This window comes from Dermacentor variabilis, chromosome 1 (genome assembly GCF_050947875.1).
Source record: "Dermacentor variabilis isolate Ectoservices chromosome 1, ASM5094787v1, whole genome shotgun sequence".
NCBI lineage: Eukaryota > Metazoa > Arthropoda > Arachnida > Ixodida > Ixodidae > Dermacentor > Dermacentor variabilis.
This window is the reverse complement of record NC_134568.1, coordinates 245,083,494-245,321,177: the sequence shown is the minus strand read 5'-3', so window position 1 is coordinate 245,321,177 and position 237,684 is coordinate 245,083,494. Positions and strand designations below refer to the sequence as shown.

The window sequence follows — 237,684 nt, the reverse complement described above, 5'->3', positions numbered from 1 at the left end:
AGCTAGTTCCGCAGATTTCGATGGCGTTGGGTGGTCAGTCCTAAAGCTGATGGTAATAGCTCTTGCTGCGACAACCACAGCACCGGACGAACACTGGATGTTTGTGGAACCATCAGTATAAATATTTACACTGCCCGCGTACCTCTCGTGCAGAAGAAGCAGAGACAGTTGTTTCAGCACAGGCGACGACAGCTCAGACTTTTTCCCGATTCCTGGTACACTGAGATGGACTGTGGGGCTGATAAGACACCAAGGGGGTATCGATGGTTTAGATGCAGTGGTGAAGCCCGAGGGAAGTTTGTCGTTGTACTTGACGATAGTTTTAGAGAATGATGCTTGGTGCCTGTCTGAAGGTAGTGTTGCAAGGTGGTGATAGGGAGAACGTGCAAAATGTCTGATGTGCGTTCTCAGGGCTTCCACCGCAATGTGAGTTTGCATTGGATGGTCGCAAGCAATCTCAATAATTGCCTCTGTTGACGTAAATCTGGGCAAACCAAGGCAAACTCTGAGTGCTTGAGCTTGTGCTCCCTGCGGAACACAAATATTTGTCTTGTAGGTGTTGTTCAGTACAGGTAGACTGTATATTAAAGAACCCAGAAAGAGAGCTCTATAGAGTTTCAGCATTTCGTCTAATGACATCCTCCACGTCTTTCCTGTCAAGTATTTCAACAACTGGGAAGTTGCTGTCAGGCGCCGTTTCATGTAGGCCACGTGCGGGTTCCAACAGAGGTCTCGGTCAATAATTACGACAAGAAATCTGTGGGTTCTGACATAGGAAATGGTTCGCCCATTGATTGAGATGACTTAAGGCGTCATTGGTTTGCGAGTAAGTGCCACTAGTGCGCATTTTTCTGGTGATATGCTGAGGCCTTGTTTACGCAAGTAGATCGCTGTCAAAGTTGCCGCTCTTTGAAGCCGCGCACGTATCTGAGGACGTGTGACTGCCGAAGTCCAGACGCAGATGTCGTCTGCATTTATTGAAATTTTGATGGTAGTTGGCAAGTATTCAGCAAGTCCAACAAGAGCGAGGTTTAATAGCGTCGGGCTGAGAGCACCGCCTTGAGGAACGCCCCTGCTGGTATAGCGTCGCGTAGTTGGGCCATCGTCAGTTAACACATACAATGATCTTGCAGATGGGTAACTTGCAATCCACAAAAACATTCGACCACCTTGGCCAACCGTCGCAAGAGCGTCGAGAATGGCCTCATGTAATACTCTATCGTATGCTCCTTTGACATCGAAGAATAAAGCTGCAGATAAACGCTTACGGGACCTTTCGTGCTGGACATATGAAACGAGATAAACTACATTGTCGATGGAAGAGCGGTCACGTCGGAAACCAGCCATGGAATTCGGATAAATGTTGTAGTGTTCAAAGTACCGTTCCAGGCGGCCAAGGATCATCCGTTCCATTATCTTTCCTACACAGCTGGCCAGCGCAATCCCCACTAGAGGTGAGCACTAGTGGGGATTTGCCCTGCTTCAAGAGTGGCACCAGGCGGCTCACTTTCCATTTGTCAGGAACATTTCCCTCCTGCGATGAGGATTTGTAAAGACTCAACAATTCTATCCTTGCGGATTCTCCGAGATAGCAGAAGGCTCGGTATGATATACCATCTGGACCCGGAGATGATGTGCGCCTGCAGAGAGCTAGTGCCGCCTCGAGCTCCTCCATTGTAAAAGGAAGGTCCATGCGGCAACCACTGGAATGGGGGACGTCAACTCGGGCTGGAGGATCTGGACGAGTCGCTTGGTCTGCGATCCGCGCACAAAAGTCTTCTGCGACATCGATGTCTTGCCGCCCTTGGAACAGCGCGAGCGCCTTGAATGGAAAACGGTGTTCCGGAACGCAACGCAGATATTGCACCGTTTTCCAAATGTGAGACAGTGGCTTGCGGGGGTCGAGTGTCTGGCAAAACGTTGCCCAACGTTCCGATGCTAATCTATCCATGCGACGCTGATTCTTCTTTTGCATCCTCCTGGCTTCCCTAAGGACATACTTGGATTGATTTTGTACGCCGATATCGACGTTCCGCCCGGCGACGAAGTGCTCGAAGTCGCTCTAATTCTATGTCGAAGTTGTTTCGCGTGTAAGAGATTGTCAGCATGCGAGTGGCGTTTGGCCTCGTATTTTTAATTGTTTGTTCTAACACAGAGGGTAGGCCATCGCGGCAGGCTTCCTCCATATCAGATTTGAAGTTGGCCCATTGAACCGTCCGAATGGTATTCCGTGGGCCAGATCTAGACGACAAGCCTTTGATGTTCAGATAGGTGGGAATGTGATCACTCCCATGTGTCTCAATATCTGGAAACAACTTCACACATCTGGAAAGAGAGTTGGAGACGAAAGCAAGGTCGAGGCAGCTGCCGTATGTCACGCCTCAAAGAAAGGTGGGGCTACCATCATTCAGGAGACTAAGGCCATAGTTGTAGGCAATGCTTGCTAATCTTCGTCCTTTTGCATTTGTCTTTGTACTTCCCCATGCTGGATGGTGTGCATTGAAATCTATGATGACCCATGAGGCGGGACAAACACTCAAGATATCCGCTAATATTTTAGTATCGAAATTGCTGGAAGGCGATATATAGACGCCTATGAGAGTAAACAAGAGTTTTTTCGTTTTAACTATGATGCATATATATTGATTGTCATCGTGGGGCGTAATTGGTTGCGAAATATAGGCGACTTCACGACGAACAAAAACGATGATTTCCAATAACGTAAGGGCAAGACTTGACTTCAGTCAACGAAGGGAACAGGCTGGCTTCAGGAAGCGATACTGTACAATGAATCACATCCATGTTATCAATCAGGTAATCGAGAATCTGCAGAGTACTATCAGCCTCTCTACATGGCTTTCATAGATAACGAAAAGGCATTTGATTCAGTAGAGATACCAGCAGTCATAGACGCATTACGTAATCAAGGAATACAGGAGGCTTACATAAATATCTAGGAAAATATCTACAAAGATTGCACAGCTACGCTGATTCTCCACAAGTAGGAAGACACCTATAAAGAAAGCGGTCAGACAAGGAGACACAATCTTTCCAATGCTATTCACTGCATGCTTGGAAAAAGTATTCAAGCTATTAAATTGGGACGACTTAGAAGTAAGAATCAACGGCGAATATCTGAGCAGCCTTCCCTTTGCAGATGACATTGTCCTGTTCAGCAACACTGTGGACGAGTTACGACAAATGATTGAAAACCTTAACAGAGACAGCGTAAGAGTGGAGTGGAAGATTAATATGCAGAAAACAAAGATAATGATCAGTAGCCTGGCAAGGAAACAAGAGTTCAGGATCGTCAGTCATCCTCTAGAGTCTGCGAAGGAATACTTTTACCTATGTCTATTACAGGAGAACCTGATCCTGAGAAAGAATTATACAGAATAATAAAAATGGGCTGGAGCGCATACGGCAGGCAATATCAGATCCTGACTGGACGATTACCATGATCACTAAAAAGAAAGGTATACAATCAGTGCGTTCTACCTGGAGATTGACAAGGAAGCTCGAAAACAAGTTAAGGACCGCAAAAAGAGCGATGGAACGAAGAATGATAGACATAACGTTAAGAGACAGGAAGACAGTGGTGTGGATCACAGAGCAAACGGTGATAGCTGATATTCTAATTGACATTAAGAGAAAGAAATGGAGCTGGGCAGGTCATGTAATGCGTAGGTTAGGTAACCGGTGGGCCAGTAGGGTTACAGAATGGGTGCAAGCGAAGGGAAACGCAGTCGAGGACCGCATAAGGCTAGGTAGGGTGATGAAATTAAGAAATTCGCAGGGGCAAGTTGTAATAGGTTGGCGCAGGACAGGAATTACTGGAGATCGCAGGGAAAGGCATTAGTCCTGCAGTGGGCTTAAAAGATTATGATAATGATGATGATGATGATGATGATGATGATGACGACGACGACGACGACGACGACGAGGATGACGACGATAAGCGCAAGTAGTAAGCAATTATAGAAAAAGTGTTTCATTGAATATAATTGAAGGAATTGAATGTACCAGCTCAGCCAGTGCAGGAGTCGGAATGGTCCAACTCTCCCCATACGAGAAGTTAAAATCAGAGAAATTACAAAGATCTCCACTATCCGGAATGGAGTGGGAATTGAATGGAGATCCCCACTCTGGCAACTCTGCACAAAAAAGTGCAGTTCACCACGTTTAATTCCTTGAACATGTCTTTCTTTCACATCCGTGTAAGCATTGGCTGCGACGGTATGATGGGAAAACGCGTGCTGTTACAGCACAGAGCCTCTAGCTATAGGGTCCCACATCCTAGCCCGACCACGCTGGGCCGCTTCAGCCTGTACGCGTCGTCCGCGCCTTTGGCAAACGCTGTCCGTGACGTCGAGCCAAAAGCTTACGGGGCGCCGGCGTGAGCATCATAACTTACTGCGGCGTCCTTCGTCCCGATTACGACCGCGCCGAGCCGTTCGAACGGCTGGAGGCCGACCTGCTTTTTGCCGTTGCGGCGCTCACCGCTCGTCTCCGGCAGGGTAATGGATCAATGTTTATCTACGCGGCTGCGATTCATGCGCCTGCGCTTGTTGGACGCCCTTGTATAATTAATGAGAGAGCAGGCTTCCTCGAGCCCCCGTTCGACGAGTTTATTATGAAGAACAGTAATCGCCTAAGTGTCGCCTCCGCGCTGTGTCAACACCGTTATCATGCCGAGCACCGCTGGCGAAGAGCGGGAAAGAGGGGCGTGAGAAGGAAAAATCTCGTCCTTCCCTCTAGCCCCGCCCTTTCCCTTTCAACTCCCACCTTTTATCTCCTGTCTCAGCATTGGTCCTGCTAGGCCGGCAATTACTCCGGCTGTGCAGCGCGAACGTTTCTCGCGTGGCATACGTGCCCTCCTTCACGTCAGCCATTGATACGCGCTTCCCACTTGAAATGTTCCTGGTAGCGAGCGAACGTCCTATGCGCACGAGGACCCCACAGTACAAGCGTCCACTTCCCCTCCGGAATAATAGATGCATCTACCGACATGGCATTACACGCGTTTGCATCCGGATAATGGGAACCGCCAGACCTGCCTCCGACGCCACAAATAGTGCATCATGCTTGCTTCGGAGATTTATGCGCGCCCTATGTATCTGCAGATCGTCCGAAGTTTGCGTATCATTTTGTATCCCTAACACGGCTCGAGCAAACGGCACTGGCAACGACGTCAAACATGCAATAGGGGACCGCAATATAACTTCTTTCTCACCCTGTGTCCCATATTCCCAGTCTCCACTCCTTCGACTTCAATACACCTACAGTATATTCCATCATTCATTTTCCTGAATGCTAAGTTATGGTGTTTCAACCCAAAGCGCGAACGGTTAACTGGTAAAGCGTATTCTTTTTTTATTTTCCTAATATGGCCTTCGAAATCATAGCCAACATTTGCTGCCTATGTTTTTCACCACTTTTTCTCTTCCGTTTCGGTCTGGATCATTTATCCGCGAGAGTGCCTCAATAAACTGAGAGGTAACCGCACTCTGTTTTATGCTGTTGCTCTATGTAGCTTTTATCATTCATTTCTTCTCCTTTCGCACTGCATAGCAGTGACGACTTATGACTGAACAAGTTTATGGGGCAGCCACCAGACCAATCAAACGTGCCAGCGACTAACATTAAGAGCTACAGCTTCAAGCAGTTCGGCATTTGTCTACTTTGTGCTGCAATGTACCCGCCTGGCTGCGCCCTCGCAGTGGAAGGCTTTCGCAATTTCCAATCCTTAAGATTGCCGCAGACTGGTGGAGACACCGTCGCTCTCTTGTTTTGATTAGAGGCATTTTTTCGTGGCCTTGAGTTTCTACCTCACAACTAGACATTTACAAACGAAATAAACTGTGCCCTCTAACGCTTTACGTGGCACCGCCCTTGTATTTAAACAGCTGGATCCATGCTGTAGTTTTCAGTATCCGTCAGGTGGGGGACTTTCGAGCTTCGTCGTTTGGGGGACCATTATTATCGGTGCGAAGAATGCGAAGTCCGGCCACATACATACATACATACATACACACACGCGCGTACGTACGTACGTACGTACGTACATACACACACATACATACATACATACATACATACATACATACATACATACATACATACATACATACATACATACATACATACATACATACATACATACATACAAAACGTTAGTATGCAATCCAAGCTCAATATGCAAACCAAATCGTTATTCTGTGCGTGTGCTCAAAAGTTAGAATAGTACAGTAACCATACCGTTTTCGCCGTATTCGTCTTAGTCTATGTTTACGGTGGAATGCCTAGATTGAAGTCACTGAAGTCCACTCTATATACTCCCTTAATTCTAACTTATGTGTTTATGGTGGTTACCAAAGCGTCGTGAAATTTAAAATGAAGTCATTTTCACAAATTTTCACAATGGAATGCGTTTATGTATTTGAGTGCGCAACTATCATAGGTACATTGTACGAATTGATGACATTACTGACTGCTCTAAACATAATTGAAGTCATCTCACGTATTCTCACTGATTGCGATTTGTTATCATTTTTGGTGTGGTATATGTTACCGCGAATACTGACGCCCATGTCAGCAGTGTAAATGCACGGACGTTGGATATTTTTCGCCCGCTATATGGATGATGCTGTCACTTCCAGATTCAGTATTATACTGCTTTTGGCCGAGGTACGAGCCAAGAAGAAGTGATTTTTCGGCATGAGGCTTGGCAGCGAGGCAATCTTCTTGCTCCGTTCCATTATTCACCCTTAATTAGTTGCCGTGTTCCGTTTCTTCACGTGCTATTTCACGATGTGGTTACGTCTCATACTTCAATACGAAGGTATGGCCATGGCCAGAATCAAATGCTTAATATTCGCCTCTAGATTCTTAATAAGTGTTTAAAAAATAGGAACTCATTTGTGGCTCACTTTGGGATTTTACGCACACACTAAGGAACTTCCTGGAGCTATTAATTTGTAATTAGCGCCTGTGATAAAGTGGCGACAAATAAAATTGTTCTGCACATTCGCCGCATCACACGGGCTTTTACTTTTCACTAAAATAATGCACGCGTGTTTCTTTTTTGGCCTGCGGCATCCGTCTTCTACATTATTTATTTATTTATTTATTTACACATACTGCAGCCCTGCTGCGCTATAGTAGGGGGGAGTGGGCAACAAGGGAACACGTACACACATTGAGTAGAAAATAAAAACCAAACATTGTGTCAAGGATAATTTTTAAAATATATGCAAAGCCAGAAAAACCCTTTCGGTGTGAGCGCCATAGGGATAACATGTCTAACTAAACGATTATGCGAGGGCCTTCAGGAATTCTGAGAATGAAAATGACTGAATAGTGCCACGTAATGAATTCCAATGATCAATAGTGCGTTTCAAAAGCTATTTGAATATGTCAGTGCTCGAGTAGAAAGGCTCGAGGTTTAAAGAATGGTGACTTCGAGTAAAAGATGGGTTGGCAATAGTTAGGATACTGTTACTGGAGAGGTAGGGTAATGAATTGAAGAAAGAAAACAATATAGTAACTTTAGTGACTCATTCTTCCGCCGCGCTGAAAGTGATTGAAGGTTAGACGCGTGAATAGCTGATGAAGGTGAGAAATCACGGTCATACTGACGGTAAATATAGCGTATGGCTTTCATTGCACGGCCTCGATCGCATCAATTCCACAATGTTTATGTGGATTTCAGACTGCAGAAGCATATTCTAAAATAGGACGTACTAGTGATGTGTATGTTAGCAGCTTGGATTATTTTGGACCGTTTGTTAACCTCCTGCGTAGTAACCCAATTTTTTAGTGCATTATGACAGATATATTCAGTATCTTCGAACCATGAGATGTTAAAAGTAAAAATGACACCCAAGTATTTGTAATGGCTCGCTCTCATCAGCGAAACATCATCTGAGCAGTAATAAAAAACCGAGGTGGGTTGTTCTGTAGAAAATTTTATTATCGTGGTTTTTTTCTTTAAGTTAGTGTTGACTTGCCAAATGATGCACCATTTGCGAAAACACGCACATGAATTGTTAAAGCGATCACGATAATCAGGAGAGGTGATTGGTAATTTGTCTTCAGCACACAGACGGACTCTAGACCCTAGGTTACGTGGTAAATAGTTAACAATTAGTAAAAATATTAGCGGACTAAGCATCGACCCTTATGGTACTCCTAACGTTACTTTATACCTGTATCTGAGTTAACAGAGTTAAAGCAGACGAAATGTGTACGTAAGGAAAGAAAACTTGAAATCCATGAAACCAAAAGCGGGTTGCTCACTGTGATATTCTGTTTATGGAGCAGTTTATCGTGAAGTACGCTGTCAAATGATTTGCAAAGCTCAATGAATATGACATCAGTTTTATATCCTAAATCTATATTAAGACAAATGTCGTGAGAAAACACGGTTGAGTTACTGTGCTGTAACGACGCCGAAAGTCATGTTGAAAACAGGTTAGAAGTGTATTGTTCTTCAAACAAAAAATTCCATAATGCGTTTATGACCGATCTGTTCTAGCATCTTGTACGAATGGCTGTTAATGATATGGGTCTGTAATTAAGAAACATTTCTTGTCACCTCACTTATATATAGAGGAAGAATTTTAGCTACCTTCCATGATGACGGGACTTTACCCCTGTTCAATGATGTCTGGAAGATGCTGAAGAGATACCGGGAATTCCAAAAAGAATAACGTACCAGAAATGAATTAGACATTCCGTTGAGGCCAGCACATTTCTTGGAGTCCAGATTCAAGATGAGATTCAGAACTCCCTCTAATGTCAACGTTACTCATTGTATGCGTTGTATCATGAGTGAAGGACGAAATGACTGAGTTATCTCTTGCGAAGACAGAATGAAAGTACGTATTAGAAAGCGTTCGAAATGATAAAGGAGTCAATAATTATGCTATTGTTGATTATAAATGAAGAAGAGAATGTTTCACTGGGTAAGATCGAACTCCACAATTTCCGAGGGTTAGTGTTAAGCAGAGCCGGAAGCTGAATGCCACAGAAGAATTTTTTTGCGGCAGCTGTATTGTGACGAAGTTCTTCTTTTGTTTGTGTGAATAGAGCATGCGATTTTGGGTTACCGGAGCCTTTTTAACGTCTTAACCTTGCAACACGGCGTGATAAGGGCAATCAGTCACGATTAGCCCAAGGTATGTTCTCATAATAATAATAATAATAATAATAATAATAATAATAATAATAATAATAATACTTTATTGCACAAGGTTACACAGAAAACAGCGTACAACAAACAGTTTCTACTTTGTTTTCAATGGCACAGAACCATCGACGCAGGACCTAATGTTGTTCTCAACGGAATCCACCAGTCTGTCAACGTCACATGACGTACTAAGCGCAAGAAAAGAACCAAAGCTGCTTGCCAACTCGTCAATAGTCGAAACATCATCAGCTTTCTGAAAGTCTGGAAACGTAGAAACAGTAAAACGCTGCTTGAAAACTTGACTGTTGGAAGAAACAAGGACAACGTTGTGATCAGATATTCCATGTATAATTTCACAATCATAACCCGGGCCAGCTACATCGGCACTAATAAATACTAAGTCTAGAATGGCGTTCAGTCGCGTTGCATTGTTCATGATTTGTTTCAAGTCAAGAGACGACAAGAGGTTCAAAAGATCTTTATCATTTGTAGTACTTCGATTTGATAAGCACATAGATGGCCAATGAATACCACTCACGTTGAGGTCACCGAGGAGGACAAAATTGGAAGCGGCGAAAACGTGTTGCTGTGTAAGCTGCTCAAAGCTCTCTAGTGATTGATACGAACTATTACAGGGGCAGTAACGTATACATACCGTTAAGTGCCACTTTGCAATGTGTGTAACCTACAACAGACCGATTCGGCTTCGACAGGAGTACGAAAAATAGTGAACTGGAAGTCAGACCGAAATAACAACGCAACGCCGCCTCCTCTTTGCCTTTGACGACCTTGTCTAATAATGGCATAACCTGTTCAAGTTATTTCAGAGTCATAAATTCCTTCGTGTAGCCAAGTTCCTGCGATAGCAATGATATGTGGGCTGCATGATGAAACAAGAGGCAGGAAATGAGTGAATTTATTATTCATTCTTCGGGCATTAATATTTAAAGCAACAAGTTTTTCAGGAAGCTACAAATGTGGTCAACGAGAGGGTGTGGAGTTCGATACAGTAGCGGTTGGTGTGTGATCACGATTGCCAGATGCCTTAACAAGAGATTGCGAAAGATCGTTCTAGTTGTAGCGAACATTATCGATGAAAACATTATCAAAAGGTAACTTTACAGTTGAGCCATTATTCCCATGTACTAAACAGGCTTCCCAGAGTTTATTTCGAATGGCTCGAACTCTAGTCGAAAGATATCGGCGAGCTTAAGGTTATGATCCTTAAACTTAAAAGCGTTTTTGTGCGATACAAATTTGTCTCAGAAATCCAACAATTTCATGGCAACAAGACGAGGTCACTCATCACACACTCTATCAAAGCGGTCGAATCGCTGAATGCGTGGATATCTAACACCAAGTTTCTCCTGTAACATTTCCAAAATTTTAGAAAGCCACGTATCACGGATCTCATGAAGATCCTCCACAAGGCCATGTAGGATGATGTTATTGCGTCGCGAAAGATTTTCCAAATAATCGTTCTTTGCAGTAAGTTTGAAAACTTCTTTTTGTTTGCATGCGACAACTCTGCATGCAGCTCCTTGCGCATATCTGTGGTGGACCCGATTCGACAGCAGCGACACGGGCCTCCAGTGCATCAGAACGGGAGTTCACAGAATCCTTATTTCAGAAATGTCACTGGATATCGGTTTCTCATTGGCTAACAGATCGGTTAGGAGTTGTACAAGCGCCGCATTATCAGTGGCTGCTGAAATAGTCTCGGCCCGAGTCTTATCAGCGGGACTACGATCGTGATGTAAGCTAGGAGGGTGACATAGAGGTGTACGAGTAGGTTTGTATATTTAGAAGCACGGGCGCCTTTAGGAGGGCCCGGGTTCAGCTCGACGCCACCGCTCAAGAAAGGCCGATTAAAATAAGTCAACGAATGTAAGGATTCAACAAAAGCATTGACACAGCGTGGGCAAAACAGCAACAGCCAAAAACGGTTGCCAGATCGAAAACAATCCGCATTCTTGCAGTAGAATACCTGGATGAGCAACAAGCCTTGATTAGATTTCATTCCTTGGCTTTTGCCGCAGTGCCCACTGCAAGGTCGGACTGTGCACAAGGATTTTAAACTGTCGCAGATTGACGTCACAGGATAGAGGCTGTAGTTGATGGGATAATCCGTGGTGACGGTGGCGATATGCAGCGGGACGAAGCACGTACAAGCAGACAAGCCATAGCTATCGCACACGTGAGCGACAGTTATCGTGCCTAAACTAACGTCACGTGTCATGTAGTATGTCAAACATGGTGCCAAACTTCAAATCCGGCGTTGGTTTTCTGGCTTCTAAAATATGTAAAGTTGCCCTGGCTTTGTTACAAAAAAAAAAAACGAAGTTGGAAGGCAATTCAACCTTTAGTTAATGTCGATGCAAGGCTATGTATTCCTGTGCGAAGTGGGGGTGATATTGAGGTATATGGGCCGTATAAATTAATTTGAAAGATGCGCTAGAGCGACAATGTTTGATCGACATCAACTAGACGCTGAACCGCCTTCCAACTTTTTGAGAGTATGTATAGCGACGTCTGCCACCCTCTGCACGTTTATTTTTCCGCTCTTCAAAGTGCACTTCGGTCAGCAATTTCATTGAACGCCATGGCAATACCAAGGCGCAAAGAGAAAGAGAGAGAGAGAGACATGAAGAGCAAAGGCAGGGAGATTAACCAGATATCAGTCTCCGGTTTGCTACCCTACACTAGGGATGGGAGATAGAGGTCACAAAGACGACAGAGAGGAAAACGCATTAAAAAACAAAGAAAAACACACGCACACATGGAGACACACACACACAAAAGGCGTTCCAGTTAAAGACGTTCGCGAAGGCCGGTAGATCGCAGAAAGCCCAATAGCGCTTGCACGGCCTTCTTCTGTGACGTTAGGTCCCTTCGGTGGTGTAGAATTCTTTTTTTCCGATAGCGGTTGGTCGTCCAGTTGGTCAAGTTCGTGGCGAAGGCATTCCCTCTGTGGACTGTACTGCGGGAAAGCGCACAAAATATGTTCAATTGATTCTTCATGGCCGCAGTGGTCACAGGTTGCGGTGTCGGTCATCCCTATGCGGAATGCATAGGCTTTGGTAAAAAAATATATATTCTGGGATTTTACGTGCCAAAAAGCACGATATCATCATGAGGCGCGCCGTACTGGGGGACTCCAGATTAATTTTGACTACTTGGGGTTCTTTAACGTGCACCCAATGCACCATATACAGGCGTTTTTGCATTTTCCCCTCATCGAAATGCATGCGGCCGCTGCGGCCGGGATTCGACTCCGCCTGCTCTGGCTTAGTAGCGCAACACCATAGCCGCTAAGCCGCCACGGCGGGTGTTGCGAGGGCAAGGAGTAAGCGAGGACGCGCCGGACTCATTCCATACCGCTCCACCGATGTACTGAAATTTCCCCGGCGCAAGCTCGGTGTAGCGCTCCTCCACGTGCTGAAGGCAGAGTCATTGCTCACGGCACTCCATCGCGTTACTCCTTGCGTGAGGGGTGTAGGAAGCGCGTCAGACTTTAGACTGCCCTACCTTCGAGATCTGTCTACATTTTATAGCGATAGCAATTATGTGGACACCCCAAGCGCATTTCTGCCGTCGCCGTCGACGTTGCCGTGATATTCCGTATAAAGTGCAAACACGATAACATCGTTGCCGCGCGCCGTACGCTGTATGTGCGAGTGAAGGCTTGCGAGGGTCAGCCGACGATCGCGGTCCAATCCCGCGCGTGCGAGGGAAGAAGGCGGTGCAAAAGCGCGCCGTCTTCTGTCGCGCTCGAGCCACGGGAAGGCGGGAGGCGAGGGAGCGGGGGCGGCGTTTTACTTCGGCGGCTGCTGTTTACAGCACGGCTTAGCGGGCGCCGTATCTTGCAAGTGATCTGCGACGTCGACAAACTGCGCGCCCGCGCAGATCTCATGTTCAAAGCGATCTGCGATGTGGACAAATTAGGTGGAACGCCGGTAGCTTCGTATGCGCTGTGCTTTCGACGTTTAGTTCGCGTTGCAGCGAGAGAGAGCACGAAGGTCAATTCGCTCGCTGCTAGTGCCGCGCTTACACACTCCAGCATTTTGCCCGCGACTTTCCGCGGACATCGAGCGAAGTGTGTTCATGTTTACCTGTGCGTGTGTGACACCTTGCTGGTTAATTTACTTAGTAACCGAATGTTTGCAAGTTTATACAGCCAATAACACTAATATGCTTACTTCGTATAGCTGTCTGCTAATTCGCTATCGCAATCGATGCTTCGCCTTTCGGGCGAAACTGCGACTTTCTTTATTCAATTCAATTCGAGTTTATTTGCATCTATACGTGTACAGATGACAGGAGTACAGACAAAAAGCCAAATGAATTCGACTTGACGGGGTCTGTCATCATCATCACCATCATCAGCCTGGTTACGCCCACTGTAGGGCAAAGGCATCTCATATATTTCTCCAACAACCCCGGTCATGTACTAATTGTGGCCATGTCGTCCCTGCATACTTCTTAATTTCATCCGCCCACCTAACTTTCTGCCGCCCCCTGCTACGCTTCCTTTCCCTTGGAATCCAGTCCGTAACCCTTAATGACCATCGGTTATCTTCCCTCCTCATTGCATGTCCTGCCCATGCCCCCCCCCATTTCTTTTTCTTAATTTCAAATAAGATGTCATTAACTCGCGTTTGTTCTCTCACCCAATCTGCTCTTTTCTTATCCCTTAACGTTACACCCATCATTCTTCTTTCCATAGCTCGTTGCGTCGTCCTCAATTTAAGAACCCTTTTCATAAGCCTCCAGGTTTCTGCCCCGTAGGTGAGTACTGGTAAGACACAGCTATTATACACTTTTCTCTTAAGGGATAATGGCAACCTGCTGTTCATGATCTGAGAATGCCTGCCAAACGCACCCCAGCCCATTCTTATTCTTCTGATTATTTCCGTCTCATGATCCGGATCCGCCGTCACTACCTGCCCTAAGTAGATGTATTCCCTTACGACTTCCAGTGCCTCGCTACCTATTGTAAATTGCTGTTCTCTTCCAAGAATGTTAAACATTACTTTAGGTTTCTGCAGGTTAATTTTTAGACCCACTCTTCTGCTTTGCCTCTCCAGGTCAGTGAGCATGAATTGCAATTGGTCCCCTGAGTTACTGAGCAAGGCAAAATCATCAGCGAATCGCAAGTTACTAAGGTATTCCCCGTTAACTTTTATCCCCAATTCTTCCCAATCCAGGTCTCTGAATACCACCTGTAAACACGCTGTGAACAGAATTGGGGAGATCGCATCTCCCTGCCTGACGCCTTTCTTTATGGTGATTTTGTTGCTTTCTTTATGGAGGACTATGGTGGCTGTGGAGCCGCTATAGATATCTTTCAGTATTTTTACATATGGCTCGTCTACACCCTGATTCCGTAATGCCTCCATGACTGCTGAGGTTTCGACTGAATCAAACGCTTTTTCGTAATCAATGAAAGCTATATATAAGGGTTGGTTATATTCCGCACATTTCTCTATCACCTTAATGATAGTGTGAATATGATATATTGTTGAGTAGCCTTTACGGAATCCTGCTTGGTCTTTTGGTTGACAGAAGTCTAAGATGTTCCTGATTCTTTTCGCGATTACTTTAGTAAATACTTTTTAGGCAACGAACAGTAAGCTGATCGGTCTATAATTTTTCAAGTCTTTTGCGTCTCCTTTCTTATGGATTAGGATTATGTTAGCGTTCTTCCAAGATTCCGGTACGCTCGAGGTCATGAGGCATTGCGTATACAGGGCGGCCAGTTTCTCTAGAACAATCTGTCCACCATCCTTCAACAAATCTGCTGTTACCTGATCCTCCCCAGCTGCCTTCCGCCTTTGCATATCTCCCAAAGCTTTCTTTACTTCTTCCGGCGTTACCTGTGGGATTTCGAATTCCTCTAGACTATTCTCTCTTCCATTATCGTCGTGGGCGCCACTGGTACTGTATAAATCTCTATAGAACTCCTCAGCCACTTGAACTATCTCATCCATATTAGTTATGATATTGCCAGCTTTGTCTCTTAACGCATACACCTGATTCTTGCCAATTCCTAGTTTCTTCTTCACTGCTTTTAGGCTTCATCCGTTCCTGAAAGCATCCGTTCCTAGTTTCTTCCTAGTTCCTATTCCTATACCTAGTTTCCATTCCTAGTTTCCATTCCTAGTTACTTCTTCACTGCTTTTAGGCTTCATTCGTTCCTGAGAGCATCCTTCATCCGTTCCTGTTCAATTCTATCCATATTATACTTCCTTATGTCAGCTGTCTTACGCTTGTTGATTAACTTCGAAAGTTCTGCCAGTTCTATTCTAGCTGTAAGGTTAGAGGCTTTCATACACTGGCGTTTCTTGATCAGGTCTTTCGTCTCCTGCGATAGCTTACTCGTATCCTGTCTAACGGAGTTACCACCGACTTCTATTGCACACTCCTTAATGATGCCCACAAGATTTTCGTTCATTGCTGCAACACTAAGGTCCTCTTCCTGAGTTAAAGCCGAATACCTGTTCTGTAGCTTGATCTGGAATTCCCCTTTTCCCCTCTTACCGCTAACTCATTGATCGGCTTCTTATGTACCAGTTTCTTCCGTTCCCTCCTCAGGTCTAGGCTAATTCGAGTTCTTACCATCCTGTGGTTACTGCAGCGCACCTTGCCGAGCACGTCCACATCTTGTATGATGCCAGGGCTAGCGCAGAGTATGAAGTCTATTTCATTTCTAGTCTCACCGTTCGGGCTCCTCCTCGTCCAATTTCGGCTATCCCGCTTGCGGAAGAAGGTATTTATTATCCGCATATTATTCTGTTTAGCAAACTCTACTAATAACTCTCCCCTGCTATTCCTAGTGTCTATGCCATATTCCCCCACTGCCTTGTCTCCAGCCTGCTTCTTGCCTACCTTGGCATTAAAGTCGCCCATTAGTAAAGTGTATTTTGCTTTCACTCTACCCATCGCCGATTCCACGTCTTCATAGAAGCTTTCGACTTCCTGGTCATCATGACTGGATGTAGGGGCGTACACCTGTACAACCTTCATTTTGTACCTCTTATTAAGTTTCACAACAAGACCTGCCACCCTCTCGTTAATGCTATAGAATTCCTGTATGTTACCAGCTATATTCTTATTAATCAGGAATCCGACTCCTAGTTCTCGTCTCTCCGCTAAGCCCCGGTATCACTGCACGTGCCCGCTTTTTAGCACTGTATATGCTTCTTTTGGCCTCCTAACTTCACTGAGCCCTATTATATCCCATTTACTGCCCTCTAATTCCTCCAATAGCACTGCTAGACTCGCCTCACTAGATAACGTTCTAGCATTAAACGTTGCCAGGTTCAGATTCCAATGGCGGCCTATCCGGTCTGTACCCCCTACAAAAATGGCACTGGGCACAATAAAGAGAACACAAACAAGATTGCACTATCCCTGGGATCGGGCTACGAAAGAGGTTTAGCAACTGACAAACCCCATACGGAAAGAAGGCGCTAAACTCGCCAAAGAATACATTGTAATCTATCTGCTGTTGGTCGGATAGGTCAAGACCAAAAAAACACTACTGCTCTATTATAGGATGAGATATAAGGGAATAGCTTCACATACGAGTTGCGCGAGTAAAACAAGCGAATCGCCACGTACCATAACATCGAGTTTTCTTTATTCGATGCATAGCTTCGGAGCTGGGGAAATAAATTACAAATATGTCCACACTCCTGCAAAAATTGCAGGAGTGTGCACATAGTGAATCAGCACGAGTGAATCAGAGTGTCTCTGATTCACTCGTGCTGGATAGATTATCAAAACAGCGAGCGTAAAATGTTGTCATTGTGCATTGCGCTTCTTTCTAAGTATATACAGTCATCAGTAAATAAAACGTGATAATACGAGCATTTTACATATATACTGTGGTGCCATGAAGCCGGAAATATACGGTTAGCGCACAGGCACCTGAAACTCGCACACTGACCTCGCTGTGATCCCAAAGTCTACCTGGTCGTGCGAGCAGTTCTATGTTCATGGGAAGCTGTTGCTTGACAATGTCAAAACGAGAGGGTTTTCTAGTGCGTGCGCAAAACGACTAGTGCTCCCGGAAGGGCCGCTGATGGTACGCAAGAAGAATTCGCTCCTACTGCTGACATTTTCGCCATAGGATGAACTGATCACATTGTTGCGTGCTTTTGCATACCCTTCAACAGGGTGATTGCGGGCCGTAATTCCAGTCTATATACCCGCATGAAGCAACACCGCGACCGAGTACGTGTAAGACACCGTTTCCGATGATTGCGTGCGATCACTGGGAAAGAAAAACCAAACGAATTTTTTTGCAAAACAATATAATTTTCGTTTATTTCTCGGCGTAGTAATAAATCACCGCTACGCCAGCACTGGCCTATGCGTGATCAACGCTCCTTGCAATGCAAATTTAAATGCGCAAGGAGCGCCTTCCACCCAGAAGTCGCGCTCAGCTCCCAAATAGCTGTACGCCGCTATTTAACGGCGTTGTCCCTTGCGTGCGGTCTTGCCGCGCTCAACGTGTTTGACGGTGCTTCATAGATGAGCACAGGAGTGAATGTCTCTCTCGCACTAAGAAGACACGCTGCAATAGGAATGCTGTCTAACCTTGTGTCTAGCACAAAAGGACGAAGACGTAAGCTGAGTTGTTCGAAAGGAACGGAGTGCAGACACAACGTTTATGGCATGCTTCTCAAACTACAGCACTATGTCAGGTGAAACGGAAAGGCAATGTCTAGACAGAACGCCTGCCTGCGCCGACAACGAACGAGCTGGGAAAGCTACCAGTAGAAGCTTGTAGTGCAGCGAACGGCGTGTCTGAATGAACGATGAAAGGCGTTCTACAGGGCATAGTGGATCGGCCACCGACTTGCTCTTTATTTTCCTTAATGTTTGAGGTTTTGCCTTGTGCAGAGTTAGCGACCTGTTTTACCACAACATAGGGAACACCTAACAACATGTAAATATGTGATACTGAAAGTGCGAATTGTCATGTTTCTGTATCAGATATAGAAGGCAAATTCATAATTCCGGTGATATGTGCGTGGCTAGGCCATCAGTGAGTCTGCACGAACTAGAAATTAATTATTCAACCACTAATATTGAGGGTGCTACACGTGTTTATTGCAGGGCATATATTGCACGTGTTTTTTAAAGTAAACCATTCTTGCTAGTCTGCGCTCGTCCGTGTTTTCTATCTTGTCCCTGTTCGTTTGCGCCATTCTTCTTTGAGTATGTATGTTTGAGTATGTATGATACAGTAATAAGCGGCCTTTGCACAACGCGGCGAATATTTCGGAGCATAAAATCGGGTGAGGAGGTTGTGAATCGCTGCAACACTAAAAACTAACATCTTTACGCGAGGGACAGTGGCTAACATTGTTGTTTAGTTTGCATAAAGGGCAAAGAGTCATAATTTTCTTCAAGAAACACCCTTCATTCTCCCAGTTAGTATTGCATCGAACAACTTCTTCAGCTTGTAGTTTATAGACAGCCGTTTTAAAACCCGCATCGCTATATCTCGCATCTCAAATAAAGATATAGCTACTTCACGAGGTCATGAATGTAATTCAGAAAACGCAACTTATGTGCCATAAGGAAACCGATAACCGTTTTTGTGCGAATTATTTCTCTTGAGATCAATGTTCTTTGTCCGAGCGGGCTATAAGGCACAGCTGGTACAATCCGCGGCGTAAAACGGTTGTTCCTTCCACAGTAACAAACGCAACGATTTTTCTTGTGTCTAGCAAATCCGAAAGCTGAATATAAATAAGGTTCTTGCCTACTCATCTTTCTAAACGAAGAGGCCATTATACTTGTGTGTGTTCCTTCATAGTAGAGTTTACTATGTTATTCAGCCAGAGCTGGTTTTGAAGGTGCTGTTAGATAATGGAGGCAGTTATGAAGCTGAAGGTTAATCTAGAACCTACTAAATAGTATGAACTTAGACTGGGCCTTGACCCGCCGTGGTTGCTCAGTGGCTATGGTGTTGGGCTGCTGAGCACGAGGTCGCGGGATCGAATCGCGGCCACGGCGGCCGTATTTCGATGGGGGCGAAATGCGAAAACACCCGTGTGCTTAGATTTAGGTGCACGTTAAAGAACCCTAGGTGGTCAAAATTTCCGGAGTCCTCCACTACGGCGTGCCTCATAATCAGAAAGTGGTTTTGGCACGTAAAACCCCAAATATTATTATTATTAGACTGGGCCTTCTCATGAAGTAGTGTTCGCAGGTGATTCACCTATTTTGCTCACCGAAGTACAATTTTTCAGGACGAACAAGACGACGCACACATAGTGAGGCGGTACAGGACACAAGCCCGTTGCTTCTAAGCCATGCAGTGCATGATGCCGCGCTGGCCCGCGCACTCACCCGACTCAGTGCCTTGAAAGAAATCCGCGCCTCTGCCTTAAGATGCACTGAACAATATACCTGTGGATTTTACGTTTCTTAGCTCTCCTGGTAGGCGGCGGTCAAGCGGAGATATCAGACAGTTTTAGTTCGGCGTCTGCAGCAGCGTCTGCAGCAGACAGAGCGCATGCGCAGTACATAGGAGCACGCACGGTCTCTTGCGTGCGCCAGCAGCTTTTCAAACGCTGAGTAGCGTACGCTGCGGGCTCTGTTGGCTTTGCGGGACGTTCTTTCGCGTATTCTTGCGTGTCCACGAGAACGCATTTTTCGATATGGCTCTTGCTGAGGATGTGACTCCGGCTTGTGATTTGACGTAGTTGCGGCTGATATTGGCTACACAGCTCCAGAAGCTGGCACATGGCGGCGCTGAGTAGCACACTACCGGCTTATGTGCGTGCAAGTCAGCAATCCCATTGTCAACTTTTGTGTCCGGTCAACTATTGCAGTTTCGTGCGTGCGCGCTTCGCTATGTACGCACGACCTCGCGCGCTGCGTACGTGGTTGGTTGCGGACGCCCAACTGTCTATTGCTGGCATGTCTGGTCCTGCAAGGCTAGATCCGCCTGTAGCCAACATCCTCCTCCAATGTCTTATCTTTTTCTTTACATGCAAAGCAAGGGAAAATAGGTGGAGATATTTATTCCCGAAGTTAGCAAATGTTGTCTGGAAGTGTAGCGAGAGAGTTTGACTGAATTTTGTCGCCGGAATAATGTGAAAATAATCGTAAAGCGCTTCTTGAAGCGTATCGCAGCTCTTTCTATGCCTCATCTAAACATCACGCTCTGAGCGGCAACACATAATTCGCAAAGGGCACATGCAAGTGGAAGCAAGCCGTTTACTCATTGTGTCAAATATGTCTTGCCTGCAGCCACTGTGGGCAGACCCAGAACGCCCACGGCTACTGTATTAGGCAACTGGAATGCCGCTGATGTACTGTTTATAGCGATGTTCGTTGTTGCGATGTTCGTTGCGGCATGCACTTTTTGGCTTCTCGAGAAATGCTGCTCTCTTGGCCATACCACAGAGCAGAGCATAGCGATCGTAAATCAGCGTGCCCCACTCGTACAACTCTGTCGTAATCACCTTTGTCTATTTCGGCTATTGTTCTGCTCTCTATCACGTAGTATGCGCAATATACGGTTATGAAATCACCCAAAGCAGTCGAGGGAGGAAAGAGATGGGGTGGGGGTCGAATTCGGGTGAATGGTGGAGCTGGTAAACCAGATACGGTAAAATCAGCCATCTTTAACTTCTATTAGAGCTTCATGTCTATACTTGGCTTCAAACTTGGTGTGATATACTCCTTATCAAGAGTGAACCAACTGAGCGTGAAAGCGTTTCTTTGAGCAGAGCGCCTAGCACACTGAGTACATATTTCTCTTTTTTGTCTTTGCGCTAGCAAAAATGTCACAAGCTCCCAACATGTATGGGGCAGTTTGCTGCCCTCTAAGTCGGATGATGTGTCATTGTATTCTACGAGACATTTGCTTCAAGTAGAGACGAGGGCAGTTCTTTTCGTACATCTACACGACGCAACCGTGTCCCCGAAATACTATACAGCAGAGGCTGTATTCCATCAGCAGGCGCATTCAAGCTCGCTCAAGGCAGTGTTCCACGCAGTCGGCCGGCAACACAAGGGGGCGAAAAAAAAATAGACGCTCCCCGAGTGCTCGCCTTGCGTCTTGCCTCGACAGGATGAAATCGCCAAGCCTCGGCGACGGCCGCCGCCTGCGACTCGCGCAACGCGAAGGCATCGCTTCAGCGAAACAAGTGTGATGCGCGTCGCGCGCAGCCGTCCAGCCCGCGTTTGAAGCAATTTGCGCTCGATCTCGCGAACGATGCGTCAACGCGGCCGTGTAATTGACTGGAGCTCTGAGTGCACGATCGACGTTTCCGCTGCTGGCCCAGCCGCCTGCGCGCCAAGCCCGCGGAGCCGCAATCCTTCCGCGCGCTGCGTCTGTCTTTTGGGAATCTATCCTGGACGCTGCCCCACTTTTTTTTTTTTTACCCCCGACGTTCGCTCTCGCTTTTCTGCTTTGCTTCAGTTGTAGTGGCCGGGTATATTGTCTTCTGCGCGCTTGCCAACGCAACGGGTGTGTAGCACGTCGCAGTATTCCCCCGAGCAAACGCTACCTTTCTCGATCGCGCTCTCATATCGAATGCGCAGCGTAATTCGATTTGACGAGGAAGCGAGTTGGAAAAGCGTCTTGATTTGCAAGACCTATCCTGCCTGTTCTAGGTGGGCGCCTGTCGTCTCTGACCCCCTTGCTCATCGGAATCGATAAGCGGTTCGCGAAGGGTGGAGAGAATATGCTCGGCGTTGAGAATTGCCGCGTGCTTCGAATGACGATCATTGTTATTTCAGGAGTAAGGGGATAAAGAAAAACAATAATTGAGCAAACAACCCTCGCGAAATGTTTTAAATCGACCTTATCTCTAGCCTCTCCATATGTTCCGAAGTCCAGCCGTTAGGTCTGACCACGTACATTTATTGCGCCGGATTATCTTGCCGTCAGGCATTAATATTACTCACATAAACACGGAAATAAAGACAAAGAGAATGGGGAACAGACAGGCAGACAACGAACTTTATTTAGAGAATGGGGAAGATTTTTTTTTAGAGTGCACAATGTTTAGTAAATACGAAAAAGCCTATTATATATATATATATATATATATATATATATATATATATATATATATATATATATATATAGTCGTATCATGAGAAGCCAACAAACACTGACACCAAGGACAGCATAGGGGAAATTACTTGTGCTTAATAAATAAAATGAAGAAAGGAACAAGTAATGGAAATTAAAGTGGATGAAAAAGCAACTTGCCGCAGGTGGGAACCGAACCCACAACCTTCGCATTCGTGCGATGCTCTACCAATTGAGCTACCGCGGCGTCGTTTTACCATCCACTTTCTTGGGTGCTTATGTGTACTAGTAGAACCCTAGGAGTGTTGGTAGCGCTGGCTAACACTCCCAGGGTTCTACTAGTACACAAAAAAGCGAGTGTAAGAATGACAATGAACCATTCTTGTTGTTCTTGACGTACAGTCAAAAACTTGCAGACTTCCGAGTGACGACATCCGCGAGAGATTTGACAAGGGAGCTCTCCACAGTATACTCTCTTCGGGTTCTTGATGGGGTCGTAAAACACGGAGATGCGAGTTGGGGGGAGGGGGGGGGGCGCTGTACTAGAGCCTTTGGTGCTCCTCAGCGCATCGTTCGGGCGCCTACGGCCTTTCCGCAGAATGGAATTACGCAAGCTTATGGCTCCAGTTTACTAGCTCACGTGAACACTCCCGCCATCTAGCTGCGGGGCCTCAGCCCGCAATTTCTTCCGTACAACGCGCTCGGTTGCATGAAGGCTTAAGCAGAGGAGACACCTGCCTCAGCCATCAAGGTGTGCGAAAGCTTTGCGTGTCAAATAGACCATGGCGTCTTCGTTCTTTGTTAACGTGTTGCACTTCGAACGATGTGTAGTACTTGCTCCAGTTGTGCAGAAATCTGCTGACTCACGGCCTCAAAATAGTTTTCCTTTGTTCTCTTCTTTTGGTGTGAGCAGCAACACTGGTCACACGACAGCTGTGTCGGAGCGGTGAGACGCGAGGATGGCGACTGTGTCGCAGGGTTTCTACTAATAGCGATGCTAGGCGCACGCTCGTTTCTTATGGCAACAGGGGTGGCATGCGCGTCGGACATTTGACAGCTAGCTGGGTATTGACCGCGAGATTCTATGTACCATGCTCCACGTCGTTCTTTAACATTCTGCGAACGCTTTCAGTCAAAAGCAGTCGTTTGAACACTCCGCTAGTTTCGCAAGCCTGACACATATTAGTCGAATGAAGCTAAATCCGCTATCGTACGTCAGTTCCTGTGACAGGCCGTTCATGTCGCGATAAATCGCAGAACCAACCTAAACAAATAAAGAGTAACCAGCGTTCACCGAAAGGACTGGGAGACTAAATTTCGGTACAGGTGGCAGTATTGACCCGCGGCCTAACACGATTTGTCCGCATGCCATTCGCACTGCTAACCGCTCGAGTGACAACGGAACATTTGTCAGGTCGCACGCCAGAAGTGTCTGCTTCTATCTGCAGTCGTTTGGGGCTTGAGGAACTTGTGTCGATGTTCGTCTCTTATCGATTGCATATTAGCTTCAGAGGTCTGCCGTTGCTTTCTTTCCTTTAGTTCCCGATGCGTTGCAGAAAACAAATCAGTGCCTTGTCATTGCTTCAGTTCGCTTCTGGCTGCAACAGTGGCTGCATGAGTCAGTATATATACACCACTATAAATCAGCGCTGCGTCTGAGACGTTTTTAATGATATCACCGCTTCACGGTCGTTGAGAGCTTTCAAGTTCCTCACTATTCACTTCCTTTGTGCGTCAGGCCTCATTTGTAACGCGCCCATTAGGTTTGTTTAGAGAGCACACATGAGTTCTGGCTGGTCGGAGCTTGTGTCCACGCTGAAGGCTCCGCATCATTGTGAACTTAACATAAGAGCGGCTACCGGCGCCAGGCATTCGTAGTAAGCCGGCGTTTTTACGATGTCTGCATCAATGCCTCGGGCTGCCAGCTTACGTAAGGAAATTTCCCGCCACAATCTGTCCCGAACTCCTCCTCGAGAATGGTGCCAAATTAGGCGATGTTTTGAAACTGCGATGGAAAATGGAACCGCTCTATGACGAGCGAAACTTAGCGCCCTCTAGTCGGCTCGTTACACTCCTTCGGGTTTGAGGTATTGTCATGCACACCAATTTTGCCCGGCAGGTAATAGAATCGCCCTTTGCATTATCTAGTTCATGAAATACCTACGTCCGAGCCCACTACATAATGGTCTCCCTTTGTTTTCGGCTGTTTCTCATTTCCCTTCAGCAGTCGCCCACTTCTTCCTCAGTTGATTCGCGTTGAGTCATCTTGAATCCCGTTTGCCACGCTTTCTGGCCTCAGTTGGCTCTCCTTTGTTTATGGACCAACTATCATTACGTTTTTGCCGATGTGTCTTTTTTTCTGTTCTCATCCCGTGAGCATGACGTATAATTATTCTTGAACCTACGCATTGTAACGTGTCATCTGTAACAGTGTACTTACATTTATTTTAATTCAAATTACAGGCCATTCTTGGCACTGCGCCAAAGTGAATGCAAAGAAAACAACGTTACTGTGGACGATCGACGGCTGAGCAATTGAAATTGTTGCTCGCTCGTCGCTGTCTGCCGCCGATGTGAGGCGCTGCACTAAACAAATATCACCAATTGTTGTCCTCTTACTGCTGTTGGACTAAATTTCAAAAGCTGCCCCATTTCATCACTATACGGCCATAATTTAAGAATTTTGCAGGTGAAATAGAAATTTTAACTCCTGGTATTGTGCGCAAATGAGAGTGAATATACGCCAAAGATGAGGATGAGCTTATCGCCGCGTAAGCTTCGTTCGTAGTTCGGCGCGCTTTGCGCATCCCGGGGTGAACTTTCGAAATTATTATTATTATTATTATTATTATTATTATTATTATTATTATTATTATTATTATTATTATTATTATTAACTATGAAATGCCGTATGAAAAGAGATCCACGCTGCTATATACTCGCCCACACTATATACCTCACCTTAGTTCGACTTATTGGGATGTTCGCTGCCATGTCCTTGGATATTTGTTGAGCCTAAAGTATCGAGCGGCAAGTGTTCACGTTCACGTTTGAATACCGTAGCCACATGTGTTCGCTCATTTCTGCATCTCAGCTTACCCTGTCCTACTGCAGCGAAAAGCTGTGCTTACTGCACAATAGTCCTTTAACTAGGCTATCCGCGTTCCTTCTGTTTATTCACATTGGCACTCGGGACGCGCAGAATGATGTCGAAAAAGAAAAGAAGAAAAAAAAAGGAAATGTCTGCGTATGTACCGTCATGGCACTGCGCAAAAAAAAAAAAAAAAAAAAAAGAAACCTGCAACTGCCCATATGACACGTGTATCGGAACAGCGCAGGGGCGCTGAGTGCGAAATGACCGAAAACGGTGACGTTCGCAAGGAAGCTTAATGTGCTTTCAAATCAAAGCATATTTGGTGCTCTTAATGGCGCCGCCAGCACATTGCCATAAAGGCAGGCTTAATGGTCTCTTTAGCACTGTCGTGATCCTGCGCTCACGTGCAGTGATTTTTACGCTTCTTAAGTGCGTCAGCACGCGCGCAATGGCACAAGCTAAAGAACGCATTTTCCGTTTCGTGCCCTCCACCTCCCCCCCCTCCCCTCTCCCTCTGTCTAATCAGCGCGTGTATCGGCCTGCATTACACAGGGGCTGGCTCACTTAGCCGCTTAATTGCCTCTCGAAGATCCCTGTAGGCAAACTTGGCCCGAATATTAGCCCGGCACGCCCTTGTCGTACGTGCAGCGTTGACAGCAAGAGAAAAAGAGGCAGAACACCGCTTTCTTTTTGTACCGGAACAAAGGCCATGACATTTCTTGGATGTCAGAGACTCGTTTTGACTAGCCGTGACATCTGTTTTATTTTGATTTGCTTTTCTTTTCCCGTATTTCTTGTGCTCCTCCTGTCACCTGCCACTTGTTCGCAATCCGGTGCGCCCGCATTTTTCACGTTCATGCGTCATTTACCGATGCTCAACGTGGTTGTGCGTTCTTCTTGAGGGTAAATAAAAAAATAGTATAATTGCGCGCCTAGCTTTTTTTCCGTTGCGCGAAACAGTATTGTCATAGGGAATCGAGTTTAAGCGGCATGCTCTCTGCACATATCAAGTTGTGTTCATTGACAGGCTGCGCGCTATACCGAAATAGGATTTGGCATAGAGAGAATCGATTAAGTTAATACGAGATGTGCGTAATTGGGAGGAGGAGGAGGAAAGAGAAAAGAAGAAGGCAGGGAGGTTAACCAGAATAACCTCCGGTTGGCTACCCTACACCGGGGGAATGGGAAAGGGGAAAGCAAAGATCACAGGGAGAGAGAGGAGGGAAGGAAAGAATGAAATTGTGGCAAGTGCGCTGACGCGTGCGGTTTTACAGAAATTGCCTTAATAGTCACAGGTGGTCGCACAAAGCCGTCGTCCTTAAGAAACACAAAAGTGCCTTCACCGCTTTATGGGCCGACGGGCGATGGGGGCGGTGTTCCAGCAGCACCTGCACAGAAAGCGGCCGATTGTCCAGTTTTTGGAAAGCTTTGGCAAGTTCTTGTCGCTCTAGGGCATATCTTGGACAGTGGCACAGCAGGTGGTCGATGTTTTCTTCGGTGCCACAGACCTCGCATGCTGCACTGTCAGTCACCCCAATTAATGTAGAGTATGCCTTTGTGAAGGCCACTCCTAACCAAAGGCGACAGAGAAGCGTAGCTTCACGTCGAGGATGTCCGGGTGGAGGTCGGAGCTGCAGGGATGGGTTTAGTCGATGTAGTCGTGTAAGTCGTAAGTTTTGCGAGTTCCACTCGGTCACTGTGAGGCTACGTGCCAGGTGTCGAAGCTGCCTTGCAGCGTCAGTCCTCGAAAGCGGAATCGGAATGCAGTGCTCTTCTTGATGAGCTGTGCGAGCAGCGTTATCGGCGGTCTCATTGCCACTGATTCCACAGTGGCCAGGTACCCACTGAAAAACGACTTCGTGGCCTTTTTGTTGGACATCGTGGTGAAGTTTCACGACTTCGTATGTCAATTGGTCATGACATCCGTGTCGGAGAACTGACTGCGTGCACTGTAATGCCAGTTTTGAATCACAGAACACAGCCCATTTTCTGGGTCTTTCCGAATCAATGAATTCCAGTGCTCGACGCAGGGCCGTTAGTTCTGCCGCCGTTGAGGTCGTGACATGCGATGTCCTGAACCGCAGTGTCATTCCTCGCGTTGGTATAACCACGGCACCACCAGAACTGCACGACGTAGTCGATCCGTCGGTATAGATGTGCACGTGGTTGCTGTACCTTTCATGCAGAAGAAGTAAGCTCAGCTGTTTTAGAGCAGGGGCCGGTAGATCTGTCTTCTTCTGTAGTCCTGGAATCGTTATCTCAACTTGTGGACGGCTCAAACACCACGGAGGAAACGCTGGCTTGGCCGCAGGTGCGTACCCTGAGGTAAACGACGCACGATGTGCACTGACAATACCGCTAAATGTCGAGCAGGGCCTTGCAGCAGTGAGGCTCGCCAAGTGGTGGGAAGGGGTCCTAGCATAATGCCTGAGATGCATACGCATTGCCTCAACGGCAATGTGCGTCGTGATCGGGTAATCCTGCGCTAGGGAAATGGTTTCAGCCGTTGATGCACTGCGTGGTAAGCCAAGACATATCTTAAGGGCTTGGGCTTGAATACTCTGAATCGTACGCAAGTTAGTCTTGCAGGTGTTGGATATTGCAGGCAGGCTGTATCGCAGGAATCCAACCAACAACGCCATGTACAACTGTAACATAGCGTGTATAGATGCTCCCCAGCTTTTTCCTGCAAGGAACCTGAACAGGTGACAGATAGCAGTCAGCCGCTTTTTCACGTAATTGACGTGCGGAGTCCAAGACAGGTCTCTGTCAATTACGACTCCCAAGAACCTGTGGCTTCTGCTGTATGGTATAAGTTGTCCGTTAATAGATACGCCGTAACCAGACATTGGCTTCCTCGTGAATGCCACCATTGCGCACTTTCCGCATGAAATTTCAAGTCCTTGTTGACGAAGGTAGCAAGATGTCATTGTGGCTGCCTTCTGAAGCCGAGCACGAAGCTGAAGTCGTGTCACACCTGATGCCCAAATGCAGATGTCGTCCGCATAGATGGAAAGTCGTACGGTGCTTGGCAGGTTGTAAACTAATCCACTGAGGGTGAGATTGAAAAGAGTCGGGCTAAGCACTCCTCCTTGAGGGACTCCTTGGCTACCGTAATGCTCGGACGTCGGGCCATTTTCTGTGTGCATGTAGAATGGTCTCCTCTGTAAGTAGTTGCACACCCACATATACATCTTACCACCAAGTCCGACGGCTTCTAACGTGCTAAGGATGGCTTCATGGGTGACACTATCATAAGCTCCTTTAACGTCTAGAAACAGAGCAGCAGATAGTCGCTTACAGGCCTTTTGGTGTTGCACAAATGTTATCAAGTCAACAACGCTGTCTGTTGACGAACGGCCCCGTCTGAATCCGGCCATAGCTTGTGGATAGATTTCATAGTACTCTAAGTACCATTCCAGACGTGTTAAAACCATTCTTTCCATAGTTTTTCCGACACAGCTGGCAAGTGCGATCGGACGGTATGAGGAAATGTCCAAAGGCGACTTGCCAGCTTTGAGAAGTGGAATGAGGCGAGTTGACTTCCACTCTTGCGGAACCGTACCCGTCTGCCAGGAGTCGTTGTATAGGAGCAAGAGTGCTTTCCGAGCTTGGTCTCCTAGGTTATACAGGGCACGGTATGTAATGCCGTCAGGTCCTGGCGCTGAAGAACGCCTGCACAAAGCCAGCGCAGCTTCCAGTTCTTCCATAGAAAAAGGGCATTCCATGCGGGGATCGCGTGAGAACAGTGGGTCGTCGAGCGTTCCCGTACCCGTTCCATCGGAATTTGCCTCGCCAGCAATCTTTCTGCAGAAAGATTCAGCGACGTCAATATCTCTACATTGTAGATAAAATGCCAAAGATTTAAACGGGTGGCGCTGACCAGAGGTTGTGCGAAGGCCACGAACAGTCCTCCATATAAGCGACAAAGGTTTTCGCGGATCCAGGGACTCGCAAAAGGATGCCCATTGTCGCGAAGCCAGCTTGTTCATGTGACGCTGTATTTTCTTTTGTGTTCGTCTAGCCAATCTCAAATCATGATTTGACTTCGTGCGTCTATATCTTCGCTCCGCACGACGGCGAATGGCGCGAAGTTTTGCTAGTTCAATGTCGAAATCGGTGCGGGAAGAACTCCTCGAAAGCAGATGCGTGGTTGTTTGTATGGCATCCTTTATCGCGCCCTGTAGGTTATAAGAGGTGCCGTCACGACAACAGTCTTCCATTATTATTTTGTATTTAGGCCAATCGGTGCACTTGACGGTTCTGGAAGACTTGGAACTAGTCAAACCTTCGATCTTCAAATAGGTTGGGATGTGGTCACTACCCCGTGTTTCTAAATCGGAAAACCAGTGCACTCTTCTCGAAAGCGACCGTGACACGAAGGTTAGGTCCAAGCAGCTGCTATACGCTGATCCACGCAGATAAGTGGGGCTACCATCATTCGACAAGCAAAATTCCCGTTCAGAAGCAAAGGACACCAACGTTCTGCCTCTAGAGTTAACTTTGGAGCTTCCCCATAGGTAATGGTGGGCGTTAAAGTCACCAGTGAGCACCCACGGCTCTGGAGTCGATGTCAAAATTCCCCGTAGGCGCTCACAATTGGCTCACAATTCTTGGAGCCTATATATCTCCAGCAAGCCGTAATTGGGAGGTTCCAGATGAATTATCGTAGTGGATCATTCTACGCCAACTGTCCACTCCACGCCAAGCAATATCCATTTCTCTAAAAGAATTACAAAACAAATTGAAGGTAAATATACATGCATTACTTGCACAGCATTTTCCAAAAATATTTTGAGCGGAAAAAAGAATTGTTTTGCACCAATGAGGGTTATTTGAATTTCACGAAATGGTGGAAAACCAGGTGCAACAATGAAATTTCTCAGAAATCGACCGTTTCGCGCAATCTTTCCAGCTTTTCGCTTTAGCGTTGGCTGAACATTGAGCTTTCATTATAAAGTAGTTTTATAATATACTTTTGTGTTTTTCGATCCGTAGCACCAAGGTAAGAGAGAGAGATAGCAAAGAGAGGAAAGGCAGGGAGGTCAACCAGACGAGCGTCCAGTTTGCTACCCTACACTGGGGAAGGGAAACGGGGAACAGAAAGAGGAAAGCGGGATAGAGTGAACAAAATGCTCAAATTGTAGCGTCTTGGGGAATTTTTTTCACAATTAACGGTCACAGAAGCAAACCTGCGACTATTTTTATAGAAGTGTCCCTAATATGTACTCTTCTAAAATTTCATTCTCGCCAATGGGCTGTACACATGCTCTAAAGCAGAAGCCGGACTATGGCAAAAACGCTGTTTTGGCGTATGTTTAGAAATTGTTAAGATACTAAGGTGGTATGCGCAAAAAGCGGATATAATTGACAAAAATGACAACTTTGCGCACGGAAATTTTAAGTGAATTTCGTTTTCACAGAGAAAAATTATTTAGAATTTGAGTCCCACCATTGCAATATTTTGGTTCGTACTTCAACTTCACCTCACAGCATGTTGGCGGAAAACACAAACCAACTGAATTTGATGCGTAAATAAAATGGGTGGTGCATCCGCAGCATATGGTTTTCGGTTCTTTTTCTTTCCTACTGTATTCTTTGTACAATGTACTATTTAGGGTGCCCCACGTAACTTGAGCCAAACCTTTAAAAATATGTAAATGCCACATAGCTGTACAGAACCAAAATAATATTGTTTGCCGTCGCTTGGAGATACTCAGATTATTTTTTTCCGTTCCGTCTGATTAGATAATAATTCTTAATTATTTATTAACTTCTCAAATATTATAATTAGATGAAAAGTGTCAAGGAGAACATTGTCGAGCAACATGAAAAACTTCCCACAAAGCCTTCTGTTTCTCAATATGTGCTACATAAAAGAGCTTTCCCAGGCATGGAGGAAGTCCGCGAATACACGCAAAGTGACTCAAACGACGAGTCGCGCAGCAATTTTGCTTGTATTCGGGGATAGGCTAAAAGATACATGGAAATGAGATTTGGCATAGAAAGCGAGAGAGAGAGAGACAGTTAAGATACTGGAGGGTAAGCTTGGAGACTTCAAGGCCGTAGAACAATTGAAATAGTCATAATCAATTTCTAAAAAAGAAGCACACAGAAAGAAAACGTTATATTGGAATCTAAACGATGCTAAGCTTGTTTGAGTTAGCAAAGTAGCAGCAGCAGCGAAAGCTGATGACAGGCACACGGCATCGAAGCCTGTATCTGTTACCTCTCGTGTCACGACAACTAAGGCGCTGCATGAGACTTGTCGAGGGAAGAATGTTGATGGGAGGTGTATGCAAACATAAGTATGGCCTATTTAAGGCTTCTAAACTACTAGTGTCCCTATGGAGCATAACCAAGGGCACGTATCCAATAACACATGCCCAGTGCAGCAGGCTTCGTTAGGGTGTCCCATTAATGCCTCGCATCGCGGACAGGTCGAAGCACCGATGTGACCCCGATGAGCCGAATTAACCAAACAGCTCTTGTACTTTTTTGCCATCGGTTTGATGCGCCGGTGCACGTACAACTCCTGCTATGGACTTGTCCTGCAACCAGCAGCATTATTCGACTCCAAGCCGGGGTCAGCGGTCGAGATGAAAAAAGGCCTGCAAAAATGACTTGATAGTTCATCCTCTCACACACCCATCTCCTACTTACAGGAAGTCAATCTGGACTCCCTGATATGAGACATGCTATGCCTTGCCTCATTCATTCGTAGGTCTCGAGGTCCTCCCTGTAAATAAAGACAATTTCCCTACCGCCAATGACACCAATGGCACATATCCAGTGGCCCAAGAATGTGGCGGACCGAACTTCAGGGGAAAAATTCTGGCAGAACCCATTAACGATGAACGTTGATGCCAATGCAATTACCATTGAAACAATGTAACGACACAACGTGGGTTCGATTTCGCCCGGCAAAGAAGAATTTTTAACGTTTTTTTTTTTGTCATTGAAGAGTTGCACATACCAAGTGGCACATGCCCCGTAACCCAAGTAGGCGTCAAAGAGGTTCCTTGAAGGGCATGCAGCGCATACCCAATGTCACAACCAGTAACCTAAGTTGGATCCAACGGTTGTTTGTGAACCTGGTTCCCTCAGCACTATAGCCCAATGTTCTAGCCATTAGATCATGAACTATCCAGTGGCCCAAGTTCGCAGGGAAACGGCTAGACGGACAGACGGGCGGACGGACGGACGGACACCGGAAAGGGTGGGAAGTATCCTAAGAATGCTAATCGTATTAACATGAGAAAATAAAAGAAGCGACTCAATACCACGTACTATTCCATTAAGTGGTCTGTGCGCTCTTAACCTATGAGCTGACATACGTAGAGGTTTCATGTCGTGATTTACTGTTTCATTACGCAGATCCTAAGTGCGCACTCACTGGCGCTACTTTGTGCTGAATCTTAGTTCAGAAGTCCCAACTGCCATGGCTTCCCGAAGCAACGTCGAGGGACTGCCCGAAGGGGCAACGGGAAGTCCGTTTTCTCCGAAAAATGGCAACGGAGAAATCTTCCCCTAGATAAATTGCTCAATCGGTTCGCCGATACAAGCAACGCTCGTGAAAGAAGCGCCACTCAGTGTAAGAGCTGGTGTCGGGAATGTAAAAAGTTGTAGCTGGCACATGCCGTCATCCGACTCATCCACGCTAAGACGTTGTTTAAGGGAGGAACCTGTTCTCATCGAGAACGAGGCGTACTGGATTTATTTACAACATCTACATGAGGAGTGGAGAACGTTACGGGTCATCAGTATAGCATGACTGAATTTAAGCACCCTGAGGAGCCGAAAAAAATGCTGAAACATCCTCTGTCCTCCCTAGATCCGTACGCCAGGGAAGTATGCCGCCCCACCTTCGTCCAATCGGAGCGTCCAAAGCCGTCAAAGGATCCGCGTTGAGGGCGAGGGTTCACACAATCACTCCCGCACCTTTGTTCACTGAACACACAGAAAGGAGGGGAGCTTCGTAGACAGCGACTGTAACGCTTGACTCAAGCTGGCGCGTCTTGATTGCCTCGATGACGCAGCAGTTGGCTGGAGCGCCTGTCAAACGACCGTGGCGGTTACCGGAGTCATCGAGGAAACGCCGTAGAACACCTTTTTCCGGGAGTTTCTTGCTCCCATTGGTCCATGACGGCGACAGTGAACCAACAAACAACACTCGATCGGCCAACTGTGCCTCGCCTCGGTGACGCAGCAGGTCTGTCCGAGGGGGACGCATTGTTAACTTCACGAAGCGATTCGTTGCGGTGGCGCATGAGAGACTGGAAGGTCACTACCCCCGCTGGCCGATCGTAAGAGTCGCTACTTCAGAACTGCATAGCGGGGCGCAGGAGCCACCTCCACCTGTGTCGGTATCGAGGACGGTAACCGCGCTTACTGCGAATTGAAAGTCGTTGGGAGCACAGAGCAGATATTCGTCGGCACTGGCTGGTACAAACACAGTAGCGTTCCTCTACGTTAAGAAGCGGATGCTAGGGCTAGTAAAACCGGCGTCAATATAGGCAAGCAATGAGCTCAAAATAATGACAACGAAAGCATTGAGAAGATGCTGATGTACCTGCTAAAATTAATGCAAGGGATTCTCTGCGGTCTCCAAACTTCAGGCCGCTAAAAGCGCCTTGCAGGACCTCGCCGTACGGGAGCCGCTTATCGCAGCTCTTGACAAACTCTAAAGACTTTTCTTGGCACCGGTGCTGCTCACGCAGTAGAAGCCCGCACACCAGCACTAGTTACCTGAGCCAAGCTCTGGAAGCCGGGTGACATTTCTGAATGACATTTTTCAGCTATCTCGATAATCATCAGCATCATAAACCAGCCCTCACCATTGTGCATCGCGATTTTATATCAACTTCTTCGTCTTCTTCTTCTTCATCATCATCATCCCTCATCACACCTTTACGTCTCCATCACCCTCCAGCTGCAATGCATGCTCACTGACCTGGAGAGGCAAAGCCGAAGGGTGGGTCTAAAAATTAATTTGCAGAAAACTAAAGTAATGTTTAACAGTCTCGGAAGAGAACAGCAGTTTACGATAGGTAGTGAGGCACTGGAAGTGGTAAGGGAATACATCTACTTAGGACAGGTAGTGACTGCGGATCCGGATCATGAGACTGAAATAATCAGAAGAATTAGAATGGGCTGGGGCGCGTTTGGCAGGCATTCTCAGATCATGAACAGCAGGTTGCCATTATTCCTTAAGAGAAAAGTTTATAACAGCTGTGTCTTACCAGTACTCACGTACGGGGCAGAAACCTGGAGGCTTACGAAAAGGGTTCTACTTAAATTGAGGACGACACAGCGAGCTATGGAAAGAAGAATGATAGGTGTAACGTTAAGGAATAAGAAAAGAGCTGATTGGGTGAGGGAACAAACGCGAGTTAATGATATCTTAGTTGAAACCAAGAAAAAGAAATGGGCATGGGCAGGACACGTAATGAGGAGGGAAGATAACCGATGGTCATTAGGAGTTACGGAATGGATTCCAAGGTAAGGGAAGCGTAGCAGAGGGCGGCAGAAAGTTAGGTGGGCGGATGAGATTAAGAAGTTTGCAGGGACAACATGGCCACAATTAGTACATGACCGGGGTAGTTGGAGAATTATGGGAGAGGCCTTTGCCCTGCAGTAGGCGTAACCAGGCTGATGATGATGATGATGATGATGATGATGATGATGATGATGATGATGATGATGATGATGACCCCCCCATGTGTAGAGTGTCAGAGTGCGCTAGGTCAGGCCGACCTTTATGCCTTACTTCAATGATTCTCTCTATATCGCTATTGACGGTCAGCTTTCTGGGCTATATAAGTTGTCTATTCGGCAAGAAACGTTACTTACACACATCTACCGTGCAACAAAACGTGGGGAGGGGGGGGGAGATAAACAAGGACAATTCCGCTTTCAACGACAGACTGCGAGACACATCTGGACAAACTAAACGCAGTTCGTTTGTGAAAGTGTCGTTGTCATCGTCATGGTCATTCATGGCTTTTCATTAGCATGATAAAAATGTGTTGGCGCAAGAAAAGGAGTCATCGCGTGGTTGTCTTTGTTCCGTCGTCGTCGTCGTGGTCGTCGTCTTGCCAGCGTCTTTGCCGTTATCGTCATTGTGGCACTGTCGTCGTCCCGTCTTGCCGTTAAGTTCTAGGCGCAGTAAATGCCTTAAGGATGAAAAAAGCTGTAGGTGTCTGTCGTTTCTTTCTTTTCTCTTTTTTCGTTTTTCGCATGGCTCCTTCAGTTACTCAAGGAGAAATTTTAGCCTTCTCCTGAACCCCATTAATTTGTCATGCCCCATTTGGCAACAGGAATATGCGTGCGAAGGGCGATTGGCCATCAGCGAGGCTTAGGCACCGACACGAATTTTTGCTAACGTTGCAACTCACGACGCTTGACTTTGCATAAGGGAGCAAGCGAACCACCGTAATATTTAGGCCTTTGGACGGCAAGAGGGCCTGGATAGAGGTCCATTATGAATTGAATTCTGGGGTTTTACGTGACAAAACCGTAATTTGACTATGAGGCACGCCACAGTGAGAACTCCTGATTAATTTTGGCCACCAGGGGATCTTTAACGTGCCCCCAGTGCACGGGACACGGGTGTTCCTGCATTTCGCCCTCATCGAAGTGCGGCAGCCTCGGCCTGGATTTGGTCCCGTGACCTCGTGCTTAGCCGCGCCACACCATAGCTGCTAAGCCACCACGGCGTGTACCAAGATGCACAGAGGAGCAAGCATATTTTCTGAGCCCATTCGGATTTTTGGCAGACGTAGATAACAAGGCCCGCTTTTTCGTGTAATTATATATTGAACTCATTAATTCATTGTCTTTCTACATTGGATATAACTGGGGAATATGGATACAGTAGAGCGTTCGAGCTGAGGCGGGATAACACACTTAAAAACAAGTATAACACAGAGTAGTATACATGTCCTTATCTTTCTACATTTACATTGCCACGTGACTTCGGCTCACTACAGGACCTATATACCACCTACGTTGCTTTTCTTGTATAGCTTGAGTGATGAGGTTTGCATAACTGTGGTATAATCGCCTGGAATGCTACAGAACCACGTACAAAAGCGACTCGATTTCAACAGCCCGCCTCAGTTCTCTATATAGTCTTCTCTGCAATTACGCGCGTTAATCCATTGTCGTGGAGCTTCCGAGTTTATTTACATATTTCGCTTTCTCGGCGACTCTCTTGCATTGGATGAGCTCAGACGCCTTACGCTCCTGGGCCCGTAGGAAGACAAATAGTCTGCAGATACCGCGGTTTTAACTAAATCTGTTGCCGAGAATAGCGCACCCCTCTATGTTCTTGGGCATGCATGTCATTACAGAGGTCACGCTTCTATCCTCGTTTCTGGCTCCGCCATGTCCACTGCGCTTAGCCCAGATAAGAGAGAATAAAAAAATAAGTGTTCGGCTGTGTATTTTACTGCAGCGACACACATTTGCGTGACGTACGTCCCGCGGAAACGTGCATTAGCGGTGCACGCTGCCTCGTTTCGCTGACCTCCGTCTTCCCACTCCATGTTTCTGTTTCGTCTAAGCCTCCTTTTCTTTCGTTACCGTTCTCTCAACTACCAAAATATCCTCATAGTGTGGTACCGTCAGTGTAATTAATACGATCTCTTGATAAGGCTGGAGTGGGCCCGGTTGATTGGCCGCACACGAAATTGCCTTCCAGATTTGCCGCTAAATGTATATCGTGGAAAAGTTAAAAGTAGAGAAAGAGACAAGCGGTCAAAAAATCAAATAAATATGCATTTTACTTCTGCGCCACCGTCGTTCACCCTTTTTCTCCCGCATGTTTGTGGTGAATAATAGGAGGTATGGGAGGTGGTACAATGCTGGGTGCCTAATATGTAAATGAAAATAGTGTCAGGAGTCTTAGCTCGTTCGTTCTTGCTCTTTTACTCCAAAATCATTAATATCTGCCACCTTTATGAATAGTGTGCGCATACCATGGTGCTTTTGCTGTCTGGTTTTGTACAAAGAGGTACCGCCGGTAGTAGGGCTTTAAGGAAATCATTAGCTTTTTTTTTTTCTCCTTGTTAGAAACGAAATCGATTGTGCGCGCTGCTGGCCGCTTTGAAACGAAAGAAACGCCGCTTCAAACCCAAACTGGGATTCAGATCAGCAGGGAGCTGAGGAGGTGCATGAAATAACGTAAGGTTTGTTTTCTTTTTCTTTGAGGAGAGAAAGAGAGAAAGCTGAAAGAAAGAATTCAGAAAGGCAGAGGGGTTAACCAGGACAGAAAATGCGGTTTGCTACACCGCGCTGCCGTACGGGGAGGAGGAGAGGGGAGGGATTGCGCGTGTGATTGCAATTATCTGAGGCTTATTTTCTTGCAGTATCTCCTCTTTCATTCTTGTGTGGTGGAAAAAAGAAAAAAGCGGCCAGCAGACGTGTTCAGTGCAAGCGTATGAATGCATCATAAATTGGGTTTCTTAACCGCTGGTTAAACGCTTAATTCTTTAAGAAACAATCGCATCGGCGACTAAGAGAGATAAAAGCATTTCGCCCCTAACTTCTTCGTTATCCGGATGTCTTGCATTTTGTTATTCGTACTTTAATAATAATAATATTTGGGGTTTTACGTGCCAAAACCACTTTCTGATTATGAGGCACGCCGTAGTGGAGGACTCCGGAAATTTTGACCACCTGGGGTTCTTTAACGTGCACCTAAATCTAAGCACACGGGTGTTTTCGCATTTCGCCCCCATCGAAATGCGGCCGCCGTGGCCGGGATTCGATCCCGCGACCTCGTGCTCAGCAGCCCAACACCATAGCCACTGAGCAACCACGGCGGGTTATTCGTATTTTAGGAAGGCCACTTCCTGGCACTGGATAGATAAAGTTTATAAACGTTTTCCATCATGTTAATATACACTCTCAGCCGTTCTGATCTTTACAGGGAACGTCATGGCTAGACTAAGGTTACTGTATTAGTGCTTCTTTTATATACAGTACGATCTCGTTGAACAACACCTCAAGGGACCGAAGAGATACGTTTCGATAAACAGGGGTTTCGTTTACCGAAAAGTATCTGCAGGGTTGCAGCACTATATGTCATACACCCTTCTAATACTGTTGCAAGAAATGATGAGTATTAACAAATGAGTGTATCAGCTAGTTAAAAAAAAAAGAATCAAGACTACGAGGTGCTTAGCCCTTCAGGCTTTATTCTGAAACGAGTACAGTTGCCGACTGATCATTCGGACTGAACAGGGACCGCCCACAAGTCCAAATAAAAGGAAGTCCAAAATAGCGGAGTCGCCAGAAATGACATAACTTCATAATTCTCCAAGTGGCAGTAAAAAGAACAGAATAAGGAACAAAGGTTGTCAAATGCGTTGCTACCCACACATGTGCTTGCGTGCGACCTGGTCAGTCGATCTGCACCTTGTCTGTACTTCGATCATCGTCGTGCTTAACTACAGATAGACGAAAGCAAGGCTATGCACGCACAAACGCGCATCTTCCGTCAACTTGAACGGAAGTCGGCCGCGCTCCGATGGCCGAATAATATCAGGTTGTTTCGCAGGTCATTTTCCAGCACTTCTCTCGCTTCATTGCCGCCTTCGTTGGCGCAAACATCGAGGGTGGAATCGGCACTGTTTGAAGTTGCTTCATTCTGAGCGGCATGAATTGGTAACAGCAGCCAAAGAAATCGCCTGCGGCGGCGTCGCTATTTAACACGTAACGGAAACCGCCTGGATGCTCGGCATATGCCGCGCATCAAGCGGCATGTTTTACGCTACTCAAATACAAAACAAAAGAGCTGAGAGCCTGTTGTTGCGTGTAACCGGCAGTTCCGTTTTAGCGATTTCCGTTTACCAAGATTCTGCTGTATAGTTAAATACAAAAATTCCTTGTTACCTTAAACCAATTTCTGTTGTCCTTTTTCTTTCTCTTACGGCAAGCGTTGATGTGTCATATCCTGCTGCTAGCAAAATGTAATCGACAGGGACTCGTAAAGCTGCGCAAGTGTAGTTTTTATGCGCAGTATTTCCATCTGTATTTCTTAGGTGCTGGTAAATAAACCGAATGGAATAGTCGTGCAATAGATTCTTCCTTCTTCGTCATGCTCGCCCTGGAAGTCATTCAGGCCACCATACCGAATAAAGGAAGCCGCATATCGGTTGAAGTGACTAAATGAAATGAGTTCTTTCTTTATTTATATTCTTTTTGGGATTTTCTTTCTTTCTGTTTTCTTTATTTTTTAGAGAGCTACATCAAAATTATATACGCTCATTTCTAGCGTGCCATACAAATTAACTATAGCCTATTCTTAAATGCTCCGATATACCGTTGGTAATAAACATGTTAGCAGTGGAACCTTCAGAAGACGATGCTTAATCATCTCCATCTTTTTTTTAAAGTGAAGCTTTCTTATCTATCCTTCTGGGTTTCTGCTGCTGCGGCGGCGGCTGCAGGCTGCGGGCGGCGGCTGCAGGCTGCGGTCGGCTACTGTCTCAGTCAGTATATTTCGACACATATATTTTTTGTATGTATGCGCAAAAGCTATATGTGTGCCAAATAATGTACCAGCAAACAGGCTTGCATAATTCTAAAAAAAATTATATTCTGGGGTTTTACGTGCCAAAACCACAATCTGATTATGAGGCACACCGTAGTGGAGGACTTTAACGCATGACTTTAATGCAGTGGGTTTTTTAACGTGCACTTAAATTTAAGTACACAGGTTTATGTAATTCCTGTATGCTGACCGACAAAGTAGTGTCAGTAAGTAAGCGCACACCTGTTCTGCGTAATAAAAAGATGAATTTTTACATAAAACCAGAACATGTTATATTGGCTCACAGGTGTCTGCAATGCCCACCGACACCTTAATGGAATAGTGCATTATCTTAAACAGCTTCTTTGATTTACTTGATTTTCTTTGATTTAACCGTTCAGTATGTGCCACTTTCCCATTCTTTGCTAAACCTCCAGAATGAGCATGTATCTAGTGACATCAGAGGTAAAAAATCCTTTAATGTGGTTACATATACGTGTCGTACTTCTCTGTGCATACACCTGTCGCCTCCATTCTTCCTTCGGCAAGCATCAGACATCGCCATCGTCCTCGTAATGCCCCTGACGTATCCCACTGTGCATCCTCCTGATTCGGTGCTTGCATTTCGGCATAGTTTGTGAATGGTTCAGCGCGTGAACATAAATGTTGCATGTGATTAAAGTTGTGGCTTTTGCGGGGGATAAACATAAACATTTCACGAGGTTTCACGCTGCCTATATGATTAAATTCAACACATCTTATTTTGTTGTAGCGCAAGCTGAACAAGGACAACAGAAAGGCACATCTGACCCACACAGCGCTCAGCCGCGCTGTGTGTGTCAGATATGCCTTTCTGTTGTCCTTGTTCCAGCTTGCACTACAACAAAATAAGATGTGCGGTACCAACAAGCTCCTATAGCGATCCTCATCAAAATTCAACACAATTGTGCGCATCGCTGTTAGTTGTATAGAAATCGTCTACCCAAGAGTGACCTTCGCCACCTAAACAAGGAACGCAGTGCTGCGGCAGACCACTGCGAGCTTTCTGACTACCAGGTTAGCTCAGACGCCGCCGTCATCTCAGAGAAAGAAAAAAAAAACGCCGATAGCTTTTTTTGGAATCCTGGCACATCCAAAAGATATTGGGTAACATCAATCGTTTCTCACTAACACTTCCAGCCGTTAACTCTCAAGGACTACGAAAAGTGTCCTCGTGCCTGTCAGAGCTTTAGAGAAACGCATATAAGCACTTCTCCGCCTCACGCCATCTCACCCCTGAAGAAGACGCCGGTAAGGCTCCGAGACGTCGGCTATATTAAATTAAATTAACTTTGGTTGGAGTTTCTTTTTTCTTTGATTCAGTTGTTCCCAACCAGGCAGATATCTGCCGAGTGTTTACCTGGGATTTAATACACACCGGTTGACTAAAGCTTCACTTTACAGAGATTCGAACATGTGCGTTGGTTCTGAAGAACTTTTTCTTTTATATGGAGACGTTGGCACCAAGTGTTCGCCGGTTACTCCTTTCTCACACGAGAAACATAGAAATACGTGTATCACGTTGGTACCCGACGTAAAGGAGCGGCTTGCGGTGTGATATTATATTTAGGCGTCGTGGCAGCTTGGCATTCTGCAGTTGAGCCCAAGGTAGCGGGTTGGACTTCCGGTAAAGGCGGCCGCGTTCCCGTGGAGCGGAGCGCAAAGGCGCCCGTGCAAGCATTGTACGCCGCAGATGCAATACAGAACCCCAGATGGTAAAAGCGATCCGCTGCTCTCCATTACGACGTGTCTCATTGCCAAGTTGTAGCCTTAAAATTTAAAGCCGTATCAGTTCTTATAAGTGCGTCGTTGTCATTGAACACCTACCAGCAAGCAAAATCTTGCAGTGACCCCACGTCTCGCTTAAGAATTTAGAGCCAAACGGCGAGAAACGCCAATGATATATTGTGAAAGTTTTCTAGACTTTCTCGCTTTTTGGCTGCTTGTCGCTCGCAGCAAGTCGATTGCATTCTCCTCTAAAAAGACCTAGTTTATGTTAAGCCAGTTCATTTTCTCGAGGTAGTTTTTCTGCACGAAACCAGTTCCCCCAAGGCATGGTCAAAATCTTCAGAATATAGTGAATCCCTGTCGCTTGACTTCTACTACATTTTCTTTTTTGACATCATAATGCTCGTGGGAGATTTCTGACACGTTGCCTACATCTTTCTCGTTTTAAGGCGTTAGCATTCTTAGGGCACTTCACGCATTTTCCGGGGCAAACTATCTCTCTGTCTATGTGCGCTTGTATCCAGCCGTTTTCCAGCCTACCTGGGTCACTGGGTACATAAGAGTGGCTTGTTGGGCTAGCTGGTACATGGTTATACTAGGAGAATGCCAGCAAACTTCTAAAAGGGAAAAATCGAGAAACTGACATGTAGACAAAGCGACATACATAGAGAAAGCGGCAGGAACGTGGATGGAAAGTTCATGGCAGTTCATGGTCGAATGGGTAGCGCATGGGACTGTTGTGCTGAGGGAACAGGGTTCGAAACCAATGGTCGGACCAACTTGGGTCAAAGAGTATGTGGCAATGTCTACATAAACGCCGCTCTTCAACGAACCTCTTTTCACGCCGGCATGGGCCAATGTAGATGCGAGACTGGTTAGGCACCGCTGTTCGAAAAAATCATGAGCCATTCCGCTCTGTGAAGGTGGCTGACCAGTGAAGCTGTTTAGCACACGACACGAAGGTGACACACAATTTTGAACAAAAGTACGAACTTATTTATTGTCTTAAGGGGTGGTCATCGTGTCGAAAGGTACGCACACTCATTTATTGTCTTGATCGGTGGTCATTATTTCACTCGCAGCTGCAATCATATTCTTCGATAATGTCAAATCGATGCACGTACGCCGCTGGGTGGTCGGTTGGGCCGAATCGGTGTGGCTACACAAGGGATATGTCTGCAACAGGGAACGCGTAAACCACTCCCTTTTTGGTACGGACACATCCACATTGATATCAGCGACGACGACAACAGGAGTAGTGTCATCGCAGCTAATTCACGCAAAGTGAATAACCATGAACCTCACGGAACTATGAGTCATTGCAGTCCTTGCTTGCTCACGGGGGTATGAGCCATTAATGATGACAGTTTTCGACGTGCTGTTCTGCATGTTCTATGCGTGATTAGAAAAAATTCAAGCACTGTTTGCTTCACTTTGCTCAGTGCTTGTAGCCTCTACCTTACGGGGCCATGAGCCATTGCATATTTTTTTTGCTTGCTTATGGCAGCATGAATGCTTACGAAGGTATCAGCCATTGACGCCAAATTGGATAACTAAGTATAAGCCACTGCGAATGTTCCGTTTTGTAATGACGAAAAATAACCTCTAAGTTTTTCTGATGCTGAGCGGAATCGAACCCGCGAGACAAGTGTTCCTGAAGGACAGCAACCCGACGCATGTGAAGGCTTCGTCACAATTGCACTGGGTATGTTCCGCTTTCAACGAACGCCTTTAATAATATTTGGGGTTTTACGTGCCAAAACCACTTTCTGATTATGAGGCACGCCGTAGTGGAGGACTCCGGAAATTTTCACCATCTGGGGTTCTTTAACGTGCACCTAAATCTAAGCACACGGGTGTTTTCGCATTTCGCCCCCATCGAAATGCGGCCGCCGTGGCCGGGATTCGATCCCGCGACCTCGTGCTCAGCAGCCCAACACCATAGCCACTGAGCAACCACGGCGGGTAACGAACGCCTTTCACTCCAACGCTTTAGCGAGCTGCGACATGAATGCACTGGGTACGTGCCGCTCTTCAATAGACCTCTCCGCAACTTGAGTCACCCAGTATATGTGCCACTGAGTGTGCGGCGAGCGCAGGAACAATCCTCGGCTTTCGCCGGCGCGCCACGCTTCCCGCCTTGGAGGCCACGCACGAACTTCTTGGCAGTGCCACTAGATGGCGCACCGTATCCAGAAAGAAGTGCGAGAGAGGAGCCCAGCTGCCGCATGACGCGTTTTTCAGCGTTCGCGCGTACCGGCGCGCCATGCATTTCAGAGGCCACGCGCAGGCTCCGTGGCGGTGGAGCTCGATTAAAAATAATTAAATTATGGAATTTTACGCGCCAAAACCACGATCTCATTATGAGGCACGTCGTAGTGGGGGACTCTGGAAATTTGGACCAGCTGGGGTTCTTTAACGGGCACCTAAATCTAAGTACGCGAGTGTTTTCGCATTTCGCTCCATCGAAATGCGGCCGCCGTGGCCGGGATTCCATCCCGCGACCTCGCGCTTAGCAGCCCAACGCGATAGCCACTAAGCAACCGTGGCGGCTGGGAGTTTGATGGTGCCGAGTGTTTTTAGGAAAGCACGAAAGAGAAGTCCCGCTGAAGCACATGCCTCCTACATAACTTGTTTCGACAGTGGCAATACGTTGTGCCGCAGTATTGATTCAAACGCATTACCGTCGACAGTCATCGTGAGATGGGTTCTGCCGCAATTCTTTTCTTAAATCATGACTGCCGTTTGAAGGCGCTTTTTTTTTCCCTTCCATTCGGCGTTTTCCTGCCCTAACAACAATGTATTTGTTCGAAATGTGCATCTTGGAACACGGAAAACGGTTTATTTTTTCTCTTTTCATTCTCAGGTTGCAGTATTTTGTTCACTTCTTCGCCGAAATTCCCAAACTATTGAGCAAAACTCCACGATGCACCAGTTTCCTTTTATTTATTCTTCCCACTAGGTGCACGCCATGCTCACGCGTCTCTCCCACGCTTTTTTCTAGACACGCTGCGCCGTTTAGTGGCGCTGCCTACGAGAAATGTGGTGCGCCGGTGCCTGCGAAGGCTGAGAAATCTTCCCTCACTTGCCACATACACAGTGGCATATATTCAGTGACCCAAGTCCGCGAGAGGTTCATAGAAAAGCGGCACATAACTAGTGCATTCACGGCGAAGCTCGCTAAAGCGTCGGGTTGCTGTCCTTGAGGAACCACCCTTGTGTGACAGAAGTTCAGTTTCGCTCAGCATTGGAGTGGCCAAAGTTGGTCCGATGGTTGCTTTTGAACCATGTTCTCTCGGTACAGCAGCTCGATGCGCTACCCATTCTACCACGGACTACCCAGCGACCCAGGTAGGCTGGAAAACGGATGGATACAAACATACATAGAGAGATAGATAGTTGGCCTCCGCTAAGTGCCTCAAGTACCCAAAGAATGCAGCGGATTAATAATGTTTGCAACATTAACGGTAGACGGGAATCAGAGATGAGCGCCCGTGAAAAGCCCGAGCAGTAAAACAGCGGTCTCTTAACCATGCCCGGGATTTTGCCGTACACACGTGCTAGAAGCGAGAGAGAGAGTATCACGGAGTATCAGTTAAGAAGAGGCAATGGGTACTACGCTGCTTTACTTATGCCGTGCTCTGTTTCTTTCTGCATCCTCTTTCCCGCAGGGATTCTGCCGAGTATCAATGAACCTGAATTCGCCACTGCGTGTAAATAAAAAACAAAAAAAAATGAGACAAATAACGCAAGCAAGAGCGGAGGGAAGAGAAGTGTATGAAAACTTTGGTCGTGATCCCGGTGGACGCCGCCGTGTTCTTCACCGGCGAGCGCCTCGCGCGCTGGCCCCACGCGGCCTGCTCGAGGAGCCGCCCCCGCAACCCCGCGACTGTGATGGACTCCGCGTGTGTGCACAAAACAACCGCGGACTGGCGAAAACGGACTGGTCGGCTTCCCCTTGCGGAAGCCGCGAGCGCTCTCGGGACCCCAGCAGCGGCCTCCGCCGAGACTGACGTGACAGACGGTGTCGGCACGCAGCTCGCAAGGCGCCCGTTGCCTTTGGCTTCCGGCGTCCGCCACGTGGCTCCGAGGCCTCAGCCCGCAGCAGATTCAGCAGACGTGCTTCATCACGCTGGAGCTGGCCTCTGGGGCGCACCGCTCGGGTGAGTGAGCACGTGGAATGTTAGTCTGTGTACACACCAACTCGAGGGGTAGACTGCACAAGCGCGCGCTCTTGCGAAACGAAGAGAAATCGAGCAAAGTGGCAAATGGGGAGTGATTCGCTTACTTTGTAACTTTCCACAGGCAGGTTGATGCCAGAAGGACGTTAACTCGCATCCAGGTGTACAGAATGCAGTTTTGACCTTTTCGATGGGACTGAGTGTCACCGAGCCACGCGAAGCTGCATTGCCTAGGATGGCCAGGGAATATCGCCAACGATAAACTTTTAAATAAATTTGTTCCCCTCAGAAATCATTGAGTATTCCCGGCTTTTTCTGCTAGGAGAAACCAGCGTAATTACTTAGAAGCTGTTACTATAATAATTCGAAAGAACTTTAGGAATTCGTGAAGTGAGAAATTAATTGCGCTTTTTAATAACCGTTGGGGCAGCGTAAGAAAGACACGGACAGAGACGAGAGGGATCAGCGCTCGTCCTTGTCGTCTCGTCTCCGTCCGGGTCTTCTTGCGCTGCCGCCTTTTCAAATATGTACCAACGCGCCCAATTCGCCACATTAGGCTGATAGCTCTGATAGGTGAAAAGGATAAACCTCCATTTCAATGATATTCGCAAGCCACAACCCTCTGGCAAAGGTATGTATACGCGTGCGTAAAAGAACATATGAGAGATTTAGTATATCGCACGCAAATCACTTGCGTAGGCTTTAAGATAGCGGGTCGGCAATGCACATGCTCAGGACGATATGAACAGCGCTGCGGATTAAGTACGCATTCTAACTTTTGAATTTAACGTTGCGGGCTTTACGTGGCTTGACTAGCTATAGCCAAACAAAATGGCGACGCCCAGGACGCCCGCTTGGATCTAAATTTCTCCTGGTTACTCGCTCTTCGTCGTCACAGCAAAACATAAATAATTATAAAATCAGCTTTCGCAGTCTCATCTCTCTTTCAGGACAAAATATTGTTGTTTTTTGTCATTATTGTAATCAACTGTCTGTTCCGACGATGTTAGGGCTACAGTTCATTATAACCAGGATTTACAACGACGTCACCGTTGCCACGAAAGTGCTTTCATTTCTATATATACCAAATGGCGCTACAACATTTGGCGTTGTTCATGCGGAACGCTTTACCGACAATCTCATGGTAAACTTGCGTCTAGTGGGGTCGCTACCGCTTTGCACGTGCATCCACGTAAACAGTCGTAACGATATAATAAAACTGTCTATTAACTCTTCTATTGCGGCTGACAAGATATTGGCAAACACAGCACTGCACAATTTCCTGTGACCTCGCGCGTAACGCCATAATTGTATTGACGTAGTAGTTCTGCGGAAACCCGCAAGGTGGAGAGAAGTAATGAATAAAGGGAAAATCAGACATCCACCCGTTCGTAGCAATTGCTACAAAGGAAACCCATACGGGTTCCTCGAAAGAAAAGCCTCATAGTTGAAGAAAAATTCGTCCTGGTCCGGGACCAGTCCCGGACCAGGACGAATTTTTCTTCAACTATGAGGCTTTTCTTTCGAGGAACCCGTATGGGTTTCCTTTGTAGCAATTGCTACGAACGGGTGGATGTCTGATTTTCCCTTTATTCGCCATAATTGTAGAGCGCCCGAAACGCCAGTGTCGCGCCACGGCCTCCGAGATCACACGGCGCGCGCTCCTACAATGTGCGCGCCGCCCGACTGACGCGTCATGTGAGCGATCTCACACCCTGCAGTGCTGAGTCATATAAGCAACCAGATTTCAGTTTTGCTTTTTGTATTATTATTACAACTTCTGAGTAAATTCAGAGTGAGGAGGGTTCCTCGTGGAGGACTTGAGTTTAGCCTAGCGCTCAAAACACGTCCTTTTGCACAGCCATGCACAAATGAGCGCCAAAGTGACGCGCACAGATTTACAATCGGTTGTGCCGCTATAGAAAAAAAAAAAAAACGCAGCGCTCCTCCTGTGTGAAAGAGGGTTTTGACCGTTCTCCATCCGCGTTTTTGAAAAGCTCAGCAAATTGAGCGCAGGCTTCCATTATCGCAGCCTTCGCTGCGGTCGGGCCTGTCTGGCAGTCGCGAGATTTTTAACAGCTGCCGATAAAACCTGGTCTCGAATTTTGTGTTGGTCTTACATCCCAGACCGGAAATTGTAACCGCTCCGGACAGGTTAATTAGAGGAACATTCATTTGGCCGTCGATTCCCACGTCTTTGTGTACGGTTGTTTGCGCACGAACCCAAACCGCCGTTACGGCTGCCCAAGCTGCACACCCAACGTCGCATTTTTTTTTTTACTTTTTTCACCCCGCGCTCCTCGTTTTGTTTTTTTTTACGCCTTCTTATTCTGCTAATGCGTGAAGCGTCTGGATGAGAAAACTTTAAAAATAATCACTCGATTTCTTGTTCGTTCGTTCTTTCTTTTTTCCTCCCCCCCCATTTAAGTTGGCGTGTACCCACAATGGAGTAAACGGCCTCGATCTAGGATGTTGAGTTATTGAATCCTGGTAATTCCATGAAAAAAGTAAATGCGCTATAACAATGAAGGTTTTCTAGATAACTATACGAGAATAAGGCGCTGCGGAGACTAAAAACAGTTTCCTTACAAATTGCGAACGAACTGCGCATTGAGGCATATGTTACTAATTTTTAAAAAAATCTCACATTCACGCATAAAAACTTTTTTTTTTGCGAGAGTTTATACCTCCTAGGGGCTACAAGAAGACCAGCTAAAGAATGAACAGTGCTATTATGTCTTTACTGGAGTGCTGGAGAGCCCAGAACAAAATTTAAAAAGCGAGTAAGGATCGCTTCGCTTTGTCTCGAAAAATAACGCCACACAGAAAAGTGCACGTAGCGGTGGAACACGTACGTAACTAAATGCACGTAATTAATTTCTTGTAATCAATTACAATTTTCGTAGTTTTGTAATTGATCGCTATCTCTTTTACTCGGTAAGGTTCACTGTTGTTCAATCGCTTTTTTTTTCAGTAGCCGATTATATGCAACCAGTTACTTCATTAGCTGTGATAAAGCTGTAACGGGCGACTTAGCTTTGTGCACTTGAATTCGACGGGAAGCGCAGTAGAACGCCCGCGGTCGTGCCACCCAGCAGCCGCCTCGCCTCGCACACGTGCGTGTTCAGACAGGCAAACTCGGGCGCACAGTGGGCTTTGTCGGTTATCAGTCCCTGACGGCGCTGGACTTTTTCGGACGGCAGTGCCACATAAGATTGTGCTCGGACAGCTTCGGAAGCTCCGCCTACCAGTCCGAGAGCCGCCAGAACTTCATTTATTTATTTATTTATTTATTTATACTGCGAACCAACGTACTGGCCCATGCAGGAGGGGCAATACAGTTGACAAGGTAATGACAATGCAAGAAGGATTATATATATATATATATATATATATATATATATATATATATATATATATATATATATATATATATATATATAAACAGTGGATGAAAAGTATGCAGCCCATAGCCACGTTACAAAAGTCAAAATACTTGGCTTAGCACAGTAACTGCAACAAAAAGAACCGCCCATTTGAATTTATATGTGGATGAAAAATGCTGTTCCAAACAACAATCGGGCACTAAACGTGACAAAATACAGGAACTTTCACATAAAAAAACTAGAAAAATAGTTAGAAATACTGCTTCTGGTTGCGTTAATTTATGTGACAAATAGCTTTCCAACTCATTTGTGAAGTTCCCTGATTGTAGTACATCAACAGGGAGGGAATTCCATTCGTTTATAGTACGCGGATAAAAACTATTCATGTGAGATTTTCTTTTAGCAAATAATGGCGTAAGGGAAAAGTTGTGTCTATGTCTTGTTTTTTGTGCATTAAGAGGCGTTACATAATGAGGCATTTGAAGCCCGATTTTTCCATTTATGATGCTATGTAAAAATTGGAGACGACTAACTTTGCGCCTGTGTTCTAGAGAACTGATTTTATTTCTAAGCATTATTAAGGACGGGGAATCCTCTCTGTTATATTTTCCAAACATAAATCTAACTGCCTTTCTTTGTACACGTTCCAAATTCATGATGTCCTCTTTGGTATCAGGATCCCCAACAACTGCCGCGTATTCAAGTTGTAATCGCACGAATGTGTTATATGCTAACACTTTGGCGCTTGCCGGTGCCTTTCTAAGATTCCTTTTCAAGAATCATAATTTGCGCAAAGCTGCTGCACATGTAAGGGAAATATGGTCTGACCAGGAGAATCTGTTAGTGAATGTGACGCCTAAGTATTTGTATTTTTCAACATGAGGTATTATTCTGTCGTTTAGAACATAAGAAAATATACTAGGTTCCTTTTTTCGCGTTACTCGCAGCAAGGCTGTTTTATGTACATTTAATTCTATGCCCCAAAGTTTACACCAATCGGAAATTGCAATAACTGGCTTTTGCAAGCATGCGTGATCGTTTCGTGAAGCTATTTTTTTGAAATATGACACAATCATCCGCAAATAAATTAGCATGCACATCATCGGGGATTTCGTCTATTACATCATTAATATAGATCAAAAATACAAGGGGTCCTAATACGCTGCCTTGCGGTACGCCCGAAGTTACCTGACGTACACTTGAGGAACATTTATTAATTTCTACGAACTGCTGCCTATGTCGGAGATAGGCTTGGATCCATGATATAATATTTGGAGGAAGACCAATGCATTAGAGCTTGTAGATTACTTTTCCGTGGGGTACCTTATCGAACGCTTTACTAAAACCTAAAAAGAGCATGTCAACTTGTCCGGACGAGTCAAGTACTTCAGAGATTTCATGAACTGACACAAGCTGAGTTGAAGTCGATAATCCCTTTCTGAACCCATGCTGCAGTGGAGATAGGACATTGTGATCTGTCAAGTACTGACGAATAAAGCCTGCGACAATGTGCTCTAATAATTTGCTGCATGTGCTTGTAATAGAAACAGGATGATAATTTGACACTGTAAGGTGATCGCCCTTTTTATGAATTGGGAAAACTCTTGCCTTACGCCCGTCTGATGGTATCTCTGCTAAATTTAAGAATAATTTGAAAAAAATCTGTTAAGAATACACATATCTGTTCCGCATGCTTTTGTAAAAACGCATTCGGAAGCTTATCAGGGCCTGCAGATTTCCTAACGTTGATATTAAGGAGCATTTCCAAAACACTTTCTCAGGAAATCGTACTATCGCGTAAGTAAGACCTATTTGTATTGCATCGTTCGAATTCATCTAGGTCATAGAGTACACTCCCGAAGTAATCATTAAAATGCTCAGCAATTATGTGGGCGTCTTCCGTAATTTTAGCATCAAGCTTTATTTTATGTGATATTATTATTATATTATGTGATATTATTAACCTTTATTTTAAGTGATTGCGCTCGTTTTTCGCGGACCGGAAGTCGGGCGACCGTCCGCGGATCTTTGCTCGGACCAGCGCGAGCAGCTAGCAGGTGACGGCTTTCTGAAAAAGATGCGTGCGGCGTTTGCAGCCATGTTATGAAAGATGCCGCGGGGTTCTGCGTACTTCGCGCGTTCCCGACGGCAAATATTGTGCGTTGAGCTATCGCGTCTGTTACATCGGGGCTTTGTATGTCATCATGCGAGCTTTCATGAGCCGTAAAATGATGCAGCTTTAGTCTTCATGTTTCTTCAAGAGACTAGCACAGCGACCAGGCGCACAAGCTTGCTTTTCTTTGCGAGTTTTGCTAAATCTGTCATGCTCATTGCTATGTAGGTGCATATAGTAAAGAGATGGATTTCGCTTTTCAGGTGAGTGAAGCTGGTGGGTGAGGATGCATATATCATACCACATGTGGCTATCTCACGCTGGTAGCTGGGTTGGTACACAATCGGAGCTTCGTTGATTATCCCGTCTGCTGCCAAGTTCGAGCGTTTGCGTTTTGACGCGCAGGATTTGTAGACGGTGCACACGCCCTCTGTCCTAGATACCCGTCGGGTGTTTCATAGACGGTCCCACGAGCTTTGAGGATATCGGCGGGCGCTTTCTGCGTGAAAAGCGACGTGGCAAGCTCATGATGTTGCTTACGTTCATGTGGGAATTCCGCTTAAATTCTGCAGGCATTGAGCTAGCTTAAGTACAACGGTTAAGCGGCACGAAGAGAGAGAGCCCCACGTAAACTACGTTTTGCGGACACATTCTATGCGCTTAGGAAGGAATTCCACTGTGCAAACTTTATGATTGTGTGGGTGACGCGGCCTTCAAGAATGCACCATCTTGGAGGCCACGCTAATGAATTCGCTGGGTAGTGGAGTTAGCTAAGACCAGACCGCGGTAGCCATGAGAGTGTCTTCCGGTCCCGGTGCATTCGAGCGAACTTCCAACAGTCCTCGACAGCTGGAGCACCTGACTGTGACGTGTCCTTCTGTCAGGGCTAGCCAGAACGGAAGCCGGCGACGGTTTGCGGACAGTCCGGGACAAGATAATCGAAGAGTATTCGTGTACTACGCTTAACATTTCACCAGACGTTGGACGATGAATTGAGCCGGCGCTGCTACGGCTCTAAAGCGGTAGCAACCTCGGACATTGATGCCAGGAAATCACCTATATATGCGGACGACTTCTTTAAAAATAGAGAGAGACAGAGGAAAGGGGAAAGGTGGGGAGGTTAACCAGAAGGGAAGATCCGGTTTGCTAAGCTTTTCATTAGCTCTACCGGAAGCGCCTTCTCCGAGACCCAGCAACAATGAAGTTCTGCGTTTCATAAAGAACCCAGACGCGAGTATCAGGCCCTAAACAACCACAATATTGAGTGCAAAGTGTTCGTAAGTCCCTACAGCGCCATTCTCTCCAGCGTGCACATCGAGCGAGTTTCAGGGTCCCTGCTGGTGTCTTCACAAGAAAACAAAAGATGATGACCGACGGCAATTTTGAAAAGCAATTGTAAGTGAAGATAAACAACATGTGAAGGGCTGCAAAAGAAGCGCTTAAATAGCCAGGTCAGCTCGTTCTATTACTGTATTTGTGCAATGTTAATTTTTGCTGAGAGGTAGGTAAGGGCTAAGCAATGGATTTATTTTTAGTGATTCCTCAATTACGTTCGTTGCTCGGTAATTGGTCACAGCAATCATTTACATTTTTAATGAAGTAATTGTAATTGTAGTCGATTGCTTTCTTTTTTTTGGTACGTTCCCAGGTATGATAGCGGTTATCGTATTGTGAGAGAAAGACATGTAACAAAAGCATCGGGACACCAAGTGTTCCATAGCACTAGAACCGGTCCCAGTGCTAAGAAAAAGTGCATGCGTGCGTGCGTGCGTGCGTGCGTGCGTGCGTGCGTGCGTGTGTGTGCGTGTGTGTGTGTGTGTGTGGGTGTGTGTGTGTGTGTGTGTGTGTGTGTGTGTGTGTGTGTGTGTGTGTGTGTGTGTGTGTGTGTGTGTGTGTGTGTGTGTGTGTGTGTGTGTGTGCGTGCGTGTGTGTGTGTGTGTGTGTGCGCGCGCGTGTGTGTGTGTGCGCGCGTGTGTGTGTGTGTGTGCGTGTGTGTGTGTGCGTGTGTGTGTGTTTGAGACAGAGAGACAGGAGCATCATCATGCTGGTTCAGCACCTTAGCGACAATTGACCAGCGCACGGGGGTAACCAAATCACGGAATATTTCTACGTGCGAACTAATTCATAAATTTGAACGGAGATTAAGGCCTACCAAGGACAAAAATGCCACTTAACTCGCTCCTTCATCTAGGTACAGCACAACATACTAATACGAACCATTAATTCCGTCTGTTTCCGGAATAACCATTGCTTTTAATAATGCTATCGGATGCAGAAGCTACGCTAGAGCTGTTGCAGGCACCCTTCTGAAAAATTTCGACAAATTTATATCTACAGCAGTTTTCTTTGCACCCAAATTTCACCGCGTGGGCGATTGCAAGTTTCTCTTCCGTGGAAGTGCAGTTGCTGCAGTTGGGAGTCCAACTAGTGACACCCACCTGAGCCGCTAGGGCACCGCGGCCGCTGAAGCGCAACCCGGGCGTTTTTTATTATTATTATTATATCACGCAATTTGGAATCCCTGTTACTCCGTGTCAACACACCCACGCACATCAACCGCTTCTTTCTGAGCAGTCTAACAGATTTGTACGTATTTCCTGACAAGTGACAAATAAAGAGCGGAGCCACAAAGAGCTGCGGTCAAGAAAAGTGTTCAAGTCAGTTAACGTCTCTCATTACAAGCATCTGGCAGCCTGCGATGACAAAAAGAAAGTCGCACAAGAGACAAGACATTCACGCACCTCCCACACATCCCTGTAGGATCCTACAATGGCACACAACACTTTCCAGTACACTCAAGGCATTTCGCCCATACCCCTTCTTTGTATCACTCTCTTGTCTGGGTAAGACCAGCGGTGAGACCTGGTAAGCTATGATATTCTGGAAACAAAAGCTCCTGACTAGGGGCTAAATACTTCTCTCAACGCTCCAAAGGACTGCTATTCGACCCTGAGAACACGCGAGAGAGAGAGAAGTGGTTCTTGTGGGAAAGGAGAAAAGGCTAGCGCTATTATCTGCAACCCATGCGGGAGCACGGCTCAGTGCCAGCAGGGTGGAGGGGATGGGGTTAAAATAGAGAGAGGGTAGGAGGGAGAAAGGTAGAGGGTCGTAGAGATGGAAGCGAAGTAGTGGCTGATCAGGAAGCCCGAGGTGGTGGGATGGCCGTTAGGCCATGCGTCTTTGTAGAAATGTCCTATAGTCTCGCCGAGAGCCCCGACGGGTCGAGGTACTCGACGACACTTAGGAAGGCTGGTAGCTGATTACTACAGGGGAAGAGGATATCTTCCTGTCGTGAACATGGGAGCCCCAGGCGGTGGAACTCTTGTAGAAGTCAACCGTGGTGCTGCAGGTGAGCAGGGCAGGCCAGCAGGAGGTGCTTCAGAGTTTCTGGTTCACCACAGGAGGCACAGGCTGGCGAGGTGGCTTTCCCAAGGCGGTGCCGGCGGGCTGCCGTCCAGTAGCAGCCAACTCGCAGTCGGAGCAGCAACGAGGCATCCCTTCGTAGGAGGCCGTGCTGTGGAAGAGGCCGTGGAGGCCGGCCCAGGGATACCCGTTTGTCCAGGTGGCAGGCGATGATGTGCCGGCGCAGCCTGTGTCTCGAGAAGTCTGCGGCCGCTACAGCAGGGCTGAAGGGGACGCTTGAGTGGTTGGCACTTTTTGCCAGAGTGTCCGCCTCTTCATTGCCCGGGATCCCCACTTGTGCCGGTAGCCAATGCAGAGATACTCAGCATCCTGCGTCCTGAAGGTCCGTCAGTCTTGAAGAGAGCAGCGCTACTCCAAGGCTAGCCCTGTCAGGGTTCTGCAGGCAGAACATCGCCGCCTTGGAGTCGCAGAAGATGGCTGCCGGGGTCACTGGTAGCTCCTATGCAAGTAGGTCCACAGCAAGGTGGAGTCCTGCTAACTCTGCTGCAGTAGAACTTGCGTGCCCCGGGAGACGGCACAGCTTGCTCTTTCGTAGGGCCGGTGTAATGCAGGCTGCTGTGGATGAGCCAGTCTCCGGTATCACGGATCCATCGACGAAGATGTGAAGGTGGTCCCCAAGTCTCTCTTGGAGGAGAGAGGCTGCCGTCTGCTGTAGGGCACATGTTGGGGAACGGTTCTTCGAGACATCTGGCAGCTCCGTCGAGATAGAGATTGGTGGTCGATGTGGTGGACGAGGCTGTACAGCGTTTGCAGGCGTGTCCCCTATGACCTCCTTATAGAGGCCACACAGCCGTCCCATGTGTGATGCTGGCCGGGAGCGTAGGCGGGTCAGGAGTGCTTGACCATCTGCGGCATGGTGTAGGCGATCAATGTGTCGTAGCCCCTGTTGTAGGAAGAGTAATGACAGGGGCAAGGCACCGGCCTCAGCCAAAGTGGCGGCCACTTGTGAGGTTCGGGGAACGCCAAGACAGAGCCGTATTGCTGACCGATGCTGCAGCTCCAGTTTCCACAGGCGGGGTGGGGGCAGCGCCACAAGAGGCAGGGCATACAGTAGCCGTGAAGTGACTGCAGCTTCAAATAGCTGCAGGGCCCACCTGGTGGTACAGCCCTGTCCACGGGCAAGGAGCTGTGAGATAGCCTTGCGGACCCGAAGCGCCTGGGCGCACAGGGCCTTGGTAGCCGGCAGCCAGTTCAGCCGATGGTCAATGCGCAGCCCCAGGTAGGTGACTGCCTTGTTCCATGCGATCTGGACGCCCTCCAACCGCAGCCGGCCAGCTGAGCGGTGGGCTGATGCTCTGGGGTGCAGTAGCAAGGCCTCGGTCTTCCTGGCCGAGATGGTAAGGCCGATGCTGCACAAGTAGGCAGCCGCAGTGTCCAGGGCTCTCTATAGGGCCGCACGTGCCTTGCGGACGTGTTGCGGTGGTCCCCACACGCATAGGGCGATGTCGTCCGCGTATATTGAGGACTGCACGGGGAAGTGATGGTCGATTGGCAGGGCAGCAGGCAGCCGTGCCATGGCCAGGTTGAAAAGGAAGGGGCTCACCACTGACCCCTGTGAAACGAGCCACTCCGTTTAAGTTGTTCTCCTCTCAACACGTGTTCGGCATACTTCGCATGTTAATGAGTGAGAAGAAGGCTCGGCTTATTGTTATTTACCACCACACGAAGCTAACCAGCCATGAAGCCAAAGAAATCATAGGGAAATTAAATGTTCCTTTTTAATAATAAAAAAAATGTACATGGAAGTGGACGGAAAGACAACTCGCCGTAGGCGGGAGCTGGGCCCACGTCTTCCTCATTACACGTGTTACAGGCTTGAACGCCACCACCGATTCACAATATAGAACCGGGTTCCTTTCGCTATCTCTTGGAAGTTTGGAGTAGAGGCTTAGCTCTCTTGCAGCAATCTGAGTTAATGTGAATGATACCCTCCTTTTTTTCTTTCTTGAAGTTAATTAATTCCATGAGAAAGGGGGGGGGGGGTGCATCGCAGTTTTGTCAGCAAGACACAACAACATACGGTGACTAGCCGACCCGCCTCTCTCATGGATGAACACCTACCGGCAGCCTAGGACCTGGTAGTAAGCACCGGTGGTCGATCCGACCATCGGTGCTTCCTGCATTAACAGACAAGAAGAGGGAATAAGGTGGAAGGGGAACGGGGTGAACTTAGAGAAGCGGTTTTCTGAGTGAACCTTCAAAATCTATTTATTTTCCCCGTTCGCCTTTTTTTAAAGCCAGTCGTTGCTACTACTTGCTTTAAAAAAAAATTCTCCGATTTCACGTGCTTGACAGTGCACCGTGTTCCGTGCACTCACGCGTGGCGCCACACATGGTTCTAGGCGAGACGAGAACTTTGTGATGAAACAAGCTGAAGGCATGGCTTGAAGGAGAGCGCACTCGAAAAAAGAAAAGAGCCAAATGAAAAACGGAAGGTCACATCACGTGTGGGTGGGAAGAATGCCTGGGCCGGATATATAGAGTGGGCCATAGATAAAATGAGAAGGCTTGAGGTCTTCGGAGAGAGGTCTCGGAGATCGCTGCGGCGCCGGAGTGCGCTTAAAAGAAGGCAGCTGAACAAAACTCACCTGAAGCTTGACAGAGATTGATTAAGCCTGCGTCCCCGCTAAAGCGGTGCAAGGCAGCCAACCTAACCTTCCTGTATATTTTTTTTTCTTTATGGCCCGGCGAGCAGCGACGCGGCAATTTTGCACGGATCCCAGAGCATGCGCGGATAATCGGCTGTTTGTCCGGAGGTGGTGGAAGCACCCGCGACAAAGGGTGAACGGCTGGGTGGCTGAGTGTGCGCAGGCGTATACGTGCATCCGGCGTTTGCGGCATTAAACTGCGCCAGGGTCAGATAACCGGCATGCCGCGGCCACCGGTGCAACCCCCTTCGCGCCGGGCTTGCAGCGGCGCTCTCTAGGCGCCAGAAGCCACGGCACCGTGTGTGTACGCACTGCTGGATTTCCACCGTTTTCGCGCGCCGACTCCTTTTTTTCCCGCGTGTAATGGGGATGCCTGGCTTCTGAGACTGGCCGAAAATTGCGGGTTTCCTCGGCGGCCACGGTCGTCCAGGAGAGGCCTCAGAAAATTTCCCGATAATTCAATGAAATCTGCGATGGCTGCCGCACTGCGACGTCGCTCGAGGCGGGGCGCGCTATAGCATTATGTGACGCGGAGTGAAACGAGACCAGATAGACAGAGAAGGGGAATAAGAAGACTCGTCTGAACGTAAGAGAAACTGAAATCGCGCTTGCCTTGCGCAAGTATATGCGCGCGAGAAGCACCGGCCACGTTCGCGTTTCTGAAGAATTAGAAATCATGAAAGATGAGGACCTTCGAGCGCATATTATTTTTATACCTCCGTAGCGGAAGAACAGGAAGCATAACGGCACCTTTAACTGTAATGTGTATATACCATGGTATACTGCAAACAGGTAGTACGCATACTCTCCTAAAAGCTACTGATATACTATAACTGTAGCCTTCCTGGTTGTGCGGAAGAGGCCGCCCGATCAGCCCACAATAATATAAACTATATACCAATACCACTGTCGAAAACAGTTGCATCCACAAGGCTTTGCTCGCTCGGGCGTGTGCTTACACTGGCACACTGGAGCTCAAACCAAGTTATCAATGCACATCTCCGCAGCTTAGATGCACATCTGCAACTCCATCTTGCACACCGGGGATAGCGCGAGCTGGATACAGTTCTGTGCCGCCTGTATTTCAGCATGGCGTTGATGAATGCCTTTTTATTCTGCATTGGAGTGGCTGACAGCCCTTCTTGCGACAACTGCAGCTGCGAGGTGACGATCACGCATCTTCTTTGGGGCTGCCCTCGTTACAGTGTGGCTACAAAGACACTCTCCGCTGCGTTTGGAAAACTGTATGATCACCCTTTGATGAAGAAGAAAATCCCAGGACACAATGGCACAGACCGAGTTACACAGAAGGCTTAAAATGTGTTGCTCCGCTACTTGAGGCTATGCGGACTGTGTGACAGACTGTAAGAGTTCTGGGGCATTGCACCACGTTTGTGTGCGCACCTTTCTTTTTTAAACATTTGTTTTTCTTATTCTATCACCTTTAGTTCTGTTTACTCCTTTCCCCAGCCCATGGTGGCCAGGTGGCATTTACCCTGGCTAACCTCCATGCATGTTCCTCTCTTTCTTCCTCGACTTCCTCCCTGGTCATGTTCCATGTAAAGTTACTGTAAAGAGATATGTCCTTCCATAAATCAAAAGAAGCACGGTGTATGAGACAACTGAAGCCTTGCATCTCACGCAAGATAAACGTGGCCCCGTAATTTCTGCCCTTGACGCGGCCTGCATTACGACAGAGGAGAATGGGATGCATGAAGCCAAGGAAAGCAAGCGCACGCAGTGCACACACACGTGCCGAGGAAAAAGACAGCATGCGCATCTTCCGCATCCTCGTAACCGAGGCGCCGCTCGCAATGAACAGAAGGCTCGAAAGCAGGCGCTAACAAAAGTCAGGTTCCAGGCGGCTGCAAACAGGAGCACCGCTGACTGGACTTAATAAAAGTAAAACTAAACAGAAGGCCAGCGAATGGCGAGAGCAAATCAGACTGGGTCACTAGGATTGCAACGAACTGCAGGAACCGCGGGAAAGAAAAGAAATACAAAGAGTTAGGAATGGACAGAGATAAAAGGCGCCTGCTTCCTGTGCATCGCGGGTCGGGGTAATTCGTTGCTTTCCCTTTCATCGGCGGCGGTGGGCACGCGCTTGGCCCCCGGACCGTTCGTCTTGGGCACCAACGAGCGCCGGGGCCTGCTGTCATCGGAGCGGCTGGCATGCGCGCGTATGCAACGCACTGGCGTTGAAGGGCGCCCGTGACGAGGCAACTGCGCCGACCGCGCGCCCGGAACCTCCTGAGGGAAATTTTGCTCACGACGACACGCGCTGCTTGTGGAGCTTCAATATCGCGCCGGCCGGGCATTCACACGGCTTGGCGCAATCTCTGGATCCACGCCATGCTCTCGCCAGGGCAAAGCCCACGTTGAAAGGAGGGGAATCTTGACATTCCAATTGGATGTTGGATATTGGAACGGGGGTCGCAGGCCTCTTTCTCTGGGCGCATTCTTTTCGTTCTCTGCGTCTACAACAGTTCGCCGGCTTCTTTCAGCATTCCGATATAGTTTTTCGTTATTCCGTTGCAGGCCTCGCCGATGTCATGCGGCTAAAACTTCCGTAAATGTGTGATGATATTATTGCTCAAACTGCGGACGCCTACTTAAAACTGAATAAAGCGTTTTATTCGACGAACGGTGAGACATGATAGCGCGATTATTTGCATCCATTCTCGTATGTTTTTGTCCCCGCAATTCTGCTACCGCTACTTTGCCTGAATGGAGGGTAGAATGCAGGCAGGCTGCGTGCCCTATCGTTCTCACCTTGCATCGCAGTTTGGAACAAGCTGCGTGGCGTGCGGGCTGCTGCGCACACCACTTCGCTGCCTCCTTTAGCGTCGACCACTCACTGTGGCATGCGCCGACGTCGCTGCCAGCCAACGCGGTTTGCACCGCGATTTCTCCTCACGCTCGTCTTTATCGCTACTGACGCCAGTTAAGCAAGGAAGACTCTCGCTTCTCGTCGCACCGAGCCGTTCACGCGCGCTTTCACAACCGGGTCACTTCCATGGCCCAAGAATGCCAGTCCTATTAACTTCACTTGGCCGTCGCCGCGTCCATCGTGCGCAGAGTCCCAAAGCTACCGAGAGGGGAAATGGAGAGAGAGAGATAGTAGTACTTCGTGTTTAATTTCCTTCACGCAGAAGGAAGTGTGAATGGAAGACGCGCTCGGGCCTTGAGGGACTTCGTCGAGAGGCGGACCATGACGGCTTCCTCAGCATGTCGAGGCTTTTGTTCTTTTTCCAGAATCCGCGATCGAGAACTCTGGCTCGCTCCTCCTCGTTCTCATCGGTCGTTCGCAGTTCTTGTTGCTCCCATCACGTCGCTCTGACCCCGAAGAGAAAGAGCGAGCATGGCCGCCACCTTTCTCCCTCAGCGCGTACGTTGGAAGGTGCCTGCGAGCTCGCCCTCCCGACGAAGAGCCCCGCGCAGGCTCTCCGGTGTATAAGCGCCGCGGGGGACGGCGTCCAATCCTTTGCCTAATGAACCTGACTGCCGCCATTGTCCTCTCCGGGCCACTGATTCTTCGTCTTCGTTGCATTTCGGTTGACTCCCAGTGTTGGTCTGTGTGGTTTCGCGAAGATTAGCTGCTACTCCCCGCCGTGGTGAGAACGCGCCTTTCGCTCGTAAGTGACGCGAGAAGCAGTTCGCTACTGCCGTCTAATATACTTATCGGATGTTCGGTGTGTTAACGGCCCTCTCTTTTTGGGAGCTTGTTTTCCACACGCCCAGAATTATGACAGCGAATGACTTTCGAGCACAATATGTCACCAAGGGCGCGTTTCTTCCTGCACTTTCATCAAATTGTGTCGTCATTTCAGTCTTCTATTTGTAATATTACTCCGATCCCCTGTGCACTCCTTGTCAACTGTCGGCCTTCGGCATAGTTGATAAGTTGAAAAAGAGGCCGCAGTTGTGATTACTTCTATCGAGTATAGTAGTCATTTTAAATGCACTGAAATTATTTAGGAAATACCAAGGCGTAAACGTCTTCCCGATAGCTGCGGCGTCATCAACTTAACAGTTTTATTTTCAGTTTTATGAAAATCGTATAGTATTGGAAAAAAAATCTGGGGTTTTAGGTGCCAAAACCACTTTCTGATAATGAGGCACGCCGTAGTGGAGGACTCCGGAAATTTCGACCACCTGGGGTTCTTTAACGTGCACCTAAATCTAAGTACCACGGGTATTTTCGCATTTCGCCCCCATCATAGTATTGAAGCGAAACTTAACTTTCTTTCTCCGGATATTGCTACACATCGAGCCATCAACACGCCAGAATATTGTATCGATTTCAAGGGCACTATTGACTTCAATATTTTACCCTCTTGCTCTGTAAGTCAGCAAATACATGGCTGCCTGCATGTAACACGTGCCTCAACGTCAAACCTGGTGGCTGACACGAGCAAATAGAACATGGCCAGCTTGTTGGAACATTGAATAGGAGATGCTGACAAGTCGTGGGCACTCGCCTAGAAATGTCAACTGTTTTACTCGGCACACATGCTCACAGTTTCTGTGGGCGAAGGTGATGTAATGCCTGAGCACACTATATTCGCGGGTTACATTTCGTAAGCGGCAGAACCACGCAAACCGAGCGCATTGCTATAAGTAAATATAACGCAGATGTATTTTTTCTGCTATAGAATTGTGAATATTTTGCTCATAAGCTTAATGTTGTAGGTCCGTCATTTGTCTTTCTACATTCTTACTCGTGTGCATGCTGTGATGTGGGAAGACATTTTTTTTCGTTGGGGAGGAGTGTACAGGTATATCCCCTCTCTATGGTTTTCTCTCTTTAAAGAGAAAGGAAAAAAAATACGGCTTATTAGTAAATAGGCGCGACCGGACACCTTCTATGCAACCTACAGCCTGGAGGTTCAGTACTTTGGCATCACCTTCATTAACCGAGTTAGAAAGCGCGCATTGACGATTACATTAACGTAACAAACGGTGGTTGTCACTAATTGTCACCGCTGGAGGCGGCTCCGTTAGAGTGTATGGTCTGTAGACTACTGTTGCGGCGTTACAATTTCGGTTATGTAAGCCTTGTGGCCATCCTGTAGCGACTAGAGGGTGTGTGGGAATGGGGATGTGCAGAAGAGTCAGGTATTTGATTATAAGAAAGATAGAGCTCTCAAGCGCTCCCTTTGCCGCATCCTCTATTTTGAACGTCTCTGTGTATATGCCATCATGTGATCACAGGATCTTGACTCCTCTTGGCAAGTGAATATGCATAACTCATGCTCGGAACGCATGATAAGTGTGACGAAAGAAACTCTCGACCGTCAGCAGAGTCCGAAATACTAGCCTTCAATGCAATATTTGTTACCACAGCTGGTGCAAAAAATAAATAAATAAATAAATAAATAAATAAATAAATAAACTCTGATCACATGATGATTGCCCTATGATGTAAAAATGTGTATCCCAGAGGAAGTGCATGGTGTGTTTTAGATGCAACATTCTTTCGAATCGCTCCGGTACTATTAGCGCGTTTGTTTCCGAAGCATTCCAAATGAGCCTAAGTCGCCAAAAAAGGCAAAATGATGTGAAAGAAAGAGGAAAAGAGAAGGAAGAAGATATTCTTTTTTTTTCTCCATGGCACTGTCATTTGTTTCAAAAGCTTCATAACAATGCCACGCAGCCTTATGTGTGCTGGGGGGTACAGCAGCGAAACATCAAACTAAGAGTACTTTATTCTCGCAGTGTCATATGTAAACATGCTAAAATGGGCCATCGCATCAAAGATTTGTTTCAACGAACAGAAAACAAACGAAGCTTTTTGTCGCACTAGCCTACGCACCTTCAAGTTTCACTTGCAAGCGAACTGGCTTTTAAAGGTCAACTCCGGCGACTTTTCCATGTCCACTTACCTTGATAAAATTTTAAATATAGGTTCAGTTTTTTACACTCTCATTGTCTATGCCAAACGACATAACTGCAAGTCACTCAGTTTTCCTGAACATGAATTTTAAATATTGGTTGCGTGTTCCCGACTCATGCCCACGAATGTATGTCATTTTACTGCCCACCCTGGGTTTATGACGTCAGGGACTACACCGCCAATTCACCCAGAAACGACGAATCTGGCTGATTTTTCTATACGAGACAACGGCCGACAATCATCGTTTTGATAGACGTGATAACCGGTGCTTCTCTTCGTCTTGCCACAGCACAATGCGTTCAGCTTGGGCATGTCAGCTGCCTCGCGCGGCGACAGCGGGTCGAAAGCAAACGGCGATCCTTCAGCGTTCATATAGTCGCTGAAATCGCAGCTGTCCAGCTCGAAAGGGCTGGAAAAGCTCCGTCGTCAGATGGCATCAGCCGCTTCGCATTTTTGGCGCTAGCGCCAAGTGTACTGCGTGTTTAGCACGCGTTCTGCGCGTTTACATTACAGTAGTGTAGGATCTGACATCATCGACTCACCGTGACATCACACGAAGCAGCTACCCATTCCGGTACCTTGTTTATCGGTTACTTAAAATTATTGATGAGTTTCTAAGCAAATTGAACCACGCTATCGGTGACAGGACTGTCAATGCCATTTGAAAATGACAATATACTAATATAGTTTTTAAAAAACGCCGGAGTTGTCCTTTAAGTTGAAAATAGTATTCAAGCTCTGTGTGACATTATAATGAGGGCTTTACGATTAATTACAAATTTCATTACATACAAATATTTTTAATGTAACCAAGTACAAGTAAGTCTGCCCTTTCGTGCATCACCTTCATCTCCTAATTTGCCCGCAGCGGTACGTCTTGAGTTTACCTACCATATGCCTGATTGTGCTACATGTGCTGTAAAGGTAGCACCAGTGCCCGTCGTGTAATCCTATTCGTCTCTCTTTCTTTTAAGAAAAGTGGCATTTGTAAACATAAATCTCGTTTAATTCTCGAAAAAACTTCAGGAAGGTCCTAAATAGCAGAAAAGAAAATGCGGGACACTAATGTGTCTTGCTTAGTAGTGTTACCATGAGCCAATGCGAACAGGCGACCTCAACGATGAAAGGTACGAAATATAGCACTACGCCTCAGATACGCGCGCGCAAAGAGTACAGTAATAGTAAACTGGCCCTTGTGTTAAAATAATACCTTCTAACGCTGTATACTATGCACAAAATGATCAAGCTCAAGCATTTATGAGATGGAACGGATATCTCGACAGGGCAGATACTCCAAGGCAGGAACAGTTGGACAATTTGAAATTTTGCATACAGTCTAACAAAAAAACTCTAAGGGGGGGGGGCTATAGAACGCATAAAATTCCGCATCTGTTTCTTTGAGCATCTTGCATAGATTTAATTGCTTTGAAGAATATTTATTTCTGGTCCTTCACATGCCACAACCACGGTCTGACTGAAAGGCGCGCCGTAGTGGGGGTCTCCGGATTAATTTCGACCACCTGGGGATCTTTAACGTTCACCCAATACTGGGCACAATGGCGCTTTTGCATTGCGCCTCCATCGAATTGCGGTCGCCGCGGTATGATCTCTCGGCTTCGTGCTTAGCAGCGCAACGCCGTAGCCGCTGAGCCACCGCGGTGTGTAAGGATTGCTTGTTTCAACAGCATGATACGACGGCCCGAAAAGAAATAATGCAGCCTCTTTGCACGACCACCGCTTCTGCGGAAGCCGCCTTTTCCCATCCTCCAGGTCCCACGTGCAGCGGCAGTGCCTTTTAGCCAAATGAAGTTATTGCTCGCCCCCAGACGCACGCGGACAGCCGCGCGGACGGGGCTGTCCATCAAAACCGCCGCGTAGCCGGGCCACTCTCTTCTCTCGTTTCGCGCGGCTCATCGGAGCAAGATCGCGCATACATATCGTCCCGAATCCCAAAGCGACAGGCCGAATGGCAGAACGCGCCCACCTGACATGTGTGGCGTGTGAGCGGCGCGCACATGCTCGCTCCGGCGCACGGGGATATCTGCATTCCTAAGCCCGGGCTTCTTTTTTTTTTTTTCGATCGATGACGCAAGATACCGGCAGCACATGCACCGTCGCTCGGGCACGACGGTCACGCGACTGTGCCCCCACCCCCCTGCGAAGAGCTTTCCTGGGATTAGAGCCGCCAGGTGATACCTGAGCGCGATTCTGCTGCTAGGCAAACGCACCGCTCTTCCAAGGAACCACCAAAGGGAACGCGTCGAGCCGAAAGAAAGCGCTGCAAGGTCGCGAGGGACAATGATATGGGGAGAAAGTGAAGAAAAGGCAAGCTGGTAAACCAGCTTTTTGCTACCCTATACAGGGGAACGGCGGTTAGGGGATGAAAAGAAAGACAGAAAGAAAAGAACACACGGACGGAGGGGGGGGGGGGGGGGCGTCGCTTTTTCAGTAGGTTCCCGTTTCATCTACAGTCGCTCACTGAGGGGAGTGAGGTCTATAGACGTCAGCAACTACAGTAACGCACGTATTTCTTCCTGGGGTAGCGCAGCATGTGGTCACGGTCCACGTACTTTTGTCACCGTGCGTGATCTTTAATGCAGATAATCTAACGTGGCGCGGAGTAGAAAGCGCTGGTGTCATCACAGGGGAACATGCAGGGATGTTCGATAGGCTCCTCACATCAGCAGTTGTCTCCGGAAGTTGTTTTACTAGCCCCAATTAGGAAGAAACAGCGCTTTGTGAATGTCATACCCAGTCACAAGCGACACAACAATGTTACGTCGAAGTGGGAGAGGCCTTCTCGTAGTTGGAGCTTCATGGTAGGACGGGTGAAAACTTCGTTGCGAAATTTCTAGAGACGGGGGAAGTTTGTAAGCTAGGGTGGTGTTACGAACCAGGGATCCGAGTTTTCTTGCCGCGTTCATTCTAAACAGAGCGACAATGAGGCTCCCTGGGGCTTACAATGTTTCCTCCCCCTGCATCGAGCTGTTGCGTCGTGAAATCAGCAATTTCAAACAGTTTTTTTTATTGATATCAGAAGAAGTAAGAATAGAAAATCTTTTCACATTTTGCAGTCTATCAAAAAAACAAGATTTGATGACATCTGCAATGCTTTGTAAATTAAAGGAATTGTACACTGCGTGGACCACTAGCGCCCAACAGCGCTTCTGTTTCGATAATTTCGAAAACGGCTTGCAGAACATTCTTTCGAATTATTCATTCATTGACAACATCATGAGTGTCGTCATGACCATCGTGATTGTACAACTGCTACTGCATTAGGTCATGTTTTGCACCCTCTTGATTTTCGTCTTAGTAACAACTTTCAGCTAAACGTGAAGGACCATGGTTTTCCAAAACGATGACGTCGATTTAGATCATGTGTCACCCACATCGTCCATTTCACCACAATCACTTTCAATTCTAGTCTCAGAGACGGTCCAGTTCTTTGTGTGTTTCTTCGTAAATTTTCAGAGGATGGTTATTATTTACACATTTTAGAGCGCAGCTCTTAGGCACCCGTTCCTGCGGCGAGCGCCGGCGTCCTCCGTATCCGAGCGAACGAGCACAGCGAAGGATCAAAGAGTGAAAACACGGGGAAAGATGGCGATAGCGAAGAGAGCGCCAGGTCGAAAGCGGAGGAGGAGGGTATGGCGAAAGCGGGAGAAGAAAAACGTAGTGCCGCGCAAGACGGGCTCTGCGGCGACGATGTCTACGAGATGGCGCCAGAGTTGCGCGGGTCGTTTGTATGGAAACAAAGCGCTGCATGAGCGGGGGTCTGTTTGCAGCGGCTGCTGTGAATCGCGCCCACGCGTCACCCACGCGCTGCCTTTCGCGATCTCCTGATCAGCGAGGCAGTCGCGCCACACTTCGCTCCGTTTGCAACGTCCTGCACGGCACAGATTGCCCGCGATAGCCGCCATATTGCGAAATGAAGACACGTATAGAGCTGCGCTCAAATTTCGCATTATGAAATATCCCAAGCGTCGGTGATTATTTTTACACATTTACGAAGCCTTTTAGTCTTTTGACTGAGATTCTCCGCCTAGTTTCTCGCACCCTTTTCACCGGATTGCGACTTTTTCTAAACATATGTAAGCACGCCTAGGGCTTAAGGTGTCTGCACATGCTCCAGTGCTTTCGTATTTGGGGAAAAAATCTTAAGAAAAAATTTGCAATGCTCACGATATCGCTGATTTTATCCCTGTAGCATGTTAGGATTTCTTCAGAGCGCTGAATGTGAGTGAACGGGCGATAAAACCATTTCGTGCTAAATAAAATTCAGATATGTGAAGTAGCAACACCTACACTCTTAATCTACTTCCACTAATTGCAACATATTTCTAACAATGTTCCAATCAGTAGAATTTATGTGGAATGTAGTTAAGAATGTAGAGGTCAATAATTTTGCAAAAACCGAATTTTGTGACAATTTCTGGTCGCTCGCGTATAACGAAAACGGTAACGCTGTTTAGCGTGTGCAACATGACAAGGCATTAGGCCACAAGACTGCATGCTATACACTTCGTCGGGGGGGGGGGGGGAGGGGGGGCTTTCCAGATCCTATAGTCACAAACATCTGTTAGGCTATAACTGTTTGTAAGAGCAAAATCCAACCAATGCTGACACTCGACATATCATTAACGAAAACGGCCAGCTAATGCCTAAGCGCACTTATGAAAGGAGATCTTTGTGAATTCGGCACCACGCCCTTTACATGTTCTTGCCTTTCAGTGTATTGAGGTTGTGACTTCGTACGCCTTTCTGTGTCATTATTTTGTTTTTAACGCAATAGCGTTAAGGACCCCGTGTCGCAGAAAATCTGGTGTCGGCGTCGGCGGAGTTGCCCATGAGCGAAAATTGCCATATAAATTTAGGAGTATGCTATATGGTATATATGCTATATGGTATATATGCTATATATATATATATATATATATATATAGATATATATATGGCATGTGGTACATGTGGGTTATATTGCTACACCATTATATCACTAAAGTTGCTGATAGCTTGTCTTACATTCTTGATTGACGAAGTTATTGTTCCAAATTTTGAGAATAACAGCCCATAAATGTCATCAAACAAAACACCGACAGTGCATGCCCTTTGTGTTAAATCGTCTCAGACTTAAATATGAATGGTGTAACATTTCTGGTGCGGCTGTGCACTACCTCCGGTATCTGCCGAAGCAAGTGGCCGCGTTTCTACTAGAAAGCTCGTCTTCGTGCATATCGTTCGCCACCAGCGTTCCCCGGTAAACATTGCGGTTACATAAGCTGTAGTTGGCGGGAAGTGTAAGAAGCAGTCAGGGATATTTGAATGCTATGTCGTTCTACCCGTAAAGGCGAAGCTTGAGCGTCCTCCAAGTTTGTTCGTTTGTTTGTTTTTTTTACAACATTACGTACCAAGTAACTGACGATAGAAATGTCCGGCTTTATCGTATCCTCTTTCACCCCAACATATGCAAAATGACAAGCACAAAAGCTTGCGATGGAAGTCATGCTCCGGTAGCAAGTCATTCGAGCTAAATCATAATAGAGTCGGTGAGAGCGCTTTCCTCGGCAAACGAATATATTGACAGGTGGGCTTGTCTTCGTCAAAGTTATTCGTCGTCATATTTTGCGTACCCGTCTGAAACATATTTTCAACAGATGTAGGAGGATATGTTTACTGAAAAAAAATGTTTCATCATAGAGCTGGCATTGTCATTTATTCGGTGTAATTGGTTGATAGAAAAATTCTTGGCGGATAGTGTGACCGAGAACGCTCAATGACTGAACTTTATTTTGGAAGATGGCAAAATTGGAAGTGAAAACATATGCGGTAGTCAGTCACAAGGGCATGTTGCAGTTCAGTGAAGACCTTGTACTATTTTTTTCTCTTTTCATCTTTATTTTCTTTTTAAAAAATGAAGATGTTCGTTTTCAGTGCCTGCCGCGCTTCTTTTCTTTTTTTTTTCGCTATTTGAAGGGTTGCATTGTTATCGTGCGTCACTGCCACTTGATGCCTTTACCTGACTCATGCTCCGCCTGTTCACTTTTCTCAGGTTCACATTGTTGTACGCCGCTAGAGTCGCTTTTATTCTGTACTGTGATATTAAACAGTCGTCATCGTTTCTCTGCGGACAAAATGAGACACACTCAATCCCCGTGTTTGGCAACTGTACAGAAATCGCGAACCTGAAATCTTTGGCTCCGTTGCACTTATAAAAATACAAGAAAAGTAGGTTGTGTGTTCAGTCGCAGGTCGGCCGAATGCCGCACGAAGCCGCATTTCTGATTTGCAGTGTTTGTTTATAGCGGGGCATGCGTCCGGGCCAAACATTCTGCGCGTAACTAAATGAGCCGGCTGCAGAAATGCGCCCTTTCTGGCATCTTTAGCTTTACACTAGGCTGCGTCCTCATCGCGCCACACCGCTCGCACGTGGGCGCGCCACGTAGTAAATGTGTCGCTGAAGCGAGTAGGGTGACGTGCCGTGTTTTCACCGGGACGAGACCAGAATACAATTTCATAAACTGGCGCTCTTGAGCTGTGCGCTCGTTTATCTTCATGGTTCCGCGTTTTGACGCGGCGGCCGTTTTGCTGCAGCATTCTGCCGCCGCCAGCCTTCGCGCCTCGCCCACCACTGAGCTGGCTCACGGGCACTCGTGTTTTCTTCGCTGTTTGGCTTCTGTCATATTATTTGCATTCCGGCTGCGCTAATACCATACTGCTTTATCATTCGTCCTCCTGCGCTGTTTTGTTCCTCCTTATCTGGCTGGGTTCGACTAGGTCGTTTAATCTTGGCACCATCCATTTCGCCTATGCAACCGCCCTTTATATTTTTTTCCTGTTTTCGTTCTTCGCTACCCCTTTTTACGGCGTGTGCTTGCCTGTGTCGTTACCGACTTCTATCTCCTTTTTAATCCCACACTACTTCGTTTTACCTTTTCAGTGACAAGTAAATAATGATCCGCCTTCACGTTCGCGGCCGTGTCGTTTTAGCTGCGCCACGGCCTCTTTTTCTCGTCTGTTTCATCCTTCAGTTTCGTCTCCTCGCGCTCTGTGCGTTCTCACTTCATATTATTCTTGGCTCGCTCTTCGTCTCCTCGGAGTGGTGGGCTCTGCTCGCCGACTCGCCATTTCCTGCCGCCTTTTGTTTTCTTTCTCGTCCGTTTGTGCTTAGGTGGGTTCTGTGCCGTGCCAGCGCGGGCCCCGCGATAAGGACGTTATAAAATTAGAAGAATACACAGGGAATGAGTCGTGAGCGCGATTCCCATGGAGCGCGAAAGGGGCGACCCCGGATGGAAGACCGGAACTAGATGAGGGCAAACGCCCTCTGTTTGGATTCATTTGCACAGTCGGCGAGAGGAATGCGAATACTGAGAACCTCAAGAAGCCGCCGAGTCGTCGCCGAGCACTCGTCCCAAGATGCGCTTCTTCCGTTTGTCCCATTCTTCGAACGGAGGCCGACTTCGAATCCCTCCCAGTCGATACGTATCGATCTGGCTTCTGTTTCTCCGCGTGTGTGCGTGCGTTCACTGTCGGGATCGCACTTGTCTCGCCCTTTTCAGCCTCTCTTTTCGTGTCTTTCTTGGAGCGGGCAGACTCTCCCACCCCGCCCATACATTTTTTTTTTTCTTCTTTTGCTCTGGTTCTAGTGCTCCTTAAATCGATATCGCGTCTCGGCTGCTCTTGCTCGTGCGTTCGTCCGTGCATGTACATGTTTTGCTTTTTTCAGCGCCCGAAAGAAGTCCTGCCAAATGCGAGGACACGAAAGACAAATATGGACGCGCTATCAAGCCCACGGAAGGATTCGCCCCGCAGCACCCTCACCCCGGCTCCCTGCTCCTTCTCAACCCCCCCCCCCCCCCCGACCTCGCTGTAGCCGCGGTACGGCGCTCTCTTCTCCCGTCCACGCACGCTCATCTCCTGGACGTCTCTCCAGCAAGGCCTGCTTGATGAAGCGGTTTCATGCGCAGTCACGTGAACTGTCATGTCCCAAACGAGAGCTGAACTTGAGCAGAAAGGCTAAATGATTAACCTGCTCTAGACGACTATACGCACATGCCTTCCTTAACGCTTGCTGCCTGTGCACACGCCATGACTCTGGTGCCGCGCGTCACTCCCGTCTTGGCGGCAGATATCTTCAGCCGCGCGAAGCTATCTTGATAGTTTCTCGGTTCTGCGCCTTTCACGCCCCCCGGTCACTCTTTCGCTGCAAAACGCCGCCGACTCATGATGGGCGTTTCTCGATGGACATTTTCGACCTTATTTCTGTCTGCTATTCTCAAAGAGCCGCGTGTTTTACAGAACTCAAACGAGCAGCGAGGTTAGTGAGCTAAACAAGCAGCTCCAAGAAATACGAATAATTGCTAGTTATTGATGAGGGCTGCAGTGCTACCCATTTTGCCAGCCTGCACACCTGTAAGAAGCGAGCGGTGTCAATACATTGTATATATATATATATATATATATATATATATATATATATATATATATATATATATATATATATATATATATATATTGAACAGTATCATGAAGAAAGTTCGGCATTGTTCTTCTGAATTGCTCCCCCTGTGTGAAGAGAAAACTGATTCTGGAAATGTATAAGTCTTCAGCGACATTAGTTAAAATATGCCACACCCAAATATCCCGCACCCAACTGTGTCCCAGATTTTTTAGTGCATGGCTTTTCGAACGGGGATGACCACCACCCGGTGCGCTGCTGCCGAGGAGCCCGGATCTTTCTCGCGAGCTACCTGGCTCAAGCAAGGGGAGCATGCGGTGCTGTAACTTCGTCGTTGTCAGACTGGCTCTGACAGCTCGCCATAGCGGCCCCATTCTAGCAAAAAAGCCGCATGGTGAACGAGCGATCCCTAGGAACACTGGACAGGCGGCCACTGCGTTGCAGCGAAACTGACGCGCTGGGAGGTCGCGGCACGGTTGACGCCTCAAATGTTGCTGCCAGCGCAGTTCTGCAGCAGTTGGTTAAGGGAGTTTGGCAGATGGTCGCTTTCTTTTCACGGAAGCTCGCACCACCTGAGGGCAGTTACTGCGCCTTCTTTCGCGTGCTGCTGGCGGATTACTTGTCGGTAAAACATTTCGACCGCTTCCTCGAGGTTTGGGAATTTCATATTCTTAACACCCACAAGCCTCTCACGTACTCTTCGACTGCTGCCAACTATACCCAGGCTCCCCCGTGAGATCCACCAGCTCACCTTCATTTCCGAATTTACAAATGACATCTGACACGTCAATGGCAAACTTGGACAGCCTCGTTGCTGAAGCCCGGTGTCGGATAGAAGTCAGTGCGACTGTTGACGAGCATCCACCTGTGGATTTCTCAGCCATGGCTACGGCACAGCAAGACAGCGAACTGCAGGCACTTTAACTTAAGGACAATTCCCTCGCATTCGAGGACGTGCTGCTTCCTGGCTGCGCAATTCTCCTGGTTTGTGACACCTTTACCGGTTTCCGCCGCTCTTATATACGTTCCAGCATTATATTCGCTGGAGCGACTTTAATGCAGTGCAGTCCTTGTCGCAGCCTGGTATCCGTGAAACTCAGGGCCTCGCCACTACACGATATACCTACGGCCAAGCATGAACATTGGTGTCCGCCGTTGGACATGTGCTTGTCTCAAGTGCCAGCAAGAGTCCAGCGAAACACAGTGACTCGCCTCGGTAGCTTCAGGCCTCCTGATTACCGCTTTAGTGACGTACACCTTGACCTAGTCGACCCATTGCTCCCATCCAGGAACAGACGGTATATGCTCACGTGCATTGACCGGTTCGCGTGGTGGCATGAAGCCCTACCACTCAGCGACATCATGGCGGAGCAGGTCACTCGCGGTCTCATTACTGTGGGGATCGGTCGCTACGGGGTTCTAACAACCATCACCACCTATCATGGTCGTCGTTTCAACTCTGTGCTCGATCTTCCGCACGTCATCTCGACTGCTTAGTATAAGCCACATCAAGACGACGGCGTGCCACCTGATGTCGAATGGCATGCTTGAGCGCTGCCACCGCCAGCTCAGAGCTACCCCAATAGCATCTCAGCCATTGATACCCTGCACAGAACGCCTACCACTCACTCTGATCATGAGTTAAACAATCCATGTGCACATCCCTGTGACATGTTTATGCGACAACGAAAGTAGCGCTATAAATGCAGTAAAGGTCACGTATTTATTGTTTTTCTTTTAGGACAAGGGGGTGATTATGGCTGCAAATCTAAAGTTCGGTCAATATACGGAAGACGACGAAAACATTTCTTTCTAACACGACATGATATGGATATCCACCATCTTGGCCCTCATCGTGTGCTGCTTATGCCGCTCGTAAATTCTCGAAAACGACCTCCTTGCACCCATGCAATTTATATATTCTTCTGTCACTTAATTTTGCTACCTTTATTTTAAAGGTGAACGGTGTGTATTCCACAGTAAACAGGTCCGAATGAACCGGGACGCTGCATCCCTTCATGATTATAACTTTAAAACACCTGCACTAAGTTTCAAACATCCCCAGGTTAGCTTTACTAGAATTGCATATTCTCTGTTCGCAATGAACTGAATAAATTTGCGCTCTCATGACGTCTTCGTGAAGATTATATGAAAGAAACAAAATAACAGCTTTTTTTCTCTTTGAACACTTTCCCCATTATTAAATTATGCTAAGTTTTGTACTAAAGCATATGGCCACGCAGAATTACCACTTCATATCTGACTTTATCTTCTTTTCCTTTCAATATTCTTCTGTAGGTTGGGGCAGGTGGAAGGGATAAGCTTTTTTTTTCTCCTGTAGATTTCGCAAAAAATAACAAACGAACAAACATACAAACAAAGCACGCTTTACAGTAAATTACTTATGCCGTAGAATTTAGCAGGGAGCACTGAGTCCTGCTCTGCGGTATGCAGCAACCTTCATTTTACCGGCGGAAGCGCGTTAACCGAATACCAACTGTTCGGCCGCCACATGTAAGGCTGACGGTGTAACACGACATAGCAACACGGCTGAGCGCCGATATCACGTTCAGCACCATGTGACATCGTCGCGCACTTACTGGAGGAAGTGAAACATTTAATGAAATAGTGGGGTTTTACGTGCCGAAACCACGATTTTACCATGAGGCACGACATAGTGGGGTAATCCGGGATAATTTGGACCACCAGGGATACTTTAAAGGGCACCTAACTCTAAGTACGCGGGTGTTCTCGCCCCCCTTGAAATGCGGCCGCCGTGGCCGGGATTTGATCCCCGACTTCGTGCTTAGCAGCCCAAAACCATAGCCACTAAGCAACCGCGGTGGGTCTAGTGGAGAAAGTTAATAGAGGGGAGGCGCCAGGGTGCATCGCAGCAGGGCAGAGCTGGCAATGACAGAATAACTTGATGGAGCTTGTCCTGGTGAACATTATTATGACTGCAAATAATGATTGTTGCAAATGCAATGCAGGTGCTTTGCCACCGAAAAAAAATATTACTTGATCCGCGTCTTCCCTCCTGGAGGTTGCTTTGTTCATATGCAGCTCTGCTATAAACAAAGCACGCTTTACAAATGATTAGTGCTGTGAAAATTGGCACGGATAAAGTCTGCCTATTTAGAGCAACACAGCCGTGGTATTTGTCCCAGCAGCCAGTCGCGGTTCTCTGCAGAGCAAATGACGCGAGAGAATCCTGCCTCAACATGTTTTCAGGCTGTTTTACGGGATTCTGAGTGAGTGCTTCGTGCGGGCATCACTAGTAGGCGTCGGCTGTGCCGAGTCTTTTGGAGGATAAAGCGAGCGCTCGTCCGGATGCTGCGAGCGGTGTGTTCGCACGCGTAGCAGCAGACGAGTATTACTGTGCCGTAGAAGGACAGGGAGGAGAGGGATCTCCGTTTGGCACGTCCGGAACAGAACTGGAGCCTCATTCACGAACATAGGGGAAGAATTCTAAGCATGGAGCGTAGGCACGCAGCTGGCGGCTATTATTTTCTGGCGGAGAAGCTGAATGCCTCTGTGCGGAAATCTCTAGGGTGTAGTAAAACTGGAACCGCCACAGCACGTTCTTGTTGCCTCGCCGCTGCTTGCATTCGCAGCCGCTTCCCGAGCTGCGTTTACGGGAAGTACAGAAAAGAGCAAAAAGAAAAGCCTTTGCGTCTCAGCAAGCTTCGCACCACCCGGAAAGAGAAAGAAATAAAAATCAATGATAGTTCTGCTGCGTGCCGCAGGAGAAGCAATTTTACGGTTCTTTTATCTTTGCCCGAAACATTTCTATTTTCATTTCCTCTCTGCAGCCACCATCCCCGGTGAACTTCTTTGAGAGAGCTACGTACCTGCCCCGTAGCGAAATGTGTGGTGCCCACAAAGGGCAAACCTGCTTGCCGTCAAAAATGCGACCTCCATGAGGAGTGCGCCGCATCCTATGGTTCCTAGAGAGGCCTTATCAGTCATAAAATTCCACGGCTGTCGCAGAATATAAGTTCCCTGAGCATTATCGTCAAAAAAGCGCTGGTTTTTTCCCATACTGGCGAAGCAAAAGCAGAGAGTCGTTTTCAAGTTCAGCTAGTCCTGGCACGGAGATGAAGTATCTTCCGTCAAACAGCAAATCGCCTCGAAAAGCGGAGCTGTGCGTTATAGAAATAGCGAAGCCTATTTTTAGATTTGGATTACGTTTCGAATTATTTATATTTATTTCATGAACGCATGATACGTCAATATTTCCTGTAAGATACCAATAAAAATAGTGGAAATCTCCGCGTATGCCCACCGCAGTGTACAGAAATGCATTTCCTTGACACATATTGATGTGTGCTAGGGCTAGCAATGAACACGTTTGCTTATAACCTAGCCTCCCTTCTCCATGGTATTTATGTCTCCGCGTCTCCATTGTACCGTCTTTATCGAGCATTTGCCTATAGCGTACGTCTCATGGTGCTTGTTCAGTGCGGCGCCACTGTCACGGGCAGCTTGTGCTTCGTTTTGGAGCGGTACTGCAACGTAGGCGCGCTCTGCCGTGTGCACCAGTAGTTGCCAGAGATACCCTCATTTTCAGCCGAACGACAGTCCCTGAGACATAGTGGGACGTTCTTAGTGTTTCCAGTGTTTACTCAGAGTTCGCCGAGCGGTTAACATAGATTTTGAGAAAACACTGAGAAATGATAGGATATATAGACATAGGCACTGTGTGCAGTCTGGCGCTTCCTTTGTGTCGTCTTTTTCGTTCTTTCTTCGCTATTATTGATCTGTAGGACCGAAAGCCTGCAAAACTTGGAGTCAAACTGAAAAAAACTGAGGGCCGCAGCTCACCTTGCCTGAATGCAATGCCCTTTCTGTTTTTACACTAAACGTCATTATTTCTCACCTCCAACTTGCCTCTCAGAATCAATCAGACATTCTACGATGCCAGACTATTCTTGTAGAATGCTGGAGACGCAGATATTACTGCGCTGTGTAGCGAGACGTCAGACGACGCCATTAGCGCGCAATATGTGCGTCAAGCTCATATGTTCTTGCGTTTTTTTTTTAAGGGGAGGAATAGGGGGAGTGATAGGGGGAGGAAAGAGCGCGCAGATTGAGACAGAGAGACAAAAAAAAAGAACAGGGAGGGCGTTTTCATTAGAGATGTTCACACAGGCCGGCGGACCGCAAGAAGTGCAGTAGCGCTTACACGGCCTTCTTATGCGAGGTGTTTGGGATCGCACCGCTGGTACGATCTGTTGGGAACTCGGCGCTGACGCCCGTGGTTGTACCTGGGTCGCAAGCCCCAAGGGTAGCGTTGGCCTGGCGGCCTGGGGTACAACTGGAAGCATCCGAAGGTCCCGGCAAAGCATGAGTCGACTGGTAACAACAAAACAACTGGTTTATTTTAACATCGCAAAGAGTTGGCGGTCAGGTTGACCGAAGTAGAGAGACGGGAGAGCACTTCACTCAACAGAAGAAATCGGAGCCCTCTCTTTGCGTCCGGGGGCAGCTGTTTTTATACTCTCGCAGTTGAGGGCAAGAAGGAACCCCTCAAAAGACGAGCACGTGAATGTACAATGGGCTAATGGTGACGCACACTGTCGTAGCGATGCCGTAGCACCATGACGAGCACGATCTCGTAGCACCCTGTCGAGCACGATCTCGTAGCACCCTGTTGTACGATCTCGTAGCACCCTGTTGTAGCGCTGCCGGTCGGGCACAATGACTGTAATGAGAGGATGGTCCCTGCTTTGGCATCGCCTGTTTCGGGCACAATGACTGGAATGAGAGGATGGTCCCTGCTTTGGCATCGCCTGTTTCGGGCACAATGACTGGAATGAGAGGATGGTCCCTGCTTTGGCATCGCCTGTTTCGGGCACAATGACTGGAATGACAGGATGATCTTTTGCGGTCGCATCGCCGCAGTCGCGCCTGGAAACACCTGCCGATGAGTGTTGCGGCGACGACGATCGGGCCAAAATGTCTGCCGCCCCGCCGCAGTCGCGCCGGCAAAACCACGTGTCGCAGGCGAAACGCAACAGACCGCCCCGCCGGGGGAAGGAGATCCCGATGGACAGGGGACTGCATCCGCTGTCCGGAGGGATGTCGCTCGATGATGCTCATAACCGAAGTCGGGCGTCCCTCGACGTTTCTTGAGCGCAGCGCACAGAGAAGGCCTCGTTCTCTTGTTCAGGTTCGCACGGGACACTGCAAAGTGACTTCGGGAGAGTTCACATTTTTGTTCTCGTTCCCGGTAAGCGTTAGAACTACGCTGAAACTCAACCGCTCAGTCAGCAAGCACGGCACAACCCTCACTAAGCCCTGCCAGGCTCTTTCCCCTTTTTATACCACTGCCTAGTTCCTTACAGTAGTCTAGCATCACTCAGAACGCGTCCACAAATTGAAAACTTGCACTAGAAAGCATATCATCACTTTGAAACACTAAACAAAAGCAATATGTTAAAAAAATCCTGCTTCAGGAAAAAAAACATCAGTAACAAACAATTTTGAGGCTGATTCCTACGTTAGGGGCTTCGACTTAAGCCATCGGCGTTACCGTTGAGACTCCCCTTTTTGTAACGCACCTCAAAGGAATATTGTTGTAAAGCGAGGCTCCAGCGCAGGAGGCGGCCATTTTTGGGAGAGATGGTCTGCAGCCATTGGAGAGGGCAGTGATCCGTCTCAATGATAAACCTCGAGCCGGCTAGATAGCATGACAATTTCTGAACGGCCCACACGAGACACGCACACTCTTTCTCGGTGGCGCTATACGCCTGCTCACGACTGGTCAGCTTACGACTAGCATACAGGACGGGGTGTTCTACTTCTCCATTTTCCCGTTGGCACAGTACAACGCCCATGCCTCGCTCACTAGCATCGCACTGAACAATGAACCCTTTTGTATAGTCTGGCGATCGTAGCACAGGCTGGCTTGTTAGGGCACTCTTTAGGGCGCTAAAAGCTCTTTCCTTTGTCTCGTCCCAGACGACTGTTTGAGGCTCTGTTTTTCTTAGAGCATCCGTCAGGGGAGCCGCGATATCAGAGTACCTAGGGATGTACCTCTGATAGTAGCCGGCGACACCCAAGAACGACCGAATATCGGTCTTGGTGCGCGGTTGCGGAAAGTCTCGCACAGCGGCCACTTTTATTTCAGAGGGGCGGCGACGACCCTGACCAATCACGTGACCGAGGTAGACAACCTCGGCCTGTGCTAACTGGCACTTAGGAGCCTTTACTGTCAAGCCTGCTTCGCGCAGGCGGGTTAGCACTGCCCGCAAGTGTGTCATATGCTCAGACCAGGATGCGGAGAATATCGCTACGTCGTCTAGATACGGTAAAGCGAATTCTTGCTGTCCCCGCAACACTTTATCCATGAGACTTGAAAAACAGTATGGCGCGTTCTTCAAACCAAAACTCAACACTTTAGGACGGAATGTTCCCATTGGTGAAATGAACGCCGCATACCTACTAGCCTCTTCTGTAAGTGGAACCTGCCAATAACCCCTGACAAGATCTAGGGTGGAAATAAACTGAGCGCTACTAACTTTCTCAAGGCGCTCCTCGATGTTAGGGATCGGATAAATTTGATCCTTAGTGATGGAATTAAGCCTGCGGTAGTCGACGCAAGGACGAGGTTCCTTGCCCGGTACCTCAACTAAAATCAAAGGGGAGGTATAATCACTCTCACCTGCCTCAATAACACCGAGCTGTAGCATTTTCTTTACCTCAGCCTCCATAATATCGCTCTGGCGGGGTGACACCCGATACGCCTTGGATCGTACTGGCTCTGGGGAGGTAAGTTCTATATCATGAGTAAGTACCGAAGTCCTACCAGGCCTCTCAGAGAACAGACCTTGAAACTCTTGTAATAGCTGGTGTAGTTCGGTTTTCTGCTCAGGCGACAGCGGTGCTTTACTGATAAGGTCACTAATGACTTGACCGGTGTCTTCCCTGTTCGTCACTGAGCCTAGTCCCGGAAGCTCGACCGGAAGCTCTTCAGGAACGTTTACCATCATGCACACCACTGCTTCCCTTTGTCTATAAGGTTTGAGCAGATTACAGTGGTAAACTTGCTGTGCTTTCCGCTTTCCTGGCAGACTTACCACGTAGTTAACGTCCGACAGTTTCTGAACAATTCGCGCTGGGCCCTCCCACTGCACGTCTAGTTTGTTGTTTAGCGATGTGCGCAATATCATGACCTCATCGCCAACCTCAAAACGACGGGCCCTGGCTGTCCGATCATAATAAACCTTGGCCCTCTGCTGGGCCTTTGTCATTGCTTCACCTGACAACTCCTGTGCCCTTCTTAAGCGTTCGAGGAGCTTAAGCACGTACTCCACCACGACTGGGTCGTCGCCCCTACCTTCCCACGATTCTCGAAGCATGCGAAGCGGAGATCGAAGCGAGCGACCGTACACCAGTTCAGCTGGCGAAAACCCCGTAGCCGTATGCGGCGCGGTCCTTAAAGCAAACATCACCCCAGGCAGACACAGCTCCCAGTCAGTTCGATGTTCAAAACACAACGCTCTCAACACGCGCTTCATGACGGAGTGGAGCTTCTCAACGGAATTCGACTGTGGGTGGTACACTGAGCTGTGTAACAGCTTTACCCCACACCTTTCGAGAAAAGTTGTCGTCAAAGCCCTAGTAAACACTGTGCCCTGATCTGATTGGATTTCCGCAGGAAAACCAACTCGCGCAAATATGGACAGTAGTGCATTAACTATCTCAACTGAGCTGAGTTCTTTAAGCGGCACTGCTTCAGGGAACTTTGTCGCTGGGCAGATCACAGTCAAAATGTGTCTGTACCCCGTGGCTGTTACCGGCAGAGGTCCCACAGTATCAATAACGAGCCGTCTAAAAGGCTCCGTAATGATAGGTACCAATTTCAACGGCGCCCTCGATTTGTCCCCTGGTTTGCCCACCCGCTGACAAGTGTCACATGTCCTCACGAAATGGTCTGCGTCCCGAAAACACCCTGGCCAATAGTACTCTTGCAAGAGACGGTCCTTAGTTTTCTTAACTCCTAGGTGTCCGGACCACGAACCCCCATGCGACAAGCGCAACAGATCCTGACGATAGCATTGAGGCACGATCAGCTGATCGAACTCCACTCCTCTTCGGTCTAGATACTTCCGGTACAGGACTCCACCTCTTTCCACAAAACGCGCAGTTTTCCTGGCGATACGTTCTTTGACATTGCAGCGCACGTTTTCCAGGCTGCCATCCTTTTTTTGCTCGGCTATCAAAGCCGACCGGCTGACTTTTAGCAACCTATCAAGTCCGTCTGACGTAGGCGCGATGAGCAAATCAGTAGATAGCTCTTCTAACTTTCCCGAATCGGGATTTTCCTCTCCAGTATCTGGCGCCTTCAACGCTACAGACTCAATTTTATTCAGTTCGGGCGTGCTCTGAATATCAGCTTGCTGCGCCTCTGACCCTTTTTCGTTGTTTGATAACGTCGGCCCCGCAACTACCGCCTTTGCAGCGAGCTCCCGAACCTTCGATCTGGTTAAGGCCTGAACACTAGCTTCACCAAACAAAAGCCCCTTCTCGCGCAGGAGGTGATCGGACCTGTTTGAAAATAGGTACGGGTACTGGGGGGGCAGCATAGATGACACTGCCGCCTCTGTCTCAAGCGCTCCGAAAGGTCCTTCAATAAGCACTTTTGCTACCGGCAGACACACGCTATGAGCTTCCACGGCTTGCTTGATCCATGCGCACTCGCCCGTGAACATATGGGGTTCTACGTAAGACGGGTGAACTACATCCATCGTAGCTGCGGAATCGCGAAGCACTCGGCACTCTTTCCCGTTCACGAGGAGGTCTCGCATGTAAGGCTCGAGAAGCTTCATGTTCTCGTCAGTGCTGCCTATTGAAAAGAACACAACTTTTGGTGTTGTTTCCGGACACTGCGCCGAAAAGTGACCCGGCTTCTGGCACGTATAACACAAGCGCGCTCGCCTCATCTCGAACCGCTTTCTGCGTTTGGCTGCCGCCGTCTCTTTACGTTTGGTCGGACTGCTTTCGCTCGCATCCGCACTACGCGTGTCCCCCTTTAATCTCATGGGCGTGAACTTCGGCCTCACAAACTTTGAGCCAAATTCACCCTTTTGACCGTCCTTAGCTCCGCGAGCCCGACGCGTCACAAACTCCTCGGCTAGCTCAGCGGCTTTAGCCACCGTACAAACGTCTGGCCTATCCAAGACCCAGTATCGCACGTTCTCCGGTAACCGACTATAAAACTGTTCTAGCCCGAAACACTGCAGAACTTTATCGTGGTCACCAAACGCTTTCTCTTCTTTGAGCCACTCCTGCATGTTCGACATAAGCCTATACGCAAACTCTGTATATGACTCACTTTTGCCTTTCTCATTTTCCCGAAACTTCCGACGGAACGCCTCCGCAGACAGCCGGTACTTTTTTAGCAGACTCGATTTTACTTTGTCGAAATCCTCTGCTTCCTCTCTATCCAAGCGAGCGACTACGTCGGCCGCCTCGCCGGGTAACAAAGTGAGCAAGCGCTGTGGCCACGTTTCCCGAGAGAACCCCTGCTTCTCGCACGTTCGCTCAAAGTTAACCAGGAACAAACCAATGTCCTCTCCAAGCTTAAACGGCCGCATCAGGTCAGTCATTTTGAACAATACTCGTTCTCCTGCACCGTGTGCCTGACTTCCATTACGAGCGCGTTCCATCTCTATCTCGAGACGCTTCATTTCCAAAGCGTGTTGACGGTCACGCTCTTCTTTTTTCTCTTGTTGCTCTCGCTCTTTCTGTTCTTTACGTTCGCGCTCTTCTTTTTCTTTTTGCTCTTTAAGTTCGCGCTCCTGTCTTTTTGCAGTCTCTCTCTCTTCAATGGTCTCAAGGCATTCCGACAGCTCGTCATCCTCAGCCTCTAACTCAAGAATAGCCTTTATCAGTTCTGGTTTTCTTAGTTTGTCTGAGACATCCAGACCCAACTCTCTTGCAAGCTCCAACAATTTCGGTTTGCGCAACGACTTCAAATCCATGGCTGCTCTGAATGCTGCTTTCTCTACTGCTTACTATTGTCTTGCCGCAAACTAACCCGGCAGCAACGACAACCACAATTACCAGCTCTGTTTCTGACACTAACAAAAGCCTGGCAAAGCTCAGAAGAAGAAAGTCCCGCACTCACCAAACCTCGCAGCCAAGAGTCCAGCGCAGTCGTTCCGCTGCAGGCAACCAGTCATCACACAGGGCTCGTTGCACTGCTCCCGGATCGTCGTTGAGCTGCTCAGCATACAGTCAACTGCATCTCTTCGCTGCTGGCCTCCGTTGTCGCGATCCCACCGCTGGCAGACAGTTGTTTGAAGTCGGAGGCGATCTCACCGCTGCCAACCAGATGTTTGGGATCGGACTGCTGGTACGATCTGTTGGGAACTCGGCGCTGACGCCCGTGGTTGTACCTGGGTCGCAAGCCCCAAGGGTAGCGTTGGCCTGGCGGCCTGGGGTACAACTGGAAGCATCCGAAGGTCCCGGCAAAGCATGAGTCGACTGGTAACAACAAAACAACTGGTTTATTTTAACATCGCAAAGAGTTGGCGGTCAGGTTGACCGAAGTAGAGAGACGGGAGAGCACTTCACTCAACAGAAGAAATCGGAGCCCTCTCTTTGCGTCCGGGGGCAGCTGTTTTTATACTCTCGCAGTTGAGGGCAAGAAGGAACCCCTCAAAAGACGAGCACGTGAATGTACAATGGGCTAATGGTGACGCACACTGTCGTAGCGATGCCGTAGCACCATGACGAGCACGATCTCGTAGCACCCTGTCGAGCACGATCTCGTAGCACCCTGTTGTACGATCTCGTAGCACCCTGTTGTAGCGCTGCCGGTCGGGCACAATGACTGGAATGAGAGGATGGTCCCTGCTTTGGCATCGCCTGTTTCGGGCACAATGACTGGAATGAGAGGATGGTCCCTGCTTTGGCATCGCCTGTTTCGGGCACAATGACTGGAATGACAGGATGATCTTTTGCGGTCGCATCGCCGCAGTCGCGCCTGGAAACACCTGCCGATGAGTGTTGCGGCGACGACGATCGGGCCAAAATGTCTGCCGCCCCGCCGCAGTCGCGCCGGCAAAACCACGTGTCGCAGGCGAAACGCAACAGAGGCCAAGCCCCGTCCATGCTGTATAACTCTTACGACCAAAACCGATCGTTCAGCTGGTTTAGCACGACAAAAGCGAAGGTCTCTGTGCATTGTAGTGCGGGTACCGGCACACAACGTGACGTATTATATCTTCGTCGCCGCAGTGGTCACAAGGTGCGATGTCAGCTCTGCCTATGTGGCATTTAATAATGCAACACCCAGCCTGTAGCCTACACAAAAGGGTCGCGTCTCTTTTGGGAAGTCCCGATTTTCAAAACTGTTTTTACATTAGGCACATGCAGGCAGATTGTCAGATCTAATGCAATAGTTCTGTTGATGGAATTGTAGTGTACAGATAAATAGTACGTGTGAAATTTCAATTATGAGCAAGTACGCAATGTGTCACAAGGAAAAGCGGTCGCAGGCAAATGTACTTAGCAATAGCAAAGCAGCATGTGAAGCTGTAAAACATACGATAGTACGGAATTCCACAATTGTTATCCCTAAATAAATTACCTGCAATTAGTAAGTTAAACGGTTTCTTGGTAAATTACGCACAGTAATTCATCGCTCTAATAACGTCTCACTATTCAAGTTGCTTCGCTAAAGTGGCCCAGTTGCCGTACCTGTCACGGCTGATATATATATATATATATATATATATATATATATATATATATATATATATATATATAGTGGGCGTAGAGACGTGGTCGCAGGCAGTCATGCATTTCTGCTTTTCTTCAGCTACGCCGCGCTGCGTAACATCTTCCTCCGGTGCAGACGAAGCTCGCCGAGTGAGTTAGGGAACCACGTGATTGGTAGTGCTTCAGGCGGGCGACATGAACCATGACCACTTGTGTCTTAATTCCGCGACCGGCGATTATTAGAGGTCAATTTTGTTATGGCGCAGTTGACGTTACTTAATCGGTTGAGTATCACGAATGGTCCGCTATACGTTGAAGTAAACTTGCGATACAAGCCTTTCTTCCGTAGAGGTGTCCACAGTAAAACGTGATTGCCTGGAAAGAAAGTGACAGGTATATGCCGGGCGCCATAGCGTGCCTTGGTTGAAACTTGCGAAGAGAGTGTTCTTAGGCGAGCAAGCCGACGCGCTTCTTCGGCACGAGACAATGTCTGTGCAATGGAAGTGTCTTCATTCAGTGGGAACAGCAAAATTGTGTCCAAGAACTTTTGGGAAGTGCGAGCGTACAACAGATAGAAAGGCGCATACCCGGTTACTTCGTTCTTGGCTGCATTGTATGCGTACGTGATGGAGGGCAGCACGTCATCCCAATTCTTATGATCACCTGAGACATACAATGACAACATGTTGGCAACCGTACGATTCGTGCGTTCGGTAAGGCCATTTGTTTGTAGGTGGTATGGCGTTGAATGGTGATAAGCAGAACCGCAAAGGCGCAGCAGTTCTTCAACGACATCGGCGGTGAATTGCCGTCCACGATCACTTACAACAGCACGTGGCGCACCGTGGCGCAGGATGGCAGAATGTAGCAGAAAGCGCGACACATCGGCGGCCGTAGCAGAGGTAAGGGCCGCAGTCTCAATATAGCGCATCAAGTAGTCTACACACACAGTAATCCAGCGATGGCTGGTAGAGCTCTTGGGAAAGGGGCCGAGCAAGCCTATACCAACTTTTCCAAATGGTAAAGAAGTTGGTTTCACTATGCAAAAAGCCTGCAGGAGGTGTCGCTGGCTTCTTATGATATTGGCAGCTTGGACAACTGGCAATGTACTGTCTTGTGCTCTTCCCAAGGACGGTAAAGAAAAACTCCTTAAAGAAAATCTAATAATTTAACATTTCTTTAATTCAATTAGTAAGTATCAGTAATTTCACCTATGTTGTCCTTCGTGTCGTTGTTTGCTGGCTTCTTATGATATTATTAATAAAAATCGGGCCCCTTGGTTAACCCCATTCTTCTCGCTTAAATATATATATATATATATATATATATATATATATATATATATATATATATATATATAAAAGATGCAATTTTCGTAAGTGTGCACCTTCGTTTCTAAACCTACGTATCCACCGGACCTACAGAACTTCTCATTGAATTATATATATATATATATATATATATATATATATATATAGGCCTCGGAAATGAGAAGCATCTGCTTTCTAGGCCTATATGCACAAATCAGTGCGTACGCTATAACGGTCCGTAAGAACATGTGCCGGTCAAATGCGGTACCAAACTCATCACTAGATGCGAGGACCGGCCAATGCCGACGAATAGTTCTCGCGAACGAAAACTTTCGGGTATTCCGGGCCTGATTGAATGCGACCATCGCTTTAGCGTGAGATTGACTTTAATAGAGAGCAAAGGCGGGAGCGCCTGCCACGCACTCTATATGGTGCGCAGCGTGCTAAAGACGCAGAACGGGAGCACTTAATTCTCCAGGCGTATACAATGAAGCCCGCGTCTTGATGCCCGGTGAGTGCAGCGTCGAGTGAGTCGATGCCTGAAGGAAATGAAATTCTCGCTTCGTTCCAGGCATAATTTAATCAGCTCTCAGCTCTCCAGACGATCGGGCTGCTCCGCGGCCGTGTCAATACGCGGCTCTTCTAGCACTCCACCAGGCGCGCCGCCCTCTTAGGCCGCGCACGGCCAGCGTCCGCCGGTGGTCAGTGCGATCGACGAGGGCCTCCTCGCGCGCCTCTGCGCTCCGGACAAGCAAAGTTTTCCGTTTTCCCCTTGCCGTCCGGCTCGTCCCGCGTTTCAGTCAAACTCCTTTTACAGCGTTGACAGTTCCCTTTCAAATTCGTTTACGACATCGAAGGCACCGACTTGGCAGGGTCTTCGAGTGGCTTGCGCGGAGAGTCGCGCGTCGCGGGTCCTGGGAAGCCTCTCAGGCCTGCTTTTGGCGCCATCCTGTTGCTCCGCCAGTACTCCGAGCTCTATTCGTCATGTTTTGCTCCCACTGATGATCTAGCATGCTGGTCGTCATCCTGAAAGCTTCCTTATAATTTGCTTCCACACTGAAGGTGTTGTTTGCAGCCACACAGGAGTAGAACCCATGGCCGCTGCCTAAATATATAATCAATAGGAAATAAAAGGCGAGCTCCGGGATGGCGGTGCTGTTTATCGGTTGTAGCTGTATCCTCTGTTTGCTTCCACCTCGTTTAAAGGTTAGTTGAACCGTACGGTGCTCCAATTTTCTTCATTCTTTCATTTTCCGTTTCTTTGCTGCCCCGCGTGGAGGAGACGAGCCACCGTCTTCGCGCCGGGAGTGCGATATTTCATGTGTCAGCAGGAGAGATAGGGCCAGGCAGATCGTTCGGGCTGGAGGAAGACCATTGCGCACGGCGCTCAACATATGTCACTCTTTGCTCAATACTCGACTACAAAGCGCAATGGCTTTCCCGAATCTGGTGTCTGCCCATTGATGTTCCTATCTTTCTTCGACTTGGAGTGACGCATTTATGAGGCTGCTTTTCTTCGGTCCTGCTTTATTTCTGTGCCGCGCTCTCTCTTCTGCGGACTGATTGCATTTATTTCTCTCCCATTATGAATACCTCGCGCTTCGTAGATTCGAGCTGTGCCTCTTCGAAGTATTGTGAGCCTTACTTTATTTCTTACATTACTGGAAAATCAAATTTTATAATTTGACTCTCACTTCAGGTTCTCGGAGCATGTTTATCTATATTATGATTGCCATTGTTAGCTTAGGTGGCTCATTCAAGTCGCATATATGCATATTTCTTTAATTTAAAATATAAGAACAGGGAACAATAACCCTGACGAAAGAAAGGAAATCCCATCGGAATCTGAATGAAGGACCAGCGCCTTTTAGCTGTGCCCTCTTCGTTTTGCTTTGGAGGAAATAATAAACGGACGTAGAACATTTGAAGGGTAGGTGTATTGGACGCTGTGAATCAAGAGAGCCATGTTTATCCAGATTTAGGGCTGCAGATGGCAGCATCTCCTTGCCTTTAAAGAAATCATACATAAACAGAGGTGCTTGAAATGGATGGAGTTCTAATCCCTTTTGCTATGATTAGCCTTGAAGTTTTTATTGCTTCATGCTCTCTTTTTGACCCATCCTCGCCACGTCCGTTCTTTCAGTATAGTTCTCCTCGATAAAACTTTCTGATGAATGGGGAGCTTTTGTTGTCAGAATAAGGACCGCAATATATATTAAGTACATCAACGTTTATCTGAATTCGTGTTTATCTTCTTTAGCAGAGGTCGCGCCCCTCTTCGTGCAACGAAACAGGGAAAAGCAGTTACTTGCGGTGCCCTTGCATGAAGATTAACCGCGCGAAAGTCAAATTATGGTTTCTCATTAATCTTAAGTGAATAGCTTGCTCAGTAGAAAAAACATCTCCAAAGACGCGTATTTCTGAGCGCCCGAAATTCTGAATATTTCTTATACTTTTGCCCTTGTGCCGAGAGTATTAATATTCGTTTTTGTTTTCTCACTTGCACAGTCTTAAGAAAGAAAACAAGATAAGTGCAGAAATAGGGCGAGTATGTTTTTTCGTTTGCTTAATTATTGGACAAAGAGGAACGCAAATACCTATGACAAAGAAAATGAAAAAAGAAAAAAGAAAGACGGCAGAGTACATTAAGGCATACACGTCAATTCAGGATAATTGAATTTACGCGAACGTCTTAAGGCGTGTCTGCGTTCTAAGGAACACGCCGTTCGCCTTTCCATTCTCGCGGTGACGTTTTGTGCACAGTGTTCTAAGCACGACTTTTTTTTTCTTTTTTAGCAGTTGTGCGTGCCAGCAGTTCCATGTAACAAATATGAATTTCGCCTACTGGCTCCAAACAATTTCATGGAATAGGTAGCCGAAGTTTTAGAGCCATTTGAGTATGCCGACCTCATATATAATTCAATTTTGCATTTTAAAAATATATGCACGTCAATAAGCAGTCTGTATATTTTCTGTGCATGGTGCTTCTGTTTGATCGACTTTTGATGCTCTCTTAATTTACCTATAAGTATGACGCTCATAAATTCCTACTTATACAAAATATTGAAGCTTAGATCGCGTTTTTCTTACTTGGAACACATTCCCTGCCTGTAACGTAAGGCGATGCTCGCGACCTAAATAGCAATCTCAATTCGTACTAAGACCATTCAACGCTTAGGAGTCGTGTTGTTGAGAGGCATTTTCCGTTTGATCGTTCTGTGCGCCCTTTATAATACCCAAATAGAATTTGTTTTCCTTATAGTTTATATTTTGTCCCAACTGAGTGGATTTGCGTTTACAAAGAAACAAGCATGCGTGTTATCGAGCTTGCTCGCACACCCTTGAATTTTTGCGCTTCATGTTACTGCGCATATTAACAGAACCCATGTATTGCAGCAGGCCAGCTGGGACCTATACACTGACATTCATATTGCCAGTCCCGAAACCTCTATAAAACTTCGATCGAAACCTCCTTTGATAAGGACAAATGAAAAGTGTCTCCCATTCTCTGTTGCCTCCATCACCGACGCCAAGATACTCACATATCTACACGAAATCGATCAGATGGGCACCAATCTCTTTCGAGCAGAGGCAAGATACGCTCAGGCGGAGCAATGGCCAGCCATACTACCAGGCTAACTCCGCTTGTTGAAAACACCTCAATCAACGAAAGTACCATCCATGCCTAAAATTGCCTATGATTCTCCAGCATTGCATGCACGCATCACGCACTGTTCTCGCCTTTGTTGGGCTTGAGGCGGACAAGCTAGCACTGCTTGCGAGATCGCCTCATTCAGCACAAATACACGACAGGGATTCAGCGCCCCTCTTTTTATGTAGAAGGTTGCGGGAAGCGCAGCATCTAGAAATCAGTTATAGAAAAGTCATCTAGTTAACACAAAGTCTGAATTTGAGTCCCGGATCTACTGCACAGAGAACCAGTCTTTTGGCGGCATCGTCGAACAATGTTCTCGAAGATAATTGCGTGGAAGGTTTCTTCAACATGAGCTTTGTGTCATGGCTGAACAGAGGAATGATGGAATGTTGGCCTTGTTCATGGGCGTGTGTTGTCATCTCGTATACCTGGTCATCTTAGGAAAATCTAATGTGGCTACTCACTGGGCTACATCATGTTCATGATACACTCTAAGAAAAGTTTACACCCTTTGGAGTGTATATTTGCCACACAACAATAATCATCATCTGTCTTTCCCGCATGCCCTTTCTTGAAAACGCTGCGCTCGTTACGCTCCTGTCGAGAATGCTATGTCATGCTGATAACGCGCATGCCTTTCGTTACTGGAAAGTACCGGGCTCGCCGCGTTAAATAAAGGAAATGCGGACAAGACAGGTGACGATTATTGTTGCGTGGCAAATGTACGCCCCAAAGGGTGCAACTGTTTTTAGAGTGTATGTAACGCAGTGTTTGTGTGCCTCAATTAAACAATAATGTCCATTCATGAGCTCTTGGTCTGAATTATCCACTGAACCTCCAGTCCTGACTTCGAGTGAGAGCATTTAGCCAGTTCTCAGCTCCGACAATGACGTTCCTTGCTTCGAGCTCTGCTGTAGTTGACGTACAGCGAGAAATCATCCTGAATAGACGCTGTTCACTTAAGGCTAAGAGAACAATCTCACGCTGAGCTATTCTGAACGCGCATTCTTTTATCAAGGAAAAGCCCTTTTTTTTGCGCACAATTCACAAGGAAGGACAGAAGGCGACAGGAAAGAGCGCCATAAAATGTCCTTTAAGATTAAATATTGGGGTCTTACATGCCAAAACCACGATCTTATTATGAGGCACGCCGTAGTGGGAAACTCCTGATGGATTTCGACCACCTGGTATTGGTTAAATTATGGGGTTTTACGTGCCAAAACCACTTTCTGATTATGAGGCACGCCGTAGTAGAGGACTCCGAAAATTTCGACCACCTGGGGTTTTTTAACGTGCACCTAAATCTAAGTGCACGGGTGTTTTCGCATTTCTCCTCCACCGAAATGCGGCCGCCGTGGCCGGGATTCGATCCCGCGACCTCTTGCTCAGCAACCATAGCCACTGAGCAACCACGGCGAGTACCTAGTATTGGTTAACGTGCACCCAATGCACGATACACGAGGGTTCTTGCATTCTGTTCCCATCAGACTGCAGCCGTCGTGGCCGGGATCAAACCCGCGACCTAGATCGCAGGAGCGCAGCGCTATACACTGCATGGGCTGCCGCGGTAGGTGCTAAAAGATAACCATCAAACAAACAAACAAAAAAGGCTTTTTTCGCCAATCAGCCCAATCAGCTACTCTCTTGAATACACAACCCACCTTGACGATCTGTTTCGTGGCAGCGTGCTTCTCCTTAAGTTAAAGCTAAATAAGATGTACAGCAATCAACAGAGAATTCCAGATTAACTCTTTGTACGTTTTATGTCTACATACACTTGTAACTGCCGATGAACTCGTGGTGGTCGCAGATCACCGGAAAATGTTTTAACGGGAACGCTTGGATCATTACGCGGGCACTTGAGATCGTGGATGATAACCAGTTGTTAATAAATCGTTGTCAGCAGTAGATAATAGTTATGTTCTGTGACGATGAAGGAAAAGTGGTGATATGCTGACCGAGTTCGCAGCACGATTACAGGTGTCCCTCGCGCCTCGACCACGACCCGCATACTTGATGTCGCCTTCGGTACGCCACGAAAACACTGCGGATTCCAGTCACTGCAAGGTGCAACTGTTCTCCTCTGAATGTCATAATCCTCGTAGCACTGTCAAGTACTATCCAAACTAAGGTCTGTGCCAGAACCACATGGTGGATGAGCAAGGTGTCCGCGGAGAAATTCAGTCGTGCACCGGCCAGATAGAATGGACTCTCGTTAAACCAAGCTTCAAAGCACCAAATAAATAGGTTCCGTTTATCAGTAGCTTCATTTGCCGAGAGATGGAGCTCAAGGGCACACAAGAGGCTCTTTTGAAATAGGCAGATACTTTGTTGGCAATCGCACATAATAGGTGTGGCGGAGCTGACAATAAAGCTTCTCTTTACAAAGGTTCTACTTGCACGCAGTCGCTTCCTAGAGCTAGCAGCACAAGACATAATTACAAAAAAAACGAAGAATGATTTATTTTTAAAAAGAAGGCCGTTTTAGGGAAGCAACCACTTTCGAAGTCATCGATAACTTGGTCTCCAGCGATAACGCATTGTGCGGGCGATTTCTGTGCCACCATAGGAAGCGCTAAGCAAACTCGCAGATCATTGACATTGCCAACACAAACAAACCGCAGCGAGCTACGACCGCGAAACAGCCACAATAACCATGGCATCAAAGAAAGCCAGGAAAAGCCGCCTTGGCAATAACGTAGCGAACTATAGCGAGAAAACCCGAAAAGGAAAGGCGGTAACAGCGATGCCTGTCGCGATGCCGCGAAGATTGGCGCCCTAGTTTTATTTCGGGTAATATTTTTAGTTCCGTTTGACCGGAGCTTGAAAAAAAAATGTGGTTCCGTTTAACGAGCTTTTATTTGCATTGACTTAATGCAAAACCAACCAATCATAAGGCAGTAGCTCCGCTTAAGCGGAGATACCATTTAGGTTATTGCCATTGATCGCAATTCTTATCGGTAAACGCATACCGCACTGTTACTTATGTTCTGCAGCATTCATGTTCTGCAGCTTTAACATTTGATGGAGTACTGCTGCATTCGTTCCCTGATTCCTTTTTTCTTCTTTTTTTTCTTTTTAGCCTTGCGCTCCTATTTCCGATGCCTCCACTCAGAAAATAAAGAAACCGAATTTTACACTCGACTTCAGGTTTATATCTGTCAATAAATTCTTTCAAATCCACAAGCATTCATAAATAAACAAATCTGTGCCATGTTTTGGCGGCGAGGGTTACTCTTTGACTTACGCTTTCATAAAAACAAAAGGAGACAAGAGCAGATAAAATCCTCAAAGCATAAAATAACATGCAACACATCCAAATTGAACAGAAGTGACTCCATCTTCTCTGGAAAAAAGAAAAGAAAGCGCGAATCGCCACCTGCTATAAAATTAACGATGAAATTTATTGAGAGGACTAACTTGAAAATTCGTGAATGAAATTCTCGTGTCCTCCTTTAGCTACACACTAGTACCACATCTCCCGAATATTTCATAGCTTCCCCACAAAAGCTGCTTCTTTTCACTGAGATCTCGACAGAGGAGCGCCGAAATAGTAGCATTAGTCAGAGTGTCGTTACCGCTGTCAAAGAGCTAAATATTCGTCTTCGAGGCGACATCAAAGAAGGTTTCATAGAGACGACAGAACGAGTTACGTTCCAGAAGCACTTCAACGAGAATGGGCCACGGAACGCAAGATGCACAGTTGTCGTTCGCAGTTTCTGCGAAAGTGAAAAGGAGCAAAAGGAAAGTGAAAAGGACAATTTTTTTTACTTTATCCCTCCTACGTCCTTACCTCGCCATGTTTTGCTTTTTTACGCCAACTTTTTTACACGCTGGAATATATTTTTACGCGGTGGAAAAGACCGTGGGACACTTTCCTTTCAGCTAGCCGCAGACGAAGACCATGATTTCGGTTGAAAGCGTGAAACATGGTAACGGATAGCACACGGCGCGACGAGAAATAGAGGCGGCGGGGAGAGCTGCTGACTACTGTATATACAATACGCTGGCGCCAACAGCGGCAGCACATGCGGCGGAACAAACGCGTAGCAACACGCACCGCGGCACGGCACTGGGCCATGCTAAGCTCGCTAAACTCCCTGCGCGTCCTTGCGTGTCAAAGTCTTTTGTTACTGCATTATACGGGGCGATAAAACGCAGCCACGTAAGCGTTAAGAAATGCGCGGCATTTTCAAAGCATGACGCACACAGCGTGGCGTAAGAGGCTGGTGTTAGTTATTCTCTAGTACCATGTAAAATGCGTGCGCCGGTTACGTTGAGTCGATCGTTCGTGGTCCATTATCGCCGAATGTGTCGAAATTAATGTTGGGTAGAGATCATTGAGCTGCTGCTGTTCAAAACGCTTTACGTTGCATGCTTGAGAAAACCCGGGAATTCAGGGGACGGATATTGACTATGGTGACCGCAGAGCCGCACGAAGAGGATACACGTTTTATGGAACAAAGCCATCGTTTTGTAAAGGGAAAGCAAATATCGAAGGCATTTTGGAGCCATGGAACATCCACCAAATTAGCGGAAACATTACCGCCCTTCGAGACGTGTACGTTCACAGTCTTAGCAGGATCGCCGCACGCTTGACGAGCCACAGTCAGCGCGTATGAAACGCTCTTACGCTCTTCTGTGTCGCTTGCTAACTTGCTGAGAGAGGGGATCAGTTCCAAAACTTCGGGTTGTCGTTCTTCTTGGGCTGACTCTTTTTATCTCAAAGCATACCGTGCATTACAGAGAGGTAAGCGATGCAGAACGCTCTCGGTGCTTCTTGCAAGTAGAAGATGCAACAAGAACTCGAGCAGCTGCCCGAACTCGGCGCAGAAATACTAGTTCAGTGTCTATACAGCTAATTCCCCAAGCAAGGTAAAACTTATCTGCCTGCGTCATAGCACGCGTTTTATACCGGATGATCACAGTGTAATGAGACAATACTGGAGATGGCGAGGAGTTAGTTTTGTAGCGCATTGGTCCTCTTGTTTTCTTTAATGCTACAATACTTGAGACCCTCTGGAACATTCTGTTTGTGCGAGTTTACTGTGGTTGCCTTTAGGTTTACATTTGAGTGTAGAGAACGTTACAAAAGGAGCGATACAATGGAAATATTGAAGTGATCAGCTTGTTATATCTCATACCCAATTTTCTCGATGATGGGGAATATTTACAAATCTAATGACTATGTTATTCCAAAGTTACGGTTAACTTGCCGCATGACTCCATCTCCCGTTTGCCGTGCGACGTCACTTAAGTGACTTGCGATGGGGAATAAAACGTCATAACGACCACAAAAAGGTCCCTTATCTTTTAACGTACTCCACCTTTCTCTTTCCATCGTAACAAGTTTTGAACCTTGTAGATCAAATACATCTACTTTCAGACATACCTTTATATAGTACACTTGCTTGCGAAAGGCGGACTTGCATGCGGTGGCCCCTTTGAGAAGCCCTTTGAAATCTGGCAGTTCACGTGTGGTCTCAGAGGTAATGGCGTGATCAGAAATACTGGCCTGGTTAGCAAACCGAACGTGTGTCTAGTTAATTTCCCTGCCTTCCCTCTCTTCTCTCTCTCTCTCTCTCTCTCTCTCTGGACTTGTTAACGCAAGTTTCGCTTTTGCCGAATATTAATGATGGCATTGCACCTATCTGTTCTTTACACAAGCACTACGACAACCGATGAAAGAATAATTTTTACATCCGCCCGTATTGTATCACGAAGCTACAAAGAAAACCCAGTCGTGTTTCTCAGAAAGAAAACTTCGCAGTTGGAGAAAAATTCGTTCTGCCCGGGAGACAACCAATGTGGGCATTCAGATATTTTTTCTGGGCACAAGTTCAGAGGGCGTACAAGCACAGAGGGCCCTCTTCTGGCTGACCAACTCTGGGCTGTCCAGCAGGCCCACGATGCGGCCGAGAGGCTCGGCCTTCCGTTTCCCACGTGGGAGCGGCCCGCTTCGTGAAGACTCACGATCTGCAGGGCTTCATTAAAGTTTTATTATACCATATACCATACAAGTTCGTAGTTTGCGAATAGTTGGTGCGATGTTAAATGTCTCAGCCAGTGTCGTTAAACGTCATTATTTTCTACCAGGGGTCTGACTGATTTCCCTCTAGGTAGAATTTTTGGGAGCTTGTACCCATCTATATTGCTATTGTGATTTGTTCCTCTCGCTAGCTCGGAGTTCGTAAGTTACGCGGTGATGTGCACGTTAGATTTTTACTCAACGGTGAGACAATAAAACCCCGGCGACGTTCCATCGTTCTTGAAGTGAGCGCATCGCTATTTTTAATCATATCTATGTAAACTTCAGCCACCTCCAAGCCCTTTTCTTTACTTCTACCCTCAAATCACATACACTGACACATGCACAAAGAAAGAAGACAACCATTCCACTCTGTCAAGATGGGATGGCAGCGAAAGCTGACAACAGTCAAAGCTCTCAAACGACAAGCAAAGTGCTTTCGCTGCCATTCCATCTTCACAGAGTGGAATGGTTGTCATTTGTTTGTGCAGCATCGCGGAACGTTCATCATCTGTGGTCATTTCGCGCCGGCGCCGTTTACATTCTCGCTGCTGTTCCCTCCGGCGCTCCTCGTACGCATGTTGTTCTTCGGGTGTAGTACCTATACGTGTCCGCCCCATCGATAACGCAGCTGTTTTTAGCGCCGATGCCTCTCCTGCTTATATACTGCGATAACCTTGACGTCACGCTATTTTTCACGGCGAGCGTTTAATCTGTTCCGCACTTTGTCATCTGCGCCACCGCACTGCACCCATACGTGATCACACACAAAGCAAACAATAAAACTCATTGTGTATGTTTATTTTTCTTTTTTTTAGAAATCGCTAAGTCCGTTTCTGTTGCCGGATGGCGAAAAAAATACGAAAGGTTAGTCATATACAGCTTTCGCTGTAAAAACACCCACAAACACACGTATGTACCCACATAGCATGGTTTGCTGTATTTATGCTTACGTTTGAACTAGCTGGAAATGTGTAGTCGGAATATCAGCACTGCATAATGTTGTACTGGACAGGATGGTGACACTTGTAAATGTTTGGCCTATCGCCGTGCTGTCCATTTTAAATCTACGTAGCTATGCACTTCGATTATTCATGTCGCTAGCTTAGGCTCAATATCAATGGAAGAGACAGATGCTTCCGAGATATGCATAATAGTGTCACAAACGGTCATCTGTTCTCTTATCGGCAGTTTTTACAGCGAAGCTGTTAAGGGCTACTTGCCCCAGGATCGTGTCCGTGTGTCGACACACAACTCGAGCCTTCTCCTCCGGCGTCCGCGTCAGACGTCACTGCGTTCGTTCTGTCGAGTACGCGCCGTGATTGACGCGACCCTACTAGGATAAAACGTCATTACGTGAGCCTATCCCGAAGATAGTGCAATGCCGGGTCGACCTACGGTGGAGGTGACGCAGGCGTTAAGCACTCCCCATACGTGGGCCGATCCCGAAGATAGTGCAATGCCGGGCCGACCCGCGGCGGAGGTGCAGTTCGCCATTAACGCGCCCACATACACAGTTTCACTGGTCATCCTTCTTGACAGAGTGGAAGGGCATTGAGTTTTTTTTTACCTTTGACCAGGGTTTTAAAACCATTCGTGTCTTAAACTCATTTAGTACTTATACGCATCTACCGAACGCCCGAGGCACCGAGGCATATTGTTAATTCTGGATTTCTCGCACTGAATAGCCCAACTTGACTCTCGAGCTGCTTTCAATTCTCGCTTGTACTGAACGATTCATTACGACTAAGAAACTGTTGATGCGTAAAATATAATTTTAAGTTTCTGTGGCACGCAGTTATCAAGTGCGTGCCGCTTGGGCTCTACACGCCCGCCTCGAGTGCTGGCACTGGCCACAGGGCTTGCAGCGCCGGGCCTGACGCGCTTGTCGCAATAAACACGAGTGTGATAAGCCGCGAAACCCTTCCTGTCTAATTAACTTCAACATGTGAAGCAACATCAGCCATGTTTTGTCAGTTACGCGTGGTCTCTGCATGCGTCCAATTTCTCTCTCTCTCTCTCTCTCCACAACGCGCGCCCATCTTTCTAGCTTGTGTGCATGTGTGTGTGTGCATGTGTGCATGTGTGTGTGTGTGTTATTTAGCATGCCACGTCTGTAAGTATCTGTCTTGAATTAGAGGTCATTGCTGTAAATTTTAATTAAGCAAACCCTTCTCTCTCTGTGGCTCTTTTCCCCAACATTTAACGCTCCCGAAACGGCACCAACATTCTGTTTCTTTTCCGGCAGAATCCCTTTTCTTTTTCATTGGTTTGAGGAGCTTCTTTCTCCTTTTATTTATTTTTTCCCTTCTTGCTTCTTCTGCGTCTTTCTGCATAACAGCGCTCGCAATGAGGACCCCTGTGTGCCAAGTCACTGCGTGGCGGCATAAAGTACTCCCTCGAGTCGACTCCTGTTTTGAGCCTGTCTTTGTTCCTTCGGCAGTAATTAAACTTAATCTCTGTGGTGCCTATTAGTGTCCCCCTCATCGTGTCTCAAGGCGAGCTAGTTTGTCAGGATTACCTTTATTATTATAGTCCCCGTTGTGCCGTGGGCCTCGTAGCAGCAAAAACTTGCCTCTCCGCGCAGCCCGCGTGCCCGGCAGCGGTGCGCTTGCGTCTTCGCAACCTCGCGTGGCGCCGTGTGCACTCGTCACAGCGGTCTCACGCAGTGTCCTGGAAATAAAAAATAAAAAATAAATAAATAAAGTGGAAGGCTCCAGGATGCGCTCTCATGTAGTCACCTTCGACTGCGCTCCATGATGCCTTCGTTTTGTTGCACTTTTTCGTGCTATACCCATGCATAGTTGTCTGCGCTGCCTTACAAAGGCGCACGACACGAAGTGTCTGCCACGTGGAATGCACGGGAAATTCTGCGTAAACATTATCGTTAGTTTAAGGAGTTCTGGGTAATATTATCCAGACGGCTGCCCTTCTGCTCTGCTTCGTCTGTCGCAATAGGATGCCCCCCCCCCCTCCAAATTGTGGGAACTTCTTTGCATAAAGCCACGGAGAGGTAAAGAACGAATTCACGTGCTCATAAAGTTGTTGTGCGCCAAGCGGAGCGCTGCTGCCGCGTAAATTAACACTCACCCACCGTTCCTCGTGTTTCGTTGGTTTCATTTCCAAAACTGGGTTTAGTCGACTTAATGTCTTGTTCTCGGGCTAATTATGAGTCTGCGCAAAAGCTGGCCACGCAAAATACTTGACTATACCAAAGAAAGATAGTGCGAGCATACACAGATCGGCGAACTCGTTCATGAGTCGACTCGCACATAGAGCCATCCATGAGTCGGAGTCTTTCTGAGCCAGAGTGAGTCGGAGTGGGTGTGTATTTGACTGTGAGTGAGTCAAAATGAGGACGAGGATGCGTGATTCTGAGCCTGGGTGAGTCGAGATAAAACCGAGTAGCAGATAGTATGAGTGTCAGTTAGCCGAGGTGAGTCGAAGTTGGTGTGAGTCTGACTAAATTAATCGGAGCTTGTGTGAACCTGAATAATTAAATTGACAAATATGAGGTGCCAGGTTATCTAATAAATTGTGCAGGCAAGTTTTGGGCGTCAGAACCGTTCGCCACAGCGATTATAAATATTAATGAAACAATATGTAATTTCACACTATTTAACCTGTGCGCCATTTCTCATACGGCACCACCCCTTCCCCTGCACACATACACAAATTCGTCTCGCCCACAGCAGGTAAACTGAACTCGCTCATTACTATATATATGACACTGTATCAACAATTATCCCCCGCCGTGAGCTAGTTACTGTGAGTAGGGCTCAGTTAGCTTCGCTGTTGTTGTTTTTATGTCTATCGTTGTGTTTTTAAGTCTACTTAGAAGAACAGCTAGCCCGTATTGCTGCCCTAGCTGAGTTATAAGCCTGTATGTCTGAGTCAAGTGAGCCTGAGTCAGCGAGTCTGAATGAGCACAAAATTATTAGTCTGAGTAAGCCTGATCCCATTATTCCGCAATTCAGTTATAGTCCTTGATTTCGTTATTCGCATCAGTATGAGCCCATGATTCCGCGAAACTGAATGAACTTCAGTCAATATAATTTTGCAAGTCTGAGGGAGCTTACCTGGATATGACTCACGTGAGTTTCTGTTCGAGGTCGCGTTAGAGTTCGAGTTTCTTCATTGTCTGATTTCTAGTGAGTTTGAGTCCAGGTGAGCCATGGTTGGTCTGATCTGGGTGAATCGGACTAAATCTGCCTTTGGTGAAATCCAGTCGGAGTGACAAGCTAACTAAATATATTTTGTTATGAGTGACTCTCAGTTTCTATTTTGAGGCGTTTCAAAAAAGTTTATTTCAACCAGAGACGATACGAACACTGAGTCACAATCATGGCACAATTCCACGAGGACGATAACATATACAAAGTACGAAACGTATACACGACACGTTCTCAAAGTAGCGTACGAGTCCTCACTCACTAACAAATAACGACATAGACCCATGGAAACGTACAGTTGCGCGTAAACTAATTGTCACGTATACAAAATGATGTTCAATATTCACAGTGTACACAATGGTTATGTACAATGATGATGGGACAGAGCCACTTTACATAACAATGTATTGATGCCATGAGATGTGTATACAAAAATTATCATGTATACGAGAGCATGCACACACAGAAAAGACGGGCTAGGGTTGTGTCATTATTGTGTTGTATTTGTTATTAGTGTTTCGTTGTTAGCCTGACTGAGTGCTTCTGTTTGTATTGCCATCCTACGAGTTCGAGTTACGTTAGCTAACAAAAATGGCCTACAGGCACTGCTCAGGAAGTATGCGTCGTCATGTTCAGTTTATTCACGTCAGCCTTGCCTGCAGACAATACCTTTACATCCCAAGCAATACACTAGTGGGCACATGACGGAAGCTGCTGCACAAAAGAGGTTAAAGAAACTCAAATTTGTGAGCGTCGTATCTTTGCTTATCGAACTATTTGGTATTTCAGCGACGACGTTTCTCTAATTAATAAATATGGGGTATTCGAGACGCAATAACACTTCTTGCGGGGCGAAATTAGTAAGAAGGGCGGAAAAGAACGAAGCTCTCTGTCGGATCATTTAGCAGCCTAATTAACTAAGATTTGCGAATCAACTTTTTCATTATCAACGTCAGGCCGCCAATGCCAAGTAGGCGTTTGTGGGTAATGGTGAGCTCATAATAAACCGGCTTTTGAAACGGATTAGTTAATTAGGCTGCTAAATGATACGACAAAGTGTTTTCTTTTGTCCGCCTTTGTTGCGGATCTTGTTGCGCAAAAAGTATTTATGTGTCTCGAATCCACTATTTTGAATAATTAGAGACAGTCCGTTGAAACACCCGGTATATCACGCAGCAATCAACGCTAACGAACCATAGATATTGTTTGTACTTCGAGAGAACAGTCTTTGAACTTTTTACATCCCGTACGCGAACATTTCATGCCGTTGTCGTAAAGAACGCCTGTACGCTCACAAAACGGGTAAGGGGTTGCTGGTTACGCGCGCTCAAGATGCCGCGTCAGTTCAAGTTCTTCCAAAAGCGAAAATCTCAGCTAACGGTTAACGTAGCAGCCAATGGCCAATGCGAAATGTTACTAATGCTTCCCAATTTAGCTAATCAAATCTTCCCGCTATTTTCATTGTTTCTACCTCGAGCCACTGCTCGCTGAGCTTTTTTATAAATGGTCACAGCATTACGTCTACTATTCATTGAAATTAAACCTTGATTAAGTACAAGCCAGCCTACATACTCTGAAAAAGGCAGCTATCAATCTAGGGCTGCTTCTGACGCTCAATGCGACGGCTGCCAGAATAGTTATTGAATGCTGCTCTGGCATCTGTCATTTAAAACCCTCAATTTCCAAATTGAGAAACAAGTTTATAATGGTAAGGTCACGGCCGACCGTGATCTTGTAGGTGACCGGTGGTGCAGTCAAACCGATACTTGGAGTGAACAAATTTTCTCTCCGAAATTTCGACTGAAATTTCGGTCGATTCTTGACATGTAGCACCGCATGTGCTTACTTTAAGGTTGCGTAGGTTCAATTGATAGCTCACTGCCTTCAATGGCAAGAAGAATGGGAATATCAGGCAGCTCCGCGAACAAAAGTGAGAGCTCGTGTTCCGCTCATTGACAGCCGCAGAGTTCTGGGGCTTAAGCATGAGACTGAGCCTCCTCCTCCTAGAGGCGACGCCAGCACCTCTGAAGTGTGCAATCTTTTGCAACTCTCGCGTGGCGCTATCCCGCCCTCAGAAGTGAGGCCACGCTCCTTTCTTGCTGCGCGATATCCACACGAAGCCGGCCACGCTTTGTTAACAAGGGGACTGCCATCCGCCTTTCATGGGTTCCAAGCAACCGCAGGGTCAACGGGAACACGCCGACGAGCTCACGACCGGAGCTTACCACATGGCGCCAAGCGCCCAGCGAAGGCGCGATGGCGAACGTAGACATGCGGCTCAGCATGAGAAGGCACCTGTAACAACACCTAGGCCCTTGCATAACGCGATGCGACACCATACCAGCAGGTTTTCTGCATCGCTTCTCGGTGCGCAGAAACAGATGCTTCGGCGGCTTGCGGGGCTGTTGCGGGTGAGCGTCGTATGACCACAGTGGGCGCGAAGCACGTCTTGGCCTGGCGCAAAACAACTACCACAACTGAAGCTAGTCCGAGACACTGGAACACCAGTGCACGAGCTCCCCGAGCACATGGACAGAACTCTCTAGCGCCTACCCCGCGCACGGGCTAGCGGCCGACGGCGTCGAAGTCGGCCGCGTCGGCCTTGGCCGCGCAGCTTCACGCTAGTTTGGCATGGCGATTACAGTGCTCTAAGTGACTTCTTTAGAATAGCTGGGCGCTGCCACTCGGCTGTTTTATATTTACAGAAAATAGGCGACTGAAACGACCACAAAAGCACACGAACACTGTTTTTTTAGCGATAGTTCTACAACAATCGCCTATGCGACAAGAAGCAGGAGTGAGGCAACCTCGATGGTTCGAATAAATGTTTTTGTTCTCTATATATATATATATCCTTTGTTGTATATTATGTAGTCTTCCAGTGTCTCACCCAAATGTTTACCGCCGTTCAGGTGTCAATATTATGTTAGACAGGTATGGCACAGCCAGCGGAAGTTTCCTACTTCCTTTTTGTATATTACAAATTATTTTACACGTACTTGCCTTCGTGCGCCGCAACATTCCGTGATAATGTTCTCCAAGGCAGCGCAAAACGCCTCCAGTGTGTGCCTGTCACATACATTAGCGCACAGTCGTGTTCAGTATACAGTCTCCGAGATTGCCACAAGCACAATGTCTCAAACATGCACTGTGATTCCCTCGCATGTCGGAGCTGCTGGCAAAGCTGCACTGGCTCGCCTGACGTCGTATTTCTTACTTCTCGAGCATCGGTGGGAGTTCATGAAGACACAGCTGTTGAAAAACAGTTCTTGGCACGTAACTTCTCATCGTTCCTACCACCTACTATCCTCCTTTCATAAATGTATACTTAGGGGAGGCTGCATGGCAGAAAAACAGCCTGCATGCATCGTTTACCCAGCAATTTTGCGTATGCCCCAGTGTGGCTTCAGAAAGCTCAGCGCGCACCACTGCCACTGTGCTCAATTTATAATGTCGGTGAAAGTAGACCATATTTCCCACGTCTCGTTTGTATGACTTTGGAGAAAAATAGTCAAGATTTGCTGCGGAACCAGACAAGGTGGAAGTGAGATGTAGCCCTAACGTCGAAAGTGTTGCCTTGTGCCTCACATGATGATCAAGATTTATTTATTTATTTATTTATTTATTTATTTATTTATTTATTTATTTATTATACCCTCAAGGTCCGAAGGCATACAGAGGGGAGTGGGAAAACTGGAAGTCTGTCTGTCTGTCTGTCTGTCTGTCTGTCTGTCTGTCTGTCTGTCTGTCTGTCTGTCTGTCTGTCTGTCTGTCGCAGTGTCTGTCACAGACAGACAGACAGACATTTTTAACGGCTGCGACAGTATGGAAGTTTGCCTACTGAGGAATCCCATACCCCGAAATCTCATATCACTTCCACCAGATTTCACATTGTCGTGACGGCGTAGAATAACACACTGTCCAAAATGTGACTTCAATATGTAAGCTCGTTATCGACCCGCCGTGGTTGCTCAGTGGCTATGGTGTTAGACTGCTGAGCACGAGGTCGAGGGATCGAATCCCGGCCACGGCGGCCGCATTTCGATGGGGGCGAAATGCAAAGGCACCCGTGTACTTAGGTTTAGGTGCACGTTAAAGAACCCCAGGTGGTCGAAATTTCCGGAGTCCTCCACTACGGCGTGCCTCATAATCAGAAAGTGGTTTTGGCACGAAACCCCCATAATTTAATTTTAAGCTCGCTATTGGGCGGGCCTGTGCCCAGCAAAACAAGTGGCATTCAAAGCACGATAGCGGCGAGTACGGTCGGCGATCGTCGAAACGTGATCTGCGAATCAGACGCGTCGGCTATATGTACGTGGCTCAATGAACCTTCCAGCCTAACCGCAGTTGCTCGCGTAAGTTCTATAACGTACACCAACCTTCCCGTCGCGCCAGAACTTTATTACAGAGGCTCGATGACATCATAGACAACAGATAGAACCATCGACAACATTCGAGAAACTTCCGATATAGAAAGGCGCATCTTGCGCTGAGCGATAACCCTTAACATTTGTTAGCTGGTAAAGTGCGGCCACTGCATGGGTAAATAAGTATGCGTGTCAATATTAAAGGAGAGAACAGTGTAGATAGAAAAAAAATAAAACACTTCACAATCGCTTAAGAGTAAAAGAAACTCACCCTACATACTGAGAACCTGGTATTAATGTGGAAAGAAAAGTGAGTATATAGTCTAACGAATGTTCTGCCCGCGCTCGAGGCTTTCTTTTAACTTAGCGCCTTGTCCTTCATCTGTCGTTCCGCAAATCCCCGAGTCTAATTCTTGCGTGTTCCTCGAAGCGCCGCTCGCGCCTCCGTGCTTCACTGGATCCATATGCGCTTTTGAGTGCTATCCTACGTAACTTCTCGTTCCTTGGGTTAATGTCTTGTTTCTTCTTCTTTCTTTTATTTTGCTTCTTCTCCTAGTTAGAAAGTTAGGATTATTCGGGAGCTTTCACAGGGCAGGCGAGTTGTTGGTGAAGCGGGAGGGAGGGGTGCTGGAAATGTAGAGAGGAGAGGAGGAGCGAAACCCAAGCTCAGCTGTCGTTAAAATATTCACTCGCCTTGCCTTTGAGGGAACTTGGCAGGCTTTTTTCATGTCTGCGCCGGAGCCATGCGGTTCTCTGCGCTCGCGGAAGGTCCTCTTCTCCCAAAGACGTAGAACATCCAGCGGCGGAAAACGAGGCACTCTCTTCACTCTCTTTAATGGAAGCTCGTTGGAATTCAGCGTACTAATTTGGGGGAGGCTGTCTGAGTTAATACTCGACCCGTTTTCAACCTTCACAGTGTGCCGGTGAAGAGGCTTGCGAAGCTACGGGCCTGCCTCAGCTCTCTTCGTGTTCCTTCCCTTGTGGCTGCCATTTCCTCCTCCGTGTCTCTCTCTCCTTTCTTTCTTTTCTATCGTTTTTTTTTTCGTGTGCCCCTTGTTTCTTCTTTTACTTGAAATGCCTTATACGTCTGCTTCTCGGTTGCTTAGGCTGGGGCTACCCGCACAACGAAGGTAACAGGAGCGGCTGCGGCAGAACCGAAAAGAAGCGCAGGATCATTTTTGAATGCACAGAGTTCGCACGGACGGATATATAGAAGTCAGTAAGAAAATCATAGCGTAAATTATTATTTCTTTATTTAGTCATAGCATTATTTCATGGATGAAAGTTAAATACGCAATATATTTTATACTCTTCATAAAGAAGCGCGAAGGTTTGGGATAGTTGGTGACTTTCCGTGGCGCTTGAGTCCAACACAACTGAAAGACACAGGACACAGAAAAACGCAGCGAGGACGAAGCGTTGCCCGAAATGAACTGAACAATAAAAGGGAGACGTAAAAAAGCAGAAAAGGTAGGAGCAAGAAGTCACATGATCACTTTCGCTCCGCCCGCATGCCCGCGGTTTCCAAAAGCATCAACCCTTTGTTAGAAAGAGCGATCGATGGTTTGCTGACGCTATACTCTCGTGCTAAACCTGCGGCAGCTATATACGATAAATCATGCGTGTGCGGCCATCAGCGTGTTTTCCCGTGACAGACGCGTGCTCAAACTGAACAGAGCATCCGCAAGATCGAGAGTGAAGTGCCTGAAAATCCCTCTTTTCCGTTGCGCACGTTGTTGCAGTGTCGCAATGACGGTCATTGAGGCATCTGCCAGTTCGACCTGTATAACATGAACCAAAAGAAGAAGTAAACGACTTTCCCACTTGTCCTCGTCGCGTCTTTCTGCGCCCTGTGTCTTTCAATTTACCCGACGTTAATAATTAATAAAGAAAACGGAGACTTAACGAAAAGGTTACTTGCCGCCGGTGGTAGCCGAACCTGTATAGCAACTGCATGACGCGCGCGGTGCTCTACAAATTGGGCTATGCTGACGGCTGTCTTTCTGTCCACTTTCCTGGGTATCTGTATACATGTATTTGTAACCTAGGCCTATATAGTAGTGTTAGCCAGCGCCACTGACCACCGTGGCGGCGGATGGAGAACATCCATTAAACCTCAAACGTCACGTAGTTGGCCAGTTGCCTGCTCGAAAAATCACACGCGACGTGACGTCTGCGGTCTAATGGACGCTCTCCATCCGCCGCCACAGCCTTCAGTGGCGCTGTCTTACGTTCCCAGGGCCTCTAGCTTACAGATACACGTACATAAATGCCCAAAAAGAAGACGGAGGGACACTTGTCGTCGTTGCTCAATTAGATCGTCGCACACGTCATGCAGATGTTAAATGTACAGCTAACACCGGCGGCCATGTTGGCAGTTATATTACATCAATTTTAGTTTAATAAAAATGTGAAGTTTATCTCAAATTCAGCAGTTAAATAGAAAGCAACCATTCGTTCTCATTCCGCGTGCATGTATATATATATATATATATAGTACACGGCGGCGTGTCCTTGTTTTACTCTTCCCAATTCATCGTATGCGGCGCCGCGAGCTGTCATAACCTGTATATTAATCATTACAGAATTATCTATCCTGTGTTCTGTGTAACGAGTGCAAAAAGAAAGATTAAGCTTTATTTGCATATCGCATATACCTGCACGAGTACCCCCATCTCCTTTTTGTCTCTTGTGTACTCGTCGATGGAGGCGTCGGCAACCGCGGAGAGTAATGCGAAGGGCGCAGCTATGTGTGTGTGTGTGTGCGCGCGTGCGTGTGTGCGTGCGTGCGTGTGTGTTAGAAAAGTAATTAATTAAGCAGTTAATTCGTGACCTTTAAATTTGTTGAATATGGGTTTCAATTTCTCATGTTAGTAATGTCTGCCTCTTCAAACAAGTCATCTCAATGACAAGAATTATGCTACCTGCCACAGGCGATTTTTTAAAATTGCATAAAACATATATGATCATTCTGTATATAGGGTGTCCCACGTAACTTGAACCAAACATTAAAGATATGCAAATACCACGCAGCTGGACAGAACCAAGGTAATGTTGTTTGCCGTGGCTTGGAGATACTCAGGTTATTTTTTTTTCATCCCGCCTAATTACATAATTAGTCTTAATTAATTAATCAACTTCTCAAATTATGAGTAGATTAAAAGTGTCGACGAAAACATTGCAGAGCAACATTAAAAACTCCCGATACAGCTTTTTGTTGCTCAATACGTGCTACATAAAAGTGTTTTTCCGAGCGGGAAACAAGCCCGCTAATACTCGCAATATTGCCGTGCGACTGGCCTAAACGCTGTGCGTATATTCGCGGGCTTCTTTCACGCTCGGAAAAACACCTTTATGTAGCATGTATCGAGCATGAGAAAGCTGCATCGGGAGTTTTTCACGTATCTCTACAATGTTCTAATTGACACTTTTCATCTAATTATAGTATTTGAGAAGTTGATTAATTGATTAAGATTATATGATCAGGCGGAATGAAAAAATAATCCTTTGGCTCAGAGTGCCTCTGAGCGAAAGCAAACAACATTACCTTGGTTCGGTCGAGCTACGTGGCATTTGCATATATTTAAAGTTTGGCTCAAATTACGTGGGACACCCTGTATCGCTTTGTGAAGAGGAGAGCCAGAGTTTAAACAGCTGGCAAAGCTTTGTAAGAAAACCGTCTGACCGTTTAATAAGATAAAATCTCTCGGACGGTAAAGGTTCTGTCATTGTGCGTGCGGATTTTGACGGGCTCTTGTCAGCTAGGCTTATAACCTAAATAATCAGTCTATCGTACGTTCTGCACGCTTGTAGAAAGCATGAAAACAACAAGAAAAGGCGTTTGGGAAGAAAAACAAGCGAGTAGTATACGCCGGGTTGGTTCTCACGGGAGCTTAAAAACTGACGCTATTAGGGACTTAAAGCTGCTAGTAAATTGGTTCAATCGTCACTTACAGCGCATACATAGACGGAGGACTAAAAAGAACGACGTAGACAGCGCTTGTCTACGTCGTTCTTTTTTGTCCTCCGTCAATGTATGCGCTGTAAGTGACGCTTGAACCATGGAACACCAACTAGCTCGTACTCAAACCTTGCTTCAGTAAATTGGTAACAGGCCAATATACAATTATGGTTTCTAGTCATTGTTTTGTTGTTGTTATGAGGGTTTTCTTTTGTGTGTGTGTGTGGGCCGGGGGGGGGGGGGGGGTAGATAGGGAGGCAAGATTTGGGTCTATATTTTATCGGAATTGTGCCTCTGATGTTTACACTTGAGATGAGAATCTCTGTAGTGTTCGAGCCTTTTTACGATATTTTGTACCAAATGCATACAACATGACGTTCAAATACATGGGAGATACAAGCGATTCATTTTTCTTTGGTTTCCTTTTCTTTTTTCTTTTTTGCCACTTAAGTTGAATGAATTAATAAATTCTGGGGCTTTACGTACCAAAACCGCGATTTGATTACGAGGCACGTTGTCTCCGGCTTAATTTTGACCCCCAGGGGATCTTTAACGAGCACCAAATGCACGGTACACGGGCGTTCTTGAATTTGGACCCCATCTGAATGCGGCCACTGCGACGGGAATTTGATCCCGCGAACTCGTGCTCGGCAGCGCAACACCATAGCCGCTAAGCCACCGCGGCGGGTGCCGCTAAAGTGTGTGCTCTGCGCTTGACTCATCCTGAAGTACCGACACCTTACTTACTGCAGATTAATGGAATCGCTTATTTAGCAGCCATTTATATAACTAGCGATTTCAGTACTTGTTTGTCTGTTAATGTCATGAGTACACAAGTTTCCTTTTTTTTTACTTAGAAAATCCGTGAAAGCAACCCACAAGTTATATCAAGCACATCGTTACAAGCCAAATTGCTTGCGATATGTTCTACTCCTTCCTTCTATCGTCATCGTCACCCATCATGCACCTCTTCCCTCTTTCTTTCCCTCTTCCCCTTCCCCCAATGCCGAGTAGCTGGCTAGAGGAATATACCTCAGGCCGACCTCTCAGCATTTCATATCATTAAACTTCTCTCTCTCTCTCTCTCTCTCTCGTTACAAGCGCATCATTAAAAACCTCACGTCACGTTTAACGCAATGTCTTATAGCGCTAATCTAGGCGCCCAAAATGTGTCACTCAGCGCAGAGTGCTCATCGTGATGCATGGGAAAGAATATCAGATCTGCCCGTCAGTGCAGCTGACACCGCTATTCCGGAAAGGCCTTCAAAAAGAAAGGGTAAGGGCTTCACCTGACGTCACCTCAACACGGCCGAGGTTATTACCGTATCGCGACGTCTTGCATATTTGAAACTGGAAGGGTGAGATGTGGCAACCGACCACCGCAGAGCAAAGACGCCTTTGTGACGCTCAGGAAAGGCGGCGGTGAAGAAAGAACTTTTCACGCGTGTTACTAGTAAGACGACCCAGCGGCTAACATTATCGTATCAGCTTGCTACGAAAATTTCACTTGCGAAGTCTAGCTCCGATAGTTTAGCTCCCTTCTTAGATTGAACCTTTCTTTCCTTTCATCACGAACAAAAGCAGGCAGCTAAAATTTTGCAAGTTGCTGATGTATGAAAAAAAAATGGTTTAGTATCGAGAGAGAGAGAGAGAGAGAAACGAAAAGGAAAAGGTGGGCAGGTTAACCAAGGACGTGTCCGGTTGGCTACCCTACACTAGGGGAGGGGGTCAGGGGAAGAATAGTTAAGGAGGAGAGAGAAGAAAAATAATAGCCACTCATTCGCAGAGTCAGTCGTTGAAGAATGTCCACTTTCACAAGCGCTCGTACAGTCTAGTAGCCTTCAAGAAGTGCAGAAGGGAAGTTTATGTTACCCGAAAGCGCTCTTCTATCAGAGGACTATACGTACATTTTCTACCTCTGTCCATGCACGACTACACGGGTAATCAGCGTCAAACGCATCAAGTTAGCAATGTCCAATTAGAGTAATACGGTTGCTCGCGAGGAGCTCGATTTGGAGGAAGAGAAGCCGATACCGTGGGCCGCGCAAAGAACAATCTCTTATTGCCCAACCAATGTTAGCCTCCGTTTCTTTCTTTTAAGAGCAAGACCCTAGAGCGTTTTCCCTATCTTTCTATTATTTCCTTAAGTTACAATACCAAACGCAGATTTGGCTCTCGAGCAGAAAAACAGCTCACGCGCAACCTTTAATCTGTATGACAAAGTTTTGAAACCGCGAGCATAATCAAACATTCAGCAAGGCGTTCATTTGGGGGATTGAAATCCCCCGTCTGAGTGCTCCAACCGGCATTTCTTGGGCCCTTACCGCCGCGTCGACTCTGCCAAACCCCCCTTCTCCCCTTAACCCTCCACCTTTTCCCTGCTCTCGATCCACACAAACGGCGAGCCTTTAGCTTGGATGCCCGCTGGCCTCGCTTGTTTGCTTTGTTCCGGCTTGGTAGCGCGCGCCTTTTCTTCCCGCCTATATAGCATGAGGCCGGTAGGAGGTGCTCGCCCTTGTTTTAGACACTCCCTCCCTTGCGTTCTTGATCTCAACCCTGTTTAACCTAATTTGTTGCGTTTCCTGTGCCTTCAACATGCACGTTCCACTTTCTGCGTGGTTTAAAGAGCTCCACTCTCCCTCTCTTCCTCTTACGGAATGTGACGGTAACAACCTGGCCTTCCTCGTTGTACTTTTTTGTGTTGCGTGTGCGATTTGTGCGTGTGGGTGCCTCTTAAGTATTTTTTATGCCCTACCTCTCACCCTTGTGTACGTTCGAATATTTACCCAGCTCGGCGCTGTCTTGAGAGAACGGGAGGCTTTGGGGCGTGCTTGAGCTGAGATAAAAGAAAGCCTCTGGCCAGGATTCAATAAACACACACTGACGTACTGCAAGCGCGCGAGAGGGAAAGCAGCGGCGAGTTCCGCACTGCACCGTCAAAGAGCCTCCTGATGGCTTCTTTTCCCGGAATAAGAGAGAAAAAAGAAACAGAAAAAAAGAACTGAAAAATGGAGAGGAGTGTAAAAGCACGGAAAATGAGCCTCTTGGATATGTCGTGTTTGTTATATCCGCGCCAGAGGCGAATATCCATTTGAAGAGGTCCTCGTTCTCCAGAAGTTATCGCGGCTTTAAGATAAAGTTTGCCTTCATTACGCGTGTTCTCCTGTTTATTTTATACCATTATTTTTTTGTCTTCCTGCTCGTTGCCAGTCCTGGCAGATAATTCTGTGCATCTCATTTGCATGATGTCAGACGAAAGAGAAGGAAGCAAACACCCTCGAGGCAGTCCGGAGCCAGCGAGGGCGGGGGTCTACGCCGAGCAGCTGCATAAGGTACTCCTAGAAAATGGAATATCAAATTGAGGCAAGTTTGTAGGCTTGACAGAATTTGTTTGCCCGTCACATAACCCCGCCGAAGAAAAGGACTGCCCAGTTGAATTGCGCCAGCTCTCTATTAACAGAAATGATTGGGTGAGCTCCTCCCTGGTCTATAGAAAATGTAAATGCTCCAGGTACTAGCCGCGCGAACACGATCAGGAGATTGAGCTGAGTGTGCCTCCGTGTCATCGCTTGCTGCGGCGCGGGCAACAGCTAGGCGGCCGCGATGAGCTCGCGCATCGCCCTCGCACGTCCGGCGCGCGTACAAAATGTCACACAGCCTGTTGACGACAAGCTCGTCGCGTGGAAAAGTTAAATTAGTTTTGCCACCTATGTCACGCCTGCACCACCACATAACGAAACGAAAAGGGCTCTCTCAGTTTACTGTGCGGCTACATATACCTCTGCACGCTCCACAAAAGCCCCGGGCATCACTCCATCGACGCGCTCGAACTTTGCCAGAGTAAATTTGCTTGAAGGGGCGAAAATAGAGCGACAGATTTTACTGTGATATGAATTACAGCGAAGCTGGTAGGCCTCTAGTTGGTCGGGATTTTTCGTGGCATCGTTCACACGAAAAAAAAAAAAGAAGAACCGTCAGCGATTGAAGCGAAAAGTGCATACATTCTCTGGTATCACGCACGCAACACACAGCACAGTATTCGTTTCAATAAAGAACAGGCACAAAACAAGCATCCAAACCACATAATGGATGATAACGCGCTCCCCAAATACGTTTCCCGGTAAAGATTACTGTTGCGCAAGCTTCTGCGGCGATAGCACCTTGCGACGTGGGGTGTAACGTCACTAGCCTTTAATATATAAAAGAACCAGCCTAGCAACGGATTTGTTGTTGTTGCACCGCTAAGGCCAGGCAACACATAGGACTCCTGAGGAGCAACATGAATACAAGGAACTGCAAAGGGAAAAAGAAACGGCAATACCACCAGCCGCGGCGTGCTGCCAAATTGATGAACTTCGTTCCCAAGATGCTCAGCGCTAACGCCAAGCCATGGAGGACCGGAATGTTCTTGCTCAAGAGCCTCAGCGCAAGCGACAAGCCTGCGAAGACGACAAGGAACGCCGGCAAGCAGAAAACGCTGCGAAACGACACAAGCATCAGTGGTTCAGCTGACCAATTTCAATGGGGCCAACTCCAAATTCAAACGACCGTTCTTGGACCATCAATTTGGCGTATCATGCAGTGTATGTGACCACCTGTGGTCACACGCTGCATTGCATGACCCTCCTCACCTCCCCCCACCCTCGCCCCTCAGCAGTTGTAGTGGTGGTTTTGTACAGCTTGCTGGACAACCACTTTTGCAGGGCCGGAGTGGCGAGTGAATATTTATTTTTGTGGTTTACCGCTTGTGTTTATCATGCACGCGCTCTTCGATGACGAGAGCTCATTCTTGAAACTAAGTTAGATTAATATTCTCTGTGCGAGTTGGGGGTGCTGTATGACAAAGATATACTCGCATTGCATATGGCGGACGTTACAGACGTCAGATTAAAGTAGTTCAGGGTGAAAGGTTCCCGCGCAGCTACTATATAGCTGAGATAATGCAACAAACTCAAGTGTGTCGAAGTACTAATTTGCTTTACCCTCCAATCTCTATTGGTCCCTTGCGCGACCGATGGCGGCGCGGCGAATGGCACTCTAGTGACGTCTGCTGGGGGACTCGTCTGCTATATGCTCCGGTAGAAATACCTAGCTGCCTTTTTATTCGTTTTCTCCCGTTATAACTACGTGCTGGCATAGCATCTGACACTCTCCGATTACTGTCTACATTTTGAGCGTTAATTTTATAAATGTCGGCATCATGAGGCCAGCAGAGTTATGGTTCTTATGTTCCTTCGATAAAAACCGCATCCGTCACTGTCAGGAACATGATGTCGAGACTCAGTCGGAAAACATTCTTCTCATTGCGTGAACAGTCCATACCCAGCTAGCCAAAACAAAATCTTACGGCTCAATCGCAAAACGGCGCGTCGGCAATAAATCGCATTGTATAGTTGAAAGCAAATTTTGCATTACGTTCATGATTTGAATATTCTCGTGTTACATAGTGAAAGCTGTTGTTGAAGAGCAAGATCTGTTAATTCCGCTGACAAGTGACTACACCATGCTTTATCACCAAGTACACTAAGTACACCATGCTTTATCATATCGACGCTTTATCGTGTTTTTCAATACTCAATCGTTCTTTCACACTTCTGCCTGCAAAGCAATCTCAATCTTAATGTGGGCGATCTTGACGTGACTATTTCTGCTCAATGCAATTTTCAAAATCATGAAACCAGTCGAAAAACACCACTTGTTTATGTAAAAAAATACTTTACTGAATGAAAAAAAAAACGCAGAAACAGCATACGCAGATGTATGTAGCCGTGTGCATCACGGGGCGCTACAACGCAAAGTTATTCCAAACTGTTTCTATTCCATTTCTGCAATCAGTCCTCCGAGATATGGTCAAATATTTTGCGGGCCCCACCCAATTCACCTGTCTATCACGCGACGTTGCGAAAACAGCAGTTATCCCCAACCGATATTACGTGTACACACTGATTATGCATGATTATCCCGATCAAAAGAAAAACATTTCGATTCTATGCCTTTTTCGCCGTTAGCCTTCCGCAATTGGCCAAGATGTATTCGGGCTGCGCCCACATCGCCTACTTTCATGCGACGTCACAAAACCGCGAAAACTCACCGAGTGAAAGTGACGTGCGCGCATTTAAATATGCATCATCGCTGAAGAACCCCGCGAATACACGCAATATTTCCGTACGACTGGCCCCTTGAGGCACTTTGCGTGTATTCGCGGGCTACTTTCACGCTCGCAAAAGCATTTTTATGTAGTACACATTGAGCTACATAAGCTGTATCGGGAGTTTTTCATGTCGCTCTACAATTTTCTCATCGACACTTCTAATCTAATTATCAAATTCGTGAAGTTGACTATTTAATGAATACTAATTATTTAAGTAGGCAGAATGCAAAAAAAAAAAACTGAGTATCTCCAAGCGACGGCAACCAACATTACCTTGGTTCTCTTCAGCCACATCGCATTTGCATATTTTTAAAGTTTGCATGGCTAAAGTTACATGGGGCACCCTGTAGATGGCGGGGCTTCGTTGTGAGTGGGATAATTTTTTTTGGTTTTCAACCAGCTTATTTTAGTGTAATATTAACAATATACCCTCGTACATAACATAAGTGCAACAACCACAAAATGTCATCAATACCTTGGACATGGAACTCACAATCAAAATCTCCCCTCACAATCATCTCCCTTGTGGTGCCTACGAGAGTGTCAAGTGAATTTTGCTATTCCTGGAATTACAAAAAAGTCCGATCATCCATCGCCGGCTCTGAAGCAACTTACGCTCCTATTACTGCACCAGACGTATCATGACCACATACATATATATACCGATGGTTCGACCTCCCGTACCAGCTCAACTGCCGCATTCGTCGTTCCAGCCAAGAAGGTTACCGTTAAATTCAAATTGTCGCATACGACTACATCTACATCGCAAGAGCTTGCAGCTCTCCATGCCGCTATGATGTACGTCAGCGAAGAGCCAACAGAGAAATGGGTCGTATTTTGTGACTCAAATGCAGCCCTTCACAGCATCAAGTCTGCATTACGTCACAGAACTTACGAGAAGATGACATCTGATATCAGGGAAGTGCACCATCATGCTCTGGAAAGAGGGCACACCATCATATTTCAATGGATTCCTGCTCACTGTGGCATCGTCGGCAACAACCTAGCTGACAAGGCTGCCCAGTCTGCCCACGAAGATACCAAGACGCGTTCAATACATTTGGCGAGGTCGGACGCTGCCAGAGAACTTCGCCTACATGCATGCAAAAAGTCGCAAGATCTCTGGAGTTCAAGTGCCTTCAATTGCCGATTATATAAACTGGACTCCACGCTACGGCTACAACTGCCATCTAGCCTTTCCCGCGGTGAAGCAACCTTGCTGTACCGCTTGTGGCTGGGAGTAGCGTTCACGAACTCATACTCCTATCGTTTGGGAATGGCCGAGAGCCCGGTGTGCGATTCCTGTGGGTGCGAGGAGACCATCGAGCACCTACTGTGTACCTGCCCCCGTTGCGATGTACAACGCCTCTCTCTGCGGGAAACTTTACACCGACTGGACTTAAGACCGTTCACCGAGTCAAAGATACTCGACCGTGGCCACACCCGTCACTGGCACGAAAAGCGAATCGTGCATTAGTGCAATACTTGAAGTGCACCGGCTTAAGAGACCGTTGATAGTGTCCCTGTGCATAGTGTCCCTGTGCATAGTGTCCCTGTGCATAGTGTCCCGCCCACATGCACTCAGTGCTCACTTTCTCCCCTTTTCCTCTTTCTATTCCCCTTTCCCCCACCCCCAGTGTAGGGTAGCAAACCGGATGCTCTTCTGGCTGACCTCCCTGCCTTTCCTGTCCTTGCTCTCTCTCTCTCTCTCTCTCTCTCTCTCTCTCTCTCTCTCTCTGTTCACACGTCTTTCGTGTTCACGCGTTCTTCGTGGTTTCTGAGAATGAAGAACGTGTGAATCAACGCGAATCATTCCGGAGCATTTAAAACTGCTTATCTAACGCCAGTTTTTTTGCCGATAATCCCAGATTGCATCAGGATGCCACGTTTTGCTGCAGTGATACATAGAGCACGGCATTAACGCACCGTAGCTATACAACTTCATTTGTTGAGAACGGCATCAAACGCATTCCGTTATCTACCTAAAGCTCTAGGCGGCAATAAAACTGGTATGTCTGTCCCCAAGGGAGTCTGCGACCACCTTTGTAGGGCACGCTGGTCGCAGGCAAAGTGAATTTATCACTGCGGAGACGACAGTGAAAGGCCCAATGCTGCAGTTCATCATTTATAAAGGGCAGTCAATCTATTACAAAAGCACCATAACTACGTAACTAAGTCTTTACGAGATATCGACTTCGTACACGCACGTGTGTACACAATTATGGCAAGCAGACAACTTGACGAGCAATTTACACTCTACTGGATCTCACGCGGCCAGTATAGTGCTCTACACTCGCGAATATTTTGAACACTAGCACACACACTTGTACATTCACGAGGTTTTAAGTACTTGAGCAGAGGAGGTTTACCGACGGCGTCAAGCAGCTTTCACGTAGCCAGCGGTAGCGCTGTCCACCTGCTGGCATCACACGCGATTTGAAACTTCTCGGGGCTAATTGCAAATTCCGTGCGTGGCAGATTGCTTAATTACTTTGTTGTTTTCCTTATGAAAACACTAAATTGGTATCTTCCACTCGTAGCATAGACTTAAAAAGGGCACATTTATTGCTGTTTTAAGGCAATGAATCTCATCCGCCTTGTAATGCCTTAGTGGATCAAGGTCAACATTTATGCTTTCATTTCTCTCTCTCTCTCTCTTTATGAAAAAGTATGTGTAACACTATGTGAAACTAGTGTTTCTGTCTGTTCCTCGTACGATAGCTCACTTTGAGGAAAACTACAGCGTTCCTTGAGCTGGTGGCGCCAGAAATGCCCTGTTCAAAGTTTGTAATGCTTCTACATGTGCAATTTAAGCTTCTGGTTTCAATTTACTTCTGCATCAAGATATCAGCAGCAGGCTACACTTTATTTCCAGATAAGACAAAATGTCTCTAACGTAAAGTGCCCACATAGTTTTATTAACTATGTAGGTACTTCGTGCGCTTTGTCATTTGGGCAAAATCACGGATATTTCACTCGATGCACATCTGTCATCATTTGGTCATGGGGTCAGTGTTCAGCGTGTTTGGACTATAGTAGTCACAAAGAAAAGTACTTACATTAAAACTCTTCTTAGATGCCAGCCAATTTTGTTGGCGGACATAGTATTACTGAAGGTGGCTGGCTAATGGTAAACAGCTCTTACTGATTGGTGAAGTCGGGCCCTAGGTCTGCATTCACAAAAAGTTAAGATAGCATTGTTCGTAAGAGAAAATTTCACTTAATTCTCACGCTAGACACACCATTACCGAAGGTGGGAGGTAAATGGTAGAGGACACTTCGAAACGGAAAGTTTTGTGAATTCGGCCCATAGTTATTTTACCCGGAAAGGCTTTCCTCGGGGCTTTGAATTCTGCTGTCAGGCAAATTTCATTTGGACTCCTGCTTCAGAAGGGGGAGGAAGATGAAGTAATTCTTTGATAGAACGCTTGTAGTTTGGTCTCTGCTTTTTTCACTTCGTTTCCCTGCATTTCTGGGAGCTACCACCCCCTCTTGCGGCCATGGATAAAGAGAACTCCGAGGATCTTCCTCGTGCGCAGCCGTCAGGTCGGATAACGTCCAGGAAAAGTGAAAGCATTTCGAGCGATACATACAGCGAGGCCACTCAGTTATGCTGAGACAGCTGCGACTCCTCGAACGATGACTCCAAAGTCGTGGTGAGTAGAACAGCAAAAAGAAGACTACTGCAGGCACCTTCGTTGGCAAGTGCTTCTACCATAAATAGTGCACCGCAGCGTTGGCCGTGCGCTGTGCTCTTCATGCCCGTGGACCCAACGACCAATTTGCGGCTCCTAACCAGGCAGGTCCTCTCTTCTTTGCTCGTGAAAATGGCACCGAATGAGATTAAAGACGTGAAAATAAAATCGCGAAAAAATGTCCCCGCAGTTGACCCCACTCCTGGCACGCGTCGGAAAGCTTCGGCCCGCGCCGAAGCGTCAAAAGCGTCGGTCGGGAACACGGCGAAGCGTGACGACGCGCAGCGATTATGTCTACTGCCGATGCTAGAAGTTTGCAGACGCGAGGCGAAGCTGCGCCGGCGTGCACCAATGAGACGCTGCGACGCGTCCCAAGCGTCAACCAATCGGAGGCTGCGAATCCTCCGGCTGCTATGCCTATGATGGCCGCCCATGCGAAGGCGCCGGCACCAACGACCGTCCGAGTTCTTTGCACGCACGACGCGCGCGACAGTGTTCCTGAAAGACAGTGTTGTAATAGTAGGCCGACAACGACACGACCGACCGTCCGGGGACCGTGGGTTGTGGCAGTGCGACGTGGATCCGAAGCGACTTCGAACGACGCCGACTAATCCAACCTGCCCACTGGGTTCCGCCGGGCTCGGTACAATCGTCTGCTAAAACAGCCAACCGAATCACGATTGCCGCAACGTCTGTGCTTGTTGTATGTGTATTTTGTTGTACTCAAAACGAATGGAAACATGTTTACGAGCTCCAAAGTCTGGATAATCAGCACTCGCCTATCGCCGATGTTGTTTGCGTTACGCGTAGGCCTAGCGCGTCCATCGAGTTCGTAACTGGCGAGTGAACGAACCCAGCTGAGAAACTCTGTCGAAGGAAATGAATTTTCAGGTCCGTTTGGTGCTGCAGTGATTTAAAATATAGCACTCCTGACTTAGTGTGATGTGTGATGCGGTGAATGAACCGTGTGGAACTTGGGGTGGTCAACCGCGGCGTGTTTCGTGTGGTGTCGGGTGACTCAAGTTTAACGGGCAAGCTCGGCGCTGTTTCCAGTGGCAAAGATAACTTCCGAAAGCGAAAGACACTAGTAGCCGAACTATGGGAAGTACTTACATAATCAGCCGTGCCGCCCGTTTCAGCTGACACTGCGCTCTTCTATTCGGCATGTGAATCCAGTTCAGTACAAGTTCACTGTGCTCCTTCACTCACTTCTTTCAAGTGCATCCGTCTTTTGGGCCAGTTGGAGATAAGTCGCTCGTGTAGCAATCAAGAACACTGACGCACTGAAGCATACGTGACAACGCAGTCATGTTTGAGTCAGTGTGTCCTTATACTTGAGCACTGCAAAAAGAAATTATCTGTTTGCAACGTGTGCCCCGTGTGCAGTGCATAGCAGGACCTGCATCATGCAAGACCTATGCATGTAGCAGCGTATACCATGATTGCTTCGAGGCCTGCTTCAGAAGCAGCAAGTACTGAGTCAATGAAACTGTAATTGATTTTTATCTCACTTTTTGTTTATAGAAAGTGTAGATGGTGTGCTTGCATTGTGGGGAACGTGAAAAGGTGTCATCAGTGTTTTGTGCAGTCGGTATGCTTAAACTGCTCGAATCCCTTCAGCTTCTACTAAAATGTTTCTTGCTGGGATACTATAAATTGTGGTCAGGACAAAGATCTACTCAAAACCAAGTTACTAATGCATCTGCGCAGAATGTGTTTGATTAACAAGTTAACACTTCCACAACAACATGCCGATGCACAGCATATGTTCTTCCAATAAATACATTCCGTAAAGGTGAACGACTGGGCCTACAATAACAAACTTTGTAGTAGCACAGCAAAAAGTGCTGCCATGCGTATCAGCCACAACAAAACTGCTGCACGTCCAACCTACTTCCTTGGAGGCACCTCTATAAAGACGGTTCGGGCCCTTCCCATTCTGGGTGTAACAGTTAGCTCTTCTCTCAACTTTTCCGCATATGTCACCAGCACTCTATCTAAGCATCGGCCCATTCTTGGGTTTGTGTCCCGTGTCTCCCTTCCCTGATGACGTAAGGTTTTCCGAGCACTCTACGCTTCTATCATTCTGTCACGACTTGAGTACTGCTCATCAGTATAGTTCCCGTACCAAACTTGCGACGCTAACAAACGTAAGCTTGTTCAGCGCCGGACAACACGCACCCTCTACTCTCGTCTTTTCGGTTGTCGCGAGCTCATGCTAGCCTACGAAGATTGCCTCAAACCGCTCAAGTAGCACACCCTGCAATATCAGCGCAACATTGCACTAGTCTATACTGCTGGGTGCTTGACGGCTCTCTGAACAGCACTAATCTTTCTTCAGTTCGTCTGAACAAGTGGTCACCACAGCCCGAGCCCTCATCGCACCTCTGTGGCCCGACACCACAACTCCATGACTATATCTGGCATACACAGCTTTCTCTTCATCCCCCTTGGCCATTTGGATTCTCCTTCCTTGGAACCAGACTGAATTGGCACTCCTGTGTGTTGTGCACCCGTCGAATGTGTGCGTGTGTGCCGTGCTGTGTTATTGAGCAAGTGTGTGCGTGTGTGCCGTGCTGTGTTATTGAGCAAGTGTGTGCGTGTGTGCCGTGCTGTGTTATTGATCAAGTGTGTGTGTGTGTGTGTGTGTGTGTGTGTGTGTGTGTGTGTGTGTGTGTGTGTGTGTGTGTGTGTGTGTGTGTGTGTGTGTGTGTGTGTGTGTGTGTGTGTGTGTGTGTGTATGTGTGTGTGTGTGTGTGTGTGTGTGCACGTGGAGGGGAAGGAGGTGTCTTCTGCATCCTGAAAATTCACGCTGTAGATGGCTGGTTATCAGACGCTCTAACATACAGGCAGCAATATTTTTTTTAGTCTAGAGTGCCAAGTTACCACTAAGATTTATTTTAATTATTACTACTACTATTATTATTATTCGAATCATCACTATAACCACATTGATTGTGTTGAAGCCAGCGTGACACCTAATTCAAAATATTTCTGGAGCTTTGTGCGCTCTCACTCTTCTAAAAAGAGTGCCAAAGATGTACGTCTTCTTCATGAAAATAGTGGTGTTGTCTCGAACACTGCTGATGCCTTTGCAAAACATTTCTGTTTGCTACAAGGTGTGAAATATGCCTCAAGTAACCTTCCTTCTCAGTCTGGCACAGTGTGTACGCTATCAGTCAATTAAAACCTTGTCTTCAAGTGTATGAAGTGCCTTAAACCTTCCCTTTCTTGTATTTCTTCCGTAGAGCTTAAGACGTATGGAAGCATACTTGTTCCCTGTTCTCACAAACATCTTCAATAGTTCCCTAAAATCTAGTACCTTTTCTAGCACTTGGAAGGTAGCATGGACATTGCCCATGCACAAATCAGGTGCTAGATGTGCAGTTACTAACTGCCGACCTAAATCTGTCCTCTGCAGTGCGTCAAAAGTGTTTAAATCGATATTGGATTCCTTGCTTTCTGTTAGTGCTAAGAGCATTTTAATAAATGAACAGCATGACTTCGTGTGACAACTTAAAACTATTTGAGACTGTCAACTGTGTTCACCACTGCATCGACTTCCAGTCGATGCAGTAATGAAAAAGACATCCTTTCACTCTCAAACTGGTGCAGAAACAATAAGGACGCTTAAATGCTTCCAATACTGTGGCATTAAGTTATATGCAGAAAATTCACCATGTGAAATTTTGATACACCCTACGTGATGCTCCACTCCTTATGGTCAATGAAATGAAAGATCTTGGTGTGTACTTCGACAAAATGCTAAGCTTCTCTTCGCATAGATAATTACACATGCCCTTCACGCACTTGGAATTGCATGCCGTATATTGCATGATTTTCACTAACCTATTGTGTTTCTGAAATTCTGCTGTGTGCCGCCAACTATTAGAGTATGCCTCTGTAGGAGGGGGTGCAACGAGCAAATCTAATTCTGACCTCATTGAACGCATCCAGAATAAATTGATATCTATCTTAAAGCACCACTTTTGCCATTCTGGCGACCACAGTTGAGCCTTCTCAAATATACTTCAACTTGCACCTCTAGATTCAAGACTTAATTAATCACACCTTTTGTTCCTGTACAAGGTGGTCCATGATATTGTTACGGTTAATGTTAAACCGGCTTTATTCAAGGGACGAGATGGATGGTAAAGTCAAGATGGCGTCCTGAGGCTGCACCAGCTCACTTCTTCGTCCTCTTCTTCTCGCCCGGCTCATGCCGTAGCAATCCCCGGTTGCCAGACGAAGCCCGCTGGGCAAGTCCAAATCACTCGGAAAGCGTAGGGTGAAACCGCTTAAGACGGGCAACATGTACTAACTGGGTCCGGCTAGACCGACGACCAGTCGACGTCAAGCGTGCCACTACGTACGTCAAGTCACTCAAGCGATCTACGATGACGAATGGGCCCGTGTACTGAGGTAAAAACTTTTCGCATAAGCCACGTTTACGTTGAGGAGTCCACAACCACACAAAGTCTCCTTTGGCGTACGAGACAGACTGGTGTCGGCTGTCATAGCGCTCTTTCGATCGGTCTTGCGATGCCACAGTACGAAGACGAGCGATACGCCGGGCTTCTTCGGCAAGACAAAGCGTCTTGGCAACAGAGTACTCGCTGTGAAAGTCAAACGGTAGTATAGTGTCAATGCAGCTTAGCGGTGAACGTGCGTAAAGGAGATAAAAAGGACTGTAATCGGTCGTCTCATGCTTTGCAGTATTATACGCATAGGTGATGAAGGGGAGTACGTCATCCCAGTCCTTGTGATCGGAAGATACGTACATGGCCAGCATGTTAGTTAGAGTTCTGTTCGTACGTTCTACAAGCCCATTTGTCTGAGGGTGATAAGGCGTTGAATGACGGAATTGCGAACTGCAGAGACGAAGCAGTTCTTCTACGGCGTCCGCAACGAACTGACGACCGCGATCGCTAATGATCACACGGGGGGGACCATGTCGAAGAATAATGAATCGAAGCAAAAACGTTGCAACGGACGCAGCTGTTGAAGATGGCACGGCCGCCGTTTCCGCGTAACGGGTCAGATGGTCGACACATACGATCACCCATCGGTTGTCGTTAGATGATCGGGGAAATGGGCCCAGAAGATCGATACCCACTTGTTCAAATGGCAGGCGAGGCGGCGGCAGAGGTTGGAGAAGACCTGGCGGAGCGGTCGTAGGGCGCTTGTAGCGTTGACATTGTTCGCAACTGGCGACGTAGTGCTTGACCGTGTCCCGCATTCTGGGCCAGTAAAAACGCTCCTGTGTCCGGTTCAAAGTTCTTATGAATCCTAGATGGCCAGAGGTCACATCGTTGTGCATGGCTCTCAGTATGTCCGTTCGCAGACTCTGCGGCACCACCAGAAGGAAGCGTGCGCTTTTAACCGAATAATTGGTCTTGTAAAGCAGGCCGTCACGGACACAAAATCGACCGGTGGCTCCAGGACGCGATGCGGCCACAAATAGAGGTTCCAAACCAATATCATTTTCCTGCTCTGCTTTGAAAGTCATCGAGTCTGGGAATGTAGAAGAAATGGGAGCAAAACAGTCATCAAAATTGTCTTCGTCACACTCCGTCGTCGTCAGAGGAAGGCGGGAGAGACAGTCCGCATCTGCGTGGCGACGCCCGGACTTGTAGGAAATAACGAAGTCGTACTCCTGCAGTCGAAGAGCCCAACGTGCCAGTCGTCCACTCGGGTCACGGAGATTCACCAACCAGCACAACGCGTGGTGGTCAGTAATGATAGTGAACGGGCGTCCGTAGATATAAGGTCGAAATTTGTGGACAGCGAAAACAGCTGCCAAGCATTCTTGCTCGGTCACAGTGTAATTGCGTTCCGCCTTAGTCAAAGAGCGACTAGCATAAGCCACAACGTGTTCAGCTCCTTGATGACGTTGCACAAGTACGGCGCCGATGCCGATGCCACTGGCATCAGCGTGCACTTCCGTAGGTGCGCATGCATCGAAGTGACGCAATATGGGCCCTGATGTTAGTAGAAATTTTAGCTGACGGAACGCGTCGTCGCAAGCCGATGTCCAGTTGAAAGGGACGGCTTTTTGGAGAAGACATGTTAGGGGGTACACCACGTCGGCGAATCTTGGGACGAAGCGCCGAAAATACGAGCACAGGCCCAAGAAACTCCTCAACTCCCGCACTGACTTCGGTGCTTCGAAGGAGCTGACTGCCTCAATCTTCCGTGGATCTGGCCTCACACCGTTTTTGTCGACCAGATGCCTAAGTACTAACGTCTCGGTTTCTCCAAAACGACATTTCTTGGAATTTAGGATCAAGCCGGCTTGTTTGACACAATCCAGAACAAGATTGAGACGGCTGTTATGTTCACTCAATGTGCTGCCAAAAGTAACCACATCATCGAGGTAGCACAAACAAATTTCCCATTTAAGTCCTCGGAGGATAGTATCCATGAATCGTTCGAATGTTGCTGGCGCGTTACAAAGGCCGAACGGCATAACGTTAAATTCATAAAGACCGTCTGGTGTCACGAAGGCCGTTTTCTCCTTATCGTCTGGGTGCATGGGTATCTGCCAATACCCCGATCGCAAATCCAGTGATGAAAAGTAGGCAGCGGAATGTAGACAGTCGATGACATCATCAATTCTAGGAAGCGGATACACATCCTTTTTGGTGACCGCATTCAGTTTCCTGTAATCAACGCAAAACCGCCACGATCCATCCTTCTTCTTTACTAAGATTACTGGTGCTGCCCACGGACTAGAAGACTCTTGGACAACACTTTTACGCAGCATGTCTTTCACCTGTTCAGCAATAACTGTCCTCTCTGCTGAAGAAACGCGGTAAGGCTTTTGCCGAATGGGGTGCGCAGATCCGGTGTCAATTCTGTGGCGAGCACGAGAACGCGGGAGTGAAGCCTGCTTGTCGCCTTGTGTGAAATCGAACACAGAAAGATGTGCCCACAAAACTTGTGCGAGAGCGCGGCGCTCATGTGAGGGCAGTGCCTTGTTGATCATTCGTAGGATCTGCTCTTCAGAAATGCTTCTTTGGGGATCGCTAGTATGAGACTGCTCCTCCTCGCTTAGAACTGTAATGGAGCTGTAAGTAATCTCGTCAAATTCAGCAAGCTTCATATCACGCGGGAGAACGGCAGGGACGCAAGAACAATTGAAAGCCCATAAATTGGAGGCGCCATTCACTACTCTCACGACAGAGCGTGGTACAAGTACATCTTTCTTTGCGCAGCTCGACGTAAGTGGCTGGACTTGCGCGTCAAACGATGAAAGGTCGGCAGCAGCGAAATTGACAGGGATACGTGACAGCGACCAAGGCGGTAGCAGCAAATCGTTCGAAACAACACAATAGTTTTTCACTGGTAAGGATGTGTCGGCAAGGGTGGCGAGAAGCGCGCTATTCAAAGTAATTTCGCCTGTGCCACAGTTAACGGATGCACCACAATCCTGAAGAAAGTCAATCCCGAGAATCACATCATGAGTGCATCGCGGTAGTACGAGAAATTCTGTTTTAAGATCTTCTCCTCCGAATAAAACACTTGCAACACAAATACCAAGGGGAACTAGGCACTCTCCGCTGACACCACGAAACGTCACACCATCATTCCACGGGAACATAACTTTCCTACCCAGCCTCTCTTTGAAAGTCACACTCATGACGGAAACGGTAGCACCAGTATCCACTAATGCTGTTGCAGGTATACTATCAATTAACACACGCACTTTGTTCTTCACCATCATAATAGGCAGAGGAGTATTTCGCAGATACACAGACTGTCCGGCGACCTTACCTCCATCGGCCGCGCCGGCTAGTTTCCCGACGGCGGTGGAGACGTAGCACGTCGCCGTGGTGACGGTGAACGGCGTTGGCGTCTGGTTGGGGGCGTCAGGCTGCGGTCAGAAGCTGGCGAGCCACTCCTTCTACTATACTGACGGAAGGTATTCCGAGGTGGCGCGCCTGTGGTGTTTGCAGGGTCTATCGGCCAACGGTCGTCGTAACTATCACGTCCAAAATTAGGCCAAGTTGGTGGTGGGCCATATGTTGTTGTCTGTCGGCGCCGGCGACAAAAACGAGCAATGTGTCCTGAGGCGCCACAGCTGTAACATACAGGAGATGCGCGACCGACGTTGTATGCCTCGGAGTCAACCCTGGGACGCTGCGAATAATAAACGCGATCTTCCGAATTCCGATTCGTGGTGGTAGCTCGACGAGTTCGTTGATCGTGCGTCATGTCGTCGGGAAAGGTACGTCGGTGCTGTCGCAGCTGATCACCTCGACAGTCTGCAACGCCTGGCATGACAGACAATGCTGACACAGCAGATGCATGTTCTTGAGGTTGGTTGGAAGCGCAACCAAGCTGTTCGACATCCGCCCCTTTGGTGTGTCGTTCAAGTTCTTCGCGGACAATTTGCCTTATAGTTGCCGCAAGGTCAAATTGAAAGCTGTAGTTGTCGTTTTCGTCAACGCTTGCCACCGTTGTGACATTTGCTAGCCTGCCAAACTTTGGCGTGATACGGCGCAGCTTCAAGGCCTCAAATGTGCGGCAATGCTTGATGAGGTCGGCGACCGAGGCGAGACTCTCCTTTCCGATTAAATAATTGTAAACATCCTCGGCTATGCCTTTGAGAAGGTGTCCAACCTTGTCCTCTTCGGACATTCGAGGATTGACAGTCTTGCAAAGCTTCAGGATCGCCTCTATGTACGTAGTACAGGTCTCACCTGGGACTTGAGCGCGCTGAAGCAATGTCTGCTCCGCCCGCTTCCGTTTCGTGGTGGAATCGCCAAAGCACTCTGTGAGGTGAGTAACGAAGCTGTCCCACGTTGTGAACGTATCTTCATGGTTCTCGAACCACACTAGCGCCGTGTCTGTGAGGAACAGAACCACATTGTCGAGCTGAGTCGTGGAGTTCCAGCCGTTGTACTTGCTCACACGCTTGTAGTGGGTGAGCCATTCCTCCACGTCTTCGCCGAATTTTCCAGAGAAAGGGCGGGGCTCCATCTGATGCATCCAGGCGCCGGTTGTTCGCACTGGAGCTGCCAGAGAAGGCTGTTCGTCGCTGCTGTGGGACATCGGGATCTCAAGCGGCGTGGGAGGCAGTCGAGCGAGGCGTCGGCTCCGGCGTGGCACTTGCTGCAGCAGCTCCGTCGTCTTGGTCGAAGTACCCCGGCACCTCCACCACAAAACTGTTACGGTTAATGTTAAACCGGCTTTATTCAAGGGACGAGATGGATGGTAAAGTCAAGATGGCGTCCTGAGGCTGCACCAGCTCACTTCTTCGTCCTCTTCTTCTCGCCCGGCTCATGCCGTAGCAATATTATACATTCCCTAAAGCTTCTTGATCATATGCATTTGTTCGTGCCACAACAGTACACCAGGTAGCATTCCACATTCGTTGTCTGGCCTTGTTGCAAGATTGTGCTGTATAAGACTCGACTCCAAAACATACTTCAGAGTTCATTTCCTGTGTTTTGTGTATCTGTAGATAATCACGTAGGATTAATTCCCTTTTACTTTTCCTCGTTACCTTTTTTCTTTATTTGTTTCTCTATCTTGCATTTTTTTGTCGACCACATTCATGTTTTCTGTACATTTTGTCTAGCATAGTGCTCGTTAAGTGCACCAGTACAAAGGCTCTCTAGCTGTTCCTGGGCACTACAATAAACATTTTAATGATTGATTATTATTGTAGTATAAAATCGTGCTTTTTGAGTATGTACTAGTATACTATTTCAGTGCAGTACCTTTTGTGCAATTAAAGAAAGGGCATGAATTAAGAAAGTGTAATAATAATATGCCATGTGCCTGATCATATGCCATTGTGCTATTAATTTATTCTGAGTTTTAATAATGGCTGGCTACTGTATCCAGTGTTGTGCAATAAAATAAGATGACACAGCAATTATTGCGTGCTTCGCAGAACAAATTGAATATATCTTTCTCAGTAAAAACATCATAGCAGGCTGAAAACAATAAACTGCAATTTTTAATTTGTGGTGAAAAAGTGTATTAATTGTGAAAATAACCTGTTTATATATTTCTTATAATACGCAAATGAGCTGCTCCCATACATTCGAATAAGCGCTTCAATAGTACAACTTGGCAAAGGGCAACGAAAGACCCCTATTAAAACCCTCCAATGCTCAAGCTTGTATTATCTGATGGTATGTCATTTCATTAATGTAAAGAAAGACAAACTTGACATGTGGAAACCACTTACAATAGAACATGGCCCTTACACTGTGAAAATGTTTTGTAGCAATACACTCAATGTGAAGGCCTCCGGATGCGGTGTTGATGCATCAAAGCAACCTTGAATAATAGAGGAGCTCCATGGGCTAGATTTGACAGAATCAAGAATCGGGGGCAGACAAGCTACGAATTACATAAATTTTAGCTATTCTAGTTTTTTTCTGTGAGTGCTACAGGTGTTTAAATTCTTCTTTTGCCGATTTTCTCAGAACCCACTTTTTCACGTTTCTTTCATGCACCAACAAGCATAATTATATTGACACGGATGCTTTATCTGTATCTGGTTACCGTATTTCACCGGCTAAAAAATGTTAAACGTCATCGCTCGGTGCAGGATGCACCTGAACGTATCGGAAGTTTCGCGAATGTTATCGATGGTTCTGTCTGTCGTCGACGAACCCTGTTAATCTGATTGCATACGCGACACGAATTGTGTAGTAGTTTCTGGAAGGCGCGCGGGCACCAGCGAATAGGCTGTAACTTTCGACGACAGATGTATACAAACCGACGCGCTTGACCCTCAGATGAGATTTTCGACGATTGCCAACATTGCTCGTCGCTATCGTTGCAATTGAGTCTGCACTATTTATTTACCGTCACTACTACGTGAGAGAGAGAGAGAACTTTATTTGGTCCATTAAGGGTTTAGCGTTCGGTCTTCGTCTTCATCGCTGCAGACGCTTGACCTTCTTAGCAGGGTTGGGCCCCTAGTCCAGGGCTCCACTGAGCCGCGCTGCTTCGCTTGCGTGCTGCACCATTGCCCTTTGGGCGGCGAGCTCGCAGCTGGTGAGCCGGCTCTCCCACTGCTCCGCACTCGGGGTTTTGTGTTGGTGGAATGTGTAGTTACGTTTACACTCTCAGGTTATATGGTAGAGCGTGGGGTTTGCCCCGCACCACGGGCATCTTGCACCACGGGTAGGATACATCTTGCTTAGTATATGTAAGTTAGAGATGGTTCCCGTTTGCAGCCTCCGACAACTAGCTGCTTCTTGCTGTGTTAAGGCTTTGTGTGGCGGGGGGTATCTAATTCTCTTGCCTCTGTGGTAGTTCAGTAACTCTGAATAGCTGATCTCCAGGGTGAAGTGCTGTCCCAGGGCGTGTGGCCGCTCGACACGGTATACGTGATCTCGCGAGCCAAGCTGTCTGCCTTTTCATTTCCTTCTACACCCGTGTGTGCCTAATCTAGATTCCGGCACACTACTACGTGACAATATTTCCAACAAAGATTTTTTTCAGTGATACTTTTTACGCCTAATTCTTACATAGTTGGCTGTGCAATGAGCTACAAAAAAAATGAAATGGTACAACAGTTTTTAATACGATATGGCATCATCGTGCAGGTGTTTGCAAAGCGATCTTGCAGGCAGACGACGCGCGAGTGCTGATGTCGATATTTTGCGCACTATTTTTACTTCAAAAATAAAAGCAAACTGTTACGGCAGGCGCATATTCATTATTTAAACGTGTTTGTTTATATCTAAAAGCGCATACAGATCACTAACTTATTGATTCAAGCTTAGTTTACAGCAGGCTTTTTTAGGCCGGGCTTTGACGGATCAAGACACTATAGTCCAGCAACAGTGCGCCGCAGCCGAGGAGCGAGCTTCGGCGCGCGTTAGAGTTTCTGTCCAGTGGTTGCGTGCCCTCTTCTTCCGACCAACGAGAAGCGAAGCGTTCGCTTGTCGGCGCGCCCCGAAACTTGCCGACGCGTGCCAGTGGTTGGGGCATTACACCGAAGCGCCCTACAAGGCCAACATAATATAACTGAGATCGGCAATGTAAAGGTGCGATAAATGATCCCTACATGTGGCAATGGTACTGTGGGCGTCATTTATGACGTCGACGTTGCCATCCCGAATAGCGACTTGACAACACCGATCAAACCAACGAAAGAAGGCACTTTCATTACGAAGATTTCCATACTGGGAAACACACTCTTTGCGAAGATATTGTTTAAAGGACACAGTCTTCCTTCCCACGTCAAAGTAGGACATGTCCACCATCCAGTACGACCATTCGTGCCGTAGCTCCTCCAGTTCTTCAAGTATTGCAAGATTGGCCACTTAAAGGGTGTCTGCGTGAACAACGTCGTGTGCCCGCGGTGCTCTGAGTCCCATTCAGAAGTCGCTTGCAGCACAGATGTTCTAAAGTGCCCTAACTGAAGTGGTGCTCACAAGGCCTCATCAAACGATTGCCCGCGGGTGCGGAAGGAGTTCGCAATCCTCAAACGAATGGTGCGGGACAATTCAACGCATCGAGAGGCGGCTGCCACTCTTCGGCGACGTCGGCATCGACATCGAAAACATTCACGGAATACCGCAGCTACAGATAGTGACACGCCACCTTCCGTCAGAAGGATTGCCGCATCAACGCAGAGCACCACCAAGACGGATAAAAGGAAAACAAACAAAGCGGAAATACTCGCCCGTCCTGAAGAATGGCCTGAGCTACCGAGGGCACAATGCGCTGCTAAGTTACCTCAAAACGCATCGAGCTCAACGCTTCGGCAACTGTTGAAGCGAAGTTGGCTGACGATCTCCATGTCATCAACATTCTGCGATCTCTCATGAATACCATTCGCGTTATACTTAACATAAGATATTCGTCTGCGCAAAGCGCTTTAAGGTGCTGGACACTTTGATTCCAGTACTTACAGCCCTTGGTGGAAATAATGACTCGCCAGAAGCCGTCTTTTCGTGACGAGGTCCGGAACGCGTCTATATTTCAGTGGAACGCCAGAGGACTTGAGTCATGCATGTCGGACTTTCGACAGTTAGTGTTCCTGAATCAGTTCCCCATCATCGTCATCTGCGAGCCCGTATTAGCTCACATCAGATTGTCCGGGTATGATTGCTTGATGCTCGCCACACAGGGAGAATGTAGCAAGATCATCGTTTTCATACGACGTGACCCTAAGTATGTCCATAGTCCCGATCCACCTGACCCATAAAAACCAGTACGTGTGCCTGGCAGTGAAGAAAGGCAAGCTCACTTTCACAGTAGGTGGAGCCTGCACATCGCCCACAATCAATGCATTCTACCGTTGCTGGCATATGGGGCAGAAACTTGGAGATTGACAAAGAAGCTCGAAAACAAGTTAAGGAAAACAGTTAAGGATTCCATCGCGCAAAGAGCGATGGAACGAGGAATGCTAGGCATAACGTTAAGAGAAAGAAAGAGAGCGGTTTGAATCAGAGAACAAACGGGTACAACCGATATTCTAATTGACATTAAGAGAAAAAATGGAGCTGGGCAGGTCATGTAATCCGTTGGTTAGATAACCGGTGGACCATTAGGTTTACAGAATGAGTGCCAAGAGCAGGGAAGCGCAGTTGAGAACGGCGGAAGACAAGGTGGAGCGATGAAATTAGGAAATTCGCGGGCGCTACTTGGAATCGGTTGGCGCACGACAGGGGTAACTGGAGATCGCAGGGAGAGTCCTTCGTCCTGGAGTGGACATAAAATAGGCCGATGGTGATGATTACGTTCTGCAGGAAAGACCTGGGGAGTGCCAATGCAGTCCATGCTGCAACTGTACAGGGTCCTTTTTATTGGATCCCTGGGGTACAGCCTACCGGTCATCTCCAACATCTGCAGAACTAACCTGAATGCGATCCGAGGCATCCAAGTCCAAGCCCTCAAGATATTTCTTGGTCTACCGCGGAGTGCGTGAACGACTGAAGTTAATAAAGGGACATGAGACATCGACACAATTGCAGCAATTGCTCCAAAAGAAACCCATGCGGGTTCCTCGAAAGAAAAGCCTCTCAGTTGAATAATTCGTTCGGTCTGGGATTTGAGTCCGGTACCACCCCCTTTCCGGGGTAGCCGCTCTATTATCTGAGCTAACCAGGCTGCTAGCAGATGGCAGGGTGAAGTCGAACTTATCAACTAGAAGCAAAGCCAAGAGCAAAAGCAACCAGGACAATTTTTTCTTTAACTGAGAGGCTTTTCTTTCGAGGCACCCGTATGGGTTTCCTTTGTAGCAATTGCTGCGATTGGGTCGATGTCTCATTTTCCCTTTATTGATTACTTCTTTCGACTTTTGGGGTTTCCGGTGGACTATTACGTCAAACGACTGAAGTTATAGCAGTTCCTCAAGATTTTGCTATTAGAACGCACATTACCATTGAAACAATGCATATGCACATAACACCCTTCGCCCGGACCCCTACCCACCAGCTCACAATTCTCCCAGTAGAAAGGCACCACACGACATTCAGTACAACTGTCTTCGTGCATCGTGTCACTCTCGGGTCAGGCTACGCACCTTTGGCAAGACCTTCGAATCTTCCATGGTGCGTGAGCCATACTCAAGTAAACCTTACAATCCCAGGAGTTCAGGAGAGGATGGACTTACCGCCACTCAAGCGACTTAGTTTACTCGTCTTGTATGAGAATACAGCGACTGCACTGACGTCTATACTGATGGCTCAACTACATGAACCAGCTCTGGTGGCGCTATAGTTATACTAACAATGGGAATAAACCAGCTGTTCCAGACTTCCCATATCACTACGTCTACAGCTGCAGAGCTCGCGGCTCTCCGCGACGCGCTTCATGCGATAAATACTGCAAGTCCTCGAAAATGAGCAATCTTCTGCAATTCAAGGCCGACCTTACAGTGTATGCAGTCGTTTCTGCGACATGGAACTCACGATCAGTTGGCGTGTGATATCGTGGAACTTATCCATCACTTGAGAGAAAAAGGACATATCTCTTTTGAATGAATACCAGGCAATTGCGTTATCAATGGAAATGATGACGCAGATAAGGCAGCCCGGGCGTCACACAATGCAGACCGCTGTGTCCCCATTCCTCTCTCAACGACGGACGCTGCGAGACAACTTCCCAGTCTAGCACGCATGCTTTTCTTAGCAGAGTGCAATACCGCACATACAAGGCGCACAAGACTGCATAGACTAAACCCTTCACTGCAACTCAGACTTCCGACCGGACTGCACCGACGCGAAGCGTCTCTTTTGTGTCGGTTGTGGCTGGGAGTTGCCTTCACGAAAGCTTATTCACCCTTAATTGGAATCGCTGACAGTCCTGCATCTGATGTTTGCGGATACGAGGTGAACATTGACCACTTATTGTGTCACTGTCTTCAATTTGAAGCACAAAGACAATCTATGAACATATTCAGGAAACTAGATGATCGTCCTCTGAGTGAGCAGATAGATCTAGAACACCGTCCCCACCGATCATCGGCTCAGAAGGCTGTCAAGGTACTTTTGTGCTTTCTCAAAACGTCTGGTTTGTACAAGCAGCTTTGACTCTAGTACTGTCCGTGCACGTCTATATACCCCCTGTCTCTCTCTCCTCTATCTATTTCCCTTCTCCCTTGCCCCCAGCGTAGGGTAGCCAACCGAACTCCTGACTGGTTAACATTCCTGCCATATATATATATATATATATATATATATATATATATATATATATATATATATATATATATATCTGCTTCATAAGCGGCAAACGGACGCCGAGCTTCTAGCGAAAACTTAAAACAGGCAACCGACAAGGCAACACTAATAAATATTCAAGTAGGGTGGTTTTCATGTGTACAGTGGTTTGAACCAGCGTTCGTCCTGTGTTCTCGTACTACTTGTGCTCGCGTTTTTTCACCTTGCTGGAACCATCATATACCTTCACCAAAAATTCGGCAGAACCCATCTTACGATGACTGTCGACGGCAATGCCTTTAGCATTGAATCAATATAGTGACACAATTTAGTGTCGCCGTCCAAACGAGTTATGTATGAGGCGCGTGCTGCAGCGGGAATTCTCTTTGGAGTTTCCCTACGAATACTCGGCTCCATCTAGCGGTGCCACCGCGAAGCCTGTGTGTGGCCTCCGAAATGAATGGCGCGGCTGTGCGTGAACGCTTAGGAATGCGTCATGCGGCAAGCTGGCTCCTCTATAGCGCTTCTTTGTGGACACGCTGCACCATATAGTGGCGTTGCCGATAAGTGAGCGCGTGGCCTCCGCGACTAGAAGCGTGGCGCGCCGGTGCCTGTGAACGCTGAGAATTGTTCCCTCGCTTGCCGCGGACCCTGTGACATATACTCATTGACCAAAATTGGTGAAAGGTTCATTCAAGGGTGGTACATAACCAGTACATTCATGGTGCAGCTCGCTAAATCGTTGATGCCAAAAACGTTCATTAAAAAGCGGCACATACCCGGTGCTTTTGTGGCGCAGTCTGCTACAGCGTCAGGTTGCTGTCCATGAGCAACCCTGGTAAAGTGTGCAATTCCGCTCTGCGTGGGAGAAATTTACGGGATGTTTTTGGTTATTGTAAAGCGGCACACTCCCAGTTGCACATACCTATAGTTACCGAAGCTGGCGTAAAAGACGTTCATTGAAGAGTGGCACACATTTACTGGCACATGCCCAGTAACGCAAGTTGCCATCAAACACGTTCATTGAAGTCTATCACAGACCGATGCGTACATGAAGTGCTCCAAGTCGGCGTCAAGGATTTTCTTCGAACAGCGATCCCTAAAAAGTCCCGCATCTACTGTGACCCGTGTGGGCATGAAAGTTGTTTAAAGAGCTGCACATATGTACCCATTTCCACATACCCAGTGAGCCAAGTTGGTTCGACAGTTGGTTTGGAATCCAGGGACGGTATTCTGTAAGAGTCAACCTAGTGGACTGTCCATTTTGGCCGCTGCTGATTGGATGCAGCTGTACGAGCGAGGAGGAGACGAGCGGCCCCAGCCAAAATGGACAATCCACTAGGTGGACTCCTACAGAATACCTCCCCTGTTCCCTCAGCACAGCAGCACAATGCGCTACCCGTTCGACCACGAGCTACCCGGTGACTCAGGCGCGGGAAATGGTTAGATATAAACATACATAGATAGCTAGATTGAGTGATACTTGGCCCCCGGAAAGTGCGTGAAGTACCTTAAGAATGCTGACGCATTAATAAATGTGACCGCATCGTACAAATACCTAGACTAGGTCGTTTTCCTTGTGCACAGTTTCACGTTTATGAGTGTCATGACACTTTATGTCTCAATTGGTTACCAGAGGATACACGCGTTCCGCTTAGACTGACGTAGTATTTCTTTCCTGCCAACATGTACAGACATGTCCGCAGTTTATTACAATTACGGTACGTTTTGCCTCGTTCGTTTTGCCCTTTATACCGGTCCTTTCGTTTATTTTCAGTTTCCAGCTTTGCTTTTTCTTTCCGCATTTCTTTACTTAAATCGTATCTTCATCAAGTAGAAAATGCCGCCCTCTATGCAAAATAGAGCTTCTCTTCGTTTACTAAACGGTGACGTAACCATCGACTAACCAAGCCGACCTGACTCACGGCGATGCTCTTCAAAATAACAGCTCCAGAGCTGAGCAAACGTTGGGGCCACTGTGATCATCTCATTAGGCTGCGCGGTCCAATTACGATTGACGGTCGGCCAGCGGGAAACGCTTGAGCCGGACGAGCTCTGATGCGTCCGGCACGGCAAATGATAAACTAATGAAAAGGTTGCGTCCAGTTAGGCGTGGCAGCCAATCGCAGCGAGCTTCCCCGGGTGCAGCTGTCACAGTTCGACAAAATTGGGGGCCCGGCGTGTCGGAGGTCCTTCTCTCCCGGCCGAGACGGCTCAGCGCGCATCGTACGCTCTTTTCTCGCTACGCGGGGCTCCCCCAGGCCACTTGCCTTTGGGGAAATACTTGGGGAAATAAATTCTGTTTCTTTGTTGGGATGTATATATCGATTGTTGGCAGCTTTGGGTCAGGGGCATAAACCTTATTACCGCGAATAAAATGTTCATCTACATTTTGCGCAGCGAGAGAACGCACGCGAGTGCAGTGAGTCATTCAAGCGGACGTACGCATCATTTCCTTTACCGGCAATAACCGCCAGTTTTCTGACTTCGGACTTCCTTTGTTCATGTGCGGCACTGGTTCAAAGCTTTCCCTCGATGGGCACTGCTTCTGGTCCAAATAGGTAGACTGCTGACTAGGGGGCCTGACGAAATGAAACATGCAGAAACGGTTACGTAACCGACTAATTGCGCGTTGTACTTCACAATTGGACATACTTGACCGTATGGTCCTTCTTATTCACTGAACTGCAATGTGCTCGCTCATAAACTGATGTGCGCACACCAACCTTTGTCTATGCCAATAATGAGTAAAAGCACGTTGTATATGTCACACTAGGTATCGTTCTCTTAAAAGACAGATAGATTGTAGGATACGTAACTTTGCTTAAATTTCTCCGTCCAAGGTTATTTTTGGTCAACGCGCTTGCGGTATAAATTTATTGTCGTAGACTCGATCCTATTGGTATCATTAGCTCCTTGGCGCTGCTCATAACATTCTTGAGGACTATTAACGGCTTCAGCCGTCAAAGCTCATGCTTTCTTTACTTAGTCCTCAATAACTTCTTCCTTGATGGCGAAAAGAGCAATTTATTGTGCTGGAAAGTTGTCTTCCTCGACAGCGTGTTAAAAAATGTAGTACTTTCTTGACTCAATGACTTCTCAGCTAGCACAACAGAACAGCTTTCTTTGCTTCCAACATTAGCAAGGCACAGGCACACGAATTTTTAAAGCGAAACTTTCTTTTTTGCGAACCCTCCCGGGACTTTCCTGACCGTGGCTGCCATCTGGATGCTTCTGCAAATGCTGTCTTACCGAATAGCTTACAGTTAAAGAACAATGATGTACGAGTCTGATAATGGGATCGAATCTCGGGAATCGGCCAAGAAGCAGGCGGTACATTTAAAATAAACAAGAAGAAACAAAGAAATACAAATGGATGGATGGATGGATGGATGGATGGATACAACTTTCTTGTCCGTCTGGCAAGGTTTAACGCGACAAAAATTGTCACATTGCGTGTAGCACAGGTGCGCGAAAGCACATGTGTGCTCACCAGTTTTTTCTATGGCAAAGACGCAGGAATTAAATGGACACATTTGTAGCATTTCATTGGCCGCTTCACGAAAGTTTCCCTCCACATGGATCCCATGATGTTCGGTGGATCTACGTAACGTCTTTTTTTTTCTTCTTTTTTCGTTTTCTTTTTAAGAATGGGATTATCACGTCGTGTCAGCCCTTTCCAAGTCATGTGCGCACACTTTATCAAAAGGTATCACCCGACAATGTGAAAAAAAGAAGATTTATCTATGTGAACAAATTAGAAAAATGGGTCTCAGGCTTGGTTTCGACGAACAGGACGGGCCCGTGTTTTGAAATCTGTAAAAATAAAAGCACTATTCCGCACATTCACCACCTATCTCATGGCCTTAAAGAAAGTGGTATCCCGATTTGAACTTCCGAGATATGCAGAAAAAAAAATCTCATTTCAATGCGGAAACTAACCAGAATGAATGCAATAGGAAACACAAACGTCAGTCCACCCTGCGCAAGCGAGTGGTTGTGTTCATATATATGTATACATTCAATACCTGTGACTTGTCGCCACATGTATACAGGTCAAACGGGGCGTTGTCTTAACGTGAGATTAAAGTAGCACCATCAATCTTTTGGCTCAGAAGGCTACTCACATCTGTCACAACACAGTATGAATAGCGACTGCAAACATTTCATTTTTTTTTACAACGCGATAGAGAGAGAAAGCAAATGATAAAGGAAAGGCAGGGAGGTTAACCAGGACTGAGCCCGGTTGGCTACCCTACACAGGGGAAAGCGAAAAGGGGACGGAAAGATTAAAAGAAGCAGAGAAAGTCTACTGGGTATATCGTGCGGTCACTCAGTCCGGATCACAGACGCTGACTCAATCCAGTGGCTTTCAAATATCGCAGCAGAGCTTTTGTGGCCTTTTGTATTTTACAACGCGATAGTTTTAAGCAAGCATAAGGACAAACTAACAGGAGAGTCGATAGCAGCCGTTTTCATCTGGAAAATTGAAGATTTTATTTATGTGCTGTCTCTTACCTTCCGGAATTGGTAATTTTTTTTATTTTCTTCGTGACTGGTGCTGGACAGGCCGCCATTGGAATATGAACCATGCAACGTTTAACGCTAGAACTTTATCGAGTGAGGCGAGTCTGGCAGTGCTATTGCAGGAATTAGAGGGCAGTAAATGGGATATAATAGGGCTCAGTGAAGTTAGGAGGCCAAAAGAAGCCTATACAGTGCTAAAAAGCGGGCACGTCCTGTGCTACCGGGCCTTAGCGGAGAGAAGAGACCTAGGAGTCGGATTCCTGATTAATAAGAATATAGCTGGTAACATACAGGAATTCTATAGCATTAACGAGAGGGTGGCAGGTCTTGTTGTGAAGCTTAATAAGAGGTACAAAATGAAGATTGTGCAGGTCTACGCCCCTACATCCAGTCATGATGACCAGGAAGTCGAAAGCTTCTATGAAGACGTGGAATCGGCGATGGGTAGAGTGAAAACTAAATACACTATACTAATGGGCGACTTTAATGCCAAGGTAGGCAAGAAGCAGGCTGGAGACAAGGCAGTGGGGGAATATGGCATAGGCACTAGGAATAGCAGGGGAGAGTTATTAGTAGAGTTTGCGGAACAGAATAATATGAGGATAATGAATACCTTCTTCCGCAAGCGGGATAGCCGAAAGTGGACGTGGAGGAGCCCGAACGGCGAGACTAGAAATGAAATAGACTTCATACTCTGCGCTAACCCTGGCATCATACAAGATGTGGACGTGCTCGGCAAGGTGCGTTGCAGTGACCACAGGATGGTAAGAACTCGAATTAGCCTAGACCTGAGGAGGGAACGGAAGAAACTGGTACATAAGAAGCCGATTAATGAGTTAGCGGTAAGAGGGAAAAGAGAGGAATTTCAGATCAAGCTACAGAACAGGTATTCGGCTTTAACTCCGGAAGAGGACCTTACTGTTGAAGCAATGAACGACAATCTTGTGCGCATCATTAAGGAGTGTGCAATGGAAGTCGGTGGTAACTCCGTTAGGCAGGATACCAGCATACTATCGCAGGAGACGAAAGATCTGATCAAGAAACGCCAATGTATGAAAGCATCTAACCCTACAGCTAGAATAGAACTGGCAGAACTTTCGAAGTTAATCAACAAGCGTAAGACAGCTGACATAAGGAAGTATAATATGGATAGAATTGAACAGGAACGGATGAAGGATGCTCTCAGGAACGAATGAAGCCTAAAAGCAGTGAAGAAGAAACTAGGAATGGAAACTAGGAATAGGAATAGGAACTAGGAAGAAACTAGGAACGGATGCTCTCAGGAACGGATGAAGCCTAAAAGCAGTGAAGAAGAAACTAGGAATGGGCAAGAAGCAGATGTATGCGTTAAGAGACAAAGCCGGCAATATCATTACTAATAGGGATGAGATAGTTCAAGTGGCTGAGGAGTTCTATAGAGATTTATACAGTACCAGTGGCACCCACGACGATAATGGAAGAGGAAATAGTCTAGAGGAATTCGAAATCCCAAAGGTAACGCCGGAAGAAGTAAAGAAAGCCTTGGGAGATGTGCAAAGGGGGAAGGCAGCTGGGGAGGATCAGGTAACAACAAATTTGCTGAAGGATGGTGGACAGATTGTTCTAGAGAAACTGGCCACCCTGTATACGCAATGCCTCATGACCTCGAGCGTACCGGAATCTTGGAAGAACGCTAACATAATCCTAATCCATAAGAAAGGGGACGCCAAAGACTTGAAAAATTATAGACCGATCAGCTTACTGTCCGTTGCCTACAAACTATTTACTATGGTAATCGCAAATAGAATCAGGAACACCTTAGACTTCTGTCAAGCAAAGGACCAGGCAGGATTCCGTAAAGGCTACTCAACAGTAGATCATATTCACACTATCAATCAGGTGATAGAGAAATGTGCGGAATATAACCAACCCTTATATATAGCTTTCATTGATTACGAGAAAGCGTTTGATTCTGTCGAAACCTCAGCAGTCATGGAGGCATTGCGGAATCAGGGTGTAGACGAGCCGTATGTAACAATACTGAAAGATATCTATAGCGGCTCCACAGCCACCGTAGTCCTCCATAAAGCAAGCAACAAAATCCCAATAAAGAAAGGCGTCAGGCAGGGAGATACGATATCTCCAATGCTATTCACAGCCTGTTTACAGGAGGTATTCAGAGACCTGGATTGGGAAGAATTGGGGATAAAAGTTAATGGAGAATACCTTAGTAACTTGCGATTCGCTGATGATATTGTCTTGCTTAGTAACTCAGGGGACCAATTGCAATGCATGCTCACTGACCTGGAGAGGCAAAGCAGAAGAGTGGGTCTAAAAATTAATCTGCAGAAAACTAAAGTAATGCTTAACAGTCTCGGAAGAGAACAGCAATTTACAATAGGCAGCGAGGCACTGGAAGTCGTAAGGGAATACATCTACTTAGGGCAGGTAGTGACGGCGGATCCGGATCATGAGACGGAAATAATCAGAAGAATAAGAATGGGCTGGGGTGCGTTTGGCAGGCATTCTCAGATCATGAACAGCAGGTTGCCATTATCCCTCAAGAGAAAAGTATATAATAGCTGTGTCTTACCAGTACTCACCTACGGGGCAGAAACCTGGAGGCTTACGAAAAGGGTTCTACTCAAATTGAGGACGACGCAACGAGCTATGGAAAGAAGAATGATAGGTGTAACGTTAAGGGATTAGAAAAGAGCAGATTGGGTGAGGGAACAAACGCGAGTTAATGACATCTTAGTTGAAATCAAAAAAAAAGAAATTGACATGGGCAGGACATGTAATGAGGAGGGAAGATAACCGATGGTCATTAAGGGTTACGGACTGGATCCCAAGGGAAGGGAAGCGTAGCTGGGGGCGGCAGAAAGTTAGGTGGGCGGATGAGATTAAGAAGTTTGCAGGCATGGCATGGCCACAATTAGTACATGACCGGGGTTGTTGGAGAAGTATGGGAGAGGCCTTTGCCCTGCAGTGGGCGTAACCAGGCTGATGATGACTGGTGCTGATAATATTCTTTCATTTTTTTTTACTTTGTACGTTTCTTTTAAAGAAGCCTACAAAATGTACTGGAACCACATCACCAAAGATGAATCATGTGCTCGGACAGGCATTATTTGCAAGAAACTCAATGCAATCAATGGAATAAATAAACTAATTGCAATAATTAAATTCTTAACTACAATATCTATATTGGAAAGTTGAAGACATTCGTGATTGAAGACTAGTTCGGTGTCTCTGCATTTCTAAATGGCAATGTAGACTGAAACACCTGGCATCAAATTATTCGTTCAATTTACCTAATCACGCAGGCGGAACCGCGGATCACGGTGCTATCCCCCTGTGACGTAGAAAGGGGTCAGAAAATAAAGCTTAGCCATACCGCACTGTTCAAGCGGTCTGCCTCGCCTCTGACGCTGAAGTGACTACGCGTTCAGTGGGGAGTCGCGCAAAGCGCCAATCGCAATCAGCTCGTGGCAAATAGGAAGCGCGACGATGGCTTTACTTTACGCCACTCTTTTTTGCGTGACCGAGGGTTTGGACGGAGAGGCGCCCTTTGCGACGCCACGTGCGTAGTAGGGTAAATTGAACGAGTAATTTGATGTCAGTTATTTCGCAAAAGTAGAAACACGAAACTACACATTTATCACGGTTTACTTCCACATCACAATATAAACACGTGCCGTACAATTTATAGTTACGAAGTTAACTGATGCAGTTAGTTTAATTAGTAAACTGATTGCTTTGGTTTTTCTTGCAGATGATGCCCACCTGGGCACATAATTGACCTGTAGTGTCGTGATTCCAGTAAATTTTGTAGAGCTTTTTATAGGTGTTCAAGCTTTAAAAAAAAAGCACACTGTATGCAGTTTGTTGTATGCATTTCCCGCTTTATTTTCATCTTACTTTTTTTTTCACTCTAGAGGTAGTATGCACAGGCGCATGCGATAAACTGCACGTATATTCGCTTCTCCTTGAATGAAAATTGCAGTGGCGGGATCATTGTCCGTCGTTACTTTCTTCCTTTTCTTTTCGTTTCGGCCAACTCTACAACACGAATTCAAATCAACTTGCCCAACTCGCCACCATCCTGTATCATACCAGGTGAACCGCGCACGATTCTGTGGCTCAATAACATTCGCTCGCGGCCTAACGGAAATGTGCTACCACTATGAGCTTATGCAATTGAACACCGTTTTGATGACACCGCACGCGCGGACACCCTGCTTATATTACAGTAATTAATAACTCCCATCGTAATATAACTCTGCTTTATGTGGCAGAAAGGTAGATACAGTAAACAAAGGGGCAGAGACAGTGGTAACTAGCGGCCCTCGACAGTGCTGTTGCAGTCCAGAAACATGTATACTAGCGAAGCGTACGCGGTGCTCAAGTCTATGTTCCAAGCTTTCGGTACGCTCCACGATGCATGGTAGCAGTCTTCAGGGGAATCTTAAGCCCAGCGTCCTTGCTATGGCTACTTCCACAGGTTCTCCCACCAGTAGCAGTAGCTGTTAAGTGTACTAGCTTTGATTACTTAGTATAGCCTATGGTTTAGCTTATTGAACAGGTTTTGAACTCAACATGAAATTCAGCACAAATTCAACATGAATTGGTGCTCAATTTATATCAGAAGATCAAACTGCGTTATTTTTTTCTTCCTATAAACTTACTTCATTTACTCCACTTGACAAAGAGAAAAATGATTATCCACTATTGGACAAATGCTTGCCCATGTAAATTCATACTCGCAAAGAAAAGCATCAAAGTGCTAGAAAATTCATATCCCGAAGTTATCGTAGTTAACTATATTGCAAAGGTCATTTATCCTACCACGCTTCGTTTTTACATGTCATCAATGTTCGGCGATCTTCTGATGGCTCTCCGTAGGTGTGCCAGCAAGTGCGTTGCATACTAAAGTGTAAAAATCAACATAAGCAGCTAAAAGACTTGGACAAGGCGCAGAACAAGGTGCGTTTATCTAGAATACAGTCTACGGATGCTCTCTTTCGCTTCAAGCAAGGCGACACTTGATCGAAAACGACGATCAGCAGGACACCAGCCAAAAAGGAAGTAGTCTTGAAGATCAACTGACTTAAATCATGAACCTTATCAGAAAGGTCACGATTTAAGTCAGTTGATCTTTGAGTAAACATAAACTTCTCACGGAAGTCACACAGGCGAATAACGACATGTGTTTTTTAGAAAACTTTGCATATATCTTAGGCTCACAAGAGATCAGAAAACGGTGGTTGCTGGCCTGTCCCTATATGAAAGCCCACATACGTAAATATAATGAATTTATTAACAAGTTCAGAGGGAACAGAGAGTCACGAACAAAGCAAGGATCAGCTCAATTGTGAAAAATACGATTTCGCGCGTACTCTCTGCTGTTTGTGGTGGTCATCAGAATATCGATGAACGTTTTTCTCGAAATCATTAACTCGAAAAGTACTCGAAATCTTTAACAAAACAAATGTAGTCACCTCTGATGCCGAAGGTCGTACCGTAGCGACATCTACTAAATATCCTCTTCATACCGACCAATTGCGCTGGCAAGTTGCGTTGGCAAGGTAATGGAGCGAATGATTCTCGCCAGACTTGAGTGGTACCTTGAACATTACGAAATCTACCCGGACGCCATGGCTGGTTTTCGACGTCACCGATGTTCTATCGACAACGTTATCGATCTGGTAACATATGTTCAACACCAAAAGACGTGTAAGAGGTTATCTGTCGCAATGTTCTTAGACATAAAGGGAGCCTACGACAACGTTCTTTATGACGCCATACTTGAAGCATTGGAATCGGTGGGCCTTGGCGGTCCATTATATCGTTGGACTCGCAGTTATTTACACAGGCGGTCTCTCTTACTTAACACTGAAGCTGGCCCAACCTCGCAATACTATACGCACCATGGAGTTCCACAAGGCGGTGTCTTGAGTCCCACACTTTTCAACCTTGTACTCATTGGTCTCGTGGAACGACTTCCGAACACAGTTAAAATATCAATGTATGCCGATGACATCTGCGTCTGGGCATCTGGTGTGACACGGCCGCAAGTACGCGCCAGGCTTCAAAAAGCTGCCACGTCAACATCGGCGTACTTAAATGAACAAGGCCTCAAGATCTCGCCAGAAAAATGCGCATTGGTCGCGTTTAGCCGAAAGCCAATGAGATCATACGATGTCTCTATCGATGGTCAAAGCATACCTTATGTCAGGACGCACCGATTCTTAGGCGTAATAATTGATCGTGACCTCTGCTGGAGTCCTCATGTGGCCTACCTAAAGAAGCGCCTGACGGATATCTCTAATGTGTTTAAGTTTCTTGGCGGAAATGTCTGGGGTGCTTCAGTACATGCAATGATGCAACTGTACAGGACGCTCTTTCTTGGGTATTTGCGATACAGCTTGCCTGTGCTGACCAACACCTGCAGAAGTAATATCCGTACACTCGAAAGCGTCCAGGCCCAGGCACTTAGAGTGTGTCTTGGATTGCCGCGGTGTTCGTCAACGGCTGAAACAATTGCCATTGCACACGATTTCCCAGCCAAGACCCATATAGTCATGGAAGCGCTCAGAGCACACGTAAGACACCTTGCTCGAGCCCCTGCCCATCATCTAGCCTCACTGCCATAGGATCGACCACGTGCTTCCTTTTGTGAAACAGTCCTGCCTTATCGTGCTTACCTTCCATCAGGTTATACAGCTCCAGCGAAAGTTCCGTTTCCACCATGGTGCTTGGCTCAAGCAAATGTTCGACTAATGGTACCAGGAATACGAACAAAAGCCCAACTCTCGTCTCCAGCACTCAAGCAGCTTTCACTGCTCTTGCTGTATGAGCGTACAACGAGCATCATCATCTTTATACTGACGCTTCAACCACGGTGAATGGGTCTGCAGGATCGGTGATCTTTCCTGCAAAACCTTCCACCATAAAGATTCGACTATCTCACCAGACTACATCGACTGCCGCGGAGCTTGCTGCTATTCGTTGTGCACTTCGTGTCATTTCTGAAGAACTACCCAAGAAATGGAGCGTGTTCACTGACTCCAAGGCTGCTCTTCATTGTTTGGTTTCTGCCTTACGCCGAGGACCCCACGAACAACTAGTTATAGAAATCAGACTGCTGCTTCACCACCTCGTCCAGCAAGAACACGACATCACGTTGCAGTGGATTCCAAGCCACTGTGGCATAATGGGCAATGAACATGCCGACGCAGCAGCACGATCTGCACACGAGGATGGCTTGCAAGACTCCATTCCATTCTCAAGAACAGACGCTGCAACGAAAATTCGTGTGCTTGCAAATGAAGCCATCAAAACTTTATGGAACACACCCAGCTTAAAACATACACGTCTACACCGACTGGACCCATCCCTTCGACTTCGACCCCCACCTGGACTCTCTCGACTCGAAACAGCAGCACTTTGCCGACTGTGGCTTGGTGTCGCCTACACAAGATCCTTCGCCTTCCGAGTCGGTATGGACGACAGCGCGGCTTGTAGACACTGCGGCGGCGAAGAGACTATCGAACACGTGCTTTGCCACTGCCCTCGATACAGCGCGCACCGGCTGTCACTAGCGACCGCGTTGGCACGCCTTGACGACAGGCCACTTTCAGAACAGTCAGTTTTGGAATGCCGACGTGAACTGTCGTCGCAGCAAAAGTCGGTCAAGGCTCTGTTGACTGTTCTACGTGACAGTGGCCTATTAGAAAGACTGTAATGACCCCATTTCGTCCCTTTTCATATTTTTTTTCGCTTTTATTTTTGTCACACTCTTCTTTCCGTCTTTACTTCCCCTTTCCCTTCCCCTAGTGCAGGGTAGCAAACCGGACGTTTTAAGTCTGGTTAACCTCCCTGCCTTCCTCTCATTTGCATCTCTCTCTCGCCTCTTCAACAAACTACAACTTGCCCGCGCACGAGAAGAATGCTCCCGTAATTTATTGGGTGTTTTCAAGTAAGAAAATCTGAAGTGATGTCACTTGAACGATTAAGTTAGTTCTATATGTTCTCATAGGATGTATTACCGAACTTAGCAAAGTTACACCCAAAGCAGTCAGAAAGGCTCAAACAAGACCACTGATGTCAATTACAGAATCCCGGCAAAAAGGGTGCAAGTTCGAATGAAACAAAAATTTAGTCATAGGAAAACATAAAAGAATAGCAGCCAGGCTCTACGTGCACCTAAAAAGAACGTTGGCACCACCTGGCAAAATTTTTACCAAGAGAATTTTAGGCGTCTTCACAGCTCGTCTGTTTGCGAGGCAGCCTAGCCGTGCCTTGACTCCATGCTGATGACTCAACTACGGGTATCTAAATGGCATTTAAATACGGCTATGGAGCTTCCTACTCGTGAGATTCCCGTTGCAATGCCTGTTCGCCTAAGTAGCGGTTCTGCTTGCCTAATATACACCTACAGCATTCTGCTCGTGTCACAAGTTTCAGGCATATATCAACATTACCATCTGCCGCTTGCATAATAAAATATATGTCGTGGCCACGTGCCGCACTCCATCCTGTCTGGAGCGATTAAGCTCCCGCCTAATCACTTCACCTCTTGCCCTGGCGTGGTAAAGGGCTTGGCGTGCGGGCTCTTTCCTCTAACTTTATCGGCGTCATTATTAGATCGATCGGAGAGCACTGCCGGCCTTTATGTTTGCTATCGCGAGCCACGTGGAGCGCGCGAATCTCGCAATGGATGCGTGTTTTCCTGAGCGCATTCATTTGTCATAAGGGGCCGGAAAGAAAATAAAACCACACACACTTTGTTACGCCCGTGGCCTCGCCCGTGTGCGAGAGCAGCCGTACGAAGCGGCGAAGGCAGATGACCCTCAGGTAAGCGCGCGATCAAGACAAAGCGCCGATCGATCGCAGAGCTGCGGCGATCCGGCTGGATCGGGCTTTCACAATTGCTGTTGGTGCAGCTTTGTAACGGTCAATCTTCATTCCCTGATATGAGATTTGTGTATTTTTGTAATACAGTGCGAGCGTGTGGGCTGTCTTTCTGTCTTTTGCAACAACGCACCACTTTCGAGCCTGGGTGCTTATCTGCGGGCTCTCCGGGTGCGTCGGGATATTTGTTTAGTCCAGCACCATTTTGCATGCAGCGCCCAGCTGCCAAGCTCCTCCTTTCTAACTTGGATCGTAAGCGCCCAACTTTGTTGGCTCCGTCTGGCCGGAGCGTTCACCTCGCATGCACAGCACGCGCGGTTTAGCGCATCAGTCAAAGCGCGGCCCAGCGCTTGGCGCCGGTACGAATAAAACCCGCCATTCCTCATGCGCGAGAAGACTGCGCTACCTCAAATTGGCCGCGAATGCTGCCGCACCAAGATTTAATCTTCATATGACGCCCGCGTTACAGCCCCAATGTGAGTGAGCCGTGACCGTGCGCTGCGGGCCACGTTTGCGGTTTCTCGGTCACAAGGTGGGAAAACATTGCCTCCAGCGTGATATCTATCGCTAGGTTGGCTCCCCAGAGTCGGGGTTCCTGTTGCAAGATCTTCATTCACTCTGACAAACGGCGCCGAATGCACTGAGTACATAAATATAGCATGCCATATAAACAGTCGATGACTTACGAGCTTGCCGAACCAGCGCCAGCGCCCTCTAATCTGGGCGAATGGACCTCCGAAGCATGTGCACATACTAGACACATACACATACCCTACTGGCGCTTCTGCAAGAACGACGAACTTGAGGCATAAATCAGTAGCACATTTTTCATAGTGATACGGGTGCTTTTATAGCGCGCATGTTCGCTATTAATATGCCAGACGAAGGTGCGCACTTTATTTTTAGCCGTTCCCTAATCGGGAACCTGACCTGTTCCGATTACTCGGGAGCTGCTAGTGTTACCCGCGATATTTGACCGAAAGAACCAAACTGAATTTATTCTTGGAACGGCCCTATGTTTCATTGTATATAGACTACAATAATGGTACGAGTTCATTGCTGGAATCTTAGTAAATAACTAGCGCTAGGAACTACAGAACGCATGCCATTAGACTCTCGCCACGTTGGCTCAGTGGCTAAAGCGTCCTGCTATACTGAGCACGCAGTCTCACGTTTGATACTCGAACGCAGCCGCAAAAACAATCGTGTACCGAACATGAGGTGCGCGTTAAGGAGGCTCATGGGGTTAGAATTAATCTGGAACTCTGCACTACTGAGTATCCCAAAGCTTCTGTATTGCTTTGTGATGTTAAGCCTGATAAGCCCAAGCAACGCATTACAGTAATTTGCTACACTAAATATACTCTGTGAAGAATCGTTTTTTTAAGTAAGAGGTGTTCAGAGCTTCTCCCAGGAGAGACAGTTAGATCCTTAATTAAACAAAAGTGCCGAGGTCGACTGCAGCTAAGTCACTTGACAGCAACTCCGTGCACAGGAATGAAAAATGGAAACGGGCGTAAGAAGAGTGATGCGATGAAGACGACAGAAAGCTGTGTACATGTGCTATGAACACATTCTAACTATGCAACCGTTGGCGCTATATGTGTACTATAGGTCACTACAGGTGGTGTGGGGACATGGGAAGAGGTGATGAAGCCTCGGGTCAACACGAAATTTGCATAGAAATGTAAGAAACGTGCTTGTTGCTCGCTCCTCTCTCTCGCCAGGCTCCCATTATTTTCTTCTCTGAAAGCGGCTGGTCATCAAAGCAAGAAAATGTCTGGTCAAGTTTCTGGCACTTTGATACGCATTCAAGGTACTCGCAAAGATTATGCAAAAGGGGTCTTCGCAGTCCCGCGTGCCACGCAGTTGGGGCTGTTTCAGCGGCTCATCTTGCGCGTATATCGGCGACCAAGAACTACCCTATGGTCGCAATTTGTGGCATAATGTTTCAGTACATCGCCTCGGTCTTAGTTGAAGTCAGAACCGTAGGTCTGCACATAGTCCAATTACGCGACTGGGACGGCATACTGGATAAGCCCAAGGCAACTTGAGAGCACTTAGAATAGCAGAAGATAGTAATGCCGTGATATCATACCTGAAGAACGCAATATAGTTATGATTATATTGTCGTCTTTATGTGCAAGTTTTGTTTCTGCACCTGACAAATAATTACCCATGATGTCATACTGACTATTTATCCATCGGAGTACTGCGTTGTTGCCCCATTTAAGTATTTTCGTGTACTAAACGGCAATTTCAATTCTGAGTTCATTCACCTATTTGCTCATATGCCACTCAAATGGTTGATGCGCTTATTTCAAATCGCAATACATACTCCACCGGTGTGGCATATACTAATGCATATGTCTTATTCTCTTCTAAATTGCTGCTAATTTAGTTGGAATTGAAGAGATCTTGCATGCAAACCTTGATGGTTTGATTTAAGTCACGTATACGTATCACTACTGCTACAGTTGCAGATGTCGGCGTTGCTGATTTCGTTTTTTTTTTCCTATTCTGGAAAGAGATACACCACCTGTGAACAAAGCATCTCCTACAACGAATATGCAGGAAATCGAAAGAACTCATATTTATGTGGTAACAAATGGTGTTGTAATATGACAGCCCTTAAGAAACAAGTGTCCGACCATGTTTGCCTAGAAGGCTGGATAAAGGTTTATCGATGCCGTGCGAGATTCCGTAAACGAGTGCAGAATTGTTTTCAGAAAGAAAGATTCGACCTGACCAACTAAGTGCCTCTGCAGTGGTGTTCAACTTGATAGGTAAAAAAAAATCAACAATCCTTCTCCTTGAAAACCTTCAAGCCCACCGACGGGCAATGGGTTGGATTCCTGAAAGGGCAGAGGAACAGCAGGACAATTAGCCAACGTACAGTGCGTGCTGCAGTTCCAAGGCTAAAAGATATGCGCTACGAATGTAGCAACTAAGTGAAAAGGTTTAGAAGCACATGTAAGTATACTCAACCATTGCCCTGCGACCCAGCGTAATAAAGGAAGAGCGCAGCTGGTTCTTTTACGTCTGCGACCGACCGATTACCGTGGAACCTGGTACACATTTTTGGGGGGTTACCGGTGTCAATCATGATTCCGTTAGAAGTCGTATGGTTAACATGGAGAGACTAGAAACAACCAACCTGCAGCGACTTCATTTTGCTAATTCTCTCAATTTTAAGGAGTCGATTGGACCCTGCCTGTAGGAGCTAGCCCTTAGATGAAGGGAAGAGAGCGTGGCCCATACAAAAAACAACAAACAGGTGGCAATGTGTTTCTTTTGCACACACATCCAGTTTTTCTTTTCTTCTCTCTTTTTTGATGATGCTAATGTAGCGCGAGCGTCAACCAGCATTGGCCAGTCAGCGAAGTATAATGAATGGCGCCCGCGTAATAGGCGGGAGTACCTGCTTGCGCACAATGCTCACGCCATCGCGAGCGTCGTCCGCTAGGCTGTTCACCCAAGTGCTAGGCAGCACCTGCCGTTTTTAACACACCTCTGCCTTCGTTTCAACATTCCAAACTTCTCACCATGGGGGGAAAGGAAATAAGTTTGCTTTCCTCTGTGCTTCTAAATTTTTTCATCAGAGTTGAACTGGAGACGGTGGAAACATGTTCTGACACGATTAAAACAAGCAGTACCTAGATGTCTTGTGAACTAAAGGGAACATAACACCGAAAGGAAGGCAACAGGTATCGAGCTCACCAGTCATCACAGCAGAATGCGCGGAATGCACCCTTTCATTTCCTGAAGTCGACCGGCTTCTGTGACCGCCTATGGCATTCCAGAGAAGAACGAGAAGCTATGTTGCTTAGTGGGAGGGAAGCAGTGTTCGAAAAATTGGTAAACTCCTCTTAAGTCATTTGCATTCTGAAAAAAAAATGCATTGAATCTTCTAGATGCTTTGATGCCGAGTCTTGGCGCTTTCTCCCTCTGGTTATATTTTTACGGAGCGATGACGGAAGAAGACGCTGAAGAAAGACGACGATCTGGGGCACGGCCTTGTGCGCGGATATTTCTCAGCCATGTTTCTGTTTATACTTGGTAAATATAACGCATATATATTTTCTGAATCCCCATGAAATGCATGATACGTGAACTCGTTTTCTATGGGAACACATTCACTACGCATACCGGATGCCATATTCTGTAACGGCTCTTTTACTTTCTGATTATCATTGCTCTTCGTCATGGGCTCGCACACCATATTATCACCATATTATCACCATAATATCAACGAATGATAAAAAATGGCGGCAGAACCCATCTCATGATGAATTTCGACGTTAATGGGGTTAGTCTAGTCGATGCAATGTAGCGACACACCATATTCCCAGATGTTTCACTTCTGGCCTGACTTATTCAACGTTCTGTTGCCGACATCTTCACTTCTTTGTAGCTCAACCTTCGTCACTCAATACACGCTGGGCTGCTAAGCACGAGATCGCGGGATCGAATTCGGGCCACGACGGCCGCATTTCGAAGGGGGCGAAATTCGAAAACACCCGTGTACTTAGATTTAGCTGCACCTTAAACACCAGATGAACCCGCCGTAGTTGCTTAGTGGCTATGGTGTTGGGCTGCTAAGCACGAGGTCGCGGGATCTAATTCCGGCCACGGCGGCCGCATGTCGAGGGGGGCCAAATGCGAAAACACCCGTGTACTTAGATTTAGTGCACGTTAAAGAACCCCAGGTGGTTCAAATTTACAGAGTCCCCCAGTACGGCGTGCCTCATTATCATACCGGGGTTTCGGCACATAAAACCCCATAATTTAATTTAATACACACTCTGCGAGTCTGTTAACTTCGCTTCTTTCTCCACACTCGGCTGCTTATGATGCCGACTTTTCACTTCTCTGTAGCTGACTTCAAATTTCCGTCGCCCATTGCTTTACTTCTTGCCTCTTCTTCTGCTTGTCTATCCGAGCACCTACCAAATGGCAGATACTCAACCTAGAGGATTGGCCAAGAATGGTCACATACCTATGTCACCTGCCCAGTTGTACATACCAATAGCCCAAGTGGTCTATTCGGGCGCATGCGCAGTGGCACATACCCAGTGGCCAAAGTTGGCGTGAAAGAGGTTAGACACGGACATACCGAAAAGGAAAAGTTCCTAAATAATTCTAATCCTACTGAAAACGAATAGAACCTGGGAAATAGAATTCTTATTAAAATACGGCCCCAGGACTCAAAATTCGTTTCTTCTTGCAAATCTATCTATCTATCTATCTATCTATCTATCTATCTATCTATCTATCTATCTATCTATCTATCTATCTATCTATCTATCTATCTATCTATCTATCTATCTATTTATTTATTTATTTATTTATTTATTAAGGCGAGCTTTCTTTGTCTCTTCCTTCGACTTTCCCACTGCTGCTGCTGTGGGCTGCTGTCACGCACACCGCGTCGGGGGATGGTTCAGAGCGTGTATATAGATGACAGGCGCGAGTAAGAGAGGAAAGGCGAAGGGAGAAACTCGTTTTTTTCCCCGCCGCGTCGAATGTACACAATGCCCTCTGGAGCTCCCTGGCCGTCGCCACATTAGCCGCTTGACAGCTGACGGTCCGTAAATTATCCCTGACTCCCTCAGAAGCATTGCAGAAACTGCAGCGCTTCTCTTTCTACTAACGTGCGAGGCCGTAGAGGACGCAGATATAACTGTAGATAGGAGAAGAGGAGACGAAGGAAAGGGACGAGAAGAGGCATGTTCCCATACAAGAGAGCGGTTGCGGGAACACAGGATAAGCTTAATTTCAAGGTAGGGTACAGTACGTTGCTGCTGTTTCTGAAAAATAAACGCCATGCAAATATGTCAAGCGGGCAACGTATGCAGGGCGTGCAGAAACAGAGCCGCATTAATTAAAGCGCACCGCAGGGTGCAGGGGACACTACGGAAGCGGTCGACCGTCAAATCAACACTTCTGTGCCCGCTGCGTCAGCTTTGCCGCTATGGCATTGCTAGAGGTCGTGGATTTGATCCCGATCGCGGCCGCCGCATTTCGACGGGGGCGAAATAGAAAACGCACGTGCACTTAGTTTTTGGGACCCGGTAAAGAACATCACGGTGTCAAAATTAATCCGGAGTCCGCCAGTAATAATAATAATAATATTTGGGGTTTTACGTGCCAAAACCACTTTCTGATTATGAGGCACGCCGTAGTGGAGGACTCCGGAAATTTTGACCACCTGGGGTTCTTTAACGTGCACCTAAATCTAAGCACACGGGTGTTTTCGCATTTCGCCCCCATCGAAATGCGGCCGCCATGGCCGGTCCGCCAGTAAGGCGTGCCTCATAATCCCAGTGTGGTTTTGACACGTACAGCCCCATAATCCAATTCAAGTTTAATACTTCTGCCACAATGCGATGTGCCATGTGAGGCAATGACTATGTTTAACCCTCTCGGATGTTATGAAATATGGCGCAGAACAACGGCTCAAGCAAACACCTCTCCCTGTGTGTTCTGTGTAATACGCAGACAAACAGCAGTGGTACATGCAAGGTCACGTTTAACATTAACTCACCACTCTCGTGTTAGACTAAATTGTGAAGAAATTAAGCTTTAGCCGTCTACATCACCGCTATTTATCGTCAATCAAAGCATCCAGCACGGAAAGCTTCGCTTACATCGATTCCCACAGTGCGTGGGATCTGCATTATTTATTTATTTATTCATTTATTTATTTGTTTGTTTATTTGTTTATTTATTTATTTATTTGTCATATCCTCAGGACCAGAGGCATTATAGAGGGGAGTGGTACATACTAAATAAACAACAGTGATCAAATAAATAATACTGTAAATAAATAAACACTAATAAACACAGGGATCATAGAAACAACAAAAACAATGTAAGATACAAAAATTTTTTGCTATACAATATTAGCGGTTGTGTCATAAAGAAACGAAAAAGGGATTTGCTGAATTAGCGATCCCGATGTTTTCGCGCTATGGTTTGCCGGATGCAACCCCGATAATTTTGTCACGTTTCACAAGAATAACTGAAGAATTCCCAGCTTTGTCTATAACATTGTATCGAGTATTGCGGTCGTTATAAGATTTTAAAATCTAGAGACGAATTCACAGTCTTTCGGTCCTAAGTGACCTTTGCCATTGGCCGGCCATCTTCTCCAATTATATGTCCAGCATCAAAATTGGCAGGAATTGTCTCTTGCGAATCATTTTAGCGTAAGACGTTTCTTGTGACTATGGACCCTGTATTTTCTCAAGTGGAATCCTCTTAAAGGTGCCTCTCTTCTGACTTGACAGTTTCTTCTTAAGTTGTAACATTGTCTCAAAGAGGTGCACAACTTCTATGGCGACATCACGTACTAAAACACCGCTGTTGATATTGAATAAATATAGCGCTACAATATCTTCATGTTTTCCTCAGGTTTAAACTTCGGAGGGCGAAGGATAGAAACTTAAGCAAATCAGTAAAAAACTGTTTTCGGGGCTAAAAGACGCCATGCCCTCATCAAACCAATATAAGCCACTTTTGTGTGGCGTACTTGTGACCATGCGTGACGCGGAGTTAATCCGGTGCTGAGGTACTCTGTAAAAAACGTAGTTCCTTTTTATGAAAATAGCCTGCTTCTCTGAGCCGGTATCCACAAAAGAAAAGTTCTTACGCTAAAGCTTTCCCTAAGAGCAGATGCCATCAAATCGCGAATGTGGCTGGCCAATGGCAAGCAGGACTTACGAACGAAAAGCTTTGCGAATTCACTCCCTGGTTCTTTGGCAATGCGGTCTCTCTATATGCATTTTCTTTTACCGTGAGCGGAAAGTTACGCGCCGTTTACGAATCACACCAGCGTATTTTTTAAGCAAATTAGCCGGACATTCCCATCTTCCCAATTCGTGGTGGTGGTTTCAAACGCACTGCCTTAGGGGGGAAAAAGAAAAGAGGAGAATCACGACCGGCACAGCCACTACACAAGGAGGAGGGAGAGCTGCCACAATACGTACAAATTAAGTAAAAGAAGACGAGAATGGCGATCCCATTGCAGCGTTTGATTGAACCTTGACGTTGAAGGCAGCTCGGTGGAATATACTGCTGGTCGTAAAATAAATTAGGGCGCGTGTCATTAATTCCCCGCCCTGGTTTTCGTGGCTGGCCCTTCTTTTTCTCCCCTTATCAGCGTGTGCATCCTCCGTTTTTGCCGGAAATGTCACGCGCCTGCAAATCGGCTTTACGACTCCCGTCCGTTTGACAGACAATGGGAGAGCTGCGTTTCGCTCTCATCTGCTTTTCCCGGCGCTTCCTTTTACTACTCCATTTTCCCGCGCTTTCCAACACGAGTTCGTTATTCGGCGTGTACGTGCCCGCATCGTTTTCTCCGCAACGCGTGGCAATAATCAACAAACGTGAGACGGAAGAGATTTGTGTTGATGCGAATATTTTGCTCGAGCTTTCTTTCCCGCTTCGTTCAACTGTTTTCTTTTTTACTTAAGCCCGAATGGGTGTAGTTAACTGTAATATCGTACTGAAAGAAGGCGTAAACTACCGTGTATGTCTCGGTTATCAGAGAACTAAGCTAGATCGGCTTTTAGTTGCCACAGATGCACACTTGCAGGTACACACATGCAGCCCCCTACCGGGCAATTGGACCCAGGCAACCGAAATAATGTGACTGCGGCCGAATAAGATGCCTAAAATGCGCCCTCGGGAGTCAAATGAAATGTATACGCCGTGATCACGATGGTGGCATGGCGAATGCTTTCAGCTTCTGGTTCCGTTGTTTCCCGCGTGACTACGATGCTGCGCAGACAGCCTGACATATACGTCCATGGGAGTCATCACGGAGGCAAAACATTACACTGATGCTGCAAAAATAAAGAAGCATTCTATGTTTACGCCCGCTTTGTTATGCAAGGACTCGACCGGCCTTCTTATGGCACGACGATGTTTTTCAAAGGCCTGCACTCTCTTTAGGGACTATTCTTGGACCTTAACTCTCCAGGCATTGTAAAGAGGACGTTGTGTGCAGTGCAGATATTTTTTTTTTCGCACAACTTTGCATTAAAGTACTAATAGTGTGTTCTGTGTTTGAACATTATTTTATTTTTGATGTTATTTTTTACTTAGTACTCAGCGTGCATGCGTTCTAAGTTTAATTTGATTCGTGTAATTTATTTTATTTTATTTTATCCTGACGTTTACATGTGACATGATGTTATTCACCATTTAGTTATTTTTTTCATTTTTTCATGTTAATCAGTATTTTTTCGAGTAATTTCATCACACTTAGCACTTTAGTCCATATATGAGCGAAATGTAGTAGCAAACGTGCTTACCTTTCTAACTTATCCCCTAGCTAAGTGTATTTACCTTGTAATCGGTCATTTACTGAGACCTTCGAAAAGTAATGACTGCCCCAAAGATGCAAACCGTGGCATACCAAAACCTTTGTTTGCTGGCGACGATGAAAGAGAAAGAGAGAGAGAGAGGAAAGGTAGGGAGGTTGACCAGATGCAAGTATGGGGTTTGTTACCCTGCACGTGGCTTCGGGAAACGGGTGTTAGAAGGAAAGGAGGAGGAGAGAGAAAACAAAAAAAAACTAGATAAAAACATAGTAACTACTGCAATGAGCGTTCAACTCCGTTGGATCGCAAGAAGCGCAACAATACTTTAATAATCTTCTGATGGGATGTCAAGTCACGTCCATGCATTGAAGCATTATCTCTTCATGGGTCTTCACAGGTCGGTCGTCAAACTTGTTGAGCACAGCAGTAAGTGAGCGTGTCTGTGCCAGTACTCTGTGCCATCACTCTGTGCCAGTACTGGCACAGAGTGAGGGTTTTTTCTTCATCGAAGTAGTCACAGGCGGCGGTGTCGGCCATTCCCGCACGAAAGGCGTAGACATTGGTTAACGTTACGCCCTACCATAGCCTGCATAAAAGGCTCCTGATGGTAACGGAAGGCTCAAGTTAGAGTCCTAACGCAGTCACGTGTGTCTATAGTTTGGGCCGTTCCAATGAAAACTTTTCAGTGGGTACGATTATTTTAAAACGGCATGATGCGTCTTGTTAAAACACTTGCGAAGAGCTATCGGTGGATTAGTTTCCTGAAACTGCTCGATGCGAGCGTAAGCTCAACCACTTCAACTATTTTTTTATATCAAGTCGCTGGGACATAAAACACGGGGGCATAATTTTAAAGCTTCGAAAATTGCTTGCCACCGACATTTCTTTTTCTCTCAGCTGCACCACTCAGCCCGAAGGATAACCACGGCTCAGGGTCCCCGCCTGCGCACGTCTCATTCGTATAGCTGTAGGAAGCAGCTAGAACATTTGCGCGCAATATGCCGAAGCAGGGTGCAAGCCTTCTTGGTGGGCCATTGCCTGACCAGCGTCGGGCCGCCACGAAGGAATGCGCCTTTCCTCAGGAACGGCACGCGAGAGCTTTCCGGCACAGGTCGCGCCGAACCCGTTGGCTGCCTTCGGCGTCCGATATGTATATACACGCCGGGATCCTTGAAATCGCATTAGCCCACGTCGCCAGGCCCGCTGGAAAAGCCGATAATAAACGAGAAAGCGGATCGTTCGCCTCCCGCGCGCACCACTGCCGTCAGGGCTTTCGCCTCTTTGCTCGAGTTTCGCCTTCCCGCCTTTTGTACTTTCCAGGTGCTGTTCGTCGCATATTTTTTTTATTTTCCTGATCCTATAGAACGCGTGCATTTTCTTTCTTCCGCTCTTTCGCGCGTTTCGCTGACTGGGCCTGTGTATATACACCTATACATACATATATATATATATATATATTTCTTTTTTTCTTGTGGAAAAGAGCGGAGGTGGAACACGTATCGGTTCATCCCAGGCGTTGCGTCTTGCTCTGTGGTGGCTTTTGACGCGTGCTGTAATGCGCGGGGGTGGACCCCGCTCTTTATTTTTTTATTATTATTATTTTTTTCTGCGTGCGTTTCTCATTCTTTTCTATGCTTCTCACCCAGCTCTCCGGTGCACAGTGTTGTTTTCTTTGGCGTCATTTCACCCCGCCTCGCCGCGACTATTGATCCAGGGGGCCAGCCGCCAGTCTTGTAATCTTTGGCGCAGGCTAAAACCCGCAACATTAAGGTATATTTGAAACCCGCGGACCAGAAGCGGTTGCTGATTGTGCCGTCTTTTGGAGCGTGTTTTTACGCTCGGCTTTCTCTCGTTCCATTTCCCAGCCGTGGCTCGGTTGCCCGCACCTCCCGTAGGTTTGCGCGGCGCACAAACAGCGGCCGACGGAGCCGCGTTGCTGTGTGCCGAACCTGTGAATAGAGCCGAGGCGCAGGAGATCCCGCTGATAACCAGCTTGCTCTCCGAACCGGAGAAATCAGTTTCCGCTTGCTCCTGGCGGTGGTTAATGCAGCTCTTTCTCCTTGCTCAAAACTTTCTGGCTAGCGGACGGACCGTGCAGACCTCAAGTCGATAGCAGCTGGAAAAGAGTGCAAGCGGGCTGTAACGGCTTCTTTTTTTAATTCCATTTTCAAAGAAAGAAGAAAACATGACTGCACTCTTGCACATTTGTTATCTCGGTTCCTTTTCTTTCCGCCGTGTTCAAAAGGGAATATTAGCTCGAGTATTGCTTTATTAAAACCTCACAGCTGTCTCACATCATCATTGAGTTGTCTTACTGCTACAACGTGGCATATACAAGCAATCATGCTAAGAAAAAAGCATTAGAACAAGTGCTGGACGACATCCGCTAAATTAATATGCACATAGTGAATATAAAGTTATGGTCCTTCCGGTGCAAGTTACGTTCAGCCCTTTTCACATCACTACCCAATGACGGTGTAACAGGACGCTCAGCAATCACGAGTTCACCTACCCACCTATCCTGAAGTACATATAGTTTCACCAGCTTGGACAAATTTGCGCTCTTAGCTTGTGGTAAGGTCGATGTGCCCTGATGACGACTGCGGGGTTCTGCATTACACTGTTCGAATGGAGCGGTGTGTGTGAGGTAGACCGCTTACGCTTAAGATTCTCAGTCCAGCAGCAAGTCATACAAAGAACTACGCTGCCATGCATGGCACAAGAAAAACATTCCTGATAACATTAGCGTCATGACCTGCGCGCTCAATGCTATTCGGCTATGTACCCGCAGCAAGAGCAACTCGTTACGACGGAGTGAACAGGCAGCCACAGAACAACAGGAGAGATCCACCGCGCGCCGAAAGGCCTAACGAGTGTAACCTTCTTGGGTGCGCCATTGGTTACATCAAGTTCTCGTGGCGCATTCAAAAACGGGATTCTACTCAAGACAGGCGTGTTTGACTCACATTAGGGTTGGTCATTTGGCGCCCAAACGGCGAGCATTCCCCAGGACATTCTTCTGGGCCCCAGCGGAGGCCTCGTCGTTCTTCGTCCGTGGGCAAATACGCACCGTCTCTGGCAACCAAGCGCCCCGCGGATGCGGATAGGTCTCGTTACCGCGCCGGGAGTTTTCCTCGTGGGCGGAGAGTTTGCCTACGCGCCTACAATGTCTTGGCGTGCAGTGAAGCGAGGGGAAAACAACCCGCAGGCGGAACAACCCTCGGTGAAGGAAGGACGGAAGCCGAGGTTTATTAGCGGAGACCTGTGTTTACCCGCGGGACTCTTTGTAGGGCTTGCAAGGATAGAGGGACGCAGAAAAAAAAACGGATCAACCAAGGAACCACAGGAAACCGCGCGCTTACGGTGTTTATACTCTCGGAAGTCGATGGGGGACTTTCTGTCGGGCCACTCTCCCGACGGCGCGCTTGTAGCCGCTGTTGTATTTGGCCGTTCGGTGTGCGGGTCGGTGATTATACGCCCTTCGCAATGAAGCCACCTGGTTAGAATCCAAAAATAGACGAAACTTTCTTGTATCTGTTCGAGCGGACTAAATAAGTGGTCATCTCCATAAGTAAAGCCATTCAATTGGCGGCATTAAGATGGGCGAGCGCCATGAGATTGCTGCATACAGATGTCTTCATCATCAAGGTATCATCATCATCGTCGTCATCATCATCATCAGCCTGGTTACGCCCACTGCAGGGCAAAGGCCTCTCCCATACTCCTCCAACTACCCCGGTCATGTACTAATTGTGGCCATGTTGTCCCGGCAAACTTCTTAATCTCATCCGCCCACCTAACTTTCTGCCGCCCTCTGCTACGCTTCCCTTCCCTTGGAATCCATTCTGTAACTCTTAATGACCATCGGTTATCTTCCCTCCTCATTACGTGTCCTGCCCATGCCCTCCCCCCCCCCCCCATTTCTTTTTCTTTATTTCAACTAAGCCTAGCCTGTGTCAAAAGAAACTAAGTCACTGCGCGCACTACTGTAGGTGACGCCGGGGCGTGCAGACGCCGTCGCTCGTGCGCACTACTGGAAAGTTCCGGAGAGGAAAGCGAACGTTGTCCTCCACGTCTTTCTGGCACCAGGAATCCCACGGACGCAACTCGCAGCCTCAACTCGCAGGACATTCATTCTCCTAGTGACTTTCTTTTATTGAAATGAAAAAAAAAGACACGTGGTCACCTTATAATGGTGACTGCTACTCCTTTCCTCATAGCGGAAACAACAATATAAAAATATGTAGGAAAATGAAAGGAAATCACTTCATACGGTAAGAAATCCACAGCACAGTCCTATACGCCCATGAACATAACAATATAAAACTCAAATGCAAGTTGCACCACTATGAATTCGTAAACAAAGACACAAACACACATAACCGACCGTGATGTAGACTTCGATGAGCATATAAACAGATGAGGAATTACAGTGTTAAAATAATTCACGCACAAAAAAAGTATAGCCCGTAATATACAAGTTCTAATAATTTCAAATTATAGAAGAACGTTATAGTGACATCGTTTGATTATTCAGTGCGATATCTAGCACTTGTTAAGGATGCCTGTGTCTTCGCAAAAATGTTCGAGTGCGTTCAATGCTTTTCGCTGCACTATTTCGATGGCCACGGGCCCAGTAATCTTGCAACTGAGAAAGGTCGGTGAGGATCAATGAAGTGTAGCTCTTGTTCTAGCTGCCGTCTTTGCACCTCGTATAGGGGGCATTCGAGGAGTGGATGGCGAATATCCTCATCGTCGTGGCCACAGGAGCAAGCCGGGGAAGGAGCCCGTTATATGCGATGTAGGAAATGTTTGGTGTATGCTGTCCCAAGGCGCAGTCGATGAATTAGTGTCTTGGTACTTTTAGAAAGTTGTGCATCCAGCTGGTATTTGAGCTGAGGGTCTACTTCGTAAAGGATTGATTCCTTAGTGTTTTCATTAAACCATGTTGACACACGCAAGTCCTTCTTTAGCACTCTCAATATCCGTTTTGTGACCATTGGTGATAAAGGGATGAGTTGAATTTCTGCATCTTTATGGGCCGATTTTGTCAATGAGTCCGCTAATTCGTTGCCTGCTATACCAGCATGGCCCGGGACTTACTGTAACATCACTTCACGTTTCCTTTCATTAGCCTGAGTTAAACTGTTCAGTACTGCGTATGTTATTCGTGCGTGTGGTTGGCTGTCATCAATATTTTCACGATATGCTAAAGCCGATAAGAAGTCCGTGCAAATTACCCACTTTGCTGGTGTCTCATATCTTTTGATAAAATGAGTGGCTTGGAGAATTGCCACTAATTCCGCTATTGTTGGTGTCGACGTGTGTCCTAGTCGACAAGCGTACTCTTCTACCTCTAAGGATGGTATAACATAAGCTGCAGTCGCACTTTCTTTGATTACAGAACCGTCCTTGTAGACGTGAATAAATTCCATGTACTTGTCAACTAGGTGATGTAACGCTAATTGTTTTGCTGCTAATGTGGAAACGTCGCTTTTATTTTTAAGCCCTTCGATTGACGTCTCTATTTTCGGCGCTTGCAGAAGCCATGGTGGGTAGCCGAGGTCTGAGTGCCAAAAACGGGGCCGTGGGAGTCGTGATTTGTGCTCTTGAAACAAGGCGTGTATCGGTGCACCCGGAGGGTTCTCTATCAGAGAGAGAAGGGGGGTGCAGAATACTGAGTAGAAATGCTGAAGAGGTGTCGGCATGTTTCCAGGCTGCGAATCGCCGTGAAATGCGGTTCCCGCGCTTCTGCAATAGTGAGGTGACTGGACGTAGCTTGCGGGACTCCTAGGCACACTCGTAAACTCCGACGGGACGTCGCAGATAATTTGTGCAGAATCGCAGGCATGAAGTAGGGTGGAACAACTGCATCCCTGCTTCACGTCCACTCAGCACTTGTGCGTCAGAGAATTGCTTACTCCAGCCCACTTCGTGCCTGCGATTCTGCGGAGAACATTTGTGACACAACTAATTTGGTCCTCCAGGGCGGTCAAATGATGAGTCCATCGAAGCTGGTGGTCTAAAATCACGCAGAGAAAACGATGTTTCCGAACCAGCTCGATCTCATGGCCATCTGTTGAAAGACTAAAATTTCTAACCTTTTTCCTTGTGAAAGGCAGAACTGCTGCGAAGGCTGCGAAGATAGCAGCAGAAAGCATGTTGTTGTTGTTGTTGTTGTTGTTGTTGTTGTTGTTGTTGTTGTTGTTGTTGTTGTTGTTCACAGCGCATCCAGCATAAAGTTCCGCAATTGTGAAGCTACCAATATATTACTCTTAGCATTCCGCGTTGGCTAAATGTAATCGTATTATTAGATACTTTTAGCTTGTACGCTATTCCGGTAAACGGGAGCGGTTTGGGCGGATTACCGGATGGTCGGGGCGTAAACGTGAGCGGCCGGAGTGGTGAAGCCGCCTGGTGTTGTAGAGCTCAACCAGACAAACGCATAGCTAAAACTGCGGTAACTCACGATATCCTGCTTCGCCACTCGCGCAAATTTTTGGCAGCGGCGTAATTGTGAACACGATTACGCCACTGTCGAAAATTAACGCCAGCAGCTAAGCAGAATATAGTAATTAGCTCTGTGTTTGTGTGGTTGAACTTTGCGCCACCAGCTGGCGCCACCAATCTGGCCGCTCACGTTGACGCCCCCGCTAAACTGGAAAACCGCCCGCGCTTGCCCGAATACCGGACACGCTAAAAGTCTCTATTAGGACTTCTAACGCGAAAAGTGAACTGGGGGCGAGATACATGGTGCAAGCAACATTAATTCAACTACGAAGGACAAAAGCAGATGCAGAAAGCCAAAGAGCAGGCGCTCCTTCAGAGGGCCCCTTTAAGAAAGGGTACTGCCACGCCCATCTCGCCCTGTCGCAGCCATTTCCCAACTTCCCATCTTCTTTCCCTCTCGTTTTAGCGACCGATCGGACCACGAATGTAGAGGCAAATCGGTGTGCGAGGTTTCAATCTCAGTAGAATAACGACTTGAAAACACCTAGTTTCTTACTTCATATCAGAAATTAGGCGCTATTTCGTGACTCCGATGCGCTCCTTGTTTACACTTCATTGTGTAGCAATGGCAGGTTCACCGTTAAATATTGAGGCCAGAAGCTGCCTTTACTGAGACACTGCCTGACCAGACTTGTAGGCGAGGCCTGCGACTTGCTCTATGGTCTTCGCATTTTTGCACGTGAGAGCTGGTACGAGTGTGCACGGGAAAAACATCGCTAGACGACACAAAACGTGAAAAAGCAAGACGTCAGAGCAGATTCCATTTCTTGTTCTTTCACATGTGTGTCTTTTCCTTGCGACAACGCAGCTGCGTGAGCGGAATCAGCATAGCTACTCAGGGGCTCATGAAGTGCACACCTTTCATGGAAACCATTTGGCTTTCATGGTAGTTGTATATTTATAGGCTGTATATAAGATGCACGCAAAAAAAAAAAAATGAACCAGGGTAGAATTTACGAACCTTCTCGTCCGCAAGCGCTCTTTGCCATTGACCTGCCACCATTGCTAATGTAACGTCCAGCGTCAAAATTGACTGAGATTTCATCTTGCGAACAATTCTCGCGTAAGAGCTTTTTGTGGACATGGACCCAGATTTTTTTTATGCGGCAGCCTGCCTAGTCAAACGTGTTGTTCGTCCAACCATCTATGAGGTCTCCAACTTCTTCCACTGCCTTTGCATATTTATCATATTCCATGCTGCATCTTCCATAAATACTAAAGAACTTGCACTGATGACATCTAGCCAAAAGCTCGTCATTTATTTCAGCCGTTCTATATCCTCGTGGTTAAATAAAAGAATATTAAAAGGAAAGACAAAAGTCATTAATGCTAGGGAAAGCGTAGTGGTATTGTAAAGCTCTTAACGATTGGGATTATTGGGGTTCTGTTCTTGCTTTCTGGTTTTCTCCAAATAGCAGGCATTTGTTAGAGCTTGATGTTAGCAGCAAGCAACTGGCTAGTAGGCCGTCATAATTCACTTTGAGGTCCAAAACTTCTTTCTCATAGTGCATTTTCCAATACAATTAAAGAACATTACATTGTTTCTGCGTTTTCCTTAAGTTCAATGGTATTGCCTGTTCTAGTAATAAAAGAGGCGTCACTTTTTTGAAAAAGAAAATGAAAGAGTATTGAGCTACACCCTAAAACAATGTGCGAAGGCGTATACAAAAAATTAAATTATGGGGTTTTACGAGCCAAAACCACGATCTGATTATGACTCACGCCGTAGTGGGGGACTCCAAAATTATTTGGACCACCTGGGGTTCTTTAACGTGCACGAAAATCTAAGCACAAGGGTGTTTTCGCATTTCGCCTCCATCGAAATTCGGCCGCCGTGGCAGGAATACGATCCCACGACCTCCTGCTTAGCAGCCAACACCAAAGATGTGTCTATGGACAGCAGAGTCAAGGTCCTAGAAGTCCTCTAGTAAGTGGCCGTGCATAAGCTGGACGGCGACCATGCATTGAGACCGCATGCTGACGGAAGGAGATAAAAGAAAAAGGTAGACCAAATTGTCTTCAGGGCGTGGGATCGACTGAGTGCGTCTGAAATGGCGGCGCCATTTCCTGGGCTGACGTAGCGGAAAAGCATCGTGAAAATGTCACAGAGGAAAGGCTACTTCTATGGCAAAATAACAGATGAGTTTCCTCGGGGACAATGCCCCGGACTACATGGCGTTGTCGGGCAGGCAGCTTCTCCGCAATTTTTTTAAAGAAAAATAAAGCCTACTCCAACGTTTGATGATGCATTCCGCTTTCCGGATAGTATATGTGACCTACATGTGTGTGCATGTGTGTTAATGGGTTTTCGTTCACTCACTTTCAAAAGTGCATTGTGCTTTTTTTATAGTGTGCTTAGATAATCCTCTGTACACCTACACCAGATTTAAAATAACTGACAGAAATGTTAAGGCAGCAACGAAACACGTCAGCGGGCAACCAGTTTTGTATGGATTTATGCTTGTGCTTGATCCCTTGCGCGAAACCAGGTTTTTATTATTTTACTGCATGAGATGTGTAGAAATTTCTCAGTTCCACGATACAGTGAAGAAACGCGCAGCGGGCTATTAATTTCGCGTTCAAGCGGTCGAGTTCCGTCCGAACGTTCGAGCGACAACATAGAAATGATTCAAGACTACTGATTGGGCTATTTGGAATGTTGGATTCATGGCTACGAGCGCTGATGTTGAGCGCTCGTGTTGTGCACTTACTTTCGTTGTCCCTTGTGTTTACGCTGAAGTATCCTAACCATGAATATAGCAATGATTGCAGCGCCAACAGAATAGGCGAAAGGAGGATGGCAAGAAGACGTGTGCGCCGGCATATGGGAAGCATTCTCTTGTTCTTGATGGTGCACGCCGTAAGCTCGTTGAGCAGTAAGACGCTGCATACTTTCTGTCTTTTTTTTTCTTTTTTAATCTGCTACGATCGTAGCGGTCGATAAGGAGCACTAGGCACAACACCCTTGCGCTGCTAACAGTTCTGGCGCGTTCCGCTTCATTAAGGAAAGTAAAGAAAGTAACCGTTCTGGGGTCTTTGCAAGAATAAGAAGAGAGCGCCCTCGAGCAATCGCTTTACTCACACAAAGCTCCTGCGCGAAGGGCCACTTGTGCTTTCGCGCACGTTACGCAAGACGGTTAAGCATGCGCTTTGCTCGGGGAGCGCCAAGGCTCCTTTCCGGTGCGGTGCTGTGAGTTCCACCTGGAGGGCGTGTTGTGCCGTCAAGACGTTTAACCCTGGCCCACAAGCGGATGCGATGCCCGGCGTTCCGTTTCGAGTCGCGCCGCCAGGGCAGCACCTTGTTCTTCCGTTCCACTGTAATATTTTGCGCGTCCCAACGCGCCTGCAAGTGGCAGCTTTGTTTGCGAACAGTCATTATGAGGGACGACGCAGAGAGACCCTCCGAGTTCATTTGAATCTGGCAATGCCGCCACCATTAGGGAGCACATGCGCGCGCGGCGGCATCCGGCGGCCGCATCCCGCGCCTGTCCGGTGCCGCGCTTGATGTGGAAGACCTCCAACGGTCCTCGGCTAATTATGCTAATGCTTGTTTTGGGGAAGCACGCCGGGCGCAGTAACCGCAGGGCGCTTCACTAGGCGGCGCGCGCGTTTGGCGCGTAGGCTGCGAGCCCGGGGCTCGGTTTAGGGCGCGCGCAGCTGGGCGGCTCCGCCTGCAGCGGTTTACGCGGCGCAACCACCTTTTTTGGCTCTGTTTGGGTAACTCACTGGGGACAGGGCAAGGAGGGGGTGACGAAGCACCCGCTTGAAGTCGCACGGCGGCGTGCTTTTATGGTGCGCACAGCCGCCGCTCGACGATGCGCACAGACACTCGCTAAACTTTGGAAGCCCCAGGGCACTTAGCTGCCGCCCTCGCTTTTTTTCGCCCACACAATCGTTGTCCAGATGCAGCGAGCGGCCCCGGTGTGTGCGCGTAAACGCGACGACTGGTTAGCTCGGCGGTTCATGTCGGCTCCCTGGTGCTTCGTGATTTGCCATGGATGCAAACGGGCACCGCGGTGAGGTTGGCACTACTTATACGGCGAAAAGTTGCGTGGTACACTGCATTGTTTACCACGCTTCTAAGCAATACGCGGTGTGGATGGAAGCAAATAAAGTCCCACGTCCCACCCATAGTGGCGTGGCACTTACCTTGCTGTCGGCTGCTGTACGAAGGGGCAGCAGCCGCAGTAGAAACACGCCTGACTATTTCAAAGGTCACAAAGGCCAACAAAAAAAGATGGCAAAACAGAGCTTGTTAGTGTGGCAGTCGCTGTTTATCCGAAACCGGCCATTTTCTACGTCCACGCGCAAGGACGCTTCGCGCTTTTCGCAAAAATGGCAGGCAATCATCGCGCTGACGACACCGCTGGAACACTGTACCCAAGAGCCGTATTAGCTCTGTAGAAATCCTGGGGGAAACGCTCTGCCGCCCGGTGAAACAAAGGCCTTCCGTGCGCGTCTGGTGGCTCCTGATGCGCCAGCCTTCTCGCCGCGCGAGTGCGCTGCCCGTCGGACAGAAAGGGAAAGGGGAGGGGGCGCGTTGCGGCTGCGCGCTCCCTTGAATTAGCCTTATCTCCAGCTGCTACCGATGTGGCCGCGTTATTACGGCCGCCGGCCGAGAGCCAAAGCATTTGCGATCAATTTAGATTGCCGTCTTAGTTTCAGGCGTCCGCCGCATGCACCCACCGTGGAGCTCCATGACTGGCCAAAACCTTCTGTTCAGTACTATGACGCCAATTTCCCTGAATGGTCTGGTTGGATAATGGGGCAGGGATTACACCGGCTGCAGTGACCTTATAATCGAAGTGGCTTGATATCTTCCTTTCACCGACGCGTAGCGCGTTTCGGGAGGCCTAGTAATCTCTGATTTCGTCTGTATATATAAATATATATATATATATATATATATATATATATATATATATATATATATATATATATATATATATATATATATACTAGAACATCGTTGTCTTCCCCTTTATAGCCTCATTATCATTCCTCAATATGTTAAAATAATATGATATGTGGGGTTTTACGTGCCAAAACCACTTTCTGATTATGAGGCACGCCGTAGTGGAGGACTCCGGAAATTTTGACCACCTGGGGTTCTTTAACGTGCATCTAAATCTAAGTACACGGGTGTTTTCGCATTTAGCCCCCATCGAAATGCGGCCGCCGTGGCCGGGATTCGATCCCGCAACCTCGTGCTCAGCAGCCCAACACCATAGCCACTGAGCAACCACGGAGGGTGATACATGCTTTCATACTTTCAAGGCCCAGTAGGCACAACAGAAAGGAGTGGTGAAAATATACAATATTTGCAGTACAGGGCAAGAATAGAAAATCAAACTATAAGACACTTTGAACGGCGATCTCTTGAAGTTAGTGGTGCCACAAATTGAGACTTTGGAGGCGGGAAGGCGGTTCCATTCAACTCGGTAACTAACTTGGTAAATAAAAATAAAAAGACACAACAGAAGAATGTATAATTTATAAGCTTAGAACTTAGTATAGATAATTTCAGAGCGCCAAATATTCATAAAAAGGCAGTTCATTAAAAAAACTAATTACAGGCTTCTATATTTTTTTTATTCAGGTACCCTAAAGGTCCTTGCGGGCATTACATAGGGGGAGGGGGGGGGGGATAACAACAAGCTATTTCAAGCGCAATTGGGCGGAAAGGTAATATAAAACACCGTAGTATAGATCACCGAACATAACAAAAAATAAAGAAGAAAGAAAAACAAAGAAATGCATAAATGATGAAGAAGAACTTTGTACAAAGCATGTAAATGCGCTTACAATGGGTCAAAAGCAGAAAATTCTGTTTTTACTCGACATGCGCTTCAAATGACTCATGATCATGTATAAAAGCAATTTCTTTTGGCAGCTTGTTCCAGTGATAAATAGCAAGAAAGTGCGGTGATTGTCGAAGGTGATTCGTACGCGCAAACATGGGACGCACTTTGAAGGGATGGTCGAGGCGGCGAAAAATTCATTGCGGAGGTTTGATACGGGATGCAGTAAAGGACGACGTGGTATGATACAATCTGTGGAAACGGGAAAGCAGTGCTAACAGTCGTCGTTTTTCTAGAGAGGGTAATTGGAGGGACTCTTTGATAGCCGTGATGCTAGATGTTCTAGAGTAGGTCTTCGTGATGAAACGGTGCTGCTTTATTTTGTAAAGCTTGTTTATTAGGTATGTCTGATTTGGATTCCATATTATGCAAGCGTATTCAGTCTTTAAACGAACTAGAGTTGCGTAAGCTTATAGTTTGGTTGACTGATTTGCTAAATACAAATTTCGCCTAATGAATCCAAGTGTTTTATTTGCTTTCGAAATTATTTCATGAATGTGATCATTCCATGTAAGGTTAGAAGTTAAATGGACGCCCAAATATTTTAACGGAGACACATTCTCTATGCACATGTTGTTCATAAAATATGAACCCGACTGAACGTTACTGGCTCTGGTAAATGTCATTGTTTTTGTTTTAGATACATTTATTTCTATTTGCCATTGCTCGCACCAAAGTGAAATTATATTTAGGTCTGCCTGTAAAATATTAGTATCTTTAGAGGTGGTAATTTGTCTGTAAAGAACGCAGTCATCTGCAAACACTCGAACTGTTGAGGTCAGGTTGTTACTGATGTGATTAATGCAAATTAAGAATAAAACTCGTCAAAGTACGGAGCCCTGAGGAACGCCAGATTCAACTTCTGCTAAAGCGGAAAACTGATCACTTACGGAAACAAATTGGTAGCGATTGGTTAAAAAACTTGAGATCCAATTAACAATTTTATCATGTATATTAAGCCGGCTAAGTTTCATCATTAAGCGAGAATTGGGAACGTTATCGAATGCTTTCTTGAAGTCAATAAATATGGCATCGATTTTTATGTAATCGTGAAGAGCTTGATGAAAATCAGTTATAAGTTCAAATAATTGTGTTTCACAAGAGCGTCCTTGCTGAAATCCATGCTGATTATTAGAACAAAGTTATGTTTAGTTAAAGATTTCATAACTGCGGAAGATATGATATGCTCATGTAATTTAATTGGAATACTAGTCAAGGATATAGGTCTATAGTTTGAGGGCACTGATCGGTCCCCTGATTTGTAAGTGGGAGTAATATGACCTATCTTCCAATCAACCGGAACAATTCCTGTATCTATTGATTGCTGGAAAAGCGCGGCTAACACGGGAGATATTATAGGCTTAATCATTTTAAGTATCTTTGGGCAGATGCCATCTGGAGCTGGCGCTGAGTTATGCGAAAGTCGATCGATGGTCGATTCTATTCCCTTCGGTGTAATTATAAGGTCATTCATAGATGGGTTAATTGAAAGAAACGTAAGATCAAGTGGTATTGGGATTTCGTTTATGAATACAGAGCTGAAAAACGAATTTAATTCAGTCGCAGCTTCAGATGGTGAGAGTAGCACGCCATTATTGACGATTGGCATAGTGGATTGAGAAGTGTTTGGGATTAATTACTTTTCCAAACTTTTTGGGATTGTTAATTAACATGCTGTCGATGTCACCGTTAAAAAAACTTGTCTTTATACGCTTCAATTTCCGCTTTACATTTATTTGATTGCTCTCGGTAGCGCTGCCAATCACCATCCGAGTCGGACAACTTGGCTTTAGAGTGAAGACGTTTCTTTTTATTGATTGCTCTCTTCACTTGGGACGTGAACCATGTGCTGTGTGTTGATGAGTTGATTTATATTTTGGGAACGTGCTTTTAGTTCAGTTCAGTAAGCTTTCTTCGGATAGCGAGCCAGTTATCATTTGCATTGCGATAAGCCATGATTTCCAAGAAAAACACAGAAAAAGGTGACAGCTCTTAAAGAACCGCCTCGACATTTGCACGCGAGTAATCGTAAATAGATTTCCTTGCTTTTTCTGGTTTAATATTTTGTAAAAGATATTCACAATGTACTACGGTGCGGTCGCTAATACATTCAAGGACGTCAACAAGCATATTTTTCGGTTCGGTTGTGAGGACTAGATCTAGAATTGAGTTTCTAAGTGTTGGCTTGCAAACCTCCTATATGAATACAACAATGCAAACCATTTGGTGCAGATCAAATGAACAAAGAACATCAAGAAATTCCCTGCATTTGCTCTTCCTTGCGCAACCTGGGGGCGTACACGAATGTCAATTTTTTCCGGGGTATATGAAATCGCCAGCAAGGACCACCGATGAAGTTGGATACTTGTCTTGGATTAAAGTTATGGAATGATTAAGACTGTCGATAAATTCAGCGGTAGAATCAGGCGGACGGTAACAGACCCCGCCAGGGACAGAACTGAAGATAATTCGACCAAAATTCAATATTTCACTTCATGTCAACAACGCGCGCACATAGATTTGATTTCACTGCCGCTAGAACACAGTCTCCCCGTGCACTCACCCAATGATTTCTAAATATGATAAAGTTTCTAGAGAGCGACAGCTCGTTGTCCCCAATATTGGGTATAAGCCAAGTTTCTGTCCCAAGAACAAGCTTCAATAAATGCACATAGCTGGTCTTCTTTATGAAACATGCTTCGAAAGTTGCACGCCAGGAGTGACAATGAATTGCCTTGATTAGCATGTCTGTGTCAATCATTCTGGTTAGTTTCGTCCCCTCGTGCACCAACAGTAGCTTGCTCACTTAACCCACATACTTAGGCTTCGTTGGACCTTGAAAGACAGGTTACTTCGTTTTTTATATATAGGAAGAAAAATAGATAGATAGATAGATAGATAGATAGATAGATAGATAGATAGATAGATAGATAGATAGATAGATAGATAGATAGATAGATAGATAGATAGATAGATAGATAGATAGATAGATAGATAGATAGATAGATAGATAGATAGATAGATAGATAGATAGATAGATAGATAGATAGTATTGATATATAATAATATAAATGAATAATATAGATAATATAGATAGGAAGATAAAGTAGACAGAGTAATAGAGATAGGAAGAAAAAGCCAAATAATGATTGTGCTGTCATCGTATTATTACTAAGCCGATTCCAGTGTACTATTGTACGTGAAAAAAAAAAGAGTACTTGAATGTATTGTTGCGTGTGCTAAGTGGAGTGATTGTTAAGTTATGCCTCTTTCTCGTGGCGTGCCTCTAGAAAATAATAATATCTTAGTTGTATCGACCTTAAAATCACCATTGATCAAATCATATGAAAACTTCAGTCTGGAACAGCAATTTCTTCTTTCTAAAGGCTGGAGATTGGCATTCCTTAACAGCTTCTTTGAAGTTAAAGCGCTAAGCTCTTCTTTGTACTCTTTCTAGCTCATTAATGTTATTTTTGGTGAAATGGTCCCCAGTTATTGCGGAATAGTCCATAATTGACCGTACAACAGACTGGTAGGCCAGAAGTCGGTCTGACGGAATCGATAACTTTAGAGCTCGCCTCAGAAAATAAAGCTTGCTGTTTGCATTTGCGACGACATAATTGATATGCTTATTTCAGCTAAGATCGCTCGAGATCCTATTGCATGCGACTATCCTGTTGTATCCTATTGTACGAGGACGTTGTATGCTCAACCTGCAAAACTGTAGCTTCTTTGTTTTTTTCTTTTTTGTTTACCATCTCGCGAAGTTAGGGGATGCCAAAGAATGCCAAGTTTTTTTTTATTTGTTTGAATACCAGCCGCTTAACGTAAGTGATAACGCGGTCTGTATTATCAGCTGATGTTGCTGAACACTGCGGCCGCATACCGTACCGCGCTGCTTAGAGATCTTGGACCGTTATACGCTGATACACTAAACTAAGCATTCTCGTAGCTCGTTTACCCACCTCCTTTGACCACGGTTCCAGTTTGTGCTTTAAATCTTTCACCGTAACCAAGCCTCTGAACTCGCTTAGAAGAAAAGCACTTTGCCTGGCTGCGCTTTTGCCTTCTGGGCAGAATAGAGAACAGGAGGCCGTCTGTGCTTAAACAGCGTCCCGACACTCCCTTCCTTTTATGCACTTTTGGTCGACTGAATCGAGAAAAGCGCCGTTCGCAGCTCGCAGTCTACACTTGTGACTGCAGGCTAAACTGAGCGTTGTGCAGGTACGGCGCGTACGGCGATCAGATAAACGCAGGCACAGAAGCGGAGTAGAGGACGGTCGTATGGGGGCGGGTAACGCGCAGGTGACAGAATGGCTTTTCTGCTTCCTTTTTGTACAAATCTTCTGATTGGAATAGGGCAAGGCGTATTGATCGCCGGCTGATTAGCGGGATCTAGTTAGCGCAGCGAATGCCAAAAGTGTCCGCCTGAGCAAGTTACGCGCCCCCAGAGCCACGGCGATGGGTAACGAAGGCTGACGCTCTCTCATCAGCGTCCGACTGGGCACGGCCGCGTACGGCGACCTCGAATGTGCGCGCGCCTCTTCCTTTCTCACTAGTACCTGCGTTGTATTTATTTTCTTAAATAACCCAGAGTTCTGGTTGCGCACTGCAGGCAGTTCATTAGGGAAGCTGTAGTGTCGCTAACAATGAAAGGCAAAATCGAGGACAAAGTATAAGCTGATGAAATTATCCTTGTTTCAGACCAGCATCTCTCTCTCTCTCTCTCTCTCTCTCTCTCTATATATATATATATATATATATATATATATATATATATATATATATATAGTGTGCCAGGTAAAAATATAAAAATAAATAAAGATTCCTTGAAGTTGTCGATTCGGAGCCACTGTGAGTGGGACGGAGAGGTGTGCGACGGCGAGCGCCTAAAGGCGATTATAACTGATAAAAATACCAAGTGCCGTTTCTCTCTTGGTCCCTACTTGCAATGAAGTTGGAAATCATAAGTGAGTTAGCACTCACGAATAAGAGCGAAGGCAGTGAAGCGTGGGTATAGAAGAGACTTATCAGGAAATGAACAGTGATTGTTCGTATCTAGAAGCTTCCCACACTGAAATGCTTTGTTTCTAAAACAAAATCATGGAGCTCAGTAGTGAGATCATCTCTGGAGCTCAGAAAATCGCGGCGAAGATTGTATTTGAACGCACTAATCACAAGCGACGATGCGGCGCGTTTCCACCCACGCAGATTTATCACTCCAAAAACGCAGGCAGCGTGTACGATATTTGTTAGACTAGCTGCATGTATGGTCTTCAGTGCCTGTGCATTAGCGCTGCCATCTTTGATTACGTGACCATGCCGCCATCGCTTGCCGTCTGGCCTTTTATTCCCGACAGCATACGATGCACTATAGGTCAATCTCGAAAAAGCGCTGTTCTCGCTTTCATCATGAAACATTGGTTCGCCAGTGACGCAATGGCTTCGATTGAAACACAGGATCTCATTTTGGTCTCATCGTCATCATCATCACTAGCCTATTTTCAAGGCTGATGATGATAACCAAGGCTTCTCCCGGCGATCTCCAATCGCACATGTCCTGCGCTAGCTGATTTCAACTTGGACCTGCAATTTTCCTAATTTTATCATCCGACCTCATTTTCTGTCGTCCTCGACTGCGCTTTCCTTTCCTTGGCGCCCATTCTGTAACTCTAATGGTCCACTGATTATCTACCCTACGCATTTCATGGCCTGCCCAACTCCATTTTTTAACGCGACAGCGTTAAGGAGCTCGTGTCGCAGAAAAGCCGGTGTCGTTGGTGTCGGCGTCAGTGGCGTTGGCCGTGAGCGATAAATCCCAGAAGGCTTTTCATAAATAAAAAAGATCTTGCAAGATGAGCTGGTGGGAATCGAACCAGGGTCTCCGGAGTGCGAAACGGAGACGCTACCACTCAGCCACGAGTTCGATCGTTCAAAGTGGGACAAAATCGCCTCTAGTGAATGCGGTGTTGCCTTAGAAACGTGCCGTAGAAAGTTATACTGCGGCGTATATCGGTAATTATGACCATGTAAATTACAAAAGTCGCAGTTTCACGAGTAGCGAAGTACGTTTCCGCTGCATCTGCGCTCTGCGCACACGCAGAGCCATCTTGCGGCAAACACAGAAGACAATGTAATGTACGGCGCTGCCTCGCAATGTACGGCGCTGCCTCGCAATGTACGGCGCTGCCCCGACACGTGGCGCGCCACTCGCCCCATGATCGCGTCCGCCTTCATGGCGCGTCGCGGACCGGCTGTCTGTGCCGATCGCGACGTTTGGCTCGCGTAGATCGTTTGAGTAGGCGGTGCGAACGGGGTGCGATAACGCTATCGCGTTCCATTCTTTAAGTCGAAGCTTAAGCGTCCTCCAATTTTTTTCTGTTAATGTCGACTATAGAATATCAGCTATCCCCGTTTTCTCTCTGATCCAAACCGTTCTCTTTCTGTCTCTTAACGTTACGCCTAACATTTTTCGTTCCATCGCTCTTTGTGCGGTCCTTAACTTATTCTCGAGCTTCTTTGTTAGCCTCCGAGTTTCTGCCCCATATGTCATATCTCATCTTTAATAGTCCTGTCGGCGCATATCCGTCCTCTAATGAGGCGATAGCCGGTTGCCCGCGTACCTACTCTCCTCCTACTACTCGCTGCAGCTGACAGTTGTTACCGTTTCAATACAATGTAACCCGTCCCGACAAGGCTTATGTGTAGAAAATCTTGTTCTTGGTTTCATTTTCAGTGCATGGCTCGTTGCTGAACGCTTAGAGTCATAGTCCCCAGAAGCGAGCACAAAATCAAATCCGTATTTGCAGAAGGTATGTCTATACTGAGTTACGCTATACTTACATCAAGTTATTGAAACCCAAATTTTCCATTCGGTGAAAGCAAGCGCTGCAACTAACTCAAACATTTTGCTCAAATAACTGCAGTGTCTTTTGCTTCAACGATGCCCGCCGTGGTTGCTCTGTGGCTATGGTGTTGCGCTGCTGAGCACGAGGTCGTGGGATCGAATCCCGGCTACCGCGGCCGCATTTCGACGTAGGCGAAATGCGAAAACACCCGTGTAACCCGTGCACGTTAAAGAATCCCAGGTAGTCAAAATTTCCGGAGTCCTCCACTACGGCGTGCGTCATAATCAGGAAGCGGTTCTGACACGTAAGACCCCGTAATTTAATTTTTTTTTGTGCTTCAACGATATTTTTCGCCATTTTTGAGGTGTTCTGAATGAAATTAGTCTAATGGGACGCATTACCTTTGAACTGCTGAACTTGCGATAATATAACGTGGACCCAAACATGTTTAAATGAACAAAAGTTTTCAACGGCTGCTGCTGTGCTAGTCAGCTCATAGATAGAGGAAAATTTTTCCAGTTAGTGAATATATGGCTACCATGTTATCTTTGCCTACGCGGTTCTTATGACCAGGTCCTTTGCTTGCGAGATTTAAAACAATGACATTTATCATCTTGGCTGTCAGCGGAGTCCACAATTATGAGCTCTGACTAGCCGTATCCTCCTGTTAATTCCTAACAACGAGCATATTCGAACAACTCGACAGTGCGGCAACGTAGAAACGTAGACGGAAGGCTAGCCTATCGTTCGTAACTGACCCTAGCTCGTAACTTCTTCAAACATGCTCACGTTCGAGCTAGCAATCATTATATTTTTAGCCGAGTAGTTTCAGTAGAACCATAACCGTCTATAGTTAATAGCAATTTATTTCTACTTTCCAAGTGATGCTCAGCAATAACTGCTCCAACTGAAAAGCTTCATCCTCCCGACAGACGTGCTCGCGCTTTCAATTGTTGGTGTTCGGTTCGCATAGACCGCTTTGCGTCAGAGGCCACATTTTTCTGCATACAATGTCACACTGCAGAATTTAAGTGCGTTATGTTCCCTTTTACGTCATATTGTAATCAAAACAAGTCCGCCGCGTGGTTTCTCGGGCGTTCAGACGCGGTAAGAAGGCAAGCAGTGGCGTTGGAGCCGGCAGCGCCCTTCCTTTTGCGCTCTGGCCGCTGTAAAGTGGCGTGTAGTTGTACATTATGTAACTGCTGTGGACGTATTAGTCACGACCAGTTAAAGGAAAAGAAGCGCTCCTTAATGCTACTTGTCACTGTCCTGTAAATCGCCCCCCGTCCCTCTCCACCCTTCCTCCACCTCCTTTCTTTTTTCTTAGCTCTTCTATAAATAAAACTGGCAAACTTGGTGAACATTCACGGTACTGCTATATCACGCATTTATTAAAGCACCACAATGTACAATTGGGAACTCGCGCGAGTAAAACCAAATATACATGGAAAGTATAGTGGCGCGGTCACAAACGACTTGGCAAAATGAAATGACAGTGCCCATATAGCCAACGGTGCGCCACTGATGTGTTCTAGCACGAGCACAGCGCAGTTCGTAAACGGACCACTCGTCAGAGGGCTTTGGTCTCGAGGGGTGAATTCACGTACACTACAGTGCGTTCGCAAAGTACGTTTGTCATTACCCGGCGCCTTCGTTATCGCCTGGCTGGATGACGCTGTTGGTTGGCGCCCACTCTGACTAACCATTCTCTAACGGCGTCACGCCATTGAGCTTAATTTTGACTCTGTTGCGAACAAGAAGAGGACGATATGAAAGGACCTCTCGACGAGCCTTTACCGTCATTCACGCTTAGGTTCCATGAGTAGTTCCTATGGGCAGCCATATGTCCTGTCCTTGCGAGTCTCCTTTCACCATACATGCTCCCCTTGTCAGTGACATGAGCCCTCTGTGCAAATGAGGCACAGGCGGGGAAATTGAGTACTGTGTGCCTCCGTTTGGCCTTCGCTCTACGAAGGCCAACGAAAAGCTGTCTATGCTCTATTGTTCAAGATTCGCGATTTCACGTTTTATCTGCCGTTTCCTCAAAACACCGATTGACAACGGACGATCGTGAAGTTCAGATGGATATGATCTCATCAAGGCGACACTAAAGCGATGCACCTCGCATGTTCCAAACGAGTGTAAGCAGCAGCTAGGAAAGAATAAGGTGGAAGAATAGAAAACTTACATCTTGAATCGATAGCTATTTCGAACAGGAATTCGCTTGGTGAAATGAAAGTAAGGAAAAGAAAGAAAAAATTACTGAAAATGAAGGAAAGTTCTCAAGAAACGGAATAAAATATGTAGCATAAATGTATGTAGATGTCCGCCAGTTATTAATGACACACACACACACACACACACACACACACACACACACACACACACACACACACACACACACACACACACACACACACACACACACACACACACACACACACACACACACACACACACACACGCACGCACACGCACACGCACACACACACACAAATAAACAAAACAAAAACAATGCCTCAGTGGCTCGAGCGGCCTCTCCGTTCTCGCTCCAAAGCCCAAAGGGATGACAAATGGATCGAGCCCAAAATAACTCCAACGCTGCACACCAGACCGTGATCTTGTTTGCGAACAGAAGTGGCAAAAACGTGGTCAATAACACAAAACTTTTTGATCTCCTCAGATAGCTTTCACAATAGATACAACACTGGGCACGCATCTCAGACATTGCTCTCAAAACGCAGGGGCTTTGGCACGCGAAATTAAAATTATTTAAGTGAGTGACAAAAACTAATTTCTTCTTATTCAGTCATGGAGTAACGCTGAGATTGCAAGTCGCGACGATGGTGGCGTTAAAAGAGGTACCTGGGTCTTTGACTGGTCAGTAAAAAAAAAAAAAAAAAAGCCTTGTGTCGTGGAACTAGAAAAACCGGCAATCCTTGGAAATGATTTCTCATCTGATCTTTATTACAATGACATAGTTTAGAGGTATACTGCACTAGCCTGGTCGCACTGTGTGGATAGGCGGGCAGTGCTGATCGGTTGATTAATTAATCGTGGTTCTTCAAGTGATTACTAACGACTACAAGAGTAATGCTTTAAATAACTTGGCTTAGATCCTGAGAAGTTAATCTCTCACGTGTCACCGCTGGGCCTACATGGCTTCCAGCTTAGTCGTGGCGGACGATGTTTCCTGTCTTGGAATTTTTCTGATCTCCAACGTATTAAATAATATATGTAGGGAATAACCTTTAGTATTCTGGGGCTAAATTCGAAAACTTTACGTTCGCAAATGCTCTGTCATTGGCTGCCCGCCTTCCCTAATATATGTCCATCATCAAGGTTGGCTGGAATTTTCTCTTACGAACACTTCTCGCGTAAGAGCTTTTTTTGTGAATGCGGCCTCCCTGATTTGTAGATCAATCCTTGTATGCATAAATGTGTCCTTTGTAGTTACACATGATCGTTGAGAGCATTTTATTCACGGACAGAAACCAATTCACTTCTGTTACGATTTGGTTCGGGGAGCATGCTTAACTGTAAGAGTCAGAGACGCCTTCGAGAGCAGCAAGAAAAGAATGGAACAATTACGGCACACAAACATCTTTTCAAACACCGAAAAGTACAAATACAAGAACACAACGCATAGGGGAAAGCGAGAAATATATCGAAGGAGGAGGAGGATGAAAAGAAGGAAGGAAAAGCTACAGGGGGAAGGGGTTTAAGCGAAGAAAGATGCGTCCTTATAAGGCATTCGTGCTGCCGTAGTAGTAGTAGTATAAAACCTTTATTGAAGATTAGATCCAGATCCAGTGGATGGGTCACTCAGTCCAGGGTCCCACTGGCAATCGCAGAGCGGCACGCCGGGCTTGGTCGAGAAAGGCCGATTGGTCCTCCCGCGCCGTGCTGGCGAGCCGCATCACCCACTGCCTGCTGTTAGACTTTTGCCCCAAAGGGGTGATTGAAATTCTAGTGGCCGACTCTAGTACGACCATGCAATATGGTCAAGAGATGGCCTCCCCCGCACAACGGGCAAGTGTTCGGGTTACCGGGTGGGGTGTGTCGTGTAGTAGGAGTAGGTGTGGGTAGGTACGTGTTCGTAGTCTGCTCCAGTCCCGCGTTTGGGCTGAGTCCAAGGATGGGTCTGGAAAACTATACCGTTGCTGTCCTCGTCTCTGTGCCTCCAAGATATCTTTTGTTGTGATCGAGGATTCTAAGAGAGTGCCGTTCAGTCGCTTGGATGCTATATTCTCGAGAGAGGCAGTTCGCCCTCTCGTTCCCTGTCAGTCCGACGTGCGCTGGACACCATGTAAATGCGTGGTGTTGCACGAGATTTCGTCCTAGAATTTTCATTGCGAGTTTGGGAAATATCGCTTGTCATAAAAAGACGACATGCGGATTGCGAGTAGGTTAGTATTAAAGCAGAACGTGCTCTGTTTTCAGCGTCACGTATAGCCAGAGCCACCGCGGTAAGCTCTTGTGTGCCCACTGGCTCTGTTCTGAGTTGAGGAAATAGTAGTTTGTGCGTTTGTGGCTACCACTGTGAAAGTTTCATTACCCAATTTGCATGCATCCGTTTATTAAACCTCTGGATTTCTACCAAACCTGCGTTCGAGTGTCCTGGACCGTGCAAAGCGCCGTTGTCTGTAACATTTTTCGCTCAAGTTTTTGGAGATTTGATAAACAGAGATCTGAGCTCATATGTCCGGTGGAAGAATTTCTTTTTGGTCGTTACAATGTGTCCGTCTGAGTGGGTACCCTAGTCGACAGAGAAGTGTTCGGCCTTGCTCCGTGGCATTGAGCCTTTTTCGTTGTTGCGATCAGTGTTACAGCCACGAGTTCCTCAAAATTGTTCCTAATACCCATAGCCTCAAAGAGGCTCGTGCTGGTGCAGACCGGTAGACCAAGCGCTGCCTTATAAGCTGTGCCCCAGCGCGCTCGCAGTTTGGCTGGCGTCCCACGAAGCTGGCGTGGTGCGTCGCTTGAAGAATTGTTCGAGGAGAGACGGCAGGTGGGCTCTCGCAGACTAGCTCTTGTCGGTCTCTTGGGCGAAGGGAGCGGGCGACGTGTCGCTTCGAGGTCCGCTCGTGCGTTGACGCTCGACCGGGTCTCTCCGACAGTTGTTGGACTCCCGAGCGTTGACGCCCGACCAAGCCAACGCGTCTCCCCTGTTCGTCTTCTCAGTTCCGTCTGCCTCTGCCGACGTGATCTCTTCGCATTCCTTCGTAGACCGCTTGATCCACGTGCTCTTCGCTGTCTCGCTGGGCCCTTTTTTCTGTGGCACCTGTTTATTTCTAATCATTTTCCTGTTTTTTTTTTATCCACGCCACTTGCGCACGAGCAGCGAGGCGTCGTCCTTGTTGTGAACGGTGCACGCGCCTATAGTGCACGTGCTTGCCCTATCTTTGACGCCACTTCGTCGTTATTTTCGATGCGTCGCTAGGACCACTTCACCACAATTTGCAAAAAAATATATATAAAAGTAGGGGCAGGTGCAGGTGTCCTTTTCTAAATTCCTAAGATTGTGGTGCGTAGCCTGCATCTCGTGAAAGGAAACAGTCGAAAGGTAGGCGGCTCAGTCTAGTATTTTTTTTTACAGTGGCTTGAGGCCTCGTATGCGCTGCCAAAGGATGTTTGAAACATTCAGTAGCATGTCAAAAATGTGATTCCCAGCTACTGCTAACTGTCAATAACAAAGGCTGGTAAAGAACTACACTCTTAGAAAAAAGGCCGCGTCAGTTACTAACCTCACTTACTAACCTAAGGCTAGTAACTGCCTCTCACAAAGTTAACTAAGATTCTAGCAATGGCAGTTAGAAACGGCGCAGGCAGTTGCATTTACTACGCAAACGAGGTGGTGCATACGACAAGCACAAGTAGCCAGTTTACCAGCCATAGATAGTAATCGCCCTGGTGTAGTGGCATTTGAAACCCAGTTAATTTAATGAGGCCCTCTTTTTTTTCTTTTTCTTTTTTGCTTACCAGCATCGAGGTTTCTTTTTTTTTTGTAGAGAAATAATTAGGTCGCTTCTGTTCTAAAACTGTACTATAAATGCGTATGCGTAAAAAAATAAAAATGAGGACGGCATTGCCGCACAGCTTAGTGATATTAATGACACCAACAATTATATAGTGGCACGTAAGGGCACATCGGAAAATTACATCGTGTGTAATAAACTGGGCTATATAAAGAAATGAACAAATGTTATAGAAGAACTAGGCATCACACAATACAATGATCGGCGGGACATGTGATCATCACGTTGAGTTACTGGCACACTCCGCGAAACTCTAACCATTGATTATACAGCCTCGACCCATCACTAAAACTGAAATAACCATCGAACCTTCCACGACGTGACGCAACACTGCTGTGTCGACTGTGGGTAGAAGTAGCATTCATTAACTGCTACAACTATCCTATTGGAATGGCGAACTCATCCATGTGCGCCAAGTCTAAGTGTGAAGAGTCCATCAATCATCTTCTGTGCCACTGTTCTCGCTTCAATAGACAACGCCAGACTCTCTAGTGTGCATTGAACAGACTGGACGATAGGCCATTTACAGAAGCAAAGGTCCTGGGAGCCTGGCCTCACAATTCATTAGCCCATAAAGCCATTCGAGTGAGTCTTCAGCGCCTGAAGGCGACAGATTACAGTGCTCGACTGTAGACATGCTGCACCTCGCTTAGTGCAGGTGAAAGTGCGATCAAGATTCACGTCCTCTATCTATCTATCTATCTATCTATCTATCTATCTATCTATCTATCTATCTATCTATCTATCTATCTATCTATCTATCTATCTATCTATCTATCCTTCTTTCACTCCCTCATTCTCCTCCCCACGTGTAGGGTAGCAAACTCGACGAAGTCTGGTTAACCTCTCTGCCTTTCCTTCCTCCCTTATCTCTCTCTCTCTCTCTCTCTCTCTCTCTCTCTCTCTCTCTCTCTCTCTCTCTCTAGGCGAGTTGGTGACCAGTCATAATAACTTCTGAGGCAGCGCATTACTACATGATACAAAGAAGCAGAATAAATATACGAGACAACCGCCGCACTCGCAACTACGTTTTATTTTTGAAAAGAGTTAATATACATGCAAACCAGCGCACCGCCGTGCGACAATGAATGGCACTGTTTAACAAAAGAAAAGGAACAAAACACTCTTGTTCAGCTAACCATTCAGCTAACCAGAAGTGATTTAACCAGTGAAATCATCGAGGCATTTCATATCGCAAAACGAAGAGAGACGTCTGTCATGCTAAATGAGAGCGACTCGTCATTTTTGGAATGCCAGCAGGAAACGTGGTAAGATAATGTTCAAACTAGAATGTTTTGTTCCGTTTCTTTTGTTAAATAGTGTAATTCATTTTCGCATAACGGTGCGCTGATGTCTATGTTTATTAACACTGCGTTTTCGAAATAAAACGTTGTTGTGTGTGCAGCGGGTGTCTTGTCCGTTTATTCTGCTTCTTTGTGTCGTGTACTGCGCGCTGCTTCACGCGGTAATATATAGTAACAGACAGGCGCGTGCTGACAGCAATCCCACTAATGGTATCTTGAACTGATTGCTCCAAGGCTCCGCCTCGGAGCAGCCAGATCTGGAGCCACTCTTCGTACCAGCCAGAGGCATGCAGCGCGTCAGCCGAACACGCCTAGAGTGACGGAAACGCTGGATCCGATCGCACAAAGGGAACCAGAGCGCTCTAGCGTGTCATGGCGCTCTGAGTGCTCGATAACGACCTGCCGAAGATAGCAACGGTAGATGCGACCTGCTTGCGGTTGTTAGTATATTCACAACTTAGTAAAGTGTCATAGCATTTAAGGGCTGGAAGCTCGTTTTGCACAGCCACCGTTGCTAAGCCACATCACCACCCTCACCAAATGACCAACAAAAACGACTTCACCTAACTGCTGCCGCCAGTGGGGATTCAACTCAAGCCACTGTGACAATGAGCAGCTGAGAGCCGCACGCGCTCACCACTGCGTTATCGCGCAACACTTTCTCTTGGCATGTTATACCGCGGGGTTTGTGGCGTGCCGCCATTAGGGTTCGAATAATTTACTTTTAAGAAAATGGGGGGAGAGACAGAGGAAAGGGGAAATGAAGGGAGGTTAACCAGAGGGGAAGCTCCGGTTTGCTACCCTACGCTGGGGAGAGAGGGGAGGGGGAAGTAAAGTGATAACAAAGTAGAGATAAAGAAAGAAAGGAGCATAGACATACAATCACAGTCGGTCACTGTCCCCGCACAACACAGTAGCACTTGCAGCACTATAAACATCTGTTCAGGCTGCAGCCGCTTGTCCGATTCGGTAGATCGCTGACAAGAGGTCCTGGTTAAAATCTGCCGAACGCTGCTTCACAGCGCATCACGAAAGCTCTCCTTGGCAGTTTGATTGCAACATATTGATATTCTTTGTAATAGTCCTGTCTTTGTAAATATACTTTGTAAATAGTCTCCAGTTCTCAATCCTTCGTTCGCGTAACAATATAAAACAAAACTATATGACTGGATTAACACCTCATGATTCACTGAATAGCGTGTATTGTCGGCACTAGAAGTTTATGGCGCAAGGTATCTGCGGGAAGACTGATTTTTCCAAGGAGCCTAGGCACATTGCGCAGCCTGTACTAGTGCATGCGACCAACACAGGGTTACATTAATTCAGAGGCTGCATGCCCGAAGTGAGAGGAATTCGAGCTTTCTCGCGCGACTCGCGCGCCGCCAACTATTGAGGACGACTTTTAATGTACAAAGTAGATATGCAAAGCACAAAAGTGCAACGTGCATACGTACTCCTCGAGGCTTTAAGTTTACGTAATAAAGCCACCAGAAATTGACACACTGATATTCCAAGAACATTACTGCAATGTAATGTTACAAGCCAAATATACAGTTAATACTGATAATAAGAAATATAACAAATAAGAAAAGGCTGTAAGTGCTAACAAAGTGTCCTTTATACGGACGCGGCCTATATCGGGTTGTTTGGGCATATTTGTTTAGTGTATATGGAATTTTACATTCTAATGACTGTAGTTTGCATTCAGTTCTAAAGCAAGGGTGGTAATCTGCCAAGTGTCATTATGACAAGTGAACGTAGAGGCATTATTAGCGCTTGGGTAGTTGACAAGTAATCTTCAATTATATTGCCTGATTAATATAAGGACTTCAAGATGTGGTATTCATTCATATTACTTACTGTTGAGATGCCGTGTGCATGAACCAAATGTTCTATTGGTGAGAGAAATAATAAGTCAAAAATGTGACAGGTGACGCTGTTATGTATTGTGAGAAATTTTCCTCGCACTCGTTTAGATCGTGGTTGCATTAACTAAACAGCAATAATGAATATGAGACGCAAGCAATGTTCGATATATTTAAAGTTTAATACGTTTCGGTATTAATGATCCACTGCGCGACAATGTCCCACAATCAACTGAAAGCTTTTACATGCATTATTAATGTGAATATCCCAGCTCAACGTATGTATAACGAACTCCTAATATATTTCGTTCATTTCTCCTCTCAATGTCAGTATTAGCATATTTTATAGCGTAGAGCACTTCACGTGGCTTATTGCTTGCTCGAAAAATCGTGATTTTTGCTTTCGCAGGAGTTAATATGCAATTTTTGCCTGGAAATATGTGAAAATCTTATCGAGTATAATGTTATTCTTCAGGCAAAACCTCTCCATTCAGTCCAGGCAAATATATATTGAGGTTATCTGCACATCTAATACCTTCACCGTCATATCTATGCAGCTTCAAGTTTACCTTGACCATTTGAATATCACACAAAGTACGTGGGTCCAACGAACATGGCTAACTCTCCAGGGCCTTCGCTCTTTTCCTTAGCAATGCAACCCTTTTAAGGCACTGGCTCCCCACCAAGGCTGTCGATAAGTGGATGTTGGAGAAGACTTTTGTTAGGCAATTGCAGGTGACAGAGTGCTACTAAAGGATCTTGAATTGTACGAAGATCCCTTCACGCAAGTTTCGGCAATGGACGAACTTTTCTCCATGGAAGAACTGGAGGCTGCTCTAGCAACTTGCAGGCGTTCCTCTTCGCCTGGAACCGACATCACGTACACTGCTCTCCGACACCTTGACCGTGAAGCACGAGAGACCCTGCTGCGTCATTTCAACGTCTCATGGAGTGAAGATGTTGTTCCCTCTGATTGGAAGCGTAGCCACCTCATCCCAGTATTACTGATGACATCATATCGACCTATTGCTCTCGTCAGCTGTGTTGGCAAGTTGATGGAAATGATGACCCTCACGCGCCTCGAGTAATTTGTTGAACATTACAATTTTTATTGAGACACGATGACAGGTTTATGACATGGCCATTCGTCGTTCGACAACGTCATTGATCTTGTGTCTTCGATTCAACAACAGAAATCATCCAAACGCCTCTCTGTAGCGCTATTTTAGATGTGAGGGGCGCTTATAACAATGTTTCTCACGAAGCCATTCTTGGCGCGCTCGTGGCTGCTGGAATCGGAGGGCGCACTTTTCGGTGGATTCGGAGCTACCTGATCCAAAGGAGCTTCTTTGTATTCACTGAGGATGGTCAAACTACCAACCAACCAGCCGTTTTGAGCCCGGTTTTGTTCAACCTGGCTCTGATTGGGCTGGTGGAATCCCTGCCAAAGTCGGTCAGTCTGTCAATTTACTCATATGACATCTGCATCTGGGCTTCAGGAGTAACTTGCCCGAAGTTCACGCAAGGTTACAAAAGGCTACAAAGATAACATTTACTTATTTTCAGAGACAAGGCCTTGGAGTTTCAACCACAAAATGCACATTAGTAGCTTTCACGTGAAAATGGATGACTGGATACCCGGTGTCTATTAATGGCCACTCTGTCTTGTACAAGAGAACCCATCGATTTTTAGGGATTATTGTCGACCACGACCTCTCCTGGAGCCCCCTCGTATCCGGCCTAAGGAAAAAACTCCTCTCGATCACTCACCTTTTCAAAGCCATCGTTCGGAAATTATGGGGACCGTCGGTGTGCTCTATGCTTCAATTGTACAAAACGCTCTTCATGGGGTTCTTGCGTTACTACACTCCGGTGCTGTCAAGCACCCGGAGAACAAATCTCAGAGTGCTTGAAAGCATGCAAGCTGAAGCGCTTAGAACCTGTCTGGGTCTACCGCGATGCGCTTCAACAACCGCAACTGCCATCACTATTAAACATCCCATCTGTACGTATATCGCCACAGACACCCTTAGAAATCATCTTCGTCACCTTTCCCGACTACTGTCTCAACTCCTTGCTTCCCTCTCGGAAATAGACCAGATGTAACATTTTCGGGCATTGTAGCCTCGTACCGATCCTTTCCTTCATCCGATTTCACACCTTCTCCTTTGTGGTGTCTCCGGAAGCCACAAGTGCTGCGGCTTTTCATTCCAGGAGTTGCAAAGAAGTCCAACTTGCCTAGTTGTACCCTGAATCAAGCCGTTCTACATCTACTGTATGATTCATACTCCTCTAATAGAGTTCACATTCACACCGATGGCTCTTCGACTCTAACCCGCTCTACTGGTGCGCCATTCCGTCGATGTCAATCTGCAAGAAGCTAAAGATCAGCCACGTCACAACATCCACAGCGTACGAACTTTCCGCCCTCTGTAGGGTGGTGCTATACGTCCCGCAACAGTCGCCAAATCAGTGGGCTATATTCTGTGACTCAAAGGCAGCCCTGTAATCACTCTTATCATCTCTGCGCCGCAGCCCACATGAACAATCGGTAGCAGAGATACGATTACGCTACCACCAAGCGGTGGACAGAGGCCACGACATTGTACTTCAGTGGCTACCTGGGCACTACAACATTACTGGTAATGAAAGTGCAGACAAAGCTGCCCTTGAAGCACATGATGTATGTGAAAGCAGCTCGATACCATTGTTGACAACGGATGCAGCGTGGCACCTCAGCGGTCTTGCCCATATTATTACAGTAAGGAAATGGAACATAACGGAGTTCACCAACCGACTCCTATGTGCCATGGAACCGCATATGACATTGCAACTTTTACCTAGTTGTAACCGACGGAAAGAAACGTTACTGTGCCGCTTGCGAGTAGGTGTTTCTTTCACAAACGCCTACTCATTCCTAATTGGAATGGCGGACAGTCCCATTTGTAGCACATGTGGTGTCGAAGAAACGACCAAACATCTCCTGTGTGACTGCCCCCCACACGAAGATGAGAGGAGTGCCCTTCGGGCAGCTTTGGAGCACTTAGACGACAGGGCCTTTACAGAGAAGATACTGGGCATGTGGTCTCGTGCGTCTGCTATCTGCAAGGCCACAAAGGCGCTGGTGCGTTTCTTTAAATGCACCAGCCTGTATAACCGCCTATAAGTGATTCAGCGATGATTGGATGTGTATGTAAAAGTGCAAACTATGAACTTCTTTCTTACTTCTCTTTGAATCCAATTTTCCCTTCCCCAGTGCAGGGTAGCCCACCATGCTCAACCTGGTTAACCTCCCTGCATTTTCCTTATGACTTATATCCCCTATATTATATATATATATATATAAAGTATAATGACTCATACTTAATCAAAACCGTTAGCATTTCATCCAGACATCAAAATACCCATGTCATCTGCATATACAGCAGAATAAACGTTGTTGTCTTATCTATATAGTATGTCGTTTATGCGAACATTAAAAAACAACGATCTAAATACGCTGACTTGTGGTACTGCACCTCATACAGAAAGAAGAAATCATTGATAACACTCGATGCAGATAAACTGCATTTTCTGCGTAAGTAGGATTTCACCATTTCTTGGCAGCACACAGCGAATGCCCTATTTCAACAGTTACTCTATTATTGTCGTGCGATCAAAGGGGAAATGTATGAACTCAAAGTATAAACTTTTAGCAACGCTTTGAAGTACATCTTTTCTTCTAGCGTAAGCAATTCCGTTATAGTTTACTGTCGCTCCGGGAAACAAAGAAAATAATCGAACTTTTATTAAAGGTGAAAAAAATTGTCACTTGCCAGAAAATCAGTTTCAAATTCTTTAGATAAATATGAGCAGTATATATTTTTTATCTAGCTCGTCACTAAATTTGTGTCATCTTTACGCAGCCCAGTTACTGTTGTTCTTTCCATAGTACTAGGGAAAAATCCCCATTATAAAGCAAGGTTCGATGTAATAGTCTAAGGCAGCAAATAGTCTTACACACATCTTCGTTCATAAATCATCGGCAACTTAATATTTACCATTATTTAGATTTATCAAAATTCTGAAATCATCTGCCGGTGCGATAAAGAGGCTCTCAACTTAGCTGCTAGATAAATTATTCTGCATGAGCAGACAGCGCTTGCTGGCAGGTCGATATTATTGAAATCTCTGTTAAAATTATCAGCAAGATCGCGAACAGTAAATTTCGTAGCCTTGCAATTTATTTTATAGGGGCAGGCACGTTTATTTCTGTGACCTAGTACCCTATAAAATTTGTCGAAAAAGTAACTGTGCAGTGAAAATGGTGATATTAAAATTTGAAGTTTTACTTGCGGCAGTAAAGTTGTCACTGCAGGACATGGTGAAAATGTGTCCCATCGGCTTAAGGACATGTCAGCACACGACGCTGAATTAATATTGTTGAAGACTCGGTGGAGTATCGCTGGAGTTGTCGGTGCATTGTGCTGGGTAATGGCTGTCTGTAACTCCTGTAGTGTGCGAGGATTGTTGCCGTACACCCATCCTTTTAAGGTGCACCCCGCAGAACTTATCATATGAACTACAAGCTTGTGCGCTCTCATATAGCACGCGAAACTGCGATGGCATTCACAACTGTCATCACATCTTTGTTTATTCCCTCACTGCAAAATTACTTTCCAGACACCCTTTGCCTATTACTTTCCAGGCAGCACATATCTGGCTGCCTTTCGAAAATACGTGCTGAGAAAAATCCTCGCGTAGTACGCGATTTTCATTTTCTCAGCTCCCCGTTCAGCCTATTTCGCGCTGCTTCAAAATCTTTTAACGCTGGTTGCAATTGCGCGCTCAAGAAGTAGTCATAAAGTGGGCCTAAAATGTTCTTCATCTTAATACAGCTCGTGTTTTACCCTCGTGTATATAATATCGTATATACCGTGCTTACTTAGCAAGATGTGAACAGTGAGCGACCGCTGCATTTTTGTCTTCACTTCATTTTTACTCTCTGTCAATCTTTGCTGTGCAAATTGTTTGTTGTGACTGCGACTCGCAATGGGCAATTTGGGCTTTTTGTGAACTATAGCGTTAGCGCGTTGCGACTTTTATTGAGATTTTATTTTAATATTATGCATTGTTCGCGTGCTTTTTTGAGCCTAGCTACTTAAGCTTGGTACGCATTGTTTGGCTGAGCGAGGAAAAGCCAGCATCACCTCTTCTACCAACTCAGTTATTTAAAAAAACGCGTGTGGCTTAGTCAAATATGCGCATGTTATTATGTTAAGGTAATGGCCACTGTGACATATATTCCGTGTCTCTTCGGAGTGCAATGGTGTTTGTACGGTGTTGTGTATCTGGTACTTGAACCTAACCCGCATCGAATATACTAAGTCTTCGTTTTCGAGAAAGAGAGAGGGCGAGAATTTTCAGGACAGTGGGCAGGAAGGTAGAAGAATCGGCGTGACTCGCCTGTAGCCTTAAATCCAAGATCCCAAGCTAGATCCCGTATGGCATTCCTCACGCACCCACGGGTGGCAATAGAAACTGATGAAGTTGAACGCCGTTCTCTACAAGTGTCGTCGTTCAACGCGTAATCTAAACTCAAAACGACTTGCATTACTGTCGAAAGAGATTCAAAAGAAATCGCCGTTACCCACGCTGTGATGCACAGCGGTGACGCAGGATCTACTCAGAGCAATGCGTCGTCAGTACACCGGAACACAGCCGTAACAGAACTGCCACATGACAAACGAGTACGGTCAGTGAACGATTCGTAGTCTATTATGAACTCTGTAGTCTAATATGGACCATAGAGGCAGCAGGAACACTTCCAGCTTTTAATTTAATTAATTTTCTAGGTAACCGAGCATATTTTATGGATTCAACACGGTCGGGTTAGCGCGTCGTCTAAACAGCATGTCGTTAGGCAAGCAAGTTGGGATTTCCTTGCAGGTTTAAGTAAAAAGAAATTGGGTGAGCTAAAGGTACGCTAATATAAGCTAGCAACAATCTGCTTTTACCCGCCTGCGTTATTTCAGCTTTCCCATTATCCAGGGATGTTATTGACTGGTTAACATCCTTGCCTTCCTATATTCTCTCTCTCTCTCTCTCTCTCTCTCTCTGCCGTCGAAATAGGCGTGGACGTGAAGCACGTTGTACGTTTGCGAAGCGTTCTTCCTGGCGTCAAAATCGTCGGAGTAGACAGCTTGATTCGAAAGTGTTACAAGTTTCTTTTTTTTTTTCGAGAAAATTCTGCCCTCCGGCCTCGCTCTGTCAAGGATTCCTTTGTAGCAAGTGTTCTTTTTATTGTTTAACCAAGTGTTATCAAACATTTTCTGAGAAAAGAGAGAGCTCGAACAATGAAATGATGTCAAGTACTGCGATTTGTTCTCGCAGAAGCGCCGCTCTCCAAATCAAAGCCTCGCCGATACTAAAGGACGCGGAAGAAAGAGATGGATTCCGAATGAGAAATATTCCAGTAAATGTATCATGGATCTACTATGCCTGTACTGCTGTCGTCCCCATTTGCTGCGATATTTTCGTAACTAAATCACTTTATGTGTTTCTACTCCCTTACGTTCGCCCTCTGTGATTCGTTTCGCAGACGCAGAAACAGTAGCCGACTCTCCTGCACTTGGCTATGTGTCACGCTGGTAAGTGCTTCTTCCTTGCTGCCTTTTTCTTTTTCCGCCATAGCACAAAAACGGGGCGACGTGGGATAAGAAGAGAGCTTGGGAGTAAAAGGAGGAGGAGAGAGGTGCTCTTTTATCTTCGGCACAAAGTGCTATCCGACTGTCTCATTGCTTCTTTTAGGTAGCAGAACGGTCGGGTGCGCGTGACTCAACCCTGCACGTATCGGCGATGAAAACAGCGGAGCCAGTGTTGGAACCTCTTGGCTCTCCTCCTACTGCTTCATATATGGCTGCTATTAAAGTATATATCCTATGTGTTTTTCAGACTAACCAACACCAATTCCCTAAAAAGGCAGCTAGAATGCTTTTTTCTAACGACACCAGAATGACTTCACGAAAGCGCTGGTACAATGACTTTTCTGGGTTAAAGTAAAGTAAATTATTGCGCAGGACACTATAAAGCTAGCTGAATCTTAATCTCGCCTTGTAATATTGTCATCATTGCAAGCACCTCACTAGTGCGCCAAGGAAGAGTGCGCTGCCAATGCAAGGAGTGTTTCAGCGGGATCGTCTCACCTATACTTTAGGAAATATGCTGTGAGTGAGGGCATATTTTTTGTTGCAGGTCAGTTACACAGAGGGAATGTACGCGTTAGGAAAGCAAATTTTCTTCTTTTAATAATAATGATGGAAACATCCGTGAAACACACTCGACAGGGGAAAATTTCGTGTTTTTACGTATATTACGTAGGCATATATTATATCAGAGCGACTGCCTGTTTTATTACTAAAGTTATGAATGTACTCGGTCCGTCAAAGTATAGGTTTTTCCAGTTAGTTAGTTAGTTAGTTAGTTAGTTAGTTAGTTAGTTAGTTAGTTAGTTAGTTAGTTAGTTAGTTAGTTAGTTAGTTAGTTAGTTAGTTAGTTAGTTAGTTAGTTAGTTAGTTAGTTAGTTAGTTACTTAGTTAGTTAGTTAGTTAGTTCCACTTATGATTTTTAAGATGGTGCTGCAATGAAAGGCAACTTTCGAAAGCTCACCGCCTTCCCAAAATGAGGGCTCTTACGCATAATTACATTATTGCACATAACCATACGCTAGAGACTTATGTGCTTTAAACATCCATGTGGCACGCGTGAGAAGAGACGTGATGATCTTAATAGCGTTCATTATTTCGCTATTTTCCACAAAGATCGTAAAACGCGCAGCTGCATTTCATTGCAACGTTTTGGTTGAACATGGGCCTGGCATCCTTACTAAGTCGTGTGCGGCTAGCAGTGTTGTGTAGTTACATTGTTGCACAGCCTCCCCTTTGCACTATCCCATCGTGGGCAGTCGGGTTTGTAAGCCGCATGTCTGAAAGGAGGTGTCGTTTGAAAGTGTCATCGGCTAATTAGCGCTCTTCGCTCAAGCGTGGGACGAAATGCATACGCCACCTAAAAAATCCAACATCTCCTTATAAGCATTTAACGATATAAAAATGCCCTTATGTGTCTATTCCGGCTTCGCAGAAACAATAAATGCAGTATGTTGTTAGCTACAGCTGGATTCGAGTTAACTTTAGGCTATAATTACGACAAGCAGCGACGCATCTATGCATGGGCGGGAATTACACAAAGTCCGTCTATCTTTTTTCGCTGCTGACCGTCACCCAAACACGTTTGCTGTGTCTGAATCATTTGTGTCCGAAACAACTGCGGCACCTGTGTGGTATTGACCCCAACACGAACCTACCGACACGGCGCCATGCGAAGAACAGTTTAGCAAACGTTTCTTCACATAGGCGTCTGACACAGTCGTTACGGTAACCTTTTACTTTGACGCATCAGTATAAAGCACCAATGTGTCTATGCGTGTGCGTCTCTGTGTGTGTGGTTCGAACATGTTTTTCGTCTTTTTTTTTAATACCGCGTGCGTGGAGCATGTAACGAGCGTGGTTCGAACTCTTCGTATGGATTAGCTAAAGCGGCGGATATTACTTGCACGACAAATTGACTTCTCGGTCCAACTAATTCACCCAAACAGGCCAAATTGCGCTATGTGCGCCATGCGATAGTTAGAATACGTCTGTTCAAACTAAAGAAAAACAACCAATATGTTAGCAGTCGCCTGAAGAATGGCAACATCCATGCAGGAGCGTGTGTCCTCCAGTGTAAAGTAATTAGTAATTATTAACTAATTATGTTATTGATTACAGCCGCTGTGTTATTAGTATTTTTGGAGTGCATTTTGTAAACATCAATTTCAGTTCTTTGCAGCGCTATCTTTTTTTTTTTTTGTGGCTCTTTGCACGTTCAAAGCGACGCCGTTAATATGAACAAAGTAAAGAAAAAAAGAAACGTCGCAAATGCACCACAGCATCTCAAACACGCAGTGAACGAACTAATTTTGACGCGTGAAATGGCCACTCACGCCCATAAGTATAACATGCGTCACGTTTATTCGAGGTAGCCGCTACATTCGGGAAGCTATTTGGGTTAGGCTTGGCGAGGCAAATTGATAGCCTGTACGGCGGTTCTTGGTAGTTTGGCTTTCGTAGATTGCTTATCGCTGTCACGTGTCGCGCACTGTAGGCTTGAGCAGGAATTAAGCAGACGCACCAAGATAGACACCCGTAAAATCGATGTAAACAATCGCCCACCGCATCAGCAGTTTTTTAAGTAACTAGGTCAGTGAATGTCTCCAAGAGCTCCCCCCCCCCCGCCTAGAAACAAACAAACAAACAAACAAAAACAAGTCCAAGGCAACGTAAATCCGCCACTGGTGACAACAGTTGCGGCGTATTGCATGTGATGTCCAGCGTGGGAAATGTGAAAGACCTGCCCGCACAGTAATATGGAAGTTGTACAGTTCATAAAGCCACTGCAATGCATACTTGCTTCTTTATATGAAGATCAAATGTGCTCATGATTCTTAAACTTAGAGCAGTGGCTATAACTTTTACTGTAGGTTGAATTGACTTAGTTGGTTTCATTTTCCTAACACTATTGTTTTTCGTGTTTTCTCTGTGTCGTCGTTTGTTTGCGCGGTGTTAGGGCAATTAACTTTTACTGAAAATGGATTTCTCTCTTTGTTTTTAAATCAAAAGATTTTCTTTTTTGGGAATTAAAGATTGGTGCTTCTGAATTTTCACACAGCCTTGTCATGGTTTGGCCATTACAGAGTTATGTTAAGAGACACCCAGTAGATTAAATTATAGGGTTTTACGCGCCAAAACCACGATCTGATTATGAGGCACGCCGTAGTGGGGAACTCTGCAAAATTGGACCATCTGGGGATCTTTAACGTGAACCTATATCTAAGCGCACGGATGTTTTCGCATTTCGATGGGCGAAATGCGGCCGCCGTGGCTGGGATTCGATCCCGCGACCTCGGGCTTAGCAACACCCAGTAGATATATTCAGGACTTATGAAGTCCTGAAACTAGGTTTGGCTAACTACTGTTCCATCCGAAGCAATGTGTGCTGCGCTAAAGAATAGGCAGCCCAAGCTGTTGGCGCACGCTGTAGTACTTGTCGCCGTGTCCTGCCTTGAGCTAGACGCATCGCGGGATCTTTTTTTGACCACGGCCAGCACTTTCTTAATTTTTTTTATCATGACCAGCAGTTATGAGCCAGGAAACGGGGCCGATCGTGCTCGTTCTTCAGGCTTTCGTTCTAGTATGACATTGAAGTAAATGTATTCTAGCAGGTACACCTGCATGAGGTCGAAACAACGATCTTGCTTGATTTCAAACCGTCATTCTAGCCACTACTTCACGGCTGCTTTTATCGTTCTTTTTTTAATGCTGGAAATTATATATAATAACATAAAAAGGAAACAGTATAAATAACACACATACAATATACTAAACAAACCCACTTTCATTCGTTTAGGGAACTGTGTATGTCATTTAGTGACCTATCTACTTTCTTCTGTGGGTATAACTTTGCAGATGTGAGCACTATTTGACTGTCACAAGTTCATATCACTTTTTTGTGCTTTTGTTTCGTTTGCTCTGCGACAAGCAGTAGCCGGCGCCAATAATGGTGCCAACATCTCCTTTACCCGCCGTGGTTGCTCAGTGGCTACAGTGTTGGGCTGCTGAGCACGAGGTCGCGGGATCGAATCCCTGCCACGGCGGCCGCACTTCGACGGAGGCGAAATGCGAAAACACCCGTGTACTTAGATTTATGTGCACGTTAAAGAACCCCAGGTGGTCGAAGTTTGCGGAGTCCTCCACAATTCAGAAAGTGGTTTTGGCACGTAAAACCCCATAATTTAATTTTTAACATCTCCTTTCAGTTCATATTTTAAAAAAAAAGGATAAAGAACAACGAAGACCGGTACACCACACTAACGATGCAAATTAGTGCTTCAGCACGTCCTCTACGCGCAAGCAATCATATAATACTTGCACTGACAAATGCTGACGGTTTTCGCAGAGTTCATCTCGCGCATCATACCACGGCGTTGACCGAGGCGTGGTTGGTGTACATGCACCGCGCCTCGTCGTACTCTTCTTTTTATGGACCAGTGCTACATTGATTGGGCTGCACGTGCTGTGTGCTAGGTTAGCGAGTTCGTGAAACAAATTCTAAATAATAAAGTGCATGCAGCGCCGGTGCTACTACTGCCCCAGACAATTTACATGCTTCTTAAGCTTGTAGGAGACCTTTGTATTCTGAAGGACTGAGGTAATGTTCAAGGATTTGCGATTTTCCAGATGGCACTGAAGGTCACTCAAAGTTGTCATCAAGTATACCAGAGAAGGGCCGCCTCAAAGTTACGTGATAGTCAACGTATCGAGGAGTCTGGGGCCCACAACTGCTGTTCACAATCGCTGAGTTGAAGGAATGAAAAAGTCATTTGAGCCTGTGGAGTTCCTTTCTCCGCAATTATAATTTATGAACCATTAGTATTCCATAGACTGTCGACAACCCAGGCGTCCGCCCCGATGCTCGTCATCATCCGGAGGTGCGCTCGAGAGGCAAGCAAAAGCTGGTAGGAAAAAAAACAACACGTTGCTCCGAAGACTGGCGCGGCGTCGTCGCCCTGAAGGCCGTTTTCCACCGTTCGCTATACATGCATGCATGCAGCCACCAGCGGGCGCGCGCTCGGCTGCTTTCCGTGCAGCGCACGGCGACCGGCCGCTCATCAATATGCATCCTGCCGAGAGAGGCAGCCTGTTTGCGACAATTATGCACGTCGTGTACACGGCTACTCCATGCAATGCTCCTCATCGGCGCCTTGCTGTCGCTCCGGAACCGTTCGTTGATCGCGCGTATGTGACGTGCCGCCCAAGCCGATACGCGCCGCCGACCGACAGCGATCGGTAGGCGACAGACGCCTGGTGCCGCCATCGGGTGACGTCGTGCTTAGCCGAGCGTCGGTCGCCTTTGCTGTCGGTTTCCTTTCGGTGTTTACTACCTATACGCAGCCTCTGGGTATGGCCAACAAGCCTGCAAGGGAGCGACGCCTGTCGTACAAATCTTAAATTTGCTAACCGCGCCTGGGGAGCTATAGTTGCTTCCTCGCAGAACTTGTTTCGTGAATACGGAGCTGCGAGAAACAATAACATCTTACAGTAGGCGGTGGTCGAGGGATTCGAGTTCACTCTCGTTCTATGCCGTGACCATCCACACAAAGTCAAACGCATTAACTGCCAGTCATCCCATTATGCATATTCGTTCTTACCTCGCACAATAACTGAATGGAACGCCTTACCATCAGTCATTGCCACGGAACCAGACTTGACTAAGTTTCAACATTTAATTCGCTCACGACTTGTCGACTAATCGTATTATTATTCTTTTTTGGTACTTTTACAGTGTTTTCGATGTTTGTTGGTGTTCTTCATTGCAGTTGCCTTATGTTCTCCTAATATGTACTAATGTTTTCTCTGTAATAATTGTGACCTAATTATCTTGTATATTACCTATGTTTCACTGTATTATTACTTCTGTTACACTCTCTTGTTTTTAGTATGTACTAACTAATGACCAGTGCTTGTGATTGCCCCCCCCCCCCTCCATGTAATACCCTCATAATGAGGGCCTTTGGGGGTATTTTGAATAAATAAATAAATATGCTGAGGTGAGCTTGATTTTCTATCGCCTGTACGTACGATCCGATTCGACCAGGCTTATGTCCATTTCGCGCGAAATCAACTATACCGGTTACATACGCAATCAGATAACCATAACCTTGTGATTCCACTGTAACGGTGATGGAAGGCAACGCTGATGAGTTTACGCGCTGCAAAATAAATGCCAAGGAAACGTGATGGGGCAGTGCAAATCAATGAAAGCGGAACAATTTGATAGGTTAACTCCATGACACGACATCGCTTCAATCACGGCGGACATGTCGGATACCGGGCTTGGGCTTAAAGTAGAAAGCTAAAGGAAGCGATAGGATGCTTCTGTCTCGCAATATGGCGGCGATCAGTAAGCGAGAAGGAACGTGCTTGTGACAGTTCCTTTGACTAGTATGTATGTATGAACGCCCGACAGAGTGTTTGAGATGCAGCTTACAATATACGAATTTAGACAGAACCGGAAAGCCGGCAAATCACGTACCGGTGCAGGGGTCGAGCCGACTCTCGGCACCGTGAGAAAAAAGCTGGCATTGCTCGTGGAAAACCAACCGGATGACAACAAGCAAGCAGCTCAATTGCTGTTCGTCGAAGGCGCTCAGCCGCCGCCCGGATTGTGCGACAGACTGACCATATGTCTCTGTGCATGCACCATGTGACGATGTATGCCTCTGTATGACATTGACACCATGTGTGACTTTTTCGGCGCTTTCACAGATGTGTATGACAGCGCCTCACACACATATACAGTCTTATGTATAGCGTTGATTCTTGTGACTGTGTTGTGCAGATCGAGAGCAATTTCAGAACAACTTTTCGGTTGTTTTGGGATGCGCTGTTAACTACGAAAAGCTCAGAGCCGATTCATTTAAGTTTGTAAATACCGTGCAATATTCCAATTGAAACTGTCTTTCTTCGCAGGTAGATTATCACTGCGCAAAAAGGCCTCCAAATTTTGATGGTTTGCATAGGCTGCCATACTTCAAATCTCGCAGGCAATTTAGAACGGGTTTTCGGCCGCGATAAACAATACCGCTCATGTGGGAGGTGGCGCTAGGCCTCTATTTCTTCCAAATATTTTTGTTCAACGAATAAGCACTTCATCTAAGTGAAACGGCGCTTTACCGCGAACACCTCCGCTGTTTCCAGCTTGTGTGCGTCTGCTAAGGGTGCTAGTTGTTCATGTCCCTAATTTGTGGTCACATGTACATTCAACTAAATTTTAATGGAGCGCTACAATCACGAACCTGTCAAGAATCGTCTTTTCGGTATCTATGTTTCTCATTGCCTATACGTTATTCCAGAGTAGCATGGCTTACTCCCAGGAGAGAAAGAGAGAATACAGAGGAAGGCAGGGAGGTTAACCAGAGATAGTTCCGGTTGGCTACCCTGCACGGGGGAAGGTTTAAGGGGGATAAAAAGAGAAAGAGAGCGGAAGGGGGAAATAGAGAGAAAGCGAGACGAGCACTAACAAAACGCGTACACTTTAGCGGTAGTGGGCGGCGTTCTTAAAGTCTATCGTTAAGCCCCGTACACCGCATGTTCCTATCCCCGTAGACCATATGTTCCTATCCGCAATGCGGATAGGAACATATGAAAGTTCAAAGCAGCGTATTTTGGAGTTGTCCATTAAAAAAGAAGAATGGACGACGTTGCGGTGGATTAATGTAAACAGGGCCGCCATGAGAAAGCCGAAGGAACTTGGAGGCAGTTGCAACGCGCTTTCAAGCTGCGTAATCATTTTGTTCTGTGCTCTCCTTCTGCATTGCTTTTCGCTGGCAAGAAAGGTGAGGTCATCAGTTACTGTGTACACGTTTATCTTTTTTTTCCAGCGTCTTATTCCCAGCGGCATGGGTGTTTGCGGCCCGTTCGCTGTCTTGCCCGATGCCGCGGGTGGCACCCGCATCTGTGACCACCGTGACCGCCCCATCGATAACCCGGCCGCGCGCTGCCCCTTCGTTCTGTGTTTCCAGCGCCCACTGCCCGGGCAGGTGTCAAAGCCAACTGTTCAGAAAAAGCGGCGGCGCCCGTTTTCCTTTCGGTGCAAGGGAGGGAGAAAAAAAGAAGGAACTCTCGCCAGGAGCTGACTGTGTTCTGCCTCGGACGGTGCTGCGACACACGTGGCCTCTGCGAGCCGCTGCAGGGCTCCGCTCTCAGCGCAGTGTTCGCCGATGTGGTTGAATCGCTCTTCAGCCGCGACTCAGCTCAATGTACGGTCTCTGAAGCCTGTTAAAAGAGAATCAAATATAAGAACACTATATATACACACATACAGAAATAACATATATATGTATATACATATATACCATATCTACATCTACAAGCGTCAGTTACCCGCACTCTCTTTGCCCGTGCGCACGAGGCACAACCCTCCTTGTACAAAAGCCGATGTCGTTGATGTACGTTTGTTGGATCGTTGGATCACCCAGCCCCTCTTTCACGGTCTAAACGGCCGCTTTCAGACGGTGTATAGGTATATCTACGTGTGTGTGTGTGCATGTTAGTTCGTGGATATTTTTTGTTCTCTTGTTGAGAAACGTAAGCTGTAAAAGTGATATTTGCGTAATGTGCATACAAAGGTACGGCGCCATCAATTTTGTTAATGTTTTGAGAAAAAAAAAACATATTACTGTTTTGTGGGAACGTGCCTTACGCCTTTGTTTTGCTGTTTAAACCAGTTTATCTCCTTGCTGTGTAAATAGTTAACAAAAAGTGTGTTGATATCAATAAAGTATACTTTTCGCACCGTGCGTCGTCCTTTGTCCACGCCCTGCTGACTGTATTCAGTAGAAGGTCGGCGGGGCCCACGAGCACGCGACGGCGACTCGTCGTTTGCGCCACATGTTTGTACCGCAGCGGCTCTGCTTAGTATTTACTAAGGTAATCGCAAATAGAATCAGGAACACCTTAGACTTCCGTCAACCAAATGACTAGGAAGGATTCCGTAAAAACCATATTCACACCAATAGACCATATTCACACTATCAATCAGGTGATAGAGAAATGTGCGGAATATAACCAACCCTTATATATAGCTTTCATTGATAACGAGAAAGCGTTTGATTTAGTCGAAACCTCAGCAGTCATGGATGCATTACGGAATCGAGGTGCAGACGAGCCGTATGTCAAAATACTCAAAGATATCTATAGCGGCTCCACAGCCACCGTAGTCGTCCATAAAGAAAGCAACAAAATCCCGATAAAGAAAGGCGTCAGGCAGGGAGATGCGATCTCTCCAATGCTATTCACAGCGTGTTTACAGGAGGTATTCAGAGACCTGGATTGGGAAGAATTGGGGATAACCATTCATGGAGAATACCTTAGTAACTTGCGATTCACTGACGATATTGCCTTGCTTAGTAACTCAGGGGACCAATTGCAATGCATGCTCACTCACCTGGAGAGGCAAAGCAGAAGGGTGGGTCTGAAAATTAATCTGCAGAAAACTAAAGTAATGTTTAACAGTCTCGGAAAGGAACAGCAGTTTACGATAGGTAGCGAGGCACTGGAAGTGGTAAGGGAATAAATACATCTACTTAGGGCAGGTAGTGACCACGGATCCGGATCATGAGACTGAAATAATCAGAAAAGTAAGAATGGGCTGGGGTGCGTTTGGCAGGCATTCTCACATCATGAACAGCAGGTTGCCATTATCCCTCAAAAGAAAAGCGTATAACAGCTGTGTCTTACCAGTACTCACGTACGGGGCAAAAACCTGGAGGCTTCCGAAAAGGGTTCTACTTAAATTGAGGACGACGCAACGAGCTACGGAAAGAAGAATGATATGGGTGTAAAGTTAAGGGGAGGGGGGGGGGGGTAGGAATAGAGCAGATTGGGTGAAGGAACAAACGCGAGGTAATGACATCTTAGAATTGAAATCAAGAAAAAGAAATGGGGGGGGGGGGGGCATGGGCAGGACATGTAGTGAGGAGGGAAGATAACCGATGGTCATTAAGGGTTACCGAATAGATTCCAAGGGAAGGGAAGCGTAGCAGGGGGCGGCAGAAAGTTAGGTGGGCGAATGAGATTAAGAAGTTTGCAGGGACAACATGGCCACAACTAGTACATGACCGGGGTAGTTGGAGAAGTATAGGAGAGGCCTTTGCCCTGCAGTGGGCGTCACCAGGATGATGATTATGATGATGATGGCTCTGCTTAACGAGTGAGGCGCAGTAGCTTCAGTCACATAAAGTCCACGCGAGCGGATCGAGTCAGAAGTCGAGCTGACCCGGCAGCCTGACTCGACTGCGCTTAAATACATCTTGCCAAGTGTATTGGTCGAGTGAATCAACAATCAACCACCCTATAGGGTGCCTCGATTCGTTTATTCTACGTAGCGGTGAAGGAGGAGCGCGTCGAGACACCCTAACCCACCCCTCGGAGGCGGATTGACCGAACTCGCCTCGACGCTCCCTCGATCCCACCCGCTAGCGTTTACATGAAGCCGACAACCGGTTTTCAGTCCGACAAGCAGACTCGAGCCAACTTTATCGGGCCCATGTAAACGTAGCTAGTGAGAATCGTACGCGTGCAGGTGCCCAGGGCTTTTGAGGAGTCAACTCGGATACATTTTACGAAAAAAGACGCAGCAGCTGTCCTCTGTCACATGAAGCTCGCACTGCTGTCACGGTAACGAGCAGCATCGCCACAGACTTCTTGCCACTATTCCCCAAGTGTGGCTTTAGCGTGCCGCGCGGATTTCCCTACTCAGACGCGTTGCACACGGTTAGAACTCACCTGGACGTCCCCCCAGCGCGAATGGCGAACAGTTGCACACGTTAAGGCGCCACTCCTTTGATGGTTCCTGCAGTGATTACCCGCCTTAGGTGGGTGCTTCAATTAACTGACCTTCTTCATCTTGATAAATCGTCTTACGACGATAAACAAGGCATGACAAATGCTGAAGGTAATTCGATCGAATATTTCTCAATCGGCACTTGAGTGCAGGCGCGATATATCAGTTGTCGCTATCGTTTCCATACTCCCCCTCCCCCGCCCCCTCTTTTTGTTTTCGAATAATCGCGACTTCGACGGGAAAAAGAGGAAACTCTTAAGTTGCGCCATCCTACCCTCTTTCCGTTTTACGCCGACTGTAGAGTATTGCGGCTCGAGGTGGCGTTCGGGCCAGGAATCCACCAAGCCCATTGACGAGTACGTCTGGCAGTAGGAATGAAGGAAAAAGAGTTTATTTTACATTATTTGCACTGGCTCCAGATACGGATGCACACTCCATTTATAGGAGCATCTTAAACGTCTCAGTTCACATCAGGACACGTTATCCCCCTCTCACTGTCCCAAAAGTCTCCGCGCTTAATACCGCCATTTTCCCTAGCTGACTAGAAGGGAATCTGATGACTGAATCGCGGCCACTCACAATTGTTGAATCGGTCGCAATATCCCTCCCACGATATCGCACCATTCTGCCGAACACCGCCTCTAATGTTGTACCTTCGCCCTCGCATATTTAGCAACCTAGCAATCCGACGTCGAAGTCGTTCCCACGTTGGCTCTTTCCATCAATTATTTCATATTGTCAGGTCGAGGTCGAGGGGTCTTTTGCTGACCTGTCAGCTGTCGGCGTCAACGTGGCGTTGACTTCTGGATAGGCGCAGATGAATGGGTGGGGTTGCCTCGTGGTAAACGTCTAATTATTGCCCTTGGCCGTGTTCAGACGTAGCAAGAGGTAACTTAGGTCCAAAGTTTGTACTGTATATCCTTTGCAATCATGGCATATCTGAGCTAGAACTTTCAAATGGCTTTCAGGGAGGGGAGGAAGAGAAGGAGGAGGAAAGGCAGGGAGGTTAACCAGAACCGAAAATACGGTTTGCTACGCTACACTGAGAGACGGGGGTGGCGTAGGGGGGATGGAAGATAGAAAGGTGAATACTGTTCGTGTGATGAAATCCCCACAATAGGTGTATATAAGCAGAGCATATTGATAGCCTAGTTGCTTCATTATTAGGGACTGACACTTATTGCGCTACACGAAAAACAGAAGGAACATGAAGCAAGCTTGAGCGCAAAAGCGTTATTCGTGTTCTTTCTCTTTGTGTTGTTTGTTTCCCGTCTCGTGCAATAAGTATCAGTAACTAATAAGGTGCATATAAGTCACGTAATATCAAACAGGTAGAAAAATGTGCGTTTATTGGCCAAAAGCTTTCCTCTATACCAGAGGAGTCATAAATTGCACAAAACGCAGAATAATTTAACAGCAGCCCTTGATGGCCTATGAAGGCCGCCGATAAGCGCTTTCAGAAAAGAGGGAAAGACAGTTACTATAAGAGAAAAGCTCAGAGGCCGCACTTCCAAGAGAAGTGTGCTAATCTGCAAGTGTTCCATGTTCAGGAGATAGAGGTGCAGCTGCAGGACGCTGATTGCAGGTAGGAGGTAAACCATGTACATTATTTCATCCCTTCGGTCTCTGTAGTTCTAGCCAATTTAGGTGTTCCAAGCTGCGTCACATGTCAGAGCTTGTTTTGTCAAAAGTGTAACTGGCTACATGTAATTGATTGCTGAAAAAAGTAATTGAATTAAAGTTAGATTTACTGAGTATACAAAGTAATCGTTAAATTACAAAATTACCAAGAAACGTAACTGATTGCTAGTGATTAATTAGATGCAACTTATTACGTACAAGTCTGCTAGGAAGCCACTGAAATGTAAGGTGGTGTCCTTTCTCGGCCAGGATAGGGATTTTGTTCTCTAATCTCGATTACCGATTTTTCATGTGGTCTACGTCGCAGGACTGATAGCAAAGATTCGTCAGGCAAGAACCTCGAAGATGGTCGATATCCAGCGACTCGAAGGCAGCACTGTAAGCTTTCGTATAAGATGTCCAAATAAAAAAGATAGGAGTATGTTGATATACACGTTTGGACGTTAAAGGTAAGCGTTATCTTCTTTTTGGTGTCATTCGTATGGGCAAGTAACAACGGCCCTGCAAAAGTTGCTAATTCTTCAGAAACTCTTGTGTCTGAGTGCTTTCATCAGATTTCACACATGGGGCAATCCTATTCTTCCCATTTCCAGCCGTCTAGGTCTTTTATTCTCACGTAACCTGGAAATTCAGTCAGGTCTCCAAATGTAAGTTAGCCCACTCCCGAATGTGAAGTTGGGCCACCCTCCAAAAAGTTTGCCCACGCCCAAATTTCAAGTTGATCCTACCCAAAATTTGAGCTGGCCCACCTCCAAATTTCAAGTTGGCCGACCGCCAAATTTCAGTTATCCCACCGCTACCATAGGCTTCCCCATGCATTTTCTATGGAGCCCTATATAGGTATATAGGGTGTCATGCCTTTCGCGTTACGGACATGACTTTGCCAACAAAATTATCTCTGGTCAGTTCTTTTTTTTTTCATTTGTTCCTTATCGCTCGCAATGCTACCAATCATCTACATTTACACTATTATAACGATTAAATGTCCTAACTTCGCAAATTACGTCTTGTTGTGCAGATACAAGGTTTACATATTTAGCGTGACAGATTTTGCTGGGGTACTCGCCAAAGAATGCTTACGCATTAAAACACAAATGGACAAGCAAACAAGTAGTTTCTTCGCATACACATGGTTCTTCGGCGAGCGCGAATAAAGGCTGTATGGGGAACCAGCGCTGGCTAGAAAACGCTACGGCGGCTTGAGCGTGTAACTAAAATAAGCTGACACCGTCAGGTAGGGATGTCACGAAGACCGCACGGCATATTCAACGATTGCACTAACCTTTGCTTAGGCCGATGCGCCCAGCCAAGCTCTGCCCATAGGCGTACGGGTTGCGAGGAGCGCATGTGCTGCTACGTTCTGGCACGGCAGTAGCCTGGCAAGTCAGCAAGTGACACATGCGCTTCAAAATGAGCGGTGAAATTGCTGATGCAAAATCGTAGCATGTATATTCCACCGCTCCCTAGGCTTTGTGTTACGGCGCTGCTGTTGACACGCGAAGTTTCAGCGCTGGTGGCCCATAGTCTTTAACGTATGGCTACCCAGGAGACGTCGCCTGCCCGACTACACAAGTTCAAACCTCTATACTATCCCCGCGGGCGTAAAAATTTACCCTATTTTTGCTCCATTTTCATGTTTAATTGGCTGCAGTTGACGTTCTGAAAGAGAGAAATGTATAACAGCTGTGTCTTACCAATAATCTCGTACGGGGCAGAAACCTGGAGGCTAACGAAAAGGGTTCTACTTAAATTGAGCACGACGCAACGAGCTATGGAAAGAATAATGATAGGTGTAACGGTAAGGGATAAGAAAAGATCAGATTGGGTGAGGGAACAAACGCGAGTTAATGACATCTTAGTTGAAATCAAGAAAAATAAATGGGCATGGGCAGAACCTGTAATGAGGAGGGAAGATAACCGATCGTCATTAAGGGTTACGGACTGGATTCCAAGGGAAGGGAAGCGTAGCAGGGGACGGCAGAAAGTTAGGTGGGCGGATGAGATTAAGAAGTTTGCAGGGACAACATGGCCACAATTAGTACATGACCGGGGTAGTACATGACCGGGGTAGAATTAGTACATGACCGGGGAGAGTCCTTTGCTTAGCAGTGGGCGTAACCAGGCCGCTGCTGCTGCTGATGATGATTATTATTATTATTATTATTATTATTATTATTATTATTATGATCTGAATATTCGAAAAGTATTCGAAAAATATTCGCATTTACAAATAGTGACTTCGATTCGAAGACCGAATCGAATAGAACAATATTCGATCCGCTATTCGAAAGTTTCGAATATTCGCACACCCCCTACTTCATATATTAACACTCAGGATCTTTTCGATGGGCAATTCTGAGTGATTCGCAAGCTTTGCGGCTGTGCATAAGCTTGGGGAAACTAAACAGTACATCCATTAAACGAAATACAAAAGGTTTACACAACAGCAAAAGATCCTTGATATCGTATTCCACTGAATACCAAGTCATTGCGAAATTACAGGAACGTCACTGTAGATGATGACGAGCGAAGCATACCAAATTGGAGTGCGATCGCTACTACCTCTAGCGGCGAGCGTTAGCTATTAAGCCAATTCTGAGGCCGAATGACCAGAGAAACTTAGTTCAATAATGGCGCAGAAAGATAAGCAATTTCTACAAAAACTTGCCGTGACTGGAATCACCTGCTCGCCTCAACCGCCAATATTACTAACCCAGACAGACTTCGCGAACAGCTCCTTTTGATGTCTTTTTCTTTATGTTGTTTACATTTGTTTTTTTTTCTTGCCTTTGTATGTTCTTTTTCTTTGGCGCGTGTATGCGTGCAGTAAACATTCGCTTACTAACTGAACACGCTTGATGTCACGAGCTTAAATACACACATAAAAAAGTTCACTGGATGACCACGAACACTAGCAGTCACAATGCTGGCGTGATGAGGAGCGCCTTCAGCGAGGAGTTCGCGCGCTGGTCCCAAAGCGAACGACCCGCGCTGCCGCTCCCTTTTCCATTTCAGCGTGTCGCACTGCCGCGCCACCGAAATTCAGCAGGTTAGCTGACCAGCGGGTTACTGGGAGCACAGGAAGACCCCCCCCCCCCCCCCCCCAGCGCGCGTCAAGATACCCTCTTACCCGGTACAGCGCGGTGACGGCGCGAACGCACATCTAGTGTTCGTATTACAGTGAACTCTCACTTGAGTGAACTTCAAGGGACCGAAGGAAATAGTTCACTTAACTGAAAGTTCACTAAACTGAATATTCACTAGACCAACGTAAGACGTGGCATACAGAGTCGAAAGTTTGAAGTGCAATTCATGGAGCAAAAGACATGGCATCCATAGTGTTAGAAATGTGTGAAATGAAATTTGTACATATCAACAAGTACAAGGTTCATAACAGTTATAATGCTGCCTTTCTCACTTAGAAAAAAAAATCTAATCTTCTTCTGCACTTGTACATTTAAAGCACAAGAAGTAAGAGAACTGTCCAAGGAGTGAATGTTTTTGTACACTTCTGGCACAGCTTGCTGTTGAGACACAAAGTCTCTCAACTTTCCAATGTACCCTACCTCCTCAGCTAGAGTTATAGGCCTTGAAACTGGCTCGGTGATGTTACTTTGTTCATGGCCTCCGAGATTACGTGCTTGCTCGTTTTGTGCGGGCAATCTCGGAGGCCATGCCTCGTTGCCGTTCGTTTTCCGCGCCGCCGCTTTGCCCCAGGGGCGCTGTAGCGCCAGCGACGTTACATTGCCGATCGTAAAAATAACGTAAAAATAAGCCTTGGTCCTCTGAGCGAGTTCGCTAAACTGAAATATTGACTGTTCCGAAATTCGTTTAAGTGAAACATTTTTGCATACAATCTATAAGAAAACTGCCGGGGATTTTTAAAAAGTTCGTTATTCTGAAATATTCGATAAACCGACGTTCGTACAACTGAGAGTTTACTGTATTACTATCCCAATAAAATTCATGTGGTGGAACGTTTCTTGGAAAGGCACTTTACAACCTTCAGTGTATAATGAAAATTTCCCACGACCCTGATGCACTTGATCCGCTTCATTTCAAGGAAGATCGCATCGCACCTTGTGAGCGGTGCACCTTCGTGCATCGTATCTGAATGTATGGGCCTGGTAGCAGCGTATCGTACATTTCGGCTAGTTCAGTCTTTTCGTCGTACTCATCAGCGCTGTTCGAGTGAGCTTATCGGCAGCTCTCTTTTCCTCTTTCTATTCCCCTTTCCCTTACCCCCAGCGTAGGCCAGCGCACCAGACGCTCGTCTAGTTAGCCTGCCTGCATTTCCTTTCCTTGCGCTCTCTCTCTCTCTCTCTCTCTCTCTCTCTCTCTCTCTCTCTCTCTGCTGCTCGGCTAAAGGAGTCCCCTGTGGCTAGTCCGCGTGTCCATCGTTCTTTCAGGACGCTCAAATAAACGAATTTTCGCTGTAATTATAACAGTGGAAATATCGGTGCACAGTTGCGCGAAATTTTAGACGCGAGAGCATCAAATGTCAGGCCACGAGCGCGCCTCGACAAAGCAGAGCGGGTGAATTGGAACAGCTGCTGTAGTACTAGCTCGCCAGGTGTTGCGTGAGGGGAGAGGACATCGCCGCGATGCCATGTCACCAGGGCGCCTTGACGGAGCAGATACGACGACGCGACGTCGTCGGCGAGGCAGTCGCGTGACGCGCGCGTGCCTCCGTCTCGACGTCTCGATCACGGAAGCCGGCGCTGTCCGTATCTCTCTCTCTCTCTCTCTCCCACTGGACTTAGCTGCTGTGCGCGCCTGCCGGCCTTGGTGGCCGCTGTCATAAAGTTTCCTACAACAATTACTAGAGGAAATTCTGGCGCTGCAATCGTTCAGCCACCACGGAAATGATGGGTAGTACATGATTTGTTTGGTCTTCGTGCTTATGGATTCAGGCGTTCTTACGACTTTGTTTATTAAGCTTTATCTGCCTTCATTGTCCTAAATTTCAGATCAATCTATACGTTTATATGTGCAGGATATTCCCCGAACACGCGAAATCGCTACTAATCGCAGCGGTCCAGCCTGTCGAGGTATAGCCAAATCGAAACGCGCTGGGTTGCCCGCGAGAAATTTATATGGGGGTTCTGTGCCGATGGTCGACGCATGCGTCAGTGACGTAAGGGTTTCAATATTGGGATTCCGTGCTAGCCTTCCTGTGTTATAATCCTGCCGTCCGAGAATTTCAATAATGTGTATGTAATGATTTATTACACAGTACCTTGTTGAAAATGACGAGTTTACAGTCACGAAGCCATTTGAAGCCAGACGGACGAAGTTTAGGTGAATCCATGTACCACTTATGATTCCCCTGCTGGCTGAATCGCCCCGCCTGCAGCTCCCGTAGACACTAGTGCCAGAGTTCCCTCTAGTAATTATTGCATGAAGCTATTAGATCTTGCCGTTGAGTGCGGGAATTGGCCGACGTTGAGGAGGATTTTGAGAAAAGAAGGTTTATTTACAGTAATAACACAAAGTAGTGAGCAGTCATAAAGTCATCGACGGCCGCCAGCAAATAGGTCGCTGCGGCCCGTGGCAAGAAGAATGAATAAATGAAGGAAATTAATGTCTCTTCTCCCTGTCTCTCGCTTTTAACCCCTTCTGTCTCTCGGGGTCACGTCATTTTCGGCCAATCGTCGAGCCCGCTCAGGTGTCGTCAGTTTCCTCCAATGGTAGGCGCCCGTGCAAGTGCCGTCACATTCGACCCATGGGGTCGCTCCAAGGGCTCCACAGTCCGATGGGTGACTTGCCACCGGCGCCGTAGTCAGATGGGAAGAGGACTTGGCACCCGGAGGTGCCAAATCACTCATGCACTCATGAACCCACATCATCCGATACACTGACCCCGGCGCTCCCCCTCAGCCCGGGCTGACTGGGCGGGGGGCTTTTGTTCGGGCCAACGGTCCTTCCCGGACAAGGTGGCTGTTGTGGTGCAGCACAACTGAGTTACTGCGCTCAACACACCAATGGCCATGTCGGTCTTACAGCACACAAGCCTGACTGACCCTCGCACTGCCTTGACGTAAAAGAGGTCGCGGCATACAACCATGGAGACCACCAAAGCCACCGGCGGGGCAGCGCGACTACACGAGGGTGCGCCACCACCGGTTCCGGCTCTGGGTTCCACTGAGCCAAACAAAACCCCGTAGATCGACTGGCACACACGGTCGAGTCGAGCGACTTTACTAGCTTGCATCATAACTTAATGGAGAGCTTTCCACCTGACTCATCAAAAATGACGGCAGTACGAGCCCGCACTTCGAGAAACTTCTCGCCCAAGCGATGCCGCTCCCGGGTGAGATGGAACCAGACCTCCTTCCGTGCTTTCGCAAGCACTTCGTGAAAGCCCGGCGCCCGTCTCCCGAAAATTGCATCACGGCGTGCCTACCAAACTTGGTATGAGCACTCGGCGAGAAGAAGCACGAACCGGTTGATCCCCTGATTAGGCAAAGGGTGCAAAAATCGAACCGTCTGGTATGGAACACCTGGGGGCTTAAAGAGACTGGCAATCGTTTGGAGAAGGGCTGCAGCAAGCAAACACTGCGTAAAGATATGAACCGAGTCCTCGCGACCGCCACAAAAAGGGCACACTCCACGAGCCGAGAGGGCTGCGAAGGGCCTGTAACTCAACGGCAGGCACCCTTGCACCAAGCGGTACATGAACGTAGCCCGCCTAGCGTAGAGGAAACTGGCCGTAATGAGCTTCCACTTTGGCCTGGGGATGGACACATCGTACCTTTGGGAATGCGGGGGGAGACCTGGGGTAAGGATATCGACTAATTGTTTTATTGGAGTTGAAACTATAGTATACGTCGATGCCGGGGCGAACCTTGCGGAGGCTTACCAGAGAGTTGGCAGCCGCCGCATAAATGGTAGACGGGGAACCTGAGCGAGGCACACAGTGGGAAAATGTGCTCTGCGAAAACAAACGGAGTCGGGTACTAAGAAAAAAGAAAGTTAAGCTTCGAGTTAGGAGCATATCCGAGTTAAGAGCAACCAGGGTCCACCTGACGTGTAGTGCAGTCCACGATGTAGTGCAGTAGTGCGATGTAGTGCAGTAGCCACGATGCCCAGGTCGGGAATTCCGAGTCCTCCCTTATCCCTGGACAACTTGAGCACCTGCCTAGCTACACAACCAGTTGTCCCCTTCCAGAGGAAGCGAAAGAGGACCCTCTCCAAGATATAAGCTTGGTTCGGGTTGGAACAGGAGACACACACGCCACATACGTCAGGAAGGAAAACAGAAGTGAGCGAAGAATTGTCGCTCGAGCAGTCAATGGGCATGACAACGCGCTGAATTCCTGAATCCTGGTTTCAAGCTTCTCCTTAGCCTGTTGCCAGTTTTCAGGAGGGAGACCGTCTGGTTCGAATTGGAAACTTAGAATGCGCAGCCACGTTTTCACGGGGAGACCATGAACGGGCTGCGGACTGGACGGAGTGGAGTTCAAGTACATGGCTGCACTTTTCGACCTATTCAGCCTTGCACCGCTCGCCGCGCAGTAACTGTCCATGACCTCCAAACGCTGTAAGCTGATGCCTCGTTCCTCCTGGTTTGCAAGTGCCGTCACATTCGGCCCGTGGGGTCGCTCCAAGGGCTCCACTGTCCGTTGGGTGACTTGCCACCGGCGTTGCCTCCTGGCCTGCAAGCGCTCAGCCGGAGGAGACGGGTTGTTCTCAAACGACCTTTCAGAGCTGCAAAACAGCTTTGCTCGGGAATAAGATCAACTATCTGGAACCGTGCCAGGCTTCCGTTGCACTTTCGGGAAAAGTCAAGCAAGGGTGGAGACAATAGCTCGACGTGCGGCGCATGAGGTGGGGGTCGCCAACTTGTCTGACAGGTCCAGAAACGTGGTAGACGCGCCCCTGCGCATCCTAATTGGAATGCCACGGCGATTGCATGTGGTCGGGGAACTTGAGTGATACCAGGAAAAGGGTCCGTATCCAACAAAGCCGTACGGTAGCTGCTGCTTCCTCGGTCTCTCGCCGCGCAGGTTGTCTGCGGAATGCGGCGTCCTCGATTTCTCAGCAATATCGTCCAAATGATTCCGGTCTACAGCCAGCATGCTAACGTAAACACTGTACGAAAAATTAACCCGCACCAATTTAATCGCAAAACTCGATAACGTATCCCGCAGCAAAACTCGAAAACATTACTCGCAGCGAAGAACTCGAAGGACACTCACCGGCGTTCAATTGGGTAATAATGCTTTCGCATTCACAACTGCGAAGTGCTTAGGTGCCCTCGGATCTTCACGCTCTCCGGTCAAAGAAAAAAGATCCAGTAGCGCAGTACGTCTTCAAGTAAGTGGTCAGCTACGAATCTGAAAAACATTGTTTTTACCAAAAATTCGGACGAAGATCCAGCTCTCACCGCAGCTCTAAACAGGTCTCTCTGCTCCGGCTGTACGAGGTATTCAACGACTACACCCATCTTTACACTAATGGTTCAACCACCATGGACGGATATGCGGGATCCATGAATTTTTCAGCGAAAATCACCCCTGTAAAGTTTAAGGCATCCCACCAGGCAATATATCGGCAGCCGCGGATATTACTGCTCTTCGTAGCACGCATCGTGTGATCCGTGAGGAACCACTCCGAAACGGTAGTGTTTTCGCGGACCATAGGCAGCTTTACCTTCATCGCTTTCAGCCTTACGCCGTGGACCCTAGGAACAACTAGTTCTAGAAACTGAAGAGCCCCCGCCTCACCTAGTCGTGCAAGTATACGACGTCACGCTTCAGTAGCTCCCAAACCACTGTGGCATAATGGGCAACGAGCATGCCGAAGATGCAGCTGGATCTGGTCATGAAGAAGGCGTGTAGAAATCCATCTCGCTATCGAGAACAAGTGCAAATAACAGGTGGCAGAAACGGAAACTTCGCGTGCATGCGATTGATACAACACAGTCCTTATGGGACGCGCCAAGTTTCCAGCACACGTCTGAACCGCTTTGATCACTCTCTCCGACTCCATCCTCCATCTGGACAATCCCGACCCGAAGCAACAGTACTTTGACGACTGTAACTTGGCGTCGCTCTCAGGAAATCATTTACTTTCCGCATCGGAAGGGACCTCTCTATCGCATCTTTCTCCGCAATTCTTTACCTCTCTTTTCCCCTTCCCCTTCCCCCAGTGTAGGGTAACAAACTGGAAGCTTTTTTTCCGGTTACTCTCCCTGTATTTCTCATGTAATTTCTCTCGCTCTCTCTTTCCTCATAACCTAATTGCAAAAGCAGAATGGCACTACGCTGCAGAAAACAATATTTTAAAGTCTACTCGCATTAATAATTGCGTAGTCTGCACATTCAGACTGCCTAATTGCGCGATCTTGCTTGAGCCTCAACGCACACGTACTGTCCACGGTAGATTTTTTTTTCTGAAATTGCAAACAATTCGACTTTTTCACAGTTGACAAAAGCTCCAGAGCATCCTAGCGAGCGAAGGTTGGTTCACATCCACAATTACACACCTGATCGTTTACCGTGAAGCACGAGCGCTCAAGATCGGCAAATGTTAAACTACGCTGAACACGGCAGCATGAGCATACCCAATCCTCGGCTTTGGGCTGGGCAAAGCTCGTCGCGTCACCCTCTGACGAGCGATAAAATCACGGCTAGGTCAGCTCGTATACGCTCGATGTAAACAGGTATTGCGTTAGGAACGACAATTTGTCCCTTGTTGCTTGGTAGGCCAAACTCTAAGCCTGTTCCCATGGCAATGGTTTTGTTGATGCGCGAGGGAGAAACGCCATCCCGCCTGTCGTCTCTTATGCGTTCGACGAGCACATGACTTTCACTGCAGGCGCCAATGAAAACAAACACCACTTGCATTAATTTTTTCACGTGATTTTCCTCTTTCAGATTTTGTTTTCAATACGCTTTGGCTTCTTATTTTCTTTTCTTAGAACATATGTGCAACGCATCTGTGAAAACTTATCTTTTCCTGTTCAGGATGCGCAAGCCAGCATGCAATGCCACACGGTTATTTTGTTTCGGCAAAACATAAGCAGCCAGAAAAATTTTGTTTATTCACTGATATTATTATCAGCCTATAGCACAGCAAGACATTCAATACACAATACAATAATGTAGAGCTGAGTATTTCATTAGTCAGTACAAGTGGGCGCATTATGTACTACGATCATACATACGTAAGACAGCTTCCTACAATTTCTCATAGACGGAAAATTGATACAGAGGACATGTTTGTTTTCTGTGCACAACACTACTCTACGAAAGCAATTTTTGTAGCAACAGTTATTTGTGAATAATAAGAAGCTAAAAATCAGCAGATCCACCATTTCTCGCATAACAGTAATAAAACCTTTACTTTTTATTCCATACAACGTGTATACTTCCTAGTCCAAAACCAAGATGCTATACCTAGTCAATTTTGCGCATAGCTCTCCTTGTGCTAATGCGCTGATAAATATCCAGCGAATTATATTGAAAATGTCTATATAGTCTTTTTACAGCGAAGCTGTATACCTCTACAGTCCATGGAAATTTTAGTGTCGTTGTTGGCGTGGTAAGCAAAAAACTCCCCATACGTGGGCCGATCCCGAAGATAGCGCAATGCCGGGCCGACCCGCGGCAGAGGTGAAGCAGGCATTAAGCACTCCCCATACGTGGGCCGATCCCGAAGATAGTGTAATACTGGCCCGACCCGCGGCTGAGGTGAAGCAGGCCTTAAGCACTCCCCATACGGGGGCTGATCCCGAAGATAGTTCAATGCCGACCCGATCCGCGGCGGAGGTGCAGTTCGCCATTAAGGGGCCCACATACACCACTTCGCTCGTCATCCTTCTTGACAGAGTGGAAAGGCACTGAGTTTTTTTCATATGTGGCTGTATTTCACAATGCAATACGTAAGACCACTAGAGCTTCATTCAGATCTGTAACATTGCGAAAAAAAGTATCAATACGAAATTCCTCGCGAGCATATTGCAGGTGTTTCTTAAAATTTGTAATGTACTTTGTTCTATCGTCAGCTAGGCATAAATGGCACAGTTCCAAGACAATAACAACAAATAGCGCTAAGTTCTTTGTTGAGAAACAGTAAATGTAGGAGAAGCATGCATGTGTCAATCGGTGGTTGATCGTCAGGAGAGGTGGGGCAAGGCCAGAGTGATGCACAAAGGTATTATTGAATGCATAGCTTCGGGAGATAAAATATTTCCTAAAAGCAACACAAGTCAGCTGCATTCAATGCATCAGGGCAACCTGCTCAGAACAATTCTCTTTTGAAAGGTTTTCATGACCTTCCTCTAATATGCTGAATGTACATTACGCACTTTAACAGAGGCTATAGGCTCAGTTTCGCGTAAGTTGTTTGAAGCATAGGACAGGTGTTACAGCTAGCTTACGAGTGTCATCATTGGCTGGAGGTCATCCGTCATGAGACTTTCGGTGTCGACACAATAAGGAGGCGAAAGCATTTGAACTTTTCTTGAACACTCGTTCCCGGCACAGCATGCTTTCTTTGCTTATTAAGATTATTCGTGACTTTGCCGAAAGGAGCCCCGCCCTCCTCTCTCACTTCTGCCATATTAATGAAACCAGTGAAGTCAAGCGTGCCGAGCAACATTAGTACTTGCAAAATTTTTCTGAAGTATAGAAGCTCAAGAAGGTTCTAGCATACCAAGATCCATGTATGGTAGCTATGTAATAACCTTTGAAGAGGAGGGGGCAAGTGTGGGAGCAATGATTGTCTGCACAAGGAATACGTTGCACGATGTTTATGCAGATATTGAAATATACCGAAATATTTTCTAAAGATAGGCTAATCAGGAGATCGCCCTAAGAGCTATAGGAATTAAAGAATAAATAGCAGCAACACATTTTTTCTTAATTTTCAAGCGTTTGGGGCTTTCTTTTTGCAGCGGGTTTTCTCGCACGCTGTTTTTGAGATCCAGATTGATGTCATTTATGGGCAGCATAAGCCACGCACAGCAGAACTACTGCAGCAGGTCTATGCGACCCTCATTAGAGCAAAAAAGTTCGTATAATACACTGCTGTTTAGCTTATCTTTCAGTACAGTGGACACATCGCACAACTGCGCGACCACACCAACGTGCTCCAGAAAACATTTCTTTTATGTCCTTCTCTTCCTCGTGCGATAATAGAGCGTCACCTGGCACTGCAAGAGTTGGTAGAACTCTGGGCTCACATGATGCGTTAACTTCTCTAGTGCTTCCCTCGTGGTAATATTTCGGCAGCTCTTTAACTTCGCTGACTTGCGATACCTTTAATTGTGTATCATCTCTCAGTCGGTTGATGACGCCTACGGTCTCTGGTGAGTAAGTATATTTTCCGCTTTTGGCCTCGCTGCGATGCTGTAGAACCTATAAAAACAGATACATAACCAGAACATCTTGTCAGGCTAGTTGGCAAATTTTCGCCGAAGTTGCGCGTTGTGTGAAGGAACTCTACACACAGGCACGCAAGACAAGCGCAGCGCCCTGCCTATGCTTGAGTGTCATGTTTCACTGTAAAGCGAATTCCATTGGCAACACATGCGTGCCATATGACATCGCTTCACGTTAATCGAAACACGACATCAAAAGCCCGTTCATTATCAATTTGTAGTGCATGGGAAAAGAAAGGGAGTTGTCTTCGTAAAATAGTACTTCTAATGCATGCAGGTTAGTTCTCATTATATTTGGTTGCAGGATTTCAAGTAGAAATACGCCCCCAAAATTTAATAAGCAATCTTCCAAGTTTTAGTGCTGCTATATGTAACGTGTCAAGTCTCAATAGATGGCTGAGAATACTAGGCATCAGTTTTTAGAGCTAGTTTTCTTGATCGATAAAAGTTTTGATTCACCTAGTTAAGGATTAGGTAACTGAGCGTTCTATTTACCTTGGCTTGTTTTTTTCTGCAAAATACCCACAAAAGCAAAACAAACTTCCAATAGTTTAAAGCTGCTGGACAACTGAGCATTGGAACTTTTTCTCCTGAAGAATTTCTGCTAGCAGCAAACCAAGCTTAGGGAGAAGAGGGCAGCGCGCGGCAAGAACTGGCTTCGCCGTGCCGTATGCTGTAGCGCCAAGCGAGGCGTGGCATTTTACGAACATGAATTCGCTCGTTGTTAGCGATAACTGTTCGGCTTTTTTACTTTCTGCTATAATCGGGAACATCACGCACCGTAGACGAGCAAGCGATAACGAGAAACTGACAAGCACGCGGTTTCGTGGCGCACGCGGAGAAAATTTCGCTGCGTAACGTCACATGGCACCCGGCGCCGTAGTAAACGACGAGGAAAAGACAGCGCTGGCCGTACTCATGACACTTGCGCCGTCCCCTGTCAAGTGGTTTTTGTACGAAAATAATGGACTACAGAAACGCAGATTGGCAGCCACTAATAAATAGTGCTTGCCTGAGCTCGTTGGTTGTAGATAGCAGAATTTGTTTCCAGCAGAACGTTTTGACAGGGACAGGAAAAGACGTGCGCGTCGTCGTCTCGTCCTGTCCGTGTCAGAACGTTCTACTGGAAACCAATTCTACAACCACTAATAACTTGCTTTTCTTACCTTCATTGATCAGGGTCCGCTCTTCCACTTCAACAGTCGGCACAGCCGACCACGGCAGGATCGGCGTAGTCCCTTAATTCATATGAGGCCGTAGCCGTTATACATGTGCTCTCATGTCAGCCCCGCCAAGACTTCCCATTTAGCGTAATTTCGCCATATGTCACACCTGAAAAATGGGCAAAATACCGCGTGGTCATGATTAAAAAACACTTAAAAGCGAAACCAAAGTTGAGAGTACGAAGAAGCGACTAAAATATTTCTGACCTAGACATAGGTTGAAAAGTGAAGCGAGCCTATGTCGTCACATAGGTAACTCGAACTTCCTGTAATTCAAAACACAAGCGGTGACTGCTACTTAATTTATTTTATTTTTACTTCTGCCGTGTTCGTGACCATTGAAAGGGGGCAATGTAATTAAATCCTGGTCACTGGAATGCTCTCCAGCCTAACCAGTTTGTGCAGCAAGCATTCAAATACCTTCGGCAGATATAAATTGCAAGTTACCTGCTCGTGGAAAAAATGAACAGCAACTGCTAACACATACCGAAACGAAATTTCCATCTGCGCGTCAGCTGGCATCAATCGGCCAAGTAGCTTCAGTTTCTTACCACACCGCAAAAAATGCGCCGCGCCAAACCAAAAACGATATTCACTTGAAAACAAGCGCGGAAGATCTTTTGTTTCGTCCTATAGCTGTTTTCATAAGCACATCGCTTGTTTCTTCATAACAACTGCACAAAAAGTGTGCTTACCTGTGGTCCGCTGGGAAACGGGGAATATTTCGACCTTGTGTTGCTCCCCGAGTTACCACATCACATGTGCACAGTCGCGCAGCAAGCTTTCTATCCTGTCCTCAGTTTTTCCGACATGGCCGGAACATTCGAAGGCACAGAAAGAAAGTTTTTAACTGCAGAGCATACGAAAAAACATGCACGTGCACAGAAAGCAGCAGGAGCAAACGAAGAGAATGGCAGCAGAAGGGATAAGAGCGAAAGCGCCACCCGGTGGCACAACGAATAAAGTGACCGAATAAAGATATAGGACGCTAAAAAGGAAAACAGACGGAAACATTTTATTTCGGCAAATAATTGCATCGCTTTACTTTATTGCTGTGTAGGTTGAAAAGTTACGGCCATCTATGCAAAAGTTACTGAATTTTTATTTGGCTACCAGTGTCATGGCAACGCTTTAATTGCCGGTACCGAAACTAGCCCCACTCTCCACCCACTGATAAAATGCTTGATTTCATTCGCAACCCCAGCGGTCAATGTTAGCGACAGTAAGGTGATAAATGAAAGACTTGCAGCACCATCTGGATAATGTATGGTGCATGTGCGCAGCTGGTACAAAAGTCAGCCTTAAGGTACGGCCTCACTTGAGGAAATAAGCGCGCGCAAAGCCGCGCGCTCAAAAACGCGCGCCGCGAAAGCTGCTTTCGCGGCCAGAATTCTCTGCAGTGCGAGGATGGGTCTCGAACACATTTTTTTGTGGCGCCGCGTTTCCGCAAACCCGAGTGAGCCAATCACAGGCGACGAAGTCGTCACGTGGGAGGTGCGGTCAATGCTGTCACCGGCGGGCCCGACCAGCGCGCGTATGGCGGGCTTCATTCCCGCACTGTCATTCCCGAGGCATCTCGAGAGAGGGCGAGAACTCTCGCCTGCCCGCTGCTTTTCGCGACCGCGAACGTGCAGTGGTGTTATAGAGGCTAGAAGGTTATATAGAAGGTTAGAACCTTTCTAGCCTCTATAGTGGTGTGGCCCTCGAAACGAGGCGCGCGTTTTTAAGCGCGCCGTCTTGCGCACGTTTATTTGCGCAAGTGAGGCCGTACCTTTATAGGGCAGCCGTCCGCTTCATAACAAGGACATGGAGAATTTAATCACGCTTACTTTAAAATATGTAGTGCGTTGCCACCATGCAGCGAAAAGCCTGAGCCAGGAGAAATAGCAGCGACGTGAAACTTGCGCAGCCTAGATCAGAAGAAAGAAAGCAGCCACACGAAATCCGCAAAAATCTGTCACAAACAAAGTCACAAACACATACAAGTGGCGGTGATGTCGACTGTGATGAGCATATAAACAGATGAGAATACAAAAGAGTATACCACGTAATATACAAGCGCTAATAATTACAAACAATAGAAGCAAGTTGTAGTATACATCGTGTGACTATTCAGTGCGATATCTAGCAATTGTTAAGGATGCCTGTGTCTTCGAAAAAACGTTCGAGTGCGTTCTATGCTTTTCGCTGCGCAATTTCGATGGCCACGGGCCCAGTAATCTTGCAACTGAGACAGGTCGGTGAGGATCAATGAAGTGTAGCTCTTGTTCCAGCTGCCGTCTTTGCGTCGCGCGTCTGGGACATTCGAGAAGTAGATGGCGAACATCCTCATTGTCGTTGCTACATGAGCAAGGCTGAGAAAAAGCCCGTTTTATACGATATAGAAAATGTTTGGTACATGCTGTCTCAAGGCACAGTCGGTGAATTAGTGGCTAGGTACTTTTGGAAATTTCTGCATCTAGCTGGTATTTGAGTTGGAGGTCCATTTCGTAAAGAATCGATTCCTTAGTATTTTCATTGAATCAGGTTGGCATACGCAAGTCCTTCTTTAGTACTCTTAATATGCGCTGCGTATCCATTGGCGATAAAGGGATGAGTTGAATTTCTGCATTCTTATGGGTGGATTTTGCCAACGAGTCCGCTAATTCGTTGCCTGCTACACCGGCATGTCCCGGGACCCACGGTAATATCACTTCGTGCTTTCCTCCTGTACCCTGAGTTAAACTGTTCAGTATTGCGGGTGTTATTCGTGCGTGTGGTTGGCTGTCATCAAGATTTTCAAGACATATGCTAAAGTCGATAAGGAGTTTGCACAAATGACCCACTTTTTTTTTTGTTTCTCATATGTTTTGTTAAGGCTTAGAGAATTGCCACTATAATGGCGAACAAGATGATGTTGTCACCATGACCAAGAGCTAGAGCACAGTGGCTGCGATCCGCAGTGGATCTCTTCCAGAGAGTCAATTTCCTGTTCTTCCTCATTTTTTCTTTCTTTTCTTTTTTTTCCTTATCTTGCTCACGACAGCGTTACGAAATCAGCAGACTTATCTGGACAATATGCATTTTCTAAGCTTCTAAGCAAGAAGTTCAGACGCACAAAGAACTCTAGAAATTTCTAAATTTAAAAGTCCCGTTTGGAGAGTTGTGCCTCGGTACGCTTCTCAAGCAGAGCTACTAGAAAACCACTTTCACTTCACTTGTTTGTTCAAAAAAGCGACTTGGTTATCTTTATTATTTAGGAACAGATTAACAACGCGTGTTGTGGCATGCAGCTTTCTGATCACTCTAAAGACATACAGAAAAATCCGAGGACAACTAAATACTTCTTATGAGTCGTGAATGCGAAGCATTAATTTCCAATTGAACGTCGCTGAGCGGTCCTTGGAGTGATGAACTCCTCGCGGGCAAGCGAGCGCGTTACGACGTTTGATCAACGCCTCCTAGGTAGCACAAGGCCGGTGCACTTCGATCCGTGACGTCATGCTGACTTGCCATAGAATGTAATGGGGACCCTCCCGAGTAAGCCTCACCTCTTTCGTCGCGCCGGGCTTGGCAATGGAAATTTCGGTCCAAGTAACATGATTTCATAAAGCAGAGTGCACAGGCCAGCTATCTAGGCGGCGCTGGTTTAGCCCAATGGATAAGACAATCAGCTTCTGAGCGTGGGGTACTGGGCTCGAAACTGACTACCGGTAGCGTTTTTCCTTCCGATTTATAGTTTTCTTTATATATGCATTTCTTCATAGCGATCGTGCACCAAGGCGCAGATAACCCGCCGTGGTTGCTCAGTGGCTATGGTGTTGGGCTGCTGAGCACGACGGCGCGGGATAGAATCCCGGCGACGGCGGCCGCATTTAAATGGGGGCGAAAACACCCGTGTACTTACGTTTGAGTGCACGTTAAAGAGCCCCAGGTGGTCGAAATTTCCGGAGTCCTCCACTACGGCGCGCCTCATAATTGGAAAGTGGTTTTGGAACGTAAAACCCAATACTTCTTTTTTTCAAGGCGCAGGTAGAACGCAGGCGAGAGCTTGCACGGACAAGGAACACGCGAATAACAGGCCCTCTCCGGCGATGCCCTCGCCCCTCAAGCAACACCTAGCGCGCCCCCAGCAGGCGTTCCCTTTCGCTCACTCTGCTCCGTCGAGGCGCGCAGGTGACGTGGCGTCGCAGCCAATGAGAACTTAGGTGCCATTTCGCTGCTACAAACACCGCCTTTTTGGCTCAATGGAACGTTTGATGCTCTCGCATCAATAGGCTATTATGATGGTATTGAGCCGATGGCATCGAACAGAATTGACGGCGCCAGTGACTAAATTATTTTCGACTTCTCAAAACGTTAACATTCTTAGCTTCCTGCGAGAACTGCACTTCCCCCCTATCCCCCCCAAAAAAAATCCAGTACTTGCTCTTAAACATATTCGCGACCCACCACGGTGGCTTAGCGGCTATGGTGTTGCACTGCTGAGCACGACGTCGCGGAATCAAATCCCGGCCGCGGTGGCCGCATTTTAATGGGGGAGATATGCAAAAAACACCAGTGTCCCGGGCATTAGGGGCACGTTAATGACCCCCTGGTGGTCAGAATTAATCCGGAGTCCCTCACTACGGTGTGCCTCATAATTAATTAAATTGCGTTAAATTAAAAATTAAATGCCTCGTAATTAAATGGCGACTTTGGCTCGTAAAACTCCAGAAATCAATTGAACATTTTCGTTCCGTATGCAAATCCCCTTTAAGAACAGTGAGCGATTTCTGTGAAATAAACATAAACACTGAATAACTTCTGCGAGCGAGCTGGGGCGCACGAAACACACAGTTTGTCTTTAATAATAATAACCTGGTCGTCAGCTCAAAGAGCACTTTCAGGAATATAATAACCTGCGCTTTAAATAAGAGGTAAATGCTGCGTATGGTGTCACTGAGTATTTAGATTTACTAAGAAAAATAGTACAGGGATGAAATTATCTGGTTGCACAATAACTTCTCCTCGAAGATGAACTCATTTTTTTATGCGGTAATGCTACATCTATCGCGTAGCTCTCCAAAAATAAAACATTTCCTGGCGTTTCTTTGACTTATTGTGCATCTCTCTGCCCAAAAGTTACGAATAAAAATATGAATATGTCGCTCACTGTTAGATAAACTATGAACATGATTGCCATATTCACCCCAACCCAATACACGCATTCCATCAATTTGCGCCTTTGCAATCGCTTTTTTTTTCTTTTTATGCGAAGCATACTAGCCGCACAACCACGCTCTTCCTTGCTGCGCCGCGCGCGGCCGCGTAGCTACCATATGACGTCATAACAGCTGCAAAGCGGACGCTTAAGCTTCGCCTTCAAGAGTGGAACGCGACAGCGTTCCCGTCGACCCGCCAAGGGGTGTAAGACAATGGGCTACGGCGCAGCGACTACGCGCCCCGCATCGGACGCGGTGAGCGTCGAGCAACGCAGCGTTCGGCGCGACAACGAAATGTGCGCCTGAGCAAGCGACGCACGCCTGAGCCGACGCCGACGACACCGGCTTTTCTGCGACACGAGCTCCTTAACGCTGTCGCGTTAAAATAAAGGCTAGTATGCTTCGCATCCTGGGCTTAACCTTAGCTAAGCCACAGCCATTTTTTTTTTAGGGGGAAGTACTGAATGCCTTTCCTCCTTCTATTTCCCCCTTGTGTAGGCGGTGAACAAAAATAGCCCTTTATTATCTATCCGCTTAGACTAACCCACACCCGTTGATGTAAAACAAAGCAGAAAAGAAAAACTGCTTCATTTGCCTCAAAATGCGAAAGTGTGGCTTGAGCCACAGTCCGGCTTTTGGATAGCGTTCAAATATTTGGGTACACCCTTGCTGAAGCATTGCTCTTATCCAAGACATCAGCCAAAATGCAGGCCACACGCTCTAGTATAAGTTTGACTAATGTAGTTCACTCTTGCAAAGACATGTAAAAAGAATTCGGTCCACAAAGAACTTAGGGCGCCCTTCATGTTTTGTGCTGAAATGGCCTGTCCAGGACAGACCGCATGTATTTTTTATTACTGCATTAGAAGGTCAGTGTGCGTGCGTGCGTGCGTGTGTTTGTGCGTGTGCGTACGTGTGCGCGTAAGCGCATGTGTGTATACGTGAGTGTGCGTGTGTGTGTTAGTGTGTGTATGCGTAAGTGTGCGTGTTTGTGTGCGTATGCATGTGTGTGCGTGCGTGTGTGTTTGTGTTTGTGCATGTGTGCATATGCGTGCGTGCGCGCGCGTGTGTGTGTGCGTGAATGTGAGCGTGTGTGTACGTGTGTGTTTGTGTGTGCGCGTGTGCGTGCGTGAGTGCGTGTTTGTGCGTGTGTTTGTGTGTGTGTGTGTGTGCGTGTGTCTGTGTTAGTGAACGCGTGTGTGTATACGTGAGTGTGCGTGTGTGTGTCTGTGTGTATGCGTGCGTGTGCGCGTGTGTGTTTGCGTGTGTGCGTGAATGTGTGTGTTTGTGCGTGTGTGCATATGCGTGCGTGCGCGCGCGTGTGTATGCGTGTGCGTGTGTGTGTTTGTGTGTGTATGCGTGCGTGTGCGTGAGTGTGTGTGTGTGTATATGTGAGCGTGCGTGTGTGTGTGTATGCGTGCGTGTGTTTGTGCGTATATGCATGTGCGTGCGTGTGCACATGCGTGCGTGCACGTGCGAGCATGCGTGTGTATGCGTGTGTGTGTGTGTGTGTGTGCGCGTGTGTGTGTGCATGTGTGTGCGCGTGTGTGCGTGTTTGTTTGTGTGTTCGTAATAATAATAATAATATTTGGGGTTTTACGTGCCAAAACCACTTTCTGATTATGAGGCACGCCGTAGTGGAGGACTCCGGAAATTTTGACCGCCTGGGGTTCTTTAACGTGCACCTAAATCGAAGCACACGGGTGTTTTCGCATTTCGCCCCCATCGAAATGCGGCCGCCGTGGCCGGGATTCGATCCCGCGACCTCGTGCTCAGCAGCCCAACACCATAGCCACTGAGCAACCACGGCGGGTTGTTTGTGTGTTCGTGCGTGTGCGTGTTTGTGTGTGCGAGTATGCGTGTGTGTGTATGCGTGCGCGTACGTGTGCGCGTGCGTGCGTTTGTGCGTGTGCGTTTGTGTGTGCGCGTGTGTTTGTGTGTATGCGTGTGTGTGTGTGCGTGTGTGCGCGCGTGCGTGTGTATGCCTGCGTGTGCGTGTGTCCCACGGAACACAGAACCTCTTAAAAACCTCTTGAGACGGCTACAAACGGCTACAGACGTCTTGGTCTATGATAAGACTGAAAATGGAATTTCTTCTAACCATAACCTCAGCACCTGTAATATGCTAGTATATATTCTATCTGCGGTAAAACCAACTACTGGTGTCACCAGAGTCTATTTTGGTAAACACATTCAGAACGTCTAACTCAAAAACTTTTTTATATCTATTTGTCTAAATCTGCATAAAATGCCAAACGGCGTGTTAAAAGTGCGGTTACCGTCGGCCCTCGGCGTTAACTAATAAAAGACGCCAGAGACAAATTCAACTCGTAGAAAGCAACATAATAAGTTGGCTTTAATGTTAAATAATTTCCCACCAGAACTTCAACAATCAAGGGCGTGTTATTGTTTTCCATCGGGCGTGCACACAACCCCTGGAAACCATTCTTCTATGCTCACGCAGCAGGTACTGACAGCAGCAGGAGCGAAACGCCGGTGTCGTAGTGACCACAGCGGTGTCACAGAGCCACCGCGCTGCGATCATTTCGGCGGCAGTCAAGTAGACAGGCTCCAAACTTGTCGGGCATCTCATTCTGCGCTGGAAACACTGGGAGGCAAGAAGTTTGAAGAAAGGACCACAAGTTTGTATAGGTGTTCTGTGGGACCACTGCCGCCGGCCATGTCTCGGTGGAGGGTTTGTTATGCCAGTTGTGCGTCATTTTAAGTGGTTCTGTACATTTATACTGGATATTAACTGGAGCCATTTAGCTGTGCTGATGCCGTTTGCCGTGTGTTTTACATCCGTGCTTCGTGACATCGGCTGTATCGCGTGTTTTCGCCGACGGCTTAATACCACCTGCGTTCGCCGCCTTCGTTGTTCTCGGTGCGTCTTAGTACGTCGCACGTTCGGATAACACTTTTTCCGGTAAGTGAAATACCTTGCATTTCGTTTTTCGTCAACAATGTGAATATTTTTAGGTGTTACCTGCGACAATTCTTGATGTATGGGCACTTCTGCACTGCGGGTGTTCGTCATCTTTACTTTTATACGAGGGTTCTGCTTGTTAGTCTTTGTGGTTAACGTAGCACAAATCAACCGAACGGAGTGCATTCGATGAGGACGCGCCGGCTGTAATCCTGAACGAGACTGAACTCGCCCTGTTTTGTGTCCTTTTGTTCTTGCATGGGTTACAGCGTTGCGTGCGCGCACGCATGTCGTGACTACGCAGCTTGTAGCGTTCCCACTTTATAGCAAAACAAAAATATAGCTGCAATGTTTACTTCGTCTATACAATTCCAAATGCAATCGGCTACTGATGTGAAAATTTCACTGGTGCCTTGTTCTAAATAAGCAGCAAAACTTTTAGCCTAGTAGGTGCTTCATCTGGGACTGCAATCACCACGGCCTGGTATGTATTAATGAATGACTGTGGGTCACCTCATTCGTAATTGCAAATCTGTCTTTCAACTGACTTGATGCTCTCTTATTTTGTTCTTTTCACTCTATAGACGTCTGGGCATCCTTCTTGTCCATTGGCACTAGCTGGATGATGGGACCTCATCATGATCAGTATAAGCCAATGTACTGTACCCTCTCTGGTCCTCGCAGTGCTTTGTGTGTGGGTTAAGGCCAGGGAGCGCTTTGTGGTAAAATAACTAGTTGGTGTCTCACAAACGGTAATTTTTTTGCACTGGTCCCTTATAAGCTGCCACTATTATAACCAGTTTCTTAGTGCCAGTGCACATACACAGTTCTACTATTAATTAGTTGCTCTAAGCTTTACAAAAGTTACTTGTAGGTAGTCAGTGCTATGTGAGAAATCACCAATTAACTATGTTGTGTCGTCATTTACCAGTATTCCATGCATGAGTAAAAATTTGCTACAGCAGTGTACATTACACCTTGCTTCCTTAATGCACAAATGTATTCAAGCCAGTATGTGATTAGTTCTGTATTCTAAGTGTTTTCTGTGTGATTTAGTTTCTTTACAGGAATTTACTGTACAGCATCAGCAAGCAGTCTAATTTAAGGTTTATGTGTGCTGTAAAAGGTGTGCTTTGCCGCTAGAATTGGTAAAACATGGACCGAGGCTTCCATACAAGGACGAACTTGAATTTCGCTCTACCACCATCAGCACTTGGCTGGCGCTTGCTAAACGAATCACATCAGGTAACTTGTGCAGACTGTTTTTAACCTTATTGTGAGGAGATCGCACAATGATGTGTGGAGGCGCCTGCGTCTGAGATAGAGATTGTGCTGCAACATATGTGCATGTAGAACAGGCATGATGCTGAGGGTTCCAGCAGTTCGCAAATGTGCTTTTAAAATTTTGTCATAACTATAACTTTACCTATGCTGTTTTTTGTCATCTATTTCAATAATATGATTGGAGGTGTTATCAAAATTTAGCAATTCATTTGCCCTGGCACATTAGGCTGCCAGATTTGACCTTTCACTAGGTGGACAATTATTCAACATGGACCATTATTTGCATACATCTTTTTGTGTGCAGTGGCTTCTCAATTGCGAGTCAATTACGTTTATGCTCAGAATTACCTGAGGCTATAGATGCACTTATGAATTTGCTACCTATACAAATCACTTTGCACTTTCTTGTGCAACAAGCATGTTAACACTTCCACGACAGTGGGCAGTGTTATCGTTTGATCACATCATGAGATACTTCCAATTTTTATGACGTATAATCCAAGGTGATGCGTCATTGGGAGGGGGTATACTTCCCTAAGCCAATTAGGGTCACATGAAAATATATCAAGAAAAATGATTGATCCAGCCTAGAAGCGTTGCTTTATGACACTACTTTATCACCAGTCCTCCTTTGCATGCTATGTTGCAAATGGGTGGCAAGCCCCAAGGGTAACGTTGGCCTGGCGGCCTGGGGCACAGCTGGAAGCATCCGAAGGTCCTGGCAAAGGATGAGTCGACTGCTAACAGAACAACTTGTTTATTCTAGCATCGCAAAAGAGCGGCCGGTCAGGTCGACCGAAGTGGAGAAACGGGAGACCACGTTACTCGACGGAAGAAATCGAAGCCTCTTTGTTGGCGTCCGGGGGCAGCTGCTTTTATAAACTCGGAGTCGAGGGCAAGAAGGAAAGGCTCGGAAGAGGCGCACGTGACGGCGGCGCGCGGACACGTTGTGACAAGAAGTGACGTATCCGCCGGGCCGGCGCCGGTCAGACCTCTTCGCTTCACAGTTGGGGAGCTCCTCTCCCCGGCTGTCGCGCTTTGACAAGCGTGGGCACCAACATGCACACACACACACACACACACACACACACACACACACACACGAAGACACGTGGCATTGAAACATGCCTGGACGCTCTTAGCAGGAGGCGTTGGGACAGCACTGAACGGGCCAAAATGTCTGCCGCTGTGAACGAAGCCCAGGCGTCCGTTGCATCCGCGCAGGCTATACCCCACGTCGGAGGCAAAACGTAACAGACCGCCCTACCGGGAGAAGGAGATCCCGATGGTCAAGGGACTGCATCCGCTGTCCGGAGGGATATCGCTCGATGATGCTCATAACCGAAGTCGGTCGTCCCTCGGCGTTTCTTGAGTGCAGCGCACAGAGAAGACCTCGTTCTCACGTTCAGGTTCACACAGGACACTGCAAAGTGACTTCGGGAGAGTTGCCTTTTTTTTCTCGCTCCCAGCAAGCGTTAGAACTACGCCGAAACTCAACCGCTCAGTCAGCAAGCACGACACAACCCTCACTAAGCCATGCCAGGCTCTTTCCCCTTTTATACTACTGCCTAGTTCCTTACAGTAGTCTAGCAGCACTCAGTACGCGTCCACAAATTGGAAAATTGCACTAGAAAGCACGTCATGACTTTGAAACACTAAACAAAAGCAATATGTTAAAAACTCTGCCACAGGAAGAAAAACATCAGTAACAAACAACTTTGAGGCTGATTCCTACTTTAGGGGCCTCGACTTAAGCCATCGGCGTTACCGTTGAGACTCCCCTTTTTGTAACGCACCTCAAAGGAATATTGTTCCAAAGCGAGGCTCCAGCGCAGGAGGATGCCATTTTTGGAAGAGATGGTCTGCAGCCATTGGAGAGGCCAGTGATCCGTCTCAATGATAAACCTCGAGCCGGCTAGGTAGCATGACAATTTCTGAACGGCCCACACGAGTCACGCACACTCTTTCTCGGTGGCGCTGTACGCCTGCTCACGACTGGTCAGCTTACGACTAGCATACAGGACGGGGTGCTCCACTTCTCCATTTTCCCGTTGGCACAGTACAACGCCCATGCCTCGCTCACTAGCATCGCACTGAACAACGAACCCTTTTGTGTAGTCTGGCGATCGTAGCACAGGCTGGCTTGTTAGGGCGCTCTTTAGGGCGCTAAAAGCTCTTTCCCTTGTCTCGTCCCAGACGACTGTTTGGGGCTCTGTTTTTCTTAGGGCATCCGTCAGGGGAGCCGCGATATCAGAGTACCTGTGGATGTACCTCTGATAGTAGCCGGCGACACCTAAGAACAACCGGATATCGGTCTTCGTGCGCGGTTGCGGGAAGTCTCGCACAGCGGCCACCTTTATTTCAGAGGGGCGGCGACGACCCCGTCCAATCACGTGACCGAGGTAGACAACCTCGGCCTGTGCTAACTGGCACTTGGGAGCCTTGACTGTCAAGCCTGCTTCGCGCAGGCGGGTTAGTACTGCCCGCAAGTGTGCCATATGCTCAGACCAGGATGCGGAGAATATCACTACGTCGTCTAAATACGGTAAGGCGAATTCTTCCTGTCCCCGCAACACTTTGTCCATGAGGCTTGAAAAGCAGTATGGCGCGTTCTTCAAACCAAAACTCAAAACTTTAGGACGGAATGTTCCCATTGGTGAAATGAACGCCGCATACCTACTAGCCTCTTCTGTAAGCCTCTTCTGCCAATAACCCCTGACAAGATCTAGGGTGGAAATAAACTGAGCGCTACTAACTTTCTCAAGGCGCTCCTCGATGTTAGGGATCAGATAAATTTGATCCTTAGTGATGGAATTAAGCCTGCGGTAGTCGACGCAAGGACGAGGTTCCTTGCCCGGTACCTCAACTAAAATCAAAGGGGATGTATAATCACTCTCACCCGCCTCAATAACACCGAGCTGTAGCATTTTCTTTACCTCAGCCTCCATAATATCGCGCTGGCGGGGTGACACCCGGTACGCCTTGGATCGTACTGGCTCTGGGGAGGTAAGTTCTATTTCATGAGTAAGGACAGAAGTCCTACCAGGCCTCTCAGAGAACTGACCTTGAAACTCTTGTAAGAGCTGGTGTAGTTCGGTTTTCTGCTCAGGCGACAGCGGTGCTTTACTGATTAAGTCACTAATGACTTGATCGGTGTCTTCCCTGTTCGTCACTGAGCCTAGTCCCGGAAGCTCGACCGGAAGCTCTTCGGGAACGTTTACCATCATACACACCACTGCTTCCCGTTGTCTATAGGGTTTGAGCAGATTACAGTGGTAAACTTGCTGTGCTTTCCATTTTCCTGGCAGACTCACCACGTAGTTAACGTCCGACAGCTTTTGAACAACCCGTGCTGGGCCCTCCCACTGCACGTCGAGTTTGTTTTTTAGCGATGTGCGCAATATCATTACCTCATCGCCCACCTCAAAACGACGGGCCCTGGCGGTCCGATCATAATAAACCTTGGCCCTCTGCTGGGCCTTTGCCATTGCTTCACCTGACAACTCCTGTGCCCTTCTTAAGCGTTCGAAGAGCCTAAGCACGTACTCCACCACGACTGGGTCGTCGCCCCTGCCTTCCCACGAGTCTCGAAGCATGCGAAGCGGAGACCGCAGCGAGCGTCCGTACACCAGCTCAGCTGGCGAAAACCCCGTAGCCGCATGCGGCGCGGTCCTTAATGCAAACATCACCCCAGGCAGACACAGCTCCCAGTCAGTTTGTTGTTCAAAACACAATGCTCTCAACACGCGCTTCATGACGGAGTGGAGCTTCTCAACGGAATTCGACTGTGGGTGTTACACTGAGCTGTACCGCAGCTTTACCCAGCTTTACAATGTACAACAGCTTTACCCCGCACCTTTCGAGAAAGGCTGTCGTCAAAGCGCTAGTAAACACTGACCTCTGATCTGACTGGATTTCCGCAGAAAAACCAACGCGCGCAAATATAGACAGTAGTGCATTGACTATCTCAACTGACCTGAGTTCTTTAAGCGGCACTGCTTCAGGGAACTTTGTCGCTGGGCAGATCACAGTCAAAATGTGTCTGTACCCCGTGGTTGTTACCGGCAGAGGTCCCACTGTATCAATAACGAGCCGTCTAAAAGGCTCCGTAATGATAGGTACCAACTTCAACGGCGCCCTCGATTTGTCCCCTGGTTTGCCCACCCGCTGACAGGTGTCACATGTCCTCACAAAGTGTTCTGCGTCCCAAAAACACCCTGGCCAATAGTACTCTTGCAAGAGACGGTCCTTAGTCTTCTTAACTCCTAGGTGTCCGGACCACGAACCTCCATGCGACAAGCGCAACAGATCCTGACGGTAGCACTGAGGCACGATCAGCTGATCGAACTCCACTCCCCTGCGGTCTAGATACTTCCGGTACAGGACCCCACTTCTTTCCACAAAACGAGCATTTTTTTGGCGATACCTTCCTTGACATTTCAGCGCATGTTTTCTAGGCTGCCATCTTTTTTTTTTGCTCGGCTATCAAAGCCGACCGGCTGACTTTTAGCAACCTATTAAGTCCATATGACGTAGGCGTGATGAGCAAATCTGCAGATAGCTCTTCTAACTTTCCCGTGTCGGGCATTTCCTCTCCAGTATCTGGTGCCTTCAACGCTACAGGCTCAATTTTATTCAGTTCGGACGTGCTCTGAATATCAGCTTGCTGCGCCTCCGACCCTTTCTCATTGTTCGACAACGCCGGCCCCGCAACTACCACCTTTGCAGCGAGCTCCCGAACTCTCGATCGGGTTAAGGCCTGAACGCTAGCCTCACCAAACAAAAGCCCCTTCTCGCGCAGGAGGTGATCGGACCTGTTCGAAAATAGGTACGGCCGGGTACTAGGGGGGCAGCATAGATGACACTGCGGCCTCCGTCTCAAGTGCTCCGAAAGGTCCTTCAATAAGCACTTTTGCTACGGGCAGACACACGCTATGAGCTTCCACGGCTTGCTTGATCCATGCGCACTCGCCCGTGAACATATCGGTTTCTACGTAAGAGGGGTGAACTACATCCATTGTAGCTGCGGAATCACGAAGCACTCGGCACTCTTTCCCGTTCACGAGGAGGTCTCGCATGTAAGGCTCGAGAAGCTTCATGTTCTCGTCAGTGCTGCATAATGACAAAAACACGACTTTTGTTTATTTTTTCTGGACACTGCGCCGAAAAGGGACCCGGCTTCTGGCACGTATAACACACGCGCGCTTGCCTCGTCTCGAACCGCTTTCTGCGTTCGGCTTCGGCTGCCGCCGTCTCCTTACGTTCGGTCGGACTGCTTTCACTCGCATCCACACTACGTGTGTCCCCCCTTGCTCTCATAGGCGTGAAGTTCGGCCTCTCAAACTTGGAGCGAAATTCACCCTTTTGACCGTCCTTAGCTCCGCGAGCCCGACGCGTCACAAACTCCTCGGCTAGCTCGGCGGCTTTAGCCACCGTACTAACGTCTGGCCTATCCAAGACCCAGTACCGCACGTTCTCAGGTAACCGACTATAAAACTGTTCCAGCCCGAAACACTGCAGAACTTTCTCGTGGTCACCAAACGCTTTCTTTTCTTTGAGTCACTCCTGCATGTTTGACATAAGCCTGTAGGCAAACTCTGTATGACTCACTTCTGCCTTTCTGATTCTCCCGAAACTTCCGACGGAACGCCTCCGCTGACAGCCTGTACTTTTTTAGCAGACACGATTTCACTTGGTCGAAATCCTCTGCCTCTTCTCTCTTTAAGCGAGCGACTACGTCGGCCGCCTCGCCGGGTAACAAAGTGAGCAAGCGCTGTGGCCACGCTTCCCGAGAGAACCCCTGCTTCTCGCACGTTCGCTCAAAGTTAACCAGGAACAAACCAATGTCCTCTCCAAGCTTAAACGGCCGCATCAGGTCAGTCATTTTGAACGATACTCGTTCTCCTGCACCGTGTGCCTGACTTCCATTACGAGCGCGTTCCATCTCTACCTCGAGACGCTTCATTTCCAAAGCGTGTTGACGGTCGCGTTCCTCTTTCTCTTTCTCTTTTTGCTCTTTACGTTCGCGCTCCTCTTTCTCTTTTTACTCTTTACGTTCGCGCTCCTCTTTCTCTTTTTGCTCTTTATGTTCACGCTCCTCTTTCTCTTTTTGCTCTTTATGTTCACGCTCCTCTTTCTCTTTTTGCCGTCTCCCTCTCCTCAATGGTCTCAAGGCATTCCGACAGCTCGTCGTCCTCAGCTTCTAACTCAAGAATAGCCCTTAGCAGTTCTGGTTTTCTGAGTTTGTCTGAGACATCCAGACCCAACTCTCTTGCAAGCTCCAGCAATTTCGGTTTGCGCAACGACTTCCAATCCATGGCTGCTCTGAATGCTGCTTTCTCTACTGCCTACTATTGTCTTGCCGCAAACTAACCCGGCAGCAACGACAACCACAATTACCAGCTCTGTTTCTGGCACTAACAAAAGCCTGGCAAAACTCAGAAGAAGAAAGTCCCGCACTCACCAAACCTCGCAGCCAAAAATTCAGCGCAGTCGTTCTGCTGCAGGCAACCAGTCATCACACAGGGCTCGTTACACTGCTCCCGGATGGTCGTTGTGCTGCTCAGCATGCAGTCGACCGCATATCTTCGCTGCTGGCCTCCGTTGTCGCGATTTCACCACTGGCAACCAGTTATTGCAAATGGGTCGCAATCCCCAAGGGTAGCGTTGGCCTGGCGGCCTGGGGCACAGCTGGAAGCATCCGAAGGGCCTGGCAAAGGATGAGTCGACTGCTAACAGAACAACTTGTTTATTCTAGCATCGCAAAAGAGCGGCCGGTCAGGTCGACCGAAGTGGAGAAACGGGAGACCACGTTACTCGACGGAAGAAATCGAAGCCTCTTTCTTGGCGTCAGGGGGCAGCTGCTTTTATACTCTCGTAGTCGAGGGCAAGAAGGAACGGCTCGGAAGAGGCGCACGTGACGACGGCGCACGGACACGTTGTGACAAGAAGTGACATATCCGCCGGGCCGACGCCGTTCAGACCTCCTCGCTTTACAGTTGGGGAGCTCCTCTCCCCGGCTGCCGCGCTTTGACAAGCGTGGGCACCAACATGCACACGCACACACACACACACACGAAGACGCGTGGCATTGAAACATGCCTGGACGCGCTTAGCAGGAGGCGTTGGGACAGCGCTGAACCAAAGCCACCTAGAAAAAAAATGTAAGGCCTCCGCACGCCGGTGTGACGTCACGCTAGTCTGATGGGCCGGACAGTCGACGCCGTCGGCGTCTCCGCGCCTAGGTACGTTGCGCTTGCAGTGTGTCTCTTTGCGCGTCGCGGATACTATGGCATGAGAAAATTAGTACTGTCCTTAAAGTGACAGCAACCTATAAATTCAGATGCTTCGTTTCCAAAGCAAGACACGTATAGCTGACGCAAAAAATAAGGGGGAGCCGCTGGTTCACCGCAGTCAACACCACCATAGAAAGCAGCATTCTTTCATACCTTCCTTAGATTACTTGATTGTCAACATTTTTGTTTTTTGCGTGTATCGCAACACGACCTGCCTTATTGTGTTTGTGATGTTTGGTCGGGACTAAGACAAGTAAACTGCATGCTGCTTAGTCACTCAACTTTAGACGGAACGAAAGAAAGAGGAAAACTGCATATTGAAGACACAGAATAAACTTTATTCACAAATGAAATGAACTGCATTCAGAAACAAACATTTTAAATCTTCCATATACAATTATCATTCTCACTCTTGCATTGCGTAAAACAGTCCTCGCTAGACACACGAATATCGAGGTTAATTTTATTGTGAAAATTTTATCATTATAGGGTCACGCACAACTAATTCTCAAATAGAATAAGCTTCCGTCTTTGTTGTACCATTTCTTGTGGTTATTTTATTTCCACCCGCCTTGTTTGCAGGCCTTATTGGTCTTCATAAAATGCTGAGATAATGGTGAAAAGTAAGTAAAAAACGAGAGGCCTACTCTCAGTCCTAAAGGAAAACATGCAATTAATGGATTGCGGTAGCATGGAGAGTTCGAATCATAAACAGGTAGCACAGTACACTCAAATAACATTTGAATTGGCCAAAATGCAGGGTTTAAATTTTGATAATGCAGGCAAATAAGTCCTAGCTACGCCACAGGTTTCTTTTTACATGGGTTCTGTCAACACAAACATACGTAGATGTTCAACAAAACAGAGCTTCATGAATAAAAAAGAAATAATGAGAAACATCTCAGGCCTTCAAGGTCTGCAATTTTCGGTCGTTCTTGGCGTTGCGTAATTTGTCGTTTTCTGTGCGGCACAAGTTGTTCAGCAGTGTATTCGCTGCAGCACTTACAACATGCCCCATTACCTCCTGTGCAGGATGACCGAATTCACACACATCGACATCCTCAAAGTCATGAAGGGTAGCGAACACAAGGCCGACAAGAGTATCTTTCTGCCTAGGAAGGCTGAAAAATCGTACGGCATATTCTGGTGTCCTGAGCTTGTCCAATATAATTTCAGTAAAGAGTACAGCATTAACTACAACTGCTCGTGGAAACTTCAGGCCACCCCTTGTCATCTTCGTGATTAATGCATTCTCAGGGTCATCTAGATCGACGTCTTGCATCACAAGGCTTTCACTGCAAGATGCGCATGTCAGCTTTTTTAGAGCTGCATGGGCACAATAGCCGGCAACATAGGTTAGTGCCGGTAGCCTTGACGTTTTTTTCTCAATGTCGGAGTCGGTCACAGTGACTTGAAACTGGCCGTTTCCTGAATGTACCCTTGTCTCCAACGTGTTCGCGCTCGGTGGTAGTAGAATGTCCAAATCTGGCAGGTCCAGAACCTTCTGCAAACGCAATTTGTTTTCAGATTCATATATCTGCCTTATAGACACGTGGTAATTGGCACCAGACAATTGCCGGTACTTTCCAAAGCGATCCTCTAAGCTATCAGTTTGAAATTTGCCCAAAAGAACATACTCGAAATGAAGCTCTTTGAGACAGTATATGGCAAGTTCATGCAAGGCATGGGTAGTGTGGCTGAAAGCTATGTGCGTTTCATGTGTCAAGCGGCCATTGTCATGTTCGAGGCTTCTCCAGTGATCAAGCCATTGAACTATTCTCTCTAAGAATTCTAGTTGAGGACATGACGATGAAACTATTGGACCTTGCAATTGATCTCGCAACCGCTGTCCTTTTCTTGGCGTCTTGACGTTAACAATGTTCCACTAAGTCAAAATGGTGTCGACATATTGAGAGGTTTCCTTTGCATGCTGGAACGTTGCAACACTGAGAGCAGCAACAGTAGATGAGTTAAAAATCTTTAAGGCCAGTTTAACGTTCTGCCGTTCCATGTTTGAGGGGTTCAGTGCCTTCAAAGTGAGCATTGGTGCTAGCTTCAAGAGCTCATGCTTTTTCAGCTTCGTGCAGCTGGCATAATACCTTGAAAGATGCTGTAAGTATCTTTGGTTCAGCCTCATCACTCTTCGGTTCAGGAAAGTACATGCATTTGCCAATGTTTCTTTGATTCAGCCAGTTATTTCTTATACACTTTAGTATGTGAACTGGGTCCACCACAAAAAACAGGGGTCGTGATGGGTCAGCAGGATGCTGGTAAACAATGCTGACACTTGCCGGCTTAGCGAAGTAGGACATGGCTTTTCTGTTTATGGAGTTATTGTCCGAGATCACTGCGATTATTCTAAAACCAGATGCCTCTAGATCAGGAACAATCTTCCGAAGGAAGTCGTGCAGCGCCTTAGCATCGATTTGTGCCACAGGAAGGATGTGTACAACATCCTTGTTTGAAGAAAGCAGGCTCTGTATCATAAATACGTGGGCAGTTTTTGCTGCAGTCGATGAATTTACCGCAGCACCAGTAACCAACCCAGCCTTGTAATCAAAAAATGATTGAAGGTGAATCTCATCAATCATTAACGTTACAGTCTTTTCATGCTCTTTATATGTGCTTACAATACGCTTTGCATAGGAAAGAAAGCTACATTCTTGCTGCTCCGTTTCAGGGCGTACATCGTACGATGAACACAGTCTTCTGATCGTATCAGGATGCGGCATCTTAAGCTTCATCGAACTTCTCAGGAATCTATATGCATGAGGTGAAATTGTGAACACAAGGCTAGCAAAAACCAATAAATCGGGGGGATATCGGCCAGCATAATTCAAAACAAGATCAACTTGACTCTTCAAGAATTTAAGCACTTCCAAATGCCATTCTTGCAACTCGCATGCGAAATGTTTTCCACTTACTTCCTCTAGCAATGTCGAAACCAATGTCAGTAGATGACGGGCCTTTTCAGAACGCTCAGTGCTGATATCCTTACGTGTCTGTTCGATCATGTGTAACACACTTTTCAAATCTCTCAAGTCGCACAGCTTTTCAGGAACTAAAACATCACCACACTTCCTCACACCCGTTTCACCAAAAAATACTTCGACGCGCAGGTCTGTGGACACGATTACCGAAGTATGGACTGCAGGAGCAGATTGAAGTGACAAGTCCAAAAAGAAAACCTTGGAGCCCTTGTTCAAAACTGTCCAGAAGTCCGAACACTGAAAGCTTGGCAAGGCCTTCAGCAAGTCCGCAAAGCTACCAACTAGATTTTTGGCGTCCTCTTCTGCTTGGGTTTGCTGAGAAAGCATTATTGCTTTTTGCAAATATGTGGCTTCCAAGCGCGCTCTTTTGGCAGCTGGCGCTTCTCGAACGCACACTTGCGGACGCGATAAATAGGCAGGGCAATTGGGAAACAAGCTCGGAACTGCAGTTTTCTTCAGACGGATGTTTTTCATGGCAACTTCGACCACTTTTCCTGTCTTGACGTCCGTGTAAGATGTCGTCTTCAAGTAATACGATGGCAAGAAATGCTTTTCACAGAGCTGAAATAAAAAAAACAAGCCGTTACAGGTATGAAGCTCGACGAAAATGTTGAATTTAC

At 46.9% G+C, this 237,684-nt stretch overlaps 1 protein-coding gene and 1 long non-coding RNA gene across 2 annotated transcripts; one reads left to right on the top strand and one right to left on the bottom strand.

Moving 5' to 3' along the window:
- The first annotated feature begins 45,338 nt into the window (after positions 1–45,338).
- Positions 45,339–200,077, top strand: LOC142573206 (uncharacterized). Its single transcript, XM_075682794.1, has 3 exons — positions 45,339–45,822; positions 191,237–191,285; positions 199,172–200,077. Exons 1-3 carry the CDS (start codon positions 45,437–45,439, stop codon positions 199,424–199,426), a joined length of 690 nt encoding a protein of 229 aa, XP_075538909.1. The 5' UTR covers positions 45,339–45,436; the 3' UTR covers positions 199,427–200,077.
- On the bottom strand, positions 199,140–218,262 carry LOC142573214 (uncharacterized). The gene is made up of 4 exons (XR_012826248.1): positions 218,082–218,262; positions 217,330–217,495; positions 216,042–216,140; positions 199,140–199,565 (listed from the first exon to the last, which is right to left on the bottom strand). It is a non-coding gene; the product is annotated as an uncharacterized LOC142573214 (long non-coding RNA).
- Between the last annotated feature and the right edge of the window lie 19,422 nt (positions 218,263–237,684).

Excerpts from the sequence above, each read along its gene's own strand:
- LOC142573206 (XM_075682794.1), top strand. The coding sequence starts at position 45,437 with ATGAAAACTTTGGTCGTGATCCCGGTGGACGCCGCCGTGTTCTTCACC. Across the intron at positions 45,823-191,236 it reads CTCTGGGGCGCACCGCTCGG|ACGCAGAAACAGTAGCCGAC; the intron begins GTGAGTGAGCAC and ends TTCGTTTCGCAG. Across the intron at positions 191,286-199,171 it reads CTTGGCTATGTGTCACGCTG|CGTCTTATTCCCAGCGGCAT; the intron begins GTAAGTGCTTCT and ends TTTTTTTTCCAG.